Consider the following 288358-nt stretch of genomic DNA (forward strand, 5'->3'; position numbering starts at 1 on the left):
CGCAATCCCTCCCAGCATCAAGGTCTTTTCCAACGAGTCAACTCTTCGCATCAGGTGGCCAAAGTATTGGAGTTTCAGCTTCAGCATCAGTCCTTCCAATGAACACCCAGGACTGATCTCCTTTAGGATGGACTGGTCGGATCTCCTTGCAGTCCAACGGACTCTCAAGAATCTTCTCCAACACCACAGTTCAAAAGGTACATGTAAAAAGATGCTGAACATCACTGATCATCAGAGAAATGCAAATTAAAACCACAATGAGATATTACTTCACTTTTTACCTATTGGAATGCCTATTATCAAAGAGACAAGTAAAGTGGTGAGGATATGGGAAAAAAAGGAAACATTTAAACCTTGTTGGTAGGACTGTAAATTGATCCAGCCACTATGGAAAACACTATGGAGTTTCCTTTAAAAAATAAAAATAGAATGATCATATAATCCAGCAATTCCACTTCTGGGTATATGTTCAAAGCAAAAAAAAAAAATCACTGTCTTGAACAGATATCTTCACTCCCATGTTCACTGCAGAATTATTTACAATAGCCAAAAAATGGAAACAAATTGTATCCATGGATGGATGGAGTTTTATTCAGCCATAAAAAGAAGAGAAGTTTGCCCTTTGCAACAACATGGATGGACTTTAAGGGCATTATACTAAGTGAAATAAGTCACAAAAAGCCCTATTCTGTATGATCTCACATATATGACATCTACAAAAAATGACCTCATGAAAATACAGAGTAAATTGGTGATTGCCAAAGTTAGGGGAATGGGTGAAAGCTATCAAAGGATGCAAACTACAGTTATAAGGTGAATAAATTCTGGGAATGTACATGGTGACTATAGTTAACAGTATTGTACTGTACATTTGAAAGTTGCTAAGAGTAGATGTTAAAAGTTCTCAACACACACACACACACACACACACGACTGTAATTATGTGAGATCACGGATATTTTAACTAACCTATTGGAGCAATCATTCCACTAAATAATCTCTTCTTTCAAGTCTCTTATACCTTTCCTCCCTCATTCCTGTTGACCATTGCTTATGTTTTTGTTTAATTGGCTCATGTATTTTTCCTACTTTCTTGGCCATACCATTTCAGTTTCCTTTGCTGCTCCTCTCCCCCATCTAACCTCTAAACATAGAAGTCTCTCGTGTGTCAGTCTCATGCATGATATCCACCCTCTATAAGGAAATCCCAGGTGATCCTAGTGGTAATGAACTTGCCTGCCAATGCAAAAGATGTAAGAACAGTGGGTTCAGTCCCTGGGTTGGGAAGACCCCCTGGAGAAGGGAATGGTAACACACCCCAGTATTCTTTCAGGGATAATTCCATGGACAGAGGAGATTGGTAGGTTACATAGGGTCAGAAAGAGTTGGACATGACTGAAGTTACTTAGCACAGTACAGCATACTCTCTACAAAATTTTTTAACATTTTTCTCCTTAGGTGATGACAACAATTTTTAATTTACAGTTTTATTGAAATGTAATTCAAATACCATAATACCCACAGAGTTGTACAACCATAACCACTACCTAATTTGGGTATATTTTCATCATCCCCAAAAGAAATCCCATACTCACTAACCACTCACTCCTTCAATCCATTCTCCCTTCACACCTTGCCAACCACTAATCCATTTTGTCTCTATAGATTTGAATATTTCAAATAAATGCAACCTATCATACATGCTCTTTTTTTGTGACTGATTTCTCTTACTTAGCATGTTTTCAACGTTAATCCATTGTAACATGTATCAGAACGTCATTCCTTTTTATTGATGAATAATTTCCATACATCACAATGGCTTGTTCAGTCATAAATTTGTGGGTATTTGAACTGTTTCTACCTACTTTCAGCTATCATAAATGCTATGAACACTTGTATACAAGTTTTTGTATGGACATATGAATTTATTTCTCTTGGATATACCTAGGAGTAGAATACTAGTCATATGGTAACTCCTTGTTTAACATTTTGAGAAACTGCTGATCTGTTCTCTAAAGCAGGCTGAAATAGTTTATAATCACACCAGAGGGTATGAAGTTTCTAAACTGTCTACATCCTCATCAACAATTGTTATTGTCTGTCTTTCTTATTAGAGCTATCTTAGTGGGTCATAGTAAATACCCTCTTCCAACAACACAAGAGATCTTTACACATGGACATCACCAGATGGTCAATATTGAAATCAGACTGATTGTATTTTTTGCTGCCAAAGATGGAGACACTCTATATAGTTGGCAAAAACAAGACCTGGAACTGATTATGGTTCAGATCATGAACTCCTTATTGCAAAGTTCAGACTTAAAGTGAAAAAAGTACGGAAAACCACTAGGCCATTCAGGTATGACCTGAATCAAATCCCTTATGATTATACAGTGGAAGTGACAAATAGATTCAAGGGATAGATCTGATTGATCTAATCTGCCTGAAGAACTATGGACAGAGGTTTGTAACATTGTACAAGACATCAAAACTATCCCCAGGGGCTTCCCTGGTGGCTCAGTGGTAAAGAATTTGCCTGCCAATGCAGGGGAAACAGGCTCAATCCCCGATCTGGGAAGATCTCACAAACCACTCCGCAACTAAGCCTGTGAGCCGCAACTACTGAAGCTTGAGTGCCCTAGAGCCCATGCTCCACAAGAAAAGAAGCCACCACAATGGGAAGCCCATGCACCAAAACTAAAGTGTCACTCCCCTGCTCTACAACTAGAGAAAAGACAGCAGGGATGAAGACCCCGCACAGCCAAAAATAAATAAATTTAAAAAAGAACCTCTGAGAAAAGGAACTGCAAAAAGGCAAAATGGTTGCTTGAGGAGGTCATACAAATAGCTGAGAAAAGAGAAGCAAAAGGCAAAGGAGAAAAGGAAAGATGCACCCATCCGAATACAGAGTTCCAAAGACTAGCAAGGAGAGATACGTGTATACCTGTGGCAGATTCATGTTGGTGTACGGCAAAACCAATAAAATATTGTAAATTAATTAACCTCCAGTTAAAATAAATAAATTTATATTTTAAAAAAAGAAAGCCTTCTTAAGTGAAAAATGCAAAAAAAAAAAAAAAAACAGAGGAAAACAATAGAATGGGAAAGACTAGATGTCTCTTCAGGAAAATTAGAGATACCAAGGGAATATTTCATGCAAAGATGGGCACAATAAAGATAACAAATGATATGGATCTAACAGAAGCATAAGATATTAAGAAGAGATGGCAAGAATACACAGAACTGTACAAAAACAGTTTTAATTACTGGGATAACCATGACGGTGTGATCACTTACCTAGAGCCAGACATCCTGGAGTGTGAAGTTAAGTGGGCCTTAGGAAGCATGACTTTGAACAAAGCTAGTGGAAGTGATGGAATTCCAGCTGAGAAAATTTCAAATCCTTAAAGATGATGCTGTTAAAATGCTGCAGTCAATATGCCAGCTGATTTGAAAAACTCAGCAGTGTCCACTGGACTGGAAAAAGTAGTTTTTGTTTCAATTCCAAAGAAGGGCAATGCCAAAGAATGTTCAAACTACTTCACAATTGCACTCATTTCACATGCTAACAAGGTAATGCTCAAAATCCTTCAAACTAGGGTTCAACAGTTCATGAACCTAGAACTTCCAGATACAGAAGCTAGATTTAGAAAAGGCAGAGGAACCAGAGATCAAACTACCAACATCTACTGGATCATAGAAAAAGCAAGGGAATTCCAGAAAAACATCTACTTCTTCTTCATTTACTGTGCTAAAGCCTTTGACTGTGTGGATCACAACAAATTGTAGAAAATTCTTCAATAGATGGGACTACCAGACCACCTTACCTGCTTCCTGAGAACCCTGTATGCAGGTCAAGAAGCAACAGTTCCATACGTGAAACAATGGACTGGTTCAAAATTGGGAAAGGAATAAGTCAAGGCTGTATATTGTTCTATAAAATAAATAAATTTATATTTTTAAAAAGGCTGTATTTTGTCACTATATTTATTTAACTTCTGTGCAGGGTACATGCAAAATGCCAGGCTGAATGAAGTAGAAACTGGAATCAAGATTGCTGGGAAACTCTGGAAAATAGTGAAGGACAGAGAATCCTGGCATGCTGCAGTCCATGGGGTCAGAAAGAGTCAGATACACTTAATGACTGAACATCGGAGGTTGGATGTGTAGAACCTGCTGAAGTATTGACTGTGAGACTGAAGAAGAGGGAGCAGTGAAGACTGACTCTCGGTTTCCTGCATGAGCAATGCAGTCAAGTGTGGGGATAGGCACAGTAATTAAGTGTAAGTGACTGAAGAAATGGGATTGAGGAAGTTATGTGACGAATTTGCTGTTTCATATGGACAGTTTGAGATAACCGTGAGACATTCCACTGGGACTGCCAATTAAAGACTTCTCCAATATGAGTCACAGTTTCAGAAACTGATTTGGATAATATAATTTGAGAGTTTTCTGTTTATGAGACGTTATTTAAAGGATAAATATCTATGAAGTGCAGTGACCAAAAATGTCCAGAACATTCTTGAAAAAAAAAAAAAAAAACAAATTTACAGGACACAAACTGTCTGATTTCAAAAGTTACTACACAGCAGCAGTCATCAAGATAACATGGTATTGGCATAAGGATAGAGGCAGAGATCAATGGAATATAATTGAGAATTAAGAAACAAATAACTAATTTATAGTCAACTGGTATTTGAAAAGAGTGCCAAGAAAATTCAGTGAGGTAAATTTGTCTTTTTAACAAACAATGATGTAACAATTGGATCAAAGCGAAAGTGAAAGTCACTCAACTCTTTGCCACCCCATGGACTAGAGTCCATGGGCTTTTCCAGGCCAGAATACTGGAGTGGGTAGCCTTTCCCTTCTCCAGGGGATCTTCCCAATCCAGGGATCAAACCCAGGTCTCCTGCATTGCAGGCAGATTTTTCACCAGCTGAGCCATAAGGGAAGCCTCATGTGCAAAAGGGTGACCCGTAACTGTAACTCACAATATACACGAAAATTAATTCAAAAGGGATCAGTCTAAGACCATTGTTACCATTGTTTCCCCATCTATTTGCCATGAAGTGATGGGACTGGAAGCCATGATCTTAGTTTTTTGAATGTTGAGTTTTAATTCAGCTTTTTCACTCTTCTCTTTCACTTTCATCAAGAGGATCTTCAGTCCCTCTTCTCTTTCTGCCATTAGAGTGGTGTCATCTGCATATCTTAGGTTGTTGATATTTCTCCTGGCAATCTTAATTTTGGCTTGTGATTCACCCAGCCTGGCATTTTGCATGATGTACCCAGCATATAAGTTAAATAAGCAGGGTGACAATATACAGCCTTGAGATATTCCAACTTCCAAACCAAACGTCATACTTACTTGTCACCATATCCACTTTTAAAACCTTAATCCAGGCAACATTGTCTCCTAGCTTACTAATTAGTGAGTGTCCCTGATTTTTCCCTGAAGGTCCATTTTCTACACAGTGATAATAAGAAAGATTTTTTAGTCTCTTTCTTGGTTTTCACTTAAATGAAATCTCAAATCTTTCACATGATGTATGAGGGGTGTTTCAAATCACCCCTCATGATTTGAACCCACCTATCTTTCACACCTCATCTTCTGATGTCTCCCGTTGCTTACAGGTCCCAGCCACACCAGCTTTCTCTTAGGTTTTCAAACAAGACTACCTTCTTCCTGGTTTGAGGTCCTTGCACATGCTGCCTCCTCTGATTAAAGCGTTCCTCGCACAACTGTGACTCTACTATTTCATAGATAGCTCCTTTGACCCATCTATTCTTGGCTTAAGTATCATCTCCTAAGAGAACTTTGGTGACTGTATGTCTAAATTATTTTATCTTTTTTCACTGTCACATAGCTGTTGCTTTCAACACATTTATTACACTTTATAAGTATTGTTTATATACTTGGTTATTGTCTGTCTTTCTCAATAAGTTGTAAGATCTATGCAAGAAGCAACCATGTCTGTTCTTTTTACCATTGTATCCTCAATGCTAAGCACACAATAGCGCTCATTAAATCGGTACTTGAATCTCTCATTTTTACCCAATAAAAAGTAATATTAGGGAACAGCTTCATAATTCTTAGTATAAGCCCAGCACTGTTACATACCCTCTATGTGGAGCAATTTATTTAAAACTCACAAGAAACTTATGAGGTGAATTCTATTATTCCATTTTTAAAGGAAATCAGGTAGGTTACATAGAAGGTAAGTAACTTCCTCGATGTCACCCAGACAAGGCATGAGCAAGCTTAGAGTTAGAAAGCCAGGTCTCCGGCTCTCTCACCAATGTCTGTAAACCCTGTGCCACACTGATGTACATCCAGAAGGCATGATAGGGAACTTTGGGTTTGAGTTAGGGAGTTGATATCTTCTCCTAGTCTTGTCTCTGCATGCAAACTTGGCAAGAATAGATGGAGCAATTAGTATGAGGATCTCAAATAATTCTGAGATAAAAAATGGCACCTTGTTCAATGTCTTCCTTTTTGAGATTCAGAGATAAAGGAGTATTCTGGGATGGGAGCAGTTCAGATCAGTTCAGTTCAGTTCAGTTCAGTCACTCAGTCGTGTCCAACTCTTTGCGACCCCATGAATTGCAGCACGTCAGGCCTCCCTGTCCATCACCAACCCCCAGAGTTCACTCAGACTCAACGTTCATCGAGTCAGTGATGCCATCCAGCCATCTCATCCTTGGCCGTCCCCTTCTCCTCCTGCCCCCAATCCCTCCCAGCATCAGAGTCTTTTCCAATGAGTCAACTCTTCGCATGAGGTGGCCAAAGTACTGGAGTTTCAGCTTCAGCATCATTCCTTCCAAAGAAATCCCAGGGTTGATCTCCTTCAGAATGGACTGGTTGGATCTCCTTGCAGTCCAAGGGACTCTCAAGAGTCTTCTCCAACACCACAGTTCAAAAGCATCAATTCTTCGGCGATCAGCCTTCTTCACAGTCCACCTCTCACATCCATACATGACTACTGGAAAAACCATAGCCTTGACTAGACGGACCTTAGTCGGCAAAGTAATGTCTCTGCTTTTGAATATACTGTCTAGGTTGCTCATAACTTTTCTTCCAAGGAGTAAGTGTCTTTTAATTTCATGGCTGCAGTCACCATCTGCAGTGATTTTGGAGCCCCCCAAAATAAAGTCTGACACTGTTTCCCCATCTATTTCCCATGAAGTGATGGGACCGGATGCCATGATCTTTGTTTTCTGAATGTTGAGCTTGAAGCCAACTTTTTCACTCTCCTCTTTCACTTTCATCAAGAGGCTTTTTAGTTCCTCTTCACTTTCTGCCATAAGGGTGGTGTCATCTGCATATCTGAGGTTATTGATATTTCTCCTGGCAATCTTGATTCCAGCTTGTGTTTCTTCCAGTCCAGCATTTCTCATGATGTACTCTGCATAGAAGTTAAACAAGCAGGGTGACAATATACAGCCTTGACGTACTCCTTTTCCTATTTGGAACCAGTCTGTTGTTCCATGTCCAGTTCTAACTGTTGCTTCCTGACTTGCATACAGATTTCTCAAGAGGCAGGTCAGGTGATCTGGTATTCCCATCTCTTTCAGAATTTTCCACAGTTTATTGTGATCCACACAGTCAAAAGCTTTGACATAGTCAATAAAGCAGAAATAGATGTTTTTCTGGAACTCTCTTGCCTTTTCGATGATCCAGCAGATGTTGGCAATTTGCCTTTTCAAAAACTAGCTTGAACATCAGGAAGTTCATGGTTCACATATTGTTGAGGCCTGGCTTGGAGAATTTTGAGCATTACTTTACTAGCATGTGAGATGAGTGCAATTGTTCGGTAGTTTGAGCATTCTTTGTCAATGCCTTTCTTTGGGATTGGAATGAAAACTGACCTTTTCCAGTCCTGTGACCACTGCTGAGTTTTCCAAATTTGCTGGCATATTGAGTGCAGCACTTTCACAGCATCATCTTTCAGGATTTGAAATAGCTCTACTGGAATTCCATCACCTCCACTAGCTTTGTTCGTAGTGATGCTTTCTAAGGCCCACTTGACTTCACATTCCAGGATGTCTGGCTCTAGATGAGTGATCACACCATCGTGATTATCTGGGTCGTGAAGATCTTTTTTGTACAGTTCTTCTGTGTATTCTTGCTACCTCTTTTTAATATCTTCTGCATCTGTTAGGTCCAGACCATTTCTGTCCTTTATCGAGCCCATCTTTGCATGAAATGTTCCCTTGGTGTCTCTAATTTTCTTGAAGAGATCTCTAGTCTTTCCCATTCTGTTGTTTTCCTCTATTTCTTTGCATTGATCGCTGAAGAAGGCTTTCTTATCTCTTCTTGCTATTCTTTGGAACTCTGCATTCAGATGCTTATATCTTTCCTTTTCTCCTTTGCTTTTAGCTTCTCTTCTTTTCACAGCTATTTGTAAGGCCTCCCCAGACAGCCATTTTGCTTTTTTGCATTTCTTTTCCATGGGGATGGTCTTGATCCCTGTCTCCTGTACAATGTCACGAACCTCATTCCATAGTTCATCAGGCACTCTATCTGTCAGATCTAGGCCCTTAAATCTATTTCTCACTTCCACTGTATAATCATAAGGGATTTGATTTAGGTCATACCTAAATGGTGTAGTGGTTTCCCCTTTCTTCAATTTAAGTCTAAATTTGGCAATAAGGAGTTCATGATCTGAGCCACAGTCAGCTCCCAGTCTTGTTTTTGCTGACTGTATAGAGCTTCTCCATCTTTGGCTGCTAAGAATATAATCAATCTGATTTTGGTGTTGACTATCTGGTGATGTCCATGTGTAGAGTCCTCTTGTGTTCTTAGAAGAGGGTGTTTGCTATGACCAGTGCATTTTCTTGGCAAAACTCTATTAGTCTTTGCCCTGCTTCATTCTGCATTCCAAGGCCAAATTTGCCTGTTACTCCAGGTGTTTCTTGACTTCCTACTTCGCACGTGCCTCCTAAAAGTAGAATAGCAAGGACAAGGAGGATATCCAGGACCTCAAAGTAAAATATCCTTGAGGAAGTTAGCAGTCTAGGCTGGTGACTTGGATCAGTAAAACAAAGGTGGGTGGTTGAAACAGTGAGGTCTTTCAGGTGCAGCTATTGGTCCTAGGAGAAAATGACTAAACCCAGGAGTATGTGAACATGAAAGAGTTTCAGATGGATCAAAATGACAGTGAGATATCGTCTCATACCTGTTAGGATGGCTTTTCACAATTGCTGGTAACGATGTAGAGAAAAGGAAAACCTGCTGGTGGGAATGCAAACTGATAGTCATTATGGGAAAGGTATGACAGTTTCTCAAAAAGTTAAACACTGTACTACCGTATCATCCAGGAATCCTGCTCCTGGATATATAACTGAATGAGTTAAAATCAGTATCTCAGAGGGATATCTGCATACTCATGTTCACTGAAGCGTTATTCACAATAGCCAAGATGAGGAAATAACCAAAGTGCCTATCTTGGATGGATGGATAAAGAAGCTGTGATACATATTTGAATATTTTCATCCAAGAGAAAGAAGTAATGTCTGCTATATGCGACAACATGGATGGATGCTGAAGGTGTTATGCTAAGTGAGATAAGTCAGACAGAGGACAAACACTGTAGAATATCACTTTTGACTCTGAACTTGTAAAAACAGAGGGGAGAATAGAAGTTATAAGGAGCTGGAGATAGGGAAACTGGGGAGAAATTGTTTTAAGGGTAAAAACTTATGACCAGTAGGTAAGTTCTAGAGAGTTAATACACAACATAGTGATTATAGTCAACTCTATTGTATTGTATATTGTATGTATTGTAGTATTACAGTATTTGTACAATACTGTAAAAATTTCAACATTACTAAGAAACTAAATCTTAACTGCTCTCAAAGTTGTATTATAAGTTTCAACATTACAAAAAAACTAAATCTTAATTGTTCTCAACGCACACAAAAAGTGATAAATATGTAACATGGAAGAAGTGTTAGCTAATACTACTATAGTAATCCTACTGCAATACACAAATTACCAAACCAACATATTGTGCACCTTACATTTACAGTATTATGTGTCAATTATATCTCAATTTAAATATATATAAACATAGTTGAGGAGAAGGCAATGGCACCCCACTCCAGTACTCTTGCCTGGGAAATCCCATGGACGGAGGAGCCTGGTGGGCTGCAGTCCATGGGGTTGCTAAGAGTCGGACACGACTGAGTGACTTCACTTTCACTTTTACTTTCATACATTGGAGAAGGAAATGGCAACCCACTCTAGTGTTCTTGCCTGGAGAATCCCAGAGACGGGGGAGCCTGGTGGGCTGCCGTCTATGGGGTTGAATAGAGTCAGACACAACTGAAGCGACTTAGTAGTAGTAAACATAATTGAAGTGGGAAGTCACACACTGGGCCCGGATAGGGCCCAGTGCACTGGATACATACAATGCACTGGATAGGCCTTAACCTTTGTACTATCATCTGGCTCCCGTAGCGTGCACACACACACACACACACACACACATACACAAAGTTCCCTGACATTTCCTTTGTACTATCATCTGGCTCCCATAGCGTGCACACACACACACACACACACACACACACACACACACACACACAAAGTTCCCTGACATTTCAGGATGTGTTCAGAATTTCTTGGTGGTTTGCGGGCTTAGAATATTACTGTTTTTCCTGTGTTCAAAGTATGTTCTGGTTTAAGTGTGGCTTCTTGACAATCAGCTTGCTCTTTCTTTTAGTCTCACTAAACCCCATGTGTGGTGGGCCTACCAGAATTCTGTGCTCCTGGGGCACTGTAGATGTTAACAGAATGGCAAGGAATGGTGGTAGACCACATGTCACAGGTATCTCTCCTGCCTATTAGAGTTACTGAAACATACCAAGATAAAATTACTAAGGCTTTTAACAGAGCACTGGCAGGCCACTGAACTGAGCTCAGGGACGTGTGAGTGTGGAGCAGTGTGCCGTAGTGCTACGCCCAGGTCATCAGCGAGTCACGGGCGCTTAACTCCACAGGCCTGGATGAGACCACCCATGAGGAAATAGAAAAAACAAGCGGTCTCAGACATAAGCACTGTGTTAGTTCAACATTTTGAGATTGATCTGAGAAGAAAGTCCATAAAGGAGAGACTGAGAAACCAGCCAGGAAGGTCGGAGGTCACGATATGAAGAACTACCTGGCCGTAAGGCTCTTACAGGATGTTCTGGGACTCTCATTCAGTGACAGAATAAACAGGATGACACTGATGGGTGAAGGTTTCACTACTGAGATTCTGGTGTAACTACCAGTACTGTGGGGTGGGTAGGCAGAGGTGAGTCATTTAATTGAGGTGGACTGGGATATTAGGTCTCTCATGGAGAAACACAGTAACACTCAAGCTTTTTTTTTTTTTTTTTTTGCTGTTGTTTTTTAATTGAAGTGCAGTTGATTTACAATATGGTGTTAGTTTTAAGTATACAGCAAAGTGATGCAAAATAATTCAATTATATATAACTGAATTATATAATTTTTCTTTCAGCTTATTTTTCATTATAGTTTATTAAAATATTTTGAATATTGCTCCCTGTGTTATCCAGTAAACACTTGCTTATCTATTTTATGTATAGTAATCTGTTAATCTCATACTCCTAATTTATCCCTCACACTCCTTTCCCCTTTGGTAACTATAAGTTTGTTTTCTATATCTTGTTTCACATATCCATTTGTATTATATTTTAGATTCTACATTTAATATCATATTTATCTTACTTCATTTAGTATGATAATCTCTAGGCCCATCCATGTTGCTGCAAACGGTAACTCTTCATTCTTTTTGGTGCCCAGTATTCCATTGTATATATGTACCTCTTCTTTATCTGTTCATCTATTGACAGACTGCTTCCATGTCTTGGCTGTTATAAACAGTGCTGCTATATGCATTGGAGTGCTCGTATCTTTTTAGAGTTTTCATCTTTTCCAGATATATGCCCAGGAGTGTGATTTCTGGTTCAAACAGTAGCCCTATTTTTAGTTTTTAAAGGAACCTCCATAGTGGCTGCACCAATTTACATTCTCCACCAACAGTGTAGGAAGGCTCCCATTCTCCATACCCTTTTCAGCACTTATTTGTAGACATTTTGATGATTAGCAATCCTGACAGGTGTGAAGTGATACCTCATTGTGGCTTTGATTTGCATTTGAAAGTAAGTTTTAAATAGACTTCAGGTTCAGAGAGAGAGGCTCTCAAGGAAATTTTGGTTAGGTGCCTCTATTTGGGACTATTGCTACTGGTGCTGTGGCAGCAGGTGTATGTGTTTTTGTGTTTTTTCCCTTGAGGTAAGAAAACAAACTACCTGGTAGGTGATGGCAGCTGCTTATAGCAGTAACCCTGCCAAGTGGGCCATAACCCTGGACATTCCTAGCATATATTTTGGAATGCAATTTCTCACCTGACCCAAAAAGAAGAGTTACAATTGTCCCAGAATACCAATTTGGCTTTCTTTTTACAACTGGGCTCAGTATCCTGCACTGAGCCCGGTGGGCTAAGGAACTGGGTGTCTGTGAGCGTGTGCTGCTCCACACTTGGCATGGCTCCTCCGTCATTTGTTGGGCTCCTCTCCTTCCTCTGGAGTGGTCTGGACTGGTCGGTCCTTATCATCAGCCATGCCACAAACCATGGAAATGCGCACCATGTCATTTCCTCCTGACTGCATAGAGCAGTGCTGGTGGAGGTGTGTCTGCTCAGGGCATCACAGGGCGGCAGCAACAGCGCAGGTGAGGCTGGAGATCTTGGTGCGTCAGGGGAACACGGGCTGGAAGGGGCGGTTTGGGTGGATGTTGCGGTGAAAGCAGCTTGGGGCTCCCATGGTGTAGAAAGACAATGTTTCCTGGCTTTAGACAGTGAGTTGCTTAGGATCTCTTAAAAAATCAGCATTACTGAAGTACAACTTGTAAGTCATAAAACACAATACTATGTTTTTTGGTACATGAATTGTAAACTTAGTCGCTGTTCCAGTTTTGGAACATTTGTCATCATTGTATAACATCCCTTCAGTGTCCCTTTCCTGTCAATTCCCATTTTCTTACCCAGCCCCTGGCCCCCTCTGAATTGCTTTCTGCTGATGATTTATCTTCTCTGATAAATGGAAACTCATATGTGGTCTTCTATGTCTGGCTTCTTTCACTTAGCATATTTTTGAGGTTCATCTTTATTGTTTCAGTGTAAGTGCTTCTTTTTTAGTGATGATGGCCCAAGGAACTCCAGAGGTTAGAGATGGGGGTTGTACAAAGCTGTATAAGAATAAGAGACCATTCTCACTGACCTAGGGAGGGTTTGTGCTAACAAAACAGATAAAGAACATGGTAACATTGGTCCTGATGTCTCAAGGACAGTGGTGATGATGATCAAAGCTGAGAAGTTAAATAGCTAAATTCTAGTTAAATTCTGTGGTTCATTCAGGTGTTACTTGACCTGTGTTGAGCTTATTTGTATCTACATCCACCCTGTTCACACTCCAGAGTTTTAGAATGGCAATACTGGAGAGCTATAACAACTTCCATTTTAAAAAAGTTAGATACTTTATTTAGGGAGGTATCTGGTAAAACTGAACCAGGAAAGAATCCGGGCTCCTTGGAGAAACGGCTGACTTGCAGGGCTGGGGCACATAAAGTATAAGATGAGCCTGGATCATCTCATGCCAGAAGTAAGAAAGGCTCAAGAACATTAGAATCACGTCAGGGACACAGGCACCAGACTGCGGACAGGTAAGTCCCAGGCAATTTTACCATCACAGTAAGTGATGATAGGAATGCACTGTACAATAAATGGGAGAAAGGACAGCTGTATCAGTAGGTCTCTAACAACTGCTCAAAGAATAATGGAATTATAAAAAAAAACCATTTGCCTTTCACCATAGTAACACTTGATTCAGACAAGAAAAATCAACATATGCTAAAACCAATAGGTAAAAGTGTGTTAAAGAACAAGGTATTAACGTGGTTTCAAGGTATCTCCCCATAAAATACTTATAAATTCCTCACTAATTTATAAGTTTCAAATACAAATTAACTTCACAGTTTGTAGTTTTTCCAGTAGTTGTGTATGGATGTGAATGTTAGACCATAAAGAAAGCTGAGCGCTGATGAAATGATGCTTTTGAACTGTGATTGTTGGAGAAGACTCTTGAGAGTCCCTTGGACAGCAAGGAGATCCAACCAGTCAACTAAAGGAAATCAGTCCTGAACATCCACTGGAAGGACTGATCCTGAAGCTGAAACTCCAATACTTTGGTCACTTAATGTGAAGAACTGACTCATTGGAAAAGACCCTGATGGAGGGAAAGACTGAAGACAGAAGAGGAAGGGGACCAGAGGATGAGACGATTGGAATGCATCACCAACTCAATGGACATGAGTTTGAGCAAGCTCTGTGAATTGGTGATGGACAGGGAAGCCTGGTGTGCTGCAGCCCATGGGGTCACAAAGAGTCGGACACGAACGAGCGATTGAACTGGAAAGTTTGAAAAAAGCTGGATAACGTATTTTTACCAAGTGATGAAAGCTATCATGACCAGGCACAGGACAAATTCATATCATGTGTTTTCTGATAAGGTCATGAGAAGTACACAGTATTTATTTTTTTGAAGTGTTCCAACCAAAAATAACACAACTTGAGGAAAATTAAACAAACTTAAACTATGGGATTTTCCATAAAGTAACTGCCTTATACTTTGGAGACTATTTTTTTTTTAACTAGCTCACACTTTATATGAATTTCTTTCATTTTTAGCTGTGCCAGGATCCCATCCAGGTGGTATGCATTCTTTATGGTGAAGTGTTAACATATCAAATTATTCATTCAGAAATCTGGTATACTTTCCATATTTAATTATAGAAAATTCATGTTGCTTTTGAAATTTACCTGCCTTCCCATCACACACAAAAAATCCCAAGAGTTTCAATTTTTTTTTTTAAATCCAAAATGTGTTTATTGGGATGGCTTCCCATTCATCTTGATAGAGGATACTTTTAGTGCTGCTTCAGCGTAAAGGAGCAGCCTTCTGTAAGCCTTGCTTTTCCTCTTGTAGGCTGGCAGAGGACAGTAGAGCAGCCAACACACAAAACTACTGTGTTTATACATGGCTAAAGATTGCGGTGATTTGACAGCATCCTGGGCATTTCACATCCATGAAATAGCAATGAGGACTCTGCACCAGGCACTTTTTCTTGTGTTTCCTCTTCTCTTCTGGAGAGAGGTGGAGATTCTTTGCTAGAGGCATGTTCTTATGCGGAGCTCGTCACTGCCAGAAAGGCAATTCTTTACAGAAAAAAAAAACAAAAAACACCACAAAAACTGTAATGTTATGTCTATGTGCAAAAATATAAAGGATATTGTGACTGTAGGTTAACAATTGCATGTTAAGATTTATTTTGTCTGCATGTTTTTACTGACTTATTTCCTATTTCAGTTCAGTTGCTCAGTCATGTCCGACTCTGAGACCCCGTGAACTGCAGCACACCAGGCTTCCCTGTCCATCACCAACTCCCAGAGCTTGCTCAAACTCATGTCTGTCGAGTTGGTGATGTCATCCAACCATCTCATCCTCTGTTGTTGCCTTCTTCTCCTGCCTTCAGTCTTTCGCAGCATCAAGGTCTTTTCCAATGAGTCAGGTGGCCTAAGTATTGGAACTTCAGCTTCAGTATCAGTCCTTCCACAGAATATTCAGGACTGATTTCCTTTAGGATTGACAGATTTCCTATTTCAAGACAAGTATGAATCTATTGCATGAAGACATGACTCAGTTTCTTAAAAATTTAATTACTGACTACTGCCTGTATCTTTGGTAATTCTGTTCAAAAAAAGAAAGATAAGGAATAGGCTTTGTTTGTGGGGATTCAAGTCTAATGGACCACATACACTCACATGCATGCAACAGAGGTCTCCGTGAGAAATGAAGGCCAGGAGATTTTGATGGTTAAGACTGTGATCACTGAAATGAGCAACTCAACTTCAGGCCCTAACTCTGCTCTCACTTTGCAGCCTTACCTTGGGCAGGTGATTCACTTGTCTTAAAGTTCTATAAAATGAGGAAGGAATTCTACCTCAGGACTGTTACACAGAATAGTGATATCTAAGGCATAAGAAGCAATTAGTATAATTCTGATATATAATAGTAAGTTCTCATAAATTATGTTGACTGTGATAAATACTTACCTGAAAACCTTATAATACACAAATGAGCTGGGGAATACCTAACCCTATGGAGAGTAAAGAAAATCAGATTATATGAACCCCTTATTTAGGGATCTGAGCCACAGTTTACTTCTTTCTGATAGCCCTACTCACAGTGGCTGCCATCTACATTTTCTCTCCCCAATTCAGAAATCTCACTCTGAATACAAGAATATACTCCTACTTCTAAATTAAGGCATGTGTCCTTACAAATACTTTCTTCAAACTCAAAGAAAGCAATGTGCTTGAAACACTGTAAACTTGCCAAAAATCTGAATGGCAATGCTAATAAAGGAAAATACAGACTACATGATAAAAAAAAAAATGGTATTGGGGGAAATAGTAGGAGCACAGAGGTTGCTTGAGCAGTAGAAAGAGACTGATGAATCATTTTCCTTTGTGATACAGGCTTACCACCCACAGCCGTAAAAATACATTCTACAAAATCAAAGCCACTATCCTTCCTTAGTCAATACCTGTCCTCCTTCCTATAAAGCTCTCTCTCTCTCATAATCCCTATAAACTTTGCACAGAATACAAGCTCACTCATAACCAACCCACCTTACTAGTTGTGTTTGCCACTATAGAATATCATAGTAGTTCAAAAACATTTATAGAGCATGTAACATAAATATCCATATTACTATCTATGCAAAATGTTATAGAGTTTATAAAGATGATTAAGATGATACAGTTTGACCTACAGTTAATTCAAACAGAGGTCAGCAAATTATGGCCTGAGGGTCAAATCTGGCCATAACATTTGGTTACATGTTGTCTTGTGATTGTTTTACTCATACAACAGAGTATGAGTTATGACCAAGATCATATGCTTTTCAAAGCTGAAGATATTTATTGTTTTGGCCGTTTACAGAAAATGTCTGCCAACCTCTGTAACAGGAGATGCAACTACGATGATAATGCCTTACTGTACTGAGTGCCAATTAAAAGGCTACAAATAAAAAATTCAGAGTTCAGAAAGTTGGAGTGGTCACTTTTAGCAGTGTCATTTTGAGGAAACTTTTGAAGGAGGTACCAATAGCAATAGGCCTAGAAGAATAAGAATGCAGACTGGTTACAAACTTCTGGGCAACAAAAAATGATGAAAATGTGCGAGGCAAAGAAAAAGTAAGAGAGAGGATGGAGCGTGCCAATTAGATTAGGCATTATTCTCTTATGATTAATATTCAGAGGCATTCTCATCTTTACCATTTTTCTAATCTGCATGTATGTTTTATACAAGTCAAATTCCATATGCCTCTAAGATTCTCTCTTAATTATACACTTGCTTTCCAGCTGATAACCCCACTCTAATGCAGCAAACTCACAGATATGAATTTGGTAACATTATAATGATATTTTCTGAAACTGTGGCTTAATATAACCTTCTTAAATCTTCTTCTATCATTTGATATTAAATATTTATTCAGCATCAAAAGAGATATTGTTTACCTTCCAAAACAAAATCATATGACTTTACAACAATTTACCAAGATTATTACTGCTCTGCTCTTCTCATTTGTGTTTGTTCCTTTTAGCTGAAGTTCTATTAGGTAAAAAAGTTAGATGGACTCGTAGAACTTCTAGTTTTCAAACACTAAAAATGATTTTGCTTTAATCAGAAAGGGTAGATTACATTAACAGGTCTAGGAGAGTTACTTTTAAAAGCTCTTGAAAACTAAGTTTTCATAAAAAATTTATTGCACAAAGACAATTTATGCTTACATGTAAAAATATCTTAGGTTCAGTATGAAAAACTGCTGCCATATTACCTTTTGGCTAAGTATTCATATAGTTACATTTTTATAACCTGCTTTATATATGTACAACCTAGGAGAAATATGAACTACAAAACAAACAAAATTTCCAGTATTTGTAAGTAAGAAAAAATGGCTGTCTTATTTGAAAATATATAATTCTCAAAAGTATAAAAGAATAGGCTATAACATGTAAAACTTGAAGTATTATAGATTGGGCAAAAAAAAAAAAATAATAATAATAATCTAGGGGGGGAAGAGGAACAACAGAGAAAGGGAACAAGGGACTGAGAGACAAAGCAAACAAGCACAACCGAGACAGCCCAAATTCATACAACTGCTCTGCTGATATGAAGAGATAAAGAAAGAATGGGCTTTCAAAGTTGAAGACTAAAATGTTTTACTATTTCAACATAAAATTCCTTGGGAACTCTCATAATATTTACATGGTTCTGGAACAAGATTCTTACTTCTTAGCTTATTAACAATGTGTACATTTGAAAATAAATATATACAATACTTCAAACAAACCATTCAAGATTGCATTTAAGCAATGACATCCAAGGAAACAGAATTCTGGCACTGTGAAACACTTAGGATATATGGTATCTTCAGGACTAAATGTTTTCTTCCTTGTTTGACAGTCTTAAGTCTTCATTACACACATGTTGCTTTTAAAGTTGTTTTCTTACAGTGACAATCATCTTGATAGGCCAAACCCAGTTTCATTTTCTCCAGTACTGCAAAAATTAAAAACAACAAAAAGAAAATTAGCTTCTCTATTCACTGAGAAGAGAAACAACAGTTTATAGTCTAAAAACTTAGAATAGGACAAACATGTAATTCTTTAAAAGAAAAAGACAAAGAACAACAACAAAAACTTCAGGTAATTCCAGTTTATATGAGCAAATATTTTGGGAAAGGAATGTTTGCTAACTGTAAGCTCAAGATGACTTCATTATTAAACAGCAGACAAATCTAGAACTAGGAAGGCAAAAAGTCCACTGAATTCTGCAGTGATAGATGATTAATATTCTGAGCAATAAGCTTAGTTCTTGGTGCAGCATTTTTTAGAGACTGTGAAAATTGTTAATATATTCCACACATTGTGAAGTTAATGCACAATACAGAGTACAGAAATGGTTTGCAAAAGAATAAAAGGAAGCAGTGTTGAAAGAACAACAAAGACCCAGTAAAGAATTTTTTTTGGAGTTATTAACAAAGATGTTTGGGGCCATTAATGTAACATTAATTCATTAACAAAGATGATGCTGTTAAAGTGCTGCACTTAATATGCTAGCAAAGTTGGAAAACTCAGCAATGGTCACAGGACTGGAAAAGGTCAGTTTTCATTTCAATTCCCAAGAAGGACAATGCCAAAGAATGTTCAAACTACTGCACAATCATACTTATTTGACATGCTAACAAGTTAATCCTCAAAATCCTTCCAGCTAGGCTTCAACAGTACATGAACCAAGAATTTCCAAATGTACAAACTGGATTTAGAAAAGACAGAGGAACCAGAGATCAAATTGCCAACATCCACTGATTCATAGAAAAAACAAGAGAATTCCAAGAAAACATCTACTTCTGCTTCATTGACTACACTAAAGTCTTTGACTGTGTGGATCACAACAAACGGTGGAAAATTCTTAAAGAGATGGGAACACAAGACCACCTGACTTGCCTCTTGAGAAACCTGTGTGGAGGTCAAGAAGCAACAGTTAGAACTGGACATGGAACAACAGACTGGTTCCAAACTGGGAAAAGAGTATGTCAAGTCTGTATATTGTCACCCTGCTTATTTAACTTCTGTGCAGAGTACATCACGTGAAATGCCGGGCTGGATGAAGCACAAGCTGGAATCAAGACTGCCAGGAGAAATATCAATAACCTCAGATAAGCAGATAACTAAAGGGCCTCTTGACGAAGGTCAAAGAGTGAAAAAACTGGCTTAAAACTCAACATTCAAAAAATCAAGATCATGGCATCTGGTTTTATCACTTCGTGGCAAATAGATGTGGAAAATGTGAAAATGGTGGCTGATTTCATTTTCCTGTGCTTCAAAATCAATGTGGATGGTGATTGTAGCCATGAAATTAAAAGACACTTGCTCCTTGGAAACTTTATGTTTTGATCAATGGAATATTTTACATTTCTGATCTTTATTCCTAATGGCAAAGTAAGGTCCATATAATATAAAATCAGAAATAATGTTCTGATCTCCTCTGGGCATCTTTTGCTTCTGTGCCTTCTCAAACTAGCTGAGAGAGTTACAGCAGTTACAATGGAAACATTTTACACAGGGTTTAAGTACTAAGGTGCATACATAAAGGTAAAGCGGAATATAAATAAAATGAATAAAAGCAAAATAGGAAACTTTCCCCTTAGGACTGAGGCAAAAAATCTAATTCTTTGAGTAGCAGATGAGGCAGATGGCTTGTATATAGAGGCCATGTTGTACCAAAAAACCCCCAAGAACCTTCAATATTGGAATCACATTCAGCACGGTAAGATGTCATGTTATGGGAGGAACATAGGAGGTGAATTACTTTGGAGGGAGTCCCTGACACATCTCCTAGATGGGGGGAAATGTCAGGCATAATAAACATACTCTTTCCTCCTTTCATGATGTGTGTTTTAATCTTAAGTGTGAGAGTGTGTGTGTACAGCTGGCTTCTCTTCATCAGGTGCATTGGGGCTGCACATTCCTGTGACCTTCTGCTGGGCCCTGTGCTCTTCCTCCTTGAATACCAAAGGGGCTAAGGAAGGGTTAGTGCCAGATGGACTGCAGTGGGATGTGCTCTTAGTATGCTGAGCTGGAACTCACCTAAAATTTCCAATCTGTTCATAAATTTTTACATTTAGTGTGCCAAAAATATATCTCTAACCTGAATCTATATTCATGTAATAAGATTTAATATGCATTAAGATTAATGGAAATCATCCCCCACCCCTTTCTCCAGACTTTTACCATCAATCAACAAAGAGAGACAGACAGGAAAAAACAGAAACTAGAAGAAAATGGGCTGCAATATGAGATCTTTCCATTGAAAGGCATAGTTTTAGAGCAGGAAGTGGCCCAAACTAAGTGGTCTCCACCTTTCTGCACAGACAAGACTAGAAAGCCCTATAAGATAATTCTGAAAGGAAGAAGAGCTCTGATGATGCGATTTTAAAGACAATGACCCAAATAAAAGTGGTTTTCAGTGGAAAATTTCCACCACTAGTAGGTGGGTGTTGCTAGGCAACAACTATTGCAGTGTTTAATCTCAACCCTTCCTAGCAAATGGCATGATAGAATAAAATAAGCCTTTCAGCATGTCAATATAGCACCTGTATCTGGCAATTTTTCAGTTGTTTTTAAGAATATTTCTTTAATGCAGGAAGAACTTCTGTTAACATGTCTACCTCCATTTTATAAAAACTGGGTTCTATAATCCATAATGATTAATAGGAATGCACTAAAATTAGCATAAAATCAATTAGCAAAATGCATCCTTATAATAAATGCTGAGTGACAATGAAAGATGTTGATCATCAAACCTTAAGTGTGCATGTGATTTACTAGGATCAATACCTGCATATGTAAGAATGTCAATTTCAAAGGATTAAATACATTCCCTCAGAGATTAGTTAAGAAACAACTATGCATGTATGTAATTTTATAATCTGAAAAGACTTAGGTGAGGTTAAGACATTGTTTGGACTTCTCTGGTGGCTCAGAGGTTAAAGCATCTGCCTCCAATGCAGGAGACCCGGGTTCAACCCCTGGGTTCGATCCCTTGGTCGGGAAGATCCCCTGGAGAAGGAAATGGCAACCTACTCCAGTATTCTTGCCTGGAGAATCCCATGGTTGGAGGAGCCTGGTAGGCTACAGTCCATGGGGTTGCAAAGAGTCGGGTACGACTGACTTCACTTTCACTTTCACTAAGACCTTGTTTAGTGTCTCTGGTACCTTTCAATACCTAAGCAAGTTCCAAATAGAATTAATGTCTTAATGTTACTCATATTGATACTGTTTGTTGTATAACAGTACGAACACAGGTGACATTTAAAAAACTTATTTATTATTAATTTATTTTTTGGCCGTGCAGGTCTTCGTTGATGCATGGACTTTTCTCCAGCTGTGTGTGGGGTCGGGGGGAGGGACTACCTTCTAGTTGCGGTGTTTGGGTTTCTCACTGTGGTGGCTTCCCTTGCACAGCACGGGCTCTCGGGCATGTGGGCTTCAGTAGTTACAGCTCCCAGGCTCTTGAGCACAGGCTCAGTAGTTACAGTGCATGGGCTTAGTTGTTCCGCACCATGTGGGATCTCCTCAGATCAGGGATCCAACCCATGTCTCCTGCACTGGGAGGCAGATCCTTTACCACTGAGCCACCAGGGAAGCCCTCACAGATGAGGATATTTAAAGAAACTTGAAAGACAAGCATGAGCATTTTCAAGTTAACTTCCTGAGATAAAGAACTTGGGATTCTTGTGAATCACTATGTTGCACATCTGAAACATTTATAACTCTGTAAATCAACTATATCAATTTTATAATAAATAAAAAATTAAAAAAGTATATCAGATTCTGATAAAGAAGACTTAAGCTTGATAAGCTAGAAAGTAATCTAGCTTATCACTGGTTGGATATGGGGGTCAGAAGATATGGTTTCAAGCCTTGATTCTGCCCCTCATTAGACACATGAAGTTGGCTAAGTCATTATACCTTTCTGGACTTTCTCCCCTTACAGTTCTAAAATATTCTGCTGTGCTGTATGTTGATCCAGGTCTGCCACTAACTAGCCTGGTGACTTTGACAAGTCACTCAACTTACCCTCAGAGTCACAGTTTACTCTCTTGAGAAGTGACGACGATTAATGGCAGGTACAGCAAAACTTGAGTTGGCACTTATAATAAAATATGACTCAGACTGGTGTTCAGAGACAAGAAACATTTTTTGTCACGAGAGAGAAAGAATATCAGCTAACATTTATAGGAAAAAAAATTCCCTTATATTCATTAGATATTTCTTAAGTGTTTAAAGGCACTGTGCTTCTGGGTCATTGATACATATCCCAGTCTTCAAGAAGCTTGCATTTTAGGAGTTATAAGGTGATTCAAATATTTATAATAGAAAACAAAATGTAAGTGCAATTCATAATAAAAGTACAAAGTACTATTAATATTCAGAGGAAGATGAATCACAGTGGCGTGAATAGATCTTGGAAGGACAGGTTGGATTTTAGCAAGCAGGCATTTATAGGAGATTCATTATTAAGGAGACAGATATTCTGGGCTGAAGAAAGAGCTAAGTAGCCAGAGAAATGGAAGAGAACAAAAATATTGAGAAAAAGAGAGCATTCAGAGAATAGCTTAGAAAGAAGCTTAGAACACAACAATCTGGAAGGCCCTGAATTGCTAGACTGTACATCACTTATAGGCAACGGGGAAACACTTTTCATATTTAAATTATAAAAAAAAAAGGTGAAGCGGTATTTTGTGAAGATATATCTGATTGGAATATTTAGAATAAAGATAAGAATCCTGAGAGAAAAAAATACTAAAAGCAGTTATGAAGGATTTTAGTTACCCAAAGTATTGTAAAATGAAAAACTAGGTCAAAATGTCAATAGTGGGAAAATGACAGAAAATTATAATTAAAAAACAGTTAAAGAAACTCACAAGGCTTGGTGACATCCTATATGTTGGGTGAGGGAGAAGTTAAAACAGACAAGCTTTGAGCTTGCAGTAGTCAACTTATCATTAACTAAATGTGTAAAGTCAGGAAGGAGTTTGCAGGAGGATGTGGGAGAGGAAAGCAGCCTCATTTTTTGTTTGCTAACCACTTACATCATTATCCTCATTATGAAATTCAAACTTAAAATAGGTTCTAAATCTGAGGTTTATCATCAAGGCTAGTGTAAAAAAGTCTTCCCTCAAACAACTGTAGAAGAGTCTGCTAACTGCTAAGTCTACAGATAGATCCTTCTGTGTGTGCTACGTATGCCATCACTTTTCTCACCTTCTAACCTCTTTTCCTAGCACTTCACCATTTACCAAACCCAACAAGTGTCCAAGTCTCACTTGTCAAGGCCTCCACCAGGCCCAAGATCATTCTCAAGAAGAATTTATAGCTACCACTGACTACAACATACAGATATACCTATGCTGATGCTCCACAATTTAGTTACTAACAATATTTCAGTGGAATGTTTTAGAGTTATTAGTGCATCAAACACATTCACGTTGGAAGGCTGGTGAGATGTCAAGAAGGCTTGACAAAAAAAAAATCAGAGAAGACGTGTCATTTGCAGAGAAAGGTATGGTTCTGAGCGAATTCTACAGGAGAACATGGAGATGCTGAGATGAATGCACTGCCATCAGAGAACTTACCTGGGCAAACTTGTGAATCTGTTCCACCACAGCAGCAAAGAGAGCATGGACACTTTCATCAATCAGACTCTGCATGTAATGCACTGCCTCTTCGTCAGACAGGTCTAAACGAAATTTATCCTGAACCTACAAGGTCACAGTCTATTAGCTTTTGAATAAAGAAGAACATAACATTTTGAAGAGACAAGAACAGACAGATACAGATATTATTACAATGACCTATTTTTACACTTGATACTACACTTGATCTTAGCCAAAAGGCCGAGAAGCGATGGCAACCCACTCCAGTACTATTGCCTGGAAAATCCCATGGACAGAGGAGCCTGGTAGGCTACAGTCTATGGGGTCGCGAAGAGTCAGACACGACTGAGCGACTTCACTTCACTTCTATTTTTACAGCAAAGAAATGGTTCATAACCTATAAGGAGTTCTGAATACTATTCTCCTGAATGTGTAACTTTACTTTTTGCTATATGCTCTTTATATCACCCTATCTTGGTTGTTTGTAAATTTTTTTTTTCTGAGAAATATTAACAAAGTGAATAGAAAATAATTCTGTTCAGCCCTGCAAATTTAAAAACAGACAAAAAGTAAACTATAAACTAGATCTTCTAAGATGTCTGCTTTCCTATAGGAGTTCCTTATACTTCTGCAAAGAACTACTTCAATATGACCTATAATTTCTAAAGACTGAGGACTTTTTCATTATTTCATATTAAAACATACAGTTGATTCTGAATAGCAAGAAGAACTAGAAAGATTAGTAGAGATATATATCAGAATAGTTCCCTAAAACACACAAACAAATGTTACCAAATGACAGTGTGTTAGAGCTCAGTTGTATCTGACTCTGCGACCCCATGCACTGTAGCCCACCAGGCTCCTCTGTCCATGGAATTCTCTAGGCAATAATACTGGAGCAGGTTGCCATGCCTGACTACTTCATGCTAACACTGTGCAAAGCACCTTACATGCAGTATTTCATTCTACTCTCCGATGGCTCTGAGGTAGATAATATCTCAATCTCTAACACACAGAAACTGAGACAGAGAATTTAGGAAGCCAACCCAGGGACCTTTAACTGATGGTAAGTGGCTCACACTTCCAGACAATCTCAGTAACAACTGTACTTACTCCTTTCACCTCTTATAAATGATCAATATAAACTTCTGGAAAGACAGGCTAGAAGAAAATGGGATTTCCAAGTGGATAAAAGGTGGTCCATGTTTAGTATTTCCTTTTAAGTATGCAGTTGAACTACTACAAAATCAGGAAGAAGAACCCATCACCGATGCAATGAACTTGAACTTGGGCAAACTTCGGGAGATGGTGAGAGACAGGGAGGCCTGGCGTGCTGCAGTCCATGGGGTCACAAAGAGTTGGACATGACTGGGTGACAGAACCACCACCACCACCACCCATGGCCCGCTCAGTGCTCTTTTCCCTTCGCTGCATTGTAAGTATATCAGGTGATCCGACAGCCCCGCAGGCTCAGGAGAGAGAAGGTAACAGAGAGAGAGGTGGAACAAGTGAAGGACAATTTGGTGGAGGGAGATTTAAAGTAAACCTTCAATCAACTCTCTCATTTCTGGATCCCAGTTAAAGAGTTTATTCCATTGTATTCCTTGATTTCTACTTAGGGAGGTCATGTCTGAGAATTCTGTAAATGATTTTTTTAAGGACGTCAAAAACACTATAGGGCAGGAGAATCAAAATAAACCTTTAACCCAATTTGTCAAAGCCTGCATACTTATATAAGTGCTTAAATTACAAATAGAAGATATGTATTTAGTATATAAAGAAAACTGTTATTCACCGAATATGAAGACATTCTTTTTTATAAGAAAGAAGATTAACTGCATAAAAATGGTTGACCTGTTATCATATATATTGACTTGTGTTAGGCTACTTGTTATTCTACCCCTGTCCTTTTACCTCTGTGCCTTCCACCCTTCTACAATTTCTCCTCTGACTCCTAGTTATCTCTATCAGCTCCAAACTCTGTCCGTTTATACCTCATTAGCTAAGGCTGCACTCGAATCAATCTGCAGTGTCCTTTTTTTTTTTAAAAGAGAAAGACTGTAGAGCATTTTATTATATTTTTGTAAATTTTCTGTTATGCGTGCCTTATATTAATGCAAATTAAAATAAACTTAGAGACAGTGTTTTTTAGATAGCCAGTGGTTGAACATTTATCAACACTTCACTGGAGCAGCACTCTTGGAACTCTTGGCAAACTGGAAACCCAGATAAGACATATTACTTATCAAGCAAAAGGATGCAAACTTATAAATCTCAGCCTCTGCACTGTCTTTCAAAGGAGATAAAATACCATTTGTTTGAAATACATGAGTATTACCAAAATGCGACACAAAGTGAGTGAATGTTGGAAAAATGGCACCAACAGACTTGCTCAACGCAGTTATTACAACCTTCAAAACTTGTAAGGAACACAGCTAACTATGAAGCACAGTAAAATGAGTAGTCAATTCCAAAAAATTAAAAAGAAATTGATACATATGTACTAAAATATGCTATGGAAAAAAGGAAAATGTTGAATGTTGCTATGATTAAACATTTTGAAGATATGCCATAAAGATAGCTGGTAACAAAAGTTTAAACAATAAAATCATGATTTCCTAAAAGGACAAGTTGAACTAAAAGATCTAATAAGAAGAAAAACTATATACTGGAAGAAGAAACAGAAAGATTCCATTTGACAACTACCATTAGAACTTTCATAAATGAGTTCTGAACACAAGTGAAGTAAGGCAAGAGTGAACATATGACAGAGATAAATGGGTTTAAAATAAACAGCAACAACAGATCCTAAAAATAGTAACACACATATAGGCACACAAAAACAACAACATTTGAAATCTGGTGCAGTCATCTGTCTTGCAATTTTCATCAACTACTTATGTTTCTTGATGAATGAGCTGAAGTTGAAAAAAATTACCCACATCAAAACCTAGTGTGATAAGTAGTCCATTTCCTAGTTTGGCCAGGGTTGGGAGTTTTGAAACAGTGCTTCCTATAAAATAATAAATGAAATCCTAAAAACAGCCTAATTTTCTTAAATGTTAAACAATAAGATTTACATTAAAATCCCTCTCACTGCCAAAGGCTCATAAAATTAAGTAAAAGAGAATAGCTTCATTCATGTTTAAAATTATGTAAATATTCTTGTACCTTTCAAATCCATATTGAAATACTAATGTCCAATGTGATAGTATCAGTAAGTGGACTTTTTGAAAGCTACTTAGATTATGAGGGTGGAGCTCTCATGAATGATTAGTGCTCTTATAAAGAGACACCAAAGAGATTCCTGGCACCTTCCACCCTAAGAAGTGCCCTCTGACCCCAAAGGGGCTTTAACTTGACGATTCTGGCACCCTGGACTAGTATTTAGAGTTCTCAGAAGCATAAGAAATAAATTTCTGTTGTTTACCAGCTATCTAGTGTCTGGTATTTTGTTATATTGATATATGTAGCAGCCCAAATGGACCAAGACAATGTTCAACCCACAGAGGTATGTTTCTAATAATGCTGAGTCCGTTACATCAGAACTTATAGCTTTCAGTGAGAAATATTATTTACAACCACCAGAAAAATTCCATCTTACAACTTTAGTAGTTGTATACTTCTATAAGTTAAAAAGCTATACTATCTTTGAAGCTTATTATTAATAAGCCTTCTGCTATTTAAGATCATTTTATGTTATCTTTGGATAAATAAAATGTGTTATATACATCCCCCCCCCCCCCCCCCCCCAGTGGCTCTGGTAAAGAATTTGCCTGCTATGTAAGAGACCTGAGTTCAATCCCTGGGTTGGGAAGATCCCCTGGAGAAGGGAAAGGCTACCCACTCTAGTATTCTGGCCTGGAGAATTCCAAGGACTCTATAGTCCATGGGGTCACAAAGAGTTGGACACGACTGAGTGACTTTCACTTTCAGTGAATCAGAGCCAGAAATTACTTTGAATAAAAAAAAATCTTCGAATTTGTTACTCCTTTCTCCCATCTCTCACTGTATCTCAGGGTAAGATAGTTCAGAATAACTGCTCATCTATGTGGAAACTTTCTTTCATGCTTCTCTTTGCAGATTAAGTTAAAAGCAGGTCTCTACTCTCTTTACACAGTAAGAAACCCCTGTTACCAAGGGTATGAATGGAAAAGTTAAAGAACAACTGTTTTCTTCTATATACTATTATAATATTTTGTTTCTGATTCTTAGCATGCTTGGTCTGTGAGTACCAGGAAGCAGGTATCTTAGTAGAATATTAAAGAGAAGCTAAATTTTTAGGACAAAGAGTAAAGGTGGTGATAGTAAGCTTCCTCTTGATATAGTGAGCTCCTCATGTGACTGTGGGCATAAACAGGGAAGGGGATAAAACTAGTTGCAGAGGGCTTGAGAGTCTGTCATATTCTAAAATGTGAAAAAGAAATATACACAAGTTCTCTTTCTTAATTTACATTACTTAAGAGTCTAGGGGTTGGGACAAGGGGAAATGGGTTGTTAAAACCCTGATACTTCTTAAGTATGAAAAGTAGACTATGATATCTGAGGGTATATGAAAATTACCTTTTTTACAGTTTTATCTGGTTCAAGAGCAATATCTGGAATGTTTGCATCCACCATCAAGGAAAACAAATTCAAAATAAGATTAGAATACCTAAAGAAGAATGGGAAAAAACAGCAATGTGTTAGAATTTTGCCTTTCTGATATTAAGAGCACTCTTACAAGTAGTAATATTTAGATTTTTATAATGATTACTATTACTCCTATGGAAAATAGAATGTACGCTTATTCACCAGTTGTCTCAATGAAAAGCAAGACTTGAAAACGTATCTTATTCTAGGGCCTTGATATAATACCACTTCTAGGTCTCCCAATAGGGAACACACCTTTGGAATAACCATCTAATAATGACTTTTTTTTTCATTTTTTAGTAAGTATATTCTTTTCAGAAGGGATCTAATGGGGAATCCACTTTATACCATTAATTACATTTTACTAAGGAATGAAGATCTGTCTTTGCTCAATGAAGACAAGAATCCGCTACCTTAAGACTACCTCAGTGTGTCATGGGTAATGAGTGAAGGGGTAATGTGACTCCATCTGCTATCTTAAGATTACCTTGGTGTGTCATGGGTAATGAGTGAAAGGAAACAGTGTGACTCCATTCATGAGTCATAAGTATCCTCCAGGGACACTAATCCCACCATCTTAGAAAATACAGTGACTGGTCTCGTTATAAGCATCCTAAATGGAGGAGAAAATAGCTCATACTCTTCTACACTAAAAATATACAAGATATCTAAATCATTTCACCTTTGGAATATGTGGACCCCTGTAGGAAGGGTTATCCTCATCAATGCTCAAACTTTTAATCTTCCTCTAAACAAAGAGAAAGTATGTTACTATTTCAAATGTTCATTACTAGAGGTGGAGCTGTATGGGAAAAGGTGTCAGTTAAGTGTCCACTGGGCACAGGCCACCTCTGGCTCAGAACACTCTCCTCTTGGACAGTTATGCCCTGAGTGGTAATACAGCACTGCAGTGATAAAAGGAGGCCATCTGACTTTGGGGATGGATGTGAGTAAAAAATTTGGTTTTAGACAACAAAGGTTTTTAGCTGGTCTTGGTAAAAAGTTCTGGATCTGTTCCCCCTAAACTGAAACCATGCAGTTGCAAAGAGCTGAACACTACTTAGCAACTAAACTATACATATGTTGTGCTTTGCTTAGTCATTCAGTCATGCCCAACTCTTTGTGACCACATTGTCCGCCAGGTTCCTTTGTCCATGGGATTCTCCAGGCAAGAATACTGGAGTGGGTTGCCAGTTCCTTCTCCAGGGGATCTTCCTGGACCAGGAACCAAACCTGGGTCTTCCATACTGAAGGCAGTATGGATGTACTCTGATGGTAAAGAATCTGCCTGCAGTATTGAAGACCCAGGTTTGTGAAAGTGAAAGAGGAGAGTGAAAAAGTTGGCTTAAAGCTCAACATTCAGAAAACAAAGATCATGGCATCCAGTCCCATCACTCCATGGGAAATAGATTGGGAAACAGTGGAAACAGTGCCAGACTTTATTTTTGGGGGCTCCAAAATCACTGCAGATGGTGACTGCAGCCATGAAATTAAAAGACACTTACTCCTTGGAAGAAAAGTTATGAGCAACCCAGATAGTATATGCAAAAGCAGAGGCATTACTTTGTCGATTAAGGTCCGTCTAGTCAAGGCTATGGTTTTTCCAGTAGTCATGTATGGATGTGAGAGTTGGACTGTGAAGAAGGTTGAGCACCAAAGAATTGATGCTTTTGAACTGTGGTGTTGGAGAAGACTCTTGAGAGTCCCTTGGACTGCAAGGAGATCCAACCAGTCCATTCTGAAGGAGATCAACCCTGGGATTTCTTTGGAAGGAATGATGCTGAAGCTGAAACTCCAGTACTTTGGCCACCTCATGCGAAGAGTTGACTCACTGGAAAAGACTGATGCTAGGAGGGATTGGGGGCAGGAGAAGAAGGGGACGACAGAGGATGAGATGGCTGGATAGCATCACTGACTCGATGGATGTGAGTCTGAGTGAACTCCGGGAGTTGGTGATGGACAGGGAGGCCTGGCGTGCTGCGATTCATGGGGTCGCAAAGAGTTGGACAGGACTGAGCGACTGAACTGAAATGAACTGATATATATACACAGACTTTGTTCCTATATATATATATATATATAGGAACAAAGAAAGATTTTTAGGAATGAAGTCATGGTCAAATGTAAGAAAGATTTTTAGGAACAAAGTCATGGTCAACTGTGTCAAAGCTTCAAGGAAGCAAAATGGCCACTAGATTTGCTATAGGTAACTGTTTATTTTAAGAAAATTAGTTTCAATAGCAGAGCAGGACTGGAAGACTTACTGGAGAAGGCTGAGGAAGAAAGGTGGCAAGTAAGTGGAGACACTGAGAACTTTTAAAAATAGATGTACTGAGAAGGAGAGTGAAGAAATAGGGCAGCAGTACAATGTTAGCAATATCCTGGTTTTCTCCCCACTATTAATGGAAGCCAGTGGCACTCACCCAGCTGTGGCAGTTAAGAGGGATTACAGTTTGAGGCTGTAAAATTCAATGGGGGAAGGAGGAAAGTGAGAATTCAGGTATATTATATACAGTGGTAGGGTAATGAGACTGACATTGAAGACACGGAGGAATGAAAAGAGCTGTAAGGACAGACGGTGTGCTGCTCGGACAGTGAAAAGCACTGGATCAAGAGTTTGAAGGGCTAACTTGACTCTTAATGAGAGGGAGTGGCCAAGGCTGGCTTTACATGAGAACCAGGCCCTGAGAGGCTAGGTCACGGCTGGACCATTTATGCAGATGTTAAGTCACAGCAGGAGGCCTGAAGAAGACAAGAATGAAAGTTTTCAGTGGAGGAGAATGACAGGGAAATAGGAAGTTGATGGTTAGCAGCAGGTAATTCATCTGGTTTCATGGTGTGCATCTATGCTTTTGTTAAGAAGGCCAGGAAAGAAAGGTTCAGAAACGGCATTTCAGAGCAGGAAGGCATCAAGACCTTCTTTAAGCTCTGCGGTTTGTAGGAAATGGATACAGCAGAGGGTCCATGGAGAAGGCTGTAAGGACTCAAGGCACCAGGAACTTCTTTAAGCTCTGTGGTTTGTAGGAAATGGATACAGCAGAGGGTCCATGGAGAAGGCTGTAAGGACTGCAAGGCACCAGGATCTTTTTTAAGCTCTATGGTTTCTAGGAAAGGGATACAGAAGAGGGTCCATGGAGAAGGCTGTAAGGACTGTGGTGTCAGTAGGATACAACAAAGTGCCATGCATTAGGGTTATGAAAACAATGATACTCTTTCAGTGAATCCTTAATAATTCATGCTCTGCTTTGTTGACTATATAGGATTTCTCCCAGTCTTGCCATAGGGGAAATCTCAGAAATCTACCACAGGATAACTCAAGGGGAGGAATGCAAGGCTCAGTTGTTTTTTTGTGTGTGTGTGTGTGTGTGTGTGTGCTCTTTATTTTTTATTATAATCTTTTTTACTTTACAATACTGTATTGGTTTTGCCATGCATTGACATAAATCCGCTACGAGTGTACATGAGTTCTCAAACCTGGCTACCTATTAAATTCACCTGGGAAGTTTCTTTAAAAATACCAATGCCTGGGCCAAGTCCCAGGCCGACTGAAACTGATGGGCTGCAACTGTTTTGGCCTCCCCTCCCCAACAAAGATCCCCAGTGATTCTCATGCACAGCTAGGATCTATGTTAAAATGTTTGCCTTTATTATAGTCCAATATGTGTCCCTTTTGTAAAAGGCACATATTAATGTTTCTGGATTATCTGATGGTATAAATGTAACTAGGCTTTCTAGGTGTTCAGTGGTAAAGAATCTGCCTGCCAGTACAGGAGATGCAAGAGACGTGTGTTCAATCTCTGGGTCAGGAAAAACCCCTAGAGTAGGAAATGGCAAGCCACTCCAGTATTCTTCCCTAGAAAAGTCCATGGATAGAGGAGCCTGGTGGGCTACAGTCATGGGATTGCAAAGAGTCGGACAGGACTGAACATATACACATATATGAAACCACCCATGCTTCTATTATTATGGCAAAGGGAAACAATTTAAATAAATATAAAGTGGAATATTTTCTAAGAAGCTTAAACATCCAATTACTTTGCGGATTATTTGTCACTACATTTCAACTGTATTAATCTTTTACATCTGTTGCCATTAAACCTACATTTTCTATTTAAAACAGAACCAGTGACAACAAACAGAAATTAAACACCAGTTATTCAAATCCTATCGAGAAAAACAGATTTACGGTTACTAAAAATCTTTAAAACAATTATCAAAAGAAAATATAAGGATAAGGTTTAAAAAATGAGACTGAGAAAAGTGCAAAACTAAGTCTAGACAAAGATGTAAAGATGGATGTGATATAAATAAGATTTTGATAAAGTAGAAGAAGGTTGAGCACAGTGTTCAAGGAAAACATACTCCTTCTCTTACCCATGTTTATACCAATCACCAAGTTACTCACTGACTATACAAAGATGGTCTAGATTTTTCAGTAAAAATCTTCAATACTAAGAATAAAAATCATTAACTACATCAAGTGAGGTTCTTATAGCATTTCAGAGGTCTGCTTCCCCTACAGTTTATCCTTTTTGCATGCAGTGAATATCAGAGTAGAATTCTATAAAAATATTTCCTTAATAAGTGTACTAGTTCCAGGAGGGAAAAAAAATGAGGTTAAAAATGAAAAGTAGTGTGATCCACAGATTCACTATTTGGTGACTTAAGACATCTTCTAAGACAGTGTGAGAACTTTGCTTGATACAGCAAAATGCATTCCTAACTTCAGTATTTTTACTGAAAAGTTTAGGCTCTCTTTGTATCAGCAGTGTCTAGCATGGTGTTTGGCATAAACATGGATTAAGAGAAGTTTATGTTTTCCTTCAATACTTAACATTTACAATGTTTGAGCATTACTACTGCTGCCACAAGAGTATTCAAAAAATAAAATTTTCAATTCATTATTGGTATAACAATGCATTTTGTTACATGAAAATCACTCCATAAAATGTGTTCTGGCATCTGTATAACTATAACCATTCATAACTTAGTTCCAATGAGGTTGCTTGGTTTATATGATCACAATGTATTCAATGATTTCTTATTGATTAGCAATCAACAAAAACCATGAAAAGAACAAGAACAAGGTTGACACCCTAATAATAAGTGTGTCAACTATTCTTGTAAATAAACTTTTGGCTATCTGGCTAATTCTTATGTCCTAAAGGAAATTTTTACTAACAGAAGCATATTCTAAAATACAACATTAAAAAATAAATGTTTACAAAAATATTAAGGCCCAGCTAATTTTAACAGTAAAATTGCTGAAAATAAAAAATTAAAACTATGTTCATGAAGATTTAACATAAAATGAGGTAGATTAGTCTTCATGATTTTTCTTAGTAGTGAGAAAGTTAACTTTGGCTCTACACAAACAATCTGCCTCTATTTTCTCATTTTGCTGAACTGCTACTAATCCATTATCAACGAAAGTTTATAAAGCTCAATGTTTTCTTTCTGCTTTCAATAAGGCAGAGCACCTTTGACACTTCTCTAGTTATCATTTCATATTATCTTGTCTGTCTCCTCACTGAGATTGCCAAACTTTCATCTAGCTATGACTATTTTAAATTAAAAATTCCAGGTATTAAAGTGGAACTTTCATCTCTGAAAGTGCTTCTGCATCATCAGGCACTGATCTTCTCATTATTCTTTCAGCATTTCTAGAAAGTAAAACTGGGCCACTCTACCACCCAAAGGATAATAACGTGGCTGTCTGTAAAATGTACATTAAAATCTGTGACAGCAGTAGAGCCTGAGTTAACAGTGAAGGCCTAGTGAGCCACTGTAAAGATGAAACTCATTAATATAGGACAGCCATTTACCTGGGACCAGTAGCATCAATATAACCTGGTAACATGGCTTCACTCAAGATATGAAGCAGGAATTTTCATACAATTATTGAAGGTTTTTATTCAACACACATATTCTGAGTGTCCATAAACTGAAGTTACAAAGACAGAAAAGACAGCGCCCACATGCATAGGCAACTCATTTCTACTGGTTATATATTCACCTGGAAGAGAATACAGGTGGTCTCCCAAGCTGGGATTTTTCTGGTGGATTAATATTCATTTTGCATTAGTTAGGTTAAAAATGGAGTTAGGGTGAAATGATTCATCATTTTTGACTAATTATCAGAGCAAAGTTCTGAATGTAACAAACATGACTTTTAATTTATCTTTTTCCTGATGATACATGATGTTCAGTCCTAAGTAAATTTGGATGAAGGAAGCAGAGATATAATGGCCTTGGGAAAAAAAGGATAGAGAAAAAAATTAATAGCTTTTTTCTAAAGAAGAATGACTGATGTGGTACTAAAGACAGACAAAACCATATGCAACATTTATTCAATTGTTTAACAAACCTCAGAATGTTTCTCAAAACTAAAACTAAGGCTGATTAAATAAAAATTATTTAAATAATCATTCCAAGTTAGCTAAATGGTTCATTCTTGTGTAATGTCAACCTCCCTGGGATTTGGTGGGATTTAGCAGTCAGATAATTAGTGAGAAAGCAAGAAATTATCTTTTTCCTTTTAAATCAGACTGCTTATCAAAACAGTCATCAAATATACATTAACAAGTACTGTTGCCTGTGTCATTCGGAAAAAGAATGATGATAAAAAAATGTATTGTTATTGTTTTAGTCTCTAAGTCATGTCCAACTCTTCAGTGACCCAATGGACTATAGCTCTCCAGGCTCCTCTATCCATGGGATTTCCCAGGCAAGAATACTTCATTCTCCAGAGGTTCTTCCCAGCCCAGGGACTGAACCCACATCTCCTGCATTGGCAGGAGGATTCTTTACCACGGAACCACCAGGGAATACATTTAAACAAATATTTTTCTTGATCTGTGAAATGAATTTACCAAAATTCTCTACGTCAAACAAATCAACTTACCTTCGAAGGTGGAGAAAAGCTGTGTAACATTGTTTTCGGAACTCTTGATACTGTTCACTCTGTGTGCCTCCCATTCCTTCCACCATTTCTTTATTCAGCTTCATTGGAGGAGGAAGAGGCTTTGGATCGCGACCCAAAATATATCCAAAGTCTATGTGGAAGAGTTTGCCTGGATGTTGATAAGAAACTCATTTGTTTCCAGAATCTTATATGTATCTCACAATTGGTAAAGCAGTGTCTCTTCATAAAGAATATTAGTTCATGATGAAGTCCATTAAATTGTTTGATACTGTAACTCGAGACTCAGGAGTAGCCTTCAGAGCATATTTTAGCTCCTTGAAGCTCACATTCCTTCAGATGAAACTATACTTAAAATCCCAGGGTAATATTTTAAAATTAAAAGTATTACTTTTAGATGTCCAAAATCAAAAATGGCTAAAGCTTGGACAACTGTCAAGAGTATTAATAGAAATTAGTATACTGTAGCAAATTTCTTATGCCAAAGGAGGATCATTTCTTTAAGTATTCTTGAGATAAATCCTTCCTTTTAACTTATCACTATTCTCCCGACCTTCAAAAACATCTACCAAATTTCAAACTATATTGTTAGCTTTATTTGAACCATTTACAATTAACTGGGTCACTTACTAGCTGCAGACTAGGAAACCAAGCATAGTATTCACCTCTGCCAAGGGCTGAACACACTATAGTGCCCATGAAGAGAAACCCTTGAACAGTCATCTAAACTCATAGGTCAGATATTTAAGAATGTCACTGATGATTCACTTTGGATAATGATTCACCACTGAATTCATAAACCATCTTTAATTTACAAGTAGGTCTAAGTAGGCACATTAAAATACTAAAAGTAACCTCTCGGATTCTACAATCTAAGTACCACTAAGGCAGGGATTTAGACCTGTTTTCCCAACCTCAGAATAGTTTCTAGCATTTAGTAAGCACTCGATGTTGAATTAAGACACTGATTCATTTAAAAAGCCAACCAAAAACTTCCCTAGTGCAATGTGCCCCCTTTTATTTATCCTATAATGCATTCTGACCTATTTTATGTGAAAACCTTTCTTCCATCATGCATTTGGGAAGGTTAGATTTCTTTCCCTCAATGGCACAAGCCAAAAACTTTCCTTCTTGAGATGCATTGTATTGAATTTTCACATACTTCAGCCTTCTTGAAAAATATTTTTAGACAGTGATTCTATCCAGTTAAAATGTTAAGCTTACCCTTCTGTCTATGCCTTTCTCTGAGCATTGTCACTATTATCTGTGAACTTTATACACATTATAAACAGTGTCATTCGATCACTGTTCGAAACAAAGATGGGCACAGAACTGACTCCAGTTGTGGTAACAAACTCTCAGGAAGCAGTGATCCCCTGGCAGGCCTCGGAGTCAGGAGTATAAAGGCCCTTTAGTAAAACACTTCATATCGCCCTTGATCATGTTCATGACCCTGATAAAGTTACTTACTTAACCTTTCTAAGCCTTACCTTCTAGTCTACAAAACAGGTTAATACTGATAATTATCTCCTGGCAGAATGAAAAGAGATAATATAGCTAATACTTAACACAGTACTTGGTATACAGTCATCATTCTAGATTTTAAATACTGAATTTTTGTTCAAAAATAAATATCAATATATTAATTAAATATTAAAGAGATAAGCAATCTTATTTTCTGCAATACTTTCAGGCATCTTTCTTACAAAGAAAAGCTAAATAATAAATTTAACTAGAATATAACATTATTCTAGTTTATTAGTTTAATCGTAAATACTACTACTAATAATAAACAAATAATAGTTTAATAATACCTTAAACTAAACAATACATTAAACTCTGAAAGTGAGAAAGAACTTCAAAACTGCCAACACAAGGTAATAAAAAAGTTTAAATTTTAGGCAATAGTAATATTAAATTTAAGTGAAGTTCAAGATAGATACTAGCACTATTTTCCCACAATAGTAAAGAAAACTATACTGCCTATTATTTGGAATTGACAGAAGCTATACTAAATATGGGACATGGGAGTTCTTATACAAAGAGAAACAACAGCTTAAAAATGAATGCTGATAGTGACAACTAACCAGAGATTTAAACATTATCATACCATGGCTATAGAAAAAGTCATTGAGCAGGAAGAAGAAATTATCCTCTATTTTCCTAGGTTCTATGGCTGGACTAAGAGTTATATTGATATGAGACACATTAAGAGGAGAAAATCAAACCAAAGGGGCTTCCCAGGTTTTCCTGCCAATGCAGGAGACACAAGAGATGTGGGTTCAATCCCCGGGTCAGGAAGATGTCCTGGGGTATAAAATACCCTGCTTCAGTATCCTTGCTTGGAAAATATCGTGGAGAGAGGAGCCTGGTGGGCTACAGTTCATGGAGTCACAAAGAGTCAGATATCACTGAGCGCATGCGCACACACACACACACATACACACGTACATACATGAAAGAGATCCAGAAAAATCAAGTAACTTCCCAAAATGGATGAAACCCTCACCCTAAATACCATCTTCAGCTAAAGACAAAGGAGGATGTCGGGGTAGGGTTGACACTTCAGATGTGAGGAAGGCATGGAAATGGAAAAGCAAATGTTAGGAAAACAAATGTTTGGTAGGCCTTGCAGAGACAACAGGACACAGCTGCTGCTGCTGCTAAGTCACTTCAGTCGTGTCCGACTCTGTGCGACCCCATAGACGGCACAGAGTCGGCTCTAAATCTCCGGGAGCCTCATCTATCACACCTAACTATTCTTTGCAGATATTTCTGCTGAATGGTCTATTCTTGGCATAGGTACTGTATCTAAACTTTTCAGGGAGTTAGGGGTAAGGTCAAATGTGCTTCCAGGGGTTTTTAGGAATTGACTGTTTTCAGCTTGAAATGCCAGAAACATTTTGGGGTGGCAAGTCTCATTTTCCTGTGCTATCATTAATGTAACTATTGCACTGAAAATCAGTTTTTCCATTTATCGAAATTATCTCATTACTTTTTTAAAAAAGATATACCAGGCTTAAAATATTCTGTTAAAATCAGAGGGCTGGTTAAAGTCTTATAGGGGAGGTACAACTTTCCACTCAAAAATACCTTTTTGGCATAAAGATTAGTTTTGAGCTGAAACCAGTCAAATCTCAAAAGGAAGAAACTTTGACCTTCCCCAAAGCTGCCTAAAAAAAGTTAGTTGAAGGATCTGTTCCAGGAAGAGACCTATTCACCATAGATTAATCACAGTACGAATTATGTGCCTAGACAGGGAGGTACCTGGAGAAGTTTGCTTGTTAAAAATTTCTCTTTATGTCCCATTCATTGTCTCTGCGTGGCATCAGCAAATATTTATTTGCCAGACATTATCCTGGAATTCCCACTTAGTATCTACTTTGTTAGACAAATCCCATTCTACCCTTCACAAGATGAAGAAATGAGAAGCTTACAATATCACAGGTACAGATAATCCTTTCTTAGTTTTATTTAATCATTTAAATAATGTCTTGTTATCTATATAATTCTGACTGAAACCTACCACTTGAGTAGAGAGCTTATCTTAAGAACCTCTGATTCAAAACTGCTTCCCTTAATAAATCATGTATCAAATGGTATCAACCATCACATGGAGTTTATTTAATGGGCTCAATGCTTTTAATAGGAAACTTAGTCCCACTTTTCTTCATTTCGTAACAGGTGTTACTGGAATTCCAATGTCAGCTTGCATCACTGCCTGCAAATGAAGAGTATACTTCTATCCTTCTTGTAAGAAAATTCTCAAAGAGCAAAATTAATAATTATAAGGCATAAAAGATTCAATATCTAACTATGAAACTATTACTATGCATTGCAAGTTCAAAGAGGAATATATTTTGAAAAAAGGCTATCAATGTTTTAAGAAAATTCATCTTCATAAAAAAAGAATGTTTTTTAAAGTTAACATCTGTAAATTTAAATTTTAGGAGATTTTAAAATGCACTTCATGAAATTTAAGAAAATATTTAAAAAATTCAGGGAGTGTGTCTTATTCAAATCTCTGATGTTAAATAGTCAAGGGGCAAAGTGTACATAAAACAAACTTAATGTTCACTTTAACTACCTTATTTTGTCCCTGACTAGAAGTATAAAGAGAATAACAGATGTTAATTAAATTTTCCTGTTATTTGCATTTCTAATTCTTTGCAACCACATGGACCGAAGCCTGCCAAGCTTCTCTGTCCATGGAATACTCCAGCCAAGAATACTGGAGTGGATTGCCATTTCCTTTTCCAGGGGATCTTCCTGACATAGCGACTGAACCCAGGTCTCTTGACCTGCAGGCAGATTCTTTACCATCTGAGCCACTAGGCAAGTCTATTTGCATTAGTGACATGGAAGTATTTTTTAAATTATAGGTGAAGACAATTTTTAGTGTAGAGTTTCTCTTAATTTTCTTTTTGTCTATTTAATAATTAAATGGAACCAATCTCAAAACTGTACTTATTGTTTTTTTATACCTCTGCTTATTCTCTCTACTGGAATCTCTCATGTTCTATGTTTCATCAATGGACATATCATCTAGACAGAAAGTCAGTATGGATAGAGCCTTAAATGAAACATCAGATGAGACCAACTTAATTGATATTTAACTGATATTTAAAGAGCATTCCATCCAAGAGCATAATATATATTCTTCTCAAGTGCACATGGAACATTGTCTAGGATTGACCATGGTCCGGGCAACAAGGCGAGCCTTGATAAAATGAAGAAAACTGAAATCTTAACACCTTTTCCAATCACAATGCTATGAGATTAGAAATAAACTACAAGAAAAACAGTGAAGAAATCAAATACCTAGAGACAAATGAAAATGAAAAGCATATCAATTCAAAACCTACAGAATACAGCAAAAGCAATTCTAAGGAGGATGTTTACAATGATACCATCTTCCCTCAGGAAACAAGAAATACCTCAAATAAACAACCTAACCTTACACCTAAAGCAACCAGAGAAATAATAATAAACAGAATCAAAGTTAGCAGAAGGAAAGAAATCATAAAGATCAGAGTAGAAATAAATGAAACAGAGACCTCCCCCCACCAAAAAAAAAAAAAAAAATTCAAAGATCAATGAAACTAAAATCTGGTTCTTTGAAAAGATAAACAAAATTGATAAACCTTTAGCCAAAGGATCATAAGAGACTCTTACAAACAACTGTAAGAGCAACAAGTATGCAACAACATGTATGGCAAGTGGACAATCTGGAAAAAAATGGACAAATTTTTAGAAAGGGACATTCTCCCAAGACTGAAAGAGGAAGAAATAGAAAATATGAAGAGACCAATCACTGCACTGCAATTGAAACTGTGATTTAAAAACTCCCAACAAACAAAAGTCCAGGACCTGATGACTTTACAGGCAAATTCCAAGAAGAGCTAACAATAATCCTTCTGAAACTGTTCAAAAAAATTGCAGAAGAAAGAAAACTATCAAACTCATTCTATGAGTCCATCATCCCCTTGACACAAAAACCAAAGATATCACAAAAAAAGGAAAATCACATGGCAAAATCACTGATGAACACAGGTGCAGAAATCCTCAACAAAATACTAGGAATCTGAATCCAACAATAAATTAAAAGAATAAAACACCATGTACAGTGGGATTTAACCCAAGGAGTCAAGGATTTTTCACTATCCGCAAATCAGTGTGATAAATCACATCAAAAAATTGAAGGAAAAAAACACATGATCATTTCAAAAGATGCAGGAAAAGGTTTTGACAAAACTCAGCAACTATTTATGATAAAAGTTCTCCAGAAACTGAGCATGGAGTGTACATACCTCAACATAATAAAGACCATATACAACAAATCTATAGCTAACATCATACTCAACAGTGAAAAGCTGAAAACATTTTCTCTAAGATCAGGACCAAGACAAGGATATCCACTTTCTCTGCTTTTATTCTACATAATTTTGGATATCCTAGCCACAGCAATCAGAGAACAAGAAACAAAAGGAATCCAAATTGGAAAGAAAAACAGTCACTGTTTGCAGATGACATGATATTATACACAGAAAATCCTAAAGTGAAAGTGAAATCGCTCAGTCGTGCCTGACTCTTTGCGACCCCATGGATAGTAGCCTGCACCAAGCTCCTCCATCCATGGGATTTTCAAGGCAAGAGTACTGTAGTGGGTTGCAATTTCCTTCTTCAGGGAATCTTCCCAACCCAGGGATCAAACCCAGGTTTCTCACATTGTAGACAGATGCTTTACCATCTGAGAAAATCCTAAAGATGCTACCAAAAGCTACTAGACCTCATCAATGAATTTGGTGAAGTTTCAGGATCAAAATTAGAGCACAAAAATATGCTGCATTTCTATATATTAACAATGAAAGATTAGAAAGAAATTAAAGAAACAACCACATTTAGTATTGCATCAAAAATTATAAAATACCTAGGAATAACCCTATCCAATGAGACAAAACACCTGTACTCTGAAAAGTGTAAGATAACAATGAAAGAAACTGAAGATGACACAAACAGATGGAAAGGTATACCATGTTCTTAGATGGAAGAATCAATATTGCCAAAATGACTATATTACACAAGGCAATCTACAGTGGCATTTTTCACAAAACTAGAAAATAATTTTAAATTTGTATGGAGACACAAAAGACCCTGAAGAGCCAAAGCAACTTTAAGAAAGAAAAATGCAGTTGGAGGAATCAGGCTTCCTGGTTTCAGACTATACTGCAAAGCTACAGTCATCAAAATAGTAAGAATCTGGCACAAAAACAGAAATGTAGATCAATGAACAGGATAGAAAACCCAGAAATAAACCCACATATCTGTAGGCAATTTATCTTTGACAAAGGAGGAAGAATATACAATGGAGAAAAGACAGTCTCTTCAATAGATTGGAAAAACTGGACAGCTATATGTAAAAAAAAAAGAAATTAGAACATTCTTTACAACATACACAAAATGAACTCAAAATGGATTAAAAACTTAAATTTAAGAGCAGACAGTATAAAGCTCATAGAAGAAAACAGGCAAAACACTCTTTGACATAAATCACAGTAATAGAAATCTAATTAAGCTTGAAAGTTTTTGTACAGCAAAATCAGAGAAGACAAAAAGATAATCCATAGAATGGGAGAAAATAGCTGCAAATAATTCAATCAACAATGGATTAGTCTCCAAAACTTACAAATAGCTCATGGCGCTTAATATCATAAAAACAACCCAATCAAAAAATGGGCAAAAGACCTAAACAGACATTTCTCCAGAGAAGACATACAGATGCCAAGAGGCACATGAAAAGTTATTCAACACTGCTGTTTAATAGAGAAATAAAAATTAAAACTATAACGAGATATTACCTCACACCAGTCAAAAGGGCCATCATCAAAATCCACAGACAATAAATGCTGGAGAGGGTACAGAGAGAAGGGAACCCCTCTACACTGTTGGTAGGAATGCAAATTGGTACAGCCACTATGGAGAACAGTGTGAAGTTTCCTTAAAAAAACAAAAATAGAGCTACATGTGACCTAGAAACCCCATTCCTGGGCATATATCTGGAGAAAAACATGATCTGAAAGGACACATGTGCCCTGATGCTCACTGCAGGACTGTTTACAATAGCCAAGACATGGAAGCAACCTAAATGTTTATCAACAGAGATGGATAATGAAGATGTGGTACAGATATACAAAGGAATAATACTCAGCCATTAAAAATAAAATAATGCCATTTGCAGCATCATGGATGGACCTAGAGATTATCATGCTGAGTGAAGTAGGTCAGACAGAGAAAGAGAAATATCGTATGATACCTTTTATAGAAACAGACTCACAGACTTAGAGAATGAACTTATGGTTATGGGGAAAAAACTGGGGGAAGGGATAGTTGGGGAATTTGGGAAGGGCAGGAACAAACTTCTGTATTTAAAATGGATAACCAACAAGAACTTAACTGTAGAGCACAAGGAACTGTGCTCAGTGTTACGTGGCAGCCTGGATGAGAGGGGAGATTGGGGGAGAATGGACACATATATATATGGCTGAGTCCCTTTGCTGTCCACCTGAAACTATCACAACAGTGTGAATTGGCTATACTAAAATATACAATAAAAAGTTTTAAAAACTAAAAAAAAAAAAAGGATTTTAAAAAGGAAGAAGAATCTTAATTACCATTTCAGATAATTACTCATAGTGTTCTTTGCTATTAAGACAAAGTCTCAGGCCCTATCATATCTAATTCTTTGCTACTAAAACAAATTCTCAGGCCCTATCAGATCTAAGCCTGGGGACCAGCAGTGTGTATTTTAACTGGCTCTCCTGATGATTCTGATACACTCAGAAGCTTGAAGATTTCTGATCTACTTTATGTCAAGGAGTACAACTCTCAGCTTCAGTTAGGTCATTGTGGAGTGGACAGTGGCAAGATGAATCATCTAAATGATGATTCAGACCAATGGTTATAGTTTCCTTGTGCTGTTCAACTTCACTAGCTTAAAAATTGACACTTTTTCTGGTTATAGGGGTTACTATGAAAATAATTTTTTAACATTTTCATTTATGAAACTTCAAATTTTTAAAAATACACCAAAATGTAATCGCTCCTCAAGTTATTCATTTTGAAGCAAAATAGTATCTATGCAGCATTAAGGAATACATAATCTGATAAAACTTATATTAAAATATTTACTACCCTAATCTATAGTTTTACTTCAGTTTCAGTGACATGAATTAAGGTTTGTCATATAATAGGTGATCCAAAAGGAAGTAGACTGACTTTTCTGCACAATCTGACTTCAAATTTCTCCAACCAGACTATATATTACCTGAAAAGGCCTGGCTTATTTCAGCTTCGGGGTATTTTATTGGACTGCATATTTTTCTCCATTTGCATCCCACACAAATCCAACACGTTCTTAATGACCCCATCTAAATTACTCTTTCTGTGAAGTAATCTCTGTCTCTTTAGGCACAATGAGGATAGCTCTCTATTACTTTTTATTACCTCTATGAGAAGAAACAATGCTCTTCTCAAAGAACCTTTAAAAAAAAAAAGGCAGCTTTAAGGAAACTATTAACATTTTCCTTATGACAGGTTTCAGTAAACAAAAAGACTTACTTCCCGACACTGAATATTTAAGAAACTTTCAAAAGACCAGATTTTAAATAATGTTCAAAAGAAAACTATTCTCAGGAAGACAAGTTCTCACTAAACATCTAAAGTAATGATCAATAAAGACTAAAAAAGTTTTTATGGATAAAAAGGGAAGGTCTTATGTGTTTAGTTCTCTTCTGTATATATCAACTGAGAAATACAAATCAAACTGATAAATAATAGTATGTCCACAGTCTATAGTAAAAATAAGTTTTCATAGGATATAGATTTTTCTGTAACCTACAGAAAGATAAAAAATGATATGAAAAAACCTAGTTCATTTATTTCTTTCAAAACATTTATTGGGTGCCTACTATGCACAAAACTTTATTTATATTCCCTTCTCTCATATTCCAGAGAATAAACAAGCACATTAAGAAAATAAGTCTGTAGTTTTAGACTTTACAGTATGCTTAATCCTCCAAACTGAATAACAAGTGCGAACAGCTGAGAAAGCACGACCATTTGAATAGTAACTAAGTTCATTCTACTTAAGATTTTGAATATCATGAATTCACGATATCCTGCAAATATGTCCTAAAAAAATAAAACAAATAATCATATTTATTTTTAAAATAAAATAAATCTTCCCCTGGGTTGGGAAGATCCCCTGGAGAAGGGAAAGGCTACCCACTCCAGTATTCTCAGCTGGAAAATTGGGGTCACAAAGAGTTGGACATGACTGAGCAACTTTCACATTCACTTTCACCTTAAAACACTGAAAAAGTGAAAGTGAAGTCGCTCAGTGGTGTCCGACTCTTTGCAACCTCATGGACTGTAGCCTACCAGGGTCCTCTGTCCATGGGATTTTTCAGGCAACAGTACTGAAAGGATAGTATTAAATCATCAATCAAACTTTTTCTTCTAAAAACCTTCCTATATTATTAAAATAATGAGCCTCTCAAAAGAGAATTCAGAGAGCAGTAACTTGAAGGCGTTTGGATTCTGGAGTAGGAAAAAAAAAAGTTAGAAATACATTGCTTGCTTCTCTCTAAAATTATAATTCCAGCTGTTATCAATTATGATAACAGCTATATAAGTCAAAAAAGGAATGTATTCTTATTTTCTGGTGGTGAAATAAACAAGACCATAATAGTTAGCCCAAAAGGGATGTTTGTTTACTAGGTACTCAGTATCATACAAAATTCTACCATATTAAATCATTCAACTCTCACACAGGAGAGAGATTCTATTATTATACATTGAGAAGAGGAGACTGAGACACAGATAGATAACATGCTCAGTCATCCAACGGTGGAAGGACCATTTAAATTCAAAGAATTTGACTTCAGAACCTGACATATTAACTCCTATGACATATTAACCCCTACAGGCCATGGAGTTGCACATGATAAGTCAAACACGACAGAGCAACTTTCATTATATATATGATATAGCTTAAATTGTGTGTGTGTGTGTGTGTGTGTGTGTTAGTTGCTCAGACATGTCCAACTCTTTGTGATCCCATGGACTGTAGCCCACCAGACTTCTTTGTCCATGGGATTCTCCAGGCAAGAATACTAGAGAGGGTTGTCATTTCCTTCTCCAGGCGATCTTGCCAACCCAGGGATCGAACCCAGGTCTCCCACATTTCAGGCAGATTCTTTACTGCTTGAGCCGCCAGGGAAGCGCTATTCAAATTATAACATATGTAATTAACATAACTTGAAACTACTTTGAAATATGGACTGTTAGTAAAAAACAACTAGAGACACAAACATTTTAAAATAAATCATTATAAACTTCAGGAAATTGAGGAATGTATTATACTTCCGTTTGTCTTGATATAGCTTGTTTTTCCTTACATAATCCAATTTCATTCAATCTAAACCCCAGAACTGAAAATATTTCTCCCAGTGAGGAAGATTTAAAATGCTTGGGCTTCCCTGGTAGCTCAGACAGTAAAGCATCTGCCTACAATGTGGGAGACCTGGGTTTGATCCCTGGGTCGGGAAGATCCCCTGGAGAAGGAAATGGCACTCCACTCCAGCACTCCACTCCAGCACTCTTACCTGGAAAATCCCATGGACCGAGGAGCTTGGTACGCTACAGTCCATGGGGTCGCAAAGAGTTCGGACACGACTGAGCAACTTCACTTTCACTTTCTGTATAATATAAATTGATGAAATAATTAGAGAGATTAAGAAGAAATAACTTAGAGAAATGCTGTTTTAAAAGAAACAGACATGCTTTCTACCCAGCACATTTTAAGGTAAGTTTTTATTTTCCAAAAACAAAATTTAGAGCACCCTCTAGTGGAAAACTGGTGACAAGAAGTTTAAAATCTGTTCCTGAAATTTTACAATTTGGTTTCCACAAGTATCTATGCTGCTGCTGCTGCTAAGTTGCTTCAGTTGTGTCCGACTCTGTGCAGCCCCATGGACTGTAGCCCGTCAGCCTCCTCTGTCCCTGGGATTCTCCAGGCAAGAACACTGGAGTGGGCTGCCATTTCCTTCTCCAATGCATGGATGCATGGTAAGTCACTTCAGTCGTGTCTGACTCTGTGCGACCCCATAGACAGCAGCCCACCAGGCTCCTCTGTCCAAAGGATTCTCTAGGCAAGAATCCTGGAGTGGGTTGCCATTTCCTTCTCTGCAAGTATCTATGACCTGGGCCAAAAAAGTATATTAGATAGACCTTTCTTTCCAAATCTTAACTCTTAAAGTATCCCCATCAATATACATAGACAAACAAGACAGAACAGTTCTCAAAGTCCAACAGAAAAAGGTCTCTTATTTATCTATTTCTAAAAGAAGAGACAGGTAAGATCTGTGAATTGCCAGCACCTACAACAACACCTAAATATTATAGATATATTGCTACTCTATACATTAAAGAATTCCACTGTGGTTATAAAATGAATACAATATAAAAACAAATGTAATTGTTTTCGTAGTTTGATTCTGTGGTTAAAAGATTCAACTGAACAAGAGAGCTAAAAAACAACACAGGCAAATATTTTCTAAATTATTATTTTTTCCAAATATAGCATAACATTTTATAGAAACATACTTTACTAAATGAATAAATGTGGCAAGAACCTCCAACCTCCAATTCAATTTGGTTACATTCCTTCAGGCTTTGATTATTAAAGGGACTGTATGGCCTTGAAACAGACATAGTTCCACATGCAAATTTTACCAGATCATTTTTCACACTAAAGATTTAAAGTTGAATATATGAAATTGCAGATTACATAAATAGTTATTATATTAGCAGTTAGTGAGGCTACACTGGATGTTAAATTCTTGGCATGAAAATTTGAAGAAAGACTAATAGATAATAACACTACCTGAGAGACTATTTTAAGGGTACTTTAAAATCTACTTTCTGTGGAGGGATGAAAAAACTTGGATCATATGGCATAGGGAAGAAAAAGCTCTACAGAAGAGAAGAAATATTTATTCATTAATTCAACAATAATTTATCAAACATTTTAGCTGAATGTTGTTTCAAGGCTCTGGAGGCACAGTGAATGGACAAGGTCCTTGTTCTCAGGCAACTTACATCCTGAATGGAAGAGGATGGATGATGTTAAGAAGTCAATAAGCTCCATGAGAGCTAGGATTTCTGTCTCTTTTGTTTGGTATCCCCTGCACCTAGAACCACACCTAAAATATAGTAGGTGCTTAATAAATACTTGTTGAATTGTATTTGAGAAAAAGGTAACTTAAGCTAGTGATAAGTGCTTCAAAGAAAACAAAATATAGTAAGTAGAGAGTAATGGAGAGGGGTGGGGTGGCAGGTATACATTATTTCAGACTCAAGAGTTAGAAAAGGCTATTCTAAAAAGATGCCATTCAAACTTAAGCTCAGTAACCAAAGTCTTGCAGAGATCTGACAGAAGAGCTTCCCAGGAAGAACAAAACAAGAGCACTGGCTCAACACAGGAGTGATTTCACATTCAGACATTCAAACCAGTTGGGCAAGCCACAATGCCTACATTAAAGAGTTCATATTATAATCAAACAGTTTGGGCAAAAGATACTGGTGGTTTCAAATGGGGTCGAAGCAGTGGAAATGAAGAGAGGGGTTAACTTCCTTATCCATTTTAGTGAGCAGCAGATAACAATCTGATAATATATGTTCGATATATGAAATGAAGCCAATAGTGGAATTAAAAATAACTCTCAACTCTGAGGCTTAAACAAATGAGTAGATGATGTTCCTATTTATTAAGATGGGAAAATCAAGCAAGGAACAGTTTATTAGGCAAGGAGTGGAAGAAGAAAATAACTTTTACAACTAGCTGTATATTTAGGATTTCAAGTAAATAGCTAGTGAAATCGATTGAAATAGAGAAAGTTTGGAAGTTGTTTGCACAGAGAAGGTGTTTAAAGCCATCGGGCCAAGGAGTTAATAGGAAGAAGGAGGATGAGGACAATTATTCCAAAAACCTCCAAGGGGAAAAGGTAAAGAATTAAATGTGGAGGTTAATGTGATTTCAGTGTTGACTGACACTGTGACTTATTGGTGTTTGATAAGAGAAAGAATATTTAAACACTCTAAAACTAGAGCTGTACAGTAATAAACTGGACTACTTGCAGACAGTAAGGGCTTTCTACTAGAGGAGGCATTTCAAGAAGTAAAGGCTATATAATCATCTGCAGGATTTCTACTATAGAAATTCTTAAAAGTATAGGCATTTCCTTTATATGTTCTTAAAAGTATCATACAGGGATTTCTAAGACTATAATTTATATTCACTTAGGCAACTTATTTTATTACGAAGTAGATTCCACAGCAAAAATCATTGGCATATAAAATGTGTATCTTCTACTAGCCATTATTACCTGTTTTTGTCAGCAAGAGGTTATCCAGGTGTCTGTCTCCTACTCCAAGAATATATGTAATCACGCAATATCCAGCTGCAATAACAGGCAAAAACAAAAAGCAAAAGAATTGTGAAAAATACATGCAAACCAGATTACACATACAACTGAATACAAAGGCAGTTTGAGCTACTTTAACTTTAAACTGATTACTACTCTTCGATTTCTTACCTAAATTTTCAAAGAAAATATCACTTGAAACTCAAATTATTATTTTCATCAGAAAAAATATCATGCAAAATTCTGTCAAACTGTTAAAAAGTCACTTTAACCAAAGTTAAGTGAGATTGTAGAAACCTTAATTATAACACATGTCTATCATTTCTCACTTCAAACTGGGTATATGTTAAGAATGACAGTTAAAAAAGGGTCGTGGGAACATACATAATAAAGTCAATCATACCACAACCATCTTATCTATACAATGACAAAAGTAAATGTAAAATTAAAACAAACTTTAGAGAAATAATCTTGAAGTGCCAGCAGACAGAACAATGAATGAATTCACTTGAGTTGTAAAAACATGTATGAAGTTCATAACATAATCCTCTAAATTACGAAAAATTACATAAGCAGGACCAGTCATTGTCTCATTTTTTTCTTTCTCATAAAATTTGGAAACCTGGCACATGTTGAAAAATGCTCAAAAAATTTAAGCAAATAACATCTGTTTGAAGCTGAATTTTTTCTGCTTTGTTTCTCATTAATAACCTAACAATAAATACAATTTGCAAATACATGTATGACTATGCCAGTATTTACAAACATATATTTATTTCAGTCACTATGGAAAATAAAAATCAGACCACTTGTTAATAATGGCATTAATCCTGTCTCAATTCAATTAATATTATTAATGTTCATTTGATACATGATCTGAAGGCCACACCGTAAGTCCAAAAATGACTTAAGCAATGTCACCATTACCATTAGATCAATCTTCAATTATTAGGTTGGTACAAAAGTAATAGTAGTTTTGGACCCTTAATTTAAAATCATTATATCTAGGCTCAAACAGATCTTTATTCATCAAAATAGAACTGTTACAATCAACATGTTTTTAGCAAAGAGAACTACGTTGGTTTATTCCCGGAGTACAAAGATCTGTGCTTTGGGATTTGATGAACTCTTGGAAAGCATTTTCTGCATCCTGCTGATTGCAGAAGCGTTTCCCTTGCAAAGAGTTGTCAAGATGCTTGAAGATGTGGTAGTCAGTTGGAGAAAGGTCAGGGGAATATGGTGGATGAAGTAAAACTTCATAGCCCAATTTGTTCACATTTTGAAGTGTTGGGTTCTGAGATGTGTAGTCGGGTATTTTCATGAGAACTGGGCCCATGCTGTTGACCAGTGCTGCTTGCAGGCATTACAGTTTCTGGTGTATCTCATCAATTTGCTGAGCATTTTGTAATGGTTTCACTGGAATTCAGAAAACTGTAGTGGATCAGATGGGCAGCAGACCACAAACGGTGACCGTGACGGTTTTTTGGTGCATCCTTTGGATTTGGAAAGTGCTTTGGAACTTCTCGGTCCAACCACTGGGCTGGTTGTTGCTGGCTGTTATGTAAAATCCACTTTTCATTGCGTGTCACAATCCGATTGACAAATGGTTTGTTGTTGTTGTGCAGAATAAGATGACACTTCAAAACAATGATTTATTTGATTTGTGGTCAGCCCACTTATCAAACTTTTACACCTTTCCAATTTGTGTCAAATGCCAAATGACTGTAGAATGGTGGACGCTGAGTTCTTGGGCAACTTCTCATGCAGCTGTAAGAGGATCAGCTTCGATGAGAGCTCTCAATTGGTCATTGTTAACTTCCAATGGCCAGCCACTATGCTCATCTTCAAGCCAAAACTTTGCTCACCTCCTTTGTAAAACTTCATGACCACTACACTGTACATTTGATAGCAATTCCTGAGCCAAATGCACTGTTGATGTTGTGAGCTGTCTCCTCTACTTTATGACTCATTTTGAACTTGAATAAAACAATCGCTTGAATTTGCTTTGTGTCTAACGTGATTTCTATAGTCTAAAATAGATATAAAATCCAAAGCAATAAGTCATTAGCAAAAGCACATGAAGTGAGAAATTCACATTAAAAAGATGAATAAAATTACCACATTTATTTAAGAATGTATTCCAATATTAAATGGCAAATGTCAACAATGTAAAACTGCAATTACTTTTGCACCAACCTAATTATAAAGTTATAATTTATTGAAGGCTAGGCTTTTAAGTAAACACATTACATTCATTATGACTAACCCTTTTAATGATGTAAATTAAGTATCATATATATCCACTGAATGGAAAAAACCTCCAGTTCCAGATATTAACAGGATTGTCCAAAGTCACTGGACTGGGGTTTAAACCTAAGTCAGACTCCATCGCTCACACCACTTTTGCATTGTACTTTGTGTAATTCCTCCTTCTCAGAATGGCTATTTTTTAAAATTCATTTTTAATTGGAGAATGATTGCTTTACAATAGTGTGTAGGTCTCTGCCGTACATCAACATGAATCAGCCATAGGTGTGTGTGTATATATACATATCCCCTCCCTCTTGAATCTCCTTCCCACCTCTCCCCCCATTCCACCTCTCTACACTGTCACATGGCATCTGTCCGATCTTCTGAGTCATACAACAAACCCCACTGGATACCTAGTATACATATTACAGTAATGTATGTTTCTATGCTACTCTCTCTTTTCCCTACCCACTCCTTGCCCCTTGGGTCCACAGGTCTGTTCTCTGTGTCTGTGTCTCTACTGCTGCCCTGCAGACAGGTTCATCAGTATTATCTTTCTAGACTCCATATATATACACTAATACAATATTTTTCTGATTTACTTCACTCTGTATAATAGTCTCTAGGTTCATAAACTTCATTAGAATTGACTCAAATGTGTTCCTTTTTATGGCTAGGTAATATTCCATTGCATACACGTACCACAGCTTCTTTATTCATTCATCTGTCTACAGACATGTAGGTTGCTTCCATGTCCTAACTACTGTAAACAGTGCTTCAATAAACAGTGGGGTACAAGGTGTCTTTTCCAACTATGGTTTTCTCAGGGTATATGCCCAGTAGTGGGATTGCTGGATCATATGGTAGCTTTATTCCTAGGTTTTTAAGGAATCTCCATACTGTTCTCCATAGTGGCTATGTCAATTTATACACCCCCCCCCCCTCCAAACAGTACAAAGTGGCTACTTTGATGGGTGCAACACTCAGCAACATATTTAATTTCAAGTACATTTTTTAAGAATAACTCACCATACTCTAATACTAGATATAAAAGTATATCTATTTCAAAATATATTCATATGTAGTGAATGAATGAAAGATACTGTCATCCCAAAAGCTTCTAATCGTATTACTAGTCTAAAAATTTTCACTTCTTCTGGCTGTTCAGTTGCTCAGTAATGCTCAACTCTTTGTGAACCCATGGACTGCAGCACACCAGGCTTCCCTGTCCTTCACCATCTCCCAGAGTTTGCTCAAACTTATGTCCATTGAGTCAGTGATGCCATCCAACCATCTCATCCTCTGTCATCCCCTTCTCTTCCTGCCTTCAGTCTTTCCCAGCAACAGGGTGTTTTCTAATGAGGCAGCACTTCACATCAGGTGGCCAAAGTACTGGAGCTTCAGCATCAGTCCTTTCAATGAATATTCAGAGTTGATTTCCTTTAGGAATGACTGTTTGATCTCCTTGTAGTTCAAGGGACTCTGAAGAGTCTCCTCCAACACCACATTTTGAAAGCATCAGTTCTATGGTACTCAGCTGTCTTTATGGTCCAACTCTTACATCCATACATGACCACTGGAAAAACCATAGCTTTGACTATATGGACCTTAGTTGGCAAAGTAATGTCTCTGCTTTCTGTCTAGGTTTGCTGTCTAGGTTTGTCACAGCTTTTCTTCCACAGAACAAGAATCTTTTAAATTTCATGGCTGCAGTCACCATCCACAGTGATTCTGGAGCCCAAGAAAAAAAAGTCTGTCACTGTTTCCACCGTTTCCCTATCTATCTGCCATGAAGTGATGGGACCGGATGCCATGATCTTAGTTTTCCTAATGTTGAGTTTTAAGCTGCCTTTTTCCACTCTCCTCTTTCACTTTCATCAGGCTCTTAGTTCTTCCTTTTAATTCGCTTTCTGTCATAAGGGTGGTGTCATCTGCATGATATTTCTCTCAGCAATCTTAATTCCAGCTTGTGCTTCACCCAGCCTAGCATTTCACATGATGTACTCTGCATAAAGTAAATAAACAGGTTGACAATATACAGCCTTGACGTACTCCTTTCCCAGTTTGGAACTAGTCTGTTGTTCCATGTCTGGTTCTAACTGGTGCTTTTTGACCTCCTTGACCAGTTTGTCAGGAGGCAGGTAAGGTGGTCTGGTATTCCAATCTCTTCAAGAATTTTCCACAGTTTGTTGTGATCCACAGTCAAAGGCTTTAGCATAGTCAGTGAAGTAGAAGTAGATATTTTTCTGGAATTCTCTTGCTTTTTCTATGATCCAGTGGCTGTTGGCAAATTGATCTCTTGCTCCTCTCCCTTTTCTAAATCCAGTTTGTATATCTGGTAGTTCTTAGTTCACATACTATTGAAGCCTAGCTTGAAGAATTTTGAGTATTACCTTGCTAGCATGTGAAATGAGTGCAACTGTGTAGTAGTTTGGACATTCTTTGGCATTGCCCTTCTTTGGGACAGGAATGAAAACTGACCTTTCCCAATTCTGTGCCCACTGCCGCATTTTATCAATCAGTTACAAATCAGTTACAGTTGACTAAACAAATCAGTTATTCTCAAAATATAGTTTGTAGTGTGACAAGGACCACTGGTTTGCCAACAACACAATATCCTATCTTTATTTCTTCCTTAAAACAAAACTAAACCAAGATTTTTGGAGCAAGAATGTGCCTACACTAAAGACATTTCCCAGGCTCACTTGAAGTTAGGCCTGTTCACCGAGATGTAGGCAAATAGAGTCTTAACAGTTAGCATTTTTAGAGTGAACTAACCAGGAGACCTTGGTTGACCCTAATATCCCTAAAGAGCTAAAACTCCAACCACATCGGCTTACACCTGGGCTTCTTACAAAGAAGAAAGTAACTTTTACGTGTGTAAACCATTACAGTCAGATCATGTTAACTTCTGGTGAAAGGAATTGTTAGTAGGCTACTGGGAGACTTGAGGGTCACTTACCTAACGGATGAGGAAATACAGCTTGCCAGCCCAAACTGGTCTCCCTCTGTTTTTACATTTTATAAAGAAAATTTATTGGAACAGAGACATACCCATTTATTTCAATATATCTTGAGCACTACAATGGCCTGGCTGAACGGCTGCAACAGAGACCACCAGGCCTAAAAAGCATAAATATATTTACTGTCTGAATGGTTTTAGGGAAAAATGGACCAATATTTGATCTAAGGCATTGCTATTCAACATGTGATACACAGATTGGCAGTTTTACTACTATCCAGAAGCTTGTTAAAAATGCAAACTTTTAAGCCCTACTTCATTCCTATTGCATCAGAATCTCCAGTGGCCAGTAGCCAGAGTGATTCTTATACATATCAAAGTCTTCTCTAGTGTTCTAATGTACCTGGGAATCCTGTGTGGAAATGCTGACCCAACATCTGCAGAGGAAAGACCTGAGAGTCTGTCTTACAAACAAGTGCCCAGGTGAAGCCAATGCTGTTCGATGATACTTGTGGTAGCCCTACTCTAAAACTGCTGCAAAATATGCAGTTTTACAAATGAATGAAAGCTCTCCACTTAAAAATTAGTGAGCTACTGAAGGACATTACTCCTGGTATGGGTAAAGAGAACTGAGAACATATTAGAACTAATTAGCACAGTGTGTTCACTAGTAAGGGATTCCCTTAGAAATCTGGCCTCCACTTGTCAAGGATACAAAATACAAAACTTCTACTGATATATGCATATGAACACAGCTGAAACTCCTGCCTCTGAAAGAACACTGTTACGTTATGAGTGTGTCTGAACTGTCATGTGATACTGGCTTTCTTATTAATTATAAATTAGAATTAGTTTACTTTTTATCACTAGTTTCAAGTTGTTTAGCTATCTCTATGAAAATTATTCACATGTACAGCAGTAATATTTTTGACCTAAAATTTTCAAATAAACAAACATGCATAAATTATGCTCATCTCTACTGATAAAGTAGGGCTTCCTTTGTAGGTCAATTGGTAAAGAATCTGCCTGCAATGCAGGAGACCTGGGTTTGAGTCCTGGGTTGGGAAGATTCCCTGGAGAAGGAAATGGCAACCCACTCCAGTATTCTTGCCTGGAGAATCCCAAGGACAGAGGAGCCTGGCGGGCCACATGCCAATTGGGGTTGCAAGAGTCGGACACTACTTAGTAACTACTGATAAAGTAAGAGGTTTTTATAAACTATGCTTTGTCATCAAATTTGCTTTTTCAGTAATATTTCCTTGTTATTACTGGATTGTTTTCCAATAGTAATAAAAAGTATATGAGAAAGAGCGTTTTACTCTGCCTCAGTGAGTTATGGTAATAAATATTTCTTGAAATGTCATTTCAGGAAATTTCTTTTTACATCAAGTGAGACAGCATATGGTATCTCTCTCTTTCATACATATTCATGGTGAAAGTGAGTATTTGGGGGTGTTTCAGTAATTTAAATATCAACACTTCAGAGAAAAGATTACATCCTGAAAAAGATATGTGATGCAAGATTAAGATAAGCCTCAGAAACTGAGGACATAAACAATATTCAGGATGATTTGAGATGGCAAAGAGAACAGAAGAGTTTTAGGAAAACTGAAAATATTCTGTGAGTATAATGGGACACTATACCTGTTCCAGACAACCTTGTCAAAAGCATGCTTTTCATTAGTATTTTGACTCCAAGTAAAATAAACATCTTCAAACTGATTTTGTAAAACAACTCTGATTTAAAGTAAAATATAGAGAAATATAGACAAATAAACAATACCATTTCCCTTTCCTTAGTAAAGATATGAGTGTGAGAATAATCAGTGTTCCCACATTTACTTTCATGATACAGACTTGAAACCCTGCATAATCTGAAATAAAATGACACCATAACTAATTGTATTCTTCTTCTTAACCTCTACCAAAAACCTAAAATGTTACTTTTTAAAATGAAAGTTATACATGTATCCATATGATAATGCCCAAAAATCAGATTCTAGTACAATGCTGCATTGACTTATCTTTAAATAATGGCTTTCAACCTCTAACATTACCTGGAATGCTACCAAACTCATTGAAACACAAAAAAAGTATTTTGTAATGGAGCAATATATATAGAAAGCAGAAGAATGTTCAAAGTAAGATAAAGAGAAGGTCTGTTATCAGGATATGAATAAATGTGTAATGCTCTTATTAGAAAGAAGATCTAATTTGGAGTTAACTGTACAAGTACAATTTAAACAGCTTTTTTTTTAACATTAGAAAAGTCATATTCTCATTAGCTCTTGGGAAAAAAAGGAAACATTATATAAAAGGCACAATCCTATGACATTTAGCACATATAAAATATTGTTCCAATACTCTCATTAAGTGAGCAGGGTTTTCAAATTTTAGTCAATATTTATGGATTATACGTATTCTTCAAGTAGAAAAATATTAACATTTCTTAGCTGGGCAAAAATTCATATATTTTCTAAAATATATATATTATATTACACATACTAGGGCTTCCCTGGTGGCTCAGACGGTAAAGAATCTGCCTGCAATCTGGAAGACTGGGTTTGATCGCTGGGTTGGGAAGATCCCCTGGAGGAGGGCATGGCAACTCACTTCAGTATACTTGCCTGGAGAATCCCCATGAACAGAGGAGCCTGGTGAGCTACAGTCCATGGGGTTGCAAAGAGTTGGACACAACTGAGCGACTAAGCACACAGCATACACAATACTATATGTATAGGTATGCAAAAGATTTTCTGCTACACTTCATAAAGGCTTGAGAAAAAACAAAAAAAGATAAAGAAATTGGAAAACATAAGCTAAATGAAAGGGAGCAATAAATATGAAATAGAAAAAGTGAAACAAATTAATAAAAGAAGATCATCATACAGTCCAACTGTTTTTAAACATGGCTGCTCATTAGAAACACACCTGGAGCTTTGGAGAACAGCAAAACCTGAGCATCTGCATTTTTCAAAAACTTCCAAGACAATTCTGTTACGCATCTGGATTTTGAAAAGTCACTGCAAGTTTTTTAATTAAATGGTAGTTTTAGTGATGTAGAATTCTGTTATTTTCTGTTAACCAAATAGAGAATTTCCTTCAGTATTTATTGTAAAGCTGGTTTGGTGGTGCTGAATTCTTTGACCTTTTGCTTGACTGGAAAGCTTTTGGTTTCTCCATCAAATCTGAACAAGAATCTTACTGGGTAGGATATTCTTGGTTATAGGTTTTTCCCTTTCATCACTTTAAATATATCATGCCATTCCCTTAAGGCTTGTTGAGATTCCCCTGTATGTTATTGGTTGCTTTTCCCTTGTTGCTTTTAATGTTTTATCTTGTCTTTAATTTTCATCATTTTGATTACTACGTGTCTGAGTGTGTTCCTCCTTGGGTTTATTTGATCCATTATTGACTTAGTATGAATAGAATGCTAGATTTCTAATTTATATTTACTCAAAACTGATATAGTTCCATGTATTCTGGCATCTAGTATTACTGCTAAAAATCTAGAAAATTTATTATCTTAGTGATAAAGAAAAATTCTGAATGAGGCTTGAAACTTCTAATCCAATTTTGAGAATACAAAGAAATATTATGTTGTAAAAAGATATAGGAAGTCAACAAGCGATACAGTATTAACTAAAGTACAGATTTTGTTCAAATTTCACAAAATTTTATGTTAGTATTCATTATTTGTTTTCATATCTTAGTCAAGATTCCACATTGTATTTAACTGCATTGAGCAGCTTCAGTCATGTACAACAAATTCTGGTAAATTCTCTTCATTTTTATTCTAGTACAAATATTTTCTAATTTTCCTTATTATAGTCTCTTAGATATACCCATCATGAAAAAGTAGACATTTAATTTCCAAACACATGGGATTTTTAAAAAAGTATCTTTAACATTAATTTTCATTTGATACTAATTTCTCATTTAAATGTTTTCTTCTCTGCAATTATCCCTCTGTGTTTTTTTCAAGCTAACTTTATTGAGGCTTTCAGTGACTCAACGATCTCTCTTGGTAAATGTCATACTGCACTTGAAAATATGTGGGTTATTTTCAAATACCTTTTGATACTGATTTCTAACATAATTCCACAGTGATATATAAACAGCCTTTGTATGATTTCAATACCTTTACACCAAGAAATTTTTGCACTTTGTCTTATGTCCCTTGATATGTTCCAGTGTCTCCTAGTTTATAGTCTATGGAAACTTGAAAAGAATTTGTATCCTACTGTTGTGTGAAAACTGCATGAATCCTAATTATGTTGAAGTGGTTCATAGTGCTTTTCAGGTCTACTATATACTTCCATGTCTCTGTATATTCACTCTGTTAATTTCTGAGAATTTGATACTGAAACTCCAACTAAAAATATTAATTTACTTAAAAAATTATAATATCCCAGTTCATATTTTCATAATTTAAAAAATTAAAAATTAAAAGAAGTTAGCATTTCTTTACTAAATATATATATGATATAAAAAGTTATAGTAACTACATGAAAGTTAAGTAACAAGACAGAAGGTAATTGATTGATGTATGCAAAATATCTCAAGTAATAAAGTAATGAAAACTGCTGCTGCTGCTAAGTCACTTCAGTCGTGTCCGACTCTGTGCGACCCCATAGATGGTAGCCCACCAGGCTCCCCTGTCCCTGGGATTCTCCAGGCAAGAACACTGGAGTGGGTTGCCATTTTCTTCTCCAATGCATGAAAGTGAAAAGTGAAAGTGAAGTCGCTCAGTCATGTCTGACCCTCAGCGACCCCATGGACTGCAGCCTTCCAGGCTCCTCCGTCCGTGGGATTCTCCAGGCAAGACTACTGGAGTGGGGTGCCACTGCCTTCTCCCAGTGAAAACCAGGTGTGGCTAATTAAAGATTCTTTTACATGCTTCTCATTCAAAGTAGGAACTATAACCTTTTCCCTTGAATCCAGGCAGGTTGTGTGACTCTTCTGACCAACAGAATATGACAAAAGTAACAAACTACCAGCTTCCCAATCCAGGCCTTCAGAAACAAAAAGTTTCTACTTCCTATCTCTTAAAATTCTTCATAAATCCAGCTCTGAGAAACACAAGCCACGGGGAAGCCCCTACAAGTGACTTGATTAACAAGTTTGGCTGAAAAACAATATAAGCTGCCAGCCATGTGAGTGATCTATCAAGCCTTTAGAAAATATATTAATTTTTCAGATCTTAGAAAACAGAATGAACGGAGAAAAAAATGGATGGAAGAGAAAGGGGAAAAAATAAAGAAGTAAAGCAGGGAGGGAAGGAGAGGAGAGAGAAATACAGAGTAAGAAAAGGGGAATATTCTCTCCTAGATGCTTTAATCAACTTAAAAAAATTTTTAAATCAAAATACACTGCATGTGATCATTTTTATGGTTGAACACATTTTCATGGGTAAATACAGTTACCTGTAAAATGCTATGTTTCTTAGTTTAAAATGAGAATTAAAAGTATAAAGAATTTGAATAAATATACACACATTTTATTTCAGTATTTTAAAAGTTCCTAAGAATATTATATTTTCTTTATAATTCTCAGTCAAAAATATACCAAATATAAGTTTAGGAATAAATTATGCAGTACAAAATAATCTGGAATACAACCTCATAGGAGCATTGTGAAAAATAAAAAAAATAGTCATGTATAAGAGAGCAACTTATAAGCCATTAAATGATGCAAAAGTATAAATACAGTTATTGTATGTCTAGAAAATCCTCTGCTTCCCTCAACTTTGACTGCTTAAGTATAAATATGGGTGTAAACATAAATATAATATTTATGTAAAACAGGAATAACATGATATATACCATATACTATTCAGGGCTCAAGTCTAGTGTCAATTCTTTTATTAACTCTCCCTTAAACAATCTAGCTGTTAAAAAAAAAAAACCTTAAGAAAATAAAAAAATATAAGCTTCATGAGAATAGGCATAAATGGTTGAAACATTTGAATTAATCTCTTCAGCTTGCCACTACTGACATTTCCAGTAAGTGACCATAAGTACTAATCTAAAATACCATGATAGGTACCTCTTAACATAGCACTGTAATCTTAGGTCTAGAGATTTATCAAAAACATGATTATTCCTGACAGACTTTTCCCAATCTACTTAATTGCTTGGACAAAGAAGTCTAGCAGGCTACAGTCCATGAGTTCGCAGGAGTCGGGCACGACTTAGTGACTAAACCACCACCACCACCACCACTTAATCGCTCATTCAAACTCAAAGAAAATCAAGGGAAAAATTACAGCTTCCAGGAAGAGATAACTTACAGTTACAAAATAGTTAAGTGATTGCAAAGATATATCTATAAAAGACTAAGCAGAATTTACACTGCATTCCTACCATTATGTCAAAACATTAATGACTTCTTTTATCACATTTTCTATCTTTTAATCTTCTTATAGGGCATTTAAAACTGCTGTGGCTTGAATAGTAGTGTCCCCTCAAAATGAACATGCCTCTAACACCCAAGGTAGGAGGTGGGACCTTTTGGAGGTACTTAGCCCTCAAGTATTGGAGAAGGCAGTGGCACCCCACTCCAGTACTCTTGCCTGGAAAATCCCATGGACGGAGAGGACTGGTAGGTTGCAGTCCATGGGGATGCGAAGAGTCGGACATGACTGAAGTGACTTAGCAGCAGCAGCAGCCCTCAAGTATGGAATCAGCACCTTATGAAAGACCCCACAGAGCTGCCTAGCCATTCCCAGCAGGTGCAGATACAATAACAGGTCTTTAACCCAAAGAAGGTCCTCACCTGACCAAGCTGGCACCTTATCTCAGACTTCCAGCCTCCAGAACTATGAGAAATAAATTTCTATTGTTTGTAAGTCACCCAGTATCTGGTATTTTGTTATTGCAGCCAAAAATGGACAAATCTAAGCCAAAATCTTAACATGTTCTAAATGTGTATGAATATGACAAGATAGCTTCCTTTCCTTTATTCCCTCATATCAATGAGAAGCAGTAAGTTGAAAAACTTACCACAGCTTTTAACGTAAGTGTCCATAACTTCAGCACTGATTCCATTTGGCCCATTCTCACTTGGTGCATATTTTCTAAAAAAGTTCTGAAAAGATGTTTATATGTTTACAAATTCAATCCTTTAAACAAATTAGGCATTTCAAATTTGTAAATAATGACAAATAGGTGTCTGGTATAAAACTTTATAAAATGCAGAATTGGGGAAGCATATTCCTCAGGAATCAGTCATATTACTATGCTTATAGTCAGAGACTAAGAAATAAACAAATAAATAAAAGTGTGCTACTTCTATACCACAGGGGAAAACATTAAATAAATGTACTGCTATATCTCATACTTAATTTACCAGTTTGTTTCACATTTCTCCTGAAAGTAAACATGAGAGGCTTTCTGTGAATCATACATTCTCCTAAAAGTGAACATGAATTTTTAAAATAACTTTTTAAGTATAGCCACTGAAATACTGCTACCATTAACAAGCTCAATAAAATTACATTCCAGTACTCAAAATAGTTACAATGCAATGCTAAGACTTTTCAAATTAAGAGGAAATTGACAGAAGATAAACATGAGATACAGACTGAACCAAAGAATTCCAAGGGCACAATTAATACACTAGAGTGTCCAAACAGTCTGGAAATACTGGGGAAAATTGTATACTTTCTTTTCCCCATATTATCAACTAGCCTATTCTTTTACATCTAGATGTTAAAGAAAAATAGACGCAGTATACTATCTGAAAATATAATTAACACTCTATTAAAAAATAAATTTATCCTATGTTTTAAGCTTTTTAAACATTCTATAAGTGAAAAAGAATGTATATCTAGAAAATATAAAGAACTCCTATAAACCAATAAGAAAAAAGACAAAAAAATCCAAGAAAAAAATGGGCAAAATATATGAACAAGCACTTCACAGAAGAAATAAATGGCCTATACACATATTTCACTCAATGTTTTTGGTGATCAGGGGAATGTAAACTAAATAATAATAAATAGCAAAATTTAGAAGCTCGACAATACCAAGATTAAGTAAAGATGAGTAGCAAAGAAAAACAGTTGTTTCCAAAAATAATTATTTTGGTAAACAATTTTTAACTATCTACTAAAGCTGAAGATGAGATAAGCTACAACTTGGCAAAATTATTTACACCGATCACACATGGAATTACGAATCAGGGCACAAACTGTCATTGTCTTTATCTTACAAAATCATAATTGCACAGAACAACATAATAAATGACAACTTTATTAAACAATTACTTCAGTTAGAACCTGTGTTCAAGCTCTGTATACATTTCATGTCATCTTCAGAAGAATTCTATAGCTAAGTACTCTTATTACCCCAATTTTATAGATACAAAAACTGAGACTTAAAGCGTATGTTAGGAGGTCCCCTAGACCTCTGACAGATTTGATCTGTTAGACAGGGTCACAGACTCAGCTTACAGCTGTACCACTAGTAAGGTGTATTACAGCAGAAGTAAACGCAACGGAATCAACATGGAGAAGACACACAGGCAAAGCCTGTGAATTACATGTGAATCCTCCTTGTTCTCTTCTGAAGGGATACACTGAGCTTATTTCCTGAGGGCTGCTCATACAGGCACCCTCTATAGTCTATTTAGTCCAGCAACTATCAAAATTCTAGAAGGGAGGCCGGTTGATTCCTATAAATCATATTATTTGTACAAAGAGTCTAGGTATGTGAACCACCCTTATGAGTTCCTACTGAAAGCCAAATACCAGCTCAAGGCTAACCTGTTTGCAAGGTTACTCAAAATATAGATAGAAAGCCACAGAGCCCAACTTCAAACTCTGGCATTTTGATGTTTCGTGTCTAAGTTTTTAAGCAACTGAGCACAACTGTACCTTGAACCAAACAATAGAATCAACCTCTTGTTTTGTTAAGAAATCAGAGTAAAGTCTTTCTGAAAGTCTGAACTCCACACTGAATTACTGGGACACTCGAAACTGAGAAACACAAAAACATAGTACAGTAAATATCCTTTATCAAGCCCTTCACTGTATGATTTTTCATCTCAGGCATATCAATTTTTTCTGTGTGAATTACATACATTTTTCATAGGAAAAAAGAAAAATTACATTCAAAAGATAACAAAAGTAAACTATTAACATGAAGTAAGAATTTTGCAATAAACACTAATTCACGATTTTAAAATATAAAAACAATTTCAAATATATATATGGCTTAGTACAACTTGCCTTTTCTTATCTTAAAGGAGAATAATGATTTTGGAGAGGGAGGGTGGGGAAAAAGGTCTTAAAAAACATAATTATGTAAAACATGTTACGACAAGAATATCACTGTAGCCTTGTTCTGAATAACAACAAAAACTGGAAATAATCAGAACGTTCACTGATGGCTACATAAATCATAATATTTCCATACTTTGCAATATAATGTAACCATAAACTTCAAAAAAATTCCTGATCGCCTATTATGTGCCAGGCAAAGTTTAAGGAACTGAACATCTATCTACCTTGGAAACATTTCCAACTGTTAGCATTGTTTAATTCTTTGGAAAAAAAAACAACTTGAGGGAAGAAAAGTGAGAAAAAGAGACTGTCATTTCTAAAACTCTATGTACTTTTTATAGAGACTGAAACTTTTCTAAGAAGAAATATTCATGAAATTTATAAATCATTAAAATAGATATTATACCTGAATGCTTCCTTCTGTATCAAGAACTTCAGCAACAGGAACTGATTGGATAAACTGCATGAAGCCTACACAGAAATAGACATATTGTATTAAGCACAGCTTTTGGTTAAGCCACTGGAAGGACTTGCTGAAGCTGAAGCTCACTTAGGCCACCTGATGTGAAGAGCCCCCTCTGTTGGAAAAGACTTTGATGCTGGGAACACTGAAGGCAGGAGAAGGAGGTAGCAGAGGATGATATGGTTAGATAGCATCATTGACTCAATAGACATGAATTTGAGCAAACTCAGAGAGAGAGTGGAGAACAGAGGAGCCTGGTGTGCTGTAGTCTATGGGATCGCAAAGTCAGACATGACTGAATGACAAAACAATATTGGTTAAGCAATAAAGATTCTGTTAAGAATAGTCTTCATTTGCAAATGTACACAATACAAACTTATTAGCTTAAAGAGGTCTATAAACATTGTATTTAGTAATATATTGGCATTTACATCATAGTAACTACACGGAAACATATAAAAAAATTAAGCTGAAAATCTGTATGTTTCTCTAGGCCAATTTCTATTATTATATACAGGAACACAAAGTAATAAGGTTCAGTTCAGTTGTTACTCAGTCATGTTCGACTCTTTGCAACCCCATAGACTGCAGCACACCAGGCTTCCTTTCCATCACCAACTCCCAGAGCTTGCTTAAACTCATGTTCACTGAGTCGGTGATACCATCCAACCATCTTGTCCTATGTCATTCCCTTCTCCTCCTGCCTTCAATCTTTCCCAGCATCAGGGTCTTTTCCAATGAGTCAGTGCTTTGTATCAGGTGGCCAAAGTATTGGAGTTTCAGCTTCAGCATCAATCCTTCTAATGAATATTCAGGACTGATTTCCTTTAGGATTGACTGGTTTGATATCCTTGCAGTCCAAGGGACTCTCAAGAGTCTTCTCCAACACCACAGTTCAAAAGCATCAATTCTTTGGTGCATGGCTTTCTTTATAGTTCAACTCTCACATACATACATGACTACTGGTAAAACCATAGCTTTGACTAGACGGACCTTTGTCGGCAAAGTAATGTCTCTGCTTTTTAATATGCTGTCTCGGTTGGTCATAGTTTTTCTTCCAAGAGGCAAGCATCTTTTAATTTCATGGCTGCAGTCACCATCTGCAGCGATTTTGGAGCCCCCCAAAATAAAGTCTCTCACTGTTTTCATTTTTTCCCCATCTATTTGCCATGAAGTGATGGGACTGGATCCCATGATCTTTGTTTGTTGAATGTAAGCCAGATTTTTCATTCTCCTCTTTTACTTCAATCAAGAGACTCTTTAGTTCCTCTTCGCTTTCTGCCATAAAGGTGGTGTCATCTGCATATCTGAGGTTATTGATATTTCTCTCCCAGCAATCTTGATTCCAGCTTGTGCTTCATCCAGCCCAGCATTTCCCATGATGTACTCTGCATGTAAGTTAAGTAAGTGAAGTGAAGTGAAGTCGCTCAGTCGTGTCCAACTCTTTGTGACCCTGTGGACTGTAGCCTACCAGGCTTCTCTGTCCATGGGATTCTCCAGGCAAGAGTAGTGGAGTGGGTTGCCATTTCCTTCTCCAGGGGAGTTAACAAGATGACAAAATACAGCCTTGACACACTCCTTTCCCAATTTGGAACCAGCCCATTGTTTCACATCTGGTTTTAACTGCTGCTTCTTGACCTGTATACACATTTCTCAAGAAGGTAAGGCGGTCTCATATTCCCATCTCTTTCAGAATTTTCCAGTTTGTTGTGATCCACACAGTCAAAGGCTCTGGCATAGTCAATAAAGCAGAAATAGGTATTTTTCTTGAACTCTCTTGCCTTTTCTACAATCCAGTGGATTTTGACAATTTGATCTCTGGTTCCTCTGCCTTTTTTAAATCCAGCTTGAATGTCGGGAAGTTCTCAGTTCATGTATTTTTGAAGCCTCACTGGGAGAATTTTGAGCATTACTTTGCTAGCATGTGAGATGAATACAATATTTTGTGGTAGTTTGAACATTCTTTGGCATTGCCTTTCTTTGGGATTGGAATGAAAACCAATCTTTTCCAGTCCTGACCATTGCTGAGTTTTCCAAATTTGCTGGCATATTGAGTGTAGCACTTTCACAGCATCATCTTTTAGGACTTGAAATAGCTCAACTGGAATTCCATCACCTCTAATAATTTTCTTTGTAGTGATGCTTCCTAAGGCCCACCTGACTTCATATTCCAGGATGTCTGGCTTTAGGTGAGTGATTACACCAACGTGGTTATCTGGGTCATTAAGATCTTTTTTGTGTAGTTCTTTTGTGTATTCTTACCACCTCTTCTCAATATCTTCTGCTTGTTAGGTCCATACCATTTCTGTCCTTTATTGTGCCCATCTTTGCATGAAATGGTCCCTTGATATCTCTAATTTTCTTGAAGAGATCGCTAGTCCTTCCCATTCTATTGTTTTCCTCTATTTCTTTGCACTGATCACTGAGGAAGACTTTCTTATCTCTCCTTGCTGTTCTTTGAAACTCTGCATTCATATGGGTATATCTTTCGTTTTCCTTTGCCTTTCATGTCTCTTCTTTTCTCAGCTATTTGTATGGCCTCCTCGGACAACCATTTTGGCTTTTTGCATTTCTTTTTCTTGGGGATGGTCTCGATCACAGCTTCCTGTACAATGTTAGAACCTGTGTCCACAGTTCTTCAGGCACTCTATTTATCAGATCAGTAACAGGGTAAGGGTTCTTAAATTTGGCATAAAATTTCTTTCTGCAGTTTTACAACACGTCAATTAAAATTCTAAATGAAAAATCACTTTAAGAAATCTGAAATTGTGGCATTTCAGAATATCAATCACCTAACCCTAAAATTATAGTATATTCATTGGCTTTCTTTGTGTAATACTCTATCTTCTGCCATTCCCTGGAAATGCTATGAGAGGGAAGTATAAATCCCCTACCTGAACTACGACAAAGAAGGGGAGGGGGATAGTATACATGAGAATAAGGATAAAAATTAAGCCTGTAAGTAAGTCCAGGGACAACAAAAGAAGTATAAAACTATAAATCTGTGAAAAAAAAAATCAAAGTTGAATGATGGAAATATTTCAGAATCATAAACAACTATGATCTGGTTTTGGTAAGCCTTACATTATAATTGGGCTGCCCTAGTGGCTCAGTGGTAAAGAATCTGTCTGCCAATGCAAGAGAAACAAATTCAATCCCTGGGCAGGAAGATCCTCTGGAGAAGAAAATGGCAACCGTCTCCAGTAGTCGTATCTGGGAAATCCCATGGACAGAGGAGCCTGGAAGGCTACAGTCTGTGGGGTTGCAAAGAGTCAGACATGACTAAGTGACCAAACAATGACACATTATAATTATCTGCATGCAAATTAGGAGACTGTGCATTACTTTAGAGTAAGAAACATCTCATTTATTCCCATATGATAAATACCGAATAGTCTGCATCAATGCATTTAACATATATTTGTAGTTTTTCTACTAGGTAGCAAGAATTTTGCAGGTAAGCAAAAACAGCGCTTTGACCTGCTTTCAAATATCTCACAAGTTTGCAAATTTTATTGGAATAAATGCTATGAATGAAAGGACACTATGAAAAGGAACAGTAAAGGGAGACCTATATTACAATACGGATCAGAGGGCCTCTGACATCTGAACTGTATTTTGAAGGATAATAAGATGCATAAATAAGGCAGAAAGAATATTAAAGATAACAATAATATAAGGCTCAAAAGAGCATGGTACATTTGCAAAAATGGAAGGTGGATGGTGTCGCTAAAGTCTAAGAAGCAAGGAGAGTGGAAAAAAGAGGTGTAACAGAGAGGTATGGAGGTATGTTATACCACTCAAGAACTTGTAAACTAAGCTAATGCTTTTGTCTCAGTCCCAGGAGCAAATAAAAGCTAAGTAAATCAATTTATGTAGGATAGTAATAGAACATATAAGAAATTAAACTGCCAGAAAGATTTGGAAGTAACAAGGAGAAGGGCAGAAGGCCTAAAATAAAACAAGTACTTGTTTCTCCAAAGTACCTAATCTAAGGGTAAGAAGCTCTAAGAGTAACAAGATTATAAAAGTTACAATACACATTAGGCAAGCATTCTGAGGGAATCTTCCGCCAAACTTCCAGAGGTTACTCAATCTCAGAAAGAGTTAGACATATATATTAAAAAAAAAAAAAAAAATCAATGAATAAAAGCAACATCATCTGATGAGTGGTTTGCATAAGCACGGCACAATACAAAGCCTCTCTAGGTTTTAGTAACTCTCAATAATGATTATATGCAGAGTACATCACATGAAATGCCAAGCTGGATGAGTCACAAGTTGGAATCAAGATTGCCAGAAGAAATCTCAACAGCCTCAGATATGCAGATGATACAACTGTAAAGGCAGAAAGTGAGGAGGAACTAAAGAGCCTCTTGATTAGGGTTAAAGAGAGTGAAAAAAGTAGCTTGAAACTCAACATTCAAATAACTAAGATCATGGCATCTGGTCCTATCACATCATGGTAAATAGAAAGGGAAAAAGTTGAAGCAGAGACAGTTTTTATTTTCTTGTGCTCCAAAATCACTGCAGATGGTGACTGCACCCATGAAATTAAAAGTTGTTTGCTGTTTGGAAGGAAAGTTATGACAAATCTAGACAGCGTAATAAAAAGCAGAGACATCAAAGACAAAGGTCTATATAGACAAAGCTATGGTTTTTCCAGTAGTCATGTAGGGATGTGATGGACCACAAAGAAGGCTGAGTTCCAAAGAACTGATGCTTTCGAATTTTGGTGTGGGAGAAGATTCCTGAGAATCCCTTTTACTGTAGAGAGATCAAACCAGTCAATCCTAATGGAAATCAACCCTGAATATTCATTGGAAGGACTGATGCTGAAGCTGAAGCTCCAATACTTTGGCTACTTCATGTGAAGAGCCAGCTCACTGGAAAAGACACTGATGCTAGGAAAAGATTGAAAGCAAAAGGAGAAGGGTGCAGCAGAGGATGAGATGGTTAGATAGCATCACAAACTCAACAGACACAAACCTAAGCAAACTCCAGGACATAGTGGAGGACGGAGGAAGGAGCCTGGTATGTTGCAGTGAATTAGGTCGCAAAGAGTTGAACATGACTTAGTAACTGAACAATAACAAAAAAAATTATGATTTCAGATACAAATCACCACAGAAGAAAACTACTGTGGTTTGGAAACAGTTTTGAATCCAAAGAAATATATCATAAAGGTTCTCATTTTTTTTCCCAAATACGCTGTTTAATGATTTCAAGAGGTATAAAAAGAAAGGGAGGGAGGGAAGGTAGACAGGTCGCCAGGAAGGCCTGACTGGTCTTCAGTGTTACAAATGAGTTCAATCCCTAATGTTCTTAACAACTTCCAATTTAAAAAGGAAAAATATACTCATTGGACACTGAATAAATAATTGTTAAAAAATAAACTTACCATGCTTTGTACTAGTGGCTAATACTTTGTAGGGCGTCAACTTCAAATCCAGATTTTCTTTTCGTAGAAGCTAAGATCAAAAGTTATATTAAACAAATGAAAAGAATGTTATGAAACAGTTTTGTAGTAAGTATTATAGCAGTTTAATACATCTCTTTATCTTTTTCTAAATCACTGTCAGTTTTCACTGATAGAGGGTTCCTCCTAAGGATTTATGCAGGCCTTACTGGCCATGAAGTATTTTATGACTCCAAATAAGGAAATGAAAGCAAATATGTTTCTTTAAAATCCATGGACAGAAACAGGATTTAAGAAAGAAGATTTAATTGACTAAGAGGAAGAAAATTACTAAATCCAACACTGAAAGAACTGTGAAAAAGTTTTTATAAAAAGGAACACATGCAGTTTCATTTTATACTCATCTTAAGAGCCATCTACAGTAATACAATAACAACTACATTTGTTCAAGATCAAGTGGAGATTGTTCAGCTCTCCAGGATTGTACCTGAATGTTATATAATTCTGGGTACATGTAATTCTGTATCCATGCATAGCATATCCACTAAACCATTGATTTCTGAAATGAAAACATGTTTCCTACCAACATAAGATTATCCTCACCTTGTCCATGAGTGAAATGATTTGGAGAATAAGTTGATCTTGGCGTAAATCATCCCCATGCTTAAATATAACTGGATATTTGCCTCCATCTTCAGTCTTAAAGAATAACTGTGCAGGCATAAGAGCACTCTGGAAATAAAAATATTATTTTCAAATTATATAAGATGGAAATGTAGAGAAACCTATAATAATCTAAGGAAAAGAAATGAGTCTGACAAATCAAATAATATTAGTTTCTATAGACCATGAGAAATAATAGCATAAAAAGTATCAGATAGAGGGATGAACAGGTGTGTGAAAAAAAAAAGTACAGTAAAATGTTACTAACAGAATTGAAGAAGTGAGTGTATAGTTGTTTACTGTGAAAGCCTTTCAACTTTGCTGTATGTTTGAAAACTTCACTATAAAATGTAGGGGAAAGGCATCAAAAATCCTCCAAAGAATTTAAGTTTAGAAACTACAATCTCTAGTGAATTAAAACTTCAAATAGTTGTAGTATCCTTTGATCACCTGAGGGTAAATATATTTTATCCCTGTGCCCTACTCACAAACGCTCAAGAAAACAACTGGAAGCAAAATTCCTAAAGATAAATGATAAGCAAGATGTTCTTTGTTGCAACTTCCCTATTCCAATTTGGACCTGATTTTGAAATTTAGGGTACATCTGAAATCTAGTGTAAACATATGACAATCTAAGGATAACTAGGGCACTAATCTCAGTGCCTTAAGGGGCTCACTCCCCACAGAGATCTAGCTTTTGTTCTTAAGCTAGGGTCTAACAAAATACTGTCTAAAAATATTGAAAACTAAGTCCATAACCTTTTCAGCTCTAAGGAGTTCATAGAAGGGCAACAAGAATTCACGGATTCTGCTACAACTCTGTGTAGACATTTCAGTGTATGTACAAGCATTACGGGTAACTTTCTAAAATATCCAATCCATCACTTTCATTGGACTCTTAAACTCATGACCCCCAAATGGTTAAGAATTATAATCCTAGAGTTATGCAGTAAATGCCCTAGAACCATTAGTCCTAAACTCCAATTCAGAATTTTCAAGAATGTCCACTTATTTAATAAAGGCTAGAAGAAAAAATTCAGAATTAAACATTAGGATTAAAAAGATATCCCATGATATCTTACTGACCATCTATACTTTGTATATATGACATTATAAAATTATTTAAGGAAAAAAAATGGATCCAGAATCTACCTAACAATGATGACAGATTCTCATACTGCACTCTTACAACTCCGGCTCTATGTCTTAAACATTCTTTTTCATCCTGTTTGCTAAAAAATGATAAAATACTGTTCTTGGTTAGTCCTAAAGGGAATGAGAATATTAGAAGCAGATCTTATTTGGGAGTTCTACTGGAGAAGGCAATGGCAGCCCACTCCAGTACTCTTGCCTGGAAAATCCCATGGACGAAGGAGCCTGGTAGGCTGCAGTCCATGGGGTCGCTAAGAGTCGGACATGACTGAGTGACTTCACTTTCACTTTTCACTTTCCTGCATTGGAGAAGGAAATGGCAACCCACTCCAGTGTTCTTGCCTGGAGAATCCCAGGGATGGGGGACCCTGCTGGGCTGCCGTCTATGGGGTCGCACAGAGTCGAACACGACTGAAGTAACTTAGCAGCATGAACTAAGAAATACTTGCATTCTCTCTCCTATAACCAGCATCTTTTTAATTGCAGGTTTATAACTCAATGCATCTTAAAACCAACTACACAGGTTGCAAACAACACTTAAAAACTGATGCAATAGAATAATTTTTAGAAGAATAGACACTATCAGTCCATAAGATGCAGTAAGGTTAAAGTACTGCTTTTTGAAACATATTGCAGTTGTGCATGCTGGGCTGCCAAAGGCTGCCTTTCAAATCACACCCTTAAAAAAAATCTGAATTATTTCTTATTGTAATCATAACCTTTTTAAAATATATCCAAAGGAGAGATCTATGAGGCCTTTCTTACCCAATAGAAAGTAATATTCCAATGCAACTTCCCCCTTTTCCAACCCTAGAATCAGACAACCTACAACATCATGTCTCAATGAAGCTTCACAAGGAATGATCTCAGCCCTTTGGTCTGCTTAGAGAAGGCAGCTGCCTCCAGTCCTTTCTAACTATCCAAGTGGTGGCCAGCCAAAAGAAAGCCAGGTACATGCTGTTATGGACTAAAGAGAATTACCACTTAAAAAGATAAGAAAATATTTAAGTCATAGGAACAGATACCAAATTGAAAAATTTTATAAAAGGGTAACTGGAATTCTTATCTAATCACAGGAACTTATAAAGTAAATGCCTAAGTGTGCAATTCAATTTATTTTTTAAGCTTACATGGGAAAAGACAGGTGTGGCTCTGATTAATAAATAGTTGAAAGAATTAAATATTTAAAAACCCAGTGATATAAAAATACTTCATACATTTCACATAAAAATGTCCACAGGTATTACAAAAAGATCTTAAAACACAGATAAATAAAAGGCATTTTTTCCCAAAAGTAGAGTCTCTGATACAGCTTTAAAGAATCAGCTCCAGTCATAGATATAAAAGATCCACCACAATTACCTTAAACAATGTAGCTGTTTCTGGAATTATTCCTCTAATTTTCACCTGAGGTTCTAAAGGCAGTGGGATGAGTTCCACATCGGACAAGTTCATCTTTTCATTGTCTCCAAGCAATGCCTGTAGTCTCTCATTCTAGGAGAACAAGTTATAAAGTACTAATTAGGTTACAATGGAAAAGTGACTTTTAAAGCATATGCTAAGGATGTAAAAGACTGATAACATTAACGTTAAAATATCTGCAAAGCACCATCAAAGTCTATGTGAAGTAACATAACATAAAGGAGTTAGTATGTGTGAGAGAAAAGCACTTATAATCCACCTGACAATAACAGCAGCACACTTTGTAAGGCACGATCCCCTGACCTATGAAATGCTGGACTCTCAGAGGTCAGGGAGTATGTTTCTCTTGCTGCAACTGAGAATCAGGGATATTCTCAGGCTGGACTTAAAGATATAATTTCTGCTTTAAAAGGACTTATGAAGTCACAAAGAGACTAATGTTGTTTGAAGCTTAATATCACATGACCAGATATTAAGCAAGAATTTTATTAGCTGTTTCACTGTGTATTTTGGGTTTAAAAAGTAAACTCAATTTACTTGGAGGAACTTGGACCCTACATTTTACTATTCATTGATTCTATTTGATGAAACTTTTACTAAGATATCAGGTTCAGTTCAGTTGCGTCCGACTCTGTGACCCCATGGACTGCAACATGCTAGGCTTCCATATCCATCACCAACTCCGAGGGCTTGCTCAAACTCTTATAATCATTTACTCATTTTCTTTAGCTCACATACATACTGCATTAAGCCAAGATTTCAGAAACTGAGCAGTTCAAGTCATGATGAAACAGTCTTCTCACTTAGCAGCATCTATAATGTTTAGACCAAGCCCACCTATTCAATTTCAAAAGGACAATCTATTTTCTTGGAAAGCTGTGAGAGAGAGAGAGAGATTGAGAGTGTGTGTGTGTGCGCATGTGTGCATGCTCAGTCTGTCCAACTCTTTGCAACCTCATGGACTGTAGCCCACCAGGCTGCTCTGTCCAGGGAACCCACCTTCCTTGCATCTCCTGCATTAGCAGGCAGATTCTTTACCACTTGCACCACTTGGGGAACCTTGTGAGTCTAGCATTCTTTAAATAGGTAAGCTCGTTTTCACGGGGAGAAAACTTAACTAAATACACTGCACTTCTTCCTATTTCTCAAACATGTCACACATGCTCCCACATCAGGGCCTTTGTGCTTGCCGTTCCTCTTGCTGAAACAGTCTTCTCTAGATATTCACATGGTGTGCTCCCCAACTTGCTTCAGGTTTTTGTCCAAATGTCAACTCTTAGTGAGACCCTCATGATCATTCCATTGAGAAATGAAACACTGCCTTAATACTTGAACCAGGCACTACCTATTCCCCTTTCCTGCTTTATTTTCCTCAATAGCATAAGACACTATATAGCATATAATATATTTTATTTATTTTGTTAACTTTTCCCTCCAACAGGAATGTAAGTTCCTTACATTATAAAGGGTAGGGATTTTTATATTCACCATTGTATCCCAGACTCTAAAAGAGTGCTTGGCACACAGTAGACATGCAATATATTTTTACAGAATATATATTATAATCTAAAGAATTATAAAGTAAAAGAGAATATTTAATATCAAAATAAAAGCTTTAATCTGTTTTTAAATGTGGAATTAATGTATTTTTATTAGAACTCAAACATCTAGATTCAAAGATGTCAATCAAGAGAATTTTTCCTAAATGATATCAGCAAAGGAAAGAAGGTAGCAACAATATTAGTATCTGTTTTACCATCTGAAACCTAACTCATGGATTCCCTTGTGACACATTTACCACTGTTGGACTCACCAAGACAAGTCTCTCCCAACTTCATTATGAGGGATGGAAAAGCATTACATGTGATTTTAAATTATTAACTGTAGCCATTTCATTATTCCTGGTAATAACACAAACAATGGTGGTGGAGCATCATCTTGGCCTTGCACTAAAATGTGGGGCCATGTTTCTATTAAAACTATGTAAATAAAAACTAAGTTTGTCTTTTATTATCATCATGAAAAAAATGTCTGAAAAGAGTTTTAGCCAATGTTAACACTACATTTGGGACTGTCTGATTTAAAACACAGGCAAAACAATATGTGTTCTGCAGTATGTGGCAAATACAAGGCTGTGAAGGCTGAAAGTGGTGAGAAAACTGCAGAAGAAAAATTTGAAGCTAACAGAGGTTGGCTCATGAGGTTTAAGGAAAGAAGTCATCTCCATAGCATGAAAATGCAAGATGAAGCAGCAAGTGCAGATGTAGAAGATGCAGCAAGGTTATCCACAGAATCTGGCAAAAATAATTAACAGAAGTTGCTACTACACTAAACAACAGATTTTTCACTGCAGATGACACAGCCTTTTATTGGAAGAATGCCATCTAGGACTTTCATAGCTCGAAAGGAGAAGTCAATGCCTGGCTTCAAAGCTTCAAAGGGCAGGCTGATGCTCTGGTTAGGGGCTGAAGTTGAAGCCAACACTTATCTACCATTTCAAAAATCCTAAGGCCCTTAAGAGTTACGCTAAATCAATTGCTTGCTCTTAAATGAAGAACAAAGCCTGCATGGTAACACATCTGTTTACAACATGGTTTCCTGAATATTTTAAGCCCACTGTTGAGATCTACTGGTCACCTAAGAGTTCTGGTGAAGGTGTACAGTGAGATTAATGTTGTTAATCTGCCTGCAATGCAAGAGACCCAGGTTTGATCCCTGGGTCAGAAAGATCTGCGAGAAAAGGAAATGGCAACCTACTTCAGTATTCTTACCTGGGAAATCCCATGGACAGAGGAGACTGGCAGGCTACAATCCATGGGATCACAAAGAGTCGGATATGACTTAGTGACTAAACCACCAGCTCTAAGCATAAACAGAAAGCAAAGCCAGAAGGTTTACCTTTTTCTTACGATTTCCACTTTCACGCTGCACTGCCTTCATTAGGTGCACCAGCCGATCTACAAAAGTCTGTTGTGCAGCCAGCAGAGAACGCATAACTCTGACAGACTTATCACCCTGAAGGAATTCAAAGGAAAGAAGAGTTAATTCTATGTAGCATAATGATCAGTTTCTTCAATAGCATGGGTGACCTTTATTTATTATTTAATAACTACAAACTTCAACACAAAGTAATATTGAAAAAAAATATTGATTCAGAGATAATGAGAAGCCTGTTATCTTCAGTTCAGTTCAGTCGCTCAGTTGTGTCTGACTCTTTGCGACCCCATGAATCGCAGCACGCCAGGCCTCCCTGTCCATCACCAACTCCCGGAGTTCACTCTGAGTCGTGTCCATCGAGTCAGTGATGCCATCCTGCCATCTCATCCTCTGTCGTCTCCTTCTCCTCCTGCCCCCAATCCCTCCCAGCATCAAGGTCTTCTCCAATGAGTCAACTCTTCTCATGAGGTGGCCAAAGTACTGGAGTTTCAGCTTTAGCATCATTCCTTCCAAAGAAATCCCAGGGTTGATCTCCTTCAGAATATACTAGTTGGATCTCCTTGCAGTCCAAGGGACTCTCAAGAGTCTTCTCCAACACCACAGTTCAAAAGCATCAATTCTTTGGCGCTCAGCCTTCTTCACAGTCCAACTCTCACATCCATATATGACCACAGGAAAAACCATAGCCTTGACTAGATGGACCTTAGTCGGCAAAGTAATGTCTCTGCTTTTGAATATGCTATCTAGGTTGGTCATAACTTTTCTTCCAAGGAGTAAGCGTCTTTTAATTTCATGGCTGCAGTCACCATCTGCAGTGATTCTGGAGCCCAAAAAAATAAAGTCTGACACTGTTTCCACTGTTTCCCCATCTATTTCCCATGGAGTGATGGGACCGGATGCCATGATTTTCGTTTTCTGAATGATGAGCTTTAAGCCAAATTTTTCACTCTCCTCTTTTACTTTCATCAACAGGCTTTTTAGTTCCTCTTCACTTTCTGCCGTAAGGGTGGTGTCATCTGCATATCTGAGGTTATTGATATTTCTCCCAGCAATCTTGATTCCAGCTTGTGTTTCTTCCAGTCCAGCGTTTCTCATGATGTACTCTGCATATAAGTTAAATTAGCAGGGTGACAATATACAGCCTTGATGTACTCCTTTTCCTATTTGTAACCAGTCTGTTGTTCCATGTCCAGTTCTAACTGTTGCTTCCTGGCCTGCATACAGATTTCTCAAGAGGCAGGTTAGGTGGTCTGGTGTTTCCATCTCTTTCAGGATTTTCCACAGTTTAAAATATTTGAGTCGTCAGTGAATACTAATCTATGAAAAATTGCATGTTTTTTCCCATGTGAAAGTGTGTGACAAGACAGAATTTACTGACCCAAAGTGTATTCACTGACTGATTCAATAAATATCTGGACGCTTATAATTCCTTGAAAAATGTTCTGGGCATATAGTAGAAACAATATTATCTTCAAGGAACAAATTAAATCCTTAAAAGAAAGTTCTCAAATAGCAATATAATATGCTAGCTTAGTAAAATAAAAGCCATAAAACCAATGCTATGAAGTCTTAATGTAGTAATTCTCAGTTCATAGAATATTATAAAATAACAATTTCTCATTTAATTTCTCCATTACACTGAAAGAAGCAGCCTGGCAATTATGTATCTTCATTTAAAAGACTGAAATTTATTCTCAGAGAGACCTAATTGCCTCAGAGGATGACAAAGGCTATAAGTGACAGAACTGAGATTAGAAGAGAGGACCAACTGCTTATTCTCCAATCAGTTTAGATATAGCAAATCTATGGGCTCTGAGAACTATAAAAAAAGTTTATTCTCAAAGAGTTCAATAAGATGTGATTTAAATTTCAAGACAATTTAAATGGAACATGAAACAGCAGATAAAGATGCTATGAAGCGAAATAATTCTACAGCAAATCAGGAACTGTTGTGACAATTTCTTTTCATGGCCCATGCACCCTCTGCTGGCTGAACTGAGACACTGCCTTAACAATCACAAGAACACCAGGTAAAAAATGCCTACAGATCTCTAGAAAATGTAAAAGCAAAAAGAGAAGTCCTGTAAAGTATCTGCAATATGACCACTGCCAGATTTATGTAAATATACCTAGTCTTAGGGCTTCCCTGGTGGCTCAGAGGTTAAAGCGTAGTCTTAAAAATAAAAATTGAAAACAAAGAGTGAAACAAAAGAGTAAAGATTTGGGATTTTTTTTTTGTTCCAGCAACAGGTTTTTTTTCATTAACTTAGGGGTCAACAAACTTTCTATAAAGGGCCAAGGATTAACTACTTTAGGTGTTGTTGACTACAGAGTTTCCATTCTGGCTATTTACTCCTATTGTAGTCAAAGTGGTCACAAACAATATGAAAGCAAATGAGCATAACTATGTCTCAATAAAATATTACTTATGAAGACTGACTTGTGAATTTGACATAATTTTTATGTGTCGCAAAGTATTACTCTTCTTGTGACTTTTCCCAATTATTTAAAAATAAAAAGCAATGTTTAGCTCATCAGTTCAGTTCAGTTCAGCTCAGTCGCTCAGTCATGTCCGACTCTCTGTGACCCCATGAATCGCAGTACGCCAGGCCTTTCTGTCCATCACCAACTCCCAGAGTCCACTCAAACTCATGTCCATCGAGTCGGTGATGCCATCCAGCCATCTCATCCTGGGTCATCCCCTTCTTCTCCTGCCCCCAATCCCTCCCAGCATCAGGGTCTTCTCCAATGAGTCAACTCTTTGCATGAGGTGGCTGAAGTACTGGAGTTTCAGCTTCAGCATCATTCCTTCCAAAGAACACCCAGGGCTGATCTCCTTCAGAATGGACTGGTTGGATCTCCTTGCAGTCAAAGGGACTCTCAAGAGTCTTCTCCAACACCACAGTTCAAAAGCATCAATTCTTCGGCGCTCAGCCTTCTTCACAGTCCAACTCTCACATCCATATGTAACTACTGGAAAAACCTTGACTAGACGGACCTTTGTTGGCAAAGTAATATCTCTGTTTTTCAATATGCTACCTAGGTTAGTCATAACTTTTCTTCCAAGGAGTAAGCGTCTTTTAATTTCATGGCTGCAATCACCATTTGCAGTGATTTTGGAGCCCCCCAAAACAAAGTCTGACACTGTTTCCACTGTTTCCCCACCTATTTCCCATGTTTAGCTCATAGACCATACCATATTTAGCTCATAGACCACAATAAAACAGGCAATGGGCCAGATAGGGTCCATGGACTGTATATGCCAATCCATACATTAAATGGTTACCTTCAGCAATGCTTGGCTGAACCGTCTCATAACATTCAAGTACATTTCATGGGTCTTTGGGTCTCTCTGCTGAGTATCTTGATCTTCACATTCCACTATCACATACCTTAAAAATAGGTTAAGTCATTCATATAAGTGTGAAATGAAACACAGATTCATTTTATTTATGCCTTTCTATTAAAAGATTCACATTTGCAAAAATAATGAGTAATGAAACATTTTATCATCACTCTTTTAAAATCTGAAAATTAAGGGACAACACATAAAACCTTCTGTAGAAGATAAATTAGTAAAAGGATGCCTTAATTTGTAAAATATCCTAGATTTTCTAAAAATTTTGGGATCGAAATGAGCATTTTCTCCTAATTCTTTATGAGGTAGATAGAGCATTAACATCTTCAGAAATCATATAAGCTCTCAAATCTACCAAGTAACTCATGAACAAAAATATTTTTTAAATTTATGTAATATTTTTGGTATTACATAAGGCTCTCTTATTCTGGAAAAAAAAACAAAACTCTGAAGCTTTTCTCATTAACACAACTCTGAAAGATAAATGTATTAATTTTCCCTTTCCCACCCAATTTCTTCATTTCTTAAAATTCCATATAAAATGTTCAATGTTTCCATCATAAAACTGTGATTTTAGAGATTAAAAAAAATAAATATATTCTTAAACTGACACTGCTGATATAATTCATATAATTATATAAACAATGACCTGGATTCGATTTTAGAGGTTGTCTAATCCAGTGTTTTCAATTACTGGAACAAGCCATACTGACATGAATTTTATATCATTACCTGTTGCACAGAGCCCATGTGTGCGCACAGAGCCCATGTGTGCATACAGATGCATAACGCTGAAAAAAGTTTCACAAAGCAATATTCTATGAATAATATGTTAATATGTTATTGTTCTATTTCATTTTTCTTTAAATAACACAAGCTAGATTGTGAGCCTTAAAATTGATTTCAAATGGATCATGATGTACAGTTTGAAACTTGCTTGTTTTATCAACAGTAAAACTTAGAGGTGGTTGTATCTTGCCCACGGTGATACAATTAGTTCACTGAAGAGTTGAAATCAGAATCCGGGATTCTGGACTCCAAGGCCAGAATTCTTTCTATTAACCTTATTCTCTCACACTGTTTGACCTTTTAAGAAGCACATGAAACTTCTTAACCTCCTTAACTGATAGTAGTTCACAAATCTCAAATCACAGGGCTTATTATTTTCCTTTACATTATGTCTAGAAAGAAATATTCAACCACCTAGAAGGTAAGCTTCATGAGAACAGAGAGTTTATCTGTCTTGTTTGCACTATACCGTTAGCACTTCCATGCCTGGACAGAATACTTAAGGTGGTCTGCTTTTACATTCATCTACCCTAGTTTTCAAGCAGTAGATCCCCTTTTCAAGAAACTGCTTGTCATTTATAATTGAACATGTATAAAACTGAAACTATCACACTAAATGAATGATTTTTCTATCTCAATTTAAGTCATTATCAACATTTCAGGCACTTGGGCTACAGTTTGGATCACCTGAATACAAGAAAAATAAGAAAAAAGTGGTGAGGTTGTAACCAAACCAGCGAACACAGGTTCTACCTAAAACTATTACTGGCACTTTGTGTTTAATTTGTGGTCTGTGGATCTAGCGCCAAGCCTAAGTCACATTCCCCGACTCCAAACACCTATGCTAACTTAGTCACCAGGCCGTGTTGATTTTTTTCCTGTAAAATACTTCTTTTAATTGTTCTACACTACGAGGCAGCCCTGTCTGGAATCAATCAGCAGATATCTTTTACCCAGCTTCTCTAACTCTAAAAACAAACACTTTTTTGATCAACATAATCATCCTAAAGTTTTCTTCTTTAAACCACCTTCATCATGCCCCACTGATATTAACAAAAACACCAACAGTTCCCTCTATTTAAAAACAACTCTCTGTGGCCCTAAGTTTCTGGTTCAACTCCCACTGTCTCCAGTGAATGCATTCATACTCTAGTCAGCTCGACTCTCCTACCCCACTTTGTGCTTTCGCTCATGTTGTAGTACTGTCCTGAAATACCTTCCCGCCTCCTCCCCTCCTGATTCTGCCCACACTTCAAACACAGGGACACTCCATCGCTTTCCGGAACTCTTAAACACTAAAAACTTCTTTCTTCTCTGACGTCCCAGAACAGGTACAACCTCTCACAACAACTTCTGCGGATAATGTTACCTGGCTCATCACTGCTTCACAACTTACTCTTAGCTCCCTTCAGAAGTTATAAAGAAACTGATGCCAGATTCTGTATCTTAAAAAATATTTACTGGCCCCTGACATATGCAATATAGTCTTATACACAGAAATATTTTAAAGGCTGATAAAAGTTAAGCACCTTCTCCTACTGACCGCCTAGTGCCATGCTGCACCATGATACTAACAGGTGATCTAGAAGTCCTCAGAGCTGCATAACCTAGAATTTTCTGTAAAGCAGTATGAAAAACGAGACCATGACACTACATTTATTTTATGTTCCTGACAAGAGTTAGAAACCAAAAATTCAAGAAAGCCTTCTTAAATCTTGAACAAAGAAAGCCACAGGACACATACAAATTTAAAATGAAATTAAAAAAAATTAATAACTCTTTAAAGCCTTTACCATCTCCATCACCTTAGTATGTATGTAGCAAAGTCTCAGTATGGAATAGTGAAGTCTTTACTATCTCCATCACCTTGGGAGTCCCTTGGAAAGCAAGAAGGAGATCAAATCAGTCAATCTTAAAGGAAGTCAACCCTGAATACTCCTTGGAAGGACTGAAGTGGAAGCTGAAGCTCCAATAATTTGGCCATCTGATGCAAACAGCTGACTCATTGGAAAAGACCCTGATGCTGGGAAAGACTGAAGGCAGAAGGAGAAGAGGGTGACAGAGGATGAGATGATTGGATGGCATCACCAATTCACTGGATGTGAACCTGGGCAAGTTCCCGGAGATGGTGAGGAACAGAAAAGCCAGGCATGCTGTAGTCCTTGGGGTCGTGAAGAGTTGGACCGTTCTTGGTGACTGAACAATAATCCTTTGAAGTCTTTATTATCTCTGTCATGTTAGTATATTCATTGTCTTTTCCTGTATTTACACAGCAACTCCTTTCTAAATGAGCAATACAGATGACCATGATATACAGGCTCCATTGCTTTGTTCAGGTCCCCTTGACTATCAAGTAAATACAATGGCTACAGCCATGTGATAAAGGTCACATAACAAACAGCTCTCAAAATCACTCAAGCCAAAGTTCTAATCCAAAGGGCAAGTCCATCTAAAATAAAAATGACAGTGTCATCTCCAAAATGAAGGACAAACTTAGATTAAGACAAGAAGACCAAGATTTGTGCCACTTCTGAATTCTGTTTACAGCAATAAGAAGATTCTACAAAGCACTCATGTACTTCTGCATTTGAACTGTGGTGTTGGAGAAGACTCTTGAGAGTCCCTTGGACTGCAAGGAGATCCAACCAGTCCATTCTAAAGGAGATCAGTCCTGAGTGTTCACTGGGAGGAGTGATGTTGAAGCTGAAACTTCAATACTTTGGCCACCTCATGCGAACAGTTGACTCATTGGAGAAGACTTTGATGCTGGGAAGGACTGGGGGCAGGAGGAGAAAGGGACGACAGAGGAAGAGATGGCTGGATGGCATCACTGACTCGATGGACGTGAGTCTGAGTGAACTCCGGGAGTTGGTGATGGATAAGGAGGCCTGGCATGCTGCGATTCATGGGGTCGCAGAGTGTCGGACACAACTGAGCGACTGAACTGAACTGAACTGAACTGAACTTCCATAAAACCTGTCATCTTCAAGTAGAAATGCAGACAAAATTATGTGGGTACCCATTGTATGATGACAGCAGCGGGCCACCTATTTCCTGACAATCTCATTTTGTGAGGTAAATAAACTTTATTACCTTGAAAGGTTTTAAAAGTTATAGAAAAACATGTCAAAGCAGCCAAAGTTTATTTTTAATTTCAACATACTCGAATAGCTATAGAAAAGAAAAGAAAAAAAAAAACTGCAACAATTTATAGATCTTGATGTTCAGTATTTAACAGATTAGAGGCTATTACTTTTCTCTGTGGTTTAAAAGGTTGACATAATTTATTTTAAAAGGATTGTCTGTTTTATTCTAGGCCCCTAAGGATTCAACTATAGCAGGAATCCTGTTTAAATCAATGGAAAGGGAACAAATGAACAAGGAAATTCAAAATGTTCAAAATGAAACAGCACAATCAACTGAAATTTATATTTTAATACATTTGTTAGGGTAAGCTTAGACTGAGAAGCATATAAATTGTTACATGTGATTAATATTTTATACTACTCTGTCCAGGTTCAATGGAAAAGAATGATTATTTTAAGTCAACTACTTGAAATTATTTCCTTATTTTCATGCTACAATCACAAAAGTAGTGTCTACCGAAGTCAGAAGTCCACATCAATAGCTCTTTCCCTCCTTGAGTATTTCTGAATATGTAATATGCGGACTGTAAATATGGGAAAAACAATTACTCCTCAGAGAATGAATAGACATAGCACATGCTATTGCATCAGTGAATCAGAAATACAGTTGGAGAACACAAATCAAATCTAAGTTTGATGGAACATTTATAAGACTGGGAGCTAGGGCTTCACTTTGTTTATTATCTGTAGAGAAAACAAACTACTCTTTCTGAGCAGAAACTGTTGCCTCACTGAAAACTGTTCACCTAATAGATTTTCTACTGTTCAGCTGCATTCAGAACGGTTTGAAAACTCTTCCTACTTGAAATAAAATAACAAAGATTTTATCACAACTAATTTCAAATTTTATAGGGAAATCTGGTCTACACTCAAATCTAAAGAATACATAATTTTAAACACCACATAATCAGTGTGTGTACATACAGCTCCTGTAAGTGACTAATCTACACTGCGAGTAATGAGCCAGAGAAACTTTCCATGAATATTACAAGGAAGTAAATACAGCTATAAAGGAATTCTTAGTAAAACATTTAAAAATATATAAAACCTTGATTTTTAAATACCTACAAGGTTTAAAAGTACTTACTCAAAACCTTGGCACTGTGCCCTACACATTTTAATTTACTCTAAATTATTTACCTAAATTTTTACGAGGAAATATTTTTCCTTAACACCAATTAATAGACATACACTTAAGAATTCAAACTGCAATATGGAGAACTTTAGGAAGCAAGAAGCTGCATTAAAAGGAAATAGTAGCGATTTGGTAATATAATAATTTCTAAGCAAACCCTTCAAAGTCAAAATGGTGATTAACAACTACCCAAAACATTCTGTGCGTGTATTTTCAAGGACATACTGAAAGTTACTGTGAGGGGAATGCAGTTTTATGAATATTATATTAAACTGCTAAAGAAAAGCATGGAATTATTTTTCTTCCCACTACAAAGACCAACAGAAAAACGCAGTTAAACACAGTAAACTAAGCAGTAAGATTAAATCACGGATCTTTTCTACAGTTAAAAAAATATCAAGTTTGTTGGGAAGTTTAAAAATGTTCTCTCAAATGTACAGAAGGCTTCAAATAGAGCTTACCCAACTAGCTCTGCCTTTTGTTTGCTAAAAACTGGATAAGGTTCTCTTGTCTGGTGTTTAATCCTAGTGCTTTCTTTAACTGAACCAAAAACAGTGTTTCTCCTGTGGCTTAAGCTACTTGTTCTTTACACTTTAAAATCCTATGACAAAAGGGAGACACACTTCATATTAAGTGTGTCTCAGTAAGTCAGTTAACCTTTCTATACCTTAGTTCCTCTTTCTTTCCTTCAACTCATTCAGGAAACGTGTTCTCACGTAAAATAGAGATACTTACATTTGCCCTATTTAACTTCACATGAACAAATGAGAAAAGGTCACTGAAAGCACTCTGTAAATGGCAAATTTTGAAATCAATGATCTAATCCCAGCTCAAGTTTTAGCAAGTTCAGCTACATCATGCCTCTGCCTCAGTTTCCTCATCTATGAGATAAGTAACTTCAAATTCTGTCTACTTTAGCATGATTGCAGTATTTTAGTAAATAATGTGAAAATACTGACTTACAGTAAAGTATCATACTTACACTATTTAAACAGCATAAAAAGCAAACAGATATCAAACTGAAAAAAATCAATTAACTTACCCAGTTTTATCTTAGATCCTAGAAAGTTAGTGAAAGGAAGAAAAACTGTGATGCTAACAAGCATTTCCATGAGCATAATTGCAAAGAAACACAGCTAGATATAAATACTGTATAGGTTTTTGATGATTGCTCATACTTGAAACTGCCTTTTTGTTTAGTTTGGGAAAAAACAGTCATAAACAGTGATTATAAAATAAAAAATTATTTCACATACCAGTATAAATAGTTAGCCAGTGTTGAGTTTTTGCAGGCTCTTGATATCAAGAAGGTACACAGATCTTGCTGAAAGAATTAAAAGAAATGTATTTATATATTACCATCTGCTATTCACGAGGGGGAAATAAGAGAGTCTACATTTGCCTATCAGTTTTTACCTATATATCTATGCCACAGATCAGATTTTTATGCATCTATCTATCCCTCCATACCATCCATCTAATATTTATTCTAGACCAGGCAATATGTGAGAGGTCAAGGACACCATAGTTTGCAGAATTCCTGGTTCTATTGGAAGCTTAACATTTAGTGGAGGAGAGGTGCATTAAAGGAAGTCATAAAAATAACTTGGACTGCGAGGTCAGAGGCAGCAATGAGGATGTGATGTTTAGGCATGACCAGCATGATGGTATGGACCAAGGCCTCGAATCTCACTGTTCAAGGAACTTTTAAAAGGCCCAATGTAGCTAACATACAGTGAACACTAAAGTAAAGGAGGCTGAAAAGGGAAGCAAAGACCAAATTGTGAATGAACGCTTTTAAGGTCATACTACTGAGTATGCATTCTATTTTCAATCAATACTCAACAAAAGATCTAAAGCCGGAGAGTGAGGTGATCTGCTTTACATCTTCTGAAAATGACTCTATTTGCTCTGAGAAGTACAGACCTGAGATCAGTCAGCATGCTATTACAGTAGTCTAGAAGACTGAATGGTGACAGAGAGGCAACTGATTATTAAAATATTTTGGAAGTATAATTGATAGGACTTGCTGATGGAGAGGATGTATGAAACAAAAAAGAACTGACAGCAACCCCTAAATTTATGGATTTAGTAAATGGATTGATTTGTTACATCACAGAAATTCCAAGTGAGGCAAGAGTGTTGGGGGAGAGAGTTGTATTTTGAAATATTAAGTTTGAAATGCCTGTCAGATATACAACAGAAATCAAGTAGATATCTGGATATATGAATCTAAAACTCAGGAGAGAGAAATGTGCTAGCAATGAGTACCCTGAGGAACAGTAAGATGTCAAGCAACAAGAAAGTACTGACAAAGGAAACCACGAAGGAACGGCTGCAGAGGTGAAGAGGAAAATGGGGGATGTATGGTATCACTGAAACCATGAAAAAAGTCAGCTTTTCAAGAAGGGAGTCATTTATTTTCCTGAATAATGCTGGGAGGAATTCAAATACACACAACCACAAACACTGAAGCCATTTACTATTTTATTTTAGCAAATAAGTTTTAATATACGATGGGAACAAAGGCCCTGAATGATGTGAATTAAAGACTAACAAGAAAGGAAGGAGAGTCAAGATGTACGAACAACTCCTCTAAGAAACTTGATTATGAAGAGAACAAAGAAAATTAGGTACTGTTGTGTAGGATGTGGTATTAGGGAGGAATTTTTCTTGTTTTTTTTTTTTTTCCCCATTTCTGAATTTTTTAAATGAGAGATACTAACATATCTGAATATTTCTACCAGGAAAAGAAGAGAGTATATCTTTCAAGGGAGTTATATTCTTCATTGTTAAGAAAACAGAAGTAAAGAATGGGAAGAGATTCACATCTGTAAATCTAGTGATGGTAAATGGCAACCATTTTTACCTAATGACTTCTATTTGTTTCCATAAAAAATGAGGCAGAATTGTGATCTAGAAACTGGGAGGCAGGGCATAAAGAACAGGGCTGGAAAGGTAGAGCAGGGAGAGCAACCATCTAGAGAAATGTAGGAAGGCAGACAGTGTTGAGCACCCACCTGATGTCTGTGGTCATGAATGTACGGTGATATCAACACGCTAGGCTATGTGATTTCTTCCAAAGTATTAAGGCACAGACAAATTAGGTAATTAATTAGGCTTATCAAGGGTTAAGACTGTGCCAAGGGAACTGAAGAATGATTAAAATGATGAGTTGGGATAAAAGCTGTACTCAGAGGAAAGCAAATATTGAAGGGTACTGATAAACAAAGAAAAAGGTAGAGATCAATGCATTTAGATGTTTCAGGGCAGTAGCACATAAAAAGTGGTCCTTGTTTCCTCTGTTTAAAGTGTTCATCCCCCAGGTCACCACATGGTTGTCTCCTCACCTGCTTCATCTTTACAGAAGATGTCACTTTTCCTGGGAGGCCTTCCCTGAACAAGCCTTTTTAAAATTTCAATCACCTAACTCCACCCCAACATTCTCTATCATTCTAGTCTGATTTTTCTTCTACTCTTTTACGGCATATAATATTATTGACTATCATCAGCCCAAACACTAGAATGAATTACATGAAGTGAAAAGATTTTGAGTGTTTTCTTCTCTGCTGTATCAACCCTAGCACCTATAATAGTTTCTGGTACACAGAACTCAAAAAAAACCACATGTGAATGAACTGATTACTGAATCAGTCAATCAGTCCCTTTTGAAAGAGAAAAATAAACTGGAGCTAAATGGTTCCGTAAAGAACTCCTTTAAGGATTCTATGATCCAGTAATATAAAATCAATTTTTTCAATATTTTCTGATATATTAAGAGGCACAGACAAGCATACTATAATTAAGTTAACAGTGAAAACAAACATCACTCAGTTAACAACATTAAGTCCTAAAATTTGACTAAAAGAAATGATACTGAATATATACATTTAAAAGAAAACAAACCTCTTTCTAATATCAAGCATGTATTACTTATTTTCAACATCAGGGATATGAAAGGTTCTTCTCAAATTAGAAGCCATAGGGATAAAAATCAACAATATATACTGGATGAACTTCTGCAAATGTACTCCCAAATATAATTTTCAGAGTAGCATTAGCCATACAGACCTGTTTTACCTCAAAAATTACTCTGCTTAGCTAAAAGAACTTAAGAGCAGCTTAGTGTATTTCCCTAGTATCAAAGTCATACATTTCTACAAGGTAATTACAAACACCAACAACTACAGTAATGTGCATAAATGTGTTAACAATAAATATTCTGAGTTTCCTTAATAAAATATTTAGGTCCACTTTATTTTTACATTGTATTTCAATCCATTTATATTAACATGTCCAAAGGCACCAATAAAATGCCTTGAACTAAAGATGGCATTTTTTGCTGAAAGGAAAAGTTATAAACACATATCATAAGCCAAATTATTTCATAAAGTTGTAATTATTCATCAAAATTAATATTTTCAAGACCAACATAAAATGTTTACTTGGCAATATCCCTCCTACAGGAAACTTGAAAAGCTCTGTACTCACCTCCAGATTTTCACCATCTGAACTTTCTTTTGTTTTAGATGCAGAAGGAGGGGAAGACACTGGAGGAAGAGGGCTGGTTATAATTTGGGAGCTGAAAAAATAATACACTGATATGTAAAATCCTCTTGCTGTAAGAGAAGATACATATGTTCAGCACAGTTCACCACAACTGAGTCTGGATAAAGTACCATCTCTTAAAGTGTGTTCTGGTTAGTATTGAGTCACATTAGATTCTGGGAAAGAGGCTCCATAGTCAAAGAATATGGGTGATTCATCTTTGAGATGTATGTGCAAGTTTGCATACATTGAAGTTTCTGATAAATACTACAGTGTTTTTAAAAAGTACATTTTACTTTAAGCCAGTATGTTTCAAATATATTTGGCCACAAGACAACCCCCATCTCTTTTTCATCTTTTAAAAAGCATACAAATTGATGACCAGCAGATATTACAGTTTATAGTTTACATCCTGTCATAAAATCTTAAATAGAGTTCTAATAAAACACTCTAAGTGGCAAAAGTAAGATGAAGTTAAGTAAACATGCCTAGAGACTGAAGCCGTCTAATGTACAGTGGAAGAAAATGTAAGGGATCTCCTCTTAAAAACAGGAAAACATAAAGGAGTCTATATAAGAAAAAATGTTTTTCGCCCCCTGTTTCTCAGTTCTCTTCTAAGTGAAAAACAGCAGATTTTAAAAAAAGCATTACCATCAACAAAAATTCAGAAATATAATCTTGAACTCGTGATAATCGACATAATTGTACTAATTCAGATAATCTGAATTCTAGACGTCCTTTGTCACCAACAAATCTCATGATTTCTTCACAAAACAATTTTATACCACTAAGCCTAGAATTTCTCATACAAATGTTTCTATTTATCTCAAACTTTAAGATTTTATGAAAAGAAAAATGGCAAAGTAGAAAGAACAAGGGCTTTGGAGTCAACTCTACCTAATTTGCAACATGGAAGACTTTGGGAATTTACTTCTTAAGTCCTTCATATCTAAATTAGGGATATGAACACCTACCTCAGAGGATTACTAATAACAAGTTTAATATATGTGGGCCATCTCCTGGTGTCTGCTACAGAGGTGAGAGTTCTTAACTGTTATTACTGTTAATAGCCTACTTTCAATTCAATTAACTGGTTGCTTTAACTACTAAACAGGTGAAAAGCAGTCAATAAAAAATACAACTTTACAATAAAAATGTCTGAGTCCACTAATATGCCTCATCTTTCATTTTCTTTTTGCATGAACAGCAATGACATCCAACACTTACCAAGCACCATGTGTCAGACACTTTTCTAAATGCTTTATGTGTTTCATTTAATCTTTCAGCAGTCCTTAAAGATCAGTTACTATTGCTGTATCCCCATTTTTAACATGAGAAACAGGGCCAGGGCAACAGAGAGAATAGTTAACTTGCAGAAGTTTACACAGCTAGTAAGTGGTAGAGTCAAGATTTTTAACTCGGGCATTCTGACTCTATAGCTTATTTTTAAAACACTGCCCTGTAATACAGTAGTTTGTGTTCTGTGAGCACACATGCCATGTTCATTGGTAGAACTTCAAACTTATTACTAACCAGGGTTTGTTACATCTGGGAAAAAAGAAAAGAAGATAGTCTGAAAAGGTAGAAAACTATCAAATTTGAAAATAAGTCCTCCCTGGATATCCATACCTATCTATTTCTGCAGAATTTATTCCAGAATTTGACACGCTCTCTGACACTGAACCCTGACTATCCTTCTTGGTAGGTTCTAATCCATTTTTTATGTCATCAAAGTTTTCATATTTGAGAGCTTGGACCAGCTGTAATAGGTACATCAACAAATCCTGGAAAACAAGCAAAAAATAAGCCAATATTAGAAAAATGCAAGTGATTATATACAAGTTATGGGCATTCCTAAATATCAAGTTAAACAATTTAATCTACCACTTATCATTTGTGTTAGCTTGGGCAGGTCCCAAGATTTCTTAACTTCTTGGTGCCTCACTGGGTCCTCTTCTTTAAAATGGCCATAATCATATAAACCTTAGAGACTGAGTTGTGAGGATTAAATCAGTTAATAGGAAAAAAGTCACAGAATAGTTCCTGGCACAAAGTAAGTGACCAGTAAACATCTTGTTTAAAATGGTATCCCATTGACATGTATACACTGCTATATTTAAAACAGATACCCAGTCAGGACCTGTACAGCACAGGGAACTCTGCTCAATATTCTGTAATAATCTAAATAGGAAAAGAATCTGAAAAAGAATACACACATGTATATATATATATAACTGAATCACTTTGTTGTACACCTGAAACTAACACAACACTGTTAATCAGCCATGATCTAATAGAAAATAAAAAGAAAAAAAGTATCCCAAAAGCACAGGAAAAAAAAAAAAAAAAAACTAAGAAAAATGATTGGGATAGTTCATATAAAGCTGAGAAATTAACAAAAGATCCTTTTTACAGCAATGGCATTTTAGGTCTAAGATTACCTGTGAAACTCCAAACTATTAAGTTTTCAAAGTGTTTCTATTTCATAATGTTTCCTAGTTGGGATTTTTTAAAAGTATTGTATTGCTTTTTTTTTCCTTTAAGAGAATTTGGAGTTTAGTGAATTTAGAGAATTTGAGTTGCTTCTTAAATGGACACTACAATGAAGTAGATATTTTTACACTCAGTTAAAGGAAATGTTTATTTTCCTGCCAATTACCAAAACTGGCTTGAAGAAAACAAATTTCTAAATCTAAATTTCTCCTACTTCTTCTGATAAACAGTAAGATAATTCAGACTGAACAAAAAAGCATCAAGAAAGTTGTTTTTACCTTTCTGAGTTTTCCCTTAATGTTAAGAATGGAAATATTTTCCATCATACTCTATAAATGTACTTCTTAGCCCTTCCCAATGACTATTAAGAAAATGCCAAAAGTTTTGCTTTCAAAAATAATTACAAATTGAAGAAACTCACAAAACTCATAAGAAAATTGACAGCATCTATTATCGTCCAGTTCTAATTGCCACTCAGGCAGTCAAAATTCAATTAGGTAATATTAAGATATTGTGATTATCAGTTTAATTTTAGTCACCTTTCCTTAAGCCCAGAAACCAGGTTAAATCCCTGGTTAAATATTTATATTTATACTTCATGTTTAAACAAATCTTTCCTTCTGTATTTTGTTAACAACTACAGCATTTGTAAGAGTGAAAGTCGCTCAGTCGTATCCAACTCTTTGCGACCCCATGGATTATACATATACAATCCATGGAATTCTCCAGAGGAGACCAGAATACTGGAGGAGGTAGGCATTCCCTTCTCCAAGGGATCATCACCCAGGGATCCCTGGGTTCGACCAAGGGATCGAACCCAGGTCTCCCACATCGCAGGCAGATTCTTTACCAGCTGAGCCACCAGGGAAGCCCAGTATTTGCAATTAATTGCTTATTTACTCTTTGTCATTTCCAACATTTTAAAAATTCCATGAAGATGACTACTTCCCAACATCCTATTTTCCCTTATTTAATACCAAAATATATTCTTCTCATCTTTTTTTTTCTTATACTGACATAGTCAACCTTTTTTATAGTTGCCCAAATACTGACAAAAAGCAATACATGTGATTTTACCATTATGTATGATTTTTTTCACAAAAAACTAAACGAAAGGTTAATTGGCTGAGTAGTAGTGTTAGTTGCTTAGTCGTGTCCGACCCTTTGTGACCCCCATGGACTGTAGCCCATCAGGGTCCTCTGTCCATGGGATTCTCCAGGCAAGAATACTGGAGTGGGGTGCCATTCCCTTCCCCAGAGGATCTCCCCGACCCAGGGATTGAACCCAAGTCTCCTGTACTGCAGGCAGATGAAGGGTTAATGTGGCCACAATAGGGAAAGTGGAAATATGCTGCTTACAAACAAGATGTTCTGCCAAGGAGACGAACATAGCCTTGAGATTAATGGTCCCTTGCTAACGAAGGGACCTTTCCTTCTTGTGACAAGGGCTCTGGACAGACTTTGCAGTAGACAGGGATTTCACTCCCCTTTGCTGTACGATAACATGTATGCACCTGCACTGTACTGAAAAGGCTTATTCATACAGTCTGGAATTCTGCCTAAGGGGGGCTTTATAATAATAAACGGCAATTAGTTTGCCCAGTTGTTCCTCTGGCCAGAGTGGTGTCCTGTCTGTCTTTTGTATGTCTTGTATGTTTTATCTCATTTCACTCGTAATCCCCAGAAATCTCCTACAGGCAGCTTATTTACCACAAGAGCTATAGGGAAGTCCACTCTGTGATAACTGCCTTATTAATTCTTATTCAAATATATCAGTATCAGTGGCCAGGAAAATCAAATGACTTTATCAAAATACGTATATAGTGTTCTGTTTCTAAAAACAAATTTTAATTGGATCAATAGATGTTTGATTTTCTATTATCTTATTTAGAATTTATTGCATCTTACAGCTCTAGATATTCTTCTACGTACATTCTAAGAAAAACATTATACAAGAGAAAATTGTTTACTCAAGTATCCTTCTTAGGAGGTTTAAGTAATTCAGTTTCACTGCTACCCTTTATTACCAGGCAGGTTTTGGAAATGCTGCTGAATGTACCACCTAGTGTGCTTTCCCAAGTGAAAAAAAGACTTATTGCATGAAATCAAAAAGGTTGCAATGTTATTAAGTTACCCAAGAAGGAGAAACTCAAAAGAAAACACATCTTTTTAAGTCACTCATCACGATATGATGGTGTTAGTCATCTGCTTTCTGTATTCAAACTACCCATTCCTTCATTTGTATGAAAATAAATTAATTTCAATAGTAAGTGCAAAGGCTGTTTGTTCATTACATAGTCACATTCGAAAAACATAAAATCCCTCCAGGCATGAAGGATATAAGCATATAAATAAAGCAAAACAAACAAAAAAATCAGATTTCTAACTCAGACAATTCAGTAAAAATTTCTCAAGAGTTATGAAATACTATCTAGACAGTAATCATCATTCTTCTAAAGAAGTTAATTCTAATGCTTTAGAATACAAATGCAACATTTCATGTCAAAATCACTATTTCTTATTGAATTAAGATTAATTCTTCATATAGGCATTTACAGTTAGAGACATGGGTTCTGACCTTGGTTCCCAGACAGCTACACATATCTCATACTCCTGGTGAAATGAAATACTTTCTATTTTTCTGTACTTTTCAATCTCCTTGCCCTTTGCTCATATTGCTCTCTCTACTTGGAAAGTAAACTCAAGTCCAACTCTGAAAATTCTACTCTTCCTTCAATATCTATCTCAAATGCCATTTCTTCCTCAAATTCTAATGGAGAATCTCTCTCCTTGTGAGCCACACCATAGTAAGAAATATGGCTTTTAAAAATGCCTTTAAAGAATATTAAACAAATCCAACTCAGAAAGATATTAAAAGACTGGTTAAGATATATGTTACAGATGTAAGGTGAGTTTAACATTAGGAATTCAGCATGTATTTCATATGTAGTATTTATAATATATTAATGTTTTTCAGATAGCATGATGCTATACCTACAAATTATAGGGACCCGTTTAATACCTATTAAAACTATAAAGAGACGTCACTAAAGAAACTGGATAAAACATAAATATTAAAATAAAAATGCAGTTTTCATTTAACCAACAAACAGAAATAAGAGATAAAAGTGGTGAGGTAGTTTATAATAGTAATGACTGTCACAAAATAAATACAATTTTTTAAAATGTGAAAAAATTGTATGAAAAATTGTGATAAAGGCATATATATTTTGACAATTTCAATGCAAGCTACTTATTCAAGAATATGGAAAAACATACACAAAACTGTTTACTAATACAGTTACAACAAAAGATTAGAAATAAAACAACTGCCTACCAGAAGAGGCTGACTGGTAAAATAAGTTATAAAATAAACGAGCAGTAAAATATTATGCTGCTGTTTTAAAAGAATATGGTAGATCTATAGGCATCCATAAAGTGTTTTTCTACAGATTAGATGTACCTTTGACATCATTTGCCTTGATATTCATTTGCCTGTGTTTCCAGACTTTACAGACACCAATTATTATATGTGTTGAAGATGAGAAAACGTCCAAGATTATACTGTTCAGTTAATCAAGCATGCTTTTAAAAACATGAATAGGATATTCCTATTTACCTTAATTTTAAGAGATGTTTTTGGTGACTCAGACGGTAAAGAATTTGCCTGGAATGAGGAAGACCCAGGTTCGATTCCTGGGTCGGGAAAATCCCCTGGAGAAGGGAAACGCAACACATTCCAGTGTTCTTGTCTGGAGAATTCCATGGACAGAGAAGCCTGACGGGCTACAATCCATGGGGTCACAGAGTCAGACACAACTGACTGACTTTCACTTTTCATCATATAAACCATACATGCATATATATATGCTTGTAATTTGCATATAGAATATATGAAAAGATATGAGTGACTATTTTTCTGGGGATAAAAAATGGCTGGAAAAGTGGATTTGTTAAAGGAGCTTCAATGTTACTATTTCATTTATAATTTAAAAGGAAAGCAAATCAGAAAAAAAAAAAAAGATAACACAGTAAAGGAACAAACCAAATGCTGTGGGAGCAGAAAAGAAACCAAAATGTCATCTGCTTCCCTCAGTGGTTAAGAGAAGTTTCTCAGAGATGTTGAGGTCTGTGCTACACCTTGAAGGATGAACGGCAGGAAGACCTCACTAGGAAGATGAAGTAACACATATACAGGCCTGGGTACTAGAGGGACTATGGCATCCTGAAGAAATTACTGTCCAAATATAAAATGTAGTACTTTCATTCAAGTTTTCCAGTTGTCCAAGATGTAGATATTTAGACAAAGTGACCTCTGATGTGATGCTATGTTTACATGATTATATTATTATATTATAGGACTATATCAAGGGCTCAAGATGGTAAAGAATCTGCCTGCAATGTGGGAGATATTGTGTTCAATCTTTGGGTTGGGAAGATTCCCTGGAAAAGGCAATGGCTACCCACTCCAATATTCTTGCCTGGAGAATTCTATGGACAGAGGAGCCTGGCAGGCTACAGTCCACAGGGTCACACAGAGTCAGACATGACTGTGTGACTTTCACTTTCACTTGAAATACTAAAAAACATTTGAAGTTCATAAAGCCGTAAATACCATACTGCTGCTGCTGCTACTGCTAAGTCGCTTCAGTCATGTCCGACTCTGTGTGACCCCATAGACGGCAGCCCACCAGGCTCCCCCTTCCCTGGGATTCTCCAGGCAAGAACACTGGAATGGGTTGCCATTTCCTTCCCCAATGCATGACAGTAAAAAGTGAAAGTGAAGTCGTTCAGTCATGTCCGACTCTTCACGACCCCATGGACTGCAGCCTACCAGGCTCCTCCGTCCGTGGGATTTTCCAGGCAAGAGTACTGGAGTGGGTTGCCATTGCCTTCTCCAAAATACCATACTACTCCACAGATAATGCAAAAGCAAAGAGGCACTTTATACCAATTAGAAAAGAAAGGTACAACATGAATGATTTTAGTATAAAATTGATATAAATTTATAATCTTTCAGCATATTACATATAAGTACAGTTTTCAAAATTTTTTCCCAAGTTTTTTCTTCATAACTATTAAGTGGTATAAATAGCTATTATCACTATTTTTTTTTTTTTTTGGATAGGAAACTGAGGTGAGAATAACACATGTTCCCAAAGACATATGGGTACATAGAGTCAGATAAAAACCAAAATTCAAATCTTAATGTACATTTGACAAATCACTAGAAACTAAATTGAAATATTTTTTCTTAAGCTGAGTATACAAAATTCATTACTGAACCAAGTTCAGAGAAAGGAAAATCAAGAGATAGTTACCACCTCACTATCTATCATCTCTAAAACCTCAAAAAACACTCCCAAACTAACAACCATATTTTGCAGTTTGGGATACATGCAATATTTGTATCATTATTCTTTATCTCATAAAAATTATAAAATAGTCTATAAATAGTTCAGTACTTGCACTAATACTATTAATTCCAGAGACAATTAAATGTTTAGCCTCTAAGTTTAAAAGGGAATGTAGTCAGACAACCAAATATGACGATTTATAGTATTTCTATTTAAACTCTGAACCCATGTTGAGGAGGGCTGTATTGACTACAACCCAAAGACGTTTACCTAAATCCTGACTCATGTCAAATAGAGATAAAGACTTAATGACTAAAGTGAAATTTCTAATGAATTTCAAAATAAATACTTCATTATTTTAAATAAATATTGCAATAATTTACTTTTACTTGTGATGTACTAAAAAAAAAAACAATAAAGAAGATAATATGCTGAATCACAATGCTAGGAACTGCTGTTTGATAAGAGAGTGAAAAACATCGTAATCCAAAAAAATTATACAATATCTGAGAATTGCCTCAGAATAATCTAGTGGAATGTAAGGAATGGGGAGGAGAGAATAACTGGCATTAGAGATGAAAACAAAATTGTCTATGAGTTGGCAACTACTGAAGATAGGTAAATTACATATGAACAGTCACTGTACTACTTTCTTTAGTGCTTAAATTTTACTGTAATTAGATACATATACCACTATCAACTTTAATAAATGTGGCATTTTGCTTCTTGAAATTTAGATACCACTAGGAGTTCAAAATCATGATGAGCACTCCTATGCATATATTGAGGGTTAAGAAGAGTCATCTTATATTCCATAAGCCTTGTAGGCTATGTATGAGAATACATTTCCTCTATAAAAATTAGTAAGTTATAAAAAAAAATTAGTGAATTCATCTACCTGATTAGGAATTACTAAAATTCAACATCTAGCAATGTTTTGGGTCAATACAGTTTCCAACCTTCCCAGGTGGCCTTATATGTATATAAACAGCCACCATAAAGCTTGTAGTCTTTCTCTTGCAGAGGATTGAAAACCACCTTTAAAAAAATTTACTTACACACACAATTGTTGGTAGCTTAGAGTTTAAAGGAAGAGTCTGAAAAAGAATAAGATGACCATGCATCTCTATGCTTTAAAGGCCCCAAAGGCTTTTCAAAGCTACAATTAAATGTGGATTGCTGTAGACTGACTGATAGAGGGGAATCTGAATTATTCCCTAGCTGGTACTGCATTAAACCATTTTTCATTAGAGTTCCTTTTTCCAGACAGAGCAATACAAGCTCTGCTGCCAGGAAAATGTCCTGGGGGACGCTGTCCCATCATGTAACACATCAGGAAGTAAATTTTCATTTCACAGAGTAATCCCTGGAGGAATATTTTAATTTTGCTTCTAAAAACACACATAGTATATCCTCTTCCCTTCTGAAGCTTTCCCTCCCTCCCTCCCTCCCTCTCTCTCTCTCTCTCTCTCACACTCATACACACACACACACACACACACAGGTTCCAGTTTAAAATGTGCCCAGTTGCAGAAGAGTAGTGAACACTAACGCACCTCATCATCCGCCTGCCGTAGTCGGGCCACAGCGTAGCGCCTCACTGTTGGATTCGTGTAATGAGAGGACAGCAGCTCCAAGGAATCCTCTACATCCATAGGCTTCCACTTGCCTAGAAGTTCCAGGGCCTGTTTGGCCTCCTGAGGTAGATCCCAATTAACACATTTCAAGAACTTTGTCAAAGCCTAAAATCAGAAAAGATTTGAAAATTAGAAACATTGTATTCTGGGAAAGGGAGAATCAAGGATGACGAGGTAGAGCTCAACTTGGACCCGACGGCAAAGTGACAAAGTCAATGACAGACTCCTCACGTAAACACTAAACACACAATCTGAGAAAAACACTGTAGGACCAAGGGATGGGGGTGGAGTGAGGGGGCGGGAAAGGCATGTTCCTTGTAACTTTACTTTTTTTTTTCAGAGCACTACAAAGCACTATGAAGCTTTAAATTTTCTTCAACTTTTCTTCATTATGCTTGCACTATTTTAAATAACTGTAAGATTCAACACAAGGAAATCGTTGAGACATGTCTCATGAAGTCTGAGATATCTTAAGAGAAAAACTTCATTTTATAGTATCAACATGTGAGACATAAAACATTGCAACCAAAGAATGAAAGAGTCCAAAGCCAAGAAGGGTAGAACCCCATTCAAGAACACATCCTAGAGTCAATGGTTTCCCTAGATACTCACATAGGATGACTCAAATGAAGTTGAATATGTCTCTCTTACAGAGAGAAGTAACTACAGAAAAAGAGAGACAATTAAAAAACAACAACAACAACCTCTACAGAAACAAGTATAAAAATAGATAAATACACAGGAGCACTGGTTTCTGTATATTCATTCTATGATTCAGCTGGCTGTTTGTAGAATCTTTCTGGAATCTCCCTTCTTTAGAAAGGTAGCCAATTCATCTTAAGACTGTCAGGTGAGGAAGCTACCTTGGAGCCTATCATTCATGGCTGCATAACAATAAATGCTGTTTAAAGAAAGGTGTGTACCTGTTTTTCATAAAAAAGCAAACCCTATTGCCAGATCTCCCTACTAACACTTTGCTGGCTGAGATCCAGACATTTTCTTCTTTTTCTATGAATTCATCTCTTGAACAAAGATAACTTTAAATTTTAAATTCTTGCTCTGCTCAACTAAAAATATTTTCATTAGTAAACAAACCAAGTTCTCCAAAAAAATGTTCCCTTGAATAATAAAACACAATTACTTATTAGTATGACATAAAATTAATCTTCATTCCCATTCCCTAACTTATTGTTATTTAACTTATATGTGGAGTGCATCATGCAAAATGCTGGGGTGGATGAAGCACAAGGTGGAATCACGACTGCCAGGAGAAATATCAATAACCTCAGATATGCAGATGACACCACCCTTATGGCAGAAAGTGAAGAGGAACTGAAGAGCCTCTTAAAGAACGTGAAACAGGAGAGTGAAAAAGCTGGCTTAAAACTCAACATTCAAAAAACTAAGATCATGGCACCCAGTCCCATCACTTCATGGCAAATAGAAGGGGAAACAATAGAAACAGTGACAGACTTCATTTTCTTGGGCTCCAAAATCACTACAATTGGTGACTGCAGCCAAGAAAGTAAAAGATGCCTGCTCCTTGGAAGAAAAGCTATGACAAACCTAGATAGCATATTAAAAAGCAGAGACATTACACTGGCAACTAAGGTCCGTCTCGTAAAAGTTATGGTTTTTCCAATAGCCATGTACGAATGTGATAGCTGGACCATATAGAAAGCTGAGCACCGAAGATCTGATGCTCTTGAACTGTGGTCCTGGAGAAAACTCTTGACAGTCCCTTGGACTGCAAGGAGATCCAACCAGTCAATCCTAAAGGAAATCAGTCCTGAATATTCATTGGAAGGAATGATGCTGAAGCTGAAGTTCCAATAAAAAGACCCTGATGTTGGGAAAGATTGAAGGCAGGAGGAGAAGGGGACGACAGAGGATGAGATGATGAGATGGTTGGATGGTTGGATGGCAACACTGACTCAATGGACATGAGTTTATGCAAGCTCCTTGATGGACAGGGACTCCTGGAGTGCTGCAGTCCATGGGGTCGCGAAGAGTCGGACACGACTGAGAGAATGAACTAAACTGAACTGAACTGAACTTATTCTTGACTTAACTAAATTATGGGATAAAAGCACTATGGAGTGCTCAAATTTGTATATAATCTGAGTGAAGTCGCTTGCCCATCATTTCAAAATATTGGACAGGCTAGACTTAGAATCCAAATCCACTGACTCTCAACCCATGCATGTTTTACCAGATGGTTTCTCCTTACCATTAAGGAAGTGCTGCCGCTGCTGCTGCTAAGTCGCTTTAGTCACTAATGAGCTAGCCCAAGCCACTGGGAGCCATTACTCCACCAACACTTATCCCCTAAACTTGCAGGGAAAAAAAGGGGCACAAGTGGAGGGTCATTCTCCAGGTCTCAAATGAGTCCCTGGGACTGGCTGCCTAGTGAAGGTCTTTGGCGTGACATGGGAAAGAATTCAAGAACCAGCCACAGTAAAGTGAAAGCAGATTTATGTAGAGAGATACATACTCCATAGACAGAGTGTGTGCTGTCTCAGAAGGCACAAGTGACCCTGAAATACGGGGGTGGTTAGTTTTTATGGCCTAGGTGATTTCACAGGCTAACAAGAGGGAAGATGATATCAACTATTTTGAGGAAAGGACAGAGATTTCCAGAATCAGGGCACTACTGACTTTGTGGCCTTTTATGGTTGGCCTCGGAACTGTCATGGTACCAGAGGGTGTGTTATTTAGCTAATGTATTACAGTGAGTGCAAATGAGGCTCAAGGTCTCCTGGAAGTCAAATTTTCTGCCACCTTGGGCCTATTTAGGTTCCAATCAGTTTCTGTGAATCCTGTTCTTAATGGCTGCTTCATTCTTTTAATGGTTATGCCCTGCCTCCTTTCTTCCTGTCTCAAATCCATTCCTAATTCTCTTTGATTATTTCCTGGCGATATTTCTCACTGTTCCCCTCAGACTAACTCTCACTATGCCACACATTTAGAGTTTGGCACAGCCTTCAAGCTAAGGGTTTCTCTTCTAATCATTTCAACTGTCAGATATTCAAGTTGGAAGTGATTTATTAGCACAACTTCCCACTATCAGCACAAATTTACTGTATAATATCTCTGACAAAAAGAGACTTGATATTTACCTAAGTAATTGCAGCGATTAATTTCCAACATACTCACTGTATTTACAGACAGTGAAGCTGTTTTTTTTTAAAACGTTGGCTTCTTTTTTGAAACATTCCTTGATACCTCTTATCATAATCCAAACCTTTAATTCTCAATAAGCTCTCATTGCCCCGCTATGCTTCAATCAAGCTAACCTATTTTATATATGACGGTCTAACTCCTATCTACAGGAGTTCCTTCTTTTCTTATGCTCTTTGTCAAAACAGTAGTGTCATCTTCTTTAAGGCCAACTTGCCAAAATATCAACTTTTCCAGGAAGTTTTCAGCTACTTTCAGCTCTTCTCTCAGTAGCTGCTTAATTTTACATTCTTCAATTAAATGACTCTCTTCTAACTACCAAATACTTCTCTGGACATTCTGTCTACAACTGGAATTTGCATTCCCCAAGGATAGCTAGCCATTTCTTCTGTACCTCCTGCACATCATTTAAGTACTCTCTCTCCATAAAAGCACATGGATGGCCCTCCTTATTCTATGCATTTATTTTTTACTTCTTAAATGTATTTCTAGACTGAATGTGGAAATAAAGCAATACTTCCTAAATAACTACAGTGAAAGCTTTTCCACTTCACAGTATATCAGCAGTCTTAACGAAGATGTGCTGCTATGTACTTACTATAAGCAAATCTTGTAGCATGCTGATGTACTCAATTCAGTATCTGAAACAATCTAACCTTCAGATTCTCAGATTTATAGATTTATTAGTGATATTTATGGAGTATACTGCTGCCAGGGACTGTACAAAGATTTCACAACCTGATAATGCTAAACATGACAAAGGTAAACAAGGAGATAATACAATGAAGGTGGAAACAAGAAGAGGAATGAGAAAGAAAGGAAGTGTAAGAATTTGAAGTCAGAAATAGTAATGATGATACTTTATTTCAGGTGCTTTAAAGATGTTTTATTGATCTATATAAAACAAAGATAGAGGATTCAAATGCAATTTTATACCTAGGGCTTCCACAGATAACTGTAGAGTATAGGTGTTAGAGGAAAGGTGTTTGGGTTCAAGTCTTAGTTTCCAGCTCCATCAATAATTACTGAGTCACATGGAGCACATTATTTAACTTTTAAGTGCTCTATCTCATAAGTTTATGTAAATATTAAATAAGTTAATGATACAGATGTTTAAAACAGAATATATATATAATAAATAGTTGACAAATGCTTCTGATGTTACTGTCAAATGTTAACCTTATCACATATATTACCATATTTTATATTAATAGCAATAAATATTTTGTTAACCTCCTTTCTGATCTTAGAGTCACCTCATTGTTATCTCCGACTTTTAGAATCATGATCACACTTCAGAGCTGAAAACAGTTTATCATATATATTTCTAATATTAACTTCTATCAACTCAATTTTTGTAAATTTCTACATTTCCAAAATGTAGAACAGGAAAACCTGTTCTACTCAAGACACTTCTGACACTCTAATTCTCTGCAGACACTGAGTATCCTGCAACTTAACTGAATTCTGATACTCAGTGCAGAACTCAGTGGGAGACTGCTTCCCATCTCAGATGCTAAGAGCAAACACTGGGTCCTCAGCTACCCAGACTTCAGTCCAACATGGACACATACTGGGGGTTCCCACGACTGACCTTCCTCAGGCTCAGTAATTGCTATAATGACTCAAAGAACTTAGAGTACTAGTTTACTTATTATTGCTGGTTTATTATAAAATACATAAATGAATAACCAGGTAAAGAAACACATTAGGTGAGGTCCAGAAGGGTCCCAAGCACGGGAGTTCATCTGTCACCACAGTTAGGGATGCAACCTCCTGGCATATGGATGCATTCACCAACCCAGAAGCTCTATGAACTCCACTGTTACAGGTTTTCAGAGATCCCATTACACAGGCACAACTGATTAAATCATTAACTATTCTTGGGTTCTAGCTCAATTCCCAGCCTCTCTCCAATCCTCTATCCCTGCTCCCTCAATCTCCAGAGGTCAAAGGTAGAGCTGAAAGTTCCAACCCTCTAATCAAAACTATACAGCTCTTCTGGCCATGAGCACACCATCTCCAAGAGTCATCTCATTAGCATAAGTACAAGTATAGTTGAAAAGGCCTTATTTTGAAAAACAAAAGACGCTCTTCTCATTCCTACCACTCATGAAATTCCTAGGGTTTTAGAAACTGTGTTAGTAACCAGAGATGAAGACTAAACATATGATTTTTTATTGTATCACCATATCACAGCTATTTTAATATTTTTAAATTCACAACATTCAAAACCAAAATATCTCCTTATCCTGATCCTTCCACTTGCCATATTTCTTTATTTCAGGTGCTCAGGACTAATTCTTGGCAATCGCCTCCAAGTAATTTTATATTTTCCTTTCCTTCCTCTGCCCTCCAATACAGCTCTCAAAATCCATACATGAACCTCCTAATTATGTCTCTTTCTTCACTGTCAGCTCTGCTCCAATCCACCTGGTTTGTCTTCCTTAAAACATCACTTGTTAAGACACATTCTTGGCTTTACAGGTTTCCTTTTGCGAGTGATATCCAACTTTGAATCATAGAATTCAAGGCTCATTACAATCTGACTCCATCTTTTCTATTTAAAGAATATTTCTATCTCCCAAACCTAACACTCTGCCTTCCTCATTATTTCTTTCCCATGAAACATTATCATCAAATAAGAATGACCACCAAAGTTTGTTCAAACTTTAGGACCAATCTTACTTCTGTAAAACCTTCCTCATATCACAGCACATTAATCTTGTTCTCCTTCACATCACTATTCTAGTAATTACCTAACTATTAACTAATGAGACAGTGACCCTTTATCAGTTACTATCCTATACTTCTTCATTTTGGTTATCTATAATTGTCTTTTCCCCTAAACAAACTGGGCCAGGCAGATCCCTGGAGAAGAGCATGGCAACCCATTCCAGTATTCTTGCCTAGAGAATCCCACAGACAAGCCTGGCAGGCTACAGTCCATTGGGTCGCAAAGAGTTGGATATAACCAAAGTGACTTAGCAGGCACACCCAAACAATTTTAATTTATATGAAATTTACAGTGATAGTATCTCAAAGCCCAAAGCCTTAAATAACACTAGGCCAAGAGTTGATATCAACTATGTGCTGAACTGAATTCGCTTCTGCTATGGTATGCCATCAGCTCCTTGCCAGGAGTCACAAGCATGACTACCATCCTGATGTCACTGTCTCAGAAGCAGCCTCGTCAGTGCAGTCAGTGTGCGTCACCATCACCTTCACCGTATGATCATTCCTACTGTTTTGCTCCCTAAGCATAACAGAAAGATAGCAAAATGACGGTTATCTTTAATTAACATTTCCACAAGAAGAAAGGACCATGGTAAAAGCTGAATTTAAAAGTTATAATATTCACACTTTTGGTTCCACGAAAACAAGTCACTTTGTACATGCTACAGACCATAAATTTAAAACTACTTCATAAATTTACCTGATTTTATTGGACAAACTTATTACTGTGAACTTTTCAGGTGCAACATTACATCTAGACTACAGGGCTTTTATTGAAGTACTTAAGACAGGTCATTTAGGAAAAAATAGGTGGAAAAAACAAATTTAATCAAAAAATAAATAAGAAGTATAACTTTGTAAGAACCAATTTCCACTAACTTGTTTCCTGAGCACTGCTTTCTCACTAGGAAATCTTTACAGCCTTAGGGTGCAAATGTCAAATAACCTAAATCATAGTTCCTGAGAAACTGGCATTGAGCAAATTTCTTTTATAAATAAATTAAGGGACAGTGGTAGAGAAGTATTTATTTTCTACAAAACCCATTTTAAATTATTACAAAGATACAAATGTGGCTATGTGAATAATTCCTTTGGTCATTTCAAGAACAATATATATTTGGTTTTCTGAAAAGTGCTTCCAAATAGTAAAAAATGGCATTCACCTTACTCTAGTGATCATAAGAACTCTATTATATGTTCTGAGAATTGAAGTTTCATCACCTACCATTTAAAAACTTGAAATCAACTAGTTAAATGAAATCTGTCACATATTTGCACATATCTAGAGGTAATTTAATTTCAGGGGGAAGTGACTTGTTTAAACAGTTTTTCTTGGAAGTTTTTCTATCTAAGGGAGTTCTGTTTTGCAAATCTATGATTCTTGAACCTATACATTCTAACAGGTTTAATTCAGTATCTTGCTATTTATTTTTAGATAAAACTGCTGCATTCAAGATTCAATTTCTGTGAATAAGTTAATTCTTTTGTAATACAGTATCATGATACTAACTCAATCTTTTTAAAAAACACAAAAATCACAAATCTGTGCTTCTGCTGATGATTCTTTCCTTTTCTTGCAGGGATAAAAAGAATAACACTCAAAAGTTACAGCAAATTTAAATTTCTCTCTCATTCTTATTATAGATGTAAAAGAGAATGAGTATGGTTCATCCACAAAGAATTTCCCAAGGCATCAATGAAAGACAGAAAAGAAAAGCCACAGAGTGAAAATGAGCTGTAACTGGATTTTTATCCAGTCCCTAGGCCATGGACTAGTACCGGTCCATGGCCTGTAAGGAACCAGGCCACACAGCGAGAGGTGAGTGGACCACCTAGTGAAGCTTCACCTGTATTTATAGCTGCTCCTCAAGGCTCCCATGGAAGAAGCGAGACTAATGTCTGATGGCTCGGTGGTAAAGAATCCGCCTACAGTGCAGGAGATACAGGTTAGATCCCTAGGTCACACAGATCCCCTGGAGGAGGAAACGGCTACCCACTCAAGTATTGTGGCCTGAAAACTCCCATGGACAGAGTAGCCTGGCAGGCAACAGAACATGGAGTCACCAAGATTCACACACAACTGAGCGACTAAGCATGCAACACAACATAAACTAGAAGAGACTTAAAAGTTCACAATAATTGAATCAACTCATATTAAATGTGAAGAAGCTAAAGTAGTCAAAAAGCTTCTTAATGACAATAAATAGCAATAAACAATCAGCCTTAAAACTAAGTCTCTATACTCAAGTCTAGTATGACTGTGTCGCTTCAGTCGTGCCAGACTCTGCTATCAACTGTAGCTCTGCCTCCCCCACCCCCCACAGGCTCCTCTGTCCATGGGATTCTCCAAGCAAGAATACTGGAGCAGGTTGTCATGTCCTCCTCCAGAGTATCTTCCCGCATCACTTATGTCTCCTGCATTGGCAGGTGGGTTCTTTGTCACTAGTGCCACCTGGGAAGGCCCCCTAGTACTGACTGCTTCATCACAATTCTCTCTCTCATAGGACACTGGCCCCAGATAGCTGAGGTGCACATGAAAGGAATGATTTCAGTGAGCCCAGAAGGAAACTTTATTTACTCCTAGCTTCAATATGGAAGGCAATGTCTAGTTCTGACCTACCCTCTCTACCCTCATCTCACGCTCGATGCCATTCTACCAATCCATCATTTCAGATTAGAGTTCTCATACTCTCTCACTAGTCACATCTCCAGAATTCTACAGTTCTTTGATAGCCACCCAGTCTCAAGGAGGCAAAAAAAGAGATAAAAGTATAAGCCTCACATAAAAAAGTATGTTGTCACAGAGCTAACTTACTTCTATGAAAAGAGAGAAGACAAAAGTGAGTCAACATTTAACTCTGCACCTACTATGCACTAAGGACTCAACCAGGTTGCTGCTGTTGCCACTGCTACTAAGTCACTTCAGTCGTGTCTGACTCTGTGTGACCCCATAGACAGCAGCCCACCAGGCTCCCTCGTCCCTGGGATTCTCCAGGCAAGAACACTGGAGTGGGTTGCCATTTCCTTCTCCAATGCATGAAAGTGAAAAGTGAAAGGGAAGTCGCTCAGTCGTGTCCAACGCTTCACGACCCCATGCACTGCAGCCTGCCAGGCTCCTCGGCCCATGGGATTTTCCAGGCAAGAGTACTGGAGTGGGGTGCCATCGCCTTCTCCCTCAACCAGGTTACTCATATGTATTCTCTCACCTGTGAAGAAGGGCTGTCATAATTAGTAAAATGAGGAAACAAAGCTTCCAAAGAAATCTGCTTCACCTTAACCAGAAAGAGTAAAGAAACTGAACCCAAATCCCTCTGACTTAATCCATTCAGACACTGTCTATCTATACATCAACAAAGAGGTACATATGTCTTTGTGTGTAGTTTCACAATTTTTTAAAAATGGAGCAACATATACTGCTCTGTAATATTTTAATAAAAATTTGACAATTAGTCTGTATTTCTATGACAGTTTTGCTCATTAGCAACAAAGTTTACAGATAAATTTGTTATGTGAAAATATTCAAGAAACTCACTTTTTCTTGATTAGTAAGATAATATCTAAACTTCCATACAAGATCTTGTTCTTCATATGTAAGTTGCTTGGTTGGTGGATAACTCACAATAATCTAAAACAAAGAAAAAATAAAACACTTTATCAAATTAAAAAAAAAAAAACTTGCTATCTATTTCCATTTCATTTAAAATTTTCCATTCATTTAAATATATCTATAATTACTATAGAAGAAAGGAAAACGTACATGAAGCTAAGGAAGACATAAATCTGCTGTACCTATCAGTTCAAAAAGGACATTGTTAGAGTGGAAGAGGAGAAAAAGATAGATAAAAGTTAAGCCTCATATAAAAAAGTATGTTGTTACTGTTAATTTATTTCTATGAAAAACACAACAAACTCAAATACCAAAGTTTTACCCCACCACACTACTGCCTGCAAGATAGGCTCAAGGATATACTATACAACATGAGAACAGAGAGAACAATTTGTAATAACTATAAATGGAAAGTAACCCTTAAATTTGTATAAAAAGTTTAAAAAAAAAATAAAAATGAGGAAGAAAAAAGCCCCCACCAATATACACACAAGGAAAGGAAAAAAAAAAAAAATCAAAACAAAAAACCACAAGTAATAAACTTTTCTCTTGTTAACAGGTTTCCCTGATAGCTCAGTTGGTGAAGAATCTGCCTGCAATGTGGGAGACCCCGGTTTGATTCCTGGGTGAGGAAGATCTGCTGCAGAAGGAATAGGCTACCCACTCCAGTATTCTTGGGCTTCCCTTGTGACTCAGCTGGTAAAGAATCTGCCCGCAATGCAGGTAGACCTGGGTTTGATCCCTGGGTTGGGAAGATCCCCTGGAGAAAGGAAAGGCTACCTATTCCAGTATTCTGTCTGGAGAATTCCATAGACTGTATAGTCCATGGGGTCCTAGAGAGTCCACTCGATCAAGCAATTTTCACTTTCACTTCATCTTGTTAAGCCAACAGAAGACCTATCTTAGACAATGTATCTTAGGGCCAGTTTCTAAGAATACTATACTAAGAAGACGTACTATTTGTAGCTCTGTCTCTAGGGCTAATAGTTCCTGAAATCACCAAAATGATACAAAACGACAGAAACGTTAAGTCATTGAAACTACATAGGATTCATTAACCTGCATCTAAATCACTTTCAAGTGATGTGCTATCACATGAGCTGCAATCAAAATACCCACTCAATTATTGTTATATTAATATATTTTAAATGCTCTTACATTTAGCTGATCTCTTGTGGCAGCATTAGGTTTGAGATCATGGTCAGAAGGTCCGCTTCTTAAACTCCGGGCAAGTTTGTGATGTTTGCTCTCAACTAAATTCTCCTATAAATTATTTAAAAATATTAATGAACAATGTAAATTTCACCAATAATCAGTTTCAACAGTCACTCAGAAAAGGCAAATAGTTACTTAAGACCAGTTTATAAGACTATTTTCTTCTTGTTACAACTGTAGTCCCCTCTGTATCTTGTGGTGAAAGGGAAAGCTAAGCAAGCTTGCGTATGCTTCACTAGGCACTGGTGCACATGCGCATGCTATCCCAGGCCCCTGTTTTAACTCCCCATTGTATTCAAGGTTTTAAACCGTCTAGCCAATCAAATGTCACCTTCACTCCAAAAATCTCCCTTGGCAACCCAGACTAAAGCTCCCTTTTAGGAGTTACTAGCAACTCTGTGATATAATCATACTATCACCTTGGTTTAAACTGCCAGTGGTAACCTAGGGCAGTGACAATTACCAAAACGCTTGACTGTTTTATCTATGGCCAAAATCATAAGTTTTGAACACACTGTCTTTGCTTACAGAGACCTTATTTTATTCATTTTTACATGTATGAATTGTCTGTTCATGTATTTTTCCTAATTTGCAAGTGGCTTTTTGGTCCTCTACTCTTCAGTATTAAGAGTTTTTGACGTACTAGATACGTAGCCCTTTGTGATGTATGTCTCAAATAGTTTCTCCCAGTTTCTCAACAGTCTTTTTGACTTTGTTATGGTGTTTTTGCCATGCACACTTTTTTTTTAACATAGTCTAATTTACCAATCATTTATTTTGTTTCCTCTGCATTTTGACTCAGCTTTAGAAGTCTTTACCTAAACTAACAGTAAAGTACCAGTTCAGTTCAGTTCAGTTGCTCAGTAGTGTCCAACTCTTTGCAACCCCAAGAACCACAGCACGCCAGGCCTCCCTGTCCATCACCAACTTCTGGAGTCCACCCAAACTCATGTCCATCCAACCATTTCATGCTCTGTCGTCTCCTTCTCCTCCTGCCCTTAATCTTTCCCAGCATCAGGGTCTTTTCAAATGAGTCAATACTTCACATCACGTGGCCAAAGTATTGGACTTTCAGCTTCAACATCAGTCCTTCCAATGAACAGTTAGGATCCAGTTAGGATCCATTTTATAATACTTAAATCGTGATTCATTTGGAGTTTTTCATTATGTATGGTGGGAGGTAATGTATGGTATGGAAATTTTATCTTTTTCTAAATGGCTCTTCCCCAGCACTACGCTCCAGTGATGAAAAGTCACCTTTATCAATTTCCTTATGTACTTGGATTTATTTATGGGATTTTTAGACAGTTTTAATCAGTCTATGTGTATATGTACATGCACTAGTATCACACTTACACAGTCTGTTTTATTGTCTGATACAGGGATAAACCAGCTTGGTGGTACTCAATGTTTGCTATATTCCTCTAGTTAATACTAATGGCTACAAATTAAATTTTTTTAACACAGCAGGTAAGAAAGGTAGCTCGCCTTTTAAAAAATATCTTTTGTTTTGTCCTTTCTCAATTGCATTTAAAGCTAAAAAATTTAACAGAGGTCTGACATCTTCGATTTTTTTAATTACAGCATACAAAATGTTAAAACTGTAATTGTTGATGAGCATTTTAATTACGAAAAAATACACTAAATAAACAGAGCTCTCATTTACCTGACATTTTGGTTCAAGTTATACAAAAGCAATACAGTTCCAATATGACAAAATTTGCATACACTCATCCATTTTGAAGGTAACTCGTCATGTGTTTCCTATATCCACAATGTAAAAGACCATTTGATTCTATAATGAAAATTCAGTATCCATTTTAGACCTACTGAAACAGTGGCTGACTTTATTTTTCTGGGCTCCCAAATCACTGCAGATGGTGACTGCAGCCATGAAATTAAAAGACACTTACTCCTTGGAAGGAAAGTTATGACCAACCTAGACAGCATATTGAAAAGAGACACTACTTTGTTAACAAAGGTCTATCTAGTCAAGGCTATGGTTTTTCTAGTGATCATGTATGGATGTGAGAGTCGGACTGTGAAGAAAGCTGAGCACCAAAGAATTGATGATTTTGAACTGTGGTGTTGGGGAAGACTCTTAAGAGTCCCTTGGAGTGCAAGGAGATCCAACCAGTCCATCCTAAAGGAAATCAGTGCTGAGTTTTCATTGGTGAGACTGATGTTGAAGCTGAAACTCCAATACTTTGGCCACCTGATGTGAAGAGCTGACTCATTTGAGAAGATCCTGATGCTGGGAAAGACTGAGGGCAGGAGAAGGGGACAACAGAGGATGAGATGGTTGGATGGCATCACCAACTCAATGGACATGGGTTTGGGTGGACTCCGGAAGTTGGTAATGGACAGGGAGGCTGGCATGCTGCGGTTCATGGGGTCTCAAAGAGTTAGACACGAATGGGCAACTGAACTGAACTGAACGCTTTTGTAAATTATGCCAGGCTTGGGAACGGGAGAAGTACTTAGATGTTTGTTTCTACAATTCCCAAGTGATATTTTTATTCCCTTTTTCCCCCTATTTCTTCCTTTGAAGTTAGGCCCTCAGCCATTACTTCCTGCTCTAATGACCTGTATTTACCCTAATCATGATGTTTTCATCTTCCAATGCACTACTTTCAATCTACTTTGCTCTGATTAGGAAGGTAATTAATCTAATTAGAAATGAATAAAATAAGAATAAAATAGTTCAGAGTATCGTAAATGAATTCTAAGTGTGACTATGACAGTTCATATTATGCTGTTAAAAAGAATTTTTTTTCTGGAACTTTCTAAATCTGAAGTCATCAAATTAAACATTTGCTACAAAGTAAGAATTCTTTCTCTTTCTTATTCCTGAGAGAGCTATCATCTCAACAATTCATAAGCAGGTATCTCAAAATCATCCAAGAAACCATAATCCAAACTGAACAGTTTAGGTAACTACCAATAATCTTCCCTATTTTTCACTAAAATCAATCTCCCTAAAATTTTTATCCATTGATCTTATTGTTACCTTGTGGTATAAATAAATTCTCCTTCTATTATGATGACAATCTTTCAAATACTTGTTTATCCAAATCTTATTTCAAGATCGCATTCTATAGCTCTTTCAATAATTAAAATAAAATGGTTTACCAACACTGCACCATCCAGGCCTTATGCTAAGGTAGTATTTCTTGTAAATATTCCATTTGAATCTGATTCCATATGGCTGAAGTGAATTTATGATTCATTTTTAAATAACCAATGAAGTTACAGATACACTTTTTAGAAAGTGTATGATGTGGATGTAAGTCATAAACTGTCTGGAGAAAACAAATTTCATTAGAAATTTGACAGTGACTCACCATAGACATCTGAGGGTCAGGAACTTTCACTATCTCAAAGCTTGTTAAAATTGGAGATGACTCATCACCATCCTGGATCACAATGCAACAAGTTCAAAAAATACATATATATATATTTAACCAAATGGCAAGAGACAATACATGAGCATGTGTACTCTAATGTATTTTAATTTTTAAATAACATCATTCCTCTCTTTAAAAAATTATCTTTCAACTATATTTTAAATCCATTTGTTACATATACATATCCATTTATTGCCTTCTGTTGCTGATTAAATATTTTGAGAAAAATAAAATTTAACAATAAAAAAACCTGTATTATATAGTTATTAGAGATATGATGTCTGGAAAATCCGTAGACTATAATTGTCCGGATTTTGTTTTTAATGACTAAGTCAAAATAATATGTCCTAATTTTAAAACTCAGAACAAAATATCAAAGAGTATAATTAAAATATGGCACAATGGATATGTCACATTATTTGCAAAAATCACTTAGCAGATTTTGGTTATTTTTCAAATTACCACAATTAAATTCCATTCAGAAAAGTACTTTTACATGTGGGTCAACATACTCAGGTATACCCAACTAGAAACTCAGCAGCATTGCTTCTCAGAGGACACTTACTCAACACCATGCAAGCTAGAATAATAAAATCAATTCTTATGAAATAAAACTGTCTTATTTTGTTAGCATTATCATCTTTGAAGAACTCTGGCTTTTATTTTTACCCATTTCAGGGAAGAAAGTTAATTTGGCCTAATAAATGTCACTGCATACATCCTGGAAAAGGGTAAACTAATTTAGGTGGAAACTCATTTCCTCACTTGTACACCTGGCATCAAATTTTTCTGTCAACTTCCAAATACTAGTATATTTTCAATTTTACATATGTGTAACAAAATCAGGAGAGACTGAAAGAGGGGGAGTATTGTGACTTTAGGTTCAGTAATTGAGTCCTAGAGAAAACCACAAATTCCCACAGCCATTGTTTAACAGGCTGGTTCTCAGTCACAACACCAAAATACACATTTATCAACCCAACTGTGACAAGTAATCTTCACTAAGGCTATCTGTCACAGAAGACAGGTGACAAGAAAGTCTATTTCCATTAGATTCAATGCACTGGCCCAGCAATCTTTACACTAAGTGGAAATATGACAGGAAAGGTAGACAGGCATTAATTTACGGGCAATTTTCAAGAAGCAGTTAGAAAGGGGTCAAGAACCTTTTCAAAACTACTTGAAATTCTTCTAATTTCTATTCTGTTATTATTTCATCTATTATCAAAGCTATCTTTCAAAAGATCTTTCACATCTCCAGTGTTTGAAAATACCATCACCATTACCATGCTTTTGCAATATAAACTACATATGGGTGGGACATATTGCTTTTAATGAAATTACATATAGTAAAAATTAAAAATGTGATTTTAGTAAAATATATTGGTAACAAAACAATTTCACTCACATTCATTACCCTTTCTTTTTAATGGTTTTTCTAATGAATAAACAGAGTGTAAAATAGTTTACCTTCCTATCTCCCCCCCCCTCCAGAGAATATAATTTATAAAATAAAAAGTGGAAACAAGTTAACTTTTTTTAACCTTTTTTCTAAAGGAAGGGGTAAAAGATAAAGGGAAATATATGTATACCTTGCAAAGTACCACAAAAATGATCACAAACTATGCAAATCCTAAACCTTCATTATGAAAACATCTTTCAAATAGTAATTTAACAGCTATAAAACATGTATTTAAAAAAAAATCACTTGTGACAACTTTAACAAATAGCACTAACATGTAAATGCAATTTCAAAGCACTACTTCTTATGAACAACTTAGCTCTATGCAGGAAGAAATATTATTCTTTTATGCCATGTATCAAAAATCTGTCCTCATTTAACACTGATTCTGACTTACACCGTCTTCATAAGTGCTTGTCTCAGTATTTTCACAATAACAGAAGGTGCCTAGTTTATGTGCTTTTGAACTCCACATGCTATTATTTCTGTAGTACTGAAATGAAGACCCATCAATAAGCATTTACAGCATAGTTTTCAAGTAGCTACATATCAAACACACAACTACTTTCTTTTGATAATGAACAAACCTGAGCAAATTCGTAACTGCATACTTTTACCTCTCAGACTACTGATCACATGATTTTCTTAATTTTGCAAGTACTTTATAAATAAATGAACATTTAAAAGGTCTTTCATAAGCATACTTATGTTTAGGGTCACATATACAGTTTCAACACATTATATACATACTTCTTATATACAAACATACCGTTAACATACAATAGCCTAACACAAAAAATATGATGCCCTCTTTTTACTTTTCAAGTGGATACTAATTGTTAATGAAGCTATTGCTTTAATATCCTACTTGCCAATTTAGAGAACAGTTAATCAAAGTTTTTAATCTCTTGCATATTTATTGAATTCTGTAACCCAGAAATGTATTACATGAATGATCAGCTTTTGTAATCTTGTTCTAGCTAAATGATTTGATTTGTATATATAGATATATAAACAGCTGCTGCTGACAGCTGTCTGCTGCCCTCCTGTAGCCAAATAATTCATCCCAGCAGGAACAATGGTAATTTTTTTTAATGTTTCCCCTCCCCTCTACCTTAGAGACCATAAACAAGGAAAATACCTTTTCATAATAAACAATACCATATTCCTTATCATCACACTTGACACATCGAAACTCAACCATCAAGTACATGAAATTAGAACTTCGTTTTTCACTCTAAAAAAGAAAAAAAAATTATGAAAAATGATTTTCTTCAACATCAGTTTGTATCTTATGCCCAATTTAGTAGTACAAGGAATCTATCAAATACAAGTTAAAATGTAATAAATGTTTATGTCATTATTATAAGTGTACTGTTTTATATACTATTACTATTTCACTACTGCCTTATCCAGAGGTCCCTACTACTCATTTGTAACTCCCTCCTCAAACTTAATGAAATTTTTGGTTTCTTCAGTAGTAGGAATTTTATTACATAACATTGTAAAGGTATTTAGTATACATTTGCAGGAAAATTATTTCATCTCAAAAAAAAATAAGATTTTTGTATTTCTAAAAATTTTAAGCAAAGAACAGTTCCGACTAATCCAAATATAAAAGTTAATATAACAAAAAACAAAGGTAAAACAAAATATGTAACTAAGGACAGAGGCAATTTGAGCTTAACAGATACAACATTTACAAGTTTTTGACAATTTATAAATGGTCCTAAAATAACTTGCCATCATTTGTAAATTTATCAACACACTTTAAATAACAGTTATTCTGGGAAACAGTTATTCTTCCCCAACATATAAAATGTTGGCTGTGTGTATAACTGTATTCCCTTAAGGAAGCAAATATTATGTTAATAATTAAGTAAAAAAAAAAAGAAACTTAAAAGAGTGATTAGTTCTAACCCAAATCAGTTTAAAAAATGGCTTTAAATCTATAGTTATATAACCAAAAGGATCTAAGAAGGTCACTTAAAACTGTTCAGCTTTATGAAGCATATTATAAGTCTATTATGATAATGGTAATGGCCTCAGCCTCTTATCTTTTAAAGAGTGTGCACAGAGTGAGAAAAAGACTGAGCAAAGTATGCGCTAACATTACATTTTCTAAACCCAGGGGTATGTAAGCTGATGAATAGAAGCATTTCAATTAAACTGTTTTTAGAATGTGACAACTATAAAAATCCAAAACAGTAAAATTTTTTTCCAGTTTCAGTATATGAGAATATATTATAAATAAGTTTAGAAAAGATACCCAGTATTCATACTAAATATAACTGTTGTTAGACACTACCAATTTGTTTTTTAAAAATGCACAATGCTAAAATTCAACTTTTCTTAGTGTTCACTTAAAATGACCAATTTCTCTCTTCCTCCTGCTAAACACTGTTCAGAGAACAAAAATTAAGTCAGTTGTGCCATGTGCTGATCACTGTAAGCTACATATATCACAAACCTGTTATCCCTTTCTCCTAATGTGATTAATATACAATTGCTAGTTCTGCTCTCGAGGCTAAACATATAGTATTTCAGTGCTAATGTACAGAAACTTTAAAGAGTTTCACTAAAGTAATGTCTCAATTAAACCTATTCTGGACCAAAACACAACATCAGGAAGTACACAAATTATCTGAACCATGTAACTTCATCAAGTGTGCACGATCCTACATGTACTAAGTAAGAGAAGGAGCATCTTCACTGGGGATAGGAACTGCTAACGGTGACTTAAGGCAACTGAAGTAAAGACATTGTGTTGACATTATGTTGACAGACATATCCAACTTAGACATAAACTACCATATGGAGAAAGAATCTACAAGTGTGGTATCAAACTTAACATGGGCTTCACTTATATGATATTTACGATGAAAAGCAGTCAAAGGGAAGTGTTAGTCATTTAGTCATATCTGACTCTTTGTGACCCCGTTGACTGTGGCCCACTAGGCTCTTGTCCATGGAATTCTCCAGGCAAAAATACTGAAGTAGGTAGCCATTACTCTCTCCAAAAGATGTTCCTGACCCAGGCACTGAACCTGGCTCACCTGCACTGCAGAAGGATTTCTTACCATCTGAGCCAGAGATATCTACTACTTATTTCAGGGTTTAAAAGTACACTAAAATATAAAAAAGGCAGCTATCTCAAGTTTTCCTCTTATTAGCATAGAAGTCACAACTAGAAGTTATCCTCAATATCTCACATATGAGAGATACATGACAATGAATAATTCTTCTAAATAATTTTTCATTTAAAACTCTGGAGAAAAAAATTTGAAATAAAAAAGAGGGATACAACCCACCTCATTTATCATTTCTATTTCTCTAAATGTCAATCTGTCCAGCCAATCTACTTTCACCATGTGACCTTGTCGATGAGCTTTGGTGAGCTGCAAAACAAAATGGAGAAAATTTTAAGAGACAGATATCATAGAAAAGAGGATAAAGAATGGCAATGGGTCATTCTCACCTTCTGGGAAAGACTACATTCTACCTACAGGATGTGTATCTCTCTAAATAAACTTGCTTTCCCCTTAAAAAAAAAAAAAAAAAAAAAGAAAAGAATAGTAATGATCATCAACATGACAGTGAAAGTGCTAGCTTATGCAATAAAACAAGGAAAAGGAAATAAGCAATGAACAGATTGGGAAGAAATAATACATTCTTTAGTCAAAGGTGACAATCATTTATGTAGCAAACATTTTAAAATGGACAAAAAAAAAGCTCCTGGAATTAATAAGCAATTAATAAGCAAGGAGGATACAAGGTTCATATAAAAAGTCAATCTCTTTTCTATATGCCAGCAATTCATAAGTAAAACTTGAAATTAAAAACACAATCATCATTTACATTGGGCTTCCCAGGTAGCGCAGCGGTAAAGAACCCACCAACCAATGCAGGAGACACAGGAGATCTGGGTTCAATCCCTGGTCAGGAAGATCCCCTGGAGAAGGAAATGGCAACCCACTCCAGTATTCCTGCCTGGAAAATTCCATGGACTAAGGAGCCGGGTGGGCTACAGTCCATGGGGTCCCAAAAAGTTGGACACTAATCATTTATATTCTGTTCAGTTCAGTCGCTCAGTCGTGTCTGACTCTGACCTCATGGACTGCAGCACACCAGGCTTCCCTGTCCATCACCAACTCCCAGAGCTTGTTAAAACTCATGTCATAATATAATCTAATCATTTATATTAGCACACCCCAAAAATAAAATTGACATAAATCTAACAAAATATGTGTAAGATCTATACGAGGAAAATTACAAAACTCTGATGAACAAGATCAAAGAAGAACTAAATAAATAGATACTCCAATCAGGATAAGAAGATTCAGTATTGTCAAGATGTCAATACTTACCAATTTGACCTATAGATGCAAAGCAATCCCAGTAATCAAGATAGTGTGCAAAATAACAAATAAATAGATCAATGGAACACAACAGATTCCAGAAACAGATCACATAAACACAGTCAACAGATCTCTGACCAAGAAGAGGAGGCAATAAAATGGAGCAAAGAGTCATTTCAACAAGTACTGCTGGACTAACTGGACATGCAGGTGCAAACAAATATATGTAGACAAAGACCTTACATCCTCTACAAAAAATAATTCAAAATGAATCACAGACCTAAAGTAAATCACAAAATACGAAACTCCTATTAGATAATACAGTAGAAAATCTAAATGACCTTGGGTATGATGACAGGTTTTTAGATATAACACCAGAGGCACAATCCATAGAAGAAAATCATTGATAAACTGGACTTCATTACAATTAAAAACTTCTCTCTGTGAAAGACAGTGTGAAGAGAATGAGAAAGCAAGTCACAGGCTGGAAGAAAATATTTGTAAAAGACCCATGATAAAGAATGTTAGCCAAAATACACAAAGAACACTTATAACTCAACAAAAGAAAACAAGTGATAGGATTAAAAAAAAGGGCCAAAGATTTTAATAACTTACCAAAAAAGAAATATGGATGGTAAATAGTTATATGAAAAAATGCTGCACATCACATGACGTCAGGGAAATGCAAATTAAAGTGAGAAATCACTAAACGTCTATCAGAATGACCAAGATTTGGAAAACTGACAGCACCAACTGCAGGTGAGTACATAGAGCTACAGGAATTCCTACTAATTGCTTGGGGGAATGCAAAACGTACAGCTGCTTTGGAAGACAGTGTGGCAGCTTCATACAAAACTAAACATACTCTTACCATACATCCCAGGAATTGCCCTCTTTGGTGTTTATCTAGAGTTGAAAACTTATGCCCACACAAAGGGGGGCACATGGATATTTTTATGGCTTTATGGCTTTATTTATAATAGCCAAAACCTGGGCACAACTCAGATGGCCTTTAGTAAGTAAATGGATAAACTGACACATTCAGACAATGTTACTTAGTACTAAAAAGAAAGGAGGTATCATATGTAAAATAGATAGCCAGTAGAAATTTGCTATATAATGCAGGGAGCTCAAGCCAGTACTCTAGGACAACCTAGAGGGTGGTACAGGGTGGAAGGTGGGAAGGAAGTTCCAGAGGGAGGTGATATATGTATACCTACAGCTGATTCATGCTGATGTATGGCAGAAACCAACCCAACATTATAAAGCAATTATCCTCTAAAAAAAAAAAAAAAAAAAGAGGTATTAACCCATGAAAAGACACCAAGAAATCTTAAGTGCACATTACTTGCACATTGCTAAGTGAAAGAAGCTAGTCTGAAAAGGCTACCTACACTGATTCCAACTAAAGAAAAGGTAAAACTATGGAGATAATACAAAGATAAACGGCTGACTTGAAACTAAACATGAAAAAATCTAAGATCTGGTCCCATCACTTCACAGCAAATAGGAGGGGAAAAAAGTGGAAGCAATGACAGATTTTATTTTCTTGGACTCCAAAATCACTGTGGACAGTGACTACAGCCATGAAATTAAAAGTCTCTTTCCCCTTGGAAGAAAAGTTATGACAAACACAGTATTAAAAAGTAGAGACATTACTTTGCCAACAGAGGTCCATATAGTCAAAGCTATGGTTTTTCCAGTAGTCATGTGTGGATGTGAGAGTTGGACAATAAAGAATGCTGTAAGTGCCAAATAATGGACGCTTTCTAATTGCAGTGCTGGAGAAGACTCTTGAGAGTCCCTTAGACCACAAAGAGATCAAACCAGTCAATCCTAAAGAAAATCAACCCTGAATATTCATCAGAAGGATTGATGCTAAAGCTCCAATACTTTGGCCACCTGATACCAAGAACCAATTCATAAGAAAAGACCCTGATGCTGGGAAAGACTGAAAGCAAAAGAAGAGGGCAGCAGATGATGAGATGGTTAGATAGTATCACCAACTCAATGAACATGAATTTGAGCAAATTCCTGGAGACAGTGGAGGGCAGAGGAGCCTGACTTGCCACAGTCCATGTGTTTGTAAAGAGCTGGACAGGACTTAGTGACTGAAAGACAACCACCATAAAGTTGCCCAGGGTAGTGGGGAGAAGAGGGAATAAAAGTGGAGCACAGAAGATCTTTAGGGCAGTAAAACTACTCTGCATCACATTATAAAAGAAAGAAAGAAAGAAAGTGAAGTCGCCCAGTCGTGTCCAACTCTTTGCGACCCTATGGACTGCAGCCCACAAGGCTCCTCTGTCCATGGGATTCTCCAGGCAAGAATACTGCAGTGGGCTGCCATTTCCTTCTCCAGGGGGTCTTCCCAATCCAGGGATTGAATCCGGGTCCCCTGCATTGCAGGCAGATGCTTTATCCTCTGAGCTATCACATTATAATGATGAATAAATGACATTAAACATTTGTCAATGCCCATAAAATGTACAATATTCAGAGAACCATGAGGTAAACCATGGATATGGGGTAATTATGACCTTTCCCTGCAGGTTCATCAATTTTAACAAATTATAACAAATTTATCACTGTGGTGGGAGGTGTTGAAAACGGGGGAGCTATGCATGAGTTAGGGCAGAGTGTATATGAGAAATATTTGTACCTTCCTCTTAGCATTGCTGTGAATGTGTAAGTATTCAACAAAAGTAAAATCTTTAAAAAAAATCTAAAAACTTAAAGAAAAATGAAGGATTATATCACCTTTACATTTGATACATTTCTATGAATAACAAAAGCCATATACAACTATCAAGATAAGAAACGGACTTGTCTGGAAACTGTTACAACTTAAAAAAATTTTTTTAAATGGTCTATAATCTGTCACTAAACATGCTAAAAAATAATGAAGACTTTACTGAACATATCTTCATCTATATTTCTTGCAGTTATAATAACAGTTCTTCAAATTGAAAATAAACTTTTTTTCCACATCTCAATATGAAAAATAATATTGTTACATACATAAGGCATTTCTCTGGAGCCTATAATACTCTAAGATGTAAGCGCATTGGTGTGCGTGTTGCATTTTAATTTTAAAAGAATTAGCAACTAAATAACAACAACAATAAAAGAATTAACAGTAATAGAAGATCTAGGGCTAGAAAAAGAATTTCTAGAGCTGCAGTTGGTGGAGTGCTCTGAAGGTCTTACATACCAACCTAACCTTGGTTTCACAATTTAAATAATAAATCTACTACTACAGAGAATTCAAGATAATTTCTAAGGTCTTCAAACTGCAACTAGATTTTATCTAAGATAGTGTAATTTTAAACAACAGCATTATTTATGTGTCAAACCTTTCTTTCTAAACAAATTCATAGCATAAAGCAAAACTGGGCATTAAGGACTTCATGGTAGCTGGGCTTTATGACTTGTCTTCATTTCTATTATACATGCTATAATGGCATTCCTACAAAGATGGTAAATACCTTCACCAATTATAATTTATCTCTCTCACAGAATCAAAAATCTTCATCAGTATTCCTCAAATAATGTACTCTTACCACAATTACATCATCATACTATTTCAGAAATAAAAATGGTAACTTCATACAAGTTTTGAGGATCACTGTAATATAAAAATATTATCAGCTTAGCTGTCTTCTGAATAACAAATTCTTTTCCATCTGAGGTAACCTCTAAAATGAAAATGGATAAGGCAACAATAAGTGGTTAGCATTATTATTCACACAAAGCAGCAGTAACTAAACATTTTGTGCAACATTAGACAAATATACTCAGAGACGGCGATGGCACCCCACTCCAGTACTCTTGCCTGGAAAATCCTATGGATGGAGGAGCCTGGTAGGCTGCAGTGCATGGGGTCGTGAAGAGTCAGACACGACTGAGCGACTTCCCTTTCACTTTTCACTTTCATGCATTGGAGAAAGAAATGGCAACCCACTCCAGTGTTCTTGCCTGGAGGATCCCAGGGACGGGGGAGCCTGGTGGGCTGCTGTCTATGGGGTCACATAGAGTCGGACACAACTGAAGTGACTTAGCAGCAGCAGCAGCAGACAAATATACTAACATGGAAATAGACCAAGAATTAATCATAAGGAAACCAAAAGAACATGAGGCTACAAGTTCATGACCTAAAATTCTAATCCTAGCACTCCATTTTTTAATTCTGCCATTTTTGAACCCACAGATCTACAAAAAGGATTAACTTCTAGTCCTGGTACCAAGATGCAAATAGAATAATGGATATACATTATGACAGATAGAATTAACCCATATAGTCTGTAAAGAATTGTATTCTCACTTTGCCATATGTTTCCATCTAGTTTTTTAAATTAATAAAAATATACAGGGTCGTAGCATATCAACATAGCACATCAACACTGATGTCAGAGCTAGAACTGAAACCCCACGTCTGTAAAGTTCATACGCTTTCCACCAGTCTTCACTATCTCCTCTGTCGATTCATTTGTAGAAAGAGATTTAAGTCCAATTAAATTTTTTAATGTTTTAAACACAACTTTCATACTTACGACATAGTTGTTGATTCTCCACTAGTTTCCTTTGAGGAAAAAATTGTCAAAAGTATATTAAGTTTAGATATGGGAGAATGTGTTGGGCATTTTTCTTTCCCTTATTAAATCATCAGATAAACTGAAAATTTTCTAAAGTCATTTCACTAACACTAGAATTCATGTTTGCTGCTAATATATTATACATGGGCTTCCCTAGTGGCTCAGTGGTAAAGAATCCATCTGTAATTCAGGAGCCACAGGAGATGCGGGTTCAATTCCTGGGTCCGGAAGATCCCCTGGAGGAGGGCATGCAACCCACTACAGTATTCTTGCCTAAAAATCCCATATACAGAGGAGCCTTGTGGGCTACAGACCATAGGGTCACAAAGAGTCGGACATGACTGAAGCAACTTAGCACATACGCAAGCACTTGCATAGTATATTTCTAGCTTTTCTATTTGAATACTAAAAGATGACTATTCTCAACCTTACAAATAGCAACCAAAGAATGCATGGTCAAGGATGGTAGTACCATAAACTGGTATAACCATTTCGGAGCACAAGTTTAAATTACCTGAGATATATTAGTATTTGTGCATCACTGTTTCCAATATGGAAAACATTGGACATAAAAGAAGGTAAATGTCTATGGAAACTGGAAAAGTAAACTATGGTACACATATTAAGAAATACTTCAAGCAAGAAGAAAGAAAAATCTTTATAACCTGCTAGGAAAGATTACTATGACAGTTGAATACAAAAGCAACTGCAGAGGTTCCCTGGTAGCTCAGTGATAACGAATCTGCCACCAAAGCAGGAGATACGGGTTCGATCCCTGAGCCCACATGCTGCGGAGCAACTAAACCTGTGAATCACAACCAATGAACGTAAGCCTCCAGAACCTGAAAGCTGAAACTACTGAAGCCCACAGGCTTTAGAGCCTAAACTCCACAACTCGAGAAGCCACCATAGTGGGATTTCCCAGGCAAGAAGAGTAGGTCACCATGTCCTTCTCCAGGAGATCTTCCCAAACCAGGGATCAAACCCACATCTCCTGCATTGGCAGGCAGATTCTTTACCACTAAGCCATCCAGAAAGCTTATTTATCTGATACTATGTAAAAAAGCACCCCGTAACTTAAGTGACTTAACATATATCAATATGTGTCACAATAAAGAAGGCTGAATTCCAAGAATTGATGCTTTCTAATTGCAGTGCTGGAGAAGAATCTTAAGAGTCCCTTGGACAGCAAGGAGATCAAACCCAGTCCATTCTAAAGGAAACCAACCCTGAAGATTCATTGGAAGGACTGATGCTCAAGATGAAGCTCCGGCCACCTTATGCGAAGAGCCAATTCATTGGAAAAGATCTTGATGCTCAGAACAATTGAGGGCAGGAAGAGAAGGGGGCGACAGGATGACATGGTTGGATGGCATCACCGACTCAATGAACATGAGTTTGAGCAAGCTCAAAGAGATAGTGAAGGACAGGGAAGCCTGGTGTGCTGCAGTCCATGGGGTCACAAAGAGTCAGACACAACTGAGCAACTGAACAACAACAATATGTGGAGACATCAAGAAGTCATTTTCTTGAGGAATTCTGGATATTTTTTAATTAGTATAACGGTCTCTCATGTGATGGCTGGAGCTGGACTGTCCAAGACCGCTTCACTCACAATTCTAACAGCTTTGTGGGAAAGGGTGAGTTGAGCTGGAAAACCAGGGTGGTGGGGGCCTCTATCTTTCTGAAGGTATTCTCAGTGCTGCTCCCTCTTCAAGTAGTCTTTCAACACAGAAACTCCAACATGGCAGCCAGACTTCTAACATGGTGGCTCATTACTCCCCAACGGGCAAAAACAAAAGCCTTCAGGCTGTCTTAAAGTTTAGTTCTGGAACAGGCAAGCAACACTTCAGCTGCATCATGTTAGTTAAAATGAGTCACAGAGTTAAGTGCAGATGAAAGCAACATGAAAGCATGAGCATTGTGAAGCATGTTTCTTTTACTGAGAGTCATCTTTGGAAACTAGCTACTACAGCACTTACTAGATAATATATGCATAAAACAAATCGCTCAACTGCAAAAGAGCAAGAGGAGAGAATCTGAAGATTGCAAAGCTAGCTTGTAACTGGACTTTAGGCATCAAGTAAAGTCTAGACTCTATCACAGTTCCTAAATGATTAGGCCTTGCTTTCTTCTCCAAAATAAGTTCCTACAACTCTCCAACTGACATGCTAACTCCAGCCACCCATTTCAGTTCTCCAGACCAAAAGGCCTGTAAGACTCGATGCAGATTAAATAATTTAATATTAGATGAAAAATTTTACTAAAATTTTAGAAAACTATAAAGCACTGTGCATATTGTAAGCAGCTGTTATTAGCCCATAATCTATGTCACTTCTTCTCTACAGATGCCGATGACTATGTAGACAGACTTAGGTGGTTTTCACCCGTCCAAAGCAGCTTCCAGTTGTCTCCAGTCTGAGAATATCTAGAAATAATGAAGACCAACAATGAACTTGAACAATTTAGATTTCATTTAGGGTCTGAAATGTCAGTTACCTAGATCTCCCAGATGAGAAAACCTGAATTCTGTTAAACAGCAGAGTGAAACTAGTGCAATCTGTCTCAAATTGCTCATGAAGATACAACACTCACTAAGGTGCTCATCCTAAAAAGCAGCCAGGTCAAGGTATCAGTAAGTCATTCTTTCTTTTTAAGAAACATAGATTTCTACAGAATTCACAAGAAGTCATACAGAGGTTGGAAAAGAAGCCCACTGTCACAGAAATAATAGTATCATTATTGAGCTCTAACTTAACTAAGAATTAAACATCAAGGGGTTTTAAAAGCTATTTACATAAAAGACTCTCTAAGAACCAAATAAAAACATGTACAGGAAACTGCTTAGAGTACAAATAATGTATATCAGAATTAATGGGAGGACAGATACATGCTTAAGGAAGATGCTTCAGGTGAGTATGCATTCAATACAAGTACCAAGAATAGAACTCAGAAGCAGGCCAGCTTGCTACACTGTGTATTGATGAGAAACAGCAGAGAAAAAGAATGTCAAACCGGATAGCTATCCCTGGGAACAGACACATTTCCACGATTTCCATGACACATTATCACAACTCACAAGTAATCGCTCCTTATGCATATCTGCCCTACTAGACCATAAGCTTCTTGAGTGCTGGAGCTATGAATGGTTGACAGACCTAGCATTTATTCATTCAATTATTTATATTTATTGACAGGACTTCTAAGTGAAAGGGTGACATAACAAAAAATAAATGCTTGTATACTCTGCAATTCTGTTCAAGAGCTTTGGGGAGTGAATGAGGGGCAAGGAGGAGGAAGTGATACTCAAAAGGAAGCTGGAGAAAAGAATGTTCATGCTCTTAGTCACTTTTCTCTAGTACTTAAATAATTTCAACATGAATATATGTTAGTTTGTTGTTTTAAGTTACAAACTTCCATCATGGTCCTCCACTCTGGAGATAACAGAAGCAGCAAGTTCTCTGCCTTAAAGAACTTAAGATAGGGGTGAGTTATTTATATGATAATGCTTGTATGTCCATATGATAAATGCTTATACGCCTATGTTTTTCAGTTGCTAAGTCATGTCTGACTCTTTGGGACCCCCGTGAACTGCAGCAAGTCAAGTTTTCCTGTCCTTCACTATCTCCAGAGTTTGCTCAGACTCATGTCCATTGAGTCAGTGATGCTATCTAACCATCTCATCCTGCTTCCCCCTTCTCCTCCTGTCCTCACTCTTTCTCAGCATCAGGGTCTTTTCCAATGAATCAGCTCTTCGCATCAGGAGGTCAAAGCTGGAGCTTCAGCATCAGATACACAAACTAAAACAGTAATATTAAAGTCATGAACACGGTGATATGACAGAAAATAATGGGGGTTCTTGAGAAGGCCTCCCAGGCACATAACACTTAAGCAGAGACTTGAAGGATAGCCCTCAGTGAATATTTAGGTAAATCAAGTCCTAGTCAAAGTGGAGAATAGTAAGATCAATATATACATAAGATGATTACTGGGAATCAGTTTTCTTGAGGTTCACCATGATCTGGATTTTTCCTTATAGTAGACAATAATCTTATAGTCTGAAGGAAGAAGGGGGCTTCCCAGGTGGCTCAGTGGTAAAGAACCCTCCTACCAAGGAAAAACAAGAGACATGGGTTCGATTGCTGGGTCAGAAAGATCCCGTGGAGTAGGAAATGGCAACCTATTCCAGTATTCTTGCTTGGGTAATTCCATGGACAGAGGAGCTTGGCAAGCTCTCTGATATCCTGACAAATAAAGCTGTTTTCTCTGCAAGGAAGATTCCATCCTGTTTGTTGACTCACCCCTTATGCTTTACGTCTCTGCTTAAATGAAGGAAGAAAGGGGAGAGTAAAAACAACTGAAAAACTTCTATCCATTTCAAATCTGCCTAGGAATCTGTAGGGAGGTAAATAGGAAGAGATAGACTCAACTGGAGAGAAAATGGTAGGCTTTGTTGCTTTACAAGAGATGATATAATAATTTACAAAGTGTAATATCTAGCTGTGATCCTGGTTTTAAGCACCCACATAACCCTATGACTATGTCTGATAATATGGAAATATAGCATATGAACACATATCAAACAAGCCATATAAAAACAACCTGAAGAATAATTCTCGCTTTCTATGTTCAAGCTAGAGAAAATTTAAGTGGATAAAGGCGTAGCAACCACATAGAATTGCAAATAGTTTGAACAGCCAACCATAGAGGAATGCTGAAATGAATTATGGCATATCCACATTACACAAAATCCTAGTCTTTAAAATCATGCCATGAAAGCATCTTAAATGACCTGGAACAATTCTGAAACACCATTCATTTAAGCGCACATAATATGATCCCAAATTGAAAATAAACATCTACACATTCACATATTACATACATACATACATACATACATACATACATACATACATTTACCAAAAGCATATCAACTAAAATATTAATAATGGTGACTACTGTGGGTAAAGAATTGGAGGTGACTTTTACAGTCTTTGTACTTTAACACTCTTTTACTAGTATAGATGTACATTATCTTGTAATAAGTTACTTAAAAACTAAACTTACTTTAAAAATAATTGTGGAGAAAATTCTGTTGAGAAAACCACAAAAGATCAGCATTTATCAAGATGATGCTAAATAAGGTTATTTTGCTTCATAATAAACTCAAAGAATAAGGATCAATCTGATTAATTTACCTCAAACACATGAAATGAAACCCAGGTATTAACATAATTATTCTCTCTTAAATTATTTTTTCCAAAGGTCTTTCAACTAGATCCAACCAAAAACCCGTATAATTAAAATGATGCTGCTGCTTTATGGTTAATAAAACCGCCTATATAGTAAAATGTATAGGTTTAAGGTTTCAAACTTTACTCACATTGAGAAACTTTAAGAGGGGAGTTACAAGATAGGTGGCTTTTCCAAAATAAGTAACTACACAACAGGTGATGCTTGGGTCAGATACACTGATGCTTTTTCAGGAAACCTAAGGAGAAAAAAATAACAAAGCTGTATTTTCTTCCCCCTCTGCCACTTGAAAAAATAAACAACAGGCACCTCCCGCCCACAGTCTACTCTTATCACCAGACAGAAAACTTCCAGATTCAGACAGCCTATGCGAATGTTCAGAAATCGCTCTCTTGACACATTTACAGGAATACTGGCCAATAAAAAAGGCTGGAACTACCAAACCCAAGACTATTTTTTTTCCACCATGATTATAGAAGGTTGTGCTTATTCAACTACTTCATATCTGATTCATCTAAATTCTCTCAATTTAAATGTTATAACTCTTTTCAACAGGAAAACTTTACTAAGCCTAGACTAGAACTGAGCAGAAGTACTCACTAAACAGAAAATCATTATTGGTCACCTAATCTACCAATATTTGTAGGATACACTATGGCTCACTGATATAGATTTCAACTATTAAACAGTATGATTTTTTAATAAATTTTTACTGTGTTAAATCTGTTTCAAATCAAACACAAGTTATACAGTAATTTATAATTGAAGAAAAAAATACAGTTGTATATAAGAATTCACCTGAACTGAGATTTAAAAAGGAGGTATATCTATATGTTAAGAGTTTGCATACATACCTAAGATACTTAATTCTTACAAGACAAGGAGTTTCTTCTACCTTCCTGATTAATTTCCTTAGCCACAGATTTTCAATTTTACTTTGAAATTTTACATGTGCATCTTATTCAGGAAGAGTGGTATTTGCCTCATAAAAGTTGTTTTCAATTTAACTTCTCAGAGATTGGTCTTTCTGTTTAATTTAAATTTCTTTATTTTAATTGGAGGCTAATTACTTTACAATATTGTATTGGTTTTGCCACACATCAACATGAATCCGCCATGGGTGTACACGTGTTCCCAATCCTGAACCCCCCTCCTACCTCCCTCCCCAAACCATCCCTCATCCCAGTGAGATTAGTCTTAAAAGCATATTATTGTGTAGTTTCCTGGCAAAAACTATAGCTGTGAAGACAGACAATAGATTTACAGAACATAAATCGATATTCTTTTAGGGCTTAATCTTCCACTGGCAAAAACGGATTTAGTCTACTTGCTACCATCAATTTCAACACAAATCTAAAAGTTTTGACAATCTTAGACATCAGTAAGCAAATCAAAGTGACTGATAAAAAACATTCTACCATGTATCATTAGGAATAAATTTGTAGGAGATTCCCACATTCTTTTATGACACACAAAAAAGCCAACAGAATCAAAACCAATACACTATTTTTAAAAAGTTACACATACCACTTATACAAAAACCTATAGCTAAGAGGTACTTTTGATGACATCAGTGATGCCACTAAACAAGTTTTACAGTTTTGAATAATTTTACAGAGAATTGTTTGACATTTGGAAGGAAAAATCCCTAAGGATAACAGAATATTCATATTTTTCCTCCTTCCTTCCCTCCCCTCCCAACCATTCTTTCTCCCTAACCACTAAAAGCACACTGAAAAAGTAGTGTGTTAGACAACCTAATTGAGTTAGTTGACTTTGATCTTTTTCATCAAAATTCTTTTCTGTGTGAGGGAATTAACCAAATAATTTCCCTAAGTGGCAAATTACAAGATGTATGAAAAGAGGTGGTATAAACATACTGGTTCACTTAATATTATTATTTATTGTCTCCCCAGTTCTGGAAAGTTAAATGCCTGAGTTTTAAAATTATGTATACAATCAAATTTTTCATTTTTATTATAAAACGAAGTATACAGAATAATATAACAAACATCCATGTATTCACTGTCAAAACTGAACATGTATTAACAGTTTGTCTTATTTCACTCTTTTAAAAAAAGATTTAAAAAAAAAGGTAAACCAAAGGTATTTGTAAAGACTTCCCTCATTCTTTCAATTTGCTTTTTTAAACTTAACGCTGTTTTTGAGATGTATCTGTGTTAATCTACACAGCTCAAATGCTTTCGTTTAAATTGCTGTAGAGTATCCCAGTATGAGTAAATATATCACTTATTCTCCCAACAAGCTCAACATTTTGTGTTATTATCAGGGCTAAAGTGAATAAGTATATATCTCCTTATGCCCATAAGTGAGTTTTTTTAGTGTAGAAATCTAAGCATGTAATTGCTGGATTTCCAAGATGAAAATCAATACCTTTTCTGATTGGTTTATTTCTAAATTTCATGTAGTTTTTCTTACTACTGCAAATATTCTTTAAACACTGTATTTTTAGATTGGTGATAGAAACTATGGAATAGTAACTGATTTCTGCTTAATTAGTCCTGTATTTAACATTTCTTGACTAATTATTTTTAACAGTTTGTCTAACAGTTCTTTTGACTTTTCTATATGATCATCTGTAAATAATTCCTATCCCTTACCTCTATATACACAGTTTCCTCATACTGACTAGTACAAGAAACTCTGGTACAGTGTCTAACCCAAGCAGTAGTAGAAGCATCCTTATTTTGTTCCTGACTTCAATGAAAATCCTTCTTACATTTACTCATTTGTAAGATGTTTGTTATCAGTTCTTGGTCTATTTCTTATATCAGGTTAATAAAGTCATATTTTATTTTACCAAAACTTTATATGATGAGTGTTTGTTGAAGTTTACCAAAAAGTTGGTAAGACTGGGGATCCTTTTGACTGTATGTTATTTTCTCCTTTAACATGCAGGAGATAGTTAACATAGTAGGTTTGAAGCTCTAATTTTAGAAGGACCTGCTTACAAGGATGGCCCTGGTCAATGTGTGAAAATCTGACTTTTGAAACATTCCCTAACTGGTACAGATGTTTCACTGCGGCATGGCTCTTCGTATGTTGTGATTTATTGTGAGCACCTGCTCTCTTTCTGGAAGGCTAGAATTTTTGCAGTTGAGGGCAAAGAATGTCTGTGTGACCAGACCCTGAGTAACACCCTCAATTTCTGAGTCTCAAAGGCCTTTTTTCTAAAAGGCATCATTTTAGTTTCTGGAGAAAACAGCACTATCAAGTGAATCTCTTTCTGGGCTGGGAAGGGGAATAATAGAAAGCCTATATATGGATTTCTCCAGACCCACAACACTTTTTTACCTAACTGAACCATCTAGTTGTATATACTTACTGTGTTGCTTATAATCAATCTTAGCTGTGATTACAACTCCCTCTCAGTCCTGTGATTCCATCATCTCATCTTGGGGGACCTCTGGAATCAAGATTGCCGGGAGAAATATCAATAACCTCAAATATGCAGATGACACCACCTTGATGGCAGAAAGTGAAGAGGAGCTAAAAAGCCTCTTGATAAAAGTGAAAGAGGAGAGTGAAAAAGTTGGCTTAAAGCTCAACATTCAGAAAACGAAGATCATGGCATCCGGTCCCATCACTTCATGGGATATAGATGGGGAAACAGTGGAAACAGTGTCAAAGTTTATTTTCTGGGGCTCCAGAATCACTGCAGATGGTGACTGCAGCCATGAAATTAAAAGACGCTTACTCCTTGGAAGAAAAGTTACGACCAACCTAGATAGCATATTCAAAAGCAGAGACATTACTTTGCCGATTAAGGTCCGTCTAGTCAAGGCTATGGTTTTTCCTGTGGTCATGTATGGATGTGACAGTTGGACTGTGAAGAAGGCTGAGTGCCGAAGAATTGATGCTTTCGAACTGTGGTGTTGGAGAAGACTCTTGAGAGTCCCTTGGACTGCAAGGAGATACAACCAGTCCATTCTGAAGGAAATCAGCCCTGGGATTTCTTTGGAAGGAATGATGCTAAAGCTGAAACTCCAGTACTTTGGCCACCTCATGCGAAGAGTTGACTCATTGGAAAAGACTCTGATGCTGGGAGGAATTGGAGGCAGGAGGAGAAGGGGACGGCCAAGGATGAGATGGCTGGATGGCATCACCGACTCGATGGACGTGAGTCTGAGTGAACTCCGGGAGTTGGTGATGGACAAGGAGGCCTGGCGTGCTGCGATTCATGGGGTCACAAACAGTCGGACACGACTAAGTGACTGAACTGAACTGAACTGAAACACTCAATGCGAAGAGCTGATTTATTGGAAAAGACCCTGATGCTGGGAAAGATTGAGGGCAGAAGAAGAAGGGGACAACAGAGGATGAGATGGTTGGATAGCATCACCGACTCAATGGACATGAGTTTGAGCAGGCTCCAGGAATTGGTGATGGACAGGGAAGCCTGGCATGCTGCAGTTCATGGGGTCACAAAGAGTCAGACATGACTGAGTGAATAAACTGACTGACTGACTGAAATTTGGCAAATGTTTTGATTTTTGAAATGTGATTTATAAGCTAGACATCATTTTTGTTTATAAATTGAAGAATAGATTATCAAAGTGATGATTTACATGGGTTTTTAAACCAATATCCACATAATGATATTTGCAGTTAAGATTTTAAAGAAATGAGAAACATGGAATTTTTAGAGACATGGTTTGATAATTTTTTAATCATCAAATATTTAGAGACATGGTTTGATATTTACCTTTAATTTTATGCTTTTAAAATTAATAGAACAAAACTTATGGAAGATTTAAATAGTGATGAGTTTGAGTAAGCTCCGAGAGTTGGTGACGGACAGGGAAGTCTGGTGTGCTGCACTCCATGGGGTCGCAAAAAGTCGAATACAAATAAGCAACTGAACTGACTAAGGTACATTAAAACCAGGTAGAAAGACTGGCAGTCAAAACCCCTGATTTATAGCTCTCACAGTGGATCAATGACTAGCCAGTATTTCTGTGTTTGTGAACATTTTTCCTTGATAATAATGTGGTCAGTCAGACTCCATTCTCTCTGTGAATTATAGGAATCATAACAGTGTCATCATCATCATGATATTTTTCAGCTGTTCTAAAAAGAAAAGAAACTATTCTCTATAGTACAGCAAGTTGATTAAGCATATTTTTTCTTGGTTTCTGAATATATTTCTACCTTGAAGTAGCTTTGTGAATAAACTGATATTCTAGATAAAATTAGTTTAAGAAAATAAATTATTCAGTAGGACCTATTAATGATCTGTCTACCTCATTATGATTATGTAATTAATCATTTTCAGAATGTAACACGAAGTTCTTAGGTTTGGTTTAGTCACTAAGTCGTGTCTGACTCTTGTGACCCTATGGACTGTAGCCTGCCAGGCTCCTCTGTCCATGGGATTCTCCAGGCAAGAATACTGGAGTGGGTTGCCATTTCCTTCTCCAGGGGATCTTCCCGACCCAGGAATCGAACCCAGGTCTCTTGCACTGCAGGCAGATTCTTTACCAACTGAGCTATCTTAGGGCTTTGGGGGGAAAAGTAGGTATTCTTTGCAATGTCTGTCCTTGATTAGATCTCTTCACATTAAAAAAAAAGTGTCCTTTCAGCCATATGTAAATCACTGAAGTTAGCATATTCCCTCACATCAAACACAAATATAAAACTCAAAATGGCTTGAAGATTTAGTTATAAAACATGACACTATAAAACTCCTGGAAGAGACTGTAGGCAAAACTTTCTCTGACATGAAGTCATAGCAATCCTTTCTTAGATCAGTCTCCCAAAGCAAAAGAAATAAAAGCAAAAGTAAACAAACGGGACTGATTAAATTTGAAAGCTTTTATAAAGCAAAGAAAATCATAAGCAAAATGAAAATACAAACTATTGCAGAAAATATTTACAAATGATGTGCTTAATTTCCAAAATGTACAAACAGATCATATAGCTCAAAAAATCCCAAACAATCCAGCCAAAAAACAGGAAGAAGACCTAAACAGACATTTCTCTAAAGAAGACATAAAGAGAGCCAACAGGCACATGAAAAGATACTCACCACTGCTAATTATTAGAGAAATGCAAATCAAAACTACAATAATAAATTACCTCACACCAATCTAATGGTCATCATTAAAAAGTTTACAAATAATAAATCTGGAGAGGGTGTGGAGAAAAAGGAATCCTCCTAAGTTGCTGGTGGACAGGTAAATTGGTGTGACCACTATGGAAAACACTATGTAAGTGCTTTAGAAAACTAAAAATAAGAGTTACCATATAATTCAGCAATCCCACTTCTGGTCATGTATCCAGAAAAGATGAAAACTAGTTCAAAGAGATATATGCACCCCAAAGTTCATAGCAGCACTATTTACAACAGCCAAAACATGGTAGTGTCCATCTACAGGTGAATCAATAAAGAATATGTGCATGCATGCTCAGTCAGTCGTGTCCAGCTTTGCAACCCTGTGAACTGAAGCCCACCAGGGTCCTCTGTCTATGGAATTTTCCAGGTGAGAATACTGGAGTGGGTTGCCACTACCTATTCCAAAAGAAGATACGGCATGCATATGTATATTTTAACATACATATATGAAATAATAGTCATGAAAAGGAAAGAATTGTCATTTGCAGCAACAGGGATAGACCTAGAGATTAATCATACTAAAGGAAGTAAGCCAGAGAGAAGCCAAAAAAAAAAAAAAAGACAAATTTCATGATATCACTTACACGTGGACTCAAAAAATAAAAGGATACAAATGAACTTAAAACAGAGAGAGACTCACAGACATAGAAAATAAACTTACAGCTGCCAAAGGAGAAAGTAGGGAGGGGATAAATTAGGAGACTAAGGTTAACAGATACACATTACTATATACAAAAAAGATACATAGCAAGAGGGCCTCTGAGATGGCACTAGTTGTAAAGAACCCGCCTGCAATTCAGAAGACGTAGGAGACGTGGGTTCAATCCCTGGGTTGGGAAGATCTCTTGGAGGTGAGCATAGTGACCCATTCCCATATTCTTGCTGGAGAATCCCACGGACAGAGGAAGCTGGCAGGCTACAGTCTATAGGGTCACAAAAAGTCAGACACAACTGAAGCCACTGAGCATGTATATACAAATAACAAGAATCTACTGTTTAGCACAGAGAACTATACAATATCTTGTAATAATGTATAATGGAAAAGAATCTGGAAAGTTAGTGTGTATTTATGTACAAATATATATAAGTGAATCAGAAGAAGTTTGCAACAACTAGCCGCATCCCACCTCCCCTTTTAGTATAAAAAAAGCCTGAAATCTAACTCAGGTAAAATGGTTCTTTGAAACACTAGTTCACCATTTTCTCAATCTGTTGGTTTTCAACATAAAATCACTTTTCCTTGGCCTAACACCTAGTGTCTCCATTAACTGGCCTGTTATGTGGCGAGCAGTATGTGCTTGGACATTAACAACAATTGATGCCATAACTACTGTTTGTAAAACCAGTTCTCAGTCATGTCTGACTCTTTGCAACCCCAAGGACTGTAGCCTGCCAGGCTCCTCCGTCCATGGGATTTTCCAGGCAAGAATACTGGAGTGGGTTGCCATTTTCTTCTCCAGAGGATCTTCCCGTCCCAGAGATCAAACCCAGGTCTCCCGCTTTATAGGCAGATGCTTTTACAGTCTGAGCCACCAGGGAAGTCTTTGGTTAAGGACAGTTCATTTATAGTGCAGATATTTAGTGGGTGCTCACTCACCACAGGAAAGTCACTGTTTCTTGACTCACCATTAAAGATGGTGCCTATTGGGCACCATGTTCTATGCTATACCTAAGGACATAGTATAGAAATATATCGGGTTGGCCAAAAACTTCCTTCAGTATTTGAGTAAAAATAAAAGACCTAATTTTTCATTTTCACCAAGAACTTTACCGAACAATGTATTCACCATTTTGTTCTACTACCTTCTGCCATTTTAAAGGCAACTTCATCAGTCCATCTTCCCCAAACACCTTATCTTCATAAGCAAAGAACTGTTCCAAGTGCCTTTTCTACAGTCTTCCAGGGAACTGAATTTTTTTCCACTAACAGAATTGTGTAAATAGCAAAATAAATGGAAATCCAAAGATTAATCTCATAGATGACTCAGAACTTCCCAGCCAAGCTTTATAGTCTTTGTCTGTCATCAAAGAAACACAGAATCTTGCAATATCCTGATGGGAGATTATGCATTTTCTGTTGACTAATTCTGATACTTTTTGTAAAGGGCTGCCTTCAGCTGGTCTAACTGGGAGCAAAACTAATCGTTTGGTTTTCCAGGAAGAACTCATAATAGAGCACTCCCTTCCAATTCCACCATAGATACAACATTACTTTCTTTGGACAAAGGCAGGTCTTCGGTGTGGTTGGTGGTGGTTCACTTCACTTGCCCCACGATCTCTTCTGTTCTACACTATTGTACAGTATCAATTTGTCACTGCCCATCACAATTTGTTTTAAAAATGAAACACTGTCATTACACTTCAGTAGAGAACAGCATGTAAAATATAATCAAGGGGTTTTTTTTAATGTGAAAGTCAAACATCAATGTGATTAACGTGGCCATGCTGATGCAGATGATTTTCAATGCTTGATATGGATATTTTCTGTGTGTTGGCTATCTCCTGAGTACAGGCTATCTTCTGTAGCATTGACTGTACTCAAATGATGTCTCAGTTTTATCACTATCAACTTTAACTGGTCTAACTGACTTTGGAGAATCCTTTAGTGAGAAATCTGCAGCATGAAACACTGCAAACCACTTCTGACATGTTTGATCAGTCACAGCACCTTCTCCATACACTACACAATTGTTTTTTGCGTGTGTTTCAATTGCATTTTTACTTTTCTTGAAAAACTAAAGCATAATAAGCTGAATATGTTGCTTTTTTCCCTTCATCTTCACTATTAAAATGGCTACACAAAAACTCATCAATTTTGAAAAGAAGCTTTTTTTGAAAAAGAGATCAAATCAAGATGGCATAGTTAAAGGAAGTATGCTCATCTCCTCCTGTGAGAGGCCTCAAATCCCAACTAGCTGTTGAACATCTATCAACAGAAGGACCCTGGAAACCACACAAAAAAAGATACCCTATATTCCAAGAAAAAGGAGAAGCCACAATGAATTGGTAGGATCACAATAAAATCAAATCCTATACATACTGGGTGGGATCTAGTGGTTTACTTTTTCATAATTTAAAAAATTAAAAAACAAACAAAGGGACATGTTGCCAAAAGAAAACAAAAGTTTGCTTTTTTAAAAAATGCATGCTGATATGACTGCTGTCACAATATAATCTAACAAAATTGTTTTGAATGAAGTTAAAGACAAGTAAGAGCCATCTTACAGAAAAAAACAAACATTAAAGCCAACCAATTACATTTTTTAATTTCATACTCTTTCTGCCTCTTCTACCTTTCAAGTTTAACATTCTTGATAATAATGACATTCTCTCAGTTCAGTTCAGTTGCTCAGTCATGTCCAACTCCTTGCAATCCCATGGACTGCAACACACCAGGCTTCCCTGTCCTTCACCAATTCCCAGAGTTTGTTCAAACTCATGTCCATGGAGTTGGTGATGCCATCCAACTATCTCATCCTCTGTCGTCCCCTTCTTCTCCTACCTTCAGTTTTAACAGCATCAAGGTCTTTTCAAATGAGTCAGTTCTTCACATCAGGTGGCCAAAGTACTGGAATCTCACCTTCAGCATCAGTCCTTCCAATGAATATTCAGGACTGATTTCCTTTAGGATGGACTGGTTGGACCTCCTAGCAGTCCAAGGGACTCTCAAGAGTCTTCTCCAACACCACAGTTCAAAAGCAACAATTTTTCAGTGCTCAGCTTTCTTTATAGTTCAACTCTCTTATCCATACATGTCCACAGGAAAAACCATAGCCTTGACTAGATGGACCTTTCTTGGCAAAGTAATGTCTCTACTTTTTAACATTCTCTATGCAAACTATTCTTCACAACCCTAAATCTAAAACATGATACTGATACTTATCTTTAGAGAGGTATTTATAAAAAGGATTTAAAGATCTGATTTCAGGTCCTGGTAAAACAATTTTCTGTTTACTTGAATCACTAAAATACATCACATAACTTTTCTAAGCTTCCATCCTTTCAGCAGTTTAAAAACAATGCACATTTCATGAGAATAAAAATAGTGTATATTACAAAGCCAATCATTACATTTGTTAGATTCAAATGAAGGCAAAGCAATAAGATCAAATAACAACAGCTAACATTTATGAGTGCTCAGTACTGCCTAGGAAGCACTACTATGAACAAGCTGGTGGAGGTGATGGCATCTGAGCAGAGCTATTTAAAATCCTAAGATGCTGTTAAAGTGCTATATTCAACATGTCAGCAAATTTGGGAAACTTAACAGTGGCCACAGAACTGGAAAAGGTCAGTGTCCATTCCAATCCCCAAGAAGGGCAATGCCAAAGAAGGTTCAAACTAACACACGATTATGTTCATTTCACATGTCAGCAAGGTTATGCTCAAACTCTTTCAAAATAGGCTTCAGGAGTATGTGAACCAAGACCTTCCAGATGTACAAGCTGGAATTCGAAAAGGCAAAGGAACTAGAGATCAAATTGCCAACATTCACTGGATTGTAGAAAAACCAAGGAAATTCCAGAAAGACATCTACTTCTGCTTCACTGACTACACTAAAGCCTTTGTGTGGATCACAACAAACCGTGGGAAATTCTTAAGAGATGGGAGTACCGGACAATGTTACTTGTCTCCTGAGAAACCTATATGCGGGTAAAAAAGCAACAGTTAAAACAAGACATGGAACAATGGACTGGTTCTAAACTGGCAATGGAGTACAACAGGCTATATAGTGAGTGTCACTATGCTTATTTAACTTATATGCAGAATGTGCTGTATGCTTAGTTGCTCAGTTGTGTCCCACTCTTTGCAACCCCTTGGACTGTAGCCTGCCAGGCTCCCCTGACCATGAGGATTCTCCTGGCAAGTATACTGGAGTGAGCCGTCATGCCCTCCTTCAGGGGATCTTCCCAATCCAGGGATGAAACCCAGGTCTCCTGCATTGCAGGCAGATTCTTTACCATCTGAGCCACCAGGAAGCCAAGTTGGATGAATCACAAGCTGGTATTAAAGATTCCCAAAAGAAGTATCAACAACCTCAGATAAGCATGACACCACCCTAATGGCAGAAAGGGAAGAACAACTAAAGAGCCTCTTGATAAAGGTGAAAGAGGAGAGTGGAAAAGCTGGCTTAAAACTCAACATTTAAAAAACTAAGATCATGGCATCCAGCATCATCACTTGATGGCAAATCGAGGAAAAGTAAAAATAGTGATAGGCTTTATTTTCTTGTGCTCCAAAATCTCTGCGGAAGGTGACTGTAGCCATAAAATTAAGACACTTGCTCCTTGGGAAAAAAGCTATGAAAAACCTAGATAGCATATTAAAAAGCAGAGATACCACTTTGCCGACAAAAGGCTGTATAGTCAAAGCTATGGTTTTTCTGGGATTCCCTGGTGGCTCAGATGGTAGAGAATCTGCCTGCAATACCGGGAGATACAGGTTCGAACCTTGGGTCAGGAAGATTTTCTGGAGAAGGGAATGGCCATCCACTCCAGTATTCTTGCCTGGAGAATTCCATGTGCAGAGAAGTCTGGAGGGCTACAGTCTCTCTGGTCAGAAAGAGTCAGATGTGAGTAAGTGACTGATACACATATGGTTTTTCCAGTAGTCATGTACAGATGTGAGAGTTGGACCATAAAGAAGGCTGAGTGACCAAGAATTGATGCTTTTGAACTGTAGTGCTGGAGAAGACTTTTGGGAGTCCCTTGGACTGCAAGGAGATCAAACCAGTCAATCCTAAAGAAAATCAACCCTGAATATTCATCCGAAGGACTGATGCTGAAGCTGAAGTTTCAATAGTTTTGCCACCTGAGGCAAAGAGCCAACTCACTGGAAAAGACCCTGATGCTGGGAAAGATTAAGGGCAGGAGGAAAAGGGAGCAATAGAGGTAAGACGGTTGGATGGCATCACCAACTCAATGGAAATGAGTTTGAGCAAACTCTGGGAAATAGTGAACGACAGGGAAGCCTGGCGTGCTGTAGTCCACAGGGTCACAAAGTGTCATGTGGTGACATGTCACAAAGGTCACAAAGTGACATGAGTTAGTGACTGAACAACTGTCCCATAATATGTTAAATCCTTTAAATATTTATTTAATCTCATTTATATCTAGTCTTCATAGAAACTCAAAAAAGTAGATATAATAGTTACTCCTACTTATAGATGAGGAATTCATGACTTCGTAAAGGTTAGGTAGCTATCCAATATCACAAACGAACAAGACACAGTTGGAATTTGAATGAAAAACAGTCTCCATTTCAGTTCCTGATTCATGCTAAAGGGTTTTAGAGCTATTAATGCTGTTTATACATGCAAGGTGATTATAACTGTTTTAGTATTACTTGTAATGTCACTAATAATAACAGCTTCAACCTGGTAATCTAGTTCTTAAATCTCCAACATTTAGGAGTGTATCTTCAACAAGAAGTGATGATGGTGGCGATAAAGAGGACTTGTCCATATACTTAAAATCTCAGTGAACTCCTCTAAATTCACACCTCAAGACAAGTACCCATTCAATGCAGTTCATTCTATGTAAAATATTTAGTTTTAAGGGTAAATATTTCATCAGGTCAATCAGTACTGTGAAATAATTTAAATAGCCTCAATTTCATTTCATAAAATTTTGTAACCAGAAAATTTCTTCATTACCTTAATCTCAATTGTAAAGGATTATTTTGTGATCATGATAACTAGTCAATGTTTATTCAAAACATACAGTATATTCAAGAAACTAGAGAAATGATGTCAAGAGAGAAAGAGGAAAAGAACTTTAAAGATTTCCTCAAACTGAGAGAAATATCTCACAAACTTTCTAGCTCCTTCAGGGTCCTTCATGATTAAGAAATTAATAATCTCCTGAAGGCTAATTTAATTTGCAACTTGCCTTGAAAAATGGTGACCTGGGTAACAGGCACAAGTAATATGGTTACCATAAAGATAATATGGTTACTCACCATTTAAAAATTATTAAATTGGCATTCTAGACCAGTGCTGCTCAACAGAACTTGCTCAACAGAACTTTCAGCAATAATGGAAATATTTCCCTACTTGCACTGTCTACTAGGTAACCCCTAGCCACATGTGGCTATTGAGCACTTGAAATGTGATTATGGTAACAAAGCAACGGATTTTAAATTTTATTTAATTTTAATTAAGTTGCCATATGTGAATTGAGGCTATTATGATAGTACAGGTCTACATCATAACGTTAAAAATAACCCTTTGTATTGATTGGCATGAACCTATGTTCAAAATACTAACTTTTTCTGGATGAACTAAAATAAATGCAGTTCCTGTGATTACAAACCTGAGTCTGGATTCTGGACCCACAATTACCCCTTCAAGGCACTCTAAGGGTCAGCCTGACACATAACCACATCCTACCACAACTTCTCTGTAGCAGCGCTCATTTATACCCTCTCCCTAAGATTCCCTACCCTATCTGTGTCACACAGACCACAAAGCATTTTTCAAATAGTCCTTACTTTCGTTTGCCTCCTCTTAATCAAACTGACAGAAACTAAAGCACATTCCAAAGGCAACAAGCAGAGCTGCTAAAATGAAGACAGTGGAGATGGACGCTTTTATCTAAAGACACGAACTCAAATATAAATCAAACACTAAAACTTAGTAGTCACATCCAAAACCCCAGGTGGATATGCATCCTAGTCATAAAACTCTTAAAATATGACAAGTTGAAAAATGGAGCTGAAAAATGGAGCTCAAGTAACAGCCACAATTATTCAAAGGTTGGCTCACAGACAACCAAAGTGTAATAACATGCCCAAGAGGTCTGGCCTTTTATTATTTTCACAAATCAATTCTAACAGAAAGTTACTACACATTAATACAAATTAATTGGGGAAATTTAGAGATGGGAAAGAGAAGACAAAAAGGAAGATGAGGGAAAGAGTATATTTCAATACATTCACTTTCTTCCTGTTCCCTACTAAGTCTAAGAAATTCAGTTATAAAAAGTAAGAACTAAACTGAAGACTATTGAGTTCTGTTTCCTTTTCTTACACTCAATTTTTCCTCAAATGAACATTAGGCATGTTCAAAAAATGATGTAAAATCATTAAAGATTAACTCCACTAAAACTATTCCAGGAGGATTTAAACTCTTAAAAAATGTAAAACCTAGAAATCAGGCTTTTAAACTTCAATTATTCAAATTACAGTTATAATTTACTCTCACATCTATCAATAAGAATTAGAATATTTGGTACCGCTTGATTTTGAGGTTCTTTGCTTAGTAATTATATAACACTGTCTTTTCACAGGCCATTTAAAAAGTTCATCTTCATTTCCCAGCCCCCTTATTCTATTAACTGGAAGCAGCCAAGACTACAGAAGTTCTTAAACTGAATAAACTCTCTTAAACTGTAGTTTGAAAACTGCCACTTTGCTATTTATTTTGGCTTACAGGGTGCATGGAAACTACACTTTGCTATTATTCAGATTAATACACACCTTTTTACATTTAAGCTGATCGACAGGAATGTTAGTTAGTTAGTTAAGTCGCTCAGTCATGTCTGACTCTTTGCGACCCCATGGATTGTAGCCCACCAGGCTCCTCTGTCCATGGGATTCTCGAGGCAAGAATACTGGAGTGGGTTGCAGTTTCCTTCTCCAGGGGATCCTCCCGACCCAGGGATCGAACCAGGGTCTCCCGCATTAGAGGCAGACACTTTAACCTTTTAGCCACCAGGGAAGAGCCAATGAGAGGCGGTCCCTTCAACTAACCATCCAAGAGCCCCATAACTTCACCAAGCAATTTACCAGTCCTGTCCCTAATACGCCCACCAGTACTCCAAAAATAGTCAGGTGGCTTTAAAATCCCCCCACCAGCCCTACTGGCAGGACTTTCCCTACTCTAGCACACTGACACACCCCTAACTATCCAGTACTAAGGCAACCTTTGGTGGCCATTGGACTTTAACTGCTCACAAATATTCCTTGAAAACATACATCTAATTATAACAGACTGAATTATGCAAAGGACATGCGCAGTAGAGCATCCTTTCACAGTACTATAACTTGCAGCTGTTACTCAACGAACTCCCTGGATTATGCAAATGATCCTGCCTTAAAAACTCTTATACCCCAACCCTTCAGGGAAATTTGCCTCCCTTGGCAGCCCACCTCTCTCATGAAGTATTCTCTCTGTTCTTTGTGTGCACTCAGTCAGGTCCAACTCTTTGTAATCTGTTCTTTCTTTCCTTATTGTTAATAAATCTTCTTGCAATGGGGTGAGACCTTAAATTCTTTGCATCCCTTCCAAGAACCAAGGCCCACAGGAGGAAGAGTCTACAGATTCCTTCTGCTAACAAAGTCACCTTCTTAACAATTAAAAACAATCAGAGTAAATTCACTGGTTGAAAAATCAAAGTACTATGAAAGAAATCGTTCAGTTCTAACCACTTAAACATCATCTATTAAAATATTCATTTCTTTTCTTAAAATGATAGTGTGAGAAATAGAAGTATCTGTTCCTTTTACATGAAAATGGAAAAATGAGCGCAAACATTCTTTCCCCAGGTTTTAAAAGTATATTGTACCATAGACAGTTTCAAAATATTTTGTAGATGAGAATGACAATCTAACAGGGCAAACTTTTTAATGTGGAACCAGAAAACTGAGAGGAAGAGATAAGGAGAGAGAAAAAGCTACTGTGGTATAATTTGAAGAAAAAACAATACCAAAATATATTTTAAGTTCAGAGCATACCTAGTATCAAAGTGTATCCCCTTTAATAAGTTTAGAAATTAAGATCACAACAAATATCAAAGTATACTTCTTCTGGTATAACAGAAAGGAAATACTCAGGAAGCCAGTCTGAAAAATTTAAGTCAAGAAACAGGCACTAATCAAACAGTAACAAAAACAAAATCTAAGACCATAGCCAGATCATTTGTATTAGGCAGGTCCTAAACGATGCTTTACTCCAGGCATATGTTTTACAGAAAAAAAGGAACGGCATGAACAACAATCCCACAATTGCCAAACGATGGCTGCATGTGTTTTCTTCTATTAAGGTGGAGAGAAAAAAATCCCCCATTATTTGCTATGTCAGTGCTTTTAGAATCATAGAATAAGAACCACTACAAAGGAATATAAAATGAAACAGGGCAAAAGCTAACAGGGTTTCATCAAGAGAACAGACTGGTCATAGCAAACACTATTTCCAACAGCTCAAGAGAAGACTCTACAAGTGGACATCACCAGATGGTCAATACTGAAATTAGATTTATTGCGCTCTTTGCAGCCAATACTGGAGAAGCTCAAAACAGTCAATAAAAACAAGAACTGGAGCTGACTGTGACTCAGATCATGAGCTCCTTACTACAAAATTCAGGCTTAAATTGAAGAAAGTAGGGAAAACCATTAGGCCATTCTCGTACAACTGAAATCAAATCCCTTATGATTATATAATGGAAGTGACATATAGATGCAAGGAATTAGATCTTATAAAGTGAAGTAAAACTACGGACGGAGGTTTATAACACTGTACAGGAGGAGGTAACCAAAATCATCCCCAAGAAAAAGAAATGCAAGAAGGTAAAGTGGTTGTGTGAGAAGGCTTTACAAATAGCTGAGGAAAGAAGAGAAGCAAAAGGAAAGGGAGAAAGGGATACATTCAAATAAATGCAGAGTTCCAGAGAATAGCAAGGAGAAATAAAAAGGCCTTCTTACATGAACAATGTGAAGAAACAGAGAAAAACCGTAGAATGGCAAAGACTAGCCACCTCTTCAAGAAAATTGGGAGATATCAAGGGAACATTTCATACAAGGATGGGCATGATAAAGGTCAGATACAGTAACAAACTAACAGAAGCAGAAGGGATTAAGAAAAGGTCGCAAGAATACACAGAAGAACTATACGGAAAGGGTCTTAATGACCCAGATAACCATGATGGTGTGGTCATTCACCTAGACCCAGACATCCTGGAGTCAAGTAGGCCTCAGAAAGTATTATTACAAACAAAGCTAGTGGAAGTGATGGGTACCTAGCTGAGCTATTTAAAATCCTAAAAGATGCTGCTGTGAAAGTGCTCCATATAATATGTCAGCAAATTTGTCATACAATATGTCATACAAAACTCATCTGGGGCCACAGGACTGGAAAAGGTCAATTTTCATTCCAATCCCAGAGAAGGGCAATGCCAAAGAATGTTCAAACTACCATACAACTGCACTCATTTCACAGGCTAACAAGGTTATGCTCAAAATGCTTCAGGCTTGGCTTCAGCAGTACATGAATCAAGAACTTCCAGATGAACAAGCTGGATTTAGGAAAGGCAGATGATCTAGAGAGCAAAATGTCAACATTTGTTGGATCATGAGAAAGCAAGGAAATTCCAGAAAAACATATATTTCTGCTTCACTGACTACGCTAAAGCCTTTCACTGTGTGGATCACAACGAACTATGGAAAATTCTTAAAGAGATGGGAGTATCAGACCACCTTACATAATTCCTGAGAAACCTGTATGTGGGTCAAGAAGCAACAGTTAGAACTGGATATGGAACAACAGACTGCTTCAAAGCTGGGAAAGAGGTACAACAAGGCTGTATATTGTCACCTTGCTTACATAACTTATATGCAGAGTACATCATGTGAAATGTGGAGCTGGATGAATCACAAGCTGGAATCAAGATTGCTGGGAGAAATATCAATAACTTCAGAAATTCAGATGATATCACTAAGGGCAAAAAGGGAAGAGGAACTAAAGAGCCTCTTGATAAGGGTTAAAGAGGAGAATGAAAAACCTGGCTTAAAACTCAACATTCAAAAAACTAGACCATGATTTACAGTTCCATCACTTTATAGCAAATAAAAAAAGAAAAAGTGGAAGCAGTGACAGATTTTATTTTCCTGGGCTCCAAAATCACTGCAGACAGAGACTGCAGCATGAAATTAAAAGGAAGAAAACTATGACAAACCTAGATAGTGTATTAAAAAGCAGAGATATCAGTTTGTCAAAGACAAAGGTGCATATAGGCAAAGCAATGTTTTTTCCAATGTCATGTACAGATGTGAGAGTTGGACCATAAAGAAGACTGAGCACCAAAGAATTAATGCTTTCAAACTGTGGTGCTGGAGAAGACTACTGAAAGTTCCCTGGACTGCAAAGAAATCATGAAACCTGCCATTCTGAAGGAAATTAACCCTAAATATTCTTTGGAAAGACTGATGCTGAAGCTGAAGCTCCAATACTCTGGCCAACTGAGGTGAAGAGATGACTCACTGGAAAAGACCCTGATGCTGGGAAAGATTAAAGGCAAAAGGAGAAGAGGGCGGGAGAACGTGAGATGGTTAGATAGCAACACCGACTCAATGGACATGAATTTGAGCAAACTTCAAATTGGGAAAGGAGTACATCAAGGCTACATAGTGTCATCCTGCTTATTTAACTTATATGCAAAGTACATCATACAAAACGCTGGGCTGGATGAAGCACAAGCTGGAATCAAGATTGCTGGGAGAAATATCAATAACCTCAGATATGCAGATAACACCACCCTTATGGCCGAAAGTGAAGAAGAACTAAAGAGTTTCTTGATGAAAGTCAAAGAGAAGAGTGAAAAAGTTGGCTTAAAACTCAACATTCAGAAAATGAAGATCATGGCATCCAGTCCCATCACTTCATGACAAATAGATGGGGAAATAATGGAAACAGTGAGAGACTTTATTTTCTTGGGCTCCAAAATCACTGCAGATGGTGAATGCAGCCATGAAATTAAAAGACGCTTGCTACTTGGAAGAAAAGTTATGACCAACCTAGATAGCATATTAGACAAAAGAAACATTACTTTTCCAACAAAAGTCCGTCTAGTCAAAACTACAGTCTTTCCAGTAGTCATGTATGGATGTGAGTTGGACTATAAAGAAAGCTGAGGGGCAAAGAATTGATACTTTTTAATTGTGGTGTGGGAGAAGACTCTTGAGAGTCCTTTGGACTGCAAGGAGATCCAACCAGTCCATCCTAAAGGAAATCTGTCCTAAATATTCATTGGAAGGACTGATGCTAAAGCTGAAACTCCAATATTTTGGCCACCTGATGCAAAGAACTGACTCAATGGAAAAGACTCTGATGCTAAGAAAGATTGAAGGCAGGAGGAGAAGGGTATGACAGAGAATGAGATGGTTGGATGGCATCACCAACTCGATGGACATGAGTCTGAGCAAGCTCCAGGAGTTGGTGATGGACAGGGAAGCCTGGCATGCTTTAGTCCATGGGATCACGACTGAGCAACTGAACTGAACCAGGAGACAGTGGAGAACAGAAGAGCCTGGAATGCTGCTATCTATGTGGTGGCAAAGAGTCAGATACAACTTAGTGACTGAACAACAGCAACACAACAGCAACAACAATACTAATATATATAACAAAAGCATAAAGTGGTTTTATGTTCATCTTTGCTGTAAGGATGTTTTAAGAGTATATGATCCTACTCTTCTATGAAGCAAAGATGTCAACTATAATACAAGTTCTGACAAAATTTTGAAATTTCACATGTTCTTTTATATTTATTGGTATTTATGATACTTGTTGATATTTATTTGTAAGGCTGGTTACCTTAAATTGACTACTAAAATTTTCACTGCAATTATTAAATCATGAAAAGCAAAATTTCTACTATAAACATTCAATTAAAGTCATAATTTTAAAAAAATAAATAAAAATTGGGAAAAAATTATGAACATATGAATAGAAGCCTATAATATTTGTTTAATATAAAAGAAACAAAGTAGATGCAGTGTGCAACTACATAGCTTTTTATTTCTTGACTCAGCCATTTCTCCTCAAATTCAGAATTTTGTTATTACATGATTCATAATATTCATTTTCATAATGAATGCTGTTCTTAAAGACAATTCCAGGTTTTCCTGCATGTGAGATATAAGCTTACAGCTTATAAATGAGGTGATTCTGATAAAATTTCTATTATTCAGTTTATAAAAGTCAGAGTAGCTTCAATAAAATAGCATCACTAAGATAAATTCTTAAAGAGAAAGTATACATATGAAAAGTATAAGAGGTTTCCTATATTGCATGTAAGAATGTCAACAAAATCTCAGAATGAGTAGCTGAACTGAAAGCTAAGTTTTATTTATTTAATTATAGAGGGGAATAGTACTTATGGAGGACAATAGCAATTTGGTCAAAATGCTTATTAAGAAGCTCTGAGACAATTTTTGCATAAAAGAGACATACAAAAAGACAGAATAAACTTGAAAAAAATTATATTGAAGCACAAAGCTTAGACACTCCAAGTGCTTATTCTTTATAATTAGGGTTTCTTCCACATGTAGGTTGAGGCAATAAGTTGTAAAATGTTTGGCACCAAAACTTTCTCCAGACATTATAGAGTCATCCATGTAAGATCAGAAAGGAAAACTACATGTAAAAATTAAAGTCTCATCTCTTAACTAAAGAATTGTAAAAGGATACTTAAACAGTATTTAACAGTACTTTTTCTTTTTGCCACAGTCTTTTTTTTCAAGTATAGCTGATTCACAATATTATGTTTCACATGTACAGCAAAGTGATTCAAACAAACGTGTTTGTGTACACTTTTTTCAATTATTGTCCAACACAGGTTATAACAAGATACTGATCACTTTTTCCAATTATTTTCCATTACAGGTTATTACAAGATATTGAATATAATTCCCTGTGCTGTTTGCAGCAATAGAGACACAGATGTAGAGAACGAACGTGCAGACACAGCTGGGGAAAGAGAGTGGGACGAACTGAGAAAGCGGCACGGACATAACACACCACCATGTGTAAAACAGACGGATGGTGGGAAGTTACTATGTAACACAGTACTTTTTGAACAGATATTCACAAAATAAGTTAAACTGTTGTGATTTAAAAAAGGAATTTAACTTAGAAATACAAAAGCTAAACGAAAACACTTCACTAACACAATTCTGAAAGAAAAAGGTAATAATTCAGTTTACAAAAGAGCAGTATGGTGGAGTGAGGGCAATTTAAACTAGCTAGTATAAGAAATTTTCATTTTCAAACAATGTAAGAATCTCCAGCATGTAATAACACACGCATGTTTCAGATTATGTGACCAAAAAAGGGAGGTGATCATCCTGAAAGTATCACCAAAAGCTCTATGTTTTCAAATCCGTTGGAGTTTCAGACACAAAAAGCAATAAATTACATGATTCTCTTTACATGAAATATCCAATTCTGGAAAATCCAGAGATAGAAGTAGATTAGTAGCTGGTAGGGGCTGGAGAGAAGAGGGAACAGGGAATGACTGCTAATGGGTACACGGTTACATTTTTTATAAAAATGGTCTAAAGGTAGAGTGGTAATGAATGCACAACTCTGTGAATTTACTAAAAAAAATCACTGAATAGTACACTTTCCAAGTGTGAACATTTTGGTACATGAATTATATTTCAATAAAACTATTATTAAAAGCTTGAATTTAAATTTAAAAGTAACCTCACAGAATTCATAATATCAATTTATGCAACAGATTATCATTCGAAGCTTTCCACCTGTTCCAGTAATTTCTTTTTTACCTTGGCAAGGCGACTCATCTGATCCTCTGAGAGAGTACTGCTTGTTCTGCCAGGAGTTTTGGTGGGTTCTGATCCATCTGCTTCTACGTTAGGCCAGACTTTCAAGTCATGCATCCCTTGGCGAAACATGCTAGGCAAAAAGAATGTTTAGGGCAGAATTAATTTGGTTCATTACGGGAAATTTTAGATTTCTAAATAGAGACAATTCCAGCAAGCCTCCAGTGGAATATAAAGCAATTAACCAAGCAACTGAATCCACGTAGCACTGTTTTTCACATCCTTCTTTTTTCCTTCAAGCAGTTAAGAGCTATTACAGATATTACAAAGGTAGAGTGCAAAAAGAGAAGCATCAGGAATAGGCTACACGCACTTCATCACTTCAGTGGAGATCTTAGAAACAGAAACCAAATTTTTACCAAGAGAGAGAATGTCACATTTACATCGATCAAAACTAAAATTAAAATAATTATATAACTTTCTAATTTAAGTGACAATTCAGCAGAATATTAATAGACAGTGATGTTGAACAGCCGGGATTTGGATCCCTGCTGTGCCAACTGTTACTTACAAGACTTTTGGTAAATTACTTAACATCTCTGTGTTAGCTTCCTCATCTATAAAATGAGACTATAAAGAGTAACTGTGTCTCACAGAGTTAGAAATATTAAATAAACCAGTACAAGGAAAAAGTGCTTAGAATAGTGCCTGTCATATAATAAGAACTCAATATATATAAGCTACTATTTTCCTTTTTGCTGGGTAGAGGCTTATTTTTCTCCTGTCTTCTGTTGCATAAGAGAGATGTCTAAAAGGGAATACAATACTGTATTCAATAAGAAAAAAATGCCCATGTCTACAAATCAGAAATTTAACATATTGTCAGAATTCAGACTGAGCTGGATGATCCTACTTTAAAGTGAAAGAGTGTATCACCTTTGTCAAGCTTTTGCTTCCTTCAAAAACTATCAAAGAGGAGTCAGGATGGTGGAAGAGAAGGATGCGGAATTCTTGTCTCCTCACCAGTACACCAAGAATATATCTATAAATGGAACAATTCTCACACAGAGTACCTGCTGAATATTAGAAGAAGACTCTGAACACATAAAAGGACAAGAAAAATCCCCTCACAGTGGGGCAGGAAAAAAGAAAAAAAAAAAATGAATCAAACAAAAGACCTGCAACCCTGAGGAAAAGCTGAAGGTGAGAAGAGGTTCTTGATCAGAAAATCCCCTCATGGTGGGGAAATTTGCGGGGACAGAAAGGGACCTTCAGAGGATCAAAGGAGAATATGGTGGACCATCTGTGAAAGGCATGACAAAGTAAGAACTGTGCACATGGTCTCTACTGCAGCCTTGTCCAGCCCAGCCTGAGTCATGTGTCTTCTGTCGAGAGGAGGGCTGAGTGGTGGAAAGTGGGGTTTGGACATGGACCCAGGAAGGGGACAGCTGGTGGTTGTGAAGAGAGCCTGAATGGACAGGAATAAGGAGTTCAACAACTGGGAAAGTCTGCAGAAGAAAGCCAGGACACCATAGAAGCAAGGCACCACGGCTAAGTGGTGAACAACAGGCGGGGCTGTCATTTTAATCCCCATCCCCATCCACCTACTTCAGCCCATACAAGCACTGGGAGGTGCACTCATCTGAGCAGGCTCACCCTCCACACACACCTCAAGCCAAGGTCTCCTCTGCCAGGATAGGCTCCAGCATCCTGAGCATCGTCCATCCCAAAGCCTCCTTCAAAATCAGCCCTGGGTGCCACTGACCAAGACAGGATTTTGCCAATGCTGATGGGGGCTGAGAGGACTGAGTACAAAAATGTGGGGCTAAGAGCACAAAGATGAAGGAATTCCAGCTGAACTACTTCAAATCCTAAAAGATGATGCTGTTAGAGTGCTGCACTCAATATGCCACCAAATTTGGTAAACTCAGCAGTGGCCACAGGACTGGAAAAGAGCAGTTCTCATTTCAATCCCAAAGAAAGGCGATGTCAAAGAATGTTCAACCTACCGGACATTTGCACTCATTTCACATGCTAGCAAAGTAATGCTCAAAATTATAGGCTTCAACAGTACGTGAACAGAGAACTTCCAAATGTTCAAACTAGATTTAGAAAAGGCAGAGGAACCAGAGATCAAATTGCCAACCTCTGTGGAATCATGGCAAAAGCAAGAGAATTCCAGAAAAACATCTACTACTGCTTCACTGACTACTTAAAGCCTTTGACTATGTAAATTACAACAAATTGTAAAAAAGTCTCAAAGAGATGGAAACACCAGGCCACCTGACCTGTCTCCTGAGAAATCTGTATGCAGGTCAAAGAATAGTTAGAACAGGACATGGAACAACAGACTGCTTCAAAATTGGGAAAGGAGTATGTCAAGGCTGTACTTGACAATATATGTCAAGTACAATACAATATATGTCAACCCGCTTATTTAACTTATATGCAGAGTACTCAAAATAAATGCCAGGCTGGATGAAGCACATGCTGGAATAAAGATTGCCTGGAGAAATATCAATAACCTCAGATATGCGACACCACCCTTAAGGCAGAAAGTGAAGAGGAACTAAAGACCCTCTTGATGGAAGTGAAAAAGAGTGAAAAAGCTGGCTCAAAACTCAACATTCAAAAAACTAAGATTATGGCATCTGATCCCATCACTTCATGGCAAATAGATGGGGAAACAATGGAAACACAGACAGACTTTATTTTCTTGGGCTTAAAAATCACTGCAGACGGTGACTGCAACCATGAAATTAAAAAATGCTTGCTCCTTGGAAGAAAAGCTATGACAAACCTAGACAGCACATTAAAAAGTAGAGACATTACTTTGCTGACAAAGGTCCATATAGTCAAAGCTATGGTTTTTCCAGTAGTCATGTATGGATGTGAGAGTTGGACCATAAAGAAGGCTATTGTTGTTATTCAATCACTCAGTTGTGTCCAGCTCTTTGTGACCCCATGGACTGCAGCACCAAAGAATTGATGTTTTCGAACTGTGGTGTTGGAGAACACTCTTGAGAGTCCCTTGGACAGCAAGGAGATCAAACCAGTCAATCCTAAAGGAAATCAACCCTGAACATTCATTGGAAGGACTGATGCTGAAGCTGAAGCTCCAGTAGTTTGGACACCTGATGTGAAGAGCTGACTCACTGGAAAAGACCATGATGCAGGACAAGATTGAAGGCAGGGGGAGAAGGGGACAACAGAAGACAAGATGGTTCGATGCCATCATTGACTCAATGGACAAAAGCTTGAGCAAACTCGGGGAGACTGTGAAGGACAGGGAAGCCTTCTGTGCTGCAGTCCATGGGGTCGCGAAGAGTCAGACATGACTGAACAAGAGAACGGATGTGGAGAGAGGACTGCTATTGACCCTGAGGATACAAGAAAGAGAACAAGAGTGTGAGGCCCCGAGTGGAATGTCCCTAAAGGAAGTATGGTTTGCCTAGGAAATGAGGCACCACTGTTGAGTGGCATGTGGAGTTGGGGGGGGGGGGGGGAGTCCCCACATGCCAGCTCCTGCCTCCACATACAACTGGAGGGACTTCCACCAGAGTAAGCATGACCCATTCTGTTGCCCAACTGCCTGCCAATCTCCACCAACACAGGCAATTCACACACACCCCAGTATGGCTGCACAGCCCTGTGGCCCTGAGTAAGTCTGCCTCAGTCAGCCATTGCTTTCGCTCCCTTTTGCATGGGTGTAGAACAGATGCCTGAAGGGAGTTTACATGCAGAGCTGGGGCCAAAACCAAAGCTGAGCCTCAGAGGCTGTGCAATTAAGTTAGAGGAATGAAATCTTCTCCAGGTAGCTGCATAAGCCTCAGACTAAATCCCTGCAATCGGTTTGGTAAACCCTGCATCTGTGGGATATCTGAATAGACGAGTGTCCCACAACTGACACAAGTCTAGCTTTAGCAGCAGTGGACTTTAAGGGAAAGTAGTACACGCAGAAGTTGGGCCAGGTCAGAGTCTGGGATGCAGCAAAAGCAGATCTAAGACCCAAGTTTACACCAATACATTCTCACCTCAAGAAATAAGTAAAATCTCAAGTAAACCACCTTAACTTATACCTAAAGCAACTAGAGAAAGAACAAATAAAACCCAAGGTAAGTATAAGGAAAGAAATCATAATGATCAGAGCAGAAATAAATAAAATAAGGACAAAAAAATAGAAAAGATCAATGAAACAAAAAGGTTTTTCTTTGAGTAGATAAACAAAATCAATAAACCTTTAGCCAGACTCATCAAGAAAAAAGTGAGAGGACTCATATTTATAAAATTAGAAATGAAAAAAAGAGAAGCTACAACTGACACTGCAGAAATACCAAGAATCATAAGAGACTACTACAAACAACCATATGCCCCAAATACAGACAAATTGTTAGAAAGATAAAACCTTCCAAGATTGAATCAGGAAGATATAGAAAATATGAGCAGACCAATCATAAGTATTGATTGAAGCTGTGATTAAAAATATTCCAAAGGCCAGGGCCAGATGGCTTCACAGAGGAATTCTATCAAACACTTAGAGCAGAGCTAACATGTATCCTTCTCAAACTCTTCCAAAACACTGCAGAGAGAAGAAAACTCCCAAGCTCATTCTATGAGGCCACCATTACCTGAATACCAAAACCAAACAAAGGTATCACAAAAAAAGAAAATTACAGGTCAGTGTCACTGACGAACATACATATACAAATCCTCAACAAAATACTAGCAAATGAGAGTCCAACAGCACATTAAAAGGATCAGATGCCAGGATCAAGTAGGATTTACTGCAACCTAGCCAACAAAGGTCCGTCTAGTCAAGGCTATGGTTTTTCCAGTGGTCTTGTATGGATGTGAGAGTTGGACTACAAAGAAAGCTGAGCACCAAAGAATTGATGCTTTTGAACTGTGGTGTTGGAGAAAACTCTTGAGAGTCCCTTGGACTGCAAGGAGGTCCAACCAATCCATCCTAAAGATCAGTCCTGGGTGTTCACTGGAAGGACTGACGCCAAAGCTCAAACTCCAATATTTTGGCCACCTCATGCGAAGAGTTGACTCACTGGAAAAGATTCTGATGCTGGGAGGGATTGGGGGCAGGAGGAGAAGGGGACGACAGAGGATGAGATGGCTCGATGGCATCATGGACTTGATGGGCGTGAGTCTGAGTGAACTCCGGGAGTTGGTGATGGAGAGGGCAGCCTGGCATGCTGCGATTCATGGGGTCGCAAAGAGTCGGACATGACTGAGTGACTGAAATGAACTGAACTGAGACATCATATTAAAAAGCAGAGAAATTACTTTGCCAACAAAGGTCCGTCTAGTCAAGGCTATGGCTTTTCCAGTAGTCATGTATGGACGTGAGAGTTGGACTATAAAGAAAGCTGAGGCGGGGCGGTCCTAAGAGGGTGGAGGAATAGGACAGGGAGATCACTTTCTCCCCTACAAATTCATCAAAAGAACATTTAAACGCTGAGTAAATTCCACAAAACTTCTGAATGCCAGCAGAGGACATCAGGCACCCAGAAAAGCAGCCCACTGTCTTCGAAAGGAGGTAGGAAACAATATAAAAGACAAAAAAAGAGACAAAAGAGGTAGGGACAGAGCTCCGTCCCAGGAAGGGAGTCTTAAAAAGAGAGAAGTTTCCAAACACCAAGAAACACTCTCACTGCAGAGTCTGTGGCGAGCCTTGGAAGCACAGAGGGCAACATAACAGGGAGGAAAAATAAATAATTAAAACCCACAGATTACGAGCCCAGTGGTAACTCCCCCAGTGGAGAAGCAGCGCAGATGCCTGTACCTGCCACTAGCAAGCGGGGACTGGGCAGGGAGGTGCGGGCTGCATTGCTTAAAGTAAGGATCTGGCCTGAATGCCTCAATGGAAATCTGAGCAAAGAAACTTGGGCTAGCAAACCAGACTGTGGGATAGCTACCACGTGAAAAGCCCTAAGACACCGCCAGGCCCGTGCACAGAACAAAGGACTGAACAGAACTAGCTGGATCCCCCTCCAGCGACAGGCAGCCAGAGCCAGAAGGGGGCAATCACAACCCCAGAGAGACATTATCTACCAAACTGCAAGGAGGCTTCTTTGCTAACTAAGACTTCTTGAAGTTCTGGACAGTCAACATCCGCCTGAGAAGATGTGCCGGTTGTACACCCAGAAAACCAAGCAGCAGGGACTGGGGAGGCAATAAGTCACAGCAACCGTGCTTGCCAAACATCTCATCACCTGAGCTACTTGGACCTGTGAAGGGCACAAAATGCAGGCCCAACCGAGTCTGCACCTCTGAGGACTACCCAAATGCCTGAACCTAAGCAGCTTAGACTTGGGAGATGCATGCAGCCCAGGGCCGACCTTGGATGGTTCCCGGTGGAGCAACCTAGAGCCTGAGCAGTGTGGGCAGGGAGGGTACATGTGCCGTGAGCAGGGGCAGGCCCCGTGGGGCTGAGGCAGTGTGAGCACACGCCAGTGTTATTTGTTTGCAGTGTCCCTCCCTCCCTACAGCGTGACTGAACAAGGGAGCCTAAAAAAATTGTCCACCACCACCCCCTTTGTGTCAGGACAGAAATCAAGACACTAAAGAGACCAGCAAACAGAAGAAGCTAAAACAGAGGGAACCGCCTTGGAAGTGACAGGTGCAATAGATTAAAACCCTGTCATTAGTACCAACTACATAGGAAGGGGCCTATAGATCTTGAGAAATATAAGCCAGACCAAGAAACTATCCGAAAATGAACTGACCCCACAATACCCACAACATCACCAGAGAGAAGTCCTAGATATATTTTTACTATTATTCTTTTTTTTTTAATTTTTAAGTCCTCTATTACTCATTTAATTTTTACTTTTATAACCTACAATTACTTTGTAAAAAAAAAAAAAGACCCTATTTTTTAAAAGCAAACTTCATATATATATATATATATATATATTTTTTATATAACTTTTGTGACTTTGTTTTTTGTTGTTGTTGTTTTTCTCTTTCTTTTTTTCTTTAATATTGTATTTGTGAAATTCCAAACTCCACTCTAGATTTTTAATCTTTGCTTTTTGGTATTTGTTATCAATGTTGTACCTTTAAGAACCCAATGTTCAGTACCCATTTTTACTTGGGAGCAAGATTACTGGCTTGACTGCTCTCTCCCGCTTTGGACTCTCCTTTTTCTCCACCAGGTAGCCTGTGTCTCCTCCCTACCCCCTCTCTTCTCTAACCAACTCTGTGAATTTCTGTGTGTTCCAGACGGTGGAGAACACTTAGGGAACTTATTACTGGTTGGATCTGACTCTCTCCTTTTGATTCCCCTCTTCTATCCTCCTGGCCACCTCTGTCTCATTCCTCCCTCTTCTCTTCTCTGTATAACTCCGTGAACATCTCTGAGCGGTCTAGCTGTGGAGTGCACATAAGGAAGTGATTACTGGCTAGCTTGCTCTCTCCTCTATTGATTCCACTTCATCTCATTCGGGTCACCTCTAACTCCCTCCTCCCTCTTCTCTTCTCCATGTAACTCTGTGAACCTCTCTGGGTGCCCCTCAATGTGGAGAAACTTTTCATCTTTAACCTAGATGTTTTATCATCGGTGCTATATAGAAGGAGAAGTCTTGAGACTACTGTAAAAATAAGACTGAAAACCAGAAGCAGGAGGCTTAAGTCCAAACCCTGAGAACACCAGAGAACTCCTGAATCAAGGGATCATTAATTGATAGGAGCTCATCAAACACCTCCATACCTACACTGAAACCGAGCACCACCCAAGGGCCAACAAGTTCCAGACCAAGACATACCATGCAAATTCTCCAGCAACACAGAAACACAGCCCTGAGCTCCGATATACAGGCTGCCCAAAGTTACTCCAAAACCACTGACATCTCATAACTTATTACTGGACACTTCATTGCACTCCAGAGAGAAGAAATCCAGCTCCACCCACCAGAACACCGACACAAGCTTCCCTAACCAAGAAACCTTGACAAGCCACCTGTACAACCCCACCCACAGCGAGGAAACTCCACAATAAAGAGAACTCCACAAACTGCCAGAATACAGAAAGGACACCCCAAACGCAGCAATATAAACAAGATGAAGAGACAGAGGAATACCCAGCAGGTAAAGGAACAGGATAAATGCCCACCAAACCAAACAAAAGTGGAAGAGATAGGGAATCTACCTGATAAAGAATTCCAAATAATGATACTGAAAATGTTCCGAAATCTTGAAAATCAAAATGGAATCACAGATAAATAGCCTGGAGACAAGGATGGAGAAGATGCAAGAAAGGTTTAACAGGATCTAGAAAAAATAAAAAAGAATCAATATATAATAAATAATGCAATAAATGATATCAAAAACACTCTGGAGGGAACCAACAGTAGAATAACGGAGGCAGAAGATAGGATAAGTGAGGTAGAAGATAGAATGGTAGAAATAAATGAAACAGAGAGGAAAAAGAAAAATGAATTAAAAGAAATGAGGACAATCTCAGAGACCTCTGGGACAATGTTAAATGCTCCAATATTCGAATCATAGGAGTCCCAGAAGAAGACAAAAAGAAAGACCATGAGAAAATACTTGAGATAATAGTTGAAAACTTCCCTAAAATGGGGAAGGAAATAACCACCCAAGTCCAAGAAACCCAGAGAGTCCCAAACAGGATAAATCCAAGGCGAAACACCCCAAGACACATATTAATCAAATTAACAAAGATCAAACACAAAGAACAAATATTAAAAGCAGCAAGGGAAAAACAACATATAATACACAAGGGGATTCCCATAAGGATAACAGCTGATCTTTCAATAGAAACTCTTCAGGCCAGGAAGGAATGGCAGGACATACTTAAAGTGATGAAAGAAAATAACCTACAGCCCAGATTATTGTACCCAGCAAGGATCTCATTCAAATATGAAGGAGAAATCAAAAGCTTCACAGACAAGCAAAAGCTGAGAGAATTCAAAACCACCAAACCAGCTCTCCAAAAAATGCTAAAGGATCTTCTCTAGACAGAAAACACAAAAAGGGTGTATAAACTGGAAGCCAAAACAATAAAGTAAATGGCAACGGGATCATACTTATCAATAATTACCTTAAATGTAAATGGGTTGAATGCCCCAACCAAAAGACAAAGACTGGCTGAATGGATACAAAAACAAGACCCCTATATATGTTGTCTACAACAGGGGACACAAACAGACTGAAAGTGAAGGGCTGGAAAAAGATTTTCCATGCAAACAGACCAAAAGAAAGCAGGAGTAGCAATACTCATATCAGATAAAATAGACTTTAAAACAAAGGCTGTGAAAAGAGACAAAGAAGGACACTACATAATGATCAAAGGATCAATCCAAGAAGAAGATATAACAATTATAAATATATATGCACCCAACATAGGAGCACTGCAATATGTAAGACAAATGCTAACAAGTATGAAAGGGGAAATTAACAATAACACAGTAATAGTGGGAAATTTTAATACCCCATTCACATCTATGGATAGATCAACTAAACAGAAAATTAACAAGGAAACACAAACTTTAAATGATACAATAGACCAGTTAGACCTAATTGATATCTATAGGACATTTCACTCCAAAACAATGAATTTCATCTTTTTCTCAAGTGCACACGGAACCTTCTCCAGGATAGATCACATCCTGGGCCATAAATCAAGCCTTGGTAAATTCAAAAAAATTGCAATCATTCCAAGCATCTTTTCTGACCATAATGCAGTAAGATTAGATCTCAATTACAGGTAAAAAACTATTAAAAATTCCAACATATGGAGGCTGAACAACACGCTACTGAATAACCAACAAATCACAGAAGAAATCAAAAAAGAAATCAAAATATGCATAGAAACGAATGAAAATGAAAACACAAAAACCCAAAACCTGTGGGACACTGTAAAAGCAGCGTTAAGGGGAAAGTTCATAGCAATACAGGCATACTGCAAGAAACAAGAAAAAAGTCAAATAAATAATCTAACTCTACACCTAAAGCAAATAAAAAGGGAAGAAATGAAGAACCCCAGGGTTAGAAGGAAAGAAATCTTAAAAATTAGGGTAGAAATAAATGCAAAAGAAACAAAAGAGACCATAGCGAAAATCAACAAAGCCAAAAGCTGGTTCTTTGAAAGGATAGATAAAATTGACAAACCATGAGCCAGACTCATCAAGAAACAAAGGGAGAAAAATCAAATCAATGAAATTAGAAATGAAAATGGAGAGATCACAACAGACAACACAGAAATACAAAGGATCATAAGAGACTACTATCAGCAATTATATGCCAATAAAATGGACAACGTGGAAGAAATGGACAAATTCTTAGAAAAGTACAACTTTCCAAAAATGAACCAGGAAGAAATAGAAAATCTTAACAGACCCATCACAAGCATGGAAATTGAAACTGTAATCAGAAATTTTCCAGCAAACAAAAGCCCAGGTCCAGACGACTTCACAGCTGAATTCTACCAAAAATTTAGAGAAGAGCTAACACCTATCCTACTCCAACTCTTCCAGAAAATTGCAGAGGAAGGTAAACTTCCAAACTCATTCTATGAGGCCACCATCACCCTAATACCAAAACCTGACAAAGATGCCACAAAAAAAGAAAACTACAGGCCAATATCACTGATGAACATAGGTGCAAAAATCCTCAACAAAATTCTAGCCATCAGAATCCAACAACACATTAAAAAGATCATACACCATGACCAAGTGGGCTTTCTCCCAGGGATACAAGGATTCTTCAATATCCACAAATCAATCAATGTAACACACCACATTAACAAAATGAAAAATAAAAACCATGATTATCTCAATAGATGCAGAGAAAGCCTTTGACAAAATTCAAAATCCATTTATGATAAAAACTCTTTAGAAAGCAGTAATAGAAGGAACATACCTCAACATAATAAAAGCTATGTATGACAAACCCACAGCAAACATTATCCTCAATGGTAAAAACCTGAAAGCATTTGCCCTGAAGTCAGGAACAAGACAAGGGTGCCCACTTTCACCACTACTATTCAACATAGTTTTGGAAGTTCTGGCCACAGCAATCAGAGAGAAAAGGAAATAAAAGGAATCCAAATTGGAAAAGAAGAAGTAAAACTTTCACTGTTTGCAGATGACATGATCCTCTACAGAGAAAACCCTAAAGACTCCACCAGAAAATTACTAGAGCTAATCAATGAATATAGTAAAGCTGCAGGATATTAAATCAACACACAGAAATCCCTTGCATTCCTATACACTAATAATGAGAAAAAAGAAAGAGAAATTAAGGAAACAATTCCATTCACCATTGCAACGAAAAGAATAAAATACTTAGGAATATATCTACCTAAAGAAACTAAAGACCTATATATAGAAAAGTATAAAACACTGATGAAAGAAATCAAAGAGGACACTAATAGATGGAGAAATGTACCATGTTCATGGATTGGAAGAATCAATATAGTGAAAATGAGTATACTACCCAAAGCAATCTACAGTTTCAATGCAATCCCTATTAAGCTACCAACAGTATTTTTCACAGAGCTAGAACAAATAGTTTCACAATTTGTATGGAAGTACAAAAAACCTCGAATAACCAAAGTTGAGAAAGAAGAATGGAACTGGAGGAAATCAACCTGCCTGACTTCAGGCTCTACTACAAAGCCACAGTCATCAAGACAGTATGGTACTGGCACAAAGACAGAAATATAGATCAATGGAACAATATAGAAAGCCCAGAGATAAATCCACACACCTATGGACACCTTATCTTTGACAAAGGAGGCAAGAATATACAATTGATTAAAGACAATCTCTTTAACAAGTGGTGCTGGGGATACTGGTCAACCACTCGTAAAAGAATGAAACTAGAACACTTTCTAATACCACACAGAAAAATAAATTCAAAATGGATTAAAGATCTAAACGTAAGACCAGAAACTATAAAACTTCTAGAGAAGAACATAGGCAAAACACTCTCCGACATACACCACAACAGGATCCTCTATGACCCACCTCCCAGAATATTGGAAATAAAAGCAAAAATAAACAAATGGGATCTAATTAAACTTAAAAGCTTCTGCACAACAAAGGAAAGTATAAGCAAGGTGAAAAGACAGCCTTCTGAATGGGAGAAATAATAGCAAATGAAGCAACTGACAAACAACTTATCTCAAAAATATACAATCAACTCCTGCAGCTCAATTCCAGAAAAATAAACGACCCAATCAAAAAATGGGCCAAAGAACTAAATAGACATTTCTCCAAAGAAGACATACAGATGGCTAAGAAACACATAAAAAGATGCTCAACATCATTCATTATCAGAGAAATGCAAATCAAAACCACAATGAGGTACCATTTCACACCAGTCAGAATGGCTGCGATCCAAAAGTCTACAAGCAATAAATGCTGGAGAGTGTGTGGAGAAAAGGGAACCCTCTTACACTGTTGGTGGGAATGCAAACTAGTACAGCCACTATGGACAACAGTGTGGAGATTCCTTAAAAAACTGGAAATAGAACTGCCTTATGACCCACCAATCCCACTGCTGGGCATATACTCCGAGGAAACCAGAATTGTAAGAGACACGTGTACCCCAATGTTCATCACAGGACTATTTCTAATAGCCAGGACATGGAAGCAACCTAGATGTCCATCAGCAGATGAATGGATAAGACAGCTATAGTACATATACACAATGGAGTATTACTCAGCCATTAAAAAGAATACATTTGAATCAGTTCTAATGAGGTAGTAGAAACTGGAGCTGATTATACAGAGTGAAGTAAGCCAAAAAGAAAAATACCAATACAGTATACTAACGCATATACATGGAATTTAGAAAGATGGTAATGATAACCCTGTATGTGAGACAGCAAAAGAGACAGAGATGTATAGAACAGTCTTTTGGTCTGTGGGAGAGAGAGAGGGTGGGATGATTTGGAAGAATGGCATTGAAACATGTATAATATCATATATGAAATGAATCGCCAGTCCTGGTTTGATGCAGATACTGAATGCTTGGGGCTGGTGCACTGAGACAACCCAGAGGGATGGTACGGGGAGGGAGGAGGGAGGCCAGGTTCAGGATGGGGAAAACGTGTATACCTGTGGTGGACCCATGTTGATGTATGGCAAAACCAATACAATATTGTAAAGTAATTAACCTCCAATTAAAATAAATAAATTTATATTAAAAAAAGAAAGAAAGAAAGCTGAGTGCCAAAGAATTGATGCTTTTGAACTGTTGAGAGTCCCTTGTACTGCAAGGGGATCCAACCAGTCCATCCTAAAGGAGAACAGTCCTGGGTGTTCACTGGAAGGACTGATGTTGAAGCTGAGACTCCAATCCTTTGGCCACCTGATGGGAAAAAATGACTCATTTGAAAAGACCCTGATCCTGGGAAAGATTGAGGGCAGGAGGAGAAGGGGACAACAGAGGATGAGATGGTTGGATGGCATCACCGACTCAATGGACATGAGTTTGGGTGAACTCCAGGCGTTGGTGATAGACAGGGAGGCCTGGCGTGCTGCAGTTCATGGGGTCACAAAGAGTCGGACACGACTGAGCAACTGAACTGAACTGACTGCAGGGATGCAAGGATTTTTCAATATACGCAAATTAACCAAAGTGATCCACCTCATTAACAAAGTGAAGAATAAAAACCATGTAATCATTTCAACAGATGCAGAAAAAGCTTTTGACAAAATTCAACCCGTTTATGGTAAAAATTTTCCAGAAAGTGAGCAAAGAAGGAACCTACCTCTAAGAAGCAAGACAAGGGTGTCTACTCTCACCACTTTTATTCAACACAGATTTGAAGTCCTAGCCACAATCATCAGAGAAGAATAAGAAATAAAAAAGTAAAACTGTCACTGTTTGCTCCAGACATAATAGTGTAGGTAGAAAATCCTAAAGATGCAATCAGAAAATGACTAGAGCTCATCAATAAATTTAGTAAAGTTGTAGAATACAAAATTAATACACAGAAGTCTCTTGCATTCCTGTACATTAACAATGAAAGATTAGAAAGAGAAATTAAGGAAACAATTCCATTTACCACTGCAACAAAAAAAAATAAAATACCAAGGAATAAATCTACCTAGGAGGCAAAAGACTGTAAGCAGAAAACTGTTAAGAAACTGATAAAAGAAATCAAAGATGACAGAAACAGATAGAGAGATACTATGTTCCTGGATTACAAGACTCAATATTGTGAAAATGACTACAGTACCCCAAGCAATTTACAGATTCAATGCAACCACTATCAAATTACCAATGACATTTGTCACAGATGAGAACAAAAAATTTTACAGCTTATTTGGAAACACAAAGACCCTGAAAAGCAAAACAATCTTCAGAAAGAAAACTGGAGCTGGAGGATCAGTAAAAATAAATAAATAAATATAAATAAATAAATAAATAAATAAATAAAACGTAGACAGTATATTACCCCACTCCATTATCACTGCCTGGAAAATCCCATGGATGGAGGAGCCTGGTAGGCTGCAGTCCATGGGGTAGCAAAGAGTCGGACACAACTGAGCAACTTCCCTTTCACTTTGCACTTTCATGCATTGGAGAAGGAAATGGCAACCCACTCCAGTGTTCTTGCCTGGAGAATCCCAGGGACGGGGGAGCCTGGTGGGCTGCCGTCTATGGGGTCACACAGAGTAAGACATGACTGAAGTGACTTAGCAGCAGCAGACAGTATATTAAAAAGCAGAAACATTATCAAAAAAAAAGAAAAAGAAAGAAAGATGTATGGTACTGGCACAAAACAAGAGATCAATGGAATAGGATAAAAAACCCAGAGATAAACCAGCATACCTATGGTCACCTAATCTATGACAAGGGAGGCAATACCATACAATGGACAAAAGACAGTGTCTTCAGTAAGTGGTGCTGAGAAAATTGGACAGCAGCATGTAAAAGAATGAAGTTAGAACACTACCTAACACCATACACAAAAATAAACTCAAGTAGATTAAAGACCTAAATATAAGCCCACATACTATAAAACTCTTAGAGGGAAACAAGTAGATCATACTTTGACAGAAATCATAGCAAGATCTTTTGGGACTCATCTCCTAGAGTACTGAAAATAAAAACAAAAATAAACAAATGGAACTTAATTAAACTTAAAAGCTTTTACACACAAAGGAAATAAAAAACAAGATGAAAAAACAACCCTCAGAATGGGACAAAATATGTGTAAATGAAGCAACTGACAGATTAACCTCCACAATATACAAACAGCTCATGCTGCTCAATACCAAAAAAAAAAAAAAGAAAAGAAACAGGGACAGAAGACCTAAATAGACATTTCTCATACAGGTAGCCAACAAACACAAGAAAAGATGCTCAAAATCACTAATTACTAGAGAAAAGTAAATTAAAACTACCATGAGGTATCATGTCACACTGGTCAGAATAGCCATCATCAAAAATGTACTCTGGACAGGGTGTGGAGAAAAGAGACCCCTCTTGCACTGTTGGTGGGAATGTGAACTGATATAGCTACTATGGAGAACAAGATGGAGGTTCCTTAAAAAACTAAAAATAGAACTACCAGATGAGCCAGCAGTCCCACTACTGGGCATATACCCAGAGAAAACCATGATTCAAAAAGATATACATACCCCAATGTTCACTGCAGCACTATTTACAACAGTCAGGACATGGAAGCAACCTAAATGTCCATCAACAGAAAAATGGACAAAGAAGATGTGGTACATACATACAGTGGGATATTAGTCATAAAAAGGAACAGAATTGTGTAATCTGCAGAGATGTGGATGGACCCAGAGACTGTCATACAGACTAAAGTAAATCAAAGAGAAAAACAAATATCATATCTCAATGAAGAATCAAGAAAAATGGTAAAGGAGGTCTTATTTGCAAAGCAGAAACAGAGACACATACAAAGAGAACAAATGTATGGATACCAACAGGGAACAGGGATGGGGTGGGATGAACTGGGAGAGTGGCACTGACATATATTCACTACTATGTATAAATTAGATAACTAATGAGAGCCTACTGCATGGAACAGGGAGCCTAACGTGGTGCTCTTTGGGGACCTATATGGGAAAGAAATACAAACAAGAGAGGATATGTGTATATGTATGGCTGATTTACTTTACTATAGAGCAGAAACTGATACAGCAGTGTAAAGCAACTGCAATAAAAATGATTAATTTTTTTTTACATAAGAAAACAAGCTACCAAGAAGACCCAGAGTAGAGGTTGAACAGACTCCTAAAGGAGTTCTGGGTAACTTTTTAAAATCCACTACACAGGTAGTCTTCTGTTAGTGTGTTCTCTCTTAGGTGTTAACAAGGTCTTTCAAACATTATAAAGTCTATTCAAACATACACTCAAAGCTGAAAGGGCAAGTTATCAATTGCAATGGAAAGACTAATAAGACTAAAAGTGTGTGTAGGTGAGCAGGCAAATCCAAAGACTTCTACATTAAATAATTTTCTTAACTAGGTACACATTGGATATATTGATACATTCTTACTATCTTTAAAAACACTGTATTTAACTGTATGTATGATGTGCCTCTGTGTGTGTGTGTTAGTTGTTTAGTCATGTCCAACTCTTTGCAACCCCATGGTCTGTCCATGGAACTTTCTAGGCAATAATGCTGGAGTGGGTTGCCATTTTCTTCTCCAGGGGATCCTCCCAACCCAGGGATTAAACCAGGATCTCCTGAATTGCAGGCAGATTCTTTACTGTCTGAGCTACCAGGGATTAACAGTATAGTGAAAGTCACTCAGTCATGTCCGTCTCTTTTCAACCCCATGGACTATACAGTCCATGGAATTCTCCAGGACAGAATACTGGAGTGGGTAGCCTGTCCCTTCTCCAGCGGATCTTCCCAACCCAGGAATCAAACTGGGGTCTCCTGAACTGCAGGCGGATTCTTTACCTACTGAGCTATCAGGGAGGCCCTATTTAACTGTAAAAGGGTTACATAATTTTTAAACCATTATTATCTTTATATTACCAATGGAAAATTTCTTAGCAGATTTTCCTGAGATAATAAAGAGGATTTTCACTGAATATTATGTAATGTATGTAAGTAATGACGCCATAAGCATTTAAACTGGGAACTGTAAAGGACTGCTACAAGCTCATGAGCAGTATAAGATTAAGGACCAAATGTTTTAAAAGATTCTAAGCCTGGCAATAAACAGGTAAATATCTAGCAACCATATCTGCAAAAGCTTACTTTATAAGCCCAATACAAAATGTATGAAATGGCTGTTAAGAATCAAAACTCTCAATATTTATCTATTATGTTAAAGATCAAAAAAAGGTTATACTATACTATTAAAGAAGTATTTTATAAAGTTTATTTTCTTTCCCTTTCAACTGAGAGAGATTCAACATCCAGCAGATCTTCTTAGTCTCTAAGAAACTGGGTACAGTGAGGTCATAATACCACTTTCAGTGAATATCCTTAAATGTACCTTCAGAAACAGCAGAAGGCTTCCCTTTCTTCTCTCCTTTTCCTTACCCCTCTACTGAATAGTTTAGCTAACTTAACTAAGTAAAAAATCAGTACATTTGGCAGGATGTTAGTTTAACAAAACATTTAGGTGCCTTCGGATGGACCTGGAAAAGAAATTTAAGCATAGAGGACGTGGAGGGTAGGGGTGATGCCAAATGATTCAAATGATCAAGTGAACATATTACTTTAGCACTAATGGCACCTTCGCAGATAGACATAGGAGCCTGGTGGGCCATGGTCCACAGGGTCACAAAGAGTCAGACACGACTGAAGTGACTAAGCAGACACAAAAATTCCAGGTGACAAGTCAGAAGATGCTCAGTGGATTAAGTCCACTTGGGAAATTAAGCCAAACCAAGGCATTTTAAGCCAAATTAAGGCATTTTGTAAGGAGCTTCCCTGGTGGCTCAGACAGTAAAAAATCTGCCTGCAATGTAGGAGACCCAGGTTTGATCCCTGGGTCAGGAAGATCCATGGAGAAGGGACTAGCAACCCAGTATTTCCTGGGTTGCTACATATATACTAAAGTATTCTTGCCTGGAGAATTCCATGGACAGAGGAACCTGGCAGGCTACAGTCCATGGGGTAGCAAAGAGTTGGACACAACTGAGTGACTAACACAACCAAGTAACTAACACACACACACATCAAGGCAGAAGAAAACAGTACAGCAGGATCACCCTCAGACGTCAGCAGAGGCCCCAGCAGCAGCTGCTGCTGATGTTCCAGCTCCCAGGGCCAAGCCACTACAGAAGCAATTGCCTTGACTTCAGAATCCACATTTGCAAAAATCATCTACAAGAGAAACCTATGGTCCTTTGCCAATTCAACTTAATGATCAATCCATTCTTTAGCTACTTAGAAATCTCATAAGCTAGATTTTCAAAATGAGGACAATTAGTTATTCTAGCCATATCCTAACAGATATTTCAATTAATTTACACTATTTTCCAAGAAGTACTAATTCACACTGACTCAGGTATACAAAACAGGTATTAGCAAATAGCAAGTCCATACTAGGACTATTTCAGGAACAAGAGTGGGGTAGGTGCTATATCACAGCTTAAGAAACATTTGAGGAAGTGAATGTCTAAAGCCCCATCTCCCTAAGTCATGAGAACTGTGGTGGCACATGACATGATTTTTAAGGGTACGTGGAAAAAAACTTTGCACAGGCGTCCTCCTGAGGTCATCCAGAAGACTCATGCTACTTTCTCACCAGGAGCGTCAGCAACCCCACACAGAAAACCAGCTGTGACCCAACAGTACAAGCAGATGTCTGCACTCTGCTGAAGCACCTGAAACATCCTGAAGATCATATTCTTCCACAATCCAAAGATACACAGGAAGTCCAATATCCAGCGAGAGAATGCCTGGGCTTGTCTCCACTGCAACCCAATTCCCCTTCAAGGAAAGGCCCCAGGACACACAGAAAAAGGAGTCATTTTTATTTCATAGAGCTTCTCAGATTTCCTTCTTTCTGAGGTGAAGCATCAGCCTAGAGGGAATAGTAGGTGATCTAATATGAGTTATTACAAACACACATATACACAATGATTTCTGATTTCATGTACTTCGTTGGTCTGAGTTTATTTGGCCGTAGGCAGGTTACTCCACTGTACTTCTATGGAAATTTCTATTGTCTCACACCTACAGTCTAGTCAGACTGTCTCCTGAAACGGTATCCTAAGGTCAATGAAAATGCATGAGTGTTAAAAAAGACGTTTCCATGAGGGAAACTCCCACTGATATTTCAGAAAGTAAACCACTTATGAAGAAGCCAGGAGGAAAAACCAAGAGGTCTATCTGGCTGTTTCTTAAGAACATTTAACCAGTGAAACTACAGTAAGAGTGATAAATCTTTTTTTCTGTATGCCAAACAAATTTCACCCTCATAGAGACAAAAAGAAACAAACACTTTGGGAAAGGAACAATACTGATTTTGTAATATATCCATTCTACTATAACATGTCATTTTTATCAAAAACTATGTTTAAAACTGGAGGCCACAATGTATCATGCTATGTCTAAAGTATTGTTTCTGCATGTATTTCAATAATAAATAATTCTTTAATAGGTACATTAAACTAAGACACCTACACATTACTAAGGAATCAAGCTATTCTAAACGGAATTACATCTAAATTTTATTCCTAAGATGAAGTTTTTCTGAGACACCTTATTTCCGAATAGAGAAATTCAGTATTATAAGATTATCAATTTTTCCCTGTAATTCACATATTAATTGAATCAGTTTCCCAACAAAATAACAGTGAGTTTTCCTTTCAAAACTGAGGAAATATTAAAATGTATCAATACAGAGAATATTCAGAGAAATTCTGAAGTGACTACTACTGAAGATTATCCCTCTCCAACATTAAAACATTTTATAATTAATAGTATTCAAAACTAATAAGAATAGTTCAGAAATAATGACAGTTAATATTTACTTAGACCTTCTTAAGCGTATTACTGTCTTTAGCAATTTATCATCATAAACTATTCTGTGAGGTAAATATTATTATGATTTCATTTTACAGAAAAGGAAACTAAGGCATAAAGAGATTAAATAACTTGCCCAAGGGTACACAAATAATAAGCAAAATTATATATAGTGTTAAGGTGGCATTGTTTTTTAGTTGCAAAGTCATGTCCAACTCTTTTGCGACCCCATGGACTGCAGCCCACGAGACTCCTCTGTCCATGGGATTTCCCATGCAAGAATACTGGAGTGGGCTGCCATTTCCTTCTCCAGGGGATGTTCTGACTCAGGGATCGAACCCAAGTCCCCTGCATTGGTAGGCGGATTCTTTCCCACTGAGCTACCAGAGAATCCATTAAGCAAAAGAGCCAGGTTTTGAACTACTCAGACAATCTAGTTCTACAGCCTGCCTTCCTAACCACCATTAGCTTATAAAAAGCTGCTAAATTCAGTATCATAATTTAAGATTCATGAATTGCAACTGAATAAGCAATAAACAAGTATGTGACAATTCAAAAGAAAATGTCAAGTAGGAAAAACAATATTTGCAACATGTAACACACAAAGGGCTAATTTCATTAATCTAAAAAGACCTCATACACATTAAGAAGAAAAATGATGACTCAAAAAAGGCAAAGAATTTTATGGAGTGTGAATTATACCTCAATTTTTAAAAATGGGCAAAAGATATGAAAAAGCAATTCACAGAAACATAAACACAAAGAGTAAATGAAAACACCATAATATGATCACCTTTGCTCATATTTTACGATGTAAAAATGGGCAAAAATTAAGAAGTTTGATAATATCTAGATTATAATCTCTATTATTTCATACCAAAAGGGACTAGAACTTCTTTCAGACTCCAGGTCTGGGGTAGAAAATTGCCCAATGAGCCTGGAATAGTTTGACTACCAGAAAGTAAAGAAACTACCAATAACTGCTGGTGAAGATAGCATCAATTTGAAGGGGCTCCTACTGACCAAAAATGGGAATTTTTTTGAGAATTATAAAGAATATAAAAGAGCAATGGGTTGAAACACTTCAAAACTATGTAAAAGTCATGATAAAACTTAAGAATAAAACTAAAAAAAAATAATAATAATCATCACCTTTGCAGGTTAACAAAGTACTAATTCATAGAAAGAACAGAATGTCAACAACTTTCTTAAGATGAAGAGTCATCTCTCTGTTCAGGAGAAAAGGTATAGAGAAATAACACCCTTCAGGACTAGCATGTTTTGGGTTTTGTTCTGGCTTTTTTTCCCCCATAATAAACCTTTATCAATATTATCTGTAAATTTTTAATACCAAATTTAACTTGTCTATCTTAATCATTACCATTATAGCAAAATAGTACATTAGTGCTTTTTAATCCCGTTAATTGTTCTCTTTCTCATTATTATGACAAAGTAGAAAAATCCTATAACAAAGCAGTTACAGTATATGCCAGATTGTCTTTTTGTTTTCCCCCCTAAAAATAAAGTTCCAGCTTCCAATGACTATTTCCTACCAAAAATCACAGCATTCCCATTAGGAGAAGAAAATGCTTACCCATATTTTCCAAACAGTGAAACTGTTGTCCCTCCCACAGGCACTGCTTTTCCTGGTCCATACACATCCCATATTGTCAGGGCCACTTGGGCATTCCTGGGCAGGTCAGGGTATTTCACAGGCAGTTTTAGCCATTCATTCCAGCTATGAAAATAAGGTAAACAAAAACATAAAGCTAAGGACAGAAAATCAACATAGACATATGTGTATAACTTTCTTCTAAATTAACAAACCATACAAGAAATTTGATTCAGAGAAAATGTACCAAAGATTAGTTACTAGTACAAAAATTAACTTGGCACTTATCTTAATTTTGCTCTAGGCAAGTTCAACTTTAAATACAAAAAATCTGTTATTTTAACTTCACTTCACTTTATTGGACTTTGCAGATTCTGAATATTTTACAAGTTGAGGTTTATGACAACCCTGCATCTAGCAAGTCATGGGTACCATTTTTCCAACAACAACATTTGCTCATTCTGTGTTTCCGTGTCATATTTTGGTTAATTTTTGCAATATTTCAAACTTTTTCATTATTAATGTTTTTATGGTGATCTGTTGTGATCTTTAATGTTACTACTATGACTCACCGAAGGCTCAGATCACAGGAAGTTTTTAGCAATTAAGCTATTTTTAATTAAGGCACATATATTATGTTTTTAGACACAATGTTATTGCATACCAAAAAGACTAATAGGATAATATAAAGGTAATTCTTATATGCACTGAAAAACCAAAAAAAAGTACTACAATATTTGTTTTATGGTGGTGAACTAAACTCAAAACTGTAGTATTTTCAAGGTATGCCTACAGAACACGTGAAAAAAATTTCTGAAAGACAAAATTCATGAAAAATAATGCTGCTAAGTCCTTTAATCAAGAAATTCAGACATCAAAAATTTGCTATATAGCACTGAGTGCTATAATCAATATCTCATAATAAACTGTAATGGAAAAGAATACAAAATGATACAGATATATACATATGTATATGTATGATAGAATCACTTTGCTGAATATCAGTTCAGTTCAGTGAATATCAATCATACTTCAATTTTTTTAAAAAGCAGGAACAGACAATATGACTAAGATACAAGGCTACAATAACAGTTCCCTGGTGACTCAGTGGTAAAGAATCCACCCCTAAGCAGGAGACATGGGTTTGATCCCTAGGTCAGGCAGATCTCCTGGAGAAGGAAATGGTAATCCATTCCAATATTCTTGCCTGGGGAATACCACAGACAGAGGAGGCTGCCAGCTACAGTCCACTGGGTTGCAAAGAATTGGACATAACTTAGTGACAAAAACAACAACAACAAATAAAAACCTGGGAAAACACTTAAACCTGTTAAAACCAAGCTTGTTTTCAACCAAACTATGATTTTTTGTAAATGTAAGTATCCTCCAGAACAGCTTTTTATCAAGAAAAGAAAGGAATTAGAATTATTCATGTTATACTCAAAACATGCTATATACGGTCCTATTAATATATAGCAGGATCTCAATAAAGAAGAAAAAACCACCAAAAATTCAAAGAGGTCAAAGGAGACCATCCAGTAACTTTGTAACATGAAGAAGTTACTAGACTGCTCTGGACAAACATATGACAATTTTTTAGGTGAGATTTTTGTTTCACTCAAGTTATTTATTAATATTAATAATGTTTAACTATTGTTTTTTAATGCTTTCAAAGCATATTTGTACATATGCTTTCACTAAGGAATGTTTGCTCTTACTAACAGTAATGTCAGTACCACTCTCCCATTTTTTTTTCATTCTTTATTCACCTCTGCAAATTTTCTCCTGCATTCAAACTTAATACTTGATTTATCTGATCATTTCCACTACCTTAAACAACAGATGGCTTTTAAAATCCCCAAAGAAAACCATGCAAACACACAAAGTAATATCCAGCAGACACAGAATTGATTCTCCTGTTTACTCAAAATTATTCTGCTTGCTCAAAATTATTCTCAAAGGGCATATTGGAATTTAGGTCAGATAAACCCACACAGAGTCGGACACAACTGAGGTGACTTAGCAAACCCACATCAGTAAGAATCTAAACAGAATTTTCATAAATTTAAAGAACAAAACACTTACATCCACTATATTATAGGAAAATTAGAGATGGCTATTAATTTAAAGGAAACGCTAAACAACCTGAAATCTTTTTCTTCTACGAAGTTCTTAAAAAAATAAAACACAGGCTTTAAAAAGCCTTTCTTCACTACAGATAAGCTTAGAAAACTAAATGAATTTATTTGTTTACTATTCACATGATGGGCCAGACTGAAAACGTAAATTATAAGCAGGGTTACCTTATGCCAATAAACAAACCACAGAGATTAGCTAACACAGGCTAAGTTAAAAAGAAAAGTGAGCGACACTATCCAAAAATGAGCTGTGAAAATATTCACCTCTATATTCTGTCCTTTGACTAGGAGAAAATAGATAAAGTTGCTCAGTAAAGTCCAACTCCTTGCAACCCCATGGGCTTATATACAGTCCATGGAATTCTCCAGGCCAGAATACTGGAGTGGGTAGCCTTTCCCTTCTCCAGGGGATCTTTCCTACCCAGGGATCGAACCCAGGTCTCCCACATGGCAAGCAGATTCATTACCAGCTGAGCCACAAGAGAAGCCCAGGAAACACCTAAGAGCAAGTAATCATTTGCTTCAAACTTCATTTGCCTCAAACCTTTATCCATCCAACTCCAGGTCCTCACTCCTCTTCAGATTAAAGCAAAAACACTTTAACCCGTTTTACATAATGGGCTTCTGCAGAAGATTCTTTTGAAGAATGAATCTACAGCTAAAAAATAGTTTGAAAACTGCTCAAGATACTCTAGAAATTATGGAAAGATGTGGTGAGACATTAAGGAGCTGTGTATTCAAAATTTTGTTCTCTCCCTTCCCAGGGATCATCCCTTTCTCCTGCCCCAGCTCTGGTTGTGATGGTTTAGTCGATAACTCAGGTCCGACTCTTGAGACTCCATGAACTGTAGCCTGCCAGGCTCCTCTGTCCATGGAATCTTCTAGTCAAGAATACTGGAGTGGGTTGCCATTTCCTTCTCCAGGGGATCTTCCCGACCCAGGGATCAAACTCAGGTCTTATACACTGCAGGCAGATCCTTTCTCATCTGAGCCACCGGGGGGAAGCCCCAACTCTAATTAGACCTAAATTCATTTGGCAACTTGCAAATGTTCCCAGATTCAAAGCGCTATTTTGGATGATCTAATTTCCTACCATTAACCCCACTCCCATACATCACTGTACTAATTCTCTAGTCTGATTAATACATTCCAAAATCCTAACTTTCTAACTTTAAAATTGTAGGTCTATGTATAAAACCATTTCAAACCTTCCACATGACAAAACAGAATATAAATTTTTAAAAAAGTATAAACCACTGGCAATGCAAAATAATATTCATATATTTCATATATATGTAATATAAACATTTGCAGCATTTCATGCCTAAAATTGATGATTTTACCTTAAGTGTAAAGGAAGTACAGGTTCCCTCACTATGGGCTCTTTTATTACAGGACAAGACAGAACAGAATACAACAGAAGGAGACTCAATTTTGAATGAATTCTTCATTATTTGAACTCGTACGACTCACTATTAGAAACTCTGAAATCAGATTTACACAACTTAGAATTTCATTCTACCCAAAAATACTTTCTCAACTAAGGAAATGCAAAAATTAAGATAGCAAGAGATTCTTTCATAGTATAATTTATTTTCCCCACAGAATACATATTTTTTTTTTTAAGTAACTGCTTATAGAAAACAATGGCTGTAAAGTTTGCCTTTATTTATTTTAAAAGTATAGTTTTTGTACTGTTGAATTGGTAAAAAAATTCAACTGTTAAATACTAAAGAGCAGGATGCACAAAATCTTCCAGTGTTTCTCCTAAGCCCAAAGTGTATGTATATTTAAAATAAAACAAAAGCCTCATTACCCAACATGAGGTATTTTCTCAATCTATTTTCTTCACAACTGTTTTAAACCTTTTAATAATAATAATGATAATAAAAGCCATTCCAGGTATTTTAGGGTACTTTCTTAGCTTCACAATTTAAAAAATATAAATTAAAAATCTCCGATCTCCATTTGAGAGAGCAGATATGAAACTTTTTAAATCCCTGAAAATACATAAACAATGCACAGAGGAGCTGGTAAATGGAAGGAAGAGGAGAAAAATGCTAACTTCCTTATAACTGGGAATTTGCTTTTGCTCTATTTTATTGCCGAGGCATGGTACAGACCATCATACAATTTTCCTCAAAAAAGTGGAATTCACCATAAATGTTGACTTTATAGACCTAAACCTAAATTTCTGGTTCTAAGTCTTTTGGGGGTCACAAGCCACCTCAAAAAGTCTAATAAAAGCTTTCAGCTGTCCCTGTAAAAACACATGAGACACAAAACATTCTGCATAGAATTTCAAGGTCTTGTAGATTTCATGATTCCAGTTTAAGAACCTCTGATACAACCTCTGATACAATTTAGGAGTTTGGATGGATTGTTTTAGGTGCAATAATGGTACTGTAGACATACAGAAATACTTAAGATTATACAATATTGGAATTTGCTTCAAAATAACAGTGAAATAAAAACAGTGACCTTCAGGTAGTAATTAATGAAGCTAGGAGACAGGGAGCTGGAAGTTCATTACATTATTCTCTACTTCTACGGGCTTGAAATTTTCTAGAATAACAAGTACAAGTGCATTAACATATTTGCGCGCGTGTGTGTGTGTGTGCAGCCACAAAAAAGACTACCAAAAATAAAATTTAAAAAACCCACATAATTAAAATAGTTGGTTTCCATGCAGACAGATCATCAGAGCTTAGGTTTCTGAACTCTCTAGAAAACTTTTCTCAGTCTGCTGGGCCACACTTGGTTAAAAAAAAGAAGTGGGGAGAGGGCTGCACCCTCAACAGCACAGCTTGAGAGTCCATGTGGCCATCCCGTGTCCTCCATGAATACTAAAGGTATAAACTCCTTCCTAGAGAGGCACACAACCTGCTTATCCTGTACCAAGCCTACCAAGGTACTGAATAATACTCATGGATCAAACATTAAAACTACACCATTCACTCTATCAAAAAAGAAGTGTCAAAAGATTTTATTAAGGACCTACAAGAAAAACAGGAACTTCATATTCACTATATTTACCTTGAATACCAACAATGGTCTGCTAATATACCATGATTAATAAACCAAAAACTTTTAAAAATAGTTATTTAAGACAAACATCTGATCCAGATGATAATACATCTCTCTCTCTCTAAAGATCTGAATTTCAAGTATCAGTTGAAACATCTGACTATCCAGTAGTATTTCTGTGTTCAAGGGCAGAGAATGGGAACAAATGTAGAGATGTGTTTTTGGCTTGGGTCATTCTGTGAATCAGTCTTATCAGTTCTTATTCATATAAAAATATTTCAATGTACTCAATACAAACATAAATTCACTTCCACCTCAATTAGTTATAATACTGCTATGTATAACAACTTTATCTGAGTAGGTTCCTACTTGATCTACAGTTATAAGTACTAACTAATTTTAATTCCTTTGTTATCCCTTCCAAATAATACTTTCAGTATCTATTAAAAAAAAAAAAAAAATTGGAGATTAGTTAGGGACCCACCGTATGCAAGAAAACAACTTACTTCCATCTTGTACTAAACGCCTTGTAGGAGGTTCTTACTGGTAAAGCCAAAGGCTTTCCTTCTGCAAAAACTTGGCAAGTAACATAGAGGTCTGAACATGTTTCTTGATACAGTCCTGAAAACTTCAACATTGGGTCTTCTAGAATGGCTTTGTAACTCTTTTGTTCTCTCTTCCCTTCCAAACTTCCTCTGAAAGCATAAAATAACATTTAGACACATTTTTTAAAAACAAATCTAACAAATACTAAGAAGACTTTATGGTTATGTTGTAGTAAACTTATGCTTCCTCAACTTTTTCCTATAGATGAAACTAAAGTCTAGAGGTCTCTTAAAATCCTAGGATACCAAAGATCATTTCTATTTTCATTAGCATACTTCTCTACTTCAGGCTTCTTAATTTTAAACCCTGTCATCAACTGCTGGATCTATCTTTGAGATGTCACCAGTTCTCCAAGCATTTTTTTTTTTTTTCAATTTCAAGTTGACACTTAGCCAAAGCCTTTGACTGTGTAGATCACAATAAACTGTGGAAAATTCTCAGAGATGGGAATACCAGACCACCTGATCTGCCTCTTGAGAAACCTATATCCAGGTCAGGAAGCAAGAGTTAGAACTGGACATGGAACAACAGACTGGTTCCAAATAGGAAAAGGAGTACGTCAAGGCTGTATATTGTCACCCTGCTTATTTAACTTCTATGCAGAGTACATCATGAGAAACGCTGGGCTGGAAGAAGCACAAGCTGGAATCAAGTTTGCTGGGAGAAATGTCAATAAGCTCAGACATGCAGATGACACCACCCTTAAGGCAGAAAGTGAAGAGGAACTAAAAAGCCTCCAGATGAAAGAGAAAGTGGAGAGTGAAAAACTGGATTTAAAGCTCAACATTCAGAAAATGAAGATCATGGCATCTGGTACCATCACTTCATAGGAAATAGATGGAGAAACAGTGGAAACAGTGTCAGACTTTATTTTTGCGGGGCTCCAAAATCACTGCAGATGGTGATCACAGCCATGAAATTAAAAGATGCTTACTCCTTGGAAGGAAAGTTATGATCAACTTAGGTAGCATACTGAAAAGCAGAGACATTACTTTGCCAACAAAGGTCTGTCTAGTCAAGGCTATGGTTTTTCCAGTGGTCATGTATGGATGTGAGAGTTGGACTGTGAAGAAGGCAGAGTGCCAAAGAATTGATGCTTTTGAACTGTGGTGTTGGAGAAGACTCTTGAGAGTCCCTTGGACTGCAAGGAGATCCAATCAGTCCATTCTGAAGGAAATCACCCCTGGGATTTCTTTGGAGGGAATGATGCTAAAGCTCAAACTCCAGTACTTTGGCCACCTCATGCAAAGAATTGACTCATTGGAAAAGACTCTGATGCTGGGAGGGATTGGGGGCAGGAGGAGAAGGGGACGACAGAGGATGAGATGGCTGGATGGCATCACTGACTTGATGGATGTGAGTCTGAGTGAACTCCGGGAGTTGGTGATGGACAGGGAGGCCTGGCATGCTGCGATTCATGGGGTCACAAGGAGTTGGATACGACTGAGCAACTGAACTAACTGACTGACCACTTATTCCCATATTCTTTCAACAACATTTATTGTACTCAGCATAAAGGCCCAGCAATGAAAGACAAGATAAATAATACAGTGTTATAAGAAAATATTAAGTCCTTGCTCTGGGGAGAATACTTACTGTTAACTGCATACTTTTTTATACTTTCAATTTATTTTTTACTATGTAGATGTACTATCTAGTCCATTTTTTAAATTAAGAAATATGGTGTTTTAAGTCATAAAAAAATATGCATAAGATTATAAAAGAGATAGGAACATTGCTTGGAAATTAAGATTACATCATATACTGAGCCAGGCATTTTATAGAGACTTTCCTACTTACTTCCCACCATCTTACCATTTTATAAATCATGAAGCAGAGACTCAGAGATAGAATTTATTATTGAGGATCACAAAACAAATAACAGAGCAGACAATAAAAAACAGAACAGAGGATGCCAAAGCCAGTATTTTTCTGATTACAGAAAAATACATCAAAACGTCTCAGGAACACCTTGGAGGCAGGGGCTCATAACCCAGATAGATGCCTGAAATGAGCCTAAACAATACACAGGAGATGAAGAGCTACAGGCAGGATGTCATCCCAGAATTAAAGTACACCATATAAAGGCAAAAAGGTAAGACTGTGTGTCTGGGGAACTACAAGTTGGTACAGCTAAAGCATAAAGCTCATGTGGAGAAGAAGCTAGAGATGAGAATCAAGGGGAGGCGGACAATGAAGCTAAAAAGTAGCCACCACATTCAGCTCAGTGCCTGTAACAAAATGAACATTCAAAAATCTGTTAATTGAACAATTTGAAGTGAGAGTACTATGATCACATTTGTGTTTATGATACTTTGGCAGGAGTGAAAGAATGTAATGGAGAGATGGGGATGAAAGCAAGGTCAGTTGGAAGACTTTCTATCAAAATTAAAAGGAAAAGGATACATTAAGACTAGGGTAGTGAGCTTTCCAGAGGACATGGATCAAAGATACTGAGAAGGTAGATTCACGGCAACTTGTGAATGATGAAACAGAGGTGAGAGATGGGTGTCTGTATGACTCCTTATGATTCATTTTCTGTCTTAACCAATTCAGTGAATAATGCTAACAGTCACCAAAATAGAGTGAGAGAAGATTAACATTAAAAGGGCAGGCTAATGTGCTCCATTTTGGACAAGTTACTTCTAAAGTGCAAATTATTAAAATGATAGAAAGAGATGAAAAGACCTGGGAAAAACAGAATTTTAAAATTTACTATTCTTTGATTTTATGATCCTAAATTGATACTTCCTCCCCTCCCCAAAATCAGTCTCAGAAAATAAAACGTGTTTAGGATGAAATTTTCCTCAAAATACTCAATGCATCTGTTAATAAGGGACCAGTTTTCCTTAAATTTTTTTCATTTTTCCTTTTAATGTCTAAAAGTTTCAAACAAATAAAAAATGCATTCATACACCCAAGAAACACTGAGAGGAATGGGACTGAAGGAAAGTCCTTTACCAGATGATGGCAACACAGGTCCTATATAAGCATCTATCTGTAAAAACTACTTTAAATACTTTAAATAGGTGTGTCAAGCATTACAAAGGTGCAGTTTGGTTGTTGATATATTATTCTTACTGTCACCACAAAATCAAAAGTAAAGGACTTATCAGAGTCTGAAGTAAGTAACTTTCAGAAACAATCATTCAAGGGAGCATCTAACGACTGAGAAAACATAAGCGTGCAGCCCTTTGCCCAAGGTACATTTGTTGAATACTGACTAAAATATGGTGAATGATGTTAGATTAATAATGTGATAATTTATGATCGTTTTCACATTTGAAAATGTATCTGCTGCTAAGTCACTTCAGTCGTGTCCGACTCTGTGCGACCCCAGACGGCAGCCCACCAGGCTCCCCTGTCCCTGGGATTCTCCAGGCAAGAACACTGGAGTGGGTTGCCATTTCCTTCTCCAATGCATGAAAGTGAAAAGTGAAAGTGAAGTTGCTCAGTCGTGTCCAACTCCTAGGGACCCCATGGACTGCAGCCCACCAGGCCCCTCGTCCATGGGATTTTCCAGGCAAGAGTACTGAAGTGGGTTGCCATTGCCTTCTCCAGAAAATGTATCTAAGAGACTGCTAATGGACATAATTTCCAACTTGGTCCTAGCTGTTCCCCATCTCGGTTCCATTAGTGTCGTCTCAAGACGTCATGTCCTGGACTTCAACTGTGATGCCTCAAGACTTTCCTGCAAAGATCTCTTCTCATATATTCTGGTCCCTTTACAACCGGAACCTTCCTCACTTTTGACTGACTTCCAGCTTCAGTAGCTGAACAAAAATAACTGACTGTTCCTCACATTCAATCTAAGCCTCTCTCACCTCTCATGTTTTTAGTACTATATCCAATTCTCAGCTACTTTATCTGCCTCTCCGTAATTTCTTCAGTCTCCATTCCACCTTCCAGTCCCGTTTTAAAGTAATATCTTCCAGTTATAACGGCAGGACGACGATTTAACCAAGACTTGATTTCTCTGTAATATGAGACAGTAATAATCCCACAAACGGTTGCTGTGAATAGCAAAACGCTTTCTAGAAAACAAACCCTGCGGAATTTACAGACTTACTCCTACCGCTGTCTTTCGCACGAGATCGCGCCCTCGGCCTTCCCGCACGGCCCCTCTCCGACATCCAGTCCACCTCCGCTGGCCCGGCTGCAACCCTCCCGGCCGTGGTCAGGCCGACCCTCTAGCTAAGAACCATCTTCTCTCCCCAACCCGCAGGCCCCTGCCGCCCCGCCTCAGCCTCGGCAATCCCCGTCCCCGTCCCCGGAATCTCTCACATTTTAAGCTGCACGTTGATGTCCAGGTCACAGCTGTAGACATAGTGAAACTTCTCCGCTTCCCCCATGGGACCACCAAGTAACAGGTACACCTAAGGCCGAGAGCAGGGCGCTGGGCCGAAGCTGGGGTTGAACTCGCAGAACGGCACCACACAGGCGCTTCCGCTTCCGCCTCTAGGACCTGGCGCCGCCAATCCCTGACCGGAGCGCGACCGGAACTCCCCGCCCCGCCCAAGCGTTCTCCTGTGCGCATGTGCAAAGACACTCGCCATCTTGCTTGAGTGCAGAGGATTCCGGAAACGCAGTGTACTTGGTTACATTCCAGACTTCCTGTATTCCCGCGGTTTTGTTTTCGATTTTTTGTTTTAAGAAAGTAAGAAACTGTTTCGTGATTCCGATCTATTCTGAAGTCAGACCAAAAGGAAATTCAATTCAAAAAGAAGTGTAACAACTTTCACTGCCTGGAGGGCAACCAAAGTGTAAATTTCAGTGGCCGTTCCAAAACCTGTAGTTTAATCACGTATTTGCTCTCTCAAGCAAAGATTTCCTTTTTGTGTTCTAAAAAGTGGAGAAAGGACTAAGCAAAGATGAAGGAAATCTGGCTTTCAGTTTTGGTCTTACAAATAATATATGCTACTTTGATTAGAATGCTTGTATGCTTGTTTACCGCAGGGTGTACTCAGACCAAATGTAAGCTTGAAGACTTATGGAACCTAGAAACATCCAGTAACAAGTCTAGGACTCAGAATTCTGAACTCTAAACTCCTACAATGTTTATTTTTAGTATATAAAACTGTGATTTTTAGTATATAAAACTGTAATGGAACTGTAATCACTTCCAACTAGAACCAAAGCTCTTGACAAGAGCAATGTGTCCCTAGGTGCCTAACGGACTTCTCTGGTTGGTCAGATGGTAAAGAATCCGACTGCGATGCAGGAGACCCAGTTGGATCCCTGGGTTGAGAAGATCCCCTGGAGAAGGAAATGGCAACTCACTCCAGTATTCTTGCCTGGGAAATTCCATGGACAGAGGACCCTGGTAGGCTACAGTCCACGGGGTCTGCAAGAGTCAGAAATGACTGAGTAAGCACTTGATGCCTACCTAATATATTGTTGAGTGTAATAATTGCTATTCATTATTGTTAGTGATGAGCTTCCCTGGTGGCTCAGATGGTAAAGCGTCTGCCTGCAATATGGGTGACCCGGGTTCCATCCCTGGGTTGGGAATATCTCCTGGAGAAGGAAATGGCAACCCACTCCAGTATTCCTGCCTGGAGAATCCCAGGGACTGGGGAGCCTGGTAGGCTACAGTCCATGGGATCGCAAAGAGTCGTACATGACTGAGTGACTTCACTTCTTCATTGTTAGTGATATTGAATAAAAATCTCTACATGTTTATTTTTAGGTGTTATATTGTAAAAGAGACAATGCTAGAGTATGTATAATTTATTATAATTCAGGGGAGAAGAAAAAGTTTTCAAGGAAAGATTGAAAGGCTTGTAGCCATTTAACTTGGAAAGCCAAAAAATGACTAATGTATAATGTTTTGTCAAAAGTAAGTTTTTAAAAACATTTGTGGAAGCAACAGTAGGGAAAAACATAAATTAGTCTCTTATAAGGTATAGTTACAACGAAAAGCAGACTTGACTTGTTCCTAAGTATTAACATAACTACTACCAATGGTTGGAACTGACAGGAAATGTAATTTTAAGAAGTAATGAAACTTGAACTTTCTAATCAACAGAGCTCCCAATGGTAAAACAAACAGTTACAAGTCCCCTGTCTATGGGCTAATTTCAGTGGTGGATGTCAGGTGTAAGATGAAATAGATTGTTCAAACTTGAATTAAAATATTGACAATTTGTAAAGAACTAAATTTTCTGCGGACTTAAGTTGTTTTTTTACAATGTTATTTAATGTATAAACCTGTATAAACTTCATATATACAGAAATATATTTCTTATAAAATTTTAAAAACCAAGTTTACAAGTTAGATATAAAAACTTTAAATTAACAACGTTAATGCAGTGCATAGCTTTTTTGCTGAAACCCTATTGCCTACAGAATGAAAATGGAATTGACTACTCTTACAGAACTGGTTCTTTGAAATTCAAGACCCCTATATTAAAAAGCAGAGACATTACTTTGCCAACAAAGGTCTGTCTAGTCAAGGCTATGGTTCTTCCAATAGTCACATATGGATGGGAGAGTTGGACTATAAAGAAAACTGAATACCGAAGAATTGATGCTTTTGAACTGTGGTGTTGAAGAAGACTCTTGAGAGTCCCTTGGACTGCAAGGAGATCCAACCAGTCCATCCTAAAGGAAATCAGTCCTGAATATTCACTGGAAGGACTGATGCTGAAGTTGAAACTCCAATCCTTTGGCCACCTGATGTGAAGAACTGACTCATTTGAAAAGACCCTGAATCTGGGAAAGATTGAGGAGGAGAAGGGGACAACACAGGATGAGATGGTTGGATAGCATCACGGATTCAATGGGCATGAGTTTGAGTAAACTCTGGGAGTTGGTGGTGAACAAGGAGGGCTGATATGCTGCAGTCCAGAGGGTCACAAAGAGCTGGACACTACTGAGCGACCGAAATGAACTGAACAGAACTGATACTGCCCTTATATGGAAATTCCATTTTCTTGCCTCCTTTTCTATTCGAATAACTATAAACTCTATTAGTCTAAGTACCATGAGGGTATTTGGCCGTTATTTGACCCCAAAAGTACTTTTTTTGTTGGTCTTAAGTCTATCTGTTCTTTTCTCATTAGCTCATAACAGTTAAAGTTCCAATACAGTTACATACACACCACAGATAAAGGCATAAAAATGAAATATCAATACTTAGTTCTAAGACATTCATTCATAGGGTCCTGGATAGACTTTGTTAATATTTTAAAGGTAATAATTAAGAAAAAATGTTTAAAAAAACATTTAAAATGTATTATGTGGGAATCTTAGAAGACTGTACTGTAATTGTCAAAGACGATAATGCAACAAGGAAAACTAATATGCAAGTGAAGAGGATAATGGTAGGTCACAGAAGCATTGGAAAAGTCACAGAAATCAAAACTGGCAATGTCTTTCCTGGACCCACCATAGATCAAGAAGATGTGGTTAGTAGATGTGAGTGTCAGACTCCAGTTAGCAAGACCATGGGAAATGAAAGCCTTGGGTATCTTTTTCTAAAAGGAAAGAAGTGATGTCTTCTTTCCCATGTGGTCTTTTACGATTCATAAATATAAGACACTTGAAGTTATAGAACATATTTCTTTCATTGCAAAATTCTCAGTTTTACAGACTACTGTGTGTCTGTAGGAAAATAACTTTTTGCATAAATGTTTTCTTTATGTGATAGGCTACTTCATTGAATATTTGGTCTCATATCCAATTTTAATCTAATTACTCATCTTTGTAGTTGCAGTTTTTATTTTGTTTCCTTTGCCATATTTTTTTCAATTTCATGTTTATTCAAAATACAAAGTTTAATGTTGGTTGAGAAATTTGTTGGTAATAATCTGTTCCCTCAAATTGCCCAGGACTTATGTAATGATTATCAGGTTTATAATTGTCAGTTTCTGTCACCCAGTTCATTCTCTTTAGCTTGTAATAAAAAAATTTACTCATAGCTTAAAATATTTATCATCTATTATTAGCCTTCCATCAAGATAAAATAACTGTGATATTGTGAGATTAAAATAATATCAAAACAGCTTTTTCTCCAATTAAAAATTGCCTTCACAAGTTTTCTAGTAACTCTAGGGATTTTAGAACCTAATTGCATGATAGAACAGACATTATCAGGAAACCTGAAAAAATCCTACATCATTAGCCAAGACTTATAGCCATTTGTCAAGTGACAGTGTTGAAAAGGGTGAACTTGTGACTGTCTCCTAGTGATCTTGGCATAGGAACCTACAAAGTTTGGGTGGTTCCATTGAAAAAAGTAATTTCTATTAGCTACAAAATAGAACAGATAAAAAGAATGCATTTTCTGAAAATTATTAAAAGTATACTCTCTGTGTGTGCTCCTCCTACTCTGTAATTAAAGAAGCTCCTTTAAGTGTCATGAGAAAAAAAAATCTGATAGTTGAATAATATTATTGTCAAAAATCACAGTTGTAAAAGAAGAATGGGGTCATATTTCCCCCAGAAAGCACGATCAGGTTCCTCCCAAGGAACATGATTCTGGGTTAAACTCTTTGTGCCTCCTTAACCCCTTCATTCAATAAGAAGAGTGCTCTCTACTACTCAGACCTTGGAAAGAAGAGCTTTAAAACTGTGAGTACTATCTGGTGTTGTTTATAATCTCTTGATTTAAGATTTTTAGAGATTTTTAAAACTCTAAGCCCCATGGACTCTGGGCTTTTATAACATGTTCTAGACCCCAAAAGAGTCTCCATTGTCCTCCCCTACCCTTGCCAGAAAAAACAAACATAAAAGATTAGATTTATGTATTGGAGGCCTGAGATTGCTACCCCTGAGAACCTTCCTCTGACCCACCTTCCCTCCCAAGACTAGAGTAAGTCATCTCACTCAAAAGTCCATTCCTCCTGTATTCTTCTTCCATAGTATTTTTGGTAGTCTCTATAATATTTAGTTGATGCCTGTCTTTTCCATTAGACTACAGGCTCTCCAAGGGATAGATTTCTGTTAATTGTATTTACCCCTGTACTCTACTATAGTTTCTGGCACAGAACAGATGTTGAATAAGAGAAGTAGGAAAGAATCTAGCACTTGAAAACTATTATCTGTCAGATAGCACATTACATCAGTATAATAGTGAAGTAGGTGCTGTTGTTTCAGCAAAATAGTGAAGTAGGTGCTGTTATCCTATTTTACAGAAAAGTAACTGTAATGTAAGTTAGGTAATTTGTATACAATTAATAGCTAATAAATGGCAGAACCAGGTGTGTTCGACTTCAAAACACATGATACTTTTACCAAACTGTGAAGGAATACTCCAGAATAATTCCTAAATTTAATTTTTGTAACAGGAAAAAAATTATTAATGACAGTCCTTTTAGCATCCTTGGTGTTATTTAGCACTGCCATTGATTCCCTCCACCTCTCTATAGATTATACTCTCAGGTAAACATCTTGACTCACTAAAAATCAATTCCATAGAGGGAGGAAATTTTGGCCCACTCAGCATATTTTCAGCTCATCCATTAATTTAATAAAATTTTACTTAGTGTTAAAAATGTGTCAATAACTTCAGAAAGCATTCTATTAGACACTGGCCTCTCCAGTCTGACCAGAGAACAATGTTCCTTGTCTGCATGTGGTGTCACCCCTGGCATCGTCCCTCAGTGTGTGTTTCCTATGTCATTGTGCAACCTGTCTTCTAATATCATAGGACACAAAGAGCTTTATTTCATTTGTTCTATAAGAAACTGTGGGATGATAATAACTTCAGGCATCTCCAAGAACCCATTGTTTTTAGAAAACCCATTACTATGAATGCAATGTCAGCCCACATTATGTTTGATCTGTAATTCTGCTCTATGTTCATTCTTTCCTTGTGATTCTATATGCTTTGAAGGATAGAGAATGCTACTGTTATTTTTGACACTTCTTATTGCTTTGATTGTATGCATTTGTGTTTGTGCATGAATATTTAATCCCAGAAACGTTGTTGACCTGTGAATCAGACTTGCTTCTCTGAGGCAAAAAGAAGAAAAGCAATCAGAGCCTGAGTCCATAGGCAGTCATAAGTGACACAAATAACTCCTCAAGATCCCTGGAGTCTTTGAAGTCACTTTGCCACCTACCCAGATTCTTTAAATGCACAGGGAAAGAATGGCAGAGACCTTAAAAAGACAAAAGGGGGGAAAGGAAGGAAAAGAATGAAAAAGAGGAAGGAAAAGAAGGAGAATTGTTCACTTGAGGATCTTCTTGGGTTTGAGCTGCACATTAGTGTGAGAGTTATGAAAGCTAATAATCTTTTCAGATAGGAATGCTTAGGCTACCAATGAGATTTGATGAGGGAATAGACAGAGAAAGACTAAATGAGAGAATGTGAGAACTAAAACACTTAGACTTTCACCTTCTCAGAGAGATCTACTCTACCTACAGGACAAAGGTGAAACATTATCCCTCTTTCTGTCTTAAAGACTGTTGGAGGAGGTTAGGAGAGGACTGGCCCACTGGCCAATCCTCAAGCTGGACCTGGAGAATCAGAAGCTCTTCATCCCTCTACTGTCCTTAGAATGTATGCTCTGCCCATATTTCCCACAGTGGAAACTGTGTTTAAGGATGGAGTATTGAAAGAGCAACCTGTTGAGACCACATTGGATGTGTACATGAGTGAACCCCATTAAGGCTTCTCTATAAACTCTTAAGATGCTGTTCAGTGGACCGGATCCACTCCTGGGTAAGTTTCCCTCATATTAAAAGTACCACCTACCAAGAGTTGCCTCTTTCTTTGGTCTCTCCTTGTCCTCTGCATATGGAGCCAGTTTCAGATTATACTCAGAAGCTCTCAAGTTTGCAAGTCAACAGGCAAAACAACACAGAAGTGATATTCTATGCCAGGGTTCTTCACAGGCATTAAGAGGAAAGGGAGGCTTTCTAGAACCTCATGGTCTGTTTAAAATTGGAGCTAAGTTTTAGTTGTTTTGTGAACTTATTTTCTGTTTGTCTCTCAATGTTTGTTTGAACACGCTAATTCTAAATAATATCTTTTCTCTTATTCTGTATTCAGATTTTACCTTTATCTCCACCCAGTAGTGGTAGAATTGATTCTTGTTGCACATGGCATTTACAATCTATAAAATTACAGTGCACTGAATTAGTAAATATTGAAACACTGATAACACAGCACACAGTAGAGGGAAAAGAGTGGGGCAAAGAAATTCTTTATGATTAATTTTTTCTTGCCTTGCCATAAAATGTGAATTTTATTTCACGGAAGTAAGAGGTGACTTTTTAGGGAGAAGATATAGAATAAGCAACAAGTAGGTGGGGAAACACAGGTTGCAAGAAGACTGTAGTTGGCTGGAACCTAGACAGAGTGTCCATCTTGGGAAGCAGTAGAAAATAACATACCAGAAGGAGGCTGAAGGAAGAATCTGAAAGATAAAGCAGCCCTAGCTAGTCAAGAGATCTTATTTTTATTCCATCAGGTGTGATTAGGCATTAAGGGTTTTGAGCAAAGGAGTGACAAACTCATATTATATATAAAGTGTCAATCTCATATGTCATTCTCTCAGTCAACAAATATTTACTGAGCATCAGCTATCCATCCAGGGCTAGCATTGGAGATACAGTAGCTATAGGTAGATATTGCTTCTGCTGTCCCCAAGGTACAGTCTCATAGGGAAGGCAGAAAACTGAACAAGTACAGTTAATCCTCATTGTTCATAGACTATACTTATGGATTTACCTACTCACTAAAATTTATTTGTAACTCCCAAAGTAATACTCTTGGCACTTTCATGGTTGTTCACAAACACATAAAGATTGGGGAAACTCTAAGTCATCTAGAGTACACATTCCCTGCTGAAGTCAAACAAAGCAATGCTCTGCCTTCAGCTCTCATACTGTAAAGTATACTTTCTACAGTCTATTTAGTATCACATTGTTTTGTGTGTTTTTATTTTTTATTGGTGACTTTGCTGTTAAATATAGGCCCTAGGGACTTCCCTGGCAGTCCAGTGGTTAAGACTCAGTGCTTCCATTGCAGGAGCTTGGTCCCTGTTTGGGGAACTAAGTTCCCACACTCTGTGCAGCATGGCCCAAAAGAAATTAAAAATGGCCCCCACATGTAGTACTGAAGTGCTGTCGTATGTTCCTAAGTGTAAATTGGTTGTGATCTACCTTATGGAGAAAATATTTGAAGTTCCACTCAGGCATGAGTTACAGGGCTGTTGGTCATGACTTCAACATTAGTGAATCAATAATATATATTGAATAAGGTGTTTTTAAACAGAAACACACATTAAAAGAGATTTTGTGCTGATTAATGAAAATGTGACCAGTGCCCTTACAGGAACCTAAACCTGTATTTCCCCTAGGGGCAATGGTTCAGTATTCACTAATTCAGTGTTCATGACTTCTTTATAGAACATAACTACCACAAATAATCATTGTTTATGATAGGTCTGAAAGGTGATATAGTGTGTTTTTACATTTGGGGAGGGTGCAGATGGGACAAGACTTTGCAAGGGAAGGAAGGATGAAGTAGAGATCTAAAGAATAAGTAGAGATTGCCTAGGTGACTAGGAAGAAAAATAGATAGGAAGGAAATAATAAAAGTGTCCTGTGCAGAGAAAACATCCTCTGTTTTCTCAAAAAAGAAAAAAACAAAGTGACTTTAAAGAAGCACAGAACACAGTAGGAAGGAAATATTAGTTTGCAAGATCTGCTATAACACAGTACCATAAACTGGGTACAATAAAAAGATAGACATTTTTTGGTCTTATAGTTCTGGAAGCTAGAAGTCCAAGATCAACTTATTGGCAAGGTTGGTTCCTTCTGGGGTCTATAGGGGAGAATCTGTTTCACATCTCTCCCCTACTTCTGGTGCTTTGCTGGCAACCTTCTGTGTCCCTCAGCTCAGGAAGTGTCACCCTGACACTCTGCTTCATCTTCACAAAGTGTTCTTCCTGCATGCATGTATGTGTCCAAATTTTCTCTTTTCTTAAGGACACCAGTTTTATTGAATTAGGATCATACTTCTGTATGATCTCATTTTAACTAATTATATTTGCAAACCCTATTTCCAAATTTGAAGTTACTAGGGGTTAGCATTTAAATGTAAGAATCTTGAGAGAAAACAATTCAATTAATAACAACAGTAAAGGTAATGCAAGAGGGTGAGAGACAGGAAGGCCCAGAACCTCATAAAAATTACTAAACAATTAAGACTTCACTGTAAAGGAATATAGAAAAAAAAAAACTGTGCTTCAACAAAGAATTATGCATTTTCTACTGACACTCATCCAAGCTATAGGATTCTCATATTTTATAGTATTTGAACTGGAGAAGGCAATGGCAACCCACTCCAGTACTCTTGCCTGCAGTCCAGTACTCTGAGCTGCAGTCCATGGGGTCGCGAAGAGTCTGACACGACTAAGCGACTTCACTTTCACTTTTCACTTTCATGCATTGGAGAAGAAAATGGTGGCCCACTCCAGTGTTCTTGCCTGGAGAATCCCAGGGATGGGGGAGCCTGCTGGGCTTCCATCTCTGGTGTCGCACAGAGTCGGACACGACTGAAGCGACTTAGCAGCAGCAGAACTGGTTTAACATTTTGTAGATTATAGGCAACTAATAATGATGCAAAATAATTCCTACAGATAAACCCAAATTAATTTCCCTCCACCACCTTTAGAAAAAGCAGTTTTGCCTTAATTTGCTATTAATGTCAATATTCTTCATCTAAAAATATCAGGAGTAATCTCTGAATTCTCTTTTGAACTGGTTAGGATGTCTGCCTGGTTCCATCTTTAGTTAATGAATAGAATAAAATTGTTAAAGTGTCTTCATTTTTATATCTGTATGAGTCACCATTTTACCTCTTCCTAAAAATTGCCTTTTACAGGAATGTAAATCCCTCTGTGGATAATACATCCATAAATGAACACTGCATGAATAAGTCAGTTAACCTAGTAGGTAAACTCTCAAGAGACAAGACAGTTTATTTTTAGTTAATAACCAGATTGAGAATGACAATGTTGAACTTTATATTGAGCCCTGTGTTCTTGGAAAACAGGGATGGTTAAGAAAGTCTCTCCTCTCTGTAACCTAGGGAAATGGCTTACTATACAGACCCACACTTCTCCCTGTGACTTAGATGTGTGTGTGTGTGTGTGTGTGTGTGTTAGTTGCTCAGTCATGCCCAACTCTTTGTGACCCCATGGACTGTGGGTCCCCACTTGACCCACCAGGCTTCTCTGTTCATGGAATTCTCTAGGCAAGAATCCTGGAGTGGGTTGCTATTTCCTTCCCCAGGGGATATTCCCTGGTCCAGGGATCAAACCCGGGTCTCCCACATTGCAGGCAGATTCTTTGCCAACTGAGCCAGCAGAGAAGCCTGTGACTTTAGATAAAACTTGCTAATAAACACCTTTTCCTTTATGTTAAGACCAGATGGAGACAACTCTATACTTCTATTCTTTGTGTTATAAATTTTTAACTGAATGGTTTGTTCTCCCCAAATTAGTTTGACACAGAGAAAAATATTTCCTGTTCAGGTGACTGACTGAAAATCTCTCTGATTATAAAAAAAAATCCAACTATAACATCACCTACCTATAATTTGTCTACTTCTCCCTACACAAGTTTAAGATGAAACCATCCTGATGAGAAATTCTGATCTTTGGACGTAGGATGTTCTCCCTACTGTAAGTTTGAATAAAAGTTTCCTTCTCAGATTCCAAGTGGCTTCAAATAGCCCTGAAATTGGAATGAAATCTAGAATTTAATAGACAACTTAGAAATTCAGTGAAATTATTATTTCCTCTTCAAGCTTAGGGCCCATGTCAACTCTATTTGACCTCTGTCTTCCCATTCCATAGCTGGAGTTTCATGTATAGTTTTTGCATCCATTGCTGTTGGGACACTGTAAGAGGGCTGATGTCTCTCTGCACTACAATCTTCTGGTTAAAATTTTTAAACTTCTTATTCAATTTAACTATTTATAATTAAATTTATTTTTAAAGATGAAAAGTGAAAAGAGAGCTTCATAGGTGGCGCTAGTGGTAATGACCCACCTACCACCGCAGGAGACACAGGTTCCATCCATGGGTGGGGAAGATCCCCTGGAGGAGGAAATGGCAACCCACTCAAGAATCCATGCCTGGAGAATTCCATGAACAGAGGAGTCCATGGGGTTGTAGAGAGTCGGACACGACTGAAGTGACTTAGCATGGACACATGCATGGTGAAAAGAATTCAAAATTATGTGAAGAAAGAGAAATATTCTGAAGGCAAAATTATACAACATGCTATTTTTCTTTAAAGGTAGTTGATGCAAGAAGCTAAATAACTTCTATGAACACTTGATGATATATATATTATTATGTGTGTTCCCAGCTGACTTTAGGATTATTAAAGTGTATTTCAGTGCAATGTACAGAAGCGATCGATTCCTCTTTCTACAGAAGGCATCCTTTTAAATTGCAAGTTTTTCTTACACTTATTTAAATAGTTCTGCATGACTTAGAATCTTTCTATGGTGTGTTGATTTTTTTTCATAGCATCACAAATCTCAGAGCAAAAAGAAAAAGACTTCATTCTCTTTTATTTCATTTTAATCAGCTGATTTTCATGTTAAATGGGTGAGGTAACCAGCATGCTGTTTTCTTTGTTATTGTTTCGCATGTTTGCTTTTTAATCCCACATAGATCAGATGAACAATAACATTTTCTAATATTCATCAAAGGTCCCAGAATACTGCCTGACAGATTTGGCACTCCAAAAGGAAAAAAAAAAAAAAAAAGTATTGACGCTAAATGGATTATCTTTTGAGTATTTGTTTCTAGGTGACAGTGAGTACTTGCAAATTTCCATTTGTAATTAATACTTTAGTTTTAAATACTGAGACAAATAATAAACTAAATAATGTTGAAACATTCCACTAGAAGCAACTTAAATAAACGTTTCTTTAAAAGTGATCCAATAAATTCAGTTTTGCTAGTGTCCATAGGGATTAGTGGTGATTAAAAGAAAAACAGCAAGAATCTTCATTTTTATTTTTCCTTAGATCAGGTAGTAAGGTTATATTCTGAAAGTGCAATAGGTTTTTAAATGAGTAAACAGAGGTTTATAGAAAAGGGGATACAAGCAAAACATCAACACACACACACATACTCCTGTTCTCTGCTTTGCCCAATTTTATGCCTAAGGAGACTGGCAGGGCAACTGATGTGATGTGAATCTTAGAGTGAATTCATAAACTCTTTAGTCTTCTTCCTCCCCTCCCTCCCCCGCCCCCATCCCCACCAACCCCATCAATCAGAGATTATATCTGCACGGAGGTAGTCTCCATCATTATGAAGCTGGGCTGCTTCCTGATGTAAATCTGTATTTTAACAAAGAGAGAGGAAGAGAAGGAGAGACGGATGCCTGGGGCAAGGTCATTATTTGACCCCAGGCAATTGTCCTTCCCCACAGAGCAGTCCCAGGACCAAGCTGGAACTAAACAAACACAGCTGCCCCATCAGCTGCTACCTCGCCACCTGCCTTTTGAAGAAGAGGCTTTCTCGGAAGCCTGCCTAATGAGCGTGCCTGCCACGCTCAGACTGGCTGTTATAGCCTGAAGAGCCCTCTGCACACACATTGAGCTTTTCTCTCTACTTTGCACTTCAAGAACTTAGGAAGCTTCAGGGGAAATAAGGATTCAGTTTTTTTCTCCCTCCATTGTGATGAGCATTTGCTTTCCCTACAGGAGGCTTTGAAGTATCTTAAAAATTCACATCGTAGCTTTAGGACACAGGCACTCAGAGGGATAGGCATGTTCTGCTGATCCTGGGCTGGAGCACAAAGAGGGACTTAGCAGCACTGGCCATGAGCACACCCTCCTGGCATTCCTCACTTGGATCACCCAGCCCAGCCCGGCAAATTGGAGTAGCTGAGGCTACAGAAAGAAGAGAATATTGGCAAAGAACCCCAAAAGGCTGTACTATCTGAAGGAGGAAACAGACAGAACAGGCTCCATCTTCAAAGCAGGACTCCATCTTGAGCCGGACTGTGGACTTTGAGCTATATGCCCAGTATCTATGGAAACAACATACCAACTGGAAAACCAGACCCCCCAGATGGAAGAGCCCCAGGGCTCATACCTAGATTCTCCATAGCCTAAAAGAATACCCTAATTATCTATGTAACTAAATAGAATCATAAATTCTATTATGCTTATTGGGGTATGATCATAGGCCTATTGATAATTGTCCACTGTTAGCTACCTAGGCTTAAGGCATACGAATCATGGGTTAACTTTGATTATATTTTTCTTTTCCCTTTTTAAGACTAGTTTCAGAGAATTTGGGGAGGTGGGTTTGAGCACGTATACTTAGGGTATATAATGTTTTCATAAAAACTGGTCAGGGTCCTTGGTGAAGAGGAGACTCTGCCTTGGGCCTGCTGGTGTAATAAACTGCACTCCACTATCTGCATCGTCCTTCTGAGTGGCTTTGTTTCCCGGAATGCGTGTCTACAACACTATCCTCAGCCTCTGTTGCCATCCCTCCCTCTGCCATTCCCAGAGCTTATCAGTCCTGCCAAGGCCCTCTACTAGCAGATTCAGTCCTTACCCAAAGTCTGAGATGAGTTGAACCAAATAGGAAAGACTTAGAGTTTTCCAGCCCTTAGCCCTGAATCTTTTCTTTCTTCACCCCTGCACCCACGCAAACACACCTTCCATCTCCAATCTAGTGGAGAGGCTGATCAAGATGAATCTAGTGTGGCTTTTGCATTAATGCCTCAGCATTCAGTTGGACCAATCCTGGATACTGGAGTTTGAATGGAGAGGAGAGTAGAAGATAGGAGCTCAGGTCCTCGATAAATAAGAGTAGAACCCTGGCCCTTAAATGAACAAGTAGGGGAGAAGAGGTGATAGATCCCATGGCAGGAATTTGAAAAGACCTAGGGTTTTATAGCAGAGCCAGGTCATTTGCTTTCCTGGGCCATATGCATATTTAGCCCCTTCCTTCGTGAAAAATATTAAAAAAAATAATTTTATAACTGTGTTAATAAAAGGTAAATATAATCCATGCTATAATATATTCACTTTTTCCTTCTGATTTAAAACAAAATAAAAATAATTCCCCAGTTCTCTAAAAGCAACACAGACTCTAGGCCCTGTGCTTACTGTGCAGTCTCTGAAGGGGGATGATGGAGGAATGATCGGAGGCGGCAGTAGGGATCAAGAGTATATCTGATCCACCTCCTGGTCCTGAAGTAGATGGCATGTGAGAGGAAAAAAGAAACAACAACTTCCATTTGAAAAGGAGAATAGTATTCTCAAGAACAAATACATTACCCATAGGTGTAAATGTGAGGGGATGTGTCAGAAATGAGACTCAATCATCTGATCGTAGAAGACAGTTCCAGAAGCCCAGAGAAAGGATTCAGAGAAGAGGTGGAACTGAGTCAGATTAGCGATAGTGTGGCCAAATGGGAATGAGAATTCAGGTGAAGGATGAGTTGATTTCTGGTGGGAGGGGCAGCTTGAATGTAAGGCACTGTGGTCTTCCCTGAGAAGACCTTCTCTAGGCAACAGTACCAGAGTGGGCTGCCGTGCTCAGTTGGTAAAGAATCCACCTGCGATGCAGGAGACCCCAGTTTGATTCCTGGATTGGGAAGATCCCTTGGAGAAGCGATGGCTACCCACTCCAGTATTCTTGGGCTTCCCTTGTGGCTTAACTGATAAAGAATCCACCTGCAATGTGGGAAACCTGGGTTCAATCCCTGGGTTGGGAAGATCCCCTGGTGAAGGGAAAGGCTACCCACTCCAATATTCTGGCCTGGAGAAGTCCATGGACTATATAGTCCATGGGGTCACAAAGAGTTGGAAACGACTGAGTGACTTTTTCATTTCCATGTGCCTCGAATGGTCCTGAGCTGCTCAGAATTATGTTCAGGTGGTCCTAAGGAAACACTCTGGAAGTTCAGCTCACCTGACTGTTAACTTTAACAGCAGAGTGACTGTTCCCTCACTGTGATAATCTGTAAAATGACTGAGAAGGTACAGATTGTATTCAAAGAAATTTTAATGCTTTAATCTCATTTAATTCCCACAGCAATCCATTTTACAGTGGACAGATCAGAGAAATTGAGAGGTGGTTACTTATTTAGGGGCCACTCCTCAATAATGACTCTTGTCATGTATGTATACACTACACCCATGTATACATACAAGTATCCCCTGCTTTTCCAAAGTTTGCTTAGGCAACTTTGTTTTTATGAAAAACCTACATTAAGTATCTGTTTTCAATAACCAAAAGAAATTTGAAGACAGTTTTTGCTTTTACAAAAAAGGGAGGAAAATGGAAATAGCTAGTGTTCAGCACTTGTTCTGCAACTAGCTCTTATAGAAGCGGCTCCCACCCAGAGCAGTGAGAGAGGTACCACCAAGCTGCTTTGCCAGACCCATACTCAGCATCTCTCCATCAAGATATCATATCTTTGATCTGTGTTTGTGTGCATCTTCACTTTATCCTGATTTATTTTGTGCATCTGTTAGCAAAATGTGTCCTAAGGTAATGGCTTCTTTGCTCTATGCCATTTCCATTTACTAAAGGTTTTATAGACATGCTCTACTTTTGGATAGCAGAGGAAACCTGTGTATACATACATACATATATGCTGCCACCGCTTAGTCATTTCAGTCCTGTCTGACTCTCTGCGACCCTATGGACTGCAGCCATCTAGGCTTCTCCATCCATGCGATTCTCTAGACAAGAGTACTAGAGTGGGCTGCCATGCCCTCCTCCAGGGAATCTTCCTGACCCAGGGATGGAAATCGGGTCTCCTGCATTGTAGGCACATTCTTAACTGATGAACCACCAGGGAAGCCCATATATACATAAGCATATATAACTGCAGAAGTCTGTGTATATATATATACAGAAGTATATATATTTTGATATTTTATATAATATATACATACATATACTAATCTAAATATATATCAGATGTTCCAGTTGTAATTGCAAGTATAATTTGAAAAGTAAAGCACCTTGAGTAGTATATTATGGTTCATTAATGTATAGGATAGTGCTTTTATTCTTATGCTATATCCCCTTTATGTGTCCATGCTTCCCATGATGCAATTGCCCTGGATTCTAACTTTCTAGGAGGCAGAAAACATTTCTAAGGTATATATAAGTGCTGAATAGTGTTTTGATGGTAGTGAAAAGATAGATTTTTCTAATTTCTCAATTAAAAATTAAAAATATCAGCTATCTATACTCATGGAAAAAGCAAGAGAGTTCCAGAAAAACATCTATTTCTGCTTTATTGCCTATGCCAAAGCCTTTGACTGTGTGGATCACAGTAAACTGTGGAAAATTCTGAGAGAGATGGGAATACCAGACCACCTAACCTGCCTCTTGAGAAATCTGTATGCGGGACAGGAAGCAACAGTTAGAACTGAACATGGAACAACAGACTGGTTCCAAATAGGAAAAGGAGTACATCAAGGCTGTATATTGTCACCGTGCTTATTTAACTTCTATGCAGAGTACATCATGAGAAACGCTGGACTGGAAGAAACACACGCTGGAATCAAGATTGCTGGGAGAACTATCAATAAGCTCAGATATGCAGATGACACCACCTTTATGGCAGAAAGTGAAGAGGAACTCAAAAGCCTCTTGATGAAAGTGAAAGAGGAGAGTGAAAAGGTTGGCTTAAAGCTTAACATTCAGAAAATGAAGATCATGGCATCTGGTCTCATCACTCCATGGGAAATTGATGGAGAAACAGTGGAAACAGTGTCAGAATTTATTTTTGGGGGGCTCCAAAATCACTGCAGCTGGTGATTGCAGCCATGAAATTAAAAGATGCTCACTCCTTGGAAGAAAAGTTATGAACAACCTAGATAGCATATTCAAAAGCAGAGACATTACTTTGTCGACTAAGGTCCATCTAGTCAAGGCTATGGTTTTTCCAGTAGTCATGTATGGATGTGAGAGTTGGACTGTGAAGAAGGCTGAGCGCCGAAGAATTGATGCTTTTGAACTGTGGTGTTGGAGAAGACTCTTGAGAGTCCCTTGGACTGCAAGGAGATCCAACCAGTCCATTCTGAAGGAGATCAGCCCTGGGATTTCTTTGGAAGGAATGATGCTAAAGCTGAAACTCCAGTACTCTGGCCACCTCATGAGAAGAGTTGACTCATTGGAAAAGACTTTGATGCTGGGAGGGATTGGGCAGGAGAAGGGGACGACAGAGGATGAGATGGCTGGATGGCATCACTGACTCGATGGATATGAGTCTGAGTGAACTCCGGGAGTTGGTGATGGACGGGGGCCCTGGCGTGCTGCAAATTCATGGGGTCGCAAAGAGTCGGACAGGACTCAGCGACTGAACTGAACTGATACTCACAGTTATTTATCACAGTGGGGAGAGAGGTAGAGAGCTTCCTATGTTTATTCAACAAATGAGTGAGGCTTTAATGCTTGTCAGGAGCTTAGCTCCTGGGGCTAGACTAGTTCCTGACCCTGGATGAATTATTTCATTTCTCTAAACCTGTTTATTATCTATGTAAAATTACATAGCGAAATTCCTGGGAGTGCATGGTTGCTCAATGTTGTTGTTTAGTCATTGAGTCATGTCCGACTGTTTTGCACTGTATAAAGAGCCTCCTGATGAAAGTGAAAGAGGAGAGTGAAAAAGTTGGTTTCAAACTCAATATTCAGAAAACTAAGATCATGGCATCTGGTCCCATCACTTCATGGGAAATAGATGGGGAAACAATAGAAACAGTGACAGACTTTATTTTGGGGGGCTCTTAGTTACTGCAGATGGTGACTGCAGCCATGAACTTAAAAGACGCTTGCTCCATGGAAGAAAAGTTATGACCAACCTAGACAGCATAATAAAAAACAGGCATTACTTCCAATACATCCTAAAGGAAATCAGTCCTGAATATTCATTGGAAGGACAGATGTTGAAGCTGAAACTCCAATACTTTGGCTACCTGATGTGAAGAACTAACTCATTTGCAAAGACCCTGATGCTGGGAAAGATTAAAGGCAGGAGGAGAAGGGGATGACAGAGGATAAGATGGTTGGATAGCATCACTGACTCAATGGACATGAATTTGAGTAAACTCTGAGAGTTGGTGATGGACAGGGATGCCTGATGTGCTGCTGTCCATGGAGTCACAAAGAGTCAGACACGACTGAGCAACTGAACTGAACTGAACTGAGACTGTAGCCCACCAGGCTCCTCTGTCCATGGGATTTCCTAGGCAAGATTACTGGGGTGGGTTGCCATTTCCTTCTCCAGGGTATTTCCAATCTAGAGATGGAACCTAAGTCTCCTCTACTGGCACATGAACTCTTTACTGCTGTGCCACCAGGGAAGCCCCAGTTGCTCAAAAGTCAATAATAATTATTATTGTTGAATGCTTACTATATGTCAAGTACTTTGCAAGGTCTTAGGGATTCAAAGATACTCTTAAGAAGTTCCTAGTCAAGTGATGAGACATTGAAACAAAGAATTACCCCTACACTCTATTCCTTACCACATACACAGCCATGCATGCTGTGATAAGAGATATGCACAGTGGACTTTGAAATTATAGTGGACCTTGAAACTATAGTGGGAGTAACTCAATACCAAAAAGGAACCAGAGAACTCATGATGAGATGGAAGCATTTGTTTAATGTGTGTGTGTGTGTGTGTGTGTGTGTATGTGTGTGTGGTAGTGGGGAGTTATAATTGTGCTAAGAACATTTTTTTTTTTTAACTGGAGCTGCTTAAGATACCCTGCCCAGTACCCCACCAACTGGGAAGGCAGAGTGGAGTAAAACTGGTGTCTGCCATCCATAGTCTTTCCTGGATGAGCAAAGCAGCATGGAGGAGGAAGCAGCACTCAGAAATGTGATGCTTCTATTCTGTCCCTCTCTCTGTTCATGCTCTCCTCCCCACCATCTTATATCTTCTCTCCTCTTGTGAGAGTTTGGTTGTTAAGTACCAAGGTGGAGGGTAACATGAGGAAGTGTTTTTTATGTGGTCCCTTTTGTTTTTTTTCTCTCTTCTTCCCCCTCCTCCTCTTTCTTCTTTTTAAAGTTTACTTTTGCTAAATGAGCAACAAGAATCCAAAACTTAGTGTTTCTCAGAATCAACAGTAAAGAGCCTTGCCCTGCTGATGTGTTTGGAGTTTTTCTTTCTCTCTGGGATTACTGGCCTTTTCATAATGCTGATACACAGTTTTTAGCTATGTTAGTTCTGTAATGTTAGTACTGAATGTTTTCATAATATTCCCCTAGCAGTTAGAAGCAAGGAAAGATTTATTTTAAAGGGAAAAAAGAGATCATTATTTCAGCCCCAGAATCACAAGTTAAGAAAGGAAACTCAGAAAGTGTAAAGGCAATACTCTCAGCTCAAACTCCTAGCCACCTCAGGTTTTGCCCAGCTCCATTTATTTATCATTTCAATTACAGAAGAGATGTGTTGCTACAAAAAGCCATATTGTGTCTATTTTCTAAAGGAAGGAAAGGGAATTTAATCTTTAAACTCTTTTATGTGAATATTTCCTCTACCACTGAGGATTTTAGGAAATGAAGCATTTTATCTATAATGAGTGTTTTTATCCTCAAGTCATCTGAACTCAAATAATGTGTTTTTCATCTTCTGTGATATTCTTTGTACTCCTTTCTACTGAAGCTTAATTATTATGCTTTACAATGATAAACAGATTCACTTCATTTTTAAAAACCATTTGATTCTTATAGGCAAAAGACTTTAAAAAATTCCACTAATTTACATGCTACCTATGACTATTCTCAAATTGTGTTTAACACAATTTTTCCTGTACACTATTCAAGAAAAAGTAATACATTTTTCTTATGATAGCATCAAGACCTAAAACTGAAAAAAATGTGTTCAAGTATATCTTAAAGATGTTACTTACTATTTCAAATGCAATCTTCACACTGCAGTGGGAAAATCAGATATGCCAGGTAAGAACCACTCATCACTAATCCTACATAATTACAGAGACTAATGAAAGCATCATGAGCTCTATTAAAGCATCTAATCACAAAGATGTAAATATGTACTAGGAACATGAAGCTATCACTTTCCGCATAACTGTGCACATTTTTATATGCTTTTACATTATATTGGAAAATTCAAAACTAGAGTGTTGGCTACCTTTACTGAACAGACCAAACACATTGGCATTAACTTTATGGGATTAAATTCCCCTTCAAAATAAAAATCGAAGGTAAGAAATCTATCTTAAAAAATAATCACAATTAGATAATAATAAATATTTATTTAAAAATTATACTTTGCAGCACAATTTATAGTAACAAAAAGTAAACAATCTAAATGTTCAACAAAAGGGGATTCTCTACATAAATTCAGATTTATTCCTGAAATGGAAAACTCTATTGTCTTCAAAATAAATTTTCCCAGTAATTTTGGTCTCATAAGAAATGGTCAGGATACAGTGTTAGATGAAAAGATGGTCAGGATACAGTGTTAGATGAAAAAAAGAGGGGGATTTAAATATATATGTACTGAGTTAATCCAATTATATATAAAAGTAGACACCATACACAAAATGACTAGAAAAGAATGTTCCAAAATATTAAAAGCAGTTAGATACATTTAATTTCTTTAAACTTTTCTATATTTTTATGATTTCCATAATAAGCATGTATTATCTTTCTAATAAAAATTAATGAAGTTTTTAAAAGTGAAAGGTTTTAAAATCAAATTTTGAGACAAGTTCAGCATTTGATTAGTAACTAAGTATCTTTAAAATATTGAAATATGTACTTCACAACTAACTTGAGATTGTTTTGTTGTGTTAATTTGTCTGTTTTAGTATACTGTCTTTTTTGTGTTAGACTGAAAATAAAGAATGGATATATTAAAATACATGAAAGTGGATGATAGTGGGATGAAACTTCTCTTCCCAATTATGTGATAATAACTAAAATTTTAGCGTGTATGATATTCATGCATGCATGCATTCATTCATTCCTCTAAAATGTTTCTGCCTAAGTTGCTGGCTGGGCTGGCTCATGCCTGTGAATCTGGAGTGTCTGAGTTGTCTGAGTTAAAGTATCATACCCCAAACTTTTGGTTCTCACTTAAATAGGGGTTAACTAAAAGACCCTCAACATAAGAAGACAAACAAAGCCTAAGGAGTCTCTGAAAGGTGGAAATAAATAGATGGACTGCCTAGGGACCTTAGGACTTGAGCAACCACAGGACAACTAGTTCTCTGGGTTTCTTTATTGCCTCCTGTATATCCCTGGATGAGATCTGGCTGGCAGAAACTTCCAACCTTGAAACCTCCAACAGGTGCAGAAAAAAATAGCTGCAAGGAAAGCTTGTTTCTTCTAGCCAAAGAATCAGGAAAAGGGTAGCTTCTATCATGGTTTCAGCAGGACTGAATGGGGAACTGATCTTCCTTGCCTCCCTCCCAGAAAAACAGGCGTTCCAAAAGGGCATCAGCAGCTGAATCCTTATGCACCTGAGCTTCCACCCCCAGGAGGCAGCAACAAGACTTAAAAGACATGGTGTGTGGCAGGTGGGTGTGGGGAATTGGGAAAATTGATGTGGTTCATTGTCACTATGCTTTACTCCTCTCCAGCCCAACCCAAGTTAGTGGGGCTGAGTTGGGAGCTGAACCTCTATAACCACCTGGCTGCAATGATACTGAGTGCAGCAGTGGAAAACAGGGCTAGCTTGTATTAGCCTCCCTTCTCCTCTCCCGCTTCCACATCCCTCGCCCTTCCATTTTCTGATCTATGAAGCCTGGTGAGGAGCCAGCCTCTACCACCACTTGGGATCTGACAAGGCAGAGGGAGTTAATAATTTACAGGGGTGGTTGGAAATTTACTTTCTCTCCTCACCTCTCCTGGTGTCAGCAGGAGGTCTAGATTGAAGCTGGGTTTATACTACTGGAGGCAATGCTGTGGTCCTAATGATCTCATTTTCCAGGATAGGTATCAGCCTGGCAAAATTGGGAGATGAGATTCCACTCCATATAACTGCAAAGAGGCAATAGGAATCAGGGTTCATTTTTGCAGGAGTGGTGTAGGGGATGGGGAGATGGGAGATGATGCCTAGGAAAAAGAATGTACACACCCACCTGGCCCCCTCGTTACACTTCAACAGGCAGACGACCTGCTTAAAAAAAATTAAGTAAGATCCAGAGTCTATAGTATTTCAAATTACCATGATGCATTTGAAAATCACTTGTCACACCAAGAACCAGGAAATCATAACGTGAATGAGGAAAAGCAACACTCGTCAACTCTGAGATGAATGATATATTGAAATTATCTAACAAATATTTTAAGGAAGCCATCATCAAATGATTCAACAAATGGTGATAAATTCTCTTGAAACAAATGAGAAAATAAAAAAATCTCAGTGAAGAAATAGAAGTTATTAACCTAATGGAGATTAATACAAGTGGAAAATGCAGTAACTTGAAGTGAAAAACTTATATGTGGAGATGACAGAGGAGAAAGTCAGTGAACATTAAGATAGATCAACAGAATTTACCTTATCTGAACAACAAAGAGAAAATGGACAAAAGAAAAAAGAATAGAATCTCAGGAATGTAAGCTAATGTTTATATCTTTATAGTCCCTGAAAGAGAAGAGAGAATGTAACTAAAAACTTAATTAAAGAAATAGCTGAGATTTTCCCAAATATGGTGAAAGACATAAACCTGCAGATTAAAGACCTGAGTGATTAGCAAATACAGAAAATCCAAAGACTCACGCACCTTCCTATTACAGTCATTGAATGAAAAGGGTAAAAGAAACTGGACTAGAAAGAAAGGGCACACAATATTGCTGAGAGATCCCTTTGTCCTTTTTACAAAAAAAAAAAAAAAAAAGTACTTCCTAGGGCAGGTGGAAATCCACTTGGAACTTTATTAAGGTCTCACACTATTCATTTGCATGCTTTTAAAATCTTTGTTTCCATGCATTTCTTTTTTTAAAACTTATTTATTTGTAATTGAAGGATAATTGCCTTACAATATTGGTTTGATTTCTGCCATACATCAACATGAATCAGCCATAGGTATACATATGTCCCCTCCCTCTTGAGCCTCCTTCCCACCTCCCACAATTTCCCATACTTCTAGGTTTTTACAGAGTTCCAGATTGCGTTCCCTTTTAAATTTCCATTGGTTATCTATTTTATATGTGTTAGTGTATGTGAGTCCATGCTACTTTATCCATTTATCTCACCCTCTCCTTCCTCTCCCTGATCCTTGTCCATAAGTCTGTTCTCTATTTCTGCATCTCCACTGAGGCCCTGCAGATCAGTACCATCTTTCTAGATTACATATATATATATGTTAATATATTTGTTTTCCTCTGAGTTATTTCACTCTGTATAATATGCTCTAGGTTTATCCACTTCATTAGAACCAATTCATTCCTTTTTATGGCTGAATAGTATTTCATTGGATATATGTACCACAGCTTCTTTATCCATTCATCTGTTGATGGACATCTAGGTTGCTTCCATGTCCTAGATATTGTAAATAGTGTTGAAATGAATATTGGGGTAAATGTGCATTTTTCAGTTTTAGTTTCCTCAGGGTATATGCCTAGAAGTAGTATTGCTGGGTCATATGGTGGTTTTATTCCTAGTTTTTTAAGGAATCTCCATATTGTCTTCCATAGCAGCTGTATCAATTTACATTCCCACCAACAGTGCAAGAGGTGTCCCTTTTCTCCACACTCTCTTCAGCACTTGTTTGTGGATTTTTTGATGATGTCCATTGTGACCTGTGTGAGGTTACACCACATTGTAGTTTTGATTTGTGTTTCTCTAATAATGAGTGATGTTGAATGACTTTTTGTGTGTTTATTAGCCATCTGCATGTCTTCTCTGGAGAAATGTCTGTTTACCTCTTTTCCCTGCTTTTTGACTAGGTTGTTTGTTTTTCTGGTATTGAGTTGTATGAGCTGCTTGTATATTTTGAAAATTAATCCTTCATCAGTTGTTTCATTTGCTATTATTTTATCCTGTTGTGTGGGTAGTCTTTTCACTTTTTTTATAGTTTCCTTTGCGGTGCAAAAGTTTTAAGTTTAATTAGGTCCCAGTTGTTTGTTTTTATTTCCATTATTCTAGGATGTGGGTCATAGAAGATTTTTCTATGATTTATGTCATATAGTGTTCAGCCTATATATTCTTCTAAGAGTTTTTATAGTTCCTGGTCTTATATTTAGGTTTTTAAAACATTTTGAATTTATTGGGTATGTTGTTAAGCAGTGTTCTAATTTCATTCTTTTGTCCAGTTCTCCCAGTACCACTTTTTGAAGAGATTATCTTTTCCCCATCATATATTCTTGCCTCCTTTGTTAAACATGGGTGTGTATAGGTGCCTGGGCTTTCCATCTTGTTCCATTGGTCTAGATTTCTGTTTTTGTGCAAATGCCATAGTGTCTTGATGACTGTAGCTTTGTAGTATACTCTGAAATCAGGTAAGTTGATTCCTCCAGCTCCATTCTTCTTTCTCAAGATTGCTTTGGCTATTCAGGGTCTTCCATATTTCTATATGAATTGTGAGTTTTTTTGTTCTATTTCTGTGAAAAATGCCATTGGTAATTTGATAGGAATTGCATTGCATCTGTCAACTGTATTTGGTAAATATTCATTTTCACAATATTGATTTTTCAAACCCAGGAGCATGGAATATCTATACATCACTTTAGTTTTATTAAAGTTTACTATTGTTTCCTTCATTTTTTTCATTTATTTCTGCTCTGATTTTTATGATTTCTTTCCTTCTAGTAACATCAGTGTTTATTTGTTCTTCTTTTCCAAGCTGTTTTAGGTGTAGAGTTAGGTTGTCTATTCAATGTTTTTCTGGCTTTTTCAGGTAGGATTGTGTTGCTATAAACTTCCTTCTTAGAACTGCTTTTTCTGAATCCCATAGGCTTTGAGTCATTGTGTTTTTGTTGCCATTTGTTTCTAGGAATTTTTTGATTTCCCTTCTTATTTCTTTAGTAACCTATTTATTACTTAGAAATGTATTGTTTAATCTCCATGTGTTTGTGTTTTTTACAGTTTTCCCCCCTGTAATTGATATCTAGTCTCATAGCCTTGTTGTCAGAAAAGATGCTTGATACAATTGCAATTTTCTTAAATTTACTGAGGCTTGATTTATGACCTAAGATCTGGTCTATCCTGGGGAATGTTCCATGTGCACTTGAGAAGAAAGTATATCCTTCTGCATTTGGGTGGAAAGTCCTGAAGATATCAGTTAGATCCATTCAGTCTAATGTTTCATTTAAGGTTTGTGTTTCTTTATTAATTATCTGTCTGGATAATTAATTGGTGTAAGTGGGGTGTTAAAGTTCCTTACTATTATTGTGTTACCATCAATTTCCTCTTTTTTGTCTGTTAATGTTTGCCTTATGTATGGTGGTGCTCCTATATTGGGTGCATTAATATTTACAATTGTTATGTCTTCCTGGATTGATTCCTTGATCATTATATAGTGTCTTTTTCATCTCTTATAATGATCTTTATTTTAAAGTCTATTTTATCTGAAATGAGAATCGCCACTCCAACTTTGTTTTGATTTCCATTTGCAGGGAATATCTTTTTCAATCTTCTTACTTTCAGTCTGTAAGTGTCTCTAGGTCTAAAGTGGACCTCTTGTAAACAGCATATATATGAGTCTTGTATCCATTCAGACAGTCTGTTTCTTTTGGTTGGAGTATTTAATCCATTTACATTTAAAGTAATTATATATATATATATATATATATATATATATATATATATATATATATATATATATATATATATATATATTCTATAGGATTTTTCTTAATTGTTTTGGGTTTGTTTTTCTAGGTCTTTTCTTTCTCTCTATAGGTGTTTCCTGCCTGTATAAGTCCATTTAACGTTTATTGTAATGCTGGTTTGGTGGTGCTGAATTCTCTTAGCTTTTGCTCTTCTGTAAAGCTTTTGATTTCTCCATCAATTTTGAATGTGATCCTTGTGTTATAGAGTAATCTTGATTGTAGATTTTTTTCTTTCAGTACTATAATTATATTCCGCTATTCCTTTCAGTTTCTGCTGTTGTTGTTGTTCAGTTGCTCAGTCATGTCCCACTTTTGTGACTCCATAAACTGCAGCATGCCAGGCTTCCCTGTCCTTCACTATCTCCCTGAGATTTGCTCAAATTCAAGTCCATTGAATCCATGATGCCATTCATCCCTCTCATCCTCAGTCACCTCTTGTCCTCCTGCCTCCAATGTTTCCAGCATCAGGGTCTTTCCCAAGGAGTCTGCTCTTTGCATCAGGTGGTCAAAGTATTGGAGCTTCAGATTCAGCATTAATCCTTTCAGTGAATATTCAGGGTTGATTTCCTTTAGGACGGACTGGTTTGATCTCCTTGCTGTCCAAGGGACTCTCAAAAGTCATCTCCAACACCATGGTTCAAAAGCGTCAACTTTTCTTCACTCTGCCTTAATAGTCCAACTCTCACAACCATATATGACTAAGAGAAAAAACATAGCTTTGACTACACAAATCAGCTGTTAATCATATGTGTTTTCCCTTGAATGTTACTTGTATACTTTTCCCTTACTGCTTTTAATATTCTTTCTTTGTGTTTAATTTTTGTTAGCTTGATTAGTATTTGTCTCAACATATTTCTCCTTAGATTTATCCTGTATGGGACTCTCTGTGCTTCTTGGACTTGATTGACTATTTCCTTCCCATATTTGGGAAGTTTTCAACTATACTCTCTTCAAAAGTTTTTGCAAACCCTTTATTTTTCTCTTCTTCCTCTGGGAACCCTATAATTCAAATATTGGTGCCTTTAATTTCCAGAGGTCTCTGAAAGTCAAAGTGAAGTTGCTTAGTCATGTCCAACTCTTTGTGACCCAGTGGACTGTAGCCTGCCAGGCTCCTCCATCCATGGGATTTTCCAGGCAAGAATACTGGAATGGGTTGCCATTTCTTTCTCCAGGGGATCTTCCCAACCCAGGGATAGAACCCAGGTCCCCTGCATTGCAGACAGGCTCTTTCCCATCTGAGCCATCAAGGAATCCCGAGAGGTTTCTGAGGTTATCCTCAATTCATTTCATTCTTTTTCCATTATTATGCTATTCAGAAGTTATTTCCACTGTCCTATCTTCCAGCTCACTTATCGATTCTTCTATCTCAGTTATTCTCCTTTGGTTCCTTCTAGAGTGTTTTTAATATCAGTAATTGTGGTATTCATCTATGTTTGTTTAGTCTTTATTTCTCTAGGTTTTTGTTAATTGTGTTAATTGATTCTTGCATTTTCTCCATTCTATTTTTAAGGCTTTGGGAAATCTTTACTATCATTACTCTGAAATCTTTTTTTCAGTTAAATTTGCCTATTTCCTGATTGGGTGTTGTTTTTTTTTTTTTTTCCCCCTTGTGAGTTTGTACTTTGTGGCTTCATTTTCTGTCTATTTCTCTGATTTTCATTTTTTTTTTTTCCTCTAACTTACTCCATGGATTGTATTCCTTCTTCCTTTTAGTTTCTGTCCTTGGTGTGTAAGCTTGCTTCAGTGGTCTGTGTTGTCTTTGTGTTGGGTGTGACTTGTGACTGCATTCTAGTGGGAGGGGGTGTTTTTTTTTCCCTGTGATGAGTTGGGCTGTGTGAGTGGTATATTTGGGGCTGTCTCTGGGAATCCTGTCTGCTGATTGGTTTTGTGTTTTTGTCTTGCTTGTTGTTTGGATGAGATGTCCTGCATTGTGTTCCATCCAGTGTTCTGGTCGATGGAGCTGATTTTGTCCCTCTGAAGGGCCATGCTGTGTCAAGTAATAGGTTTATATGGGACTAACAGATCATCTTACCTGTCTCCTGATAAACCTGTATGCCAGTCAAGAAGCAACAGTTAGAACCTTGTATGGAACAACTGACAGGTTCAGGATTGAGAAAGGAGTATAGGAGTATGACAAGGCTATTTAACTTATATGTAGAGCACATCATGCAAAATGCCAGAGTGGATGAGTCACAAGCTGGAATCAAGATTTCAGGGAGAAATATCAACAACCTCAGATACATGGATGATACCATTCTAATGGCAGAAAGTGAAGAGGAGCTAAAGAACCTATTGAAGAGGGTGAATGAGGAGAGTGAAAAGGCTGGCTTAAACCTCAATATTAAAAAAAAAAAAAGATCATGGCATCTGATCCCATCACTTCATGGCAAATAGAAGGGGAAAAGGTAGAAGCAGTAACAGATTTCCTCTTCTTAGGCTCTAAAATCACTGTGGGTGATGACTGCAACCATAAAATTAGAAGATGATTGCTTCTTGGCAGGAAAGCTATGACAAACCTAGACAGTGTGTTAAAAAGCAAAGACATCACTTTGCCAACAAAAGTCCATATAGTCAAGGCTAAAGTCTTTCCAACTTGTGGCTCAGCTGATAAATAATCAGCCTGCAATGTGGGAGACCTGAGTTCGATCCCTGGGTTGGGAAGATCCCCTGGAGAAGAGAAAGGCTACCCATTCCAGTATTCTGGCCTGGAGAATTCCATGGACTGTATGGTCCATGGGGTGCCAAAAGGTGGCTTGCCTTGTAGCTCAGTTGATAAGAATCTGCTTGCAGTACAGGAGACCTGGGTTCAATTCCTGGGTTGGAAAGATCCCCTGAAGAAGGAAATGGCAACCCACTCAGTATTCTTGCCTGGAGAATCCTACAGACAGAGGAGCCTGGCAGGCTATAGTCCAGGGAGTTGTTTAAGAGTCTGACACAACTTAGTGACTAAAGCAAGCAAGCAAAGTCTTTCCAGTAGTCATGTACAGTTGTGAGAGCTGGACCATAAAGTAGACTGAATGCTGAAGAATTGATGCTTTTGAACTGTATTGCTCGAGAAGACTCTTGAGAGCTCCTTGAACAGCAAGAAGATCAAACCAGTCAACCCTAAAGGGCATCAACCCTGAAAATTCATTGGAAGGATTGGTGCTGGGGTTGAAGCTCCAATATTTTGGTCACCTGATGTGAAGAGCCAATTCATTGGAAAAAACTTTGGTGCTGGGAAGATTGAAGGGCAGAAGGAGAAGAGGACGACAGAGGATTAGATGTCTGGATGGCATAATCAATGCAATGGACATGAATTTGGGCAAACTCTGGGAGATGGTAAGGGACAGGGAAGCCTAATGTGCTGCAGTCCATGGGGTAATGAAGATTTGAACATGACTTTGAGACTAAACAACAACAACAACATTGGTTCATTATGGCTTTGGGTAGCCTGTCTGCTAGTGTGCAGTGCTATGTTTCTGTTTTTTTTTTGTTGTTGTTGTTGAAGGATTGATGTGGGATATCTGGGTACTGGTGCTTGCTAGCTTTTGGATGGGCTTGGTTTTGGTGTTAAGATGAAGGCCTTTTGAGGCTGTCATCTATTAATGATTCCTGTGGTTGAGAGTTCTCTGGTGGTTTAAAGTCTTGGGCTTGAGTCTCTCACCTCAGAGGTTCAGGCTGAAGGTTGATTGAGGCTCCAAATCTTCACAAGACACCCAGCATCAAAGACAAGGTCCCAGTACTCTTGGTGAAGGCAACACTCAGCAGCCCAGAAAACCCAGTGAGGTTTACACCAAAGTCCTCTAATCTCTCTAGGAAGGTCTCTGGACCTGTTTTGGTCAGCATGTGGTCAGCTCAGTCTCAGATCTGGCTTTATTCCAGCTTGTAGTTGCCCCTAATGTTCACAGTTGCACTTAGAATACACAGTCTATTACTTACCTGGACATGGTGGGTGGGCTAAGTCTGAGGCTCATTAGGGCTCAACCTGCTCTCTTGGGCTGGGGAGAGACGAGGATATGGCAACCACATATGGGTTGTACTTGGAGTGCCCATGTTAATAGTGATTTGTTGGATGTTGTTACAATCTGAGAAGGGTTGTGGGTTCTCCCAAAATAAAAAGCCCCATTTCATGGATCCCCAGAAAGAGTTCAGTTGTTTAAGCTCCTAGCAAGTTGTGAGCAGTACCTGTGCCTGCTCACAGCCTGGTGATAGCTGCAACCTCTGGGACTGAGACTGCATTGATGGTGTTTTATCCCCTGCCTTCAGTACCTCTCCTGGCTTTGGCTGTGATAGGCATGTCCATTTCTGCCACCATGTCAAAGAGGCCTCTGAGCACATCCTCACGGCCACCAGCCCACTACCTCTCCCTGGAATCTTTACCAGATCTTCCACCTCTGGTCCCAACCTCTATAGCAGGCAGGCCAGATCTTGCTAGCCACTTCTCCTGGCTCCCTACCATCACCCTCTTCTCAAGTGGATGTTTGTGTACCTCTTCTTGGTTCCCTAATCCCTCTTTCTGGGCCAGGCTAGGGCTTGCTAGCTGCTTCTCTAGGCTCCCTTCCCCAACCCTCTTGTCCAGGCTGTGGCTTGTAAGCTGCCTATGGGCTGAGAAGTGCTGTTTGAGAACCTTCTCTGTATTTTGCCTTCTAAGCCCCTTGCATTTGCATGGGACTCTGAGGTTCTGCAACTCCCTGTTGGTCTGGCCTCGGAGGGGGTTTCTGAGTGCATGGAAAGTTTTCTTCCTTCATGACTCCCTCCTTCCCTTGGAGCACCCATCCTGAAGTCCTCTGTCTTTTTTTTTGTTGTTGTTGTTTTGTTTTTAATATCTTTATCTTTGTCCTACCTCACTCCAGGGAGATTAACTTGCCTTTTTGGAGGCCTAGGGTCTTCTGCTGTCATATAGAAGTTGCTCTGTAGGAGTTGTTCTGTATCTTGATGAGTTCCTTTATGTATTTGTGGGGAGGCAGGCAATCTCCCTGTCTTACCCCCCACCATCTTATTCTGCTTCCCCTTTATTTCTTTCTTTTGGATGTTTATTTTATAAGAAAACATTATGTGTTTTCTTAGTCTAATTAATATTTATTGATCATCTAATATATTCTGTTCTAAGCAGTATAAAATGTTCAGGTAATACAAAGGCAAAAAGGGCAAATTATCTTCCCTTGAGGTTTCAGAGTTCAATGGGGGACACTAACATTGTATAAGAGATATCAGTAGAAGTTGTGCCAGATCAAATCATGGCTTATACTACTGTAGGTTTGGGAGAACATATGTTTATTTGAAAACATAAGTTTTAACCCTATCATCAAGTGATGGTAGAAAACAAAACCTAGATCATGCATGCCTTTCTATCTTTCTATTTGCTGATAAGTAGTGTCAGATACTGGGGCTTCCCAGGTAGCTCAGCTGGTAAAGAATCTGCCTGCAATGTAGGAGACCCTGGTTTGATTCCTGGGTAAGAAAGTTCCCCTGGAGAAAGGATAGGCTACCCACTCCAGTATTATTGAGCTTCTGTAGTGTCTCAGATGGCAAAGAATCCATCTGCAATGCAGGAGACCTGGGTTAAAACCCTGGGTTGGGAAGATCCCCTGGAGAGGTATGGAAACCCACTCCAGTAATCTTGTCTGGAGAATTCCCATGGACAGAGGAGCTTGGCAGGCTATAGTCTATGGGGTCACAAAGAGTCGGACACAACTGGGTGACTAAGCACAAGCACAGTGTCAGACTACCTTGGAACAGGAAAATTATACACCTCAGTAAATAATTGAGGCTTGGGTTTTTGAAAAGATCAACTTTCTGTAAGTAGGTTTGTGTAGGGCTGCTGGCATTCAGAAACCCTAGAACAGTTACACCCAAGTTCAGACTCTGATATCCTCTCTTAGGCTATATCCTTATCCTCCACAATGCAGAGCACCACAGGAATGGAATACAGCAAGACTCTAAGATTCATCTCTGAGAGTCCAGTGTTATGGTGGGGTTATTGCTACTCAGCCAATCACAGTGGTCCACAGGATGGCATAGGAAATGGGGAGACCATACATGTACCAACTCTCGGCCTTTGGTTTCAGCCTGAACCAAATGATGCTTTCTGGTGTTGCCCAAAACCCTCTTTGTTAAATACTTTTAAAAAAATCAATATGTTTTTGAGGAAACAGTGATTCTTTCTGCCTAGTTCTGTTGTTCAAGGACTAAGAGTGGTGGAATTATGATTTCAGAGCAGGTCTTATAACTATCAGGCTAAGGCCCTCTCCACCTTATCAAACTATCATTTCTTTTCAGGATTGAATCAAAAGAGGATAAAAATTTACAATGAAAAAATATATTAGAAAATATATTATTCATAGCTTGAAAAGCTAAACATAAAATGTTAAATGTTTAAGATAAAGAAAATTTCCATTATCAACCAGGTAAAAAGAATTAATGTTTCATTTACTAATGTTATGAGGTCTGTGTGTGTTTATCTTTAAAATTTGAGGAACTGACTTGATTTGCTCCATTAAAAAATATGCCTTTAACCAAATAAGAAATTGTCCACTCAGTATTATCCACTCAGTATTCAAGTCCTGGAATATCAAATGAGAAATAATCATGATTATTGACACAATTTAACTGAATTTTACTTCATATTTAGTTTTGTTGTGAGATAAATAGCTAATTTTGCTAGGACATATGTTTACATGTATGTTTCTTGGTCTATTCTGTTGATCTTGATCTACTTTGCTCATTAATGCCAATGTAAAATTTTCTAAAATAGTTTTTATCATATTATTTGCCTTTTAATTGTTGCATAAGCTATCATATATTAATTTATCATTCTGTAGTGAGAAACTACTGGGGGCTAGTCTGGCCCACAAAGCTGTCTCCTTTGTTGGAAACTCTTGATTTACAGAGTGAGTTTCAAGCACCCTGGTAAGTATGATATAATCATCCCTTTTGGCCTACAATTGGTTGAGTTGGTGGGGGATCTGACTTTAACAGAACCCAAATGTCACCTTTCTTGGGATATGATATTGGAATCTAGAAATTGCCAGTCTGTGTCAAGAACTATAACACATAAATAGAAGCTAAGAAAACTCATTTGCAGAGTGTGAGAGAAGGATGAAAAACACATACCGAAAAATGTAGCAGTGGAATTTTCAGAAAAGGTACTTCTGTCAGCTTTCCCAGATTTGGTTCTCCACCTTCTCTGAGCCTTGGTGGCATTCTTCAATTTTGTTTCCTTTAAACTCTTCCATATTATTTAAATAATTTCCTCTATTTAGATTAAACTAGCTCAACTCAGTGTGTTACTTGCAGTTATAGTATCTTATGTAATACACTGGATTTCAGACTCTGGCCCTATACCATATGGCCAATTATATTTTCCAATATTTTCTTTGCATTCGTCATTCTCCTTCTTTATTCACGTGGACCTGACATCTCTCCTTTGGCCCACATTGATATTCTAGCTTCAAATGCTTTCTTTCTTTCCAAAAAACAACCAGTCTTGATAAAGGTGAATGCCTTTTTTTCATACAGATTTTCTCCACTTTTTGACTTCTAGTCAGGACTGGTAGTTTATGTTGTGGCGGTAAATTACCTTGAAATATCAGTCACTTAACAAATCTTCATTGTTTGTTCACGCTACATTTTTAATAAAGGTAGTCATGTTTTTCTCTTGCACACAATCAAGAACCAATACCTGGAAAAAAAAAAAGCTGTACCATCTGGAACTCAGAGTAACCTCTATTGAAATTGTATTTGTTCCCTTCAAAGAATTCCTGGAATATAGTATTGAGTTTATTTAGAAGCAAGACTTCAGATATATTCCACCTTTCTGTGGGCTGAGATAAAAGGAAGTGGAAGTAATAAGATTCCAAAATAACAGGTGCTTTGGAATAACTTAATCTGATTATTTCCTTCCCATAAAGATAGCAAGAGCTATTAGTTTTATTAGTAATAATCTAACACTGAAGTGTTAGGAAGGAAGACAAAAGAAGGAAAATAAGTATCAGTCAGTTTGAGACAAAATTTTCTCTGCAGATATTTTTTTTCTTTCTTTTAAAAAATAAGAAGCCAAGACCATGCCATTACTCAGAAATCAAAGACAAAAATAGTCCAGTTTGGTCAAGATGATGTAGCCAGAGGAATTTACTGACTTAACTATATAATTCAAGTTGTATCTATAAGTAAGATCAAGAACTTAATACTATGATAATTAATCTCTAGAGCCAAACATCCTGGAATGTGAAGTCAAGTGGGCCTTAGAAAGCATCATTACAAACAAAGCTAGTGGAAGTGATGGAATTCCAGTAGAGCTATTTCAAATCCCAGAAGATGATGCTGTGAAAGTGCTGCACTCAATATGCCAGCAAATTTGGAAAACTCAGCAGTGGCCACAGGACTGGAAAAGGTCAGTTTTCATTCCAATCCCAAAGGAAGACAATGCCAAAGAATGCTTAAACTACTGCACAATTGCACTCATCTCACACACTAGTAAAGTAATGCTCAAAATTCACTTCCAGATGTTCAAGCTGGTTTTAGAAAAGGCAGAGGAACCAGAGGTCAAATTGCCAACATCTGCTGGATCATCAAAAAAGCAAGAGAGTTCCAGAAAAACATCTACTTCTGCTTTATTGACTATGCCAAAGCCCTTGACTGTGTGGATCACAATAAACTGTGGAAAATTCTGAGAGAGATGGGAATACCAGACCACCTGACCTGCCTCTTGAGAAACCTATATGCAGGTCAGGAAGCAACAGTTAGAACTGGACATGGAACAACAGACTGGTTCCAAATATGAAAAGGAGTACGTCAAGGCTGTATATTGTCACCCTGCTTATTTAACTTCTATGCAGAGTACATCATGAGAAACGCTGGACTGGAAGAAACACAAGCTGGAATCAAGATTGCTGGGAGAAATATCAATAAGCTCAGATATGCAGATGACACCACCCTTATGGCAGAAAGTGAAGATGAGCTAAAAAGCCTCTGAATGAAACTGAAAGAGGAGAGTGAAAACGTTGGCTTAAAGCTCAACATTCACAAAACGAAGATCATGGCATGTGGTCCCACCACTTCATGGGAAATAGATGGGGAAACAGTGGAAACAGAGTCAGACTTTATTTTTTGGGTTCCAAAATCACTGCAGATGGCGATTGCAGTCATGAAATAAAAAGATGCTTACACCTTGGAAGGAAAATTATGACCAACCTAGATAGCATATTCAAAAGCAGAGACATTACTTTGCCAACAAAGGTCCATCTAGCCAAGGACATGTTTTTTCCAGTGGTCATGTATGGATGTGAGAGTTGTACTGTGAAGAAAGCTGAGCACTGAAGAATTGATGCTTTTGAACTGTGGTGTTGGAGAAGACTCTTGAGAGTCCCTTGGACTGCAGGGAGATACAACCAGTCCATTCTAAAGGAGATCAGTCCTGGGTGTTCATTGGAAGGACTGATGTTGAAGACATCAAAAGTCTCAATGAAGTTTTAGACTGAAAAAAGAAAAAAAAAAAAAACAGAGAGGGTGATTGCAGAGAAGATAGCATTTAAGTGGGAAGGTGAAGGTGAAGTTGCTCAGTCGTGTCTGACTCTTTGTGACCCCATGGACTGTAACCTACTAGCCTTCTCCGTCCATGGGATTCTCCAGGCAAGAATACTGGAAGTTAGTATCAAAATGAGAAGATAATATTAAAGATAATTTTTTAAAAATCCCATAATTTGAAAATTAAATGTCCACTTTTAAATAATGGGTGCCTCTAAGAAGCCATAACAAGGAAAATTAGAAAATATTTGTAATAGAATAAAAATGAAAAGAGAATTTATCAGAATTTGTTGCATGCAGCTGAAGCTACTCAATGCAATTGAATACAACGTGGAGTTTTGAATAAGGTATGGAAACAAATAATGGATACTAGCACACCACCTTGTGAAATTTGAATGAAATCTGTACTTTAGTAATAATACTGTATCACTTGGCAGTTTCTTTCTTTCTTTCTTTTTTTAAACATAGTATTTCTTTATATTCTCAGAATTGGATTAGAAGTTTCAAGTCTCATTCAAATTTTTTTTGAATCAATAAGATAATAAATTTTCTAGATTTTTAACAGTAATACTAGATGCCAAAAATATATGGAACTATATCAAAGTTTTGAGTAACTATAAATTAGAAATCTAGCATTCTATTTATACTAAGTAAATCAAGTGGAATCAAAATGTCATCATATTTTTAGATAGGCGAAACTCATAAAATTTCTAAAGTGAAGTGAAAGTCACTCAGTCATGTCTGACTCTTTGAGTCATGCAGCAAATTCCCATTGCCTATCTATTTTACATATGGTAATGTATGTTTCCATATTACTTTCTCCACACATCTCACCCTCTCCTTTCTCCCTCTACCCTCATATCTATATATCTGTTCTTTATAACTGTACCTCCTTATGCATCTGAATTTTTAAAAGTGATTACATGTTTTTCTATCAAATTGTAGTTTTATTGATATGGAATCCTATTATTTTCAATTGACCAGTCATCATATAATGGTATTAAGTGAATAAAGGTTACATAATCAGATTGATCTATTCTTTGCAGCCAAAGATGGAGAAGCTGTATACAGTCAACAAAAAGAAGATCAGGAGCTGACTGTGGCTCGGATCATGAACTTCTTATTACCAAATTCAGACTTAAATTGAAGAAAGTAGGGAAAACCGCTAGACCATTCAGGTATGACCTAAATCAAATCCCTTATGATTATACAGTGGAAGTGAGAAATAGATTTAAGGGCCTAGATCTGATAGATAGAGTGCCTGACGAACTGTGGAATGAGGTTCGTGACATTGTACAGGAGACAGGGATCAAGAACATCCTCATGGAAAAGAAATGCAAAAAAGCAAAATGGCTGTCTGGGGAGGCCTTAAAAATAGCTGTGAAAAGAAGAGAAGCTAAAAGCAAAGGAGAAAAGGAAAGATATAAGCAACTGAATGCAGAATTCCAAAGAATAGCAAGAAGAGATAAGAAAGCCTTCTTCAGCAATCAATGCAAAGAAATAGAGGAAAACAACAGACTGGGAAAGACTAGAGATCTCTTCAAGAAAATTCGAGATACAAAGGGAACATTTCATGCAAAGATGGGCTCAATAAAGGACAGAAATGGTCTGGACCTAACAGAAGCAGAAGATATTAAGAAGAGGTGGCAAGATTACACGGAAGAACTGTGCAAAAAAGATCTTCATGACCCAGATAATCACGATGGTGTGATCACTCATCTAGAGCCAGACATCCTGGAATGTGAAGTCAAGTGGACCTTAGAGAGCATCACTATGAACAAAGCTAGTGCAGGTGATGGAATTCCAGTGGAGCTATTTCAAATCCTGAAAGATGATGGTGTGAAAGTGCTGCACTCAATATGCCAGCAAATTTGGAAAACTCAGCAGTGGCCACAGGACTGGAAAAGGTCAGTTTTCATTCCAATCCCAAAGAAAGGCAATGCCAAAGAATGCTCAGACTACCATACAATTGCACTCATCTCACACATTAGTAAAGTAATGCTCAAAATTCTCTAAGCCAGGCTTCAGCAATATGTGAACTGAGATCTTCCTGATGTTCAGGTTGGTTTTAGAAAAGGCAGAGGAACCAGAGATCAAATTGCCAACATCTGCTGGATTATGGAAAAAGCAAGAGAGTTCCAGAAAAACATCTATTTCTGCTTTATTGACTATGCCAAAGCCCTTGACTGTGTGGATCACAATAAACTGTGGAAAATTCTGAGAGAGATGGGAATACCAGACCACCTGACCTGCCTCCTGAGAAATCTGTATGCAGGTCAGGAATCAACAGTTTGAGCTGGACATGGAACAGCAGACTGGTTCCAAATAGGAAAAAGAGTACATCAAGTACTTATATGCAGAGTACATCATGAGAAACGCTGGGCTGGAAGCAACACAAGCTGGAATCAAGATTGCTGGGAGAAATATCAATTACCTCAGATATGCAGATGACACCACCCTTATGGCAGAAAGTGAAGATGAGCTAAAAAGCCTCTGAATGAAACTGAAAGAGGAGAGTGAAAACGTTGGCTTAAAGCTCAACATTCACAAAACGAAGATCATGGCATCTGGTCTCATCACTTCATGGGAAATAGATGGAGAAACAGTGGAAACAGTGTCAGACTTTATTTTTCGGGTTCCAAAATCACTGCAGTTGGTGATTGCAGCCATGAAATTAAAAGACACTTACTCCTTGGAAGAAAAGTTATGAGCAACCTAAATAGCATATTCAAAAGCAGAGACATTACTTTGCCGACTAAGCTCCGTCTAGTCAAGGCTATGGTTTTTCCTGTGGTCATGTATGGATGTGAGAGTTGGACTGTGAAGAAGGCTGAGCACCAAAGAATTAATGCTTTTGAACTGTGGTGTTGGAGAAGACTCTTGAGAGTCCCTTGGACTGCAAGGAGATACAACCAGTCCATTCTGAAGGAAATCAGCCCTGGGATTTCTTTGGAAGGAATGATGCTAAAGCTGAAGCTCCAGGACTTTGGCCACTTCATGCAAAGAGTTGACTCATTGGAAAAGACTCTGCTGCTGGGAAGGATTGGGGGCAGGAGGAGAAGGGGAAGACCGAGGATGAAATGGCTGGATGGCATCACTGACTCGATGAACGTGAGTCTGAGTGAACTCCGGCAGTTGGTGATGGACAGGGAGGCCTGGCGTGCTGCAATTCATGGGGTTGCAAAGGGCCAGACACGACTGAGTGACTGAACTGAACTGAACTGAATCACAATAGTTAAAGATGTTTATCAGTTCTCACAATCAATAACCAGACCAAAAAATAAAAGATAATTACAATCACAGGCCATAATGGAAACGTGATTAACCTAACAATATAAGACAATTACATACAATTTGGGGAGTTAAGTAGAGTGATGCATGTATCATGCATGTGGTTTCATCATGCAGCCAGTCTATGTCTTTTGGTTGACGCAATTAATTCATTTACACTTAAGGTGTTATTGATAAGTATGAGCCTATATGGGCTTCCCTGGTAGCTCAGATGGTAGGATCCTATGTGTATGATCTTATACTGGCAGCTTAGATGGTAAAGAATTTGCTTGCAATACAGAAGACCTGAGTTTGATTCCTGGGTTAAGAAGATCCCCTGGAGAAGGCAACCTACTCCAGTATTCTTGCCTGGAAAATTCCGTGGACAGAGGAGCTTGGTGGACTACAGTCCCATGGAGTTGCAAAGAGGCAGACATGACCAAGCTACTGACACACATGATCCTACTACCGTTTTCTTAACTGCTTTGGGTTTATTTTGTGTAGGTCTTTTCCTTCTCTTTTATTTGCTGCCTAGAGAATTTCCTTTATATTTGTTGTAAAGCCGGTTTGATGGTGCTGAATTCTCTTAACTTTTTTGCTTATCTGAAAACTTTTGATTTCTCTGTCAAATCTGAACATATTTCTGGGTAGAGTATTCTTGGTTGTAGGTGCTCCCCTTTCATCATTTTAAATATACCATACCATTCCTTTCTGGCTTGTAGAATTTCTGTTGAGAAATAAGTTGATAACTTTATGGGAGTTCTATTATATGTTATTCATTGCTTTTCTCTTGTTGTTGTTAATATTTCATCTTTGTCTTTCATTTTTGTCAGCTTAATTACTATGTGTCTTGGTGTGTTCCTCCTTGGGTTAATCCTTCCTGGAACTCTCTGTGCTTTGTGGATACTTGACTATTTCCTATTCCATGTTGCAGAAGTTTTCAGCTATTACCTCCTCGAATATGTTTTTGAATCCTTTCTCTCTATATTCTCCTTCTGCCGACTCCTATAATGTGAATGTTGGTGCATTTAATGTGGTCCCAGAGGTCTTTTAGGCTATCTTAATTTTTTTCCCCATTATTTTCTCTATATTCTGTTCTGCGGCAGTAATCTTCACCATTTTATCTTCCAGGTCACTTATCCATTCTTCTACTTCAGTTTTTCTGTTATTGATTTTTTTCTAGTGTATTTTTCATCTCTGCTTGCTTGTTTTTTAGTTCCTCTAGGTCCTTGGTAAACACTTCTTGTATTTTCTCCATTTTTTTGCTGAGATCCTGGATCATCTTCACTATCACTATTCTGACTTCCTTATCTGGGAGGTTGCTTATCTATGGTTCATTTAGTTGTTTTTCTGGGAGTTTATCTTGTCCCTTCATCTGGGACATAACCTTCTGCTTTTTCATTCTGATTAACTTTCTGTAATGTGGTTTTCATTCTGGCCACTGCAGGATTATGTTTCTTCTGGCTTCTTCTGTCTGCTATCTGGTGGATGAGGCTAAAATGCTTGTATAAGCTTCTGATGGGAGGGACTGGTAGAGGCACTGGGTCTTGCTCTGGTGGGCAGGGCCATGCTCAGTAAAATTTTAGTCCAATCATCCACTGAGGGGTGGTGTTGAGCTCCTGGCCTATTTGTTTTCTGGCCTGAGGCAACTCAGCTCTGGGGTCTTTGGACTCTATGGCATAGTTAATGATGACTTCCAAGAGGACTTATGCCAAGTGGCCCCTTCTAGGACTGTTGCTACTAGTGCCCCCATCCCCACAGTGAGCTGCTGCCAACCCACACCTCCACAGGAGACTCTCCAACACTAGCAGGTAAGTCTGGTTCAGTTTCTGGGGGGTGGGGGGGTGGGGTGGGGTGGGGGCAGTCACTGCTGCTTTCCCCTGGGTATTGGTGCACACAAGATTTTGTTTGTTTGTGCCTCCCAAGAATTCAGTCTCTGTTCCCCCCAGTCCTGTGGAAGTCCTATAATCAAATCACACTGGGCTTCAAAGTCAGATTCCCTGGGAATTCCCAGTCCCTTCGCCAAATCTTCAAGCTGAGAAGCCTGACATGAGGTACAGAACCTTCAAAATAGCAAGAGAACTTCTTTGGTATCATTGTTCTCCAGATTATGGTTTGCACCCTGTTGGGACCTAACAAACACCATGATAGACTTCAGGGACTAAGGTAGGACTCACGGGAAAGGCTGAGTCATTGCCCAGTGAGGTCATCCCCACCGATGCCAGGACTTGTCTAATCAGCATACTCCCTGTAACCTGGTTTGAGTTTATCAGGACATTCCCCTGCAGCCAATAGCCAATTAGGAAATACTAGGAAACTCCTGCAGCCAATCAGCCCTTGCCAACTCTCTGTTCTAAAACCTATAAATACTACTGTAAATCTGGGCTCGGGGCTCCTTGCTCCACTCCACTGCGTTGGATGTGGCAGGAGCCCTAGCTTGAGCTAGAAATAAAACCCCTTCATGCTTTTGCATTGCTGTGGACGTCTTATTCTCTCAGTTTTGGGGACTCGGACTCTGGGCATAACATTTGTGGGCTCGTCTGGGATCCCTTTAACTGGGAAGAATAACACTCTCCCAGTAGAAGGGGTTTCCTCACTAGGAGGAAAGATATTTGAACACTGGTGTTAAGTGTGGTTAAGTCCAGCATAAGGCCAAGGCCCAGCATACTCACTGGAAAGCAGCTGGCTCTTGTTAGGCCTAATCAGAGGTGAATTAGTCATCCTAGCCAGTGTAAGAACGAGGTCCAGTGAGCGCGCTGGAAGGCAACTGGCAGCCAGCATAAGACTGGGGCCCAGCATTCGCGCTGGAAGGCAGCTGGTTCTGTGAGGGATTGGGAAGGAACATCTCTCCCGACTCCGAATCTGGTGGGCAGTGGACGCCCTTCGGTGAGATAACATTGGGAAGCAAGACAACAGTAACTTGGGATAGACCTAGTTCTGTGTTTTCGGCTGATATTTGTTTGTTTTCTGTCTGTCGCCTTTCTTTGTGTGCCGGCACCATTTTTGTTTTTTTGTGTGTTCATTGTGAGCTCCGTCATTATGGGTCAAAGCTCTTCCACCCCTTTGTCTGTAATGACTGACCATGAAGATCGGGAGAGTCAGAAGAAGAAGCCGATGCTCCAGGAATCCTCTTTATATCCTAGCCTGATTGACTTAGACACTGAAATCTCACCCCCCCCCCCCCATATATGCAGCCACCCTTGCCCTGCAGTTACCGCAGGTGTTGTCCGTAGAACAAAGGAGGGACCCAGAACCCTCGGCTCCGCCATGGGAAGGGGGGCTGGCCCAAGGAACTTGTGGAAGGACTCGAAGGGGCAGAGACTTGTCTGAGGACGGAAGCCGGGAGGCTCCTTCATCCACTGTTTGGGCATTCCCTATCCGGGTGGGGCCAGCAAATCCCAGTGGGGAGCGAACATACCAGTACTGGCCGTTTTCTACGAGTAATTTATATAACTGGAAAACTCAAACCCCTTCTTTTTCTGAAAAACCCCAAGGTCTTATTGATCTCTTAGATTCTATCTTGTTTACTCACAATCCTACTTGGGATGATTGTCAGCAGCTGTTGCAGGTGCTCTTCACCACGGAGGAACAGGAGCGAATTCTATCAGAAGCATGAAAACATGTTCCAGGAGTGGATGGAAGACCCACCACACAGCCCCACCTAATCGAGGAGGGGTTTCCTTTGATGTGACCGAACTGGGATTTTTGAACACACTGAAGGTAGGGAGCGTCTCCGAGTGTACCGCCAGACTCTGATGGCTGGCCTCCGGGCAGCCGCCAGGAAACCAACGAATTTGTCTAAGGTAAATTTGATAAGGCAGGAGCCAAATGAAAGCCTGGCAGCCTTTTTAGAGAGGTTAATGGAGGGTTTCAGGCAGTATACGCCCATGGACCCTCAGGCTGATGAGTCACATGCATCAGTCTTGCTAGCCTTTGTTAATCAGGCAGCTCCGGATATCAACAGGAAGTTACAGAGGATAGAGAGGCTGGGAGAACAGTCAATACAGGATCTGGTGAGGGCAGCTGAGAAAGTGTTTAATAACAGAGAGACCCCTGAGGAGAGGGAGGAACGAATTAGATGGGAGGAAAGGGAATTTAGAGCTAAGGAAAACTGAAGAAATCAGAAAGAGCTGGCTCAAATTTTCTTTGCGGGGACGAGACTGGGACCTGATTCCCGGAAGACTCGAGACACCCAGCCGAAAGGAAGGGAGAAACCAGCCAGACCCACCCTAAAGAGAGACCAATGCGCCTATTGCAAAGAGCAAGGGCGCTGGAAAAATGAGTGCCCCAAGAGAAATTTGAAAAAAGGGACTGTAAGTAAAGAAGAGTCTCCCTCGGGTACCCACGTTTTATATGCAGGAGAAGATAGTGATTGGGGGGTCAGGGCCCAGCACCCCTCCCCGAGTCCTGGGTAACTATTAATGTGGAGGGGAAACCGGTTGGCTTCATGGTGGATACGGGAGCCCAATACTTGGTCCTCAATCAAAAATTCAGGCCGATGTCCAAGAAGACTAGCTTGGTCCAGGGAACCACTGGGACAAAAAGATATTACTGGACTACTAAACGAAAAGTGGACTTGGGAGCCCAACAGGTGTCCCACTCATTTCTGGTGATCCCGGAATGTCTGGCCCCTTTATTAGAAAGAGACCTATTGTTAAAAGAGACTTATTGTCCAAAGTCGATGCGCAAATTCACCTTGACTCTGGAGGGATATCAATCACAGACGGGCTTGGACAACCAATTCATGTTTTATCCCTGGCACTGAGAGATGAATACAGACTATATTCACCAAAACCCCCTGCAGCTGTGGACCCAGCTATGCTACAATGGATCCAAAAATACCCTCTGGCCTGGGCCGAGACGGCAGGAGTAGGACTGGCAAAACAAAGACCTCCTATCATTGTTGAATTAAAAGCAAATGCTACCCCTCTGAAGATAAACCAGTACCCCATGAGTCAGGAGGCCCGGCAAGGAATCACGCCACACATACAGCGCCTCCTGAAGGTAGGGATTCTTAAAAAGTGCCAGTCCCCATGGAATACTCCCCTGCTGCCTGTGAAAAAGGCCAGGGGAATGGACTTTAGAACCATCCAAGATCTTCGTGAAGTCAACAAATGGGTGAGTGATATTCATCCCACTGTCCCTCACCCATACACCCTCCTGAGTGGCTTGCCACCAGACTATATCTGGTATACAATCTTGGACTTAAAAGATGCCCTTTTCAGTTTGCCTCTGGCCCCCCAGAGCCAAGAGATCTTCACATTAGAATGGACTGACCAAGACAGTCAAACTGTAGGACAGCTGACCTGGACTTGCCTTCCATAGGGATTTAAAAACTCGCCAACGTTGTTCAACGAGGCTCTAGGCGAGGACCTCTGTGAGTACTGGACTAGCCACCCCGACGTAGTCCTATTGCAATATGTGGATGACCTCATGCTGGCCACTACTACCAAGGAGGTATGCCTAGAGGCCACAGGTGACCTCCTTAAGACTTTGGGGTCATTGGGGTACTGGGAGAGTGCAAAGAAGGCCCAAGTTGCTAAACAGGAAGTCGTTTACTTGGGGTACAAATTAAAACAGGGGCAAAGATGGTTGACTCAGGCTATGAAAGAGACTATTTTACAGATCCCTGAGCCAACGACTCCTCGGCAAGTGAGAGAGTTCTTACAGACTGTTGGGTACTGCAGGCTATGGATCCTGGGGTTTGCTGAAAAGGCCCGGCCTCTATATGAAGGAAGTAGAGAAAATATGAACTGGACTTGGACTGAGCCAATGAGGCGGGCGTTTCAGGAACTCTGGTGGGCATTGCTAGAAGCCCCAGCCCTAGCTCTCCCTGACCCGGCTAAGCCATTTCAACTGTTTGTGGAAGAAAAGCAGGGAGTGGGAAAGGGAGTCCTGACACAGCAATGGGGACCTTGGAGGTGGCCTGTGGCATGACTCTCTAAACGGCTGGACCCAGTAGCTGCTGGATGGCCACCCTGTCTCCGTATCATCGCGGCCACTGCTCTCCCTGTCCATGACACTGACAAGTAGACTTATGGACAGTGCCTCCTGGTCTACACTCCCCATGCCATAGAGGGGATCCTCAAACAGCCACCGGGTAAGTGGATTTCTAATGCTCGCTTAACCCATTACCAAACCCTGCTGTTAGATGCTCCCTGGATACACTTTCAGAAACCTTGTTTTCTAAATCCTGCTACTCTCTTGCCCATCCTAGAGGAGGATGGGCCTCTCCATGACTGTGTTGAAGTAAGAAACCTCAGCGACATACCATTAAAGGACAGTGAGATTGGCTGAGGTAACCGCCATACTCACAGATGGGAGCAGTTATATAAAGGATGCGCAGAGAAAAGTGGGGGCAGCCATAGTAGATGAAAATGGGAGGGTCGTCTGGGCCGAGGATTTGCTCCCTGGAACATCCGCCTGAAAAGCAGAATTGATAGCTGTGACACAAGCACTAGAGAGGGTGAAAGGAAAAAAGATCACCATTTACACTGACAGCCAGTATGCATTCGGCACCATGCATATTCAAGGCCCTATATATAAAGAACGGGGGTTCTTGATGGCAGAGGGAAAAGAGATTAAGAACCTACCTGAAATATGCAGACTCTTGGCAGCGGTCCACTTGCCCTGGGCGGTATCCATAGTACATGTCCCAGGACACCAGAAAGGAGAAGATGCCAGGGCCCGAGGCAACCGTGCTGCCGATGCAGCAGCCTGCGAGGTGGCTGCTGGATACTGCCTAGCTCATGTGCTGGCTGTAGGATTACCACCGCCAGGGATGGGGCTCTCCCCCCAAGCCCCATATACTCCCCCTCTGATTTAAGCTGGATGCAGGATAACACCAACCGCCCTGCGGGCAAGGACAGATGGTATCGGGACCAGGATGACAACCTGTTGCTTCCTGCTGACCTGGGCAGACATCTCTGTACCCATTTACATCAAACCACCCATTTGGGAGAGAAAAAGACTTTGACGCTTCTACAAGCAGCGCAGCTGCGGTTTCCCTGACAAAAGAAAACCATACAGGACATAGTCCGCACCTGAAAGGCCTGTCAGATGATGAGACTGGGAAAAGGACAGCACACGGGTGTAAGATACCAGGGGGAAAGGCCGGGACAGCATTGGGAGATAGATTTTACAGAGGTAAGGCCAGGCAAGTATGGCTATCATTACCTGTTAGTTTTGGTTGATACATTTTCTGGGTGGGTAGAAGCTTACCCCACTAAAAAGGAGACAGCAATAATAGTGGCTAAGAAGCTCCTAGAAGAGATAATATCTAGGTTTGGGCTGCCGGCATCTATTGGCTCTGATATTGGACCTGCATTTGTGAGCAAAATTGTTAAAGGACTGGTCTCAGCCCTGGAGACCAAATGGAAGCTACATTGTGAGTACAGTCCGCAGAGCTCAGGTCAAGTAGAAAGAATGAATCGGACCCTAAAAGAAACTTTAACAAAGCTGGCAATAGAGACTTGTGGGGACTGGGTAACCCTCCTTCCCTTTGCACTTTTTTGGGCGTGCAATACCCCCTATAAACTAAGTTTGACTCCCTTTGAAATTGTATATGGAAGTCCACCCCCCATCTGTTCAGTGTTTGAGGGAAACACTAAACCATCTCTCTCGCTATGCACATTCCAACAAGAGATGCTGGCTTTAAGTAAAGTGCATAAACATATCTGGTCACTGATACGAGAAGTTCATGAGGGCCAGAGTAAAGGAACAATCCCGTCCCACGATATGGGCCTGGGAGATTGGGTCTGGGTTAAGAGACACCAGTCAAAAACCTTACAGCCAAGATGGAAGGGCCCTTATGTTGTTCACCCCTATTGCCCTAAAGGTGGACGGAATTGGACCCTGGGTGCACTGCAACCACATGCGTTGTGCCACCCCAGAGGAACAAGAAAAGGCCCCAAAAGAAGCTTGTCCACCAGCTGGCCCCAGACAAATCCCAATGACTCTCCTGTTGGTGGCCCTCCTTCTCCACTCCGGAACTGCTGGTGCTAATCTTCATCAGTCTGCTAAGATCACCTGGATGCTTCATAATGGACTAACCCATGAGGTACTCAATTCGACTACTGGAATCCCCCCAATTCTTGGTGGCCAGATTTATTCTTCGACATTGGACCTTTGTAAAAAGAACATATCAGTACAGTTCAAGTGATGATGCTGAGACAACAATATCGGGCAATGTCTCAGAATGAAGAGAAGGGTTCCTCTCCATGATCAAAGGACAAGGGGGAATGTTGGGACCTAACAAACGCCATGATAGGCTTCAGGGACTAAGGTAGGACTCACGGGAAAGGCTGAGTCATTGCCCAGTGAGGTCATCCCCACGGATGCCAGGACTTGTCTAATCAGCATACTCCCCGTAACCTGGTTTGAGTTTATCAGGACGTAAAAGACATTCCCCTGCAGCCAATAGCCAATTAGTAAATACCAGGAAACCCCTGCAGCCAATAAAGATTAGCCAATTAGTAAATACTAGGAAACTCCTGCAGCCAATCAGCCCTTGCCAACTCTCTGTTCTGAAACCTATAAATACTGCTGTAAATCTGGGCTCGGGGCTCCTTGCTCCACTCCACTGCATTGGATGTGGCGGGAGCCCTAGCTTGAGCTAGAAATAAAACCCCTTCATGCTTTTGCATTCCTTGGTCATCTTATTCTCTCAGTTTTGGGGACTTGGACTCTGGGCATAACAACCCACCTCACTCCTCACAGTAGGCATGGAGTTTGATTTTATTGTGATTGCATCCCTTCTACCAACTCATTACATCTTCTTCTTCATCTCTGGGCATGGGGATCTTTTTTGGTGGGTTCCAGCATCCTCCTGCTGATGATTGTTCAACAACTAGTTACATTTTTGGTGCTCTCACAGAAGGGGAGGAGCACATGTCCTTTTACTTTGCCGTCTTGAGCCAGAAGCCCAGTTCGGTTCAGTTCAGTCACTCAGTCGTGTCCGACTCTTTGCGACCCTATGAATCGCAGCACGCCAGGCCTCCCTGTCCATCACCAACTCCCAGAGTTCACTCAGACTCACATCCATCGAGTCGGTGATGCCATCCAGCAATCTCATCCTCTGTCGTCCCCTTCTCCTCCTGCCCCCAATCCCTCCTAGCATCAGAGTCTTTTCCAATGAGTCAGCTCTTCACATGAGGTGGCCAAAGTACTGGAGTTTCAGCTTTAGCATCATTCCTTCCAAAGAAATCCCGGGGTTGATCTCCTTCAGAATGGACTGGTTGGATCTCCTTGCAGTCCAAGGGACTCTCAAGAGTCTTCTCCAACACCACAGTTCAAAAGCATCAATTCTTCGGCACTCTGCCTTCTTCACAGTCCAACTCTCACATCCATACATGACCACAGGAAAAACCATAGCCTTGACTAGACGGACCTTAGTCAGCAAAGTAATGTCTCTGCTTTTGAATATGCTATCTAGGTTGCTCATAACTTTTCTTCCAAGGAGTAAGTGTCTTTTAATTTCATGGCTGCAATCACCAGCTGCAGTGATTTTGGAGCCCCCCAAAATGAAGTCTGACACTGTTTCCACTGTTTCCCCATCTATTTACCATGAAGTGATGGGACCAGATGCCATGATCTTCGTTTTCTGAATGTTGAGCTTTAAGCCAACTTTTTCACTCTCCTCTTTCACTTTCATCAAGAGGCTTTTGAGTTCCTCTTCACTTTCTGCCATAAGGGTGGTGTCATCTGCATATCTGAGCTTATTGATATTTCTCCCAGCAATCTTGATTCCAGCGTGTGTTTCTTCCAGCCCAGTGTTTCTCATGATGTACTCTGCATAGAAGTTAAATAAGCAGGGTGATACTATACAGCCTTGATGTACTCCTTTTCCTATTTGGAACCAGTCTGTTGTTCCAGGTCCAGTTCTAACTGTTGCTTCCTGACCTGCATACAGATTTCTCAAGAGGTAGGTCAGGTGGTCTGGTATTCCCATCTCTCTCAGAATTTTCCACAGTTTATTGTGATCCACACAGTCAAAGGCTTTGACATAGTCAATAAAGCAGAAATAGATGTTTTTTTTCTGAAACTTTCTTGCTTTTTTGATGATCCAGCAGATATTAGCAATTTGATCTCTGGTTCCTCTGCCTTTTCTAAAACCAGCTTGAACATCTGGAAGTTCACAGTACTTCATTATATTTAAAGGCCAACTAATATTCTATCGCATAGCTATACCTAATTTGCTTATTCATTCATCAGTGCATAAATATATGTATTGTTTCTACTGTTTGACTATTATTAATAGTACTGGTATCAACATTTATGTACAGGTTGTGTGTGGTTATATCCTTTCAGTTCTTTAGGAGTGGAATTGCTGGGTAATATTGTAAGTCTTAAGTTTAACTTTTTTAAGAACTATCAAAATATTTTCCAAAGTGGCTGCACTAATTTATATTCCCACTAACAATGCATGAGTTTCCATATTTCTCCACATCCTTGCCACTTGTTATGACTAATGATGTTGTGGAGAAGGCAATGGCTCCCCACTCCAGTACTCTTGACTGGAAAATCCCATGGATGGAGGAGCCTGGTGGGTTGCAGTCCATGGGGTCGCTATGAGTCAGACACAACTGAACGACTTCACGTTCACTTTTCACTTTCACACATTGGAGAAGAAAATGGCAACCCACTCCAGTGTTCTTGCCTGGAGAATCCTAGGGACAGGGGAGCCTGGTGGGCTGCCATCTATGGGGTCGCACAGAGTTGGACACGACTGAAGCAACTTAGCAGCAGCAATGATGTTGAATATCTTTTTGTGTTTTTATTGCTCCTTTGTGTACTGTGTGTATGTTTGTTTGTGGATAAATGTCCATTCAAACCCCATTCTTATTTAAAAATTTGGGTCATTTGTCTTTTTATTGATTAATAAAAATTCTTTATTCTTAATACAAGGATTTTATTAGACATATGATTTGCCAATATTTGATTCCATTCTTTTGGTTGTCATTTCATTTTCTTGATGGTGTCTTTTGAAATACAAAATATTTTAATCTAATGAAATCTATCTATTTTTCTTTTGCCTTTGTGCTTGTTTCTGAACTCTCAAATCTGTTCCATTGATCTGTATGTTTATCTTTATGCCAGTACTTAGTATAGCTTTCTAGTATTTCTCCTCAAATGTAAACTGATTTTCCCCTTTTAAAAAGATTTTTATTATTTATTTGTTGCTATGTGTAGGCTTTCTCTAGTTGTTGCAAGTGGAGGCTCTTCTCTAGTTCCAGTATACAGGCTTCTTATTTTGTTGGCTTCTCTTGTAGCAGAGCACAGGCTCTGAGGTGCATGCTCCATAGTGGTGGTGCATGAGCTTTGTTGACCCACTGTATGTGGGATCTTCCTGGAAGGGATCAAACCTGTGTCCCCTGCACTGGTGGGCAGATTCTTCACCTCTGAACCACTAGAGAAGTCCTCATTTTCCCTTTCTGTGCCAGAGAACAACTTGGCTAGTCTGTCCAGCCATTTTAAGTCCGTCTTGTCACTTTTTGAGTTATGTAATATCTCAGCTGGAAGGGAACTTGGTGATTAGCTGGTCCAGTTTTTTCATTTTACAGATGGTGACTCTAAGGTTCAGAGTTTAGAGTCTATATATACAATTGTGTGGGCCTTTCTGCACACATGGTACAAAGTTCAAGAAATCTTATCCATTTGTCATTTCTGTTCCAGATTTTTTGAAAGAAATCAAATATCACAGACTCTATACTTCTATTCTCCTCATTTCCTTCCCAGGAACAAGTAGCATTCTGAATCTACTGTGTACCATTTCATGCTTTTGTACTTTTCTAAAACCAATATAAAGCTAGTTTATTATGTTCATTATTTATTAACATCCTTTTTTCATTTTAGCATTGTTTTTAAGGTTTGTTCATGTTGATACCATTTTCATATATCCATTCTCTGTTGAGAGACATTTAGGTTTTCTCCATTTATTTGTTCTGTTATAAGCTATGTTTGCACATTTGTCCTCCTGTTCGGATGTGAGCATGGCTCCAGTGGAGCAATGCCACAGGAGAACAGCAGAGGACCTACAGCTTTTAAACTAGATATTGCAAATTGCTCTCTAAAGTGCTTCTCATAGCTCCTGTTTTTCATATCCTCAATTGTATTTGATATTGTCACACTTTTTAATTTTTGCCAATCTGATGTTTGCATAATGGTACCTCATTATTTAATTTGCATTTCCCTGATGACTAGTAAAATTGAACTCTTTTTTCATGTTTATTAGCCATTTGCTTTTCCCCCTTCCATTACATGCCTAAAAAACACATTTCAGAATACTGTCTTTTCCCTACAGCATGAAGTTGCTATTTTGTATTTAGCCTGTAGTTAAATATGTCTCTCTAAAGACTAGTCTACTCTTACTGCTGCTGCTGCCATCACCACCAATTCTTCCACTATTGCTCTTCACTGAGGGGCTACTCTGTGCCTGGAGTATTTATTATTCTAATCTTCACTAGAAACTTGCAGAGACAAAATTTCCATTCTAAAGATAAGAAAACTGAGGTTGAAATATATATATATATATATATATATATATATATATATATATATACAAAGCTGTAGAACTAAGAAGTGGTGGAGTTTTATTCAAATTCATTTTCTTAAAAGTCCTTCCTTCCCCTCTAACACAGTTCTTTTCCTTTATTTTCTCTAAATGTATCTCCTTATCTCTGTTGATTTTTGCACTGTTTTAAATAAAAATTTCCCAGTTTATCAGGGACCCCTTAAAGTTTCTATCTTTTAATAATTACTTTGTAATATGCTGAAATTTCTTAATTATAATTTTGATTTTTAAAAAAGTCATTGATGTCAACTATAGACTGAATAGAAGGAATGTGAAACAGATCTATTTGGACTATCATTTGAAATAGTTAAAGAGTAAATGATTATTAACTAACTGCAATTCAAATGGTCCTACTTAGTTGACATACATTAAGCAGTTGCCACTCAGGTCAAACTTGTGCGTGATTACCTATGACAGTGTCTTGAGAGAAATAAATAGGAAAAATAAGTACTGCAGGGAGAAAATAGGAAAATAGTTAGGTCAAATAGGGTGCATCTGACTGTGGGCTCCTGAGAAGTTATCAGGTATCAAGAGAATGCTTGTTTCTGGTAATTATATAAAATGGATAAACAACAAGGTCCTATCGTATAGTACAGGAAACTATATTCAATATCCTGTAATAAACCACCATATGTGTATATATATGCATAAATGAATCACTTTACTTACATCAGAAACTAATAGAATATTATAAATCAATTATATATCAATTTAGAAAAAAAATGCATGTGATCATATTTGCTGTTACCTTTAGTTGTTGGAGATGGGTGAAGTAGAGATCAAAGTTCTATCTCCTGAAATGAAAGTGAATAGCTCATGTATCTGTGTTTAATTATTCATTTTTTACCATTAATTCACCAGAGACCTTTTTTATAATAACTGGGCAGCGTAGTAAAGTTGCTCATAGGCTCACTTGTGGGAAGCCATCTTCTGACCTCCATTGCTTTCCAATGGATTCTGAATATGATACAAATGGATTAAATAATTATTAGCACTAGTATTTCTATTAAAGGTGAAATAGGACAAGGAGGATTCATGCTTGTCAATAAGGCTGCTTAGTATTTCATGGTTTTCCTTTTCCAATGTGCTCTTGCAAATATTAAACAGACAAATGATTCTGCTGTGATGTGAATAGAAGTCACACAGCTGTAACTCCATGGACTCTGTGAATATGTTCCCTGCATTGTCAATTAATTTTGCTTCCTGAAGCATATTCTTTCATCTATAGTTTCATCCGTGCTGTGTGTTCTGCCTGGAATGATCAGAGGCCTGCTAAAGTGGATAAAAATAACAAATTAAAAACAGAAAAAAACAACAAAACATAATAGCTTTCCAAGAGTGAGGCCAGAACTTGGAGTCTGTTTTCTTTCCGTTTTTTTTTTTTTTTTTTTTATATTTTAATTTATAGGGTAAATTCATCACCTTTCTCCCACCCCTCGACAAGAATGGTCTTTTGCACTCTATTAACCTCAAGTTCTAGAGAGAGGCAATTTCCTAACAGGTGAATTAACATTAGATAACATTACCTCAAATGCCAAGTCATTTAATGTGTAATTGAAAAAAAAATTTAAGATGGAGTAAGGCAGTGTCTTAACTTCTTTAAAAAAAAAAAAATTATAAAGAGTCTTTACAAACTAACTATACACTCCCTACCTCTGGAGAGTGATTTGCCTATTAACAAGCACAAGAACAACTCCCACTACCAGTACAGAAGAAATAGCACCCAATTTCCAATTACTTTTGCGGCTGACAGTTCACTGGACTGTTAAGATGCGTTCGGCGCCATTGTGTGGATGTGGTGGAGCCAGGCAGCCGTGTGCGCCTCTCTTTTTGATTATGTAGTAATTAGACTGTTCCACTAATGGAAGGAGGCAAAAAAGTTTTTAGAGAAAATGACATCCAGTGAAGCTAGCTTTGAAAAAATCACTGGCACAAAAGAATAAAGAGTAACCTTTTTGTCATGAACACTGTGAAAGGTTTTATGAATTAACTAAGCTGCATAAAAAAAGAAAACTTGGAATCAAAAATTAGCTCAGGCATAATTGTATGTTTGCTTGCAAATACTAAAGCAAATAGGTGATTCAGACAAGCTCATTAGTCAATAATAAGCCTTTCAGGGATGTACACAAGAGATTCTGGACGCAGTTGAACATCTCTAGCAATTTCGGATTCTGTGTCTCTGCTCCGTGAATTCATTGAAGATCCCTTGGCAGTATCGGAAGAGTGGGAGCTTGCCCTTTTGTCTTTGAACTGGCTTCACCTGAGAGCTCAGCTCTTCCTGTAGGTTATTAATGTATTAGTCATCCTATAAAAGTTCCCTTGATTTATTTTTCTGGTGGGGAATTTAATTCCTTCTCTTAAAATTAAAAACTCAATTTCGTTTCTCTGCTCTTTCGGCCTTGCCCCAACACCCACAGTCTTCTCTTTCTTCTTTTCTTCCCACATATTTTTTTCACCCAACTTTATATCTTTAGTATTTTGTGTGAATGTGACATTTTCCTTTTTACCTACAGAATTTTCCCATTCTCACTCCCCAGTGTGAACTGAAAATGGCAGTTCTTTATTCAGTACACTGCAAATGACTGGCACTCTATTGCAGAAATGAATATAACCAAATATCTCCCTTTTTGGTCTTATAAATTCCTAGAGGCTTGGATGCCCTTTTCAATTTCTCTCTCTCTCTCTCTCTCTCTCTTTTTTGGTTAACAGACGTAATAAAAAGAGGCTGGAGCTGGGGATTCTTAAAATTATCAGTTAATTAAGCACTGTTCTGATGAAAGAGAATTTTTTTAACCTGGGTTTTCATACATTACTAATTTATGCCTGATTTATATCTGATTTAAAGTCTGCATAGTGGTTCTCTGGTGCTGTTTCTCTTGTATATGGTAATTTACAAAAATTGTATTTTTAGCAGATTTTCATGGTGACCATATTTTTCAAAAAAAAATCACAATCTAGAATTTGACAAAAGATTTTTGTGCCAATTCTGCCATTCAGAAGCACATTGTTAGATTTAGATTGTGAGATAGTGACAGTCCTGAATGCTGAAATCTTTCCTCCTTTGGGGGATGACAGGACATTTAAAATGAGGATCCATGAAGATTTTCAGCATGGGGTCCTGGTACGGACAAATAAAAGGGCTTTATGTATAATTTTTAACATGTTACTTATATCTTCAATTTTTTGGTCTCTCAAAAGAGCATATTTGAAAGAAAATGAATGAATTTGAAAGAAAATGAATGAAAATGACATTGTTCATGGTAGATCCTCAAAGATACTGTTTTATTAGAAACAGTATTTTTTAAGGTATTTTCCCTATTAATGTCTTTTTATCTACATCACATGCTATGATTGATCTTAAAGAACTTTACAGTCAGTATGAACAAATGAGTATATCATTATGCCTTGGTTGAGAACAGGATTAAACATATGTGTCAAGGAACATAATATAGTTTGAAATTATTTGTGATTCTCTATTATTGCCAGTGGAGAAAAGGACAAATAAAAAGAAAGAAGGAAGGAAGAAGTGACAATTTAAAAGGGCCCATTTCAAATATAAAATTTTTCATTTTGCCAGTCTTGACTGCTGCTGCCATTGATATTACTGTCATTAACATCATTAGTGTGATCACCACCATCATCAATCCCTGCAAATCTAGAATCACACAAAAAGACTGTATGTGTTTTTGCTTTTGAGGGTCTTTGTTGTCCAGCATTTAAAAAATAAATAAATAAAAGCCAAAAAACAAACAAACAAAAAACAGAAAACTATTCAACAAATACTTGGAAAAAAAATTTTAAAACTTAAATATTCTCATACTTCTCTGGTATACATTTTATACAGCATATTCAATTCATTATTAAGACAAGAAACATGTACAGTAAGGTTGGAAAAGCAGAGTTTTGACAACAAAAATGAACTGCTTCTTTTCATGAAATATTGGTGTGAGTTAAATTTTTTTAACTCAAAGAACAATTTAATTGAAACATGGTTTTACATGAACTGGACTGCTCAATTTTAAATTAACATTGCAGCAAGCTATCTATTAAATAGGACACATTTTTTGGCAATAGAAATAGCTGCTTCCCAATCTCTTTAATATATGTTTTAGAATTCTTGAATCCGTATTTTCTTACATTGGGTTTTCTTAAAGTTTGACATCCATTTAATGTGCAATCTTCTTGCTCCATTGTACAAACAGGGTACGTGTAACAAAACGTATATTTGAGAAAGTTTCTGACTTTAACTCTCCATAGGGAATTAGAGGATCCATGGGGGATCCTGTAATACTTGTGACCCAGAATATAGGTATACAGTTATGAATTTATTTAGGACCTCAGTGTGGAGGTTTTATTTTAATACTCCTCAGTTTATAGCCTACATCACAATTTATGCATGTAAAAAGTGTTTCATCACTGTACCCTATGCCTATAAGTATGCTCTTTTCTACATCTACTTTACTTTGTTTAATATGTACTTTTTTGTTTGTATCTATTTTATATTAGTAAGATGCATGTTTTATTTGTCTGTGAGTATATTTAATGTCTATAAATGGTGTTGGCATAGCATTCTTGATTTTTAAAATCTTTTAAACTAAGCACTATCTTTTAAAGGAATCAAGATTGCTGAGAGAAATATCAATAACCTCAGATATGCAGATGACACCACTCTTATGGCAGAAAGTGAAGAGGAACTCAAAAGCCTCTTGATGAAAGTGAAAGAGGAGAGTGAAAAAGTTGGCTTAAAGCTCAACATTCAGAAAACGAAGATCATGGCATCTGGTCCCATCACTTCATGGGAAATAGATGGGGAAACAGTGGAAACAGTGTCAGATTTTATCTTTTTGGGCTCCAGAATTGCTGCAGATGGTGATTGCAGCCATGAAATTAAAAGACGCTTACTCCTTGGAAGAAAAGTTATGAGCAACCTAGATAGCATATTCAAAAGCAGAGACATTACTTTGCGAACAAAGGTCCGTTTAGTCAAGACTATGGTTTTTCCAGTGGTCATATATGGATGTGAGAGTTGGACTGTGAAGAAAGCTGAGCGCTGAAGAATTGATGCTTTTGAACTGTGGTGTTGGAGAAGACTCTTGAGAGTCCCTTGGACTGCAAGGAGATCTAACCAGTCCATTCTGAAAGAGATCAGCCCTGGGATTTCTTTGGAAGGACTGATGCTGAAGCTGAAACTCCAGTACTTTGGTCACCTCATGCGAAGAGTTGACTCACTGGAAAAGACTCTGATGCTGGGAGGGATTGGGGGCAGGAGGAGAAGGGGACGACAGAGGATGAGATGGCTGGATGGCATCACTGACTCGATGGATGTGAGTCTGAGTGAACTCTGGGAGTTGGTGATGGACAGGGAGGCCTGGCGTGCTGCAATTCATGGGGTTGCAAAGAGTTGGAAATGACTGAGTGACTGAACTGAACTGAACTGAACTGAACTGAATTTTGTGTGAACAAGGATTGGATATTTGAAAATTAGGAAACAGCTTGCAAGCAAACACTTTGACATCTATTACAGAGGAATAGGAGTCTTAGTACTGGAATACAGAAACAAGTGTTCATCAGAAATCCAGACTGATACATGAAACATCCAAAAGTATCATTATGGTATACATCTTTATTGTGTATAAGCCAAAGTACATGGTAATATTTGGTAAAATTTCAGAAGAAAAGGAAATCAGTAAGTGGTGGAGAATTAAAAGAAATCTAGAAATTAACGGGCTCAAGATTTGAAAATGCATCAGGAAAAGGGATTTAAGTGGCGTGTGGGGAGAGGAGTGGCAATAGAGCAATGCGAATAAAGGCAGAAAACTGTAGGCTGCATCGTATAAGGTAGTGAGAAATAATGTAAATAATGCCTTGAAGCTCTAGAACAATGTTGTTTTTGCTATGGACTTGTTCTGTTCCCTTTTGCTCATACCTACTTCTTTTTCGTGGTTGCCCTCTTTCTCTACTATTATTGATAGCGCCCCTTGTGTGAGGCTCCCCAGATGGCTCAGTGGTAAGCAATCTGCCTGCCAATGCAGGGGATGCAGGAGATGCGGGTTCAATTCCTGGGTCTGAAAGATCCCTTGGAGGAAGAATTGGCAACCCACTCCAATATTCCTGCCTGAAAAATCCCATGGACAGAGGAGTCTGGCACACTACAGTGCATAAGGTTGCAAAGAGCTGGACAAGATTGAGAGACTGAGCATGCATGCATACCCCTTATGCGGCTGGGGAAGTGATAGCAAAAACTGTAGCCTACATGCTCTATATGGTGATCCATCCTCTGTAATGATCCAAGAAGAGGATGTTTTCTCACCAAGGGTCTTTTTGTATATAAATTTATAGATAAACTATTAGCGGATATCCTTGGTTGTCTATTCCTTGGGCCAAGTGCTGAGGACATGGGAATGGAGTGCCATGATTGATCAAGCCTCTGCCACATGCCCAGGTCTGAGATGAGAAGCAAGCAGGCCATATGGTGAACAATCTTCCAGGAGACACACAGATGGAGAAAGAGGACAGTTCCTCCCAGGAAGGAAGAGCCAGGCAGACAAGAGCAGCAAATATCTGTTGGAACTGCCCATATGTCCTCATAGCAGTTCCCAGATGTAGGTAGTATCGAGATTCCCATTCACATCAGTTGACAAGGACACAGTGGCTGACCCAAAGTCAAATAAATTGTAAGTGGGCAAGGAAGAACTTGATCAAAGTCCACTGAAGGGTTTAGAGCTAGGAAGTGAAGTGATCAAAGTGACATTTAAGAAAGATTAATAACATAGAGATAATCTCTAAGAGTTGCATTTTATTTTTGAACAAAAGTTTTTCCATTCTTTAAGTTTTTTTTTTTTTTCTTTCTGTATTTTTAAAACCTGTAAATCATATGACAGTTCTTTGAGGGTAAAATTTAGAAAATCAATGTGAAAAGCTTTTGATTATTCAGAAAAAATAATATAGATCTTAAACACACACACACACACACAACTCCCTCTCTCACTATTCACACTCACAGACACAATCCTATTATGCTTATTGAAACTTTATTGTGTTCTAGGCACCTCCTGTATGCCTTACACATATTATCTCATTTAGCTCTCATAAAGTAACCATTATGATGCAAGCTCTACTGTTGATTTGCATTTTACAAAGTCACAGAAAGTTTGTTAAGTAGTTTGTCCAAGTTCATGTAGACAATAGATGTTAAAACCAAAATTCATCTCCAGCCTGATTGCTAAACAGATGTTCTTACCCACCAAACATACAGCTAAAAAATGTATTCATATGCAGGAAAAATATGTGCATATTTTACTATATGTGTATTTCACTTGATTTATTTGTGATTGCTAATACCATACAATCTGTAATCAATTTAAAATATGTTTATCCCAGTGGAACACGGAAAATTCCTTTATTTAGTATTTCACAGTTTATGAGAACAAATGGACACATACTGGTGTGAATATGTATTATTAATTTATTTAAATTAAATGAATTTAGTTGCCTGTAGATGACCAATTACAGTTCTTCCTAAATACATAAAGCCCAAATTTGTCATGAAGGAAAATTTCAGGTGTCAAATAGTCTGATATTCACAAATACATTGCCCGATATAACATTCTATGACTTTATCTGTTACCTAAACACCTCTGTGAGAACCAAAATCTCCATTAAATATATTTTCTTTTCTATTTTAAATGTATTTTTCATGTTTCATTCTGAATATAATTGTTCTTGACTTATAAAAGATCAACACTTCACTGCTGGAAAATAACATTTTGATGGCAGCCAAGACTTAGGGAAGAAACTACGCAATGGATCCTGTCAATATTCAGCTGACAGAGGCTACTCCTGCTTGTTTTGGGGGAAGATTTTCAATCTGTTTGCAAGTAGCTGCCAAACTTTTGAGTGAATAGGGACGAATGCAGTCAATCACCCAGATGTTGCACCTGCAGGAAGCCATGCACCCAGCTATTTAGAAACAAGCAGGTGCCCAGAATATGAAGACAACACACCTGGAAGATATGTGGTGTGTGTGTGTGTGTGTGTGTGTGTGTGTGTGTGTGTGTGTATGTGTTTGTGTGAACTTTTTAAGGACACATATTGATGTCATGCTGAAACAATAATTAACCCCTCTCATATGCAACTCTGAGATAAAGTGTATATAATATAGTTTAGAAGAATGTTTATGTATAGTCTATATTATATGTTGGTTTTATTGACAAAAGGTGAATAATTCTATCTCACCATATATATGAATGCTGATTATCTAATGCCCAAATCTATTTGGATATATCAGTTCAGTTCAGTTCACTCACTCAGTCATGTCCAACTCTTTGTGACCCCATAGACTGCAGCATGCCAGGCTTCCCTGTCCATCACCAATTTCCAGAGCCTGCTCAAACTCATGTCCATCAAGCTGGTGATGTCATCCAACCTTCTCATCTTCTGTCATCCCCTTCTCCTCCTGCCTTCAATCTTTCCCAGCATCAGGGTCTTTTCCACTGAGTCCATTCTTTGCATCAGGTGGCCAAAGTATTGGAGCTTCAGCTTCAGCATCAGTCATTCCAATGAATATTCAGGACTAATCAGTATACTTTACACATTTGATCTCATTTAATTCTCATAACGTGATCTTATGATGCAGGCTTTACTGTTAATTTGCATTTTACAAAGTCACAGAGAGTTTGTTGCATAGTTTCCTTTAGGATGGACTGGTTATATCTCCTTACAGTCCAAGGGACACTCAAAAGTCTTCTCCAGCACCACAGTTCAAAAGCCTCAATTCTTTGGCACTCAGCTCTCTTTCTGATCCAACTCTCACATCCATACACGACTACTGGAAAAATCATAGCTTTGATTAGATTGATCTTTATCAGCAAAGTAATGTCTCTATCTCTGCTTTTTAATATATTGTCTAGAATGATCATAGCTTTTCTTCCAAGGAGCAAGGTTCTTTTAATTTCATGGCTGCAGTCATCATCTGCAGTGATTTTGAAGCCCAAGAAAATAAAGTCTGTCACTGTTTCATTGTTTTCCCATCTATTTGCAATGAAGTGATTGGGCTAGATACCATGATCTTCATTTTTTGAATGTTGAGTTTGAAGCCAGCTTTTTCACCCTTCTCTTTCCCTTTCATCAAGAGGATCCTCAGTTCCTCTTTGCTTTATGCCAAAAGGGTGGTGTCATCTACATATCAGGTTATTGATATTTCTCTAGCAGTCTTGATTCCATTTTGTGTTTCATCCAGTCTGGCATTTTGCATGATGTACTCTGCATATAAGTTAAATAAGCAGAGTGATATACAGCCTTGACATACTCATTTCCCAATTTGGAACCAGTCCATTGTTCCATGTCCGTTTTTAACTGCTGCTTCTTGACCACATACAGATTCCTCAGGAGACAGGTAAGGTGGTCTAGTGTTCCTATCCCTTGAAGAATATTTCACAGTTTGTTGTGATCCACACAGTCAAAGGCTTTGGAGTAGTCAGTAAAGCATAAGTAGATGTTTTTCTGAAACTCTTTTGCTTTTTCCATGATCCAACAAACATTGTCATTTGATCTCTATGTCTTTTCTAAATCTAGCTTGAACATCTGGAAGTTCTCAGTTCATGTACTGTTGAAGCCTTACTTGGAGAATTTTGAGTATTATTTGTAGGACCACCCAAAATGGATGGGTCATGGTGGAGAGTTCTGACAAAATGTGGTCCACTGGAGAAGGGAATGGCAAACCACTTCAGTATTCTTGCCTTGAGAACCCCATGGACAGTATGAAAAGGCAAAGACATGACAATGAAAGATGAACTACCCAGGTCTGTAGGTGCCCAAAATGATATTGGAGAAAAGTGTAGAAATAACTTCAGAAAGAATGAAGAGATGGAGCCAAAATGAAAACAACACCCAGGTGTAGATGTGACTGGTAATGGAAGTAAAGTCCTATGCTGTAAAGAACAGTATTGCATAGGAACCTGGAATGTTAGGTCCATGAATCAAGGTAAATTGGAAGTGGTCAAACAGGAGATAACAAGAGTGAACATTGACATTTTAGGAATCAGTGAACTAAAAAGGACTGGAATGGGTGAATTTAATTCAGGTGACCATTGTGTCTACTACTGTGGGCAAGAATCCCTTAGATGAAATGCAGTAGTCCTCATAGTCAACAAAAGAGTCTGAAATGCAGCACCCGAGTGCAATTTTTAATGATGATCTTTGTTCATATCCAAGGCAAACCATTCAATATCACAGTAATCCAAGTCTATGCCTCAACCACTAATGCCAAAGAAGCTGAAGTTGAACAGTTCTGTGATGATCGACAAGACCTTCTAGAACTAACAGACACACACACACACACACACACACACAAATCCTTTTCATCATAGCGGGCTAGAATGTGAAAGTAGGGAGTCAAGAGATACCTGGAGTAACAGGCAAATTTGGCCTTGGAGTACAAAATGAAGGAGGGCAAAAGCTAACAGAGTTTTGCCAAGAGAACGCACTCATCATAGCAAGTACCCTCTTCCAACAACACTCTACACGTGGACATCGCCAGATGGTTAATACTAAAATCAGATGGATTATATTATTTGCAGCCAAAGATGGAGAAGTTCTATACAGTCAGCAAAAACAAGACTGGAAGCTGACTGTGGCTCAGATCATGAACTGCTTATTGCCAAATTCAGACTTAAATTGAATAAAGTAGGGAAAACCACTAGACCATTCAGGTATGATGTAAATCAAATCCCTTACGATTATACAGTGGAAGTGACAAATAGATTCAAGGGATTAGATCTGATAGACAGAGTACCTGAAGAACTATGGATGGAAGTTCATGACACTGTATAGGAGGCACGGATCAAGACCATCCCCAAGAAAAAGAAATACAAAAAGGCAAATGGTTGTCTTAAGAAGGCTTCCAAATAGCTGAGTAAAGAAGAGAAGCTGAAGGCAAAGGAGTAAAGGGAAGCTATACTCATCTGAATGCAGACTTCCAAAGACTAGCAAGGAGAGAAAAGAAAGACTTCCCCAGTAATCAATGCAAAGAAACAGAAGAAAACAGTAGAATGGGAAAGACTAAAGATCTCTGCAAGAAACTTAGAGATATCAAGGGAACATTTCATGCAAAGATGGGCACAATAAAGGACAGAAATGGTATGGACCCAACAGGAGCAGAAGATATTAAGAAAAGGTGGCAAGAATACACAGAACAACCATGCAAAAAAGATCTTCATGACCCAGATAGCCACAATGATGTGATAACTTACCTAGAGCCAGACATCTTGGAATGCAAAGTCAAGTGGGCGTTAGGAAGCATCACTACGAACAAAGCAAGTAGAGGTGGTGCAATTCCAGGTGAGCTATTTCAAGTCCTTAAAGATGATGCTGTTAAAATGCTGCACTCAGTATGCCAGCAAATTTGGAAAACTCAGCAGTGGCCACAGGACTGGAAAAGATCAGTTTTCATTCCAATCCCAAAGAAAGGCAGTGTCAAAAAATGTTCAAACTACTGCACAATTTGGATATCTAGTAGTGGATATTTCATCATGGTAATGGTTAAGTAAACAGTATATCCACCTGTAGTTTCTCTTGGCTTCCCCCATTAACTTCTATAATTTTATTATCTAGTCATCAATGAATTAGCCCTATATGAATTCAAATGACCAAGGCAAGGGTGTCCCTGGTAGCTCAGTGGTAAAGAACCTGTCTGCCAATGCAGGAGACATGGGTTCGATCCCTGATGTGGGAAGATTCCCCATCCTGCAGAGCAACTAAGTATGTGTGCCGCAACTGTTGAGGCTGTGCTCTATACCCCAGGAGCCACAACTACTGAACCCATGTGCCATAACTACTGAAGCCTGCATGCCCTACAGCCTGTGCTTCGAAACAAGAGAAGCCATCAGAATGAGTAGCCCGTGCACTGCAACTAGAGTAGCCCCTTCTCTTTGCAACTAGAGGAAAGCCAACACAGCAATGAAGACTCAGCAGAGCCAATAAATAAATAAAATTATTTTTTTAAATGACCAATAAATAAAGATAAGAAAACATATCTGACCTGCTTAGTTATTCAGTATATGTGATAAAATGTAAAATAAACAAAGATAACAAGATAAAATAGCAAGATACAGTGGAGGAACTTTAAAAAGGGGGACAATTTGGTCAGAATGCTTTTTAAGTTTATCTCATGATATAAATCATACAGATATGACTTTGAAAACATGTACAAATTGTAGTAATTTAGTACATGGAAATATCAATTCTGGAAATAGTGAAACACTGAAAGCTGGTATATGGTTCTAATCTTGGATAGAGGTAGTGAGCAAGTTGTGAAGACAGGAACGTGGGGTCAGAGAATGAGAAAAGTGTACTGCTACTGAACTTGGGGCCTAAAGGGAGGAGGATAGAGGCATGTTGATTGGATTAGGGTGTTGGCCACTCACTTCACACTGCAGAGGCTAGATATATAATCTATGGTGTGAAACCAGTTGGGAATCAGGGGGCCCAGAAGCAGGGCTGTCTTAGGCATCCGTTATACTGTAGACTATTGGACAAGTCTCTGTACAGAACGACTGAGGCTCAGATATCAACAATCTCTCTGCACCAGCCAGGGTATGTTTGTAATAGGCTTTGTTTTATCATCTGGAATTCACTTAGAAAAATAATACTATTATCTGGGAAATTACCTTGGTAAGACTAAGAGAAAGGCGAGATTCTAACTGAATTTGCAGTAACCCAAACAAAAAATGAAACAACTACATTTCTCTCAGTTAGAAAGATGGAAATATTGAGATGGGAGAGAGAAGAGGTATAAGAAGTTGGAAGGAGTGAGAAGACATGAGAACCAGTGAGGAGACACAGGGCTAAGTCACTGGAGGTGAAGTGGTCATTTGCAAGAAGATCCCTGGGATGAATTAAAAAAATGGAGAGAGCAAGTTTACTTGAAAGGCTAGCATTCATTTTGAAGTTGTCTGCAATTCTGTTAGAGTGGCCAAAAAGTTTGTTTGGGGTTTTCACTATTTAATTATTTCACGATTTCCAGATATTATGATATTTCCACGTACTAAATTACTACAACTTGTTCATGTTCTCAAAATCAGATCTGTATGATTTATATCTTGTGCTAAACTTAAAAATCCAAAATAAACCTTTGACCAACTCAGTATATTGTTGACTTTCCTTTCCCTTCCCCCAAACCATCTATAACACTCGGGGTTTTAGTGGGAGCTAAGAAAGGAGCTTAATTCCATACATGGGTTGATATAGTGTAGAAGGCAGAGTGTACCTGAAATGCCGAGAATCAAAACCTCCAAGCAAGAAATCACCATTAGGACATATTCGGCACCCTTGCCTACCCTCTGCCCCTCCCCAAACTCTGCTCATATTTCCAAGAATTTGGAGAAACAAATCAGGTAAAGGCTTTGGATTTCCACAGGAAGTTGAATGAAGCTTGTGCCAATCACATAATAGGGAGCCAAGAACTGGCATCTAGGAGACTTTGTAGGTCGGATGCCCTATTCAATTCTTGTTAAAATAATAAATGATTTTTTTACTTGAAGAAATAGATTTAATGAAGTAGAGAAGCACTGTGATAAATTGTCTGAAACTAGTGTGAAGTATCAGACTGTCTTGGATAGTCTTAAATAAATCAAACCAAAAGTTAAAAAAAAGAAATCTAAGGAGACAGTAGTTTCCATCTTAAGAAAATGTACAAAGTTTGAAAAGCAAAAACATGCTGTGGTTTTCAGAGGCTTAGTTATTGCAACATGGAACATTAACTAATCTTAGTTAGTCATGGTTATGACACCATGACTAGCTCTAGGGTCCAAGCAAAAGTAGGACTATAGAAGAATTCATGGAACCCAGGATACCAGAGAGACTCCCCAGAGAACTAAATGTTCTGTTCCTGTCCATTTGTACTCAAGGATTCAGTTTTTCTTTGACATTAATGAAAACATATTGATGTTAGAACTAATAGCTCCTGTTTGGTTTCTTCTTGTAGGTCCAAATGTGAAATTATCTGGTTGTTTACTTATTCATTCTCAAGCATTTATTGAGTTTTTGTTGTATGTCAGACGTTGTGACATGGCACTGACACTGCACAGATAGAGAAAACATGGTCCCATCATTGGGAGCACAAAGCCTAACGAAAAGAGAGCAGCCGAACAATCTTAATGGAATTGCAAATGGTGAAGCTTGCGCAAGGTTTCAGTGGGAGCACTGGTAGAGACAGGTGCTGGCTCTGTCTAGAGAAGATGGAAAAGTCTTCAAAGAGGAGGTTATTTATAATAAAAGCACTAAGACCAGAATCAGGGTCTTAGGGTATCTTCTAGTAAATAAAACAGGTTTCTTGAGCTGAAATGAAGCATAGACATATAGAAGGCCTAATTTTATTAGTGAGCATTATATTTCTCCCCATCATTCCTACCACAGAAAAACATCATCAATTTAGATGAAGACAGATATCCTGATAATCATAACTACCACTAATAAGCTACATATTATATTAGTTAATGTAAGACTAAGGTCCGTCTAGTCAAGGCTATGGTTTTTCCAGTAGTCATGTACAGATGTGAGAGTTGGACTGTGAAGAAGGCTGAGTGCCAAAGAATTGACGCTTTTGAACTGTGGTGTTGGAGAAGACTCTTGAGAGTCCCTTGGACTGCAAGGAGATCCAACAAGTCCATTCTGAAGGAAATCAGCCCTGGGATTTCTTTGGAAGGAATGATGCTAAGCTGAAAGTCCAGTACTTTGGCCACCTCATGCAAAGAGTTGACTCATTGGAAAAGACTCTGATGCTCGGAGGGATTGGGGGCAGGAGGAGAAGAGGATGACAGATGATGAGATGGCTGGATGGCATCACTGACTCGTTGGACATGAGTCTGACTGAACTCCGGGAATTGGTGATGGACAGGGAGGCCCGGCGTGCTGTGATTCATAGGGTCGCAAAGAGTCGGACACGACTGAGCGACTGAACTGAACTGAACTGAACTGAATGTGAGCTAAGCTGTTATAATAAACAGAGCCCAGATGTAGTGACTTAAGGAACAGTTTATTTCTCACCTGTAATTCCAGAGAAGGCATCTCAGGTCAGAAGGTAGCTCTTCTCTGCACAGAGATTGAGGGAATCGGGCTGCTTCTGCCTGTGGCTCGGTCATACCCACCCCCAACTTTCTGTTAGAAGTATAGTTAGGGTCTGGGTTCAAGAGTCAAAGGAGGGAGAGAGGATGAAGTATGCGCACTGCTGTCCCCAACCGCCCCCCTCACAGTCTAGAAAACAGTCTCAACATAGCATCTGATTACAAAGGAGATTGAAAAATGTAATCCAATCATGTGTGCAGGAAGGCAAGACTAGGTTTTGGTGGCCAGCAAGTATTCTCTGCCAAAGATATAAAATTAAAAATGAGAAAATTTTAGACAGTCTAAATTGTTCTAAATGGGTCTAAACGTATAATATAAAAAAATTATAATACTATATAAATATCTTCACTTAGGCTAAAAACAATGAATGGTACAAGTACAGAATAGGACAGCAAAATTAGCAATGTTCATGCAAGAAAAAGTTGGGGATTTTGCTTGAAGTCTAATTCAGTATAAACTCACAGTTTGATGTGATTCCTAAAAAGCAAACAAATACAAAATCAAACAACAACAACAAAAACAAATACAGTTGTAGACTGCTCCAGTACAAGTGTAAAAGAAGGAAAGGAATTGATCCAGAAATCCTTAAGTCAGAATCTTTTAATAGTGTTCTTGCATTATTTTGAAGAGGCTCATCAGTGAACAGAAAGAGTCTAGGATGATAAAGTGGCAGGGATCTAGAAACTGTTGTTTGAGGATGAGTAGTAAAGAAATCAGTTTTTATCCTAGAGAAGAAATGCCATGATGAGGGAAGGTTCTGTGTGTGTATGTGTGTGTGTGGGGGGGGGGGGGCAGGAGGCAGGAGGATATGAAGTGGGGAAGGGTATGTATTAAAGTGGTCTCTAAAATTCAAAGAAATTTAGTTTAAGTTCTTGAAATTCAGCCATATGGAAGGAAAAAGTACATTCATTCTCTTCTGCATCATGAAACAAAAACAACAGAAAGAATGTTCTAATTTGCTGTGACAAAGATCTGAAAAATAATTAAAGCTATCCAAGAATTCTGAAATAGGCTGCTTAGAATACCATTGAGATTTATATCACTGGAAGTGCTTGATCAGAAGCTGAATGAACTTCAAACCTACTGAAGGTAATATTTTCTTTCAGAAAGGATTCAGTTCAGTTCAGTTCAGTCACTCAGTCATGTCCGACTCTTTGTGACCCCATGAATTGCAGCATGCCAGGCCTCCCTGTCCATCACCAACTCCGGGAGTTCACCCAAACTCACGTCCATCGAGTCGGTGATGCTATCCAGCCACCTCATCCTCTGTCGTCCTCTTCTCCTCCTGCCCCCAATCTCTCTGAGCATCAGAGTCTTTTCCAATGAGTCAACTCTTTGCATGAAGTGGCCAAAATACTGGAGCTTCAGCTTTAGCATCATTCCTTCCAAAGAAATCCCAGGGCTGATCTCCTTTAGAATGGACTTGTTGGATCTCCTTGCAGTCCAAGGGACTCTCAAGAGTCTTCTCCAACACCACAGTTCAAAAGTGTCAATTCTTTGGTGCTCAGCCTTCTTCACAGTCCAACTCTCACATCCATACATGACCACTGGAAAAACCATAGCCAGAAAGGACTAGATGATGTTTAAAATATTTTCTAATTCTATGATACACTAAATTTGGTATTAATACTGTGGCTGTTCTAGATTATTCAAGCCAAAATAAAATTTCTGTTGAAATATATGACTGAAGACCACTATTGTTAACTTGGCCGAGAGGTACAGCAGTATGGCCAACTCCCTTTTGCACTGGAAAAGCACTTCTAAAATCATCTAACTAGTAGCACTTTTCATGAGGTACCATTTTGCTTAAAATTGAACATGACAGACAAATTATGGTTATTTAGACTAGAGAATTTGGCAGACATTTTCTGAAAATGAAAAATGTGAATTTGTCACTTCAAGAAAATATGAATAATATTTATTGCCAATGAAAACATTTGAGCTTTTAAATAAAGATTGGCAATGTGGACCCTTTATATCTGCCACATGACCATGATAGTTTCCTAATATTTGAAGATTTTTCTGATGAGGTCAGTGGTGATATTATTAGCAAATGTGATTTAAAAAGCATTGTATAATGAAATGTGTCAACTTTTGGATCATCTGTATAACTCAATGAGCCACTATTTTCTGAATGACCAATACATTATGTTATAAAATCCTCATGGATTAAAAAAAAAATTTGCTCAAAGTACACAATAAACCAGTGAATTTTTATTTAAAGTAAAAAAAAAATCTTTGATAGGGTTTGGATTCCATTGTAATTAACTTTCAAGAAATAATCACATCACTTGAGTTTTGGTGTAGTATCAAAGAAGAATATCTAGAATTATCTGAAGTTGCTATTAATATACTTTTCTCTCTTTCAGCTACCTGTTTGAGATCTAAGTTTTTCATGTACTGTAACTAAAATCACGTTTTGCTGTATTGAATGCAGAAGCAAATTTAAGAATCTAGCTGTCTCCTACTAGGGCATATATTAAAAAGATTTGTAAAAATGAAACCAATGTCACTCATTTCCTTAAATTATTTTGCTTTGGAAAATATAGTTACTTTCTCACTTTTCTTATATATTTTTGAATAAATATATTACTTAAACTGTATAAATATGTAATGGGTTTATTATTGTCTTGAAAATAAAGCAATATTTGAGCCTCTTGATGAAGGTGAAAGGGAGAGTGAAAAAGCTGACTTAAAACTCAACTTTCAAAAAACTAAGATCATAATATCCTGTCCCATCACTTCATGGTAAATAGATGGGGAAACAATGGAAACAGTGAGAGACTTTATTTTCTTGGGCTCCAGAGTCACTGCAGATTGTGACTGCAGCCGTGAAATTTAAAGACACTTTCTCCCTGGAAGAAAAGCTATGATAAACCTAGAAGTGAAGTGAAGTGAAAGTCACTCAGTTTTATCCAACTCTTTGTGACCCCATGACTCCATGGGGTCATACAGTCCATGGAATTCTCAAGAGCAGTATACTGGAGTGGGTAGCCTATCCCTTCTCCAGGGGATCTTCCCAACCTAGAGACCAAATCCAGTTCTCCTGTATTGGAGGTGAATTCTTTACCAGCTAAGCCACAAGGGAAGCCCAAGGATACTGGATTGGGTAGCCTATCCCTTCTCCAGCGGATCTTCCCAACGCAGGAATTGAACCAGGCTATCCTGCATTGCAGGTGGATTCTTCACCAACTGAGCTGTCAGTGAAGACCCATATAGACAGCATATTAAAAAGCAGAGACATTTGCTGACAAAGGTCCTTCTAGTCAAAGTTATGGTTTTTCCAATAGTGACGTATGGATGTGAGTTGGACCATAAAGAAAGCTGAGTGCTGAAGAATTGATGCTTTTGAACTGTGGTGTTGGAGAAGACTTTTGAGAATCCCTTGGCCTGCAAGGAGATCCAATCAATCCATCCTAAAGGAAATCAGTCCTGAATATTCATTGGAATGACTGATGCTGAAGCTGAAGCTCCAATACTTTGGCCACCTGATGTGAAGAACTGACTAATTGGAAAAGACCCTGATGCTGAGAAAGATTGAAGGCCAGAGGAGAAGTGGACAACAGAGGATGAGATGGTTGGATGGGAATCATCGACTCATTGGACATGAGTTTGAGCAAGCTCCAGGAGTGGGTGATGGATAGGGAAGCCTGGCGTGCTGCTGTCCATGGGGTCACAAATAGTCGATTACAACTGAGTGACTGAACTGAACTGCAACACTCAAGAGGTGTAACTAGAAAATAATTTGATACATTCCTCCAGTGACCGTTCAAATACATACTGCAGGACTAATATTTTCCTTTACCTTTAAGTGGAAACTATGGCATGGTCCATGACTCTTAAGCTATAAAAGTGATTCTAGCTCAGTAATAGTATGTCTAGTACAGTAATTAAAAAGTAAAATTTCTCTTGAAATTACAGCTTTTTTGTCTCTCTGCCTCAAGACTAGGTGTTGCAAAAAGTGAAGTTGCTGTTGTTCTTCACTTGGTGCTATTCCTCTCCATTTATCTTCCTTAATATGAGTTATAATGCTGGGTTTGGAGTTAGGGAGGAGAAGAAGGAGAGTCAGTGGCAGAGGAAAGTTCTAACTTGACTGGAAGTGTCATTGATCTTAGTTTTCTTTACCAAAGGCTGACTCTTTCCCTAGTGGCAATACTTCTGTGGTTCTTGAGACCCTCACATTTCTCTTCCCCTCTCCTGAGCATCTTTTCCTCTTCCCAATCTGAGCATCTCTGATCATCAGGTCCACCAAAATGGGTAACTGTGTTTTTTTTTTCCTAGCTGGTCAACTTAACTTCAGGCATTCCATGGTATGCATTCTGCTTTCTTTTGCTTCAGTCCTTCACATAACTTAGCTTTTCATGGCCCTCTAGATGGGGACCAAGACAGTGTCGTATCATCTCTCTAAAAAATCTCTTGCTTCACATCTTTTCTACAGGAAGACTTCCATGTGTGACCTCTCCTTGGTGGGAGTGCAGTAAATTCACAAGCCACAGTGCTTTATCTAACTGCCCTAATCTTATGCTTTACCATGTTGAGGCAGATTCCAGTTCTCGGCCCCTTCCAGATTTCAGGAGACACATTTCAAGGTCTTCAAAAGGTGGTCTTTTAAAGACTTAAAAGGCAGGACTTCCCTGGTAGTCCAGTGGTTGAGAATCCTCCTACCAGTGCAGGGGATGCAGGTTCCATCCTTGGTCTGGGAAGATGCCACATGCCGCAAGCCATGTAAACCTGTGTGCCACAACTATGGAGCACATACACTGAGACTACTAGGGTCCGCAGGCCCTAGAGCCTGTGCTCCACAACAGAGATGCCACCTCAACGAGAAGCCTGCACACTACAACTAGAGAGTAGTCCCCACTCTTAGCAACTAGAGAGAGCCCATGTGCAGCAATGAAGACCCAGTGCAGCTAAAAATAAATAGATAAATAAATAACACTGAAAATAAGTAAAATATGGAAAAACTTTAAAAAAGAATTATTTTAGCATGATACTGAAAAAAAAAGATATCACTGAATTATCTATTTTGTAGACATCAGTTTAAGGGCAGGTGCTTCTCTCCTTTAAACTTGCTGTGTGTGTTGGAGGAAGTGTTAGCTATACTCAAAGCACAACACCTCATCTGAGCTCCAATTCTTGATGACAGTGAGCATTAAGAACAACAAGCTCAGGAATTTCCTCGTGGTCCATTGGTTAGGACTCCATGCTTTCATTGTGGAGGGCCTGGGTTCAATCCCCGACTGGGAAACCTAAGTCCCACAAGCTACATGAAATGTAGCATCTACAGGTGCCTTGAAGTAGATTGCTAAAACAGACATTTTTTCTTCACTTTTCCTTGTATCTACACCCTGTGGGAAGTGTCTTTGTAGTTCATGCTTTCAGAAGGTGAAATCTATTTCTTTGTAATCTGAACTGATCTTGTCATTTGTTTTGGCCAGTTGATTGGAGAGGAAATGGCAGTGTTGGTTCCAAGCCTGCCATCCAAGTTTTAAGTGGTTTTGTTCTCTCGGAGTATCTTATTCCACAAAGTGAGCAAAAACCAGACTAGCCCACTGGTGGGAGAGCACAGGAAGAACTCAGCTGTCCCAGCCATGTCTATCATAGATCAATCTACAATCAGCTAGTTAATTAAATGTGTGTGTGTGCTCATGGGTGCACATGTGCACACACGCTCAGCCATACCCAACTCTTTGCGACCCCATGGACTGTAGCCCACCAGGCTCCTCTGTCCATGGAATTTTCCAGGCAGGAATACTGGAGTGGGCTGCATTTTTGTAGGGGATCTTTTCGACCCAGGGATTGAACCTTCCTCTCTTGTACCTCCTGTATGGGCAGGAGGATTCTTTACCGTTGAGCCACCTAATAAGCCCAATTAAATAGGAAACTCATTTTCTAAACTATACTCACAACACCTCTGACACCAAATGTGTGAGTTTTTTCTTGACAACAATTGTTAATAATTTTCCAACTCTCTGGATATCAACTAGGTGTCCTACAATTCAAATATGACATTAAATATCTAAAGTTAGTGCAGGTCCCACAGGTTAAGAACTCAGTCCCTCAAGGTGCCCCCCCCCCCCTTCAGACACCATTTACAGTGACCAACTGGCTATAGAATGGCAGTTTCCACAACCCTCTTCCCAGATTTGATAATTTGCTTTAAGGGCCTGGAGAATGCAAGGAAATACTAACTTACACTTACTGATTTATTTTAAAGGATACAAATAGACAGCTGAAGAGTTACATAAGGCAAGGTCTGGAAGGTCCTGAGTACCTTGTCTTCAGGCACCTCTTGTCCCTGTGATTTGGGTGGTGCCACCCTCCCAGCACATGGATATGGTCATCAACCTGGTAGCTCTGTAAACCTCATAGTTCAGGGATTTTTATAGAGGCTTCATCATGTAGGCATGCTAGATTATTAATGAAATCTCCAACATCTCTCCCATCCCTGGGAGTTGGGGGTGGGGCTAAAAGGGCTAAGCTTCTATTCATGGCTTCCCAGTTCAGTCGCTCAGTCATGTCCAACTCTTTTCGATCCCATGGACTGCAGCATGCCAGGCCTCCCTGTCTATCACCAACTCCCGGAGTTTACTCAAACTCATGTCCATTGAGTTGGTGATGCCATCCAACTATCTCATCCTCTGTTGTCCCCTTCTCCTCCTGCCTTCAATCTTTCCCAGCATCAGGGTCTTTTCAAATGAGTCAGTTCTTTGCATTAGATGGCCAAAATATTGGAGTTTCAGCTTTAGCATCAGTCCTTCCAATGAATATTTAGGACTGATTTCCTTTAGGATTGACTTGTTTGATCTCCTTGCAGTTCAAGTGACTCTCAAGAGTCTTCTCCAACACCACAGTTCAAAAGCATAAATTTGAATCATGCCTTGGTCTTTCTGATAACCAGCTTCCACCCTGAAGCTAAGCAGGAGCCCACCAAAATTTGTCTTCTTAGAACAAAAGACTCTTCTATCACCCAGGATATCCCAAGGGTTTTAGGAGCTCTGTGTCAGGAACCAGGAACAGAAATAAAATATGTAGTTCTTAGTTTGTCATACCAAGGTATGTGATGAACAGAGGAGCCTGGTGGGTTACCATCCATAGGGTCGCAAAAGAGTCGGAAGGTGACTTAGTGGCTACACAACAACAACAATGTAAGAGAGCTTGACAAAGAAGAGCAGAGCTGCCCTCATGATCCACCAATGACAGCAGAAACATGAGTAGGCTTAGCCGAGACAGGCACTGCCTACTTAATGCTTATAGTTTAGACCCACTAAGTTTTGGGCTAATGCATTACGTTGTTGTTCAGTCAGCAAGTCATGTTGTGTCCGACTCTGCCACCCGATAGACTGCAGCATGCCAGGCCTCCCTGTCCCTCACCATCTCCTGGAGTTTGCCCAAGTTCATGTCTATTGAGTTGTTGATGCCATCCACCATCTTGTTCTCTGTCACTGTCTTCTCCTCCTGCCTTCAGTCTTTCCCAGCATCAGGGTCTTTTCCAATGAGTCAGCAATAATTAATTGATTTGGGTTTTAGTGAGAACCAGGGCTTCCCTGATAGCTCAGTTGGTAAAGAATCTGCCTGCAATGCAGGAGACCCGGGTTTGATCCCTGAGTTGGGAAGATCCCCTGGAAGAGGAAATGGCTAGCCATTCCAGTTTTCTTGCCTGGGGAATTCCATGCACAGAGGAGTGTAGTAGGCTACAGTCCTTGGCATGCAAAGAACTGGACATGACTGAATGACTAAGCACGCACACAAAGACGAAAATAATTTTATTTTGATACCTTATTACAGTAATGTATAACTTGAAGGAAAGGAGAAGAAGAGTATCACAGACTGGGAAGAAGGGACAATAGTAAGAAAATAAGCAGTTAAAATACATACAATTGAGTATTAAATAATACGGTTTTGAACTGTGCAGGTCCACTTACACATGCTACTTTTTTCCAAACGTACATACTATATAACCATACAGTCAGCGGCTGGTTGAATTCTCCGGTGCAGAGCCACAGATGTGGAGAAACTGCATATACAGAGGATCAACCGAAAGTTATGTGGAAATTTTCCACTGCTAGGAGGGTTGTTCAAGGGTCAAGTGTATTTATTCAGGAGTCAGTGGATAGGCTAATGGGAAGATAAAACTTTACATTAGGGGGCAGGAGGATAAAGAAGCCAGAAAAGTGAATTCGAGTTAGGCTGCAGAGACTTTGGGGTAGGAGCTTCCGTCGTCTGTCATTTGACGTTCAATGGAGAACCCCTGAAGGTGACAACTGTGGTTTCCATCCCCATTTCTTATGTTTCTCTCATTCTGGCCACTCATTCCTATAGTGCCCGCTAAAGTAAAATTCAGAGTCAATGGAAGCACCTGTGTTTTAATCCACAGGGTACTGACTGGCAATGAAGAAAACATTCTCAATGCGTTTCCTTGTGAAAAACTCCCAGCTTACATTTTATGGCTTGAAGCACAATTTGACAGAAGATGAACCAAGATACTTCTATTCTGACCAAAGAGAAACAGATGGAAGAAATGATTTCCTCCACAAAAGAAGACAAGTAAAAAAGAAATTATCCTGTTTAAGTGAAAAAGATAAAAACATGTTTGGTTATTCATGAGAGCCATTAAATCTTTCCTTCTTTCCTGAAGAGGCATGTGAATTTATTGACCACTAGATGGCACTTGTGTACAGCATTTGAAACATCTGTGAAAACAAGGAAGCCTGTGGTGTGGTCAAGAGTGTAGAATCCGAGGTTTTGCTCTGATGCAGGCTACTTCCTCCCCCACCCAGAGTCAGAAGGGACGCAGAAGAGAGGGCCTAAATCTCTTCTGCGCTTTCTTGACTTGTAAAGAAAAATGAACATGGCAGAAGTGTTCCTGATTAGATCGGGAGAAAAAGAATGATACATTCTTGCTGGGTGAATCAGGAGAGATGATATTCTATCATTCTTTAGATATAGACTTGAAATACTAACTTTAAATTTATGGTTGTGGTGTGAGCCATGGTTCTTTGTTTACTTAGTCAGTGGATTTGGGTGAAGTATGAATAGTGTATCTTCCAACTGGTTAATTTAACACTGATGCTTTCAGAAGATATAGTAACTCTTATCCTTTTGGGTGAAAAACATGGATCTCAGAAGTCTTCTTATCAGATCACCATAGTTTGAATCATCTTTATGAGAGTTGGTTGCCTGGCTGTTCATTGCTGTCTCCAACTTACCTGGACATTCTCAGATGATGCAAAGTGTAATAGCACCTGTGAACATCATCAACTATACCTGAACCAGTATAGGACACACTTTCAAAAGAAAGAAAGAAAGAAATATATATAGAGAAATACCAAACAAGCAAAACAAACAAACCAGAAAATTTAATAGTGCAAGGCAGCCTAATCAGGGGCAACAAAACTGATAATCTTGTCTGACCTGCGCCCCTTATTCCTCTTGCCCTGGAGCTATTACCAACATTTAGAACCACCAGCAATACACAACCCCCTTTCTGGAAGGGAAGATGCTGGCAATCTTCCAGTTACAGCTCTGCCAACCCATTAGCTTGTCACCACTGTGCTGATGCTGATCTCGTTTGGGTCTCATCTAATCTGTCCTTTCAGTAGCCTCAGCTTTCTCCTGTTTAGCCTAAGCTGCTGTAAGCACATGTTTTGAAGTATCGCCAGATCAGATATAAAAGAGACATCTGTCCTAAAGAAGATTAGGGTAGGTCAGAGAGCTCCAGTAGGGCAAAAAGGAAATAGCAGATTGGGTCATAGGAGTGAAGGGAAACCAGAAAGAGAACTGTATGTGCTGGGGCAGTGCAATGCCAGACAAGGAGCTCTCTTTAGTGCCTGTGGTCCTACGCCTTTGACTGTCAGAATGGCCTCTCTTGGTTCTCTTTTTGGTTTCTCAGAGCTTTTATGCTTTTTCCAAGTGCTCATACCTTGGAAAGAGGATTGATAAACTAATTCCAACTGAATATTTCTATGTTAACAGGAGACAAAGCAAGAATTTCATAAAGCAGTGTAATAAAATTCTGATGGTAGGAATGCAAGTTTTTGCAAACATTGTCAGTGGTATGTTCCTCTTATTTGTGAAGCCATCATTTAGGCTACCTACTTTTGTGTTTTTTCGCAAAACCATCCCTATAAATTAATGTACCGCCAGGAGCCTAATTGGTTTCCATAGCACCGAATATGCTCAATTTGATTAGGAAATTGTTGCTGTTGCTCAGTCACTCAGTTGTATCTGACTCTTTGCAACCCTATGGACTGCAGCATGCCAGGCTTCTCTGTCCTTCACTATCTCCTGGAGCTTGCTCAGACTCATGGTCCATTGAATCTGTGGTGCCATCCAACCTTCTCAATTTCTGTCACCCTCTTTTCCTTCTGTCCTCAATCTTTCCAGCATCAGGGTCTTTCCCAGTGAGTCAGCTCTTTGTATCAGGTGGCCAACGTATTGGGATTAGGAAATAGAGGGGCTGAATTATTGTTGCTGCTGCTGCTAAGTCACTTCAGTCGTGTCCGACTCTGTGCGACCCCATAGACGGCAGCCTTCCAGGCTCCTCTGTCCCTGGGATTTTCCAGGCAAGAGTACTGGAGTGGGTTACCATTTCCTTCTCCAATGCATGAAAGTGAAAAGTGAAAGTGAAGTCGCTCAGTTGTGTCCAACCCTTAGCAACCCTATGGACTGCAGCCTTCCAGGCTCCTCCATCCATGGTATTTTCCAGGCAAGAGTACTGGAGTGGGTTACCATTTCCTTCTCCAATGCATGAAAGTGAAAAGTGAAACTGAAGTTGCTCAGTTGTGTCCGACCCTCAGTAACCCCATGGACTGCAGCCTTCCAGGCTTCTCCATCCATGTGATTTTCATGGCAAGAGTACTGGAGTGGGGTGCCATTGCCTTCTCTGGAAATAAACTGCCATAATTTGAGTTTAGGGAGGAACACATATAAAAATGTAAAAAAAGCAAATACATTGAAAATTATGCATGAGAAGCTTGAAAACCATGTGTATTACAGTCTTTAAAACTTCTGGTTATGTATGAACTTCTGATCAGTTATGTTATTAGGCCTCATCAGTTATAGAGTTTGGCACACAACTAGCTTACAATCCAGATCAGCTAATTAGAATTCTTCTATTTTTATATGGAAAAATGCTGTTTCATTCTTTGGAATAGCAAAACTGGGATGATACAAACCTGGAGCTTTTGGTGGAATTGCTACTTCCTGTCCTCAATTAATACATGGAACAAAATTGTCTGAAGCTATAATGAATGAAGCCAATGTGCAGAGAAACAGGAATGTGAGTTGAGCAAAGGCAGAGATGAAGTACATCTCTGATCTTCCCAGTTACATGATCCAGTGCAATCTCTTTTTAACTTAAACTATTTGAGTTGGGTTTCTGCCACTGGAAACCCTGAGAATCGACTAACATATTCCCAACCAGTCCAACTGGGTCTTCTAATATGGCACATGTGTTGCTACTAGGAATTTCATTAAGTAAATTATTTTACAACTCTGGCTCAGCTTGCCATCTGATTCTAATAGAGACAACAGTGTCTTTGGAAGAAAATATAACTATAATTCAAATTTTGGTCATCTCTACTCATGATCATTTTATGACCTGAAGCACAAGTATTAGCTGTTGCTGCAAGACCTATTATTTAGGATGGAACCAATAATTGCAACAATTTACCACATTTTCATGGAGAATTTAGAGTGAATGTGTTTTTCATTAGCTCCTGGGATTTTTTCCTTCAATACTGTGATGACTGGCATTGTGCTGAGCTAGACAACATTCTTGTGTTTTCTCTTAATAAGGACTAACAGTAGAATGGAAGGAGGATTTTTGGAGTCTGATGCAGCTTAAGCTTAATAGCAGTAAAATTAGAGGAAGGAAAAACATGCGTCAGCAGGAACTAGGATGTAACTTATTGTTTTTTGGCCCCATTAATGACTCCCTAATCCCCCCAACACTGCGGCCAACCCAATCCCACCACCGTAGAAGTGCGGGAACCTTAGTCCAGCGTCCTTATTTTGTAGAAAAGGAGACCTAAGAGATTAAGTGACCTTGCCAATGTCATAAAGCAAGTTTGCAAAGAGCTACTCCCTGTCTTCTTTTGATATAGTAAATTGGACATAAAAACTTAAGAGAGATTATTTTGTATCACTTAAGGGGGTTATTTTCCCAGTTAATGTTCCCCGATAATAGATGAAGAAAGGAGGGAATCTTTTTTCAACAGTTTTAAAATAATACGTATTTATTTGTTTGGCTGCATCAGGTCTTCCTTGCCACACATGGGGTCTTCCATCTTCACGGTGGCATGCTGGATCTTTTAGTTGTGGCACACGAACTCTTAGTTGCAGTTTGTGGGATCTAGTTCCCTGACTAGGGATTGAACCTGCTCTCCTTGGACTGGGAATGTAGTCATAGTTACTGGACCACCAGGAAGTCCCAGGAGGCAATATTTATATGAACATAAAAGCAAAACAGCCTCCCCCCCAAATAAAATGGTCCTTATCCTTTTTCCAAAGCACCATCACAGCATATCTTTTTCCCTGTTCCCTGGAATGCCTTAGTTTTCTGATTCTGTGCCACTGCTTTTGTTGTTTGCATCTCTTGGAATAGCCTTCCTATGCCTCATTGTGGTTTAACACACATGTAGTGAGTGCCAGACACTCTCAACACTGGTGCTGTCTGACAGAAACAGAAAGGAAGCTACACATGAGATGTAAAATGTTCTAGTAGTCACATAAAAAATTTAAACAGTAGAAATTAATTTTAATAATATATTTTATTTAACCCAATATACCCATGCCTGCTCAGTCGCTCAGTCGTGTCTGATTCTTTGTGATCCTGTGGACTGTAGCCTGGCAGGCTTCTCTGTTCATGAGATTTCCTGGGCAAGAATACTGGAGTGGGTTGCCATTTCCTTCTCCATATATTAAAATATTAAATATTAAGATAATATACCCCAACTGTTATTATTTGAATATCTAATTCATATAGAAAATTGTTAATGTGGTAGTTTATATTCTTCTCTTTGTACTAAGTTATCTAAGTCTGATATGCATTTTACACTTACAGCACATTTCAGTTTTGACAAGCTGTATCTCAAAGTGCTTAATTGCCACAAGTAGTCATTGAACCCACTCAAGTACCCTTGCCTGGAAAATCCCATGGATAGGGGAGCCTGGCAGGCTGTAGTCCATGGGGTCACTAAGAGTCGGACACGACTGAGCGACTTCCCTTTCATTTTTCACTTTCATGCACTGGAGAAGGAAATGGCAACCCACTGCAGTATTCTTGCCTGGAGAATCCCAGGGACAGAGGGCTGTCCCTAGTGGGCTGCCGTCTATGGGGTCGCACAGAGTCAGACACGACTGAAGCAACTTGGCAGCAGCAGCAGCAGCAGCAGTCATTGGACAGTGTAAATGAAGAACCTTACAGTATTTTCAAATCTTACCAGTTTCTCAAGATCAAAATCAAACTTCCTTTCCCCAACATATTTTTTCCTGTGCTTTGCAAGCCAAAGGGCTTCCCTGGTAGCCCAGATGTTGAAGCGTCCGCCTCCAATGCGGGAGACCCTGGTTCGATCCTTAGGTCGGGAAGATCCCCTGGAGAAGGAAATAGCAATCCACTCCAGTATTCTTGCCTGGAGAATCCCATGGACGGAGAAGCCTAGTAGGTTACAGTCCACGGGGTCACAAAGAGTTGGACACGACTGAGCGACTTCACCTCACCTTGCATGCCAAAAATACTTCCTACTCTGAACCGGTAGTTTTATTGCTGTGAAAAGCCCTTTCTCCATGAGTACCCACAAAGGGTCAGGCACCACACTAGATCTTAGGAAGTCCTTTCATTCTTCAAGTCTTTGGAACACTGACTGTATCTCTTGGGGCCTGTATATTGTTACACCTCATCATATGGTTTGGTTAGCTTATATACTTTACTGGAGGGTAAAAAACATCTCCCCACAGGAGCTATCTCTTACCTATATCTGTACATTTCATCCCATATTACCTGTGTTACATCATTAATACAAGAGTGTTGAATTATATAGATAGGATAGCATTGTACTATGTATATCTTCCCATTTAGAATATGAACATCTTAAAGGAAGAGTCCCTATCTTACTTTTCTCTATGTGCTCTCAGAAACTCAAAAGAAAGAAATTTGTACAAAGAATATGTTTGTCGAGTACTTGCTGATTGTTGTTGATCTCCACCTAAGGTATGGCAGGCATTTTCCTGTGCTGAATCAAGGTAGGGTTGAAAGGAGATGGAGGTCTGTTTCTCACTAGATGTCTGCCAAATGGGCTTTGCTGCCAACATACCCTATGTCTCTGGGCAACATGATTAATTTTCCAGAAAAATTTTGGAATTTTTTTCTTAAAACTAGAATTTATTTCTAAGTTTTAAAAATGTTCAAGAGACTTTAAAAAGGCCTGAAGAGCCCAAAGATGTCATATATGGCCCAAAGATTTAATATATGATTATACTAAGGTTGTGTCTGTTGGTTCTTCCATTGCTAAGTTTTCTAACTTTCCATCCTGTAAAATTAGATTTGTATGGAGCACATATTTAGTAGAAAGAACATAGGTTTTAAATTGAGAAAGGCATGAATTTTAGTACTGACCACTCCCTCCTACTTAGATAGTTAGGTTTACTTTTTTAACCTTTTTAAACCTCAGTTTCCACATCTGTAAAATGGTGATCATAATATTTATGTAAGTTGTTCTAATGATGGCATGAACTAAGAATGGCAAGAACTTGTGAGTTTAAAGCTCTTCACCAGTATCTGACATATGGACCATAAATGTGCAATAGCTACTGTGTTTTTTCCATATCTCTTGCCAGAAGGAACACAGTAAATGACAAGCTGGGGTAGACCTACAAAGTAGGTCTGTCTAAGTTCTGGTGGTATACCATTTCTCTTTTTTATGACTTCCCATGTGGTCACAGGCAATAAAGAAGCTGCAAAATAAATGTCCATGAATCTGGAGGAAAGTCTCTTGAAGCAAGTCTTGGAACGCTGTCTAGGACTCTGTCCAGTTACTTGTTGAAGACCTATGTAAGGACAGTAAGAAAATGCTGATCAAATTTGTAAGTGGCACAAAGCTAGTCTGAATATCTAACATGTCAGAGGATAGAATCCAGGCTCAAAAAGGTCTTTAGATGTGATTGTAACGGTCTAAATTCAATAAGATGAAATTTATAGGGAATAATGTGAGGTTGTGCACTTTTGTCTGAAAACTCAATTGAGGTAGGTATAGTTTAATTGTAGGTATGTGAAAAAAAATTTCAGGGAGTGCATGGTCTTAGTTGACTATAAACTTGACATGAATCCATAGTAATAGGGTTGTTCAAAAAGTGAAACCAGTCTTAGACTACATTCACAGGTGTTTTGGAGTAGGAAATGGTAACCTACCCCAGTATTCTTGCCTGGAAAATCCCATGGAGAGCAGAGCTTGGTGGGCTGCAGTCCCTGGGGTTACAAAAGGTTGGTCATGATTGAGCACGCACACACACAGATGTTTAGTCTCCAGGATGAGAGTAGATCATTCTGGTTCTCTGTGCTTGCTGGACAATGCCTAGACTTTCACAGTCTATTTTGGGAATTACACTAAGAGGAACAGAGGCAGATGAGGACATCATAGGGCAAAAGCATCTGGAGCCATTCCGCCTTAAGCACTCCTTCAGTACATCTCTACTAGTGTTGGCTGTGTTATAGGCACTTCCCTTGCTTCTTGGGATACAACAGTGAACACAACAGTCAGGCAATTCCCGAGGGAGCTGAGGAAATTCAGCCTGTGAGGGAGAAAACTGCAAATGTGTGCTATTTCCTAATATTTGAAGGGCATAGCATCCTTCTGTATGATCACAGAGCTAGTGTGTTAATACATGTATGTTAAAATAGAGTACGGTTGGAGCCAGGACTTTCCATCAGTTAAAAGCATCCCTGGATGGAACGGGTTGCTTTGCAACTGGGGTGTACAGATTAAGTTGACTGATATCTTATAAGAAGGAGTCAAATATAGTGAAATTGATAATGAACTCCATGAGAATAGGGATACAAATATAATGTATTTAAAAATTGGCTCCTCTGTCCATTCTTCCAAAGGGACTGGCTAAATTTGTTATCTTCTTAGAGGTACTGGGAATGGAAAGCTCACTGGGCTGTGAACAGGGGAGGGAGCTTAAGTAGGGAGATGGCAGGTAACCCATCCAGGGAAGCAGGCCTACGTTCTCCTGGTTCAGTCTTTCCTGATCAGACCTAAGGAGCAGGTGCCATTTCATTTAATGATTCCTGGAATTGCTACAGCAATCTTAGAAGTCCCAGCCAGCCCCAAGCACTGCTGCTGCTGCTGCTAAGTCACTTCAGTCGTGTCCGACTCTGTGCGACCCCACAAGCACTGAATGGTCTTATTAATATTAATCTGGAATAGATAACCACCATCAGGTGGCGCTAAACCATAACTGGGATTTGGATAGATCCAGATTATGCCACCAAATGAAATGCCACACTTGTTATTTCATTAACATCACAATAATCAGCCTAGATGTCTTATGTGATTGGAAATTTTGAATTCACTTTTCAAATTATGGAGGGATTTTATAAGACTGGAGTGTTGCTGGACTTCATTACCACTGAACTTCTATCTGGACCTCTGTTTACCTAACCTAATTCTGTGATGATCCAATCATCCATCAGTAACATCTAGTCTGAATCAGAAATAATTGTTTCTTTATTTGTATTTCTATAATTTTTTTTGTGTTTCCCCTCAAAGAGTTATTAAATTTCATTACAATTCCCCATCCCCAGTACATTCATCAGTAAATATTTGCCAGGTGCCTGCTCTTGTTTAAGCACAAGGAGAAGGAATTGTGCCTGATTTTAAGGGGCTATCAGGACAGCTGGATTGACCAGATTAGACCAGCATGGCCCTGAGAATCACTGCTGGGTGGGACTCCATGGCGTGGGTTTGAGAAGCTCAGTGCTAGAGCTGGGAGAGCAGAAGAGAGGACTTCTTGCTGCTCAGGTTGTGCTGCTGCGGGCATGCAGATCTTTCACAGCATTATTCTCTCAGGTGATCTGGCTAATAGTGAACTGAAGTGGTGGTAGATAAGAACATGTATATATATTTACATTTATATTTCAACATTTCAGGCTATGGGGTCAGGTTTTCAGGGCAATGCCATGAAGTCATCAAATACTGTGTGTGTGTGTGTGTGTGTGTGTGTGTGTGTGTGTGCTCAGTCGCTCCTTTGTGTTGACTCTTTGCAGACCCATGGACTGAAGCCCGCCAGGCTCCTCTGTCCATGGGATTCTCCAGGCAAGAATACTGGAGTGGGTTACCATTTCCTTCCTCCAGGGGGTCTTCCCAACCCAGGGATCAAATCAGCATCTCTTTCGTCTCCCACATTTGAGGTGGATTCTTTACCACTAGCGCCACCTGGGAAGCTCTATACTCTTCCCTGGTAGCTCAGCTGGTAAAGAATCTGCCTGTAATGCAGGACACCCCAGTTAGATTCCTGGGTCGGGAAGATCCTCTGGAGAAGGGATAGACTACCCACTCCAGTATTCTTGGGTTTCCCTGGTGGCTCAGCTGGTAAAAAGAATCCACTTGCAATGTGGGAGACCATCGTTCAATCCCTGGGTTGGGATGATCCCCTGGAGGAGGGAAAGTCTACACACTCTACTGGCCTGGAGAATTCATGGACTATATAATCCATGGGGCTGTACACGGTTGGATAGGACTGAACAATTTTCATTTTCACAACTCCATTAAAAAACAAAACTCACCTTCAGTCTAAAACTATTATTACCTTGATAAAGTACCAAAAAACTATTATCACTATAGATGTTAGTATAGACAAAAAAGCTATATAGTTATCTTTTAAACACAGAAATTTGAAGCAGATCATTTCCCTAAACATTGTTTGCCTTTTTTCCACCAAATTCAAAGCTTTGACTTTATCTTTTTGTAGCAATTATTTTTAGCTGTGTACCTGTAAGCCAGCCATTTTCTCTCTCTGAATCTTAAAATCATATGTGTAAGTATTACCCTACGTTTTCAGGGATATCAAGAGAATATAAATGTAATATTTTATGTAAAATTACAAAATAAGTGCTCTTCTATGGGTATTTTTCTATACCAGGCAATCACTGCCTCAGTTCCCTAATTTCTTAGTGTGTATTTTCTTGGTTTCTGCTTGCCATTGACTTTGCTTGGTGAAGTTTAATTGTTTTTCACAATCAATTGCTGTTGGCAGATCTCTCCAAACAGCTCATGTTTTTTCCATCAATAAATAAGGGATTAAAATTGTTTCTTTGAGTGCAGAGCAGTGTATTGGTCTTTGGGAGGATTTTAGGTGATCTAAAGGAAACTGGGTTCTTGCCCTCCAGAAGTGAATAGTCTTAAGGGTGTATTAACCGACAAACATTTTCTATAAATACATATATTAAGCTCTGTGTTCTATCCACCTAAAATTCATTCTAGTTAGGCACAATAGGAGAGACTGGGGCAGGGGGCTGGCCCTTATCCTTGGAACCTAGAAATTAGGAAAATTTCCCCAATACTCTGATTCTTCTCCTCTAGATCTGATATCTATAAATTCATATCAACCACTTTGAGTATTTTAAATTTCTAGCTGGTGTTACAACTTGTGAGCTGCCAATGATAAATCTTAAAATGTATTTAAGCAGTTATATTTTTCTATACTATGCAATTCACTAACTATGTGCATTGTCTCATTTTATCCTTATAGCAACTTTGAGAGGGATGATACTCTGATCACACCCATCTTACAGACAACCACACTGAGACTTTTGGGTAGGTTATTTGGCTTGTTGTTGTTCAGCCTCTCAATCGTGTCTGACCCTTTGCGATCCCATGGACTGCAGCAGGTCAGGCTTCCCTGTCCTTCACTATCTCCTGGAGTTTGCTCAACCTCTTGTCCATTGAGTCAGTGATGCCATCCAACCATCTCATCCTCTGTCATCCCCGTCTCCTTTTACCTTCAATCTTTCCCAGCAGCTGGGTCTTTTCCAATGAGTCAGTTCTTCGCCTCAGCTAGCCAAAGTATTGGAGCTTCAGCTTCAGCATCAGTCTTTCCAATGAATATTCAGGATTGATTTCCTTTAGGATTGACTGGTTTGATCTCCTTGCTGTCCAAGGGACTCTCAAGATTCTTCTCCAACACCATAATTTGAAAGCATCAGTGCCTAGTCTTCTTTATGGTACAACCCTCACGTCCATACATGACTACTGGAAAAATCCTAGCTTTGACTACAAGAACCTTTGTTGGCAAAGTGACACCTTTGCTTTTTAATATGCTGTCTAGGTTTGTCATATCTTTCCTTCCAAGGAGCAAGCCTTATTTGCCTTAGAACACACTTACAGTAAATGATAGAGCTGGAATCCTAATTCATGGATTCTGATGGCAGAATTTATATGCATGATAGTTTTGCTAAACTGCCTTAATAGCAATTTTATTAATCTTAAAATCACTTCTTTCAATTTTTAAATGTCTCTCCATTCTGCCTTTCCAAATTCTGATATTCTGCAATATACTAAACTCCCTCCCCACCACCATTCCAAACCTTTTGTGAAAAAAGATTCATTGTGAAATGGAAACACATTTGTTTAAGAACTAGAAGGTCCTCTAATTTTCATTCCACTAACATTTATTTGGATAAATATTAGGAGTTCACTTCTCTGACTTCGTTTCCTCCTCTGAGATGTAGGGATAAACGGTGTCTTCTATGTAAGCTGTTGAAAGCAATTGCTTAACATATGTGAAACTATATGGTAAACTGTAATGGAGTAAAATTAATATGACATATGATAAAAATCAATTGATTTTTGCACTTCCCTTGGATCTTTGTAGTTTAACTTTGTAGAGGAACTCTCCATTTTCTTAAAAATCTTAGATGTCTTTTTCGATCTTTTGGAACAACATGAAGACTTTCAGAAGGAAATATACCAAAGGAAAAATACTTTCTTCATTTCTTTCCCACTTTTTCCTCTCAAAACACCCTGTTTTTTGACTTCTTCAGAGGGTTCTGGGCTGAATAAGTTCTAAGATGGGTCATATTTACATTGTGGTGAAAAATGGGGGTCATATGGTTTTCCTCATATGTTGTTGAGTGCTTCATAGGCAGTGCTGGGAACAGTTGGCTCTTTGAAAGCTGCAGATCAGTAATGACACACGAGACTATTCTCTCCTTTCATGTATATAATTATTGTGTTATCTAGGGAGAATCCCAAAGGGTGTTATGGTTGGACAATATGGACACTTACTGCTGGCTGGACCATCAGGAGACTTTTGTATAAGGAATTACTAGATATTCCAGAAAGGGTGATGTCATCATAGTCTGGCCTTCCTTGGTGGCTCAAATGGTAAAGAATTTGCCTGCAATGTAGGAGACCTGGGTTTGATCCCTGGGTTGGGAAGATCCCCTGGAGAAATAAATGAATACCAACTCCAGTATTCTTGCCTGGGAAATCCTCTGGACAGAGGAGCCTAGAAGGTTACAGTCCATGGGGTTGCAAAGAGTTGGTCACTATTAAGTGACTGACAGTTTCACTTTTCATCATAGTCTACCCTCTGCTGAAATTCTCAAACAAGCAATCTGTAAAATGCTAGCTAAGTCACTTCAGTCGTGTCCAACTCTTTGCAACCCCATGGACTGTAGTCCACCAGGTTTCTCTGCCCTGGTGGATTCACCAGGCAGGAATACTGGGGTGTGTTACCATGCCCTCTTCCAGGGGATCTTCCTGACCCAGGGATCGAACCTGGTGTCCTGCAGCTCCTGCACTGCAGGCAGATTCTTTACTGCTGAGCCACTGGGGAAACCAGGTGTGTAAAAGGGCCATTCTTATAAAGAGGGGTGGGGGCTCACTGACTTTTCTGGGCCAGAATAATGATCCAGTTTGGTGCCAAATTATGGTTTTCAACACTGCATCATTTTTAAGGTGCACATATTGCTGCCTCCCTGAGAACCTTAGTCCTGCAGCCATTCTCTCCTGGCTACATGTAGGACCTGTGAGATAACCAGTGAGGGGAGAGGAAAGGATGTGGACACGAGAGGTAGGCAGGGCCTTACAATCTTTTTGTTGACAGGGGTTCTAAATCAGGTATTTTATGATTTCATTTTCATGGGTTTATGAGGTCTGGGAAACTTGGACTTAACATACATGAATTCTTTGCTTTGTAGGAAAGGTAGACCCAGATCATGTGATGGTGTGGTGTTCATTGGAAGGACTGATGTTGAAGCTGAAACTCCAATATTCTGGCCACCTGATGCGAAGAGCAGACTCGTTTGAAAAGACCCTGATGCTGGGAGGGATTGGGGGCAGGAGGAGAAGGGGACGACAGAGGATGAGATTGTTGGATGGCATCACTGACTCAATGGACACGAGTTTGGGTAAACTCCGGGAGTTGGTGATGGACAGGGAGGCCTGGCGTGCTGCGATTCATGGGGTTGCAGAGTCGGACATGACTGAGTGACTGAACTGAACTGTGCTACTGTTTTGCTTCATGCACCACCACCACCGTGTGTGTATTCATTTTGCTATCTACTGTGTCATCTTTATGAGAATGAATTGCTATGAGTGGAAATTATAAAGTAAGAAGTTATTTATATTAGTCGAGCATAATAACAATGTATCATAAAGCCTAAGTTTCCTTGTAACCTGCTGAAGATTATGACAGAGAAGGCTTTTAGCAAAAAATGTAAAAAAATAAGCTGAGGGCTGAGGTGATACCCAGGAAAAAGCTCATCCATAAGACTAAGGAATCATTTATCAAGGCAAAAGGCTACCTGCCGAATATGGATGACTGATGGGGAGAAAAAGCCCCACTTTCTGCTGCTTTTAGATGTGGATACAGCTTGACCAAGTAGTCCATGCTTCTGGTAATTACTTATTATAATATAACCTCCTGGAAACAAGCTTCTTGAAGATGTACCAGCTTGCATGGCAAAAATCCAAGAGTGCCCCTGATGGTCAATCAATTGCCCAAGATTATAGTGGTCTTTCCTGTCACCTGTGGCAGTGAGGGAACGTTATTTCATCAACAGAAAGGAGTCCAGGATTGGCGAAGGGACTACATACCACCACACCTTCCACCATATTTTCCTCCTTGAATCTCCTCCCTTCCTCCTCCCTCTCTCTTTAACTTCATCTTTCCTTCCTCTTTCATTCTTTCTGCATTGTTAGGTGAAGCAAGTAGGGCAAAGTTTATTGATTAGGAAACATTTCTTACTGAGTCACACAGAAAAGTGTGGCCTCTTGATAGAGATGGTAGGCAAAGACACTTCAGATTGAAAAAACAGTGAGAGCAAAGGCATTTGGATGGGAAAATGTGGGAAGATTTTAGGACACTGTTAGAAGTTAAACTGGGGGGAAAATTAAGGTATGTATAAGAGGTAAATGATAGGAGATTTTATTAGAGAGATAGAATAGAGCTATAATGTAGAGAACATTGATAGCCAATATGAGGAGCCTATTGAAGAAATGTGAGATAAGATAAATTACAAGCAAAGTATTTTTCTATGTAATGGAACATGGAAAATTTCAGGAGATCTTGAATAGATTTTTAAATTAAAATTTTAGAGCTAGAAAGAACATTCCTCATTCAGTCCTGTTGCCTAAATTTTTATATAAAATGAAAATATTGAGCAGAGTTCTTTGTGCTATACAGTAGGACCTTGTTGGTTATCCATTTAAAATATAGATGTGTGTACATGTCGGTCCCAAACTCCCTAACTATCCCTTCTCTTTATTCTTCCACTTTTTGCCCCTGCTGGCATCCATAAGTTCATTCTCTAAGTCTGTGAACCTGCTCAATGTTATGTGGCAGTCTGGTTGGGAGGGGAGTTGGGGGAAAATGGATACATGTATATGTATTGCTGAATTCTTTTTGCTGTCTACATGAAGCTATCACAGCATTATTAATAGGCTATACTGCAATATAAAATAAAAACTTGAAAAATAAAAATATAGACTGAATTTTAAAGGAAGGTCCAAATTTATAACCTTTGCCCCCTGGTTTAGCATACCAGGCTGCCTTTCCAACTGAGGTGTGTGACTTTCTAAACTCAATGCTTTCTGGTTTTTATGTTGATTATTTGTTTACATGGAATGCCTACCATGTTACTGGGATCCTGCATATAGTAGAGTCTACATAAATATACTAGCTGAATAAATGCGTGAATACTCTGGAAAAGAGTGAAAACACATTATAAATGGAAGTCCAGGGAAATCACCAAAGAACGAACTTTTGGAGAGTGAAAAGAGAAAATAAAAAGTTTATTCCTCTAGCCTGGTAATTTATTAAAAGTGAATGAAGTACAAGGAAAAAACTCATAGGGAAGAAGAAAAGATCTTGCCAGAATCAGGAATGGTGGTTGGGAGACCAGGAAGAAGTTATCAAAATAATAAAGAACTCACACTTATACATACCCATTCATACATACATACGTACATACCTGATGTGATACAAATTTACTGATCTCCACAGTAGACAGTGAGAAGCCAAAAAATGTTCAAGAAAGCCTTGAGGGGCAGAAATTTGTGCATGTCTGTCATGGTGGCATGTCCTCACTCCTCACTGTACAGGCTGTCAAATAAGTCTGGTGCACACAAGACTCAAATGCCAGCCAGAAGCCCCTTCATGAATTTAGTTCAGGGTGGGGTTTCCCAGGTGGCGCTAGTGGTAAAGAACCCTCCTCCCAATGCAGGAGACATAAGAGATGCGAGTTCAATCCTTGGGTGAGGAAGATCCCCTGGAGGAAGGCATGGCAACCCAATCCAGTAATCTTGCCTGGAAAATCCCCATGGATGGAGGAGCCTGGCAGGCTACAGTCCATGGGGTCACAAAGAGTTAGACATGACTGAAGCAACTTAGTAGGTATGCATGAGCATAGAGATAGTGATTAGTCAAATGCCCTTCAAATTGAGATTAGAATTTGCTTGTAGGTTACTAGAAAGGATTTGGTATAATTACTTGATTTGTAATTAGAAGGTAATAGGACGAGAAGGTGATATATAAAAGACACACAAAAGAAAGGCAGAATTCCTTTTGAGAGCTTTTTCCATCAGTCACAATTCTGGATAATGTTCAACAGGTATTTCAATACAGTTTGGTTAAATTTCATTGAAAATACTAATTCACCACCTTATAACAAACTGGCCTTCCATGCTATGTCATTTCATTACCTGTATCCTAATACATTTTATATTAATAGTATCATTTTACTGTGTTAGATGTTATGTTTAGGTGATGAGGAATTAAACATGAATACTATTTTATTTATGATACTGGCCACAATTAAAAAAAATTTTAGTTTGCTGAGTTGAATAGTAGAAGGTGAGGTTTGGGGATTGGTAAGAGTCATTTCACTTAACTTGTTACAATTCTGCCTCACTCTTCCCTTGCCTACAACAGTAATGAAGACACTCCACACCTTTGCTTACACTGTTTTCCTCCTGGCATTATTCATCTCCACTTACACAAGTGATCTCTGTCTTCCAAAACCAGCCTTCATGTCCCTTGCCTTCTTGATGTCCTTGTAGGCTGTGATTTCTTTCTTCTCCATGGACTTCCACAACATGGTATTTAAGACTCTCTTATAGCTCTTGTGTTTTCACATGCAATTGCATTTGTTTATGTATCTGTTAACTAATCTACTAGAGTCATATTCAGCAGATTCTATTTACCTTTGCATTTTCATGAGACGAGGAGAGGGTTGAGATACGTTAATAAATTAATGTTCCTCAGGATAATATTATATCAGCCTGCTTATTTTTAATCCCTGTCTTGTTTCATTGCATTTCTAGCTACTTATCTGGCCTTAGTATTTCAAGATGTAGGGCAGACAAACAATGAGAGCAGTCACCAGTTACTGAGTACTTAGCATGTATAGTCAGGCAGGGTCCAAACGCTTCTCTTCATTCTCTCATTTGGTCCTCATGACAATTTCGTGAGGCAGATGCTTTATTGTCATTTTACACTTGACATGACTGATACAAATAATGAAGATCTAAGAAGTCTCCTGCTTCTGCTACCTTTGACCCATGAATTTTGAGATAAAATAAGCTTCTTCTTATCCCCCTCTCCAAGTTTTCTCCTTATAATTGCATAGCACATGAGATCAGTTTCCCTGGTTGGTTCCCTAATCGATAGGTTTTGCTTCAAACTCTTGGTAAAATGTGTTGATCTTTTGCCTTTGTATCAGTTTTATAATCCTAAATTCAGTAATTAATATCACTGTTTCTTTGCCTGGTTGGTTTGAATCAATCAGCGATTGATGGGTTGATACATACAATTTACCTTAGTCTCAGCTGGAGATATTTTACGTTTTGTTTTGTTTTCCTACCATATATATGATAGGAAGAGATATAAGGTACGAATTGGCTGACATGATTACGGAGGGCTGGTATGTCCCAAGATTTGTGGACTGGGCCAGCAAGTGGGAGACCCAGAGAGATGATTTTCCAGCTCAAGTGTTCCAGAAGGCTGTCTTTTGGAGAGCCAGGAAGAACCAATGTTGCAGGTGAAGTTTAAAGGCTGTCTGCTGGAAAATTTTCTCTTGCTTGGGTTGACTCAGGTCTTCAATTGCTTGGATGAAGCCTACACATGTTACAAAGAGCAACTGCTTCACTCATAATCCACTGATTTAAAGTTAACTTCACCCCAAAACACCTCACAGAAATATTCAGAATAATATTTGACCAAATATCTGGACATCTTGTGAAACAGCCAAGTGGATACATAAAATTAACCATTACAATAATGTTCTAAATAATTTGAACATGAGTTCGTAGGATGTTGGAGCTCACCATGGAAATAAATGTGAGAGACTGGCACAGTAGAAATGGGCTGAGAGCTGACTGTGGTAGCTGCAGTGGTCTTTGTTCTCTTTGAGAGGAGCCAGAAGTAGAAAATATGTAGGGACAGAAGGTAAAGTTAACTCAAATTCATTCTAAGCTAATGTTGATAAACAAATGCAATCATTTAAGACTAAGTGAAAAAATGACATTTGTTCTTTGTGTGTATACTGGCTTATTTCTGAACCCAGCAGGGTACATGTTAAATTTTGTTTGTATGAATATTATACTTATTCCAGTGACTAGCACACAGTAGTGTTCAATAAATTGTTATTGTTGTTGAAAGATGGGATGTAGAGTGAAAAGAAAGGTGGCAGAAGATTGCAGTCTCTGACTCATTGATGCAGTTCAAAGAGGACTAATCTGAGAGAAGAGATCTAGGGACCCCCCCTGGGAAAGAGGCCCAGGCAGAGTGGAAAAGTGGTGCTGAGGATCCCAGTGGACTGCTTGGGGATTTAGAGTAAGGCTTCGTTACTGGTGAAGGCAAAAATACACATGCAAGAAACCAGGCCATAAGGATAATCGTATGGATGAAGAATTGGTTGCAAAAAGTGAGTGTTAACTAGGGAAAATTATAGTGCGATGCTCAATCTAGGCATTGCTAGTTCCTTAACACAACCATAGACCTGGGGTAGCATTCTATGTCCTGACGTATTAACTGGATATTTTGCTAGTTGGGCACCACATGGCTTCGCAAACCTTGGAATCAGTTTGGACACCACCATCCTTATTTTCTGTCCCACATTCATTTTCGTATGGTATTGATTTTCTTATCATAACCATCACTGAAAATGGCATCAAAAAGATATGATGTCATTGAAAGGAATGTCATGTGATTTAATGTTGAAATTGTAATGTCTGATGCAGAGTATTGCTGTTTCTCTCAAAAATTAAAAAATAGCCAAGAACACTCTTGTGAGGGTTTAATAGAGTACATTTTGAGAAATACCAATTGAAAAATTTTAAGCAGGATGTTCAGATGACAAGCCTGTGGTTTGAAGAAACCACTCGGGTTTGTGGATTGGTCAGAAGCAAAAGTGCAACTGGAGGAGATGAGTTCAAATGCTGTTGCAGTAGGGAAGGTAAAATGATGGTGTCTTGGTCTCGCACAGTGTGACTGGAAATGAAGACATGTGTCTGAACATTGTTTAAAATAAAAGCCATCAAAACACAAGGTTTGGGTTGAGAGCTGGAAAAATAAAGAATTTGGACCCATAATTACTTATTTTAGGATATAATGTTTTTGAAATATACTCTGTTGTTAACAAGCTCTGCTTGATCCAGGTGCAGGGATTTATCTCACAGCTGTCTTGCATTTCAGACTGCTTATTATGGTTTGACTTACAATGCTCTAACTTTATGATGGTGCAAGAGCAATATGTATTCAATAGAAATTGTACTTTGAATTTTGATCTTTTCCTGGGCTAGCAATATGCTCTCTTGTGATGCTGGGCAGTGGCAGTGAGCACAGCTCTCAGTCAGTCATGCCATCATGTGGGTAAACAATCCAGACACTTATAACCATTCTGTACTTAAACAACCATTCTGTTTTTTCGCTTTCAGTGTAGTATTCAATAAATTACATGAGATATTCAACACTTCATCATCAGATAGGCTTTGTGTGAGATGATTTTGCTCAACTGCAGGCTAATGTCAGTGTTCTGAGCACATTTAAAGTAGGCTACGCCATCCTATGATGTTCTGTATATAAGGTGTATTAAATGTGTTTTTGACTTCTGCTATTTTCAATTTACAATGAATTTTTCAGATGCAACCGTATTGTGAGGGTAATCCTATTGTAAGTCAAGGAGGTTCTGTAATTTGTTAGCCCTTTAGATACAAAGGTTGTCTATAACTCTTGTTTACCCCAGGCCCCTACCATGGGATAAATCAGGATTCATGGAATTGCAGACGCCTTTGGGTCATGTCCAGTGCCATGGTGGCTACACCCATGATACCCGGCGCTAAGGCCATATTTTTCTCTGGCCTTTTTCCCCAGCATCACAAAAACTCATTTAGGGTTGTAGAAAAAAGTACAAAAAACCCAAAGTGTCTCAAGGCCACAGGGTCCCTTATCCTGGCTACCTGGACTTATGCCCTTGAACCTCAGCTCTGTTCTGTGCTCTCCTCTGCCTCCTTGCTGAGCAAGAGCTCTTGCCAAATTATTGCAGGCTCAGCTGCAGCACCGCTGGTCACTATTTGTTCCACTGGCAGCTGCCCCTCTGCCTCTGAGTGTGGTTTTTCTTTCAGGTGGCAGTGGTTAAGTGGGGCTCTAATTCCTGGTCTTTGATCCCTGAAAGTTGGTTTTGGTCTTTAAGGTTATTGCTCCCTCTATCAAGGCACCTGGGAAGGAGGAAAACCTTCCTTGGGAACCTCTCCTTGTGTCCTGGGGTAGCATAGAGAGATGGCACCTTAAGGGCTCTGACTGTGAGCAGGCCTCAGGCTGGGCCGTGCTGGACGACAGGCCAAGCAGCTGCCTTCCTGGGCATTCACGCCTGTCGTTGGGGAAATTTGTTTCCCTCCTCTTTGTGAAACTGTCCCAGCCCTGTGGTCCAGTAATCTAACTATGATCCCCCAGTCCCCTAACGAGTCCTTCCAGATGGTCTGAGGGTCTATCTTGATGTCTCACAGGCCCTGAGAGGGGGATGGGGGTTATGTGCAACTCTTCCGGAATGTTTAAGGAAAGGACAAGTTTATTTCCCCTCTCCTGGAAGACAGATTTTCCAAGCTCTTTGCCAAATACGGTCCCTAGTGTATCTATTTCTTTATTCATGCTTAGGGACTTATTTTTTTTTTTAGATATTTGAGGCTGACATTGGAACCTCACAAATATAGCTATCTTCTAAATGGAATGAAACTTTAGGGATTGGTAGTGCATTCCTCAAATGCTAAATTGCCCTTTAGAAAGGCTCCTAAATTTATCATAAATGCACAGTGCTAACATGAGCTGGAACCATACCCCAGTTGATGGGATATGTTTGTGAGGAAGTCATATAATAGACAACTGAACATGCATTTAACAGCTTTGCTGCAAATGCATGTCTGTGTGCACGCTTTTAACTGTGGTATTTTTTCCTTTCCTTCATTTGGGGTCAGAGTAGGGGCAGTAACCTAGTCATGTGCTATGGCTTTGCGTAAGTCCACTGTGGTCAAGCACAGCCCCTTTGAAAGGTCCTTGGCTTTGAAGCCTAAGGAATTTGAAATGGTATTTGCAAGATGGAAGCAACCAACAGATCAGCATTTGTGAAGTACAGGCAAGATGACTTCAAGCTGCAAAGCTGGGCCTTGACAGACGGATTTAGCACCATTAGCAGTGGCTTGTTGAAAAACAAAAATGACTTCACAACTCTTCCCTCTGAACCAGAATGTTACATTCATCTCTTCGTTAAAACATCCGTTATTTGCTGACTTGTTTCCTGTCACCCACTCCCCCACCCCCCAGCCTCTCACTCTTTTGTGTCAGAGCTAATGTTCCCAGCGTCTACACTGTGTAGGCCCTGATTATTTGTGAGACAGAGTGAGTTAATGCAGATTTGCAAGCTGTTCCCATTTGTTAAATGTCAGAAAAACACATGCAAGTCACTGGCTTTGGCACTTAGCTGCCAGCTGGCTCTTCTGGAGGCAGGGGACAAATGACAGTCTATCACACAGCATGCTTTCAAAGGAAGAGGGGACCTATTCCAGAACTGCAGCATTGGAGCAGTTTTTAACAGCATAAGCAAAATAAGAAGCCAACATCAGTTTTTCCCTCCCTTATTTCTCCCCCTGTTGTTGAGTGAATGGCAGCACAACATTTGGGAGCTTTTTAAAGCCTTGGGAATATCGATTCCACTGCCCACCATCTGAGAGAGTGATGGGATAATGGGAGCTTGCCAGAAGCGCTCACACTGTCTGGTGAGTGACGGCAGAGATACCCTTCAAGCCTGGGGGAGAGCCTGTGCCCGCCTTACATCTATCCTGCAGGTGGTTGTGGCTCCCACCCCACCACTGCCACCCTCTTTGCAGCCGTAGGATTCAGACTGAATTTCTGCCTCCCTCTGTCTCTCATGCTACAGTCTTTGGGTCCCAAATTCTATCTCTAATCACCCCCTCTGCCACACACACACACATCCCACTCCCTTAAGAAGGTAAAACTTACAGGGTGAAAGTAACAGAGGCATTTTGTCCTTAGCTCATTCATTCATTTATCCATCAGCTATTTACTGAGTATCTAGTATATGTCAGATATTGTAGAGGATAAAAAGAAATAGGACACATGGATTCTTCTTTCATGCAGGGAGCTAAGAGGGTTGTTGGTGATGAAGAAAAAAAAAAAAAACAAAACAAAACCTGATAACTGAAAGTGCAAATGGGTGCAAGAGGAGAGTGATGCCATAATTCTCTGGAATCAAAGGAAGAGTTCATTAAATAGTGGGTAATGAACTGGCCTTGAAACAACAGGAAAAATTTAAATAGAAAGAAACAAAGGGCTCCTGAGATGGAGGTGATGCTGAAAGGAGAGAATGAGCATGAGAAGCGGGGAGTAGGCATTGGCCTGGTTAGGGTGGAAGGTTAGTTAGGGGAGTGGTGGAAAAAATGGAAAACTAGACTGAAACCAGGTTCAGGAATATGGGCTTTCAATGAAAGTTTTTGAATCAGAGAGTATCAAATTCAGAGTGGTTTTTCAGATGACTGTTACCCACTTTGTTGTTATTTAGTTGCTAAGTCCTATTTGACTCTTTTGCGACCCCATGGACTGTAGCCCGCCTGGCTCCTCTGGCCATGGGGTTTCCCAGGCAAGAATACTGGAGTGGGCTGCCATTTTCTTCTCCAGGGGATCTTCCTGACCCAGGGATCAAACTTCCATCTCCTGCATTGGCAGGCAGATTCTTTACCACTGAGCCACCTGGGAAGCCCCTGTTACCCACTTACCCACGTATGATTTGTTGAGGAGAAAGAAATTTTCTTTCACCCTCTTAGATTCTCTGGCTGGTCTAAGAAATAAGTTTACATGAGACAGATTAACAGGAGAAGATCAAACACTGTTTAACAAAACGTGTATGTGGGAGAGATCCAGAAAAACTAAATAACTCAATACCGTGGTTGAAACATACACCCTAAATGCCATTTTCAACTTTAAAAAGAGATTGTTGCAGGTAGTGGTTTATGACCTCAAAGGGGAGGAAGGCAGTTCACCTGAAGACAGAAAAGCAAATGCTTGTTTGCTAGGACAGGTGAAGACAAGGGGATACAGAAACGGATTCTAACAAACAAACTTAAAAGATTCCTCCCTGTCTACATATGTAGTTCATGCTATGAATCCATGGTGATAGCTCCCTGCCTGGAACAAGTCCTGGATCTACAGCCCTTAGGCAGTTAGGGGGGTCAAAATTTCTTCCAGGGTATTTTGGGGCTTGATTGTTTTTAGCTCAAAATAATTCACATTTCCAAAGAGATATTTTGGGGTGGCAAATTTTGTTACCCTACAGATCAGACTCAGTGCTCTTGACACACCTAAGTGATTTATGCACAAAAGCAAACCAGGCTTTCTCTATGGTAAACCCAAAGACAGAGAATGGTTCCATGGTTTAGTTAAGATACTTTGTTTTGGCCATTAGTGCTCTTAATGGAAAACGAAATTTCCCCTAAAGCCACTGACTCCCCTTATCCTAGCAGAACTGCTCATCTTCTAATACTTTATCAGTATTTTGTTAATTCCTTTTGCTGTTTGGAGATTATCATTCTTACACAATTATGGAAAAACAGCCCCTCCTCTGATTGAGTTCATAAAACTGGCAGCTACCCTTTACCATCCCTAGTCATTGAGGAGCTGGGTTCCTGCCTTACCTCATTGCTCTGCTTTCCTAGGTCTTAGCTGACTTTAATACCCATACCAGCATAGCACTTCCGCAGACAAAGAATCCTTAACCCCCTTGCCCTAGCCTTAAACTTAAAATGATATTTACCCCTCCTACCTCAGGTCCATAATTCTAAGATCATACCTTGGGTTTGTGTTTCTTTTAACCAACTAAAATCTTAAGCTGGCTCTGTGGTCTCTGAGCCTTCTTCCATCCTTCCTAAATTGATGGTCTTCACATCCCCTCCCCTCTTTCCCCCAGGCTGATATCCAGAATGATTTTACCTCCTTTCCTGGTCAGCCTAGCTCCAGGACCGGCTTCTCCACAAAGGTAAAGCCTAATTCTGGCCTTCTGGAAGCCCGAAGGGTCACTTCATCATGTCCCCAAAGTCCTTGGCCCCTAGTCTGCTCCTGTCATAGCAGGTGGCCTTGCCTCTTTCTTCCTGAGAAACGTCTTCACCTAGGCTCCTCTCCTTTTCTAAGGAACAGGTTAATCTCTCCAGAGCAGTTTATGTGATCCCTAAGGCATTGTCATTTTCTGCCTCTCTCATTTTCAACTACGCATTTTAAATTGGTTCTTCTCCTTTATCTTATGAAAATACTCAAGGCTCTTCTTTCTTAAAAAACAGACAAACAAAAAAATCCTGAAATCAATCTCTCTGTATTCCACGCTTCCCTCTAGAAACAACTTCCTTCTCTCCTTTGGATGAGAATTAAGCTTCTTGATTACATATTGAGGCCACTGCCTTCTGATTTCCATCTCTGCACTTCATGTCAACATTTTTGGCAGAGACTGTGAAGGAGCATCTGAGACTCCATCCAGAAGACTTTCAGGCCTCATGTTACTTGAACTCTAAGAAATGTTTAACTTTATTTAATATGCCTGTGGAAAAATGACCCGGTTTCTTCAATTTCCTTATAATGCTGCTGATTCTGGGCTTCGGTTGTTATGGGAATAGGAATGATCTGCAAAAACTACTGGCATGAAGTATGTCAGTAGGCTTGGGTCATATATGTTTTTGAAAAGCTTACTTTTTGGTCTGGTCTTGAGATGTGACATGGTTTTCACTGTAGATGTTGGTGTACATTACACTGTAGGGTGCTCTATAAATATAAGCTGAAGGAATAAATGAGGTCATCAGAGACTCTAAATGAACAAACTCATCAGACTCCTGCCTTCATGATTTTAACTCTGATGGTTTCCAGAGACTATAAATAATGAATGTAGGGTGGTAGATGCAGAACCTGGCACCACTAGAAAAGGAGAGCATGTAACGCAGACTAGTGGTTCCTGGCATGGAAGCTGAGTCTTAGCAGACAAGTGAAAATAAGTCAGACAAAAGAGATTAAGTTATGAGGGCATTCCACCAGGGAAAAAATATGATGCCAAAAAATATGAAGCCAGATGGCTTATATGACATTACAGTTTTCTGATTCCCTTCTTAGCTCTTCCTTCTCAATCTTTGCAGGTTCTTCTTCTGGACTGTACAGTCAATGGGGTCACAAAGAGTTGGACATGGCTGAATGACTTTCACTTCACTTCACTCCTATCCACTCTTTAAATGTTATGATATTAAAACAGTAACGTTGATAAGAAACTTTATAATTTGCATGCCTTATATAATTTAATCATCAAATCACTAATCTGTTGAACAAATATTGGCCATCTATCACATATCTGATATTGCTTTGGTTCTATGATACAAAAATAGACTAGATCATTCAGCAAGTTCACAGTCTAGAACTCAGGTGGATGAACGTGTGTGCCTGTTATGCAGCTAATTTGATGCTATAGAGGAACAAAATTTGCCACCCCAAAAAGTCTTTGGCATGTAGATTATATGAGCCTGAAAACAATTAAGGCCCAAAAGATTCAGGAAGAAACTTTAATCTTCTCCCTAAGTGTATGAATAATTTAGATAGAGGGCCTATTACAGAAACAGAGCTATCACTAGAAATATTTGCAGAGAACATGTGCTTGGTGTGATGGGAAAAACTTGGGTGGGGCCTGGAGATCAGAGTCCACTGTGTATCCCATTGTCTCTGCCTGGTCCATCAAACATTTGTTTACCAAACACATGCTTTTCTGCCTCCATGACAATTGTCTTTCTCCTCTTTGAAGTCCCAGACCCCTACTCTCATTTTCTTTTGTCTTTAGTTGGTATTTAAGGTGAGAGTTTCAGCCATTTGGTGAGTTACTCAGTTTTTCTGAGTCTCTCCCATGTACACATGTTATTAAACTTTGTATAATTTTCTCCTATTAATCTGTCTCATGACAGCTTAATTATTAGAAGAGCCAGAGAACCTGGCAAGGTAGAGGAAAATTTCTTCCTCCCCAACAATGCCTAGAACATAGGAAGTACTCAATTAATATTTGTTAACTTAATTAATATAACTCAATTGTCTAGAAATTGAAAGACTGGCATCCTTTTCTTATCCAAATCCATGCCCCCACTATGCATTTCCCTGCCCCGGCTATAAAATATGTGAGCATAAGAATGAACTCAAAGTGTATAGATGGAATAAATGATACTTGCGAAAAAGGTTTTGCCTAATCTCTTTCTCTTGGTCAGACATAATTGAACCTTTGCTTTTCTCCAGCCAACATTCTGAGTGGTTCAAATGGCTTTAACTTTTTTGCCAGTTACTGTCCAACAGGCTAAAAATCTACTACGTTTTTGATTGAGTTCACTCTAATAAAAGATACAGGGTATTAAACAGCTCTTATAGAACTAAAAGGAGTACAGTTTGACCAGAAGTCATTGGGAAAGAGGAGATGAGAACAAGACCACACGAACTCCTTTGGTGATCTCAGATTGCATACGTGTTCATTCTCTCCCTGTCCCTCCCGCTTCTTGTACCTCTTGTACCTTCTTGTACGTTTATGTGTGCATGCTAAGTCACTTTAGTCATGTCTGACTCTTTGCGACCCTATGGACTGTAGCCCTTCAGGCTCCTCTGTCCATGGGATTCTCCAGACAAGTATACTGAAGTGGTAGCCATGCCCTCCTCCAGGGGCTCTTCCTAACCAAGGGAAAGTACCCATGATTCTTATGTTCCCTGTGTTGGCAAGCAGGTTCTTTACCACTAGTGCCACCTGGAAGCCTACTTACACCTAAATCTATATCTTTATCTATCTAAATCCATATCCATATTCAAATCATAGCCATTTATATCTAACTATATGCTCCTACTAATGTGGCTTACAAAATTTGTCTTTATAAATTACTGCAAACTCCTTACTACTGCTCTGAAAGAATCATGATGGCTAGATAACTATTTTTACATTTGATATATGTTTTCCATGCTTTATATAAGTACAAAAGAACTTTTCAGATGTAGATGAATAAGACCATTGTAAGCTTTTCTCTTCTGTATCATGCACGCAGCAACACATTAGAGCAAGAGAAAGTTAGTGTATGGAATGTAAGACATGGAAAAACAAAAGTTCAGGATGGTGTCAGGGAGGAGAAAGAGTATCTAACTGAATACTTTTCCAGACATAAGAGACCAAGAGAAGAGAAAAATTGCAATCTATACAGAGAGTCGATTCTATTGGTCTTTCTAAAAGGATTATGTCATCATGACAAATGTGGGGTAGATGAGCCAGAGGTCACATGCAAGGCTGGTAACCACCAAGATGCTTTCTCAGGACTTTCTCCTAGGATTCTCTCCAGAGAAAAAAGAGTGCAAGGTAAAACTTTTGTGAGTGAATCTAATATTTGTTGGTTTTTAATAATGATGAAGTGATACTTGGTCAACATTTTATTCTCTTCAAAGTTTATTCAAAAACATTGTCTCTCTTTTAGATTATCTGTTACATTCCACATTTGTTAAACTCATTCCTAATTTTGTCCGTATCTTTACTTCTTATTCCATATCTATATCTATATCTATATATATCTTCCATTTCACCCCAAATTGATCTTCTCTGACTCTTGAAACTGGCTTGTACTTTTCACCCAAAATTGATCTTCTCTGACACTTAAAACTGGGTTGTACTTTTCAGCAACTTTATACATCATCTCACTTGCAGTGGTTCTTTTCTCCTTTCTATCTTCCCAAATTCTAAAAAGCATAGCTCAAGCTCCATCTTCTCTGGAAAATCTTCCCTTGAACTTCTACCCTGAAGTCCCATAACTCTTGTTATGTCAGTTGGCAGATATCTCTATTTATTAGTTAGATCTTTCTCAGTTACAAGTGTTAGAAACCCAATTCAGACCATCTTAACTAGAGGAAGGAGATATTTTGTGGGAGATAACAGAACAGAGAGATTAAAAATTTGGATGAAGGCTGAGAAGTAGCTGGATTTAGAAGTTCATGATGTTGTCAGGACTTTCACAGTCTCTTGGCTTCTTTCACCTCTGCTTCTTTCTCAGATGGGCTTCCCATGTGTTGACTAAGTTGTCACTGTCTGCCTCTCGCCCTGTATCTCTCACTGTAGGACTTTTAGGCTTTCCAGTGATTGTGGGAACTTTTCCTAGAGACCTCTAGTGTAAAATTCCAGGGAGGACTCTGGTTTGCTAACTTAGATTGCTAACCATTTCTGTACCATTTGCTGTGGCCACAGATATGAGTCACTCTGGGATCAGTTACATCTGAACCACAGAGAGTATATTCCCTGTAGGAACAGAAGAAGAATGAAGGAAGGAAGGCAGACAAAAACAATGGACATCCACATAAAATTCTCTGTATTTAATGTTTTTTCATCCTCCGAAGAATGCAAACTTTAAGCCTTGAGACTGTTTCTCAAATTTCATTGTTTCCTTGACTGCTTTTTATAACTTGGTGTTCAGAAATATGTTAAAATGATTTTGGAGTATATGCAATATGCCTGCAACAAGTTATTTTGATTGGTTAGGGTATATTTTATTTTATTTATTTATTTATTTTTAATTAAATTTTTATTTTTACTTTATTTTACTTTACAATACTGTATTGGTTTTGCCATACATTGACATGAATCCACCACGGGTGTACATGCATTCCCAAACATGAACCCCCCCTCCCACCTCCCTCCCCATAACATCTCTCTGGGTCATCCCCGTGCACCAGCCCCAAGCATGCTGTATCCTGCATTGGACATAGACTGGCGATTTGATTCTTACATGATAGTATACATGTTTCAATGCCATTCTCCCAAATCATCCCACCCTCTCCCTCTCCCTCTGAGTCCAAAAGTCCGCTATACACCGCTGTGTCTTTTTTGCTGTCTTGCACACAGGGTCATCATTGCCATCTTTCTAAATTCCATATATATGTGTTAGTATACTGTATTGGTGTTTTTCTTTCTGGCTTACTTCACTCTGTATAATCAGCTCCAGTTTCATCCATCTCATCAGAACTGATTCACATGTATTCTTTTTAATGACTGAGTAATACTCCATTGTGTACATGTACCACAGCTTTCTTATCCATTCATCTGCTGATGGACATCTAGGTTGTTTCCATGTCCTGGCTATTATAAACAGTGCTGCGATGAACATTGGGGTACATGTGTCTCTTTCAATTCTGGTTTCCTCGGTGTGTATGCTCAGCAGTGGGATTGCTGGGTCATAAGGTACTTCTATTTGCAATTTTTTAAGGAATCTCCACACTGTTCTCCATAGTGGCTGTACTAATTTGCATTCCCACCAACAGTGTAGGATGGTTCCCTTTTCTCCACACCCTCTCCAGCATTTATTGCTTGCAGATTTTTGAATTGCAGCCATTCTGACTGATGTGAAGTGGTACCTCATTGTGGTTTCGATTTGCATTTCTCTAATAACAAGTGATGTTGAGCATCTTTTCATGTGTTTGTTAACCATCCGTATGTCTTCTTTGGAGAAGTGTCTATTTAGTTCTTTGGCCCATTTTTTGATTGGGTCATTTACTTTTCTGGAATTGAGCTGCATAAGTTGCTTGTATATTTTTGAGATTAGTTGTTTGTTAGTTGCTTCATTTGCTATTATTTTCTCCCATTCAGAAGGCTGTCTTTTCACCTTGCTTATATTTTCCTTTGTTGTGCAGAAGCTTTTAATTTTAATTAGATCCCATTTGTTTATTTTTGCTTCTATTTCCAGAATTTGGTTAGGGTATATTTTAAAGAAACCAAACTGTTGAATATTATGCACATAGAGGCTATTTACCAGTACATTTATTTTTCCAGGGCCATGGAATACTCCTGAGACCTCAGACAACTGTCTAGTGAATATAGTCAATGGGTGGGAGTATGGGGTGGGGGTGCAGATGAGAGCCTGGGTAGAGATCACTTTAATTCTTTTGTTGGAAAAGCAATTCCATATGCACATTCTGATAGTATATTGTCTTCACAAGAGAAAAACATGATTAACAGTGGAACATAATAAAGAATGCAGGGTGGCCAGAAAAAAAGCCTATTTTCTGCTTAGCATTTGGACCCGCTTGGAAATAAGTTGTATTGTAAATTCAAAAGAGTCTTCTATAAATCTGGTAAAATTTCTATTGGAAGAGGTGACCTATTTAGTCTATTACATCTCTAGTTTCTACAATTCTGAGGTTCCTTGGGGCGTGTGCAGAATGGAGCAATCGAAGAACAGCAAATTTCACAGTATGGTCTACCATCTGTATAGAAACAGCAAGAAAACTGATGGGATTTCTCTCCCTGGCAGATATTTATTTCTCAAGTGCCTTTATAACAGGAGGTCTGCAAATTCTTCTCAAGTTGTTAAAACATGAAGATTGATTTACAAATGTATATTTACTAGGAAGAAATATTTCACAATGTGCCTAAAAGTTTCATTAAAAAATCTAACTAAATATTTCTAGTTTCTCCCCTGATTCTTTAGTTCCCACAATTTTAATAAATTAGGGAACATTTGTAAGTGCTAAATGTTAAATGATTGTCCCCAGTTAATTTTTAATCAACTAACAATAGTTGTGTTAATTGAATGCCATTAACAAACCATAACTTGATGCATTAGCTCTTATGTTATGCAAAGAAACTTTTTCCTACAGCTTTTATATATTATCTGACTTGCTTCTAAATAGAGCTTCAATATCTATAGACTGTGAATTTAACAAATGCATTTGTTGACATATATCTGTGTGCCCTGCACCCACTTAAAACAAATCAGAATATACTGAAGTACAAAAATGAAAGAGAAATCCAAATTTAGTCCCATGAAAAGAATTAGAGTAGCAGTAGCCAAAAGAGAAGCCAATTTAAAATTTCAGAATTTTAATCTTAATTCACTGTTTTTACTTTGAATTTCTGAGTAAGTGGCTTAATATTTCTTTGGCTTTTCATTTCAAGGATTACTTTGGGAAACATGGCTGGAATGATTTTGATAGGGAATATTTCTTCATCACAGATTACAATAGAAAACTAACACCATTCTTATAGTTCAAAAACCCGATACAAAGCTAATATACATCACTACCTTGATATATTTCTGAAAATGTAGTATAGCTTTGTGGTCCAGAGAAGATGCAGTCTGGGCTACAAAGGGTGGCAATTTTTTAAATCATGGGTCCAGTGGGAGAGTCTGGAGGCAGAACCAGGGCCTTAAGAACCAGGGCCAGCAAGAGATGAGGAAGCAATAACTGCAGGTCAGCCTGGTTGTCTTGCATCCTGTTCTGAAAGAGCTATTCCGCAAATATAGCCATTGGCCACCTCAAGACAAAACAAACCATTGAAAGGTGCTAAATTGTGAAAGTTTTTCTTTTCCTTTGTATATGCTTCTGCTCACACTTATGCTATATTGTTTCATCAGATTTGTTTATAAAACACAAGTTCAAAGAAAGGGTTTTACAACTACTAAGAATATGTGTGTGAGTTGCTCAGTTGTGTCTGACTCTTTGTGACCCCTGCAGCCTGCCAGGCTACTCTGTCCATGCGATTCTCCAGGGAAAAATACTAGAATGGGTTGCCATTTCCTTCTCCGGGACTACTAACAATAACAGCATTAACTATGTGTGGGTTTTTTCTGAATGTGGGACCCATTCAGACTCCCCACAAAGCCCTTCATTGGTTCTAAAAATATATGGCAAGCCTGCAGATTATGGTACCCATTAGGAAGAGTTGCTCATGTTCATGCTTAGTTGCTCAGTCATGTCTGTGTGACCCTATGGACTGTAGCCCACTAGGGTCCTCTGTCCATGGGATTTTCCTGGCAAGAATACTGGAGTGGGATGCCATGTCCTCTTTTAGGGAGGAAGAGTTGGAATAAGGCTCATTAAGGCAACAGGAGACATTTACATCAAAAGAGAGCGTATTGTTAGCTAGATCCTTTGGAATATCCTTATAATAAGCTAGAAGTCTCCACAGTTATTAGAAGTCAATCTATGTCATCACCAAGAAATGGTCATCAACCAACCTTAAGATTCTCTAAGACTCTTTGGAGCTGCATTTTAAGTCTTTGAAGCATGAGTAAAGGGAAATATAATACATTGTGCATTGTAATTATGCTATTATTAGAGAATACATTGGTTCTATTGAAAATCTTAATCCTATTAGCATTATGACATACAAAGGAGTTCTAACCAATCAGAAGTAGAGAAAAATATTTCTCTTGGTTGTTCTTTCTGAAAGCACTTTCTCTAACTAAACACTTCTAGAAGGTCAAGGTGACCTCCTACCCCTATGTCACACTAGCTCTAACTTTTGTACTTCTTGAGAAGTATCC

The 288358-nt window shown here is 38.1% G+C and overlaps 1 protein-coding gene and 2 pseudogenes across 1 annotated transcript; all 3 read right to left on the reverse strand.

Annotated features, from left to right (window-relative positions):
* Positions 1-14995: 14995 nt before the first annotated feature.
* Positions 14996-15246, reverse strand: LOC138097681 (small ribosomal subunit protein eS27-like; annotated as a pseudogene).
* Positions 15247-18222: 2976 nt separating this feature from the next.
* PIK3C3 (phosphatidylinositol 3-kinase catalytic subunit type 3) lies at positions 18223-182172 on the reverse strand. The gene is made up of 25 exons (XM_068993631.1): positions 182043-182172; positions 177659-177847; positions 171970-172113; positions 150422-150551; positions 117833-117919; positions 115663-115758; positions 112997-113068; positions 109596-109700; positions 108363-108455; positions 98834-99019; positions 91057-91211; positions 89371-89461; positions 86136-86203; positions 79738-79843; positions 76413-76529; positions 73455-73586; positions 70881-71009; positions 70260-70329; positions 64802-64866; positions 62114-62198; positions 49859-49933; positions 35895-36063; positions 28922-29012; positions 24338-24463; positions 18223-18696 (listed from the first exon to the last, which is right to left on the reverse strand). Exons 1-25 carry the CDS (start codon positions 182108-182110, stop codon positions 18682-18684), a joined length of 2664 nt encoding a protein of 887 aa, XP_068849732.1. The 5' UTR covers positions 182111-182172; the 3' UTR covers positions 18223-18681.
* Positions 24515-24610, reverse strand: LOC138097759 (U2 spliceosomal RNA; annotated as a pseudogene).
* Positions 182173-288358: the final 106186 nt, after the last annotated feature.

Source organism: Capricornis sumatraensis, chromosome 21 (assembly GCF_032405125.1).
Source record: "Capricornis sumatraensis isolate serow.1 chromosome 21, serow.2, whole genome shotgun sequence".
In the NCBI taxonomy this organism is placed as follows: domain Eukaryota; kingdom Metazoa; phylum Chordata; class Mammalia; order Artiodactyla; family Bovidae; genus Capricornis; species Capricornis sumatraensis.

Excerpts from the sequence above, each read along its gene's own strand:
- PIK3C3 (XM_068993631.1), bottom strand. The coding sequence starts at position 182,110 with ATGGGGGAAGCGGAGAAGTTTCACTATGTCTACAGCTGTGACCTGGAC. Across the intron at positions 109,701-112,996 it reads CTGACCCTCAGATGTCTATG|GAGAATTTAGTTGAGAGCAA; the intron begins GTGAGTCACTGT and ends AATAATTTATAG. Across the intron at positions 89,462-91,056 it reads AATTCTGCAGAAATAGATAG|CTCCCAAATTATAACCAGCC; the intron begins GTATGGATATCC and ends TTATTTTTTCAG.